Raw genomic sequence first — 288,358 nt, forward strand, 5'->3', positions numbered from 1 at the left:
GAAGCATTCCTAAAGGTGAGCTGGAAAGGGATTGATACAGTGACTTCACTTTAAATCTGATCATCTTCTGCCCATGAAACAAACACTAAAACAAACAAACCAGTAGTGCTTGCATAATGCATATTTTTAAACATTTGTTAATACTGCTATTACCGATTATTACTTGATTCTAAACCAATTATTGTTGTTCTTATTTGTATTACAGGGTCCCATTGTATTAAGTGCTCTACAAATGCATTGTAACAAGAAGCCAAAAGGACTTGCAATCTAAAGAGATGAGAGAAAAAAAAAGGGGGGGGGGAAGGAAATATTATTATCCCCATTCTATATAGGGAAAACTGAGGCACAGAATTCAATCTGGGTATTGAGCACTTGAAAATGTGTCTTTGAACTTTTTTTTAAGAATCTGTCCCCATGTATCTCACCCAAGATCACATGGAGTCTGTTACAAAACAAAGAGTTTAATTCAAATCTTCTGGGTCCCAGTCCTCATCTAAATGACAAGACAACCATGCTTTTTCATAAGCAAAAGCAGTAGCTGGAAAGAATAAGTAACAAGTTGGAATGTTTGGGAAAATACAGTACCAATCCAGGTAACATTTTGTGAATCAGTTTATATATATTCCTATTCCCAGATCGTTTTGGTTCATTGTTGTGCCAGGGCCTAACCCTTAGACTTCAGTCACATGAGGAAATGCCCTCATGATTCAGATTGGCAAAACCGTTACCGTCTTTTCATTCAAGTTCCTCCTTAACACTAATCATGGTGAAAAGATTTAAAATCAAAGATATTCTTGTGGGGAAAATAGTGTTTCATCAAAAGCAAAAAACTTCATGATGAAAAAAGAATGATCTCTATGGAATTTTCCATCTAAACAAAATATATCAGACTGTGTCAATATTAATCCCTGGGTCTGCCCAAAACACTGCCTGAGTTTTAGTTTCAAATCCCTTATGGTCCCATTCTCCTCTATGCTCCCATTCTCCTCTCCCTGCTCCCAAGATGGACTACATCTCCCATGATGCATTGTGACCATTTAGGCAGACACAGAGATTGGAAATTGTGACCTTAATATGGATTTAGGAGTCTAACATTAGGCACAAGGATTTAAAAATGTTGGCCTGTATAATTACTGACATATTAATTATAGTTTCAATGTTACCATCCACGAGAATTTGAAAATCATGAGTCATGAATCATAAATTTTAAAAAAATATGAATTTGGCTTAAAAATTACGATATTTTTAAAAATAACGAATTATGTGAACTTTATTTGCCTTCTGGCTTTTGAGTCTTTAAGGTTCACACTTTCCAGCTTTTCTGCACAAACATGAAGACTAGAAACTCACTTTTTCTGTTTTAATGAAAACCGTGATTCTCACATAATGTGTGACATGACATTACATTGAGGCTTTAATAAAATTAGCAAATATCCTATGACTCACAATACAACCACAAGGGTTGGCAGTATTGTACAAGTTTTCAAACTTTTTTTTGTTTGGATCCTTCAGAATGAATGATGTTATCTATGTAAAAGTGTTGTTGCAATTAGGAAAATAGGAATTGCCATACTGGATCAGACCAGTGGTCCATCTAATCCAGGACCCTGACATCAGACGTGGACAATAGAGCTGGTCAATTATTCTTCAGCAAATTGTTTTTCATCAAAAAATGCCAATTCATCAAAACATAAACTGTTCACGAAACAGAGATGAGTTTAACAAATTTCCCAACTCAAAAAAACTTTACTGAAAAAAATTAAAATTGATTCATTTCACATTTCTAAAACTAAAAATTCTGGTGTTCAGGATTAAAACATTTTGTACAGCGATGTAAAATAATTAGACTGAAAAAAGGATAAAAAAAAGAGAAAGAGGTCAAAATTGAAACAAAACATTTCAAAATTATCAAAACAAAATGTTTGAGTTGATACAAAATAAGGGGGGGGGGGAAGCATTTTTCAGTTTGCAAATATTTTAGATTTCAACTTTTCATCCTAATTTGAGATGGGGGAAAAAAATTGAACTCTCAAAAATAGCCACAAGAATGGGAAAACTATTTCTCACTCAGCTATAGTGGCCAGTCCTGGATGCTTCAAACGAAGGTGTAAGAATCCCTGCAGTAGGCAGTTAAGAAAGAATCTCACAACAATGAAAATTTCCTCCTAGTTAGGGGCTGTATGATGCCCCCAAAGCATGAGGAATTATCTCCTTCCCCTTTCTAATGACAAAACTACTCTTTACTTTGAAAGCTACTCTTCAAGTTATCTGAAAAGTTGAGAGCTGTTTTCACTTAGGATCAAAAATAAAGACAGTTTTATGGGGTGTATTTCATTCCATTCTGGTACCACTAGTCATGACTACTGTGCTTTGGGTCACACAATCAACCTCCTCACTCATGAAGATAAATGTTGTATCAGGCCTGCAGTAAGCCATCATCTATTCTTGAGAGAGAAAGAGAGTATATAGCATGACCTTCTTTGAAATATTAGATCTATTTACACGGGTTTGCGTGGACCACATTACTTATGAGTCACCAAGGGGAAACTGAGCTACTGGTAGATAAAGCGATCAGTGCAAACCACTGTAAATAAATCTGAAATTTCTATGAAGGTCGCACTATGTCTGATTTATGCCTCAGCACCCTATGAAATAATGGTGACCAGGTAAGTGATTTTCAATTTTTTCTTTTTTAATTCACAGACCTTCTTTGTTGCTCAGGGGGCTACTGTATTTTAAAGTGCATCTGGTTAGAGGGATGACATCCCCAGAGAATGGTAAGTTGTTATGGTACGGCATAAGGCTAAATCTTAAAGGGCCTGATTCTGCCATCTTTACTCATAGTGAGACTGCTTGATGTGTGTAAGGATGGCAGAATCCAATACAACAGTAGTGATCAGTGAATCTCAGAAAGTTTGGGCCTAGATTCTGTTACCTTTACTGGTTGATCAATACCTCACCTCCCATGAGAAGTCCCACTGAAATCAATGCATGAGTAAAACACCATCATGTTAATCATGAACACAAGTGTTTGATTTTGGAGGGGCAGTGTGATCTAATGGATAGACTATGGGGCTGGAGTCAGGAAATCTGATTGTGGCACTGACATGCTGCGTGATCTTGGGCAGGTCACTTTAGTTTTGCTGATCTTCCTGCCTTTTGCCTATTTAGACTGTAAGTTGTGTGTAGCAGAGAGGCTCAGATATTATGGTGATGAGCACAGTACAATAAAATAGACTAGAACAGGTACTGTCTGTTACTCGGTGTTCCCAAACAGTGGGTCCCCAGTCTCAGTTAGGCTGCATGCTACTACAGTGCTACTAAAATAACAGTAGATTTTGGATTGGGTTCACAAACGCACCCATTGAAACAGAATACTTATCTAGGCTGCTCGAGTCTGCAAAACTGGACTGAATTTCACGTGAACAGACTCACTAGGAAGATTTGCAGGACTGATTCATACACTCCCAAGCAATAACTGGACATTAAAAGAAGGGTTCTGAACCATTCTGAACACTAACAAATAAAACGAATTTCTAGAGATGGGAAAAGACATTTGGAGTGCAAGGCCCTGCAGGAAAAATTCAAGTAAGATCCCTGCTCTGAAAGGCTTATAAGTCTACGGCCTGATCCTGCAACTTTTACTCACACAGGCAAACCTCGCTCTTTGGAGAAGAGAAGTCAAGACTGAAGAAGACTATGAGGGATTTCAGAAGGACTAAACAAATCTAGGTGAATGATGGCAGATGAGATCCAGTGTCAACAAATTCAAGGTAATGCACATTGGAAGGACGAATTATTCCTACACAGTGTGAGGTTTTCAAATTAACTGTAACTACTCAGAAAAAAGTCCGGGGCATTGCTATGGAACCTCAGTGTATTACATGGTAGTATGTCTAAAGGATGGTATAGAAAATACTGATCATGTTGTTATATTTAAATCATTGGTGTATCCTCACGTGAATTACTATGTTCAGTTCTGGGCGCCCTGTCTTTAAAAAGATATAGTAGAAGTGAAAAGGTCCAGTGAAGGGTGAGAACAATTATTAGAGGCCTGGAGAAACTTTTCTATGAAAAGAAATTTAAAAGCAATTTAGCAAATAGATGAATAAGAGAGGAGTTGATAAAGATATACAAAATAATCAGTTGGATAGAGAAGGCAAACAGGATAGATGAAAATGCTCTCTCTCATGATATGAGGAAGAGGAGGCAAACTTTTTAACATCATCCATAATTTACCTGGGGAACTCATTGCAACAAGATACCACGGAGGATAATAACTTAATAGGATTCAAAAGAGTCTTATCATTTTTATAGATACAAGATCATTTGTATGGATACAAGAATATGAGTCAACAGTGTGCCCTTATTGCCAAGAAGGCTAACAGCATATTGGGCTGTATTAGTAGGAGCATTGCCAGCAGATCGAGGGAAGTGATTATTCCCCTCTATTTGGCATTGGTGAGGCCTCATTTGGAGTACTGTTTCCAGTTTTGGGCCCCCACTACAGAAAGGATGTGGACAAATTGGAGACAGTCCAGCAGAGGGCAACAAAAATGATTAGGGGGCTGGAGCACAAGACTTATGAGGAGAGGCTGAGGGACCTAGGCTTGTTTAGTTTGCAGAAGAGAAGAATGAGGGGGGATTTGACAGAAGCCTTTAACTACTTGAAAGGGGGTTACAGGGAGGATGGAACTAGGCTGTTCTCAGTGGTAGTAAATGATAGAACTAGGAGCAATGGTGTCAAGTTGCAGTGAGGGAGGTCTAGGTTGGATATTAGGAAAAACGTTTTCATTAGGAGGGTAGTGACGCACTGGAATGGGTTACCTAGGGAGGTGTGGAATCTCCATTCTTAGAAGTTTTTAAGGTTCGGCTTGACAAAACCTAATCTTCTATGACTCTTCTATGATTCTATTATTCAAGAGCTCATTTAATCCAGCTCCCTACCTGAGGCAGGACCAAGTATACCTAGATCATCCCTGATAGATGTTTGTCTAACCTCTTCTTAAAATCCTCCGATGACTGGAATTCCACAAACCTCCTCTGTAAGCCTATTCTACTACCCAGCTATCCTTCTAGTAAGAAAGTTTTTCCAAAGAACTAACCTAAATCTCCCTTACTGCAGATCAACCCCATTCTTCTTGTCCTACCATTGGTGGACATAGAGAACAATTGATCACTATCCTCTTTATAACAGTTGTTAACTTATTTGAAGTTTGTCATCAGGTTCCATCTCCATCTTCCTTTCTCAAGATAAAACATGCCCATTTTTTTTTTTTTTTAGTCCTTCCTCATAGGTCACATTTTCTAAACATCAGCCATGAGTAGTTCGTTCTTTCTCTCAATCAACCTCACAGTGAGAATTATGTGCGCAATGGCGGGTTTGGTTTTGGGAGGATTTTGGTTGGAGGTTATCTAAAATGGACATGCTGCTCCGTGTGTGATGGAGAAGACTGGTTGAAGAAATGTGCCTGGCCCTTGGAGCAGAAAGTGTTGAGGTCTGAAGGAGGTGAGATGCATGATGAAACCACAAGGGAATTCTTCTTCCTTTCGAAAGCTATACCTGGTAATTCTATAGCAAAAGGGGATACTTTTTGGCAGTCTTCTGTGCTGTGCCACTTTCTTGGGTCGCTAGGATTGTGAGTCACTGTGTTACTTCTCTGCCTCAGTGAAAGAGAGTCTTTCTTGTGGTAGCCGGGTGTCAATTCCCTGACACTACCAGCCCTTCAGCCACTCAAGCACCCTCCTCTGGGCTCTGCCAGCCCCTATTTTGTCTTGCAGGTAAACACTTAGTGTACCCCAGTCCCTGACCCCTGAGAAGCATCCCTCTGTTGTGTCCAACCTTTGTCATGGGCTATTCACAGTAATTACCAGGTTCTCTACTCCAGTGGTTCTCAACCTTCCCAGACTACTGTACCCCTGTCAGGAGTCTGATTGGTCTTGTGTACCCCAAGTTTCACCTCACTTAAAAACTACTTGCTTACAAAATCAGACATAAAAATATAAAAGTGTCACAGCACACTGTTCCTGAGAAATTGCTGACTTTCTCGTTTTTACCATATAATTATAAAATACATTGACTGGAATATAAATATTGTACTTACATTTCACTTACATTTCAGTGTGATACCTGAGCCAGTTTTTTACTTGTGAGCCATGTCTGAAGCCTGAGCGCCCGGCAGCGGGGCTGAAGCATGTACCTTAGCTTCGTGGGACCCCCCGTGGCGTGGGGCCCTGGGCAGTTGCCCTGCTTGCCATCCCCTAATGCAGGGTCTGCACTTGCGACCCCCCTAAATCTGTCCTGTGACCCCACTGGGGGCTGCAACCCCCAGGTTGAGAAACACTGATCTAGATGAGTTGATGTACCCCCTGAAAGACCTCTGAGTACCCCCAGAGGTACATGTACCCCTGATTGAGAACCACTGCTCTACTCCAAGGGAATAATACACACACATCAGCTTGTTTGATTCAACTGAGTATCAACTCTGACATAACACCACAGCACGGGAATCTATTTATCGTAAAATCAACTGTAAGTTAATTAACAAAGTTAAAGATTTAAGAGATAGTGAGCAAGGGTAATAAGAAAACAGGTTACAAATAAAGCAAAACTAGAACATGCTTCTACTAGACCAGGGGTGGCCAATCCGCGGCTCGCGAGCCTCATGCGGCTCTTTGCTCATACAAATGCGTCTTATGAGCCACATGTGGCTTTTTGTATGCTGCTCTTTGCGGCTCTTTGCTCTGCGCATTGTATGGGGTGCCAAAGTGAAATTGACAAGCTGCCGCCGAAATTGACGGATCAGCGCGAATTGGTTCTTTGCCGAATCTATCACTATTTTTTGGCTCTTTGAGTCTGACTGGTTGGCCACCCCTGTACTAGACTAAGACTTAACTTGTCTAAAGCAACTTCTCATCAAAGCCCTTCCTTGCAGCATTTCAGCCGAGACTGGTTGAGATCCCCTTTTCATAAGTAGAACCACACTGCCCAGTTACCAATCATGTGAAGAATAAAAGAGGGGTCCTTGTGCCTTCTTCTATACCCCTAAGTCCATTGTAGGTCTCCAGAGTCAGGATGACACCCCATGGCTTCCTTCCTGCAGTGCTGACTCCAACGTGTCTTCCATGCTCCTGTTTATTGCACATCCCCCCTGTTGATCTGTTTTTCCTGTTGATTTTCACATATACCTGGGTAGTCCTTTGGTTTTACAATACTTAATTAACATATGAACCAAGGCAGGCGATTCCACATCCCCTTGCCTGGCAAATCCAGCTTGCCAACCCTGCCACGACACAGATTCGAAAACATTATTTTCAATACGTACATACAACTTCTTAAATATCACACAGTACTGATTAGGCGGATCAGTCTCACATAAGCATGGGCGGCACATGCACTTCCCCTTCAAGGAGGCTAACCTCCCACCCTACCCCTTCCACCCAAGGCCGCCCTCCCCCTCACCCGCTGGCAGAGCCCCGCCAAACCCCAGATGGAGCGGAGCAGCCCCAAGCAGTCCCTTTGAGGCCCTGCCAGTGCACTGCAGCCCCTGAGACTTGGCAGGCACCTGGCTGGAGCAGTCCCCCCCCCCCCCAGCAGTACCCCCACCTGGTGCCTGGCCGGAACAAATCAGCCCCAAGTCCTGGCTGGCCCTGCAATCCCAAGCCCTGGCTGGCACTCCAGCGAGCCCTGGCTGGTACCCGACCAGAGCATTCCCCTCCCACCGAGCCCTGCTGGCGCCCGGCCGATGCACTGCAGCCCCGAGTCCCAGCCGGAGCGGAGCAGCCCTGAGCCCTGGCCAGTGCCTGGCTGGAGCGGAGCAGGCCGCGAGCTCCGGCAGGCCTGCTGGCGCCCGGAGCAGTCCCACCAGCGCCTCCATTACCTCCATTACCCACCACCCGCCCATGAGGGATGGGAAGATGCAGAACCACCATGACCCATGTGGTCAGTAGCATGGCGGCGGCTGCGCCAGGGAAGGCTTAGCCTTCCCTTCCCTTTGATACCTGCCACCTATGGACATAAACCTCCGTTAGACCCTGTTTGGTAAACACCATGAAAGCAGTGTGCTAGGTGTAGTGAGTTTGTCAGGCCTGATAGGAGTTGTTGTTATGGACGTGAAACCTTTTCCAATGGGCACTGAGAGGTTCTTAGGGGTACATATGCATCAGTAGATACAATGTTGTCCCACCTTCCACCTAGCTCACCTCTTTCTCCTTTGTGTTGTGTGAGCCACAACTGTGGGCCACGTAGGGTGACCAGATGCCCCGATTTTATAGGGACAGTCCCAATATTCAGTGCTTTTTCTTATATAAGTGCCCTATTAACCCCCACCCTCTGTCCTGATTTTTCAACTTGCTATCTGGTCACCGTAGGGCCATGTTCTCTTCTTCTACCCTGTTTTCTGATCTCTGGAAATAAATGGAAATCTGGGGGGCATGGTTGAATTCTTTCTCCTTTGTGTTTTTGAAGACACAATTATGGGCCACGTTCTCTTCTTCTAGCCTCCATATTTGTAACTAAGACCCTGATTCTGTTTTCATATCACTCATGCAGAATTCCAGTAAAGTCAAGGGAGTCCCTGGGAACACAAAGGTCTGCCTGTGTGGATCCAGTTACAGAACTGAGGCCTCAATGTACATTATTGCATTAAACAAATTCCAGGTATTATTATTTATTTGTATTGAACTGACACCTACGAGTCCCAGTCATCAATTAAGACCTCATTGTGCTAGGTGCTGTACAAACACAAAAGATGGTTCTTGTCCCAAAGAACTTTGCAGTCTGAGTAGCAGATCAAATGGCCATAATCTATTGTTTTGCTTTGTAATATGAGTAAAATACTTTAACAGTAATTTCACTGGAAAACCATTCAGATTTTTTAAATTTCATTTGACTCCTTCCCCCCCCACACTTTTTTATGAGAACTCTGATGCCCCTTGCAGATTGTTAGGGAAATGACCGAGTTCTGGCAAGGGCAAAAATTCCAGCTGAAGAGTTTCTGAAACTCACTGTAAATCTGCCTATTCTATTGTTCTACAGACCCAGCTTCACCATCTGCCTTGTAAATTGCATTTTTGTTGCAGTATTTCACAAGTTTTAAAATATGGTTATTGCAATCCATAAACCCACTTTCACGGAAATTGTTAATTAAGTCCAAAATATTGCACTGATGTGCTTTCTGTAATATAGTGCAAACGTCATTGCACTGCTGCCATTACAACCCATCTGCATAACATTACACTCGATCTCTTAGAAGCTCAATTTTTTTCCTTGTAGCAGTCCAAGAAGTGAAACTGAAGCCTTAAAGTCAGGTGGATGAGATAAATTGAAACGGATCTTATTGCGCCCAAACACTCTCCTGGAAATAATGGCATCTTGACATTTTATCAGTCACTCATGCGGTCATTCTCAGCGGTATCAGCCAGAGCTTGAAGGATAGAGCCGTAAAGAAAGGATTGTCAGCCATAAACATTCCTCAAAACCATGAAAGCCACAAATGAAAGCTTAAATAATGGAGGACGCAATACCCTTGATATTTCAACAATTACCTGCAACAACAGGCTTTGTTCAGAGCCCTGGCCATTTTTTCAAAAGCCTCTAGTTGTCATGACCGGGATGGGATAAAAAAAAGAGAGAGAAGAAGGATCAAATGCCCTGAGGTGAAAAGATAACCCTGAATGGCTGTATATTTAAGGAAGTTTGGGGGAATTTTTCATTTTTTAAAAACCCAGGATTTATTGCAAGCTATTAGAATTATTAAGCCTGTAGTGAGTTGTTTTGTTTGTTTGTTTTATTCCAAGAGATCATCAGAGAGAAATTCATGCTGTTCAGCTGTTTCCTTTGTGGCCATTTCTGGTGTCAAATTACGGAGGAGAAAAATGACACTTGCAAGCTGTTGATGGAGCTTCAGTAATGGACAAAAGTCGGAAATGTGGGAGAGTAAAAATGACTGCAACTTCGTTACGCTTTGGGAAAGTACCATAGTTTGGACGAGGACAAAAAGAAAAAAAAAAAGACTAATTTTAAATAGTCTTTGGGCTATTATCTTAGCAATTTTGAACTCCTGGAAACTAAGTCGAATGAAGTGCATGCTCTCCAAATCAACTCAAACTCAGAAGGCTGCAAACATGAAAGGTTAAATGCTCTAGAAATTGCATTTGTAGAGCTTCTCAACTTAGGAGATTAATAGTTACTCAAAGCAATGGATAAATATTAGCAGAAGGCCATTAGCAGAGAAAAACACATCAGTAAATCAGAGCTCCCCAGCTTATCAGATCAATTTTAAATAGGTTTATCTTTGACTTTTCTAACATCTAATGAGGAACAAATTGTTTTTTTCTATTTGTTTCCTCTGCCCATGTTGACTTTTTGATATTATCTGAATATAACAATTAAAATAAATGGGCTGGTGGCATAAAAGTGTTAATTCCATCATCCCCGCAAGATCTGGGATATCATCATTCGATAAAAGTTCCCTTTTATTATTCTCCTTCCTGTAATTCTGAAGTTTAGCAGCAATTGAACTAGTCTTATTTACTGGGACTGAGGAATTTGTAAATGGACATGACAACTGAAATGCCAGGCCTGATTTTCTTTTCACTTACACCAGTGGAGATTAAGAGTAATTCCACTGAAGTCAATGGCGTTAGACTGGTCTGAACCTGGAGTCAATGAAATGTTACCTCTCATACAAAATGCAGAGGAATGCAGCCCTGTGAGTCTGGGCAAGTAAGCCACTTCCCCTCTTGGTGCCTCTCTTTCCCCTTCTACCTTTGGTGTAGTTTATCTATTTAAATTGTGAAGGCTTTAGGGGAGTTTCAAACAATACAACATTAATGAGCAGTAGGGAACTTTTAGTACACGCCAGCGGGATTCACGTGGGCCGGTTAGTGCATGGCACGCTAGTGCACACTAGAATATGCTCCCGTCCGATTCAGACTAATGCACCATGTAGACAAGTCCTAACTCTGTGAGTCTACCTCACCTTACACAATGGATCTCAGGCTTGGTTGGGACCACTAGATGCTACTGCAATACAAAAAATGAACAATAGTAATCAAATTAGAACTACCTGCGAGTGGGTGGAAGAAGAAAGGAGTCCTTAAACCATTATTAGAGGACTTCAGTAACTCAGTCATAGGTTAGGGGGTTATGGGTGAGGTTCTATGGCCTGCATTATGCAGGAGGTGAGACTAAATGGCCCCTTCTGATAATGGTGCCTTCTAGATAATGGTCCCCTCTGACCTTAAAGTCTATGAGTCTATGAATCTTACTCATATACACTCTGAAATGGAGTAAATTATCTAGATCTAAAGACCCTGGTTTTACATTCCAGTGAGTTGCATACCTTTCTTACACTCCAGATACAAAGAGTTTTAAAATAGTTGTTTGGGTAGCTTGTTGCACTATTAATGTTGATTTTCATTAAGTCTTGGAGCACTGGTAATGTTCCAAAAGACCAGAAGAAAGCAAATGGTGTGCCAATTTTTAAAAAGGGTAAATGGGATGACCCAGGTAATTATAGGCCTGTCAGCCTGACATCAATCCCAGGAAAGATAATGCAGTTGCTCATATGAGACTTAATTAGTAAAATTTAAAGGAGGGTAATTAACTAAGGCAACAACATGCTTTGGAAAAGAGATCCTGTCAAACTAACTTGATATCCTTTTTTTTTAATGGCATTATAAGTTTGGTTGATAAAGGTAATAGGGTTGACATAATAGACTTCTGTAAAGCATTTGACTTGGTACTGCACAACATGTTGATTAAAAATCTAGAACGATATAAAACGAACATGGCACACTAAATGGAATAAAAAAGCTGGCTAACTGATAGATCTCAAAATGTAAATATAAACAAGGAATCATCATCAAGCAGGTGCATTTCCACTCGGGTCCCACAGGGATCAGTTTTTGGCTCTATGCCATTTAACATTTTTGTCAATGACCTGGAAGAAAACTGTGGCAAACAGCCGGCTTCACCCTAGTGGGTCTCATGCTTTTGTCCCTCGTAATGGGCCAGGGCATCACCAGTGACCCCGTCTCCCCAGGGAGGGGGTAGGGACCCGGGTCTACCTGCTCCTCCGGGTCCCAGCCCAGGGGCCCTATAAGTAGCAGATATGTGCTGCTGGCACCATGTTCACATCTGCAGTCTTTTCCCCAGGGCTAATTTCCCCCCCTCTGTCCTTCTGGCTTCTTGAGCCTGGTATCTTTCTCAGCACTCCTGCCTGCTCCTCCACACAACTCTGCACTCCTACACACAGCACAGCACTCCTACTCCTCCAGCTTGTTCCATGTCTGTTTGGAGCAGAAGGTTTTTATGAAGCACCTGGCTAGTTCTTAATTGGCCTCAGCTGCTCCTAATTGCCCCCTAATGACTCTTAGCTAGTCTGCAGGGAACAGAGCCTGGAGCATTCTGGAGCTTATATACCTCCCTTCGAGCACTCTCCTACTGCCTTCTGCCCTCGCTATATCACAAAACACAAAATCATAACTGAAAAAGTTTTCAGATGACATAAAAATTGAGGGACTGATAAATAATGAAGGGGACAGGTCATTGTTTCAGAGAGATATGAATCACTTGGTAAAATGGGCACAAGCAAACAAAATGCATTTTAATATGTATAATTCTAAATGTATACATGTAGGAAAAAAGAAAAAACACCATACTTACAGAATTTACCCTGGGAGACAGTGACTTCGAAAAAGATTTGTGGGTTGTGGGGTTAATCACCTGAATATGAGCTCCAAGTGAGATACCGTGGCCAAATTAGTTAATGTGATCCTGGGAAACATAAACAGGGGAATTTCAAGTAGGAGTAGAGAAGTTTTTTATTTCTATATTTTGCATTAATGCTGAAATAAAGTGTCTAGTTCTGGAGTCCATAATTTAAGAAGGATGTTGATAAACTGGAGAGAGTCCAGAGAAGAGCCCCAAGAATGATTAATGGATTAAAAAAGGATAGACTCAAGTGGGTCAATCTATTTATCTTAAGAAAGAGTTGGTTAATGGGTGACTTGCTTACAGTCTGCCAGTATCTACACGGGGAACAAATATTTAATAATGGGCTCTTCAATCTGGCAGAGAAAGGTATATCATGATCCAATGGCTGGAAGTTAAGCTAGGCAAACTCAGACTGGAAATAAGTCATCAAATTTTGACAGTGAGGGTAGTTAATTATTGGAAAAATTAACCAAGTGTTATGGTGGATGTTCTGTCACTGACAATTTTTAAATCAAGATTGAATATTTTTCTAAAATATCTGCTCTGGGAATTATTTTTTGGAAGTTCTATGGCCTGTGTTATACAGGGCTTCAGACTAGATGGTCACAATGATCCCATCTGGCCTTGGAATCTATGAATACTCTTTTGAAGTCTTCTTTGCTCCCCTGGGAGATATTGCGTCTCATGGCCTCCTTTTCTACAAGCATTCGGAGGGTGTAACAAGGAGAGAGGAGAACTGTTTAGAATGACGCAAAAAGCGGTTGTTACATTCCCCACTGCAATCTGGGCCGGTATATCACTGTGTCACCCCAATCCCCCCACTCCTGAGGCCCGTCTTACACTTGCCCTGTAGTGTGAACGCCCCATTCCTGGGTCAGCCCACACACAGCCACGTGCAAGCAAGCAGTCCCTGATCTAGTAAATGAGTGAATCTGGCCAGCCACTCATGGGATTATGCAATGGTGTGACCTCCAGCCACTATCCCCAGTCCCAGATGCAACCCTAGGAACTGCCGTTTTATAGAGTTCAGTGCTGCTCACTGGACTCTGCAAGCTCATTGGCTAGTCAATTTATCAAAGAAATTGATAAGCACTGGCTCTGTCACTCTAAATGAAGTCTCTACACTCACCCACACCACAAGCACTGCTTTAGATAAAACAAACAAATAAATCTATTGAGTACAGAAAAATTTTAAGTGATTATAAGACAGAGGATTAGAAATCAGATTTGATCAGAAGTAAATAAAAGGCACATCACATTCTAAACTAAGCTCAATACTTCCAGTAGCCTCCCAAAGTTAGATAATGCTCACCACAGGCTGTCTGATGACTCCAGTCTTTCAATTGCTTGGTGTTGTCTTCTAGATGTAATGCATGAGAGAGCTCAGAGACCAAAATGTCTCTTCCTTTAACAGATTCCCCTGCAATGTCCAGCATGGCTTTTCCTCCATTTGAGTTAAATGGGCATCACCTTATCAGATACTTAGGCCAGTCCATCGTTCCTGGAAGAGCTGAGTTGTTTTATGCATGCCACACGAGGTATGAACTATCTCCCTGCTTTCAGTGCTTGCCTGGATCTGCTCCAAACAATGTGAGACACATATTTAGGAATATTACATAGCAGAGCCTCATAAACACACATACGACATTGCAAGACACACTACTATAACCATAATGTTCAGTATGTCATGAGCATTTCAAAAACAACTCACATGACATACTTTGCATTAAAAAATAAACAGTTACACTATAAGGGTGAACATGAATGATACACAATCACACCATAAGGGTGTATATGGGGTACTGTGTGTCTCAGAGGTATAACTGGGTATGATGAGATGAAAGAAAATCTAGGTTCAGTATCAAGGAAAAACCTGGCATTAGGATTTATTAGGCTGCAAAATAGTTTCCTGTGGGAAGTGGCAGAACCTCCATCATGTTCAACCCATAAAAATACCCTGGAGAATGTACCATAGTGAATTGGCAACGAGATGGACCAAATGTCCTAACATATAGGTCTTTTTCATTTCTAACTTCTCTGCAAGTAGGTAAGTCTTCCACTGATGGAGCTAGAGCATATGTACCCATGGGAAATTGTTGAATAAATTATTACAGCATTGAACTAAATGTGAAATAAATTTGCCAATATTTTTTCTACCAGTTCTTGTTTTTAGTAAAGACAAAACCAAGTATACAGCTTATTAAACAGGAACACAGAAATGGCCAGGCCATATCAGACCATTGGTCCATGAAGTCAAGGATTGTACCTTCAGCAGTGGTCAATACCTCATGCAGAAAGTGTAACTTTTATTATTGTTTGGAGATCAAATCAGAAATACCACTTAATGTTCTTCTGTTTTATTGCCTTTGGGTCTGAACCGGCAAGACACAATGTCCTTTCTGTAAGATGCTGAATGTCCTCAGCTCTTGAACAACCATTGCCAGTGTCAACATAGTTTTGATGCTGTCTAAATTAAATTTCATAAATGTAAGTAGTTATAGTCCCTACACCAGTAGCTATGAACCAGTTAAATAATAGTTCCTGGAAAGTTCAGCATTGGTGAGGCCTCATTTGGACTATTGCGTCCAGTTTTGGGCCCCCTACTACAGGAAGGATTTAGACAAATTGGAGAGAGTCCAGAGGAGGGCAACAAAAATTATTAGGGGGTTGGAGCACATGCTTTATGAGGAGCGGCTGAGGGAAATAGGCTTGTTTAGTTTGCAGAAGAGAAGAGTGAGGGGGAATTTGACAGCAGCCTTCAATTACCTGAAGGAAGATTTTTAGGGAGGATGGAGCTAGGCTGTTCTCAGTGGTAGCAGATGACAGAACAAGGAGCAATGGTGTCAAGTTGCAGTGGGGGAGGTCTAGGTTGATATTAGGAAAGCTTTTTCACTAGGAGGGTGGTGAAGTACTGGAATGGGTTACCTAGGGAGGTGGTGGAATCTCCATTCTTAGAGGTTTTTAAGGTGTGGCTTGATAAAGCCCTGGCTGAGATGATTTAGTTGGGGTTGGTCTTGCTTTGAGCAGGGGGTTGGACTATATGACCTCCTGAGGTCTCTTCAAACCATAATATTCTATGATTCTGTGATTCTAAGTTATAGTCTAGTTCTCAAACAAACGCACTTTTTTAACAAAAGGTTTAGGACTTCAACACACAAATCACTCCTGTTTCTAAGAGCTATTTCTCATTTTTACTGGTTATAAATTATATACACCAAGCACCAATTTTATATACCAACAGCCATAACAATGCCATTGCAAAACAGACCACTCTGAAGGGTATGTTCCTTTTTCAAATGGGAAAGGAAAATTATAATAAACTCAATGCTTTGCACTGCTGTAACATCTTCCATCCAAGGACTTTAAAGCAGTTTATAAATGTTAATGAACTAAGTCTCTCAAACCCCCTTTGAGGTAGGTATGTATTAGTTTCATTTTTTTTCATGAATGGGAAAAGAGATGCATATAAACCTTGCCTATACTAAGAAGATTTTTTTAAAGATTTCCCACTGTTGCCGTCATTGGTTCAGCTCCTCCAGTATTAGCAAATTTGGGAGCATTGTATTGACTCAATTTAATCTGAGCTGGATTAGCTCACACGGTGTGCAATGTGCACTGACTATTTATCTAGACTAGGGTTCTCAACATTCATAACACCAGTGGAGTTGAATCAGTCTAGTTGTATCATTAAGTTGAATTCACAGGGTGAAATCCTGTCCCCTCAGAAGTCAATGGGAGTTTTGTCATTGACTTCAATGGAGCTAGGATTTCACCCACAGAATTCTTGGTTCTCTAATTCCTAGAGAGGATCAGGATGTGTTGGATGTGTTCATAAAGTGAGGGATTTCTGGGTAGGAGGCCATTCTCAGCTCCCTGTTTGAGGAAGTGTGTGCAGGACCATGTGCCTACATGGTCCGTGTGGCTGTCCTTGCTCTGCCCCCACATTATCAACACTGGAATTTTGCAAAATTCCCCTTGTTAATACCTGTTAGTAAATATTAACACTTTCTTTCTGTATATTTGATTCATTTATATTTTAACTGTTCATTAGAATTCTTATCTTCAACAAAGAATATGTCTGAATTCTAAGGCCCAGAACACTGGTCCTTGACTGATAAGTAACCCTATTCAGGAATTTCACGCATCATGCCTGTATTTTAACAATCTTGGGTGCCTTCATGTCTATACGACGCCAAATGTTTGTGGAGATTACATAAACATATATAGACTCGGGAAACTAATAAGGGATGATTGTTATAGCAGATGTTTTCTGTTGGGGAATCAACAGAGAAGAATGATTGTGGGGTAAGAAGGACCCACTGAGAGACATTATCTTGAAGAATTGTTAGTCCTCTCAGCTGTAAATAATCATGCCTTCACACATAAATCAGGTAAATTGAGACTGTATAGAAATGACATCACAACATATGTTTTCTTTGGCAAAGAGCTTTCCTCTGTTCAAAGCGCTATATAATGATACTAATATGGGAACTTAGTTGGTGGAATGAAAACTGTGCGTCCCCTGCAAATGCAGGAGAAACACAGATCCAACTCTTAGTCTGGCAACAAAGGGTGGTAATGTATCTATTTCTTTTCTGTATTCTGTATAGAGCACTACTAATCTGATTAATAATCTTAGATTAAATCATTCCAGTTGAGCCTGTTATTCGACAATCTTGAGTCATTAACTCAGACACACAACACCCTAGTATAGGCAAGCCTAGAGAAGTTAAGTTGCTTGCCCAAGATCATTAAAGCAGGAATAGACTGTGGATCTCCTGCACTCGAATTATTAGGCAATGCTATCCCTCCTCTCTAGGAAATACTTTCCATTGTAATTAGCTCAGTTTCCAGAGAAGGTCCTTTCTGAGGTTCCTCTCTGACTGTCTCCAGAAATTTTTTTTCTCTGTTCAAAAACCAGTCGGTTCAGATGTGACGTTGCTCTGGCTCAGTGAGGTCATGACACATTGTGAAATGCTTATCTTTAAACGTTCCTCGTTTCTTTCCTTTTAGCACCACATATAGATGGACACGAAGCCTTTGGAGGCTATCGACAGACTATGTACACCACAGGAATATGGGAACTAATATTAAGTTTCCTGAATAGCTCAAATGTGAGCTATGTTTGGATCCTGACGGCACTCAAGTGCTAATTTCCAGTTTATTTCTTTTACTCCAAGGTTACTGTGACTATATGTCAATCTTTGCTTCCCCAGTTTCGAATGGGAATTTCTTGGTAAAATTAATGTTGGCGAGAAATTACTTTTCCACCTCCTCCTCATACCTCTGAAAATACTTATCATGTAAAGAAGGTGTGACAGGAGTCTGAGAATTCTTCAAGGATGTGTCAGGTCAGTTCCTGGAGGCTCCACCCGAGATTAAGTCCATTGTATTAAGCACTATACATAGAGTCCTTATGATGAAGAGTTTACAATCTACAATCTTTATAATGCAAAGGAAAGGAAACAGAGGCACAGAGAGGTGAAGTGACTTGGCCAAAGTTGTAGAACAAGTCAGGGGAAAATTAGGAATAGAATCAGGTCCCCTGAGTCCTAATTCACAGGACCATGATGTCGGAAGAAGTTGTAGCCCAACCAATTATTGCACATGTGTATACTATTGTTATCACAGGTTCTGTACTGAAATGGCTCCTTAGAGTTAATTAAGCAGATGAGATTTCTGGAACACACACCGAAATTTTATAAGTCTCATGTAATACAGAAAAGTATAATTTAAATAATAAGAAAATCAATATACATGAGTATAAAAATAAGTACAGTAAAGTGATTTCCTGTATTGTTCGTTCTTACAGTTTTACACTATGCATATTTATAACCTTATGGAGAACCACTGGAAACACAGATTGAGGAAACAGTTCATAGAGCACATCAGAGAGATCGTCCTGATTCAGTTTACACAGTCTCAGGGACTCAATGAACCCAAAATGTAGGGAACCAAACCAAATCTTTTATACCCACCCTTTATGTAACTTTGATACGTGGCCATATTTGATCATTTTCTGTGACCATAATAAGCTTTTATTCCTGCCCCTTATCCATAGCGACATGCCAGGTCTCCATAATTGCCAATCACTGACCTAAGCACTTTTGCCAATCAATTTCCTAAAACATCATATGTGCCAATGCAGTATAGCAACTGTATTGCAAAATGTTGCAAAAGCCCCTAACAGTCCCCCCATCACAGGATTACTTATGAACGTTGTGGTTCACCCGTTCTTCTGTGCTCACTTGTTTATCTCACGGAATGAGAAGGCACAATTTATAACCTTGGGTTACAGCCTCAGGCTTGCTGTACCTAACTCAAAATCAAACCTTAACACAAGCCTTGTCACAGAAGACCTAGCACAACTAAACTAGGCCTTTCTCCCATAGCATAACCTAACACCCATTATTTTGTTCGACTTGCCCTTAAGCTTCAGTAACGTCTGTTATTATTTCTGTGAACATGCTTAGCAGATACATTATATTTCACTCCAGCATCCGGTCAACAGTCAACAAAGTTTTATCTGTATTTAGACTTTCTTTTTTCAGTGACTTTCTACAGTTTGACTGACGTTAAGACACCTGAGCAGACACACTATATAAAATGGCTCGTGTGTTTTATTGAGTTTCCTGTTAGGTGTTAAAAGACATAATATTGCAATGCTTTAGGAAGAGGGACTTTGGGATAGATTTTCGAAACAACTCAGTCCCCAGCGGACTGGAAATCTGGCCTCTTTATTTACGGATGAGAGCACGGTCTAGTGGGTGGAGCATTGGATTGGTCCTCAGGAGACCTGGGCTTTATTCCTGGCTCTGCCATTGGCCTTCTGGGTGACTTCAGGTGACCAAGTCACACCTGTAAAATAAGAGTTCTGATACTTGCCTCCTTTATAAAGCTCTTTGAAATCTACTGATGAAAAGAGGACATAGTATTTTAGGTACCTACATGGAAGCTGAGTTCTGATAATAATCTGGCCACTTATTTAGGTGCCTAAATGGGAGTTGCTATTGTCTGAGCTCTTTTAAAAGTCTGGGCCATCGACTGTATTGATTGCCAGAACTCAGAGAGCCTGATTCTTCTTTTTTTTCCCCCAGAATAAATCAGAGTAAATGCCATTACACTCATGTAAAATGGTATATGGGAAATTAGCATCAGACCCAGGCCTCTGGTGTCCACCAGCATGACTGGGAGACCTGGGTTGTACTATCATCTCAATATTAAGATATATGTTTCCTGGTATTTCATTTAAAGGTATATAGTGCCTATCATTGTAGTATCTAAATGCAAATATTCTGCATAAATTTTCCATAGCTGAATTTCACTCCATTCTTTTTAGTTATGCAACACTTGGCCCAGACAGCTTTTCTCTCCTTCTATTATACACTTTTCTTGTAGGCATCTATGGTTGTCACTTTATTGAGTTTTTCGGGTGGGACAAACTTCCATTTCCCAAGGCCGTGATGTTGCATTGATACATCATTGTTACGTGTACTATCAGCTCATTGTGTCAGTACAAAAACGTATCCAGGTGCAACATTTCAATGTGTTGATCTTTGTTTGCTCCCTATCAAAATAAAAATGATTGTGGGGATCCATTAAGATCTTGCAAGTACTAATACAGAAGTGGAGGGAGATCAGTGTGTAGCTAGAGGTAGATTTGGAGAAAGAAATGTACTGATGTAGAAATAGCCCTTCTTGTTCAGCAGGTCCAACCCCTGTGTATACTCAATGGGACTTCCAACATATGTAAATGTAAGCAGACTCTGACCGTCCTGTGGCGCTGGCTGAGGGGAGGGGAATAAGCATTAGGGCCAGACTATATTTGCATGAGCACACCCACCCTGCTTAGTTGCTCAGCATGATGGGATTGTTTTGTCCCAATGATCCCCTTGGCTTTTGTTGGGTTACAGATCACTTTAGTGTTAAAAGCAGGGGCAATGCAATGTTGTTCTCCTTACTGTATGAGCAAAGGGCAGCAGACCTGTGCTTAGGCTGTTCTGATTGAAGGGTCTCTCTCATCTGAAGTGAACCGGCTAAGCAAGGGGTTTGGATGCTAGAGTCCTGTGAAGGTTCATAGGGGGTGGGGACAGGTATTCCTGCCTGGAAGTGTGGCCTCTGCCTAAAAGCCTCAGGCATAGTTTAACCTCCCCCTCCCACCATTCAAAGATAGAACTAATTAAGATTTCTTTAGGGTCTTTTGATTTGCTAAGTGCTCGCTAGAACTGAAATCATCTCCTGTAGGACAGCGTTCCTGCCTGGCTTCAGCCTTGAGGTTCACCACTAAGAGCTGACAAACATGGAGAGCTGGGTGGAACCTCAAGCATCGGACCTGCAGAGGTCATAGTGGAGAAGCAGGTGGTAGCAGAAGGTGAGGGTGTGCAGCAAAGCGGGTATCTAGTGGGTGACTGGCAGTGCAGCCTGCGGAGCAATGAGCTGCCAGCAGGTCAGGTAGCAGAGCAAGCAAGGTGCCCCCCACAACCAGGGTGGGTGATGAACTCCGCAGCTTCACCTCTAGACTCTAGGTCTGCCCTGGCTAAGGACAACATCTGTGAGTGGGGTGCTGTGACGGGAGGGACACATTAAAGGAACTTCTTGTTGCTGGATTTAAGAACCTAAGGCAAAAATACATTGCCCCATGTACTCTGGGGTGAGTGTTTGGTTCATGATTTTATGCATGTGAATCTTGCTTATGGCATTTTCCCAAGCTAATGTTGGGTTACTTTCCCCCTTTTATTAAAGGTCTCTTTTCTACACTCAGTCTCTGGGCTTGCAAGAGAGGAAAGTATTGCCTCTAGAGGCACCCATCAGATGGTGTGTAACTGTCCCAGATAACTGGGTGGGGGCTCGAGCCTGTTTTATGGTGTATTGTTGAAAGGAACCCCTAGATATTGAACCCGGCCCTTGTTGCTGCTGACGCCGACTGGCAGAAGAGTTACATAAGGATTTGCAGGACTGGGTTTTAATGTTTATCAGCAGGATCGACCTTAGCGCTGTCAAGGCAAAAGAGCATTGAAGACCCCCAACAGTTCTGTGCTGGAATCAGCCAGACATGGGTCATGTCAGTCTCCCCATCCCACAAGAGTCAACTCCTGACTCCAATGTCCTCTTCTGGCAATGGGACCAGAGGGACTAGATCATGACCCAATTCACCCTTAATCCACTCCACCAGGTTGGAGGACCTGAAATCCTAATGTAAATCCTGTAGTTCTTCATTGGCACTTTGCGTGCTTTTAAAATGGATAGGGAGTACATTGTGTGATTCTTTCTATACATTTGAGCTTAGTGGTTTCCTGCGAGTTTACGGTTGTCTTTCTAATTTTTAAGGACTGTAATGTCTTACTCCGATCCACCTTTAAAAACAAGAAGTAGCAGAGGTCCATTAAGCACCTTGAAAAGGAAAGGGTTTTCAGATGGTAACCCCTTCAGTTTTCACGTGGCTCTTGCTCATTGTGCTTTGATCCTATTGATGCTGAATGCTGTCTTGCTATGCCTTAGTGTGATATAATGGAAGGAACTCTATGTGGTATTCTGTAGAAAAGTCGATTAAAATAGCAGACATAAAACCGCAAACAGCTTTTACATGTCACTAATGGACAGGACTGCTTGGCTTTTATGTCTGCTCAGAAAACCTTAAACACCTGATGTGTTGTAAAAATGAGTAACAGTTAAAAACAGAAAGATGTGTAAAGGGTGGGGGGAGCAATTCACTAATGCCAAGCCATACAGAGGTCATAAGTGAGATGAGTTTAGTGGCTTCATTCTCAGAGTCTATATCACAGAGTGCCTACATCAGAAGAACACTTTGATTATCTGAAATGTAACAATCCCTGTTACCAAAATACACCTCTCCTTCCATCTGTTAATTACATTCAAGGGCTTTCATTTTTGGTTTTCACCTATTTTTACCAAAAAAAAAAGTCCTGGGTTTTACAAATATATTACTCTGTTTTTACTGATTATCACTTGAATTTTGGGCCATTCAAGTATGTGAAAATGCTGATTACCTTAAGAAAATCCAATCTATTACTTTAGATAGATGTGTTTATGTTAATAATAAATTAGTGTAAGTGTAAATGTGAGTCTGTCTGTTAAATATGGCAATGTAGTGGAAGATACACAAACACACCCATGTGCATTCATAGACGTATTAATATACACATTATGAAAGAAACTGCTTTTACTTTCAACAATCTTTATTTTTCTCTATTTGTTGCTTTTCTTCTGTTCTCCCATCCTCCAATATTAACCCTGTTATTTACGCAGAACACTGTGAAGTTAAGGAGTTCCAGAGGTGTAGCTGTGTTAGTCTGTTTTCAGCAAATCAGATGCATCTGATTTCAGATTCAGATGCATCTGACGAAGTGGGTTCCTGGCCACAAAAGCTTATGCCCAAATAAATATATTAGTTTTTAAGGTGCCACAGAACTCTGGTTGTTTTACTGTGAAGTTAATTTTTTTGCACTGATCTTCACCCATTTTTTTTTGTAATTGTAATAAACACTAATAGATTCCTGGAAATTTTAAATAAAATAAAAACTGAAAATGAAGGACCTTGATTACATTGGATAGTTTTGGTGAATCAAGGGACTTTTCAGTGTAACTCTTAAGTTTGGATCATTAAGGAGCCAATTTGTCATCAGTCCATCTGCGTTATATGCTCTGCTCAGAGGAAATACCGGGCAGAAAGAACAGGTTGCAGGCTACCAGTAAAATGTAACCAATGGCGGACCATGGGGAGGAAACAGAGACACTACTAGCATGCATTCTACCTAGCTTTGGCCAATGTCATCTGGCTCTTACTTTCATGGGTCTTAATTACAGGTTATTTCATCATCCCCACTGAGCCCTACCTATAGGTTTTGCTGAGTGCTATTTTGCCCTCTAATCAGCCTTGGAATGAAGAGTGGAAAGGTGACATGAAGTCACCTTCTCCCATCCTCAGCTGTGATGACCTGAGAGGCGTTGTGGCCTAGTGGATAGAACACTGAACTGGGCTTTAGGAGATCTGAGTTGTATTGCTGCCCTGCTACTGGCCTGCTGGGTGATCTTGGGCACGTCTCTGTGTCTTTGCTTCCCCGTTTGTAACATGGAGATAATGATTCTGACCTTCTTTGTAAAGTGCTTTAATATCAACTGATAAAAAGCACTATGTAAGGGATAGGTATTGTTATTATCAACATCATACTACTGGAGAAGTGATAATGCTGAATGGAATATTACAATAAAATATACCCCCAAAATCACCTGATTGTACAAAAGAAGAAAGATGCTTGCAATAAACAATCAATGAAAGGAAAAAAGCAAACCTACAAATTAACCTTTACTTGGTCCATACTTTTTAGTCCAATACTGGCCATATACACAGATAACATGTATTACACTGGCATCTTTGAAAGATCCTGCCTCCATAACAGATCTGAAGTAAAGCTCAACACATCTCACGCATAGAGGAAAATAGGAAGGAGAGAGAAATCTCTAACACTGGCTAAACTAGACAGAGTTCTTTATGGAGAAATGTTTTGGCCATCATAAATTTTCATGCTCTGTACCTAGATACCACAGTGAATGGTGATAGATTAGATCAATTTGTCATTCCTCTCTGACTCATTGAATTGAGGGCATGTGGCATTTAGCAATCTAGTTATGAAAAGTAGGAGCACAGAAATGTCTTCTTAATGTTCTTGTGCGTAATTGCAGGAAAATTAACATTCAGGTTATATTATTCAGTTAAGTAGAAGATACAAAGTTCCAAAGAAAACCTGACCCTAGCTGCTTAGGTTTGACCTTAAGTGTAAGGGCACAAACAAAAACCCCACGCTGTTTTGTTTTTTAATCTGGCTGTGGTAATTAAGGGAAGAAATGTTACATGACAAGTTTGCTTTGCCTGTAGTGTCCTCAAATTAAAGGCAACTGCAAATAGCATCTCTGTCAGAATGGTTGTGCTCTTGTCTCATCCCCTGAAGGAAACCCAAGCTGTGCTGACTAAGAAGACTTCAGCTTTTGATCATGAGTTATTGAATATCGACCCGTCACTCAGTGTGGGTTGCAAACTGACTGTCCTGAACTGAAAGAGCTGGAATCAGTGCACATCCAGGGGGAACAGCGCTCCCAGCAAAAACTTTCCTCCTGTTTAAATCAAGACAACGAATGGCAATTCGCATTTGTCAGACATTCATCAAATGTGACTTGCTTCATGAAGTCAGGCCAGAAAAAGACAAGAACCTGTCATCATAACCTCATGCAAGGCAGCGGACAATCCCGATGCTGCGTGACATGCTGTACAGCAGATATCATGCTTCCCCAACAGGTGAATATAAAACTTGGTTTGGTAGAAAAGGAAAATGTCACATGCAAATTAAAAAAAACAACAACGAGTAACTGATCCAATTAAAATATATGTTGATTACTGTCAGACCATGTTGTGCTGACACACGGGAATTGGTACTGCTGTGAGATGCTGGTCTAATGTGGCACCTACTGATTTTCTACAAACCCAAAATTTGAATAAGGAATGGCTGAACACCTGAACTCTCACCAAGCCTAAGCAGTTCTCCAAAATCAAATATCTCAACCCATCACTGAAGTATAAGCAACTCTGGATTATGGCACTGGCCATCATTCTTATCATTAGTTTACAGTAGCACCCACTGTGATCTAGGCGCATTAGAAGGACGGTCTTTCTTCTGAGAAGCTCACTATGACCACATTCATGAGGACACTTACGCACATACGCAGTTTTACTTCCAAGGATAGTTCATTTGGGCTTTGGTAAGGATTCAGAATACAGGTTACTAGAGATTGAAGAATGAGGAGCAGTGATAATCAATTTATATACAAGTCATCTTGATTAGCTGGAAGCAGTATGGCAGAAGTACATCTTCAGAAAAGATGATTGAGAGAAGCTTTTGAAAAATGGATACAGATAACACTTGAGGAACCATGAAACCTAAATGGAAACTAGAGCTGGGTGAAATTTTTCAAGCACAAATATCTTTGCCTCACCCCCCTCCCACCACCTCCTAAAAGGCCTTTTTTCCCAAAATGAAAACGTTCACCCAAAAGTTCATTTTCTGACCAAAATGTTCTGGTTTCCTTTTTTTTTTTTTTCCTTCTTCCTGTTTTTTTCTCTCCTCCCTTTCCTTTTTTTTAAGAGGGGATAAAGTTTAGAAAGGTGAATGGAAAAATGGAAACGTTTCAATAAGTTCTTTCATGAAAAATGTCAAGTAAATGGGAAGTGTACCTTTTTGACACCAGAAGCAAGAACCTGATTTTTGACCAGCTCTACTGAAAACAACCTAGTGTTATTCACCTAACAAGTAGCATGAAAAACAAACATCTCTGCTGCCCACGTACTATTTTCTAGCTAACCAGAACACACAATATCATACACACTGTCAACCTCCATCTAATAAAGAAATAAGTTTTTAAAAAAAAGATTCTTCCTTTAAGGGCCCAGTTGCAATTATATTTCAAGAGGAAAAGTCAAATAGTATAGGAGAATCAGTGCAATTATAAATGAGAGCGACAAGGTGGGTGAGATAATATCTTTTATTGGACCAACATCTGTTGGTGAAAGAGCCAGAAGTTGGTCCAACAGAAGATAATACCTCACCTGTCTTGTTTCTCTAATATCCTGGGACTAACATGGCTACAATGCGCAAACTGCAATTATAATTGACAGGCAACATGTTTGGTGGCTAAAGCAAAAATCTTGTGTGTTGGGACTCCTGGGTTCTATTGTTGACCCTACACGTACCCACCATTACATAATAAGTTAAGTTACATAAACTCTCTTTCTATCAGGTTACCCACCTTTAAAAACGGGGGATAATAATATCTGTTGTACGTCACTTGGCTGTTGTGTGTTGTAATCAATTCATATTCATAAAGTACTTTGAGATCATTAGAAGGGGTTCTATGTACATATGTGTAGTAATAAAAGAAGTGGGTAAACTAACCTCAACATCCCCCAAGCAAGAAGTGGGTAGACGCCATCTTTCTCAAATCAGAAGTGGCTAAATTCTATTTGCCTGCATTTATCCTCAACTACACTAGTGGATACACAGAAGCAATACAGTGTAATGGACTGATAGTATGAATGTATTCCCCTCTTTTCTACTAGATGAAATCAGAGCTGTTTGAATGTGTGTGATATGTTATCTATGGCTAATTGCTAATGGGGATTTTCCTTTAGCCAGAATGATTCAGGCCAGTGCTTTTGGAACAGAAAGATTTGAGTTCTAGTCCTCCCAACTGGGAAGTTTTATATTACCGGAGTGGACACCATATTGAGAACCATGAAGTCCTATGTGGCTATGCATTGTTACAGTATTATTATTTTATACGAACTATGCCTTACAAACTTTTGCAAACTGGAAAGTCACCTTGAAATAAATTGCACAGAGAACTAGATGTGACCCCACAAGAGCCACTTCCCTCTCCTATCCCAAGAAACAGCAGATCCTCTACATTATTTGAAACCCAAAGACATAATAAAAGGAGCCCTGGGTTATTGTCAATTTGCAGCCAAGCTGAGGTGCCTTAAGATTAATGCACTGTGAGTAGGAAGCTGTAAACAAAACATCATTTTGGATTGCAAATAATGGGTTTGCTAAATACCGTGTAAATCCCTTGGTGCCAATGGTCCATAACACTGGCAAAAATGCATTTGCAGATCACTTAGTGTCAAGAAATCACATTGCTTGGTGCCGAGGGGTAAGAGCTTCTCTCAAACCAGAGGATAAACTCATTAAAACTGTCCTTATTGGAGGAAGAAGAAGAAGCCCCAAGACTCCTTCCCTGTTTTTTGCAGGGTTAGGAGGAACCAAGGATGATAATACAGCTTTGAAACCCCAGAAAATAATAGCAAGTTCTGTATGGAGTGAAGATTCAAAAGTAAATAGAATAGGAAAAGTCGGCAGAGGCAAAAGTTAACTTAATATAAAATACTTGACCCTTAGGTAAAGCATTAAAATGCTGTTTTGGCAGCCAGGACTGATAGCGGAGTTGCTGAAAGGGTAGCTGCTTCAAAAATAAGACAAATACAATCCTAATCCCTTTTCCCTGCCACATACTGCAGATGAGTGAAACCCAAGAGGGAAATTCTTACTGCGGCAAATAGGTGCAAGTCCCAAGGAAAAATTAAGTTAACTTGACAATTTACAAATTTCCTTTTCAAGCATGAAAGGTGGATGGAAAGAAAGGGTTATTTTTAAATCCAAACCATGACATTTTGTATCTGTTAATATCACTGCCAAAGAATAAGGGACCCGGGGAAAGGGCTCATAATCAACCTAAGCTTCATCTCACTGGAACGAAGCCAGAACGAAATAACTTTTGTCAGACAAGCAAGATTAGAAAATCTAATACTGGGAAGAGACATTTTTCCTGCCTCCCGTCAGGTATTGTGAGACCTGGCAGTTTAAGCCCAGCCATAGTGCTGCTGATTCAAACCAAGGAAAAAACCAATTCATCTGTGAATCTGTTAGCAGTAGAGAATATAAATATATATATATATATATATATATATAATAATGTTCCGGGGAGAAGGGAGTCCTTTGACATCCTCCCTCTATTCACTCTGCCTTTATTCCCCCATCTTACAAGCACTGCATGAGGCTGACCCATGCACCCAGAAGAAGAAGGTTAGGTATGACCAAAGCCTGTCACCTAAATACCTGGGAAATCAGGTAGGTCCAGAAATGAGGAAACCAAACTTACATAGGAACTTCTGCACAGCAGCATGACTTACTGCCTCTGCTAGGTGAGCCTCTGATTCATTCCTACTTATCTTAGCATGAGTTTTGAAATAGCCAGATTCCCTAGAACCACAGGTTCCAATCCCAGCAGTGGATCTTTCATAGGTAGATAAATTGCTATGCATGCTGTTTACAGTGCAGTGATTTTTCAGGTCAAACTGTCATCTCCTACACACTGGATCCAAGAATGTCTGTTTTCCCCCCCAATTCTGTAGTGCAGTAGGATGTGTGTGCCAGGGGTTACAGATAGGTATGGATGACAATGTTGGGGGTGGAATAAGATCCAGCTCAAATCCAATGCTTTCCTGAGCTTCAAAAAAGTTTGCTCAACTTTTACATTCCATTTTCAGAAATTCCTTTCTGGAAGGTGATGAGATCAACATGTGCCCCTCAATTTTCAAGGAGCTGCAAGGATCTGGTCACACACAGCTCCCATGAAAGCCAGTTCTGTGGTAGGAAAGGAACTTACGCAGCAGGGGAGAAAGTCTTCGAAGGAAAAAAAAACAACTTCTGAAGGGCTGTAAGAAGGAGTTTCATCTCTTTTGTAGGATAAAGATGAGCTGAGATGGCAGTTGAGGGATGAGATGGTACAAGTGGTCTACAGAATGGTTTTGCTGCTTCTTACTGGACTCAAGACTAGAACTGGGGTGGGGGACGTTTCACATTACACACAACATTGCTTGCAGGAGAGACCTTCGATTAAAATTCTGAGATGAGAACACCTCTGAAATTTATATTTTAAAAAAAGAAGACTGAGGCTCCCATAGTCAGGAGAAAAGCTGGATCATGGTTCGCTACTTCATGTGGCAGCTGCAAGAGCAGGCGGCAGATACAATAAAAATAGGAAAATAACAAAATGGCAGTAGAAAGTCCTACATTATGTGATGACTCTGCCCGGTGGTTTATTTTATTGTTTACCTTCATGCATCCTCTGGCCGGTGGCCTAGCCAATAGCCCTTTCCCATATCAATGGACTGAGAGAAGAACTGTGTTTGTATCCTCCAAGAGTCTTGGTTTCCGGTGACTCCATTATGAAGTAAGAAAGAGTGTTTGTGTGTGTGTGTGTGTGTGTGTGTGTATGAAAGAGAGAGAGAGAGGGTGGGTGCACAACTGGTTCAAAAGCTGTACTCAAAGTGTAGTTATTAATGGTTTGCTGTCAAATTGGGCACGCATATCTAGTAGGGTCCCACAAGGGTCTGTCCTGGGTCCAATACTATTCAATATTTTCATTAATGACTTGGATAATGGAGTGGAGAGTATGCTTATAAAATTTATGGATGACACCAAGCTGGGAGGGACTGCCAGCACTTTGGAGGACAGGATTAGAATTCAAAACAACCTTAGCAAATGAGAGAATTGGTCAGAAATCAACAAGATGAAATTCAATAAAGACAAGTGCAAAGTACTATACTTAGGAAGGAAAAATCAAATGCACAACTACAAAATGGGGAATAGCTGGTTAAGTGGTAGTGTTGCTGAAAAGGATCTGGGGATTATAGTGGATCACAAAGTGAATATGAGTCAAATCTGTGATGCAGTTGCAAAAAAGGCTAATATCATTCTGGGATGTACAGGAGTGTTGTAAGACATGCGATATAATTGTCCTGCTGTATTTGGCAATGGTAAGGCCTCAGCTGGCGTACTGAGCTCATTTCTGGGTGCCATACTTTAGGAAAGACATGGAAAAATTGAAGAAAGTCCAGAGAAGTGCAACAAAAATTATTTTAAAAAAAAGTTTAGAAAATCTAACTTATGAGGAAAAGTTAAAAAACCTGGGAATCCTGAACACTGAGAAAAGAAGACAGAAGGGGGACTTGACAACAGTCTTCAAATACGTTAAGGTCTGTTATAAAGAGTATGGTGATTAATTGTTCTACATGTTCATTGAAGGTAGGAAAAGAAGTAATGGGCTTAATCTGCAGCAAGAGAGATTTAGGTCAGGTATTAGAAAAAGCTTCCTGACTATAAAGGTAGATGAGCTCTGGAATAGGCTTCCAAGAGAGGTTTTGGAATTGAAACTTCTTAAGAACAGGTTGAACAAACACCTGTCAGGGATAGTCTATGTTTGCTTGGTCCTACTTCAGCACAGGAGACTGGACTTGATGACTTCTCAAAGTCCCTTCCAGCCCTACGTCTCTATGATTCTATCACGTATTGCTAATGAATCAGGGAGGTACACATCACTTGTCCTATGCCTTCCACATGCCTGATCCTGCCTTCTGCAGCCATGGTGCCTCCAGACCCTGTCAAGCAGGGGAGCCAGGAACGGGTGACTCTTGACTCAGTGATATCTCACCTGTAATGGTGAGGTCAGGCAGTTCAACTTGAGATGTGTTCTTGGACACATATGACCTGGTGACAACTAATCTACATGCCCCTGCCAGGTGAACTCATCTGCAGTATGGACAGTATAGGAAACAGGTCCTGTCTGGGTGATGACTGAAGCAGGGACCCATTTATCTCCAGAAGTATAGTTCTGAGCTAGGACAGGCTGTCCAGGACTAAAGGTTCGGTGTTTTGCTCTGCATGCACGTTTGATTACTTGGTTTTGTTTTCCTAAAAATTTCAAACTCCTGAGAGACGAACTGCAGTCCATTGTCGCTCACAAGTTGTTCTGGCAGACCAAAACGACTAAAGATTTCACGCAGTTTCTGGATAGTACATTCAGCAGTAGTGGACAGCATTACAGAGACATATGCCATTTACTGTCTTACATGTGGTGCTAGGGATGTGATTCCCAGCTCTTGTTGAAAACATTTGCACTAGCTCTACTCAAAGCTAGTGTGGCAATTTAGCAATTGGTCCATTGAGCTCCACCTCAACATCAGTAGTGCCCAACATGGGTACAACTTCTCCAGTGTACGTCTTCTGAAAAGTTTTTGTCGGCTTAAGAGGGAGACACTTTAGCTTCTCCTTATACAGAGTGTCTGAGATCAGCGAAACGGCTGCTCTGATATCCAGTTCCATGGATACAGGTTTACATTCCAACAGCGGGGTTAACTAGTATTCATGTGAGCCAAGTGCCATGGACCAGACATGGAGTGGCACGTCAACTGACTGGGTGTCACTTTGATCATCCTGAGTCTGCTCTATCATGTGCAGATTTTCCTTTTTGGTCCGCCAGACAGCTGGCTTCTTTTTCTCCAGTTTGCCTGTTCTGTTTGACTCTTCTTTCTTTTGTTTGCAGGCACGCTCAATGTGTCCCTTTTTGCCACATTGTCGACACACTAGGTCTTTACACCAGCATTCCGATGCATGGAGACCTGACTTTCCACAGTGGTAACATTCCCAGCTCCCCACTGTCTTGTGGGTAGGTTTTTGTGACATCTTATGCACTCTGGTCAATGCACTGAGCTATTGGGCTTCCTTTGCGACCAGCTCCATAGAGATTGCAATTTTAATGGCCTTCTGCCAGGTGAGCTTGGCTTCTAACAATAGTTGCTTCTGTATTACTTCATTGTGCAGACCACACACTAACCTATCACGTAGGTCATTTAACACATCATTAAATTCACAGTGCTCAGCAAGCTTCTTCAGAGCTGCTACAAATTGCACAATTGTTTCACCTTCTTCTTGATTCCTTTTGTGGAACCTAAATCTCTCTGCAATTACCAGCGGTTTTGGAGAAAAATGTGCCTCCAGGATTTCCACAATGTCACTGTAAGATTTTTTCTCTGGCTCATGAGGGTGCACTAAGCTGTGCAATAAAATACAGATTTTAGCTCCTACAGCACTTAGGAAAACGGGCACCTTCTTTGCATCTGTAATTTCATTTGCAATAACAAAAAGCTGAAAACACTCAGTATCTGAGTTCCAATTCTCGAGAGTCTCATCAAAAGGTCCCAGGGGCCCATAAATATAGCCATTGCTGCCCCTCTGTTTTTGTTGTTGTTGTTGTTGTTGTTGTTTTTCTCTTTCTTTCTTTTGTCTTTTAGTGTCTTTTATTCATGTGTGTTGGGGTCATTACACACAATTGCTGGTGATTTCCATTCACTAGCACTGTTTTTGTTTTCCCTATTCCCAGTCTGTCTGCCCATCTGTCAGAACAAAGCCAAGCCTGGTTTAGTTTCAGTTTGAACAGTCAGTGTAGACAGCCCAGCCCCTAAAACAGCAAAAAGGGTTTTTTTTTCTTAAATTGACTTTTACTTCTTTGCAGGTGCAGCACAGGTAGATCCCATCCTCTGTGCCACTTTTGTTATGTCGAATTTCTTTTAATTGCTTGTACTCAGAGAGAGAAATCAGCACAGGATCACAGAGAGCTGCAACACAGGGAGCGTCATTAGTGAACTAACACTAAAACCAGCAGGACTGGCTGAGCTATCCCCTAATAGTCTAACTCTATTGCTATGGCAACAAGCTAAGCTCTGTTTCTATGGCAACCTAGGCAATTAGGCAAGACACAAAATACACAACAATATTGAAAGTGCTTTTTTGAAAGGATCCTAGCAATAACTGAGAGCCTCGGGAAAGTTTTCCCTGGACAGGAAAAGAGCCAATGCATCAAACTATGGTTTCTTAATGGCATTCTATTAACACGTCACCGTTGTTAGTTGATTAAAAATCAACGGTGAATGCACAACTTATCATTTAGTACTACAAATGTTCCTTGATTTATTAAAATTTTCAAGAGTTAAGACGTCATGGAGAAAGTGAGGGATATTTTCTTTGCCTACTTTGGTAACTGTAATGAAGCAAGCAGATTTTTACTAGAAAATTCAGGCTTGTTGAAAACTTTCATTCTTAACATATTAACCACTCACTTTGCTCAACTTATGCTGATGAATTCCAGAGGGGTAGCCGTGTTAGTCTGTTTTCAGCAAAACAACAAACACAGAATTCTCGTTGTTTTGATCAAGTTATGTTGGTTAGCAAGGTCTGGTCTACACCCAACAGCTGCACCAGTGCAATTCATTTTTGGGGGGCAAAGGCAGGTATGTGTTCACACTCATGTCTCTCTCCTACTGAAGAATCCTTGGTTTATTTGGAACCGTTGTTCCCTTTTTCGGAATGGCACAAGCCCCTGTCAGCGGAGTTTTATTGGTGCAGTGACATGCTCGCATTTTCAAAGCACTCCATGGTGTGGGCCCAGGATCTCCTAAAGGTCTGGGATAATGCCTGTGGTTAACAGCTACGCTTCTCTGGCACCATAGAACTCTCTACCATTAGAGTATGGGTCATCTGTGCAGGAAATAAAAACTTTCACAGGGACTGGTCTAACACTGAGGGATAAACTGCCCTGGGAACTAAAGACCATCACAAACCTTCCACTCCAAGTTCAACGCACATTTCTTTGACCGACCTTCTCTTACGTAAATACACAGCAACATAGAGACTTAAAACAAAACCACTTACAAGCTTTCCAAAACAAGACACTCCTCTGCACATGCTTTTCCCTCTGGGGAGAGGATGAGAGAACAAACAACTAGTGACAGACATGCTTAAAGCGCTACTGGAGGGTACTCAGATACAACAGTGATGAGCACAGTACAAGAACCTATATAAAACAGAATAGAAAATGAAAGGGTGGAGGCACGAAAACAAAATGGAAATAAATTTTTGGTTGTCTGTACTGATACATCCTATCCCAGTGCAACGTGTGTACCGAAGCCTAAAATCAGGCCACAACCCTGAAGTGGCTGGTATCTAGGCAGACAGTTGTGCTTGAACAGGGTAATATTATTTCCGTTTTACAGATGGGAACTGAGGTGCAGAGTGATTAATGACGTAATCCATAACCCATTGAATTCAGTGGGAAGGCGCTCATTGATTTCCATGGGCTTTGGAGCAGGCTTTAAGTAACTTGCCCAAAGTCACTCAGAAAGTATGCAGAGAAGCTGGGAATTGAAGCCAGCCGGTGCCTTCACCACAAGATCACCCGTTCTCAGAGTACAGACCTTCAGTTCAGATAAAATGGTATTTAGGCCGTAGGGATGCAGATAATGCCTAGGAGATGTTCACAAGTTCCCAGGTGCCTGACTACCACTGAAATCCATGGACCTTAGGGGCTTTTGAAAATTCCAGTAGGTACCTATCTGCATCTTTAAGCACCTAAATACCTTTAAAATTCTGGCCCTTAGGTGCTTTTAAAATATTTACCTGAATACTGACAATGCCTTTCATCCAAGGTTGCCAAAGTGCTTTGCAAACACTGCCTACCTATTTAAACCTCAAGAGCCTTGTGAGGAAAGCTAGATTAGTATTATCTCTATTTTACCAATAGGAAATCTGAGGTTCAGAGAGTTTAAGGTCAGACAGTAAGTCGGTGACAGAGCCAGGTATAGAACCAAAAATTCCTTCTTAGTCCCTTGCTCTAACCGCAAGAAAGTGCAGTCTCCCAGTCAACAGCCTTCAACAGAAGCCATTTCTCCCTTTCGTCGCCGGTATTCTCTGCTTCAGTACTAGCTGACACTCCTGAAGAAAACTGAGGGGAAGAGACTACTGACCCTAACACTCTTTTCACTTAATGAGTATGACAAATCTTATTTGTCTGGAGTCCAGGAGAACAGAGGCAGCCTGAGCACTGGTACCTACTGAGGGAATATAAACTCTCATAGAAGACAGAGACACTCAGGCCACTGAAAAAACACCAGAGCCATATGCTGACCTGCAACTAATTCATAGTGATCTAATGCCTCAGGATCAGACATCAGGGGTTTTGACAGACTGCAGTGTTGTAACATTCTGTCTGATGAGCTTTGCCAGCCAGATCCAATGAAGGTAAGAGAGGCGGCATCTTCACACGGGTCTCTGCGGGAAGCTAGACAAACAGGGGAGCCTCTCTCTTTAACTGAACTATTCCAACAAGACTTGAACCAAGCTGCTCCATCTAGGGTCTAAGATGAAAGACAACCAGGACGAAATGAAGGGGGGAATTTCCAGATAACAACAGTCTTCCATTTACAGGGTGACATTTGGGGGGTGCTTTTATTGTGTGATACTCATGTCCCTGCTGACTGTGAGCTTTCTAAATCAAGGCACTGAGTCACAATCGTGAGCTACAAAATTATGAGCTTTGCTGCTTGTGTCTGTGCTTAATGAGCAACCACAAAGCACTCAATAAACCTCAGAAGTTCTGCCCAAATACACATTGAGAAAGTCTTTGAGAGCAGACTGCTTGTTTCAAAGTATTAATGTGGGATCAGATATTGTCCCAGGATAGTATATTATTTCTGTGCACATTAATAAAACAGTGCCAAATTCTGACGCTCTTGCTCATAACGATGAGTGTCTTACAATGCAAATAGTCCTACTAGAGTAAATGGGACCACTTGTGTAATAAAGTGCTCCTCAATGTAAGTATGTCAGAATCTGACCCTTGATATTTTTTACATGGAGACTCAGGGTTTGGGAAGAGAATACAGGTTACCTGTTCTGATAAAAAGTCATCACCAGATGACAGCTGTTCAGAGACCACCTCATAACTCCTAATGGACATCAAACGAAAAAGCGCCACTGTAATTTGGCCTCCATTTTGACAGTCTCAGGAGAGAAGCTGAGGACTGAATGGAGATGGTGACACCCAACGGTTGGTCCCTCCAGGGCAGGGTGAGTGGGATACAGAGGGAAGTCAGGACTTCTAGCACTCATTCTGCACCTGTTCATGGATAAACAGTTCTGTATTCTCCATGGCTGTAAATCCAGCTCTTTTCCCAAGGACCGAATTTGCCATCAGGATGTATGACAAAAAATCCCGCACAGTGTTGGCTCACTGATTAAGCCTAAACCATTTATTCTTTGGGGAACACAGCAAACCCTGAGACTATAATTAAAATATGTTAATCGACACTGGGCATTTACCAATGGATAAATACTTCCATTTGGCACAAGCTTCCCACAAGCTTCTTCTGAGATTTGAAGCTGATTTCAGAACCCCACTACTTTTCCTTTTGACATTTCAGATCTTACTTTCAAGCCAAAAAAAAAAAAATACTGGTAATTTGGACACTTGCTTTCTTTATAAGCTTTGTGAATCGAGTTTATAGTTAGTTTCACTGGAAAGGGTGGCAGGAAAGGTGGGAGGGGGCAAAATGTTGTAGCCAAGTTATGTGTTCATTAGAGCTAGAGGGGAAAAATGAAGTTGGCTCCTAGTTTTGCTTATGTTGTTAAAAGAGACTCTGAAGCTGCAGTTCTGGAACAGGTCTCTTATTTCTTTGAAAGCATGCTGTTTGATAGACTGTCATTTGTCCCCTCCTTTCAGAAGAGCCAGCTGGCAGCTAAGTGCTAAAGCCAGTGACTTGCATGTGTTTTTCTGACATTTAACAAATGGGAACAGCTTGCAAATCTGCATTAACTCACTCTGTCTCACAAATAATCATCGGCTATGCGGTGTAGACATTCAGAACATTAACGCAAACACAAAAGGGAGCGAGAGTCTGTGGGAAAAACAAGCTGGCAAATAAATGATGTTTTACTCAGGGACGGATATAGAATTTCTGTTCAGATGGAAGGTTCTGATGTAGATCTTGAAGAGAAAAAAAAAGATGCTGCTAAGAGAGCTAAATCTTCCCTTTAGAACCACATGGGACTCTACCGGAGCTGCTCCTGAAATGAAGGATTCTCTCAACTGCAACTCAAAAATGTTGATTGGTGGAACATATTTATATTGCAAACAGCACCTCAGGTACTCTGGGCACCAGAGAGAAATCTGAGAGACACAGCAAATACATCCTAGACTGTTATCTCATCATCCCTTCTGTGAGGGAGCAAATGCACCTCCTCAAATTTCTGTCTCTCTTTTGGAATTTACTTAGAACTTATTAGTGTAATATCTAAGCTCTGTGCTGTGGTTAAGCCAAAAAATGAGTTTGTTTCTCACAATACACCACCAGTTGGATGCTATTATTATTTCAGGCAAAATAGTTATTCTATTGATTTAGACTGGAGAATGGGATTTCACATTGGGAGTTAGGTGCCTAATTCCCCTTAGGCTCCTCTGAAAATCCCAGCAAAAGTCCTTAGACAGCTGGATGAGGATCCAATAGACATTTCACTGTAAAATGTCTTTTTGCTCACCATCAGGGATTGAGACCAAGTCCTCCAGAGTGGAGACTTCGTGACATCTTGTGCTAAAGAATTAAGTCCCCTAGCAGACAGTTGCAGACTCATATTGCTGTGGCTCAGGTACAGAAGAGGGAGTGACAGACTTACCCTGGATGGAGTCAAACATCTGCAGTCCATAGCAGTTCTGGATGAGCCCTCACTTTATATCAACCATCATCAAGGTTACCATGAGGAATTCAACCTGAAACCTCCAGAGCTAAGAGGTAGGATGAGCCTCTCTACTAGGGATGGACAGAAAATAGTTTTCACATCATGAGAGAGTTTTCAAGATTTATAAAAAAAAATTCCCCATTCTGACTCAGGACATAAACTCGAAATCTCAGAATGTTTTTTGAACTGACAGACCAAAATAAACAAATAAATACATTTCCATTTGGATTAATCAAAACATTAACTTTCAATATTTGTTAAATATTTTGTTTCAATTTCAACCTTTCCCTCTTCTTTTAAACCTTTTTTTTTTTAAATGTTACATTTCTAAACAAAAGGTCATTTCAAAACACAGAAGTTTCAGTTTTTCAGTTAGAAAATATTTTGGCGATTTCAGAACTTTGCTTTTCAACATTTTGTCAAGTCCAGATATTCATCAAAATCCAACTTTTCCCAAAAACAGTTTTGGGGTAAGATAAATTGGCATTTTTTAGCAAAAAAAATTTTTTTTTCAAAAAGTTCCCAACCAGCTCATCTCTTGAGCTAAAGGACTTAGACCCCCCAAGCTGGAAGTCACAGTAGATTCATCTCTTCAGACTCACAGGGTGATGTGTAACACACACTGAACAATAAGTTACATTCACAGAGCTGATTCTCAGCTCTGGTATACCAGCATTAAATCAAGATAAAGCTGGCATGGGTGAGTGAGGTGTAAGACCCATTAGGTGGTTTTGGGACAATCGCTGACAGATTTTAGTTCCATTAAAAATTGTTTAGCACTGTGGACAGATATAATCTTGGCATGTATTTACGGTAATTTAAAAGGAAACTGTGTCTATGTTGCTCCAACCAGCATGCTGAAATTTCAGAAGAAAATAAGCATCTTTCAGTGTGAGCACATTCAGATTTCTGAGTTTATTTAACCAACAGATGAATGGCTCTATATTGCATTACCATAGCCCTGAATGATCTTATCCCCATTAATCATATATTAAAAATATTGTCTGGATACATATTTTAAAACAATATTAGTCAAGAAACACAGAATCTATTTTGTCCCTAATCTTCCATTACACACCAAAGTAAGGATATAGCAAGCTCTTACTAACATCATGAGTAGCCAGCACTCATCTGAGTAGCCTGATTAACGTCAATGAGACTTCCTGTTTGAGTAAACACTACTCATGTGAGCAAGGGTTTTGCAGGATTGGATCCACCCTTTGGATAAGCCTCCTACTCTTGGAGACTTATTCGGATCAGAGCTAACCTCTCAACACTTTGAGGTTAGCCCAACACAAGTTAATAGGAGATGTCCCAGAATTTACCTGAGTCTGTCTAGTAGATGAGACTATGAAGGTCTAAAAATACTCTCCATCTGTGGATGACATTTTGTACTCAATCCCTCACCTTTAAATGTCAAGATCTTACCTAAGTGCTCAAGAGAAAGATGTGTTCTGCATAAATAAAGGTCACCAAAGGCAGGGATTGTTTTCTTGGGGCAAAACCAAATTAGCCACGTGTTTTACATCCATTGGTGGTGAGAGCAAGGTCCCATTTTATGTCAACACTCAAAGCCTGCGAGTGGAGGGATACTTCAGATAGATGGTTTTCATTTTGGCCTATCTATATAGCCTACTCCCCCTATGAGTGAGACTAACCAATCAGCACCTGGAATGGGAAGAGAGAGAGGGGTGTCTAAAACATGTGGGTTTGTCTCTATTAAGACATATCTATGTTTAAATGAAGTACTTTACACTGCTGTACACTTAAGCTACCTCAGTTAAATAAAAGTCCAGGTCAAAGGGATTGATCCGAGCCTCCCACAACACTTGCCTACTCACCAGAAAACACCAGTCACTTTTTCCAGCACTGAAATATCGTACTGGACCAACTCAAAAGGACACTCTGGCTTATTGTGGCTAAGGAATTATTGTCACATTCTTCCCCTTGTCTCCTAAGAGAGGGCCAGCTCCTGCCTGCCTTGCCAATGCTGAACATAACATGTACTCACCCAAGTAGTCCAACTGCCTTCATGAGACTCCTCGAGTGAGTAAGTACTAATCAGACTGCAGAAATGGGCTGAGAGAGAGCAGCAAAGCTCATCCCTAACCTAGCTGCTGATCGATTCGCACACCCATATTTGTCATCACGTAAATATTTGTAAATGTGCCTATGGCTGCTGTGGGCTAAAGAGTCAACATCTGCGTCGGATATCAATTATCTTATATACCCAGCTCCGTTTTTTTCAGAATCTTTAGTCTACTAGTTAAAATCATCTGGTCGTTTCAATCTGCTATAGGAAGTTCAATACCATGGATGATAAATTACATGCACATCTCTAATTACTCTGTCATCTGTTTTTCCCTACGTACTGGGCAATTTCAGCAAAGCCTTAAGTAGGGACCTTAAGTCACACTTCCCTAGCACATATGAACTGCACCGTGCTTGAATCTCTGAAATGTAAAATCTGCCGTTCTCTCTAACCTGCACAGTGCCCTATGTACTGTCCACCTCTCTCTCTCTCTCTCTCTCTCTCTCTCTCTCTCAATATTTCACACTTCTGCAAGCCAGATTTCACCCTGAAAATTATTCCCACTTATAATAAATATATTTAACAATAACACATTATGGCGATGATGCAAGATTTTCTTGGGTTTTTTTCCAATTAAATATAATTCTGATATTTTAAGAATATTCTTTAAAAAAATTTAAGTGCTGAAGTGAGCAAAATTGCCTGTTTCTTCATTTTTCTTGCTCGCTTTTAGTGTATTCGGTGCAGTAAGCAATGAGTACATGATTTACTATTGTTCTGGAACAATACCTTCAAAGTCTTGCCTGTGATTCTCCTCCCACCCCATTCTTCACATACATAGACATTTCTTGTCAGGAATGGTATCTAGGGAAGATCATATATCAGATTAATTCCTGGTGCAACTCCACTGAAGTCAGGCGTTTTGCCACCGTGGATGAAATTGGCCCCTGCAAAATTGGGTTCATAGTAGTGATAAGTAGTTATTAAAACTAAGTCCAGCCCTCACTAGAAGCCCAAAATACAGTCTCCAACAGGCAGAGATGTTGCAGATAACAATGATATTAAATTTAATCCAAGAAGAAGAAGAAAAGAATTGTTTCAGGTTTGGGTCAGGAATGGATCAAGTCATCCAATACTGGAAGAGACCAGAACACTCCCTGAAGGGATTGCAGTGGAATTGAGAACAGGGTTTAATTAAGGAAGTACTGATTACAGCACAGGTGTGAGAGCAAGGAATTCTGCTGAGCTGTCAATCCTCCTGAGCCACTGATGCTTTGTGCCTCAGATTGCACATCTGTGTAATGGGTATAATCGATGTATCTCTTTAAAATGTGCCTATCGTAGTCTGGGCCCATCATGTGTAGTCAATATAAAATAGCAATTAGCAAAACTGGCCAACAATGAACTCCAGACTTCTCTCCTGACAGAAAAATGTCTATCTTCTCCAGCTGCCAGCACCACACAAAAGCCAGATGGCAAAATTCATTTATTAGCATAGGACTCGCACAAGGGTCTATGCAACATTCAAATCCAACTTCAGAGGCAAAGTGGTGCATACATGTTTTGCAGAAGGTCTGCACAGGGGTGAATTTCACCCTGAGTATTTGAACCCTATAGCATGCCCTGAAAGTTAACAAATGTGGGCTTTGTCCATCCTACTGAAGTAGAAATTTCCACAGCGGGGAAACTGAGCGTTCAGCAAAATATTTTGGCCTAAATTGAAAGATTTTGACCAACAACCAAATATTTCACCATGAAATACCACCATGAGGTCTCATGAGAGGTATAGTTGAGGTACTTCATACTTCATTCTCCTCTAGAGACCAGACTCCCTGGTCAAACTATATTTTTCATGATGTACTATGGTTCCCCATTTTGGTGAGGGGAGATAGTGCATAAGGGCAGTCACGTGGTGGTGGTGCATTATGGGAGAATAAGCCTGACTGGGGAGCCCAGTTCATAGAGGAGAGTGGGAGAACGAGACACCTCAGCTACGACTCCCAAAAGGCACCATGGCAGCATTTCAGGGTCCAAAACTTTCCGTTTTCAGATGTTCCGTTTTTCATGAAAAATGTAAAAGTTCCATGAAACGCAGACACTTTTTGTGAATAAATTCACTTTGTCAAAAATCCAATTTTCCACTGAAAAAAAGTTGCGATGGAAAATTTTTGAACAGCCCTAAACAGGATGGTTGTTTTTAGGCTGTGACCTACCGACGCGGCTGTCATGAGGCTAAATGAATTAATGTGCACAAAGGGAAAGATTCCTAATGAGTTCAAGGAGATTTGGGTCAGGCCAAGAGTGCACTGAGATCCTGGATAAGGTGTGTCATAGAAAAGCAGAGAGTTATTAATGAGAAGATAGAACTTCTGAGGTAAATCTCTACTTTGCCAAACAAAATCCATGTACTAGCAACAGAGCAATTCCTATCAACTTGCAGAATTACATGACAGTATAATATTTCTAGAGATTCTTTCTCAACCTAAGATTTAATTCATGGCTAAAAATACTTATTCTTGTTTGTAACTTTTTAAAAGATGTTTTTTGTTTTCAATGTATCATCCTTTTTTTTTTAGTTCTGGATAATTGAAGGTAACGAGCTAATATTTTCAGTGTGTGGAACTCAATGTCACAGGATTTTACTGAGGCAAATAGCTTGAAAAGCTTTAAAGGAGTGGGCATTTGTATTAGTAGAATAACATCTGCAATTACATTACACAGGCTAAAAAGTAGAAGGGATATTGATCCGCATGCTTCAGGGCACAAGCTGATTAGCAACAGGGATCAGGAAGAAATTTCCCCCAAGGGAAACTGCACAATTAATTCCACTATAGGAGGGGCTAGAGTGGTTCTGGTGAAGAATCTGATATTCCCCACTTGTCAAAAAACTGCAATGGGCTCACGTGCCATTGTTCTGTCCTGATGTAACCATTTGTATCAGAAATGAGCCCAAACCAAATACTCAAAAAATGTGGGGTGGAGGTGAGATGGTCAGAATGCAAACCTGGATCAGATCAAAATTTTGCACCTGGTCTCTGGATTCAAACACTCGCAAAGTTAGGGCTGCATCCAAAATCCAAATGTTGCAGCTGGAACACATATTCTAATTCCAAAGTAACTGAATGTTCAATGCAATATCTTTCTTGTATTTGGAAATTTCATCCCCCTATTTGGAAATGAGCATCTTGTCTAAAATTAAAGAAGTGCAAGGGAAGTGCAAAAGAGCACTGTATTCCCCGCAAAAGGCATGGAAAATTATATTGCAGGAGTAGTAGCAAAATGTGAGTATGAGAAAGAGATGGGGAGGGGATTCCCGTCCCAAAAATGTGATTCAAACCAAAAAGAGCTGATAAAAGATCTAATCCGGTAAAATATATTTAGAAAGAGAGTTATTGTATTTTCTGAAATCATCAAAGTGATAAAGTAACTGATCACATAGAAGAACTGCTAGAACTGCACCCAGTTCTACTGTATGAGTAAACAGAGTCCTGTGGCTCATACCAGGGGCTATAAATTTAAGCTTAGTATTTCAGGTCTATATCTAAAGAGTGACAGAGCCGCATATCTCCTGATTCATCCAGAAAGAATGCATCATCTTTTTGTACCAATCTAATCAGGAACACTTTTGCCATGTCCATTTTTCTTTTTAAGTCAAAAAAGGCACAGAAGCGATTAAGTCATTTCCATTTCCCCCCCACCCCCCTTCAATTTGGGAAGCCAGGGATGTGGGGGGAAGAAACAATCCAGACTTGACTCCACACTAAGCCATAGTCATCCTGTCTCAATATGCTTCACAGTGGTTCATTCCAACTCTGTGCTTTAACTACCATCTAGTGGCTGGAGATATATTTGCATTTCTGGGCTGGGTGTTTAGATTCAGACTTTATGCCCTTCAGCAACAAAGAAATCTGGTCACTTTTTTTTTTTTCTTTTTTAATTAAAAATCATAAAAAAGCAACTCTTTTCTCCCCTGTTTATTTTTCTAAGTTAATTCCCCCTATTCCCCCCCCCCCCAATTTGTTCTGTGCAGGCAGAAATAAACAAATAAATAAATTCACGGCTTTTCAAAGTCCGGCTGCTGCTGTCTTGCAATAGTGCTACATGTTTTCAGTGTTACAAAGTAGAGAGAAGCTGGTCTGTGGAAATTGCAGGTTCATCGCTTATTCTTTTCAGAGAGATGGAAAGAGCTGTGAGTGCAGGATCTTTCCCTGCCTTATATTCTCCAATCTATTCTGCACATACTCCACTTCTTTCAATGAATCCATTACCTCGCGGATATGCGTTTGAGGACAAGTATTTGATTTTGCCCATTCATTTGTGAAGCTATTACAGCATCTGTCAACCTATCCGTCTAGCATGCCCATCATTATAGTATCGGATCACTATTATGGGATAATGTGTCACTTTTCTTTTTATTGTCTCACTTTCTGTTTCAATGGACACTGGGTCAAATTCATTCAGAGTATAATTCCATTGAAGTCAGGGATGACTGTGACCCACTCTTTTCCACGCTGGATCTCCACTATTCCTTTCAATATTAGCAAGACTGTTCCCTCCTGCATATACAGTTTCATAAACTGGTGCCTGACCCTGCTATATGGAAAATTTCACCTGGGACATTGTGTAGAGAACATTCTGTCATAGTCATATCTCAGCCCAAACATTGTGTAACTGATAGATCTGAAGTCTCTAATGGTGGGGAACTGCCCTTTTTAAAAATTATTGTAATTCCAATGAAAGAAACAGGACTGAGATCCTTTTGCCAGAAGTCTTTATTTATCTATTCTGTAGCACAGGCAGTGCAGCGTATATTTTATGCCACCATTGTTCCTCAGTCATGACCTAAAGGGACCACCTCTAGGAGTGACAGGGAATTCCAGTCTACATGGCCCATTTAAATCTCCCCCCTGAAAGGGTGCCAGTTGGGATGGCATTGTTTGGACTGAGACAAGAAACTCATTTACTCAGATCATCCAGCCGCCTGATGGCGATGATTTTCACTTGGGGTTGCTACTCCTGAAACATTCATCCTGACCTTTTATGCCAAACTTTCTCACACTCCTTTGAGACCTTCCTCAGACCCCACTTCTTCCTCCAAGTTCTCCAGCAATTACCATGACTCTGAAGCTTTACCTCATTAAACATAATTAAAATGAGATAAACTAACCAGCACACGGGATCCCATATAATACCATCTTGTTAGCTTATCTTGTGCCTTTTCCTAACACTGTCTTGTCCTATCTCCTTTATCTTTTAAGATATTTGGAGCAGGGATCTTAGGCCTGACCCTCTCTTACGCTGCACCTTCTACCCGCAGAGTAGAAAATACTGATAAATAAGCAGGGTGGCCTTCAACGCCTACTCTGCGCTGATGTAGATGATTAACCATGGCGTGAGGAAATGGAGAATGAGGCCCCTTGTTTCTAATGTCTTTGTTCAGCGTATGTACCCATATGATGCTAAAGACACATGTACAAAAATAATAGTATCATTTAATAAGTAACAGTTCTTGAGCCTGGATCCGTGATCTACAGGGTGAAATTCACCCCGTGCAGTAGCCCGCAAAGGTCTATGCACTGCTTCCTTCTCCCTTGGGGCTCACATGGAACTTAAGCAGTGCACAGGCGTTGAAGTGACCTCCAACACGGGGGTGATTTTCATTCTACAGCAATCAGATGCCACAATGTGTTTTAAAAGTCTGAATATCTGATTACATTTGAAAACTTTACTACTAATTTTACTGGTCAGGGTTTATGTTTCAAGAACAGAAATCAACCAACTATAAACAGCTGGATTGACTCTGATCTCAGAATTGCATAGGTCTATTTGTTCTAAGGAATAGGTAGGCCATTAAATTGCAAAGCTTTCCTGTGTTTGTCCAGATAAATAAGGACACTTCCAAATTGATTATCCATTGTTTGGAGGTAATGATACGAAATAAACTATCCACTCAGGGTAGCTTAACAAAAAATGTGCTTTAGTGCACAGAAGTGCAATACCTTTTGAAATAAGTACAGGAACTTCTGACTAGTGCAGTTTCAGGGTAGAATCCAGCTTTATCGCACACAAAAAATGCCTCCACCTTTGTCGGTGCCCCCACACCCAGTGTTCATGGTCCCATGTATGGTTCCACAATTTCCAACTGGGTGGCACTGGAGTGCAGAATTTTATTGAAGTGTTACCTTTCCCTAGTTAAGCTTCATGACACTGATAACATTTAAATAAACATTGGAGAGGGTTTGAACACAGAGATATAATTTGTGTCCTTGCTCAAATTTAAGGAGATCCATTTAGCACCACTGAAGTCAGCTGGAGTGTTGCCATCAACTTCAAAGGGGCCAGGATTTCACACCAGGGGTTTATGGATAACATTGGGAAGATTGTTGGCTATATAGTGAGGATGGCAGTTCTGAGTGAAGAACATTTCAGGAAGCCTGAAGTAGGGAACTGTCTCAGACATGATATCCTGTTGAAAAGTTCATTTAGCATTTGATTCTGCGAACCCTGCTCATGCTGAATAGCTCCTTATTCAGCAAATAATCCGATTTAAATCACAGAGACTGAATACAAATACTTGCTGAGTGGGGTGCTACTCAAAGGATAAAATGTACCAGTGGACAGATAGCCTAATAGTATTTAAGTGCTTCTGAAGCCATTGAAACTTAAATGAGAATAAATCCTTACTCAGGCTTTCTGTGTGGGTACAATTTTTACTCCATGAGCAAGGAAGGATGATCCAGTGGCTAGGGCCCTAGCCTAGAATTTAGGAGATCCAGATTCAAATCCCTGGTCTGTCACAACTTTGTTACCTGAGGCAAGTTAGTTAGGCCACATCTACATTATACATTTACATAGGTATAATTATGTTGCTCAGGGGCGTGAAAACTCCACACCTCTGAGTGACACAGTCAGACCGACCTAACCCCCAGTGTAGACAGTGTTATGTCAACATCAGGGCTTCTCCAATCAAAATAGCTTCCGCCTCTCATGGAGGTGGATTAACGACGCTGACGGGAGAAGCTTTCCCATCAGCGTAGTAGTGTCTTCACTAGAGCCCGGTCTACACTCACCTGGCGATTCGGCAGCAGTCGACGAGAGTTACGCACGCTACACAGAGTAGTGTGCGTAACTCCCGTTGGCTGCTGTGCTTCCCTTCTGCGTTCCATCTTCACTGCACTGCGCTGACGGGAACCGTGTTCCTGTCAATGCAGCGCTACGCCTTTTGAGGGAGTGGTTTTACTGCGTCGACTTCTGGCGACTTCTGGATCGATTGAGCGGGTCTTCACTGACTGCTCAATCACGTAGACGTACCCTAAATGTAATCCTGCCTTTAACCTCTGCGTGCCTCTGTTTCCCATTTGTAAAATGGAGATAATAGTACCTCACAGTGGTGTTGTGAGGCAAAGTCCATCCAAAATTGTGAGGTGCTCAGATTCTACAATAAAGGGAGCCATGGAAGTACCTAATTAAACTAGACAGTCACTAAGGACGGTGGAATTTGATCGTATATTATGATGATTGCAAAACTAAGATCAAGGTCTAGATTAACTCCTTAGTCTTTCTCTGCTGAGACCAGCCACACCTGGCGCTAGCGAGTGCCATTTGGCATGGGGACTTTTACAGAGCACCCTGAACAAGCTCACAGCAACATTTTTGGTACAAGACGCAAGTGGGGATTTACTCTTTTGCCAGAGGTTCATCTTTAATTGAACTGTATTTCAATATTCCTAAAACTTTTTTTTTTCCATTCGTGACATAGCTTAATTGCTGCATAATCAAAAAAGAAGAAGAGTAGCAAATACCTGCCTGACTTAACCACATTAACAGCACGGTGCACAATATAACTTAACAGTCCAGTGAACTGTCAGTGGCAGAAGTAATTGGAAATTGGTGGGATAGTTCTTCGTGCGATGGGGTGGGAGTTTTTCATGCCTGATTTTAATAGGCAAATACCTCTCAGGGCAGCTTCATATTCTGTCGTTAGTTTGCAAAGATCCTTCATAATGTAGAAAAGTTAAGATAGCAAGAAAAATTCCAATTACATATTTAATGACTTGGCATTTGTAGTAATGCTATCTAGCACTAATTCACCTGTTAGAGAACAGTCTATCTTTTAGCCCCTGGGGTTAATAGAGAGCAAAAGCCTATTTTTTATCAGAGGGTGGGAGAAAAATGATTAATTTTTCCGAGAAAGAAAGGAAGAATTTATTGTGACTTTTTTACTTGTTCTCTTGGACTAGCAGTCTGTTTATTAAATAAAAAAGTGTTATATGTACACTAACGCATATCATGACCTAGATGTTTACTTGGCACTCAGATAAAATAGGATGTGAACCAATATAAGAGTCTGGACAGATGGGCTAAATTCTGCCCTCATATGGAGCAGAATTTGCCCCACAGCAGCATGGAAATATAACACATGCAAATACACACACTCACCTAAATGCTTTTTCTGTTATAGTCTTTGTTGTACTTGAGATTTACCCCTGTGCAGAAGGCCAGCACAAGGCATACGAACCATGTAAGCCCCATTTTAAAGACTTAAGTGGTACTCAAGTGCTACAAAACCATAGAAATATAGGACTGGAAGAGACCTCGACAGGTCCCCTGCACAGTCCCCTGCGCAGAGTCAGAACTAAATATTATCTAGACCAGTGTTTCTCAATGACCGGTCCTTGGACCGGTGCTGGTCCCTGAGATCTTCCTGCCACAGTTTAGGAAGGCAGCAAGCCAGTCCTTGGTATCTAAAAGGTTGGGAACTACTGATCTAGACCATCCCTGACGGGTATACTCATGCTAAGCCTGATAAACTTGGGTTAGACTAAACCATTTCAGTCCTCGGGAGACTAAACTGTTGTGTGCCACCGGTAGAGAACAGGGGAGACCAAGGTACCACCAATGCCTAAGATGCCTGTGATGGCAGGGAACTGATTAGGTGAGTCAAGCCCAGTGAAAGACAAGAGGCAACAAATAGAGACAGACAGAAAGATGGGGGAGTGCAACGAGACAACATCAGTCAGCATGATCGGCAGTGTTATCAATGCACCAGAAGCCTAACCTCTGTAGCTCAATTTCTCCCATCTGTGAAATGGAAACAATAAAACTTTATAGCACCTGCCTCTGGGCAATTGTGAGCCTTAATGAATAAATGTTTTTAAAGTGCCTTGTGGTGGTAGGATGACATGCAAAGTATTATTTACATTACCGACCAGCCCAAACTACTGACCCTTTGGATGCTCACCTGTCACAGTCCTTGGTTTTGGAGGGAAAGGAGGAGCAGGTAAAAGTTTGAATCAATTCGTATAAAGCTGCCACTGTTTTCTGTAACTTAGCTGAAGGCGACATGCCCTTATTGCTGCTGCATGGAGCATTTCCTTTTGTGCATCTGACGAGTTTTCAAGGTGCTTCAGCACATCCTGTAGGGAAAGCAAATTGTCATCAAAATTGAAAATTCTGAATCTGTTTTCTTTTCCCCTCAAGTTCCTTGGGGCTCTTGAAATGCTAAGTAGGAAACCAGGCTCAGCACATGCATAAGAGATTTTCATATTTTAGAAGACAGACAGAACGGCAGCCAGCAGCAGCAATGACTCCAAGGAGCACGTCTTCAAAAAGGCAGCAGCAGGAAAGTTTACTGCTTGTTCGACTGACATGTTATTTCAGCCAATGCTCTGCTAACTGAGAGGCAGATCGCCTGGGGTTAGAGAATGACCCTGCCCTGTGGCATTGTTATTAGTATTATTTTTAAAAGTGCAGAATTACATTTGGATGCAAGCTGTCTCCTTAATGATGGCTCAGCCTTTTGTGCAGATATAAAGTCTGATTGATGGGACATGGGGATAGGAAAAGAGACTGGAGAAAACAAGTTTATGAATTTGACATAAGATTTGAATCGCGGCAGGAACTCCGCCAGTCTCCTTAGGCATAAAATTGGACTGGAGGGAGAGATGTGCTGCTTGTGTTGATGTTTCAGCGTTCCTGTTTTCATTATATCTCTACTTATTCTGTAAACAGCCTATTGAACTTGCAAAATCTGGCAGGTGCTTTTTTTTTTGGACAAATTCTGTGGCATAAGGAAAAATTGAAACCTGACAATTCTGGGCTAGATACTCAGCTGGTGAAAATTGGCATCTGAAGAGCTGGTCCTGTATTCTTGCTTTGCTGTAACATTTTTTTTCACTAGGACCAATGTTGACATTTCATGTTTCCTATTTTTTTTCACCCTTTTTTGTTTTGGGAATAGCAGGGCTGATCAAATAAACAGCATTACAACATTAAAGTTAATGGGCCAAACTTATCCCCAGTGTAACTCGATTGTGTTCAAAGTCACACAGGAATGAATGAGTTTGGGAAGTGATCTACTCCAAGGATGATAGTTACAGAAAGCTGATTCTATAAGCCTGGAGCTGTGTTGTCATTCCAATGAAACTTAGGTAATGCTGAATCCTGCAAGATGCAGAGCACTCAACTCCTAGTGATGTCAATGGGAACTGAGGGGGCTCAGTATTTTGTAGGATCGGTCCGCACTACAAAGGTTCAGAAAATCCCTTAGTGTTATCAAGCATTTATTTGATTAGATTCCCATGCTTGGCTGTCAACTCTCCTGGTCGCTAGTAGAAACTCAGGCCTTTTTGAAAAGGCTGTTCCCTAGAGGAGAGGCTAGTGTGCTGCACCAGTCAGGATCAGATCCAGTGAAAAGAGGATCCTTTTTTTATACTGCCTTGAAACATTTCCTAGGGGTGTGAACACAAAGAGCAGCAACACTGCATGAGGACTCAAGAGTGAGGGAACCGAAAGCTCATTACTGAGGTGGCCTTGCTGTACTTAAAGAAACCTGTGGACACCTTTAAAAAGGATTGTTTATTATATTTACTATGGTAGTGCTTTGGTACCAACCACAAACAGGGTTGTGCTAGGCACTGTACAAACACATAGTAAACAGTCCCTGCCTTAAGGACCTCCAGTCTACTTCTAAAAGCTTTCTGTTTAGGAGAAATGTAACCCATCTGGGTATCTGAAGCTGGTGCAGAATGCATACACTTAAAATATCCGTACTTTGGGATCAGAACTGGCTGTCGGGGGATTTTCAGATCGAATTTAAGGTGACCTATGCAGCCCCAAATGGTCTACTTCCTGGAGACATCGGATCATCGGCAGCTCTCAAGGTGGAGCCCGAGAAGGGATAAATGAGAAGGGGCTTCTGGCTGAGTGTTCTCTCTGGGGTAGGGCAACGCAGAGGTTTTCGGGGGCCCAGGGCAAAATCTGAAACTGAGCTCCCCACCAACTCTTCCAAAAAACATTACACCGAAGGAGGCCTCAGGGAGACGGGGAGGAGAGGCTGAAGAGTGAGCCAGCCCTGCCCTCACTCCCTAATGGTGCTCCTGTCCCCTGGGACTGGGCCTGGCTTCCCACTTCAGACATTGTGACCTGTCACACAGGGTCTCAGAGCCATTCCGGTTTGGTCTAGCCATCCCTCCATCATAGAATCATAGGACTCGAGAGGTCTCTTTAGTCCAGTCCCCTGCACTCAAGGCAGGACCAAACATTATCTAGACCATCCCTGACAGGTGTTTATCCAACCTGCGCTTAAAAATCTCCAATTATGGAAATTCCACATCCTCCCTAATCAATTTATTCCAGTCCTTAACTACCCTGATGGTTAGGATCCCCAGATCCCTTTCCGCAGTACTCCTTCCTAAGCAGTCATTTTCCATTTTATATTGTTCAACTGATTGTTCCTTCCTAAGTGGAGTACTTTGCATTTGTCCTTATTGAATTTCATCCTATTTACTTCAGACCATTTCTCTCGTTTGTCCAAATCATTTTGAATTTTAATCTTGTCCTCCAAAACACTTGCAACCCCGCCTAGCTTGGTATCATCCAAAAACTTTATAAGCATACTCTCTATGCCATTATCTAAATCATTAATGAAGATATTGAACAAAACGAGACCCAGAACTGGGCCCTGCAGGAACCCACTCAATATGCCCTTCCAGCTTGACTGTGAACCACTGATAACTACTCTCTGGGAATGGTTTTCCAACCAGTTATGCACCCACCTTATGCACTCCATCAAGGTTGTTTTGCCTTTGTTTGTTTATGAAAAGGTCATGCAAGACAGTATCAAAAGCCTTAGTAGTATTAGTAGTAGTCTTTGGTCTCAAGAGACTGTGGATATGCACTCCTGAGAGGTAAAAATATGTGCTCATTTGGTTTTATGGCAGCCAACGCTGTGGTTGAAGAGACCCAATCGAGAGAGACAATCTCTGCCACATTTATCACATTTAAAGGTGATGTTTTGACCCTTCGGGCTACTGCCTTCTGCAAGCGCTTTTCTCTTCTGCAAAGATGGACTGCTTCCTCTCGTAGCTTTGGGGACTTTTATTGCGCTCTGGTTTCCAACGGCTTCAGTCCTGAGTGAGATCTTCCCAGTTATCCATATCCATGTCCATTTCTTTGGGACCTCACTTGCACATATCTTTGTAATGCAATTTTGGGCATCCCTTAGTTCTTTTTCCAGATGCCAATTCGCCATAGAGAATGTCCTTTGGGATGCATCCGTCATTCATTCGGAACACATGCCCAAGCCAGAGGAGGCATCTCACTTTAAGGAGTGTTTGCATGCTGGGTACGCTGGCCTGCTTGAGCACTTCAGTGCTGGTGACTCTGTCCCTCCAGGAGATTCCAAAAATTCAACGAAGACAATGCATATGAAAGCTGTTGAGCCTTTGTTCCTGATGAGAGTATAAGGTCCGCGTCTTGCTCCTGTACAAAAGTGTACGGATAACACAAGCACAATATACACAGATCTTTGTGTGTTCTGTCAGTTTCTTGTTTTGCCATGCCCTATTGGTCAGTCTAGATATTGTTGTGGCAGCTTTTCCGATGAGGATGTTGAATGGAACATTTCACGTGAAAAGTTGGCTACAATAGTGGACCCCACGTACGTGAACTTGTTCACCACTTCAAGTTCATAATTATTGATGTTGAAGGAAGGTGCTTCTTTAATTCCTTGGCACGTTAATGTTTGTCTTTTTTAAACTTATAGTAAGTCCAAAGTCTTGGCAGGCTTTGGAAAAACTGTCCATGAACTTTTGGAGATTGGCTTCTTTGTGTGTTTTCACTGTTGTGTCATCAGCAAAGAGGAGGTGTTGAATAAGGACCTCCCAAGTCTTGGTTTTAGATCTAAGTCTTGCAAGATTGAACAGCTTTCCATCTGAACTTGTGTGTAAGTAGATTCCTTCAGTTGAGGAACCAAAAGCTTGGAGTTTCAGTAGCAAGGAGAAGAAGCCTCACTAAAGTCAAGATATACCACATCTACTGCTTCCCCCCTATCCACAACAATTGTTATCCTGTCAAAGAAAGTGTTTGATTTGACATGATACATTTTGACAAATCCATTCTGACTATTACTTATCACCTTATTATCTTCTAGATGATTGCTTAATTATGTGCTCCATTTTCTATCTGGGTACTGAAGTTAAGTTGACTGGTCTGTAATTCCTCAGGTTGTCCCTATTCCCTTTTTTATAGATTGGCACTATCTTTGCCCTTTTCCAGTCCTCTGTATCTCTCCCATCTTCCATGGCTTTTCAAAGATAATTGCTAAGGGCTCAGATATCTCTGCAGTTAGCTCCTTGAGTATTCTAGGATGTTTTTCATTGGGCTGTGGTGACTTGAAGGGCTAAGGGTCAAAACTGAGTGATGCTGTGATCCTGTGCTCCAGGTCACAATGCCACTCACTCATATCTAATCACCACTCTGTCCTGATAGCACTCCATGGCACTGTGACCCCTCGTGCCAGGTCACAATGACACTTGATTTGGAGGCCCCGCAAACTGAGGGCCCAGAGCAAATTGCTCTTCCCCCTCCCCCCGCCCCCGGGTGGCCCTGCTGTGAGGGACCTGTGACTTTTACATTCACTCCCTACTCCTGGTCTGAAGGAGCCCAAATCTGATGACCTCCGGAGCAAGATGCAAAGCTTGCCTTTTTTCCCTCCCCCTGGCATCTGAAACCAGGGGAGAATTGGGAGGGTGGCAAATTTTTGGAGTGGGAGGATAGTTATCAATTTGAATTTGCCTGATTTCCTTTGTCTGGGTTCTATGCACTTGAGTTATATTGAAGTGTTATTTGATGTGGCTACCTCAGTGTTAAGCCTGAACTATGCAGCACATATGGATAGTTGCCCTTTTTTCTGTATGTGTAAATTCAAATAAATATATGTGGGGGCAGGTATATGTGTGACTTCTCTTCGTTTATATTTTAAAGCTATTTATTCAAAGGAGTAAGATGTTCACTGTGTAGGATTTCTATTCTATTCTATTTTTCTATTCTATTTCCTATACCATGCCCATCACTGTGGTGTCTGAATGTCAGGAGCTAGTCCTGCTGCATATTCATCACTTAAAGCCTTTCTCAGGATATTGTTAGGGGGATAAAGACTGCTGCCAATTCAGATTTGTTCCAGTTCATTAGTGACTGAAAGTCATTACCAGCTGACGGATGTTCCATGGGCCTTGTGACATATTGGTAGTCTCAGTCCAGGTTCTAGTGGACAGATGTCCACATCACAGACACACAGACACACCAAACAACAACGAACACATCAATAATTTTGACAACCTTGCTGAAAGCCTCAGCAAAGCGTTTGAGGACTGACTACACATGTGATGTGAACAACTCTTTTGTTCCTAACGGTAATCCCTAGAGAATAGAAGAATGGGTGACGCACATTTGCAGGGATGTGCAGGAAAGCCTGCTCTGCTTTTGCCCATGTTGATGTACGTATGTTATCTGGACTGAGAGTGCCTTCATTCTCCAGGGCCATCAATATGACAATTATCACAAGCAACACATTCACTTAACAAAATAAATCAGAACATACTGTCCTGTGCCGACAGTATTAGTTCTTACACAGTCCCTGCCCCAAGGAGCTGACAAACTCTGAGATGAACAAACAGACAAAATGATTGGGGAGGTGTGTAACATGTGAACAAAGTAGTCCAGATGGAGTTGTCCATGGCCGTACATTAGTTGAATAAATGTTTTAGAGTTTTCACTTGTAAAATGTATAGAATATCTCAGAGTATCAACAGTCTAGGCATAATCAGCCAGTTTCTTACAGGCATTATTGAAAGAAGTAATCCTTTGGGAAGGATTTTTTTTAATGTGCTTCATTAATTAATATTTGTACAATGCTTTAAGATACTTTCATGGGAAGAGAGAAACAAGGGTTACAGGGCAGAGCACTGCAAAATTACTTTAGAGAACAATCCCTGTACCAGGGTACATTCTGTGGTATCTCTGAGTGCAGTAAAGGGCCCGTATAAGTGACAACAGTGAGATTGAAAGAGAATTTCCTGGAGTAGGAAAGATGGATTTCTTGGACTCACGAGCTGTGAAGAATTACACATTCAGGTCAAAACCAGATGCTTTTCATCTATTTATGAGGCTCAGTCATGAAACTTTTTACACAGCTCTCAACCTGATCATTTTTGCTCATTGAATATCACCTATTTGTTTGTTAGTTTGTTTTGCAAATGAGGGATGTTGTCCTGTTGAAGGTCCATCTTGGGTAATTTTGCTTATCTGCAGCCAAGATCAGGTAATCTGAGCTCTATTACCTTGATTGTGGTGTATTGTTGTGGGACCTTCTACACTGTTAGACAGCTGTCACCCCAGGGGTGGCAGCATTTCTGCAGTGCTTGAAATGAATCATGCATATGATTTGTACATTAGTTCATGATGTTTTTAAAGTACTTTAGGAGCCTTCAGGGTGAAAAATGATGTATTTCTATCTGTCTGTCTGGTATGGTCACTGTCACTGCAGTATTTGAGAGCCTAAAAATGAACAATTATTAATATTAGAATGTAGCATACATTTTTGACATTTTTTATTGAAATTGTATGTTCCTATAATTTTATTGTCAAAAATATCTTTCCTAAACAATTCTCCTCTTCTGCTTCCCACATTGTTCTCTTATTTACTTATTTAGTTGCACACTTCAAAATCTATGAAAAAGTTAGGAAATACACCACTTTGAAAACTGATAAAAACAAAAGCCTAGCCTGGAAGTCTTTTATCAGTATTATTCCCTCAGTTTTTACTGAGAACCGATTAAAACTTGACTAATAGCCTTAGATTTTGCACCTAGATCAGTGAAGTATGATGGCATGAGACTATAACTAGTATTACCAACTCAAAGCACTGAAAATTCTGAGTTAGGATGACCCAAAATCATGAGATTGGCTTAGAAATCATGAGATTTCTTTTTTAAAAAAAGTATTAAAGTTTGTGTGCTTTTTAGTTGCTGTCTAGTCTCTCAGCCTTTAAGGTTCACTTCTAGAGCCGAGCAAATAATTGAATTTTTGATTCAGTGGCCAAACCAAAAAATCCCCTCCCAAACTGGAATTTTTTCATGTTTTCTCAACAAAATGAAACAAACAACAAAAAATTCAGATCAAATGAAATATTTCAAACATCATTTTGAAACTTTCAAAATGCAACAGTTTGTTTCAGAACAAAATGTTGAAGTGGTTAATTAGAAAATGACAAAATGGACCAGTTGACTATTTACAAAATATCTTCATTTTTCATTGGGATGAAACTATTTGCTAATAGTTTTGGTCACTCCAAAACTATTGTCTGACAAATGTATTAATCAACTAAAATTCTTTGCTCAGCTCTAGTTTACTCACTTCACCTTTTCAAGCTTTGTTCTGCAACCAAGGGGCTCTAGAAACTTATTTTTATTTAAATTAAAGAGGAGATTCCCACACAGTCTCTTGACTTCAGCAGTTGGGTCTTTAGGGAAAACATCAAATATCATGAGATTTATCATTAAATCACAAGAGTTGGCAGCGCTGCAGGCATACAACAACAAAACAGTGATGCCTTTGTTTTCAGCATGCTGCACTTGAATATATCTAACTACCGCATGCGTGCAGAGACAGTAGCCATTTTTACTCTTTCTGATTTTGTTGTTGTTCTCAATGTAAAATAAAAGTAAACCAGATTGAAATGATATGGTGGCTCTTTGATTTGGAAAAAACAGTTGCTATACCACTCCACTAACAGATAGAAAAAGAATGTCAGCTCATTTCAGAAACTGCGCCTGACATCCATCTAGTGGTAAGAATGTTCATTATTAACCATTGATCATTATTGACCCTGTTTTGGATTTGATTAATGAATTAAGCTTCACAACATGCTCTAAGGTAGGCAGATGCTATTATCCCCATTTTCCAGATTAAAAATAAAAATAAAATAAGATGCAAAGAGACAGTTATTTGCTGAAGGTCAATGGCAGAGATTGGGGTTAAACACAGAGGTGACTAAATATTATAAAAAGTATTTGCAGAATCATTAGTTTGAATAAAAAGGTATAAATACTGCTACGCTGGCATTCAGATCCATCTCTTTTATTTATACTTAGATTGTAAAGTCTTTGGGACAGGGGCTATCTTTTTGTTCTGTGTTGCAGCATCGAGCACAATTGGGCCCCAGTTTTTAAGTGGGCTCTCTTGCCACCACTGCAATACAAATAATAAATGCTCATAACTATTATGAACAGGTGGAGGGATAGAACTGCGGCAGAAACCTGTTTATACAACCCAAAGAGAAGGGGGGCCACTGTGCTTGCCACCTTTTAATCCTGGAAGAAGAGCTGGGATGGAGAACAACTTCCCCTCAGTGGTGTTGAGGCTGGGATGTGTTTCAGACAAGGGCAGAAGCCCCTTTGATTTTGAATGGGGGAAAGAGCCATAGCTAGTAGCCCTTTCCAAGGGGCACGAGAAGGGCTGGAGAACCGGAGCCTGGGCTCCCACGTGGGGGTGATGAGGACAGACAAATGGACGGTGCTTGGGACTTCCCCCTCCCCCAAGCGAGGTTAGGCAGGACAGACAGGCAGGGTGACCGGGCATAACCCAGCGTGCAGTCTGCATCGGGCTGCCACCTCTGGGGCCCAAAATCCAGGGCATCTGGGACCCTCCTGAGCCATCGAACCAGCCAGCTGAGTGTGCAACCAGCACCCTGCAGCTCTCCCAGGACAGCTACTTCAACAGGGCTGCCCTGGGAAAACCTGGACTGGTGCCTATCCTAGAGCAGGGGGCAGCCATCTTGGCTATGCTGCAGGAGGCGGCCATCTTGGTTGTAACGCTACGGGGACAGCCATCTAGGCTGCGCAGGCACCAGGGGGCGGCCATCTTGGGCTCAATAGCATGGGGGTAGCCATCTTGCTTTCCAGCACCATAGGCGGCAGCCATCTTAGTGAAGACATTGGAGGCCGCCGCCATCTTGGTTGTCACCCGCCCGCCGGCGCGGCCATCTTGGTAAAGAACTGATTCTATGGGGGCTGCGCCTGCTCTTCCGGCTTGCGGCGTCCCCCTAAGCAAGATGGCGGCGGGGCTTGCCGGGATTGGCTGAGCAGCGGGGGCAGGCCGGCCGGTGCTCCTGGGGTCCGGGCTAGGCGGCATTGACTTGAGGGCTCCGGCGGCGGCGGCAGCGGGGGGGCGCCCCCCGGAGCAGCCATGGGGGAGGCCGAGAAGTTCTACTACGTGTACAGCTGCGACCTGGACATCAACGTGCAGCTCAAGATGTGAGTGAGGGGACGGGGCGGCCGGGCTGAGGGGGGGCGGCCCGCCGTGGAGTGGCGGCGGCTGTGGGGACGGGCTGGCCCAGGGGGGCTATGCTCGTTCGGTCGCAGGGGGGCGGGCAGGCGTTGGGCCCGGTCGCGGTGCCCCCCCCCCCCCCCCCCGTGACTCGCCCCGTCGCGCCGTCTCCTCTGGCCTCCGTCCGTTTCACCGTTAGGGTCCCGGTGCTCCCCCCTTCCCTCCCCATCAGCTCGTTCACCTGGTTCACTTGATCACACTCTGCCTGCTCGGTTTCACTGTTGCATAGACAGCCGAGCCCAGACCCTCTAAACATGTTCCTAACTGAAGGGTGGTCTACACGACAGAGTTAGGGAGAGAGAAAGTAGCTTACTGTCAACCGAATTATATCCCTGTCTACACTAAAATTCGGTGTCTGCTGAAGTAAGTGACCTCCTGCACCGACATCATAGCTCCATCTCCACCAGAGGTACATATAGTCTATATAGAGAGATGCAGTGTCCCTGGAGACTCTGAGTTTCTTATAGAAGCTGTTGGTTGTCATTCTTGTCAGTTTCAGGACTGCCTCTGGCTCAGTAGCCCTGTGAGGCTCATAGCTGGAGTCCAGGAACTGACAAGAATGTCAATTTCACTGCTGGTAGGCTCCCTGAGCTTACAGCTGTCCCCTCTTTCCTCCCCTGCCAACTGTCAGCCTGGCACAGGGATCACAGCTGGAGTCCCCACCCAGGGTGACAGCTGGAGTTGTGAGCCCACCTGAGGGGCTCAGTTTCACAGCACAGAGCCTACCACCAGTGAAATTGACATTATTGTTAATTTCACAGCTCCAGCTCTGAGTCTGGTCCGGCTGCTCTGAGGGGAAGCAGCCCTGAAACTGACAAGAATGTCAATTTCAATGCTGGTAGACTCCCTGCTGTGATATTGAGCCCTCTGGGCTCACAACTCCTGCTATCACCTCCCTGGGGCTGGTGGTGTGGGTGTGTGTGGGGGGGGGGGGAGGGGAGGGTGTTCCAGCTGTGAGCTCCACATGGATATTAGTGCCCCACAATGCCCCATTTCAGTTGGTGCATGAAATTCACTGCTTTCTCTTCCAACATACAGCATATATTAGATTAAATAATCTACTTTTAAAAATAGGCTAAATTCAGTGATGTCACGTCATTACATTTCTGAATCCGTCTCATCTATTTAGATGACACAGCTCTCTGGAAACTAGTAATCCAATACAAGTAATGATAGCCTCTGGGCTTAATAATTTCAATAAAAATCCCATTCCACTTCCTGATGCTTTGTGTGGACATCTATTATTTAAAATGAAGGTGGCATGTACTGGTATCACATATGAACTAGGCAGAACTGGGTTACTTAAAATCCTGGTTTTTATAACTTTTTTTTTTTTTTTTAATTTAGAGGAAGTTTGGAAGGGAAAAGAGAACAGAAGAGTTACAAAGCTGTTTTGGAAGACCCTATGCTGAAGTTCTCAGGATTATACCAGGAGAACTGTTCTGACTTGTATGTAACTTGCCAAGTGTTTGCAGAAGGGAAACCTCTTGCTCTTCCAGTTAGGACTTCCTATAAAGCTTTTAGCACTAGATGGAAGTAAGTGACTACATTATATTTCATATACAACTTAGCTATTGGGACATTGAACTATATTAATATATTGTTGTGGCTTTTCTGAAATTCCAATTATCTTCTAGAAACTAGAAAAGAAATTCTTAATTATCTGAGGATGTTGTCTTCACATTCTTGGTTCTTAATACAGTTAATATTATATGTACTGTATTAGTGCCTTGGAATTCCAGTCCGAGCTCCATTGTGCTAAGTACAGTAAACACGTAACAAAAAGATACTCTTTACCTCAAAGAGCTTACCATCCTAGCATATGACTAGCAAGCAGGTGGGGAAAAACAAATGGGGTGTGAGAAGGTGAGGGAACAGGCAAGGAACGGCATATGCAGGAAGCTAGGCTAGATAATCATAATGGGCCAATCTAGCTGTAAAATCTCTGGATAAGCAAGTTAAACATTGATATGATTGTTTGGTATAACAAGTAACATAAATGTTTTATTTGCTAGGAAATCCAAGCAGTGGTACAAAGGAAATGTCAAAATGTATCACGTTTGCGAATCATAGTTCTGTAGTGGAAACTACATCAAACCAAGTCATTTCCATTTGCTTGCGGGGGAAAGGGACAGTTTTTGAGGAGTGACTGCATGTGTTTATGTGCCTTTTTTTCTGTTCGGTTGGTTAAGGGTATCTGAATAGCCTTTATTTTTTATTTTATTTTTATTTTCTTTGTCCAGGTCTGTAAATGTTCATGACAATTTTGCAAGGCTGTTTGATTCCCATCAACAGAGTTCAGTTATGAACTTTGAATATGTTCTCTTGGGCACTGGTCCAGCAAACACTTATATATATGCTTAACTTCACTTATGTGACTAAACAAGTGTGCAAGAATGTACAGGGCCAGAACCCACATTAACATATTCAGCCATACCTTAAAAATTCAAATATTTGTATTAAATAGAGCAATTTGAAATATGTAGCTTATAACTAACAGTGAGTTTCTCTCCTCAGCTGGAATGAATGGCTAAAATTGCCTGTGAAGTATCCTGACTTGCCCCGCAATGCACAAGTGGCTCTGACAATATGGGATGTGTATGGGTCAGGTAAAGCAGTTCCGGTAGGGGGAACAACCGTCTCGCTCTTTGGAAAATATGGGTATGTTTCTTTTTCTTTCATGATATTGTAAAATAAAAATTGGAACTCCATTTGTGCACAGTAATAAGAGCCAGTGGTTATATTAGGGCGTTATATTAGGGAGTAGCTACATTGTTGCAATGGTGTAAAGCAGATGTGACTTACCCTGCTTTACACACATGCAACTCATCTAGGAGGGTGTTGCAAAGATGTATCTATCTTGGTGCAGAAGTCCTATAGGCTGAAAGTTCTGAAAGCTCTTTAGTTTTTACAATTACGAGTACTGAGATCCCTTCACATCACCTACTCCTGTAGGTTCATATGTTAACAACTATCTGCACTGCATGCTAAATATGTTTATATAGGTATAGAAATATGTGCTTAGCCTGAAGTGTGAACAGATCATCAATGTTTGACTAGCATGTGCTCATTAAGTGTTGTAATGACATTGATAAGCACGAGTGTGCTTCTCCCAACCAGAGTTATCATAAAATTAGGACTACTCTTTTTTTTATTTAAAAGTGAAAATGCAAAATACCTATCTATGTAGTATTAGAAGTATAAAGTAAACCTAATCCAGGAAGAGTGGGATTGTCAAAAGTTTCTAAGGGAGCTAGACAACCAACTCTCACTTAGTCAGTTCGAGTTCCATACCTCATTACCTTAGGAGTCTTATTAAAAATCCCAACTGAAATGCAAAGTGTCAACCCATATGTGCAAGAAGTCAGGTTTTTGAGTGTGCATTGGTGTGTGTGGTTCTGCTCTTGATAGCCTGTGTTGTGCTCATCATCGTGGAATCGGAATGTGTACTTTTGTGAAAATTAAGGAGATAAGGTGGGTGAGGTAATATCTTTTATTGGACCAACTTCCATTGGTGAGAGAGATGAGCTTTGGTGCTTACGAAACTTGGGAAACGTGAAGAAGAGCTCAGCGTAAGAACCAAAGCTTGTCTCTCTCTCCAACAGAAGTTGGTCCAATAAAAGATATTACCTCATCCACCTTGTCTGTCTAATATTATGGGACTGACATGGCTACAACACTACATACACCATTTTGTGAATGGCATTGTAGGGTTCCGTTTTGTCTTTTACTGACTTTCCGAGCACACGTGCTCAGTTTAGAAGTAAAAAGATATTTTTTTCCTTAATGCCTGCCCTTTAAAATCAACGGCGTAATCTGTAAGACAAGCAACATTCTTTCTGCCTCATGTATTGCCACCAACAATAAAAGTCGAAGGCCAAAGTTCTGCCTTCATAGACACATAGGACTGGATGGGACCTCAAGTGGTCTTCTAGTCCAGTCCCCTGCATGCAAGGCAGGGCTAAGTATTATCTAGACCATCTTTGACAAACATCTGTCCAATCTGCTCTTAAAAATCTCCAGATTCCACAACCTCCCTAGGCAATTTATTCCAGTGATTAACTACCCTGACAGTTAGGAAGTTTTTCCTAATGTCCAATCTAAACCACCCTAGCTGCAATTTAAGCCCATTTGCCTCTTGTTCTATCCTCAGAGGTTAATGAACAATTTTTCTCCCTCTTCCTTGTAACAACCTTTTATGTACTTGAAAATTTTTATAACGTCTCTCCTCAGTCTTTTTTTCTCCAGACTAAACAAACCCAATTTTTTCAGTCTTCCCGCATAGGTCATGCTTTCTAGACCTTTAATCATTTTTTTTTTACTCTTCTCTGGACATTCTTCAATTTGTCCACTTCTTTCCTGAAATGTGGCACCCAGAACTAGATGCAGTACTCTAGTTGAGGCCTAATTAGCGTGGAGTAGAGCAGAAGAATTACTTCTTGTATCTTGCTTACAACATTTCTGCTAATACATCCCAGAATGTTTGCTTTTTCTGCAACAGTGTTACACTGTTGACTCATATTTAGGTTGTGATCAGTTTACATTTGTGCCACCCCATTGACTTTGAGAATTGACAATTTTTTTCACTTACCACAACTAGAATCTGATTCATTTCTTTTTAAACATGCCTCTGAAAATGAAGGCCATCTAAGATATGGGTTACCATGCACTTTGCAGTTCAGTTAAATAATGCACAGCAATGTGATTCTGAAAGTTTAGCAAAAGGAATGTGTTCATTTCCTTACCGCTGTCATTGTACTTGGATACTGACTGCTGCGTTGTTTTCAACTTACTAAAGTGATGCTGCATCTTTCTTATAGCATGTTCCGTCAAGGAATGCATGACTTGAAAGTCTGGCCCAATGTAGAAGCTGATGGCTCAGAGCCCACCAAAACTCCTGGGAGGACCAGCAGCACACTCTCTGAAGATCAGATGAGCCGGTTGGCTAAGGTAATGGAATAGTTCTTCAGTTAGGTCTTTAAGGTTTCTTGTATCTATAGTATAGAAGCCCAGATTAATGATATCACATTAGGAGTATGGAAGATCTGCTTTGCATGCCATTTTCTGATATTCGTTATCATGCTTTTAAATATATTTACCTTCTCATTTAACTATAAAGGATTTGTGGTTGTACTGTAGCATTTCTCCTTATTAAACTGTAGGGGTATGTGTACATTGATGACGGCAAAGTCGCCGCCGTCAGATCGACCTATCTGAATCGACTGAGCGGTCAGTGAAGACCCGCTCAGTCAATCCAGAAGTCAACACAGTAAAACCACTTCCTCGAGTGGCATAGCGCTGCGTCGACGGGAATGCAGTTCCCATCGGCGCAGTGCAGTGAAGACACCGCACAGAACAGAAGTACAGCAGTCGATGGAAGTTACACAAGCTATTCCCATTGACTGCTGCCAAATTGCCGAGTAAGTGTAGACCAAACCTAGATCAAAGTATAAAAGTTAATATGTGGCCACATCATGCTAAACACCTGAGTCCTCTGTAAGGAATTTATGAGCCTGTCTTGAAGTGCTCAGATGAGACCAAAATGCTGGACTGTTCACTTTCGGTAAGAATTATTTTAATGATCTTGTATTTTAAGAGATTTCCATATAATCTCTGTAGCATTCTTCAGTAGTAGTCGTCATCTAAATGTCAAAACCTTAGCTGTGTCTATGCTACAAACTTTGGTTGATGCAAGTAACTTTGGTGTAAAGCTGCCACAGTTAGTATATTGCTTGTGCATGTGCAGACTTGTGTCCTTGCATCAGCACTGGGCTTGCTCACCAAGAGGGCTTGTATTGATGCACAGTGCCGGTATCCCAGTGTGCAATTTACCACTGTCTTTTGGGAAGTTTTGGTAAAGCATGGTTTGGCCAGAACGAGTTGCATAGGGATTACTGGGAGCAAGGAGTCAACTTCTCCGTGTGCATCTGTCTCAATCCCGTGTCATCTATATCCCATAATTTTGGCACCTTTTTTCAAAATCCCATGAACCCGCATGGTCCTCCTTGCTGTCTGTCATCTCTGAGTCAAGGAGCCTGCACAGCTCTGCATTATTGTCAAAGGTGTTGCAAGCACAGGACGCACAATCCTCTGGATTATTCTTGTGGTTCTGCAAATACCGATCAGAAGGGGACATGACGATTTTTTGGAGGAGAGATTGCTGTGGAACATAGCGAGAACCAATTCGAGGTGGTTGATGGTGGTCACAGAGCAGCTGTAGGTGGTGGAGCCCTGCTTCTGGGCCAGAGAAAACAAGCACTGACTGATGGGACCACGTTGTAATGTGGGCTTGAGATGACGAGCAGTGACTGCAGAACTTTTGGATGCACAGGGCCACATTCCTGGATCTGAGTGCTGAGATTGCACCTGACGACCTGCCCAGGGAGACCAGAACGAGAGCTGCAGTGACAGTGGAGAAGTGAGAGCCGATTGCACTGTGGAAACTTGCAATGCCAGATTGCTACTGGTCAGTGGGAAATTATTTTGAAGTTGGAAAATTTGCTGCAGGGGCTATTGTCATGCAATTGTTGCTGGTGCAATCTGGACTGGTGGTCACCCCAATCTCTCAGTCTTTGTCTTACTCTGCTGTGAGAACCCCCACTCCTGGGCCATTCACGTACAGCTTCCAGCATGCAGTTCCTTCCAACTGAGTGAGTGAGTGCATGTAGCCAGCCACTCGTTGGATTATACAACATAATGACCCCGGCCATACCTCCAGTCTCAGACACAACCCTAGGAATCGCCATCTTATAATGTTCAGTTATGCCCACTGAACAATGTAAGCTCATATGAGGTTGTCAATTTAACAAAGAAATTGACATGTACCAGCCTTGTTATTCCCAGTGAAGTCTCCAACACACTTCAAACCCAATGCACTGCTTTAGGTCAAACAAACACTTTTATTAACTATAGACAAATTTTAAGTGATTATAAATCAGAGCCTAACAAGTCAGATTTGATCAAGAGCAACAAAAACAAAACACATTCTAAGCTAAGCTTCACACTTTTAGGAACCTTACAAACTTCAGTGATTCTCAGCACAGGCTGGCTGGTTTTCCTTCAGTCAGGCTTTCCCCTCTGGTCAGCACTTCAGTTGCTTGGTGGTGGTTGTAGATGGAGATGGAAGAGAGAGAGCATGGCAAATATTTCCCCTTTTTATAATGTTCCTTCTCCCCTCTGGGGCTTTGCCCTCTTCCTCACTCCACCCCCTCAGGTTAGGTGACAAACAATTTCATTATAGGGACTCATCCATGTCCTGAGTCAGTGAGCATTTCATCCTCATGGTTCCAAGCTGGCTAAGGGAAGGGAGGTGACTCACTTGAGAGTCCAATTGTTCTTCTATTGATGCCCAGGCCAGTCCTTTTGTTCCTGGAAGGCTGAGCTGGGCTGTCCTATACATGCCTTGATGAGGTGCGAACTGCCCCTTGGCTCCTGAAGAGTTTTGCCTGGATATGTTTCAAGCCATGAGGACACGTCTTTCAGAGTATTACATAGTGAAGCCTCAAAACTATACACATGGCATTACAACAAACATACTTCTGTAACACTAATGATCAGCATATCATGAACGTTCCAAAGACATCTAATGTAACTTACTTTGCATTAGACAATACACAATTGTACTGCAAGGGTGAACATGGGGATTCAGGGTGTCACAGCCAGTAACTGCCCCTGCTGTGCAGGACTGTGACTCTTGGTGATGTGCAGGATGTACTGGGTGGATTTGCAGCATTGAGTTTCTGAACTGTACTGGAGCGATAGATGGCACTTAAATCCCTGTTTTGGCACCACAGCACCTTGTCATAAAGTACATTAACAGAAAGGGCTACTCTTCTATGGTTATGCAGGCATTGGTGAATCACCAGGGATGCTTCACTGACATCAATGTGGGCTGGTCAGGGAAAGCACATAACGCTGTCATCTTTAAGAACCCAGTACTGTTCAGAAAGCTTAAAGCGGGGACTTACTTTCCCGACCGGTGGATTACCATTTGTGATATTGAAATGCCAATAGTGATGCTACGGAACCCAGCCTACCCTTTGCTTCCTTGACTCATGAAGCTGTACACCAGCGACCTCGACAGCATCCAGGAAAGACTCAGCAGGTGCAGAATGATAGTTGAATGCACTATGGTAGATTGAAGGGATCCTGGCGTTGTTTACTCACAAGATTGGATCTTTGTGAGAAAAATATCTTGATGGTTATAGTTGCCTGTTGTGTCCTGTGTCATATCTGTGAAGCAAAGGGGGAAAAGTTGCTGCTGTAGTAGACAGCGGAGGTGGAGCAACTGTCTGCTGTGTTTGAACAGCCAGAAATGCAGGCCATCAGAAGAGCTCAGTGCGGAGTTATACAGCTCAGGGAGGCTTTGAAAGAGCACTTGAACCTTGAGCTGCAGCAATGTGTTGTGTACTATGTTTTCCCTGGCCCTGCGTTTTGGGGACCTGTTAAGAACTGAGTAGTGTTTGGTGTACATCTGTGACTATAACTAAGGTTAAGATCTTGCCATGGTTATTTTTAGTAAAAATGACTGACTGGTCATGGGCAATAAATAAAAATTCATGGAAGCTCGTGACCTGGCTGTGACGTTTTCTAAAAATAATGGGCGATGGAGGGCTGACTGGGACTGATGGAAGCCTGAGTGGGTTGAGCATGAGACCCTGAGCCCCATTGCAGGACAGGGTAGGGGTCCAGCACCCACAGCAGTGTAGTGGCTGGTAGCTCCAGGGACCCTGCCACAGACCCGGCAGCTCCAGTGGCTGGGAGCTGTGCGGTCCCTGCCAGACATTGTGGCTGGGAGCTGCAGGCCACTCCCAAGGGCTGAAGCAGAAAATGTCACGGAGATCTCTGAAAGTCACGGAATCCATGACCTCTGTGACCTCCGTGATATAATCTTGTCCTTAACTATACCACTCAATGCTCCTATTCATTTTGTGGTGCTTCCTGTACATTTATGATCATTATACTGTGTTGCACTGATCCTATGAATTGTGTCACGCTGTACAGTAACATGTGGGTGCTTTCAGAACTGCTAAGCAGCATGAGCATATGGTGTCAGCTAACAAAGATGAGTTTTGTTCCAAATAATGGAATTTTATTTGGTAACAAAATCATTGAGAAGAAAAATCAGTGCAAGTCAAAAACAAATACACTAAAACCGTAATAAATTAATAGAAGAGAACTTATCAAGGGGACAGAACATTCATGTCCATTTTAGTACACATGCGGTAACTGTGCCTTTCACAGGCTAGTATGTGAAGCTGTGGTTGTCCTTAACGTCTCGAGTTGTGAGGTAGGGATGTTGTCCCTGATGCCACATGGTCTGTTAAGAAAGGGTGTGGGGAGGTGCTACAGTGGAGTTCTCCATGAATTGCAAAGGAAGGTGAGCCTGGGATTATTGAACCTGCAGGTCCACAAGAGTCTGCAGCATCTGAGTTTGCTGCCAGAGAGGCCCCATTATGTCTTGGTGCATCTCCCTCTCCTGTTCCTGTTGGGACTTCTGGGCCTCTTTCCCCTCTCTGGGCTGTCTGCAGTGTTCACCCTCCAGGCCCTGCGCTCACGATCTGATGCAGCACTGGCTTGCAGGATCTCATTGAACGTTCGAGTCCTCTTTTTTTTTTTTTTCCTCCTACCTATCTGTCTCAGGCATTCTGTGGGTGTGGAGGGAGAACCCCCCAAGGCCGCAATAGCAATGGCTTCAGATAAAACACAAAGGTGCTGTTGTCAGAACAGTCACAATGGAAAGCAAATTTAAGATTCAGAATTCCCTTCCCTTACTCCTGTAATGTTTTAAACAAGATATGCTGATTGACACTTCTGCTTCGGAGTGCTTGTGCATAGCACCACTCACAGCATCAGCCATGGTGAGTGTGGCCTGCCAAGGGTGAGGGAGATGAGGAGGGAGTTGCTCGGTTGCATAATACTATGAGTATAAGGCAGTGGCACTGAATACTGGCATCCATGGGTGGTGATGATTTTAACTGATCTCTCATTCCTGAGGGTAACTAAGGCAGAGAGTGGAGCTCCTTCTGGTGTTCCGAGGCTGCCCGGGCACTTATGCTGCTAGCCTGTGTACTGCAATGGTGCTTGCCAAAGTTATTGCTGATTGTCCTGAGAAAGTCCTTCTGCAGAGGAAGAAATAAGGCTGCCATCCCTAGAAACCTTTGGGAGAGGATTGCAGAGTACCTCCATGAAAATTTCAAGATCTCTCAGGAGGATTCAAGGGACATCTCTGTGTAGATAAACTGCTGCACATACCCATCTCCGCCACCCCATCTAAATCTACAGGGGAATGAAAAGAAAATAACCATGCTACCTCTTCTAGGACGAGCAAGAGTCAATAGCTGTGTCCTGTTAAGTCAGGGGCACGATCATTGTGATGGGAAATAAATTTACACACTTACCAGAGGATCTTTCCCCTACATTGGACTCGCCTGTGCTTGACTGCTATGACTGACTGGACTGTGGAGAAGTCTCAAACAGGTTCTGACTCTAGCATAGCAGGATCCCCCCAGCCCCTACTCATGTCCCCCATCCTCCTCCTCCTCACTGTGCAGGCCAGGAGCCTATGGCTTGGGCTCCTTGGAAGTATCCATGGTGGTGTGCAGGATGGTAGTGGAGTCTCCCCTAGATTGACATGTGACTCTCTGTAAAAACGGCAGGTCTGCGGCTCAGCATTGGATTGACTTGGCCTCCTGGTATGCCTGCTGCCATTCCTTAGGTTCCGTGCAGCATTGCTGCTCATTCCTGTCATCCCCCTTCTTCTGCATCCCCTGTGCAATCAGCTAGTACGTGTCAGCATTTCTATGGCTGATCCATAGCTGTGCTTGTACAGACTCTTCTTGCCACAGGCCTAGGAGAGCCAATACTTCTGCATACTACTCACGCCACTCGGGAGGTGATGTTACTATGTCAGTGTAATGGGGTGCTTATGTCAGTGGGAGACAAATTGAACTGCAGATGCATACACAACTAGGTTGATGCAAGACAGCTTACATCAACCTAACTTCGTAGCACAGATTAGGCTTTAGTATTTAGATCAATACTGATTAGTTCTAGCATAACATTAAGGCTATGTTAGATGGAAATTGCAAGATGAGATATGAGATGGTAACACTTCTTTGGGGACTCGGTACTAATGTCAATTTTGTTGAGAAACAAAGTTTCACTGCTAGAAGATAATGGAATATCTTTTTCTCTTGCCTCAAAACTCATCTAAAAGAAACCCTGACCATGATTTCTGTAATTGGTCAGTCCACGTTCAATCTTGAATCATTTTATTGATTAGCCTATCGCTCCACCTTCTTATAGCAAACTTGGGCCATGCTCTCTTAATAGTTCAAATATCTTATTTAATAGAACTTGTTAAGATTTAAAAATGTGGTTGTTGTCTCCTAGCTTTTCCAGGCAACCATCCTTATCTTTGTTCAAGGGAAGTTTGAAATAGGGAAGTTCTAGTGCTATAAAATTGTCGTTCCTCTTCTACAGATTTATGATGGCAATAAACTAACTTTCATTTAAGCTCTGTGTACCTGGAGTTTCTAATAGACAACTCATTATAATCTGCTCATTTATAGCCAGCAGGTCAATATAACATGAGCAAGGTTGAATTTCAAGAGGAAAAGAGGATACTCTGACCCACAGAAACCTTGAGATGCTTCTCTTTTTGTTGTTGGAGGGGAACACAAGCAATATAATTACTGCCTGAACTGTTAATCTTAATGCTAATTTTGTTTAGAATCAACACTATATAACATTCTACTGAACATATTTTTATTGTGTTCTACGAAAATTGAAGAATGGAATACTTCATCAGGTCTTGAGGTTTTGGGTTTTTTTTTGCATTGTGAGGAAGAAATTCCATTGTGTTTAGAGTTAGCATAGGAAAAAACAAAGTGCATATGAGCTTAATTTTATGCTTCAGTGTGTTGAATTGTTTTAATGGAGTAAAACATTGTACTCCTTTGTTCCTGCATTTATAGCTACAGGTTTCGGTTTTTTCCATCACTTAGGACTTGTTTACTTTGGAGTCTTTCTTTTTGTGTTGATGTAGCTACTTCTGTACTCCACCCAGTTCTGCTGACATACATCCAATTCCAAGCTTCCTGCTGACCGCTTTGTCACCCTTCCTGTTCACTTGAGGACAAGTCCCACATATGTAAGGAAGCCAAAAAAATGGAAACCACACAGCTGTACACCCTTCAAGGTGTGCTGAAGAGCACTGGTGCCAAAGATTTACAGAGATTTTCAGGGGTAGGACATTTTTTTCTTCCCAAATGATCTTAGAAAGTCTGCAGTGAATGTGGTTAGCAAGAGATTTTACGCCTAGTAAACTAGGCAACATTGTTTCCACCTGACTGTCTAAGATGTGCTGGGCCTATTTTCTTATGGACTTCCTAGAACTTACAGAAAACCAGAGCTTCTCTCCTGCAGTTTTTGAAAACTAAAAAAACACACCAAGACAAACAAAACACCTAGAACAAAGAATTTCACACACAACACAAACAAATTAAGGTTGCAGACTAATATGGATGGTTTGAGTGCATATTATTTTTCAAGAATTTAGACTTAATGGTTATAGATCCAAGAAAAATTGAGATACGGCTGCCCTTTTCAAACAAAGCACCCAAGCTACCTTAAGTCTACTTTCTTAGCAATGCCCTGACAGAACAAACCCATGCTACTTCAGTGTTCCATAATAAACTATTTCAGTACTTGGGACCAAAAACGAAAATGTCGTAGACTTAATTGCTGAGTGGTTATGCTGCTTTATGGCTGACTTTGAAACCATACACAGTACACACATAATAACTTTAACAAAGTCCTGATTTATTATAAATATAATACTGAAGGCAGTCATTCTCCATGCTCTAAAGGCCCAATCTGCTCAGGTGCTCAGGGCAATCAACCTCTCATAGGCAGTGCCTACCAATTCAGATACTAACCCTGTATTTTTTCCCTCTGGCAGTTATTTATCCTGTTGTCACACAGTTCATGTGCCTCAATATACAAAATTCATATTCCCCATCTGTGGTATAGCATTGTAACTCCAGTCAGATACCAAGAGGACAGTTTTTTCCGCCAAATAAAGCTGCTATTTATCTTTTTACTTTTGGATTAGCATGGTTGCTTTTTCTTTCTGTGTTTTTTCAAAACCCCCTCCTGTTCAGTTGTACTTAGATTCAGTCTTGCAGTTGCGGAGGTAGATTGGAAAAAAGTGCTTCTATATAGGAACACAGCACTAAAGTGCCTGCTGTGAATTGAATTGACTAGGGTTTCTGGACGGTGGAAAAGAATTCTTACTTACCCAGGTGAGCCCTAGGCAAATGGATTAATCTGTGCTATGGCATTCTTGAGTTCAAGCAGTTGCTCGAGTAAAGCAGACTTTCAGTGGTTCTTATAAACTATTTAGCAGTTGATGAGCAATTCATGATTGTAGCAAGACGCTGTGGCCTTCCTCAGAGCCTGGGCTCGAGGAAAGGTTGTGACGCTCCTGCTGGGCAGAACAGTGCTCTACAGGCCAAACTGCAGCCAGCAACAGAGGGGCGGAACCAAAGCAGGAAGAGGAACTATAAAAGGCCAGCCTAGCAGCTCAGTAGAGAGGAAGCTGCCACCGGAGGCAGACATGTCTTCCTGGAGGCTGTGGCGTAGGCCTGACCCAGACCCAGACCCAGCGGCTGTTTGGAGCAGCCGCCCCACCGAGCAGAGCATCCAAAACCTGCCCGGATTGCCAGGCCCAAGTGACTGGACAGGGCCACCAGGCCCTAGTAGCTGGAATGAGCCACCTGAGACTCCTGGGTGGAAAATACCCCCTGAGGCCGGCCTTGACCTGGAGAAGCTGTCTGATGCCAGGGACCCCCGGGATCTGACTGAACTCGGTGGACCGGAGGAACCCCTGGGACCTGGAGGAGCTGCCTTCCGCTGATGACGCAGAGGAGATCCTGGACCTGCCACCGGTCAATGGTGAGGGACTTGTGGGACTGCTGCTCGCCTTCTACCCCAGCGACCCGGAAGGAGACTGCATCCTGCAGGTACCCAGGGACAGGGTGGGAGGAAGTGGCCCAGGGGCAGCCAACTAGCAAGTGGCTCAGTCAGGGGCTAAACCCCGTCATCGTGTTGTGGCTGGAGCCCCGCTGACTCAGTGGCAAATGGCTTTGCCACTGATAGGGCCCTGGGCTGGGATGCAGTGGAGTCGGGTGGGCCTGCGTCTCCGTCCCCCCATTTCCTAACCACCCCGGAAGGGAGTGCTACCCTCTGCGTTTGGGAGACAGAGGATCCCGAGCTCTACTGGCCCCACCTGCCTGCAAGGCCGAGGGCCCCAGACTATTTTATTAGCCCCACCTGTGTGAAGGCCGGGGGCTATAGACTGCTTACCTGCCCCGCCCTGCCTGAGGGCCGGGGGCACCAGACCATTTGCTAGCCGGCCCCGCTGGGAGCTGGGGCTAAAGACTTGTAAACAAGCACTGTTTATTCACCTAAAGGAAGGTGCTGTGGCCTTCCTCAGAACCTGGGCCCAAGGAAGGGTCGTGACGCCTCAGCCGGACCGTGCCACCGGCTTACAATGATTTTGTGTTGCTGTATGTAAAAGAATATGAACATACCTGAAAATATGTGATTAATAGTGTCGATTAAATGTAGACATAGTGTCTGTGCATGCCGTTTTCCAAAGTCGTTGTCATGGACTTCTGTAGGAAGTTTGCAGTTTAAGTACTGGGCTGATTTATGATCGTCATCTGTGATGGTGTTATGATGATGATTGATTGTCTGACACTAGAAACAACGTTGAAATCTTCCGAATGAATAATTACTTTTTAAAAAATACACATTGCTGAAGGAGCTGCTTTCCATTTGAAGGAAAATCCTTTTTATATCTTGACACTTTTTTGACCAGCACTTCGTTGATCCACATGAAGAATTCAGTCACACTCATGTAGGTTTTGGATGTTGTTGAAGCTTCCATTCTGCTGCGGAAAGAAAATGTTTCATACGTAATCTTCTCAGGTTGTTGAAACCATGGCAAGCATTCAATTTGGTAATGGAGTGCCATATCACAGTAACATGAAATGTTTGAAAGTTGCTTCAGAAACTGTCAGCATGGCTGAAAGCTGTGAAGTTACCCTCCCAGGGGATTGTTGGCAAAGCAAACTCCTTTCCCTTCCTTCAGTAATTTACATGCAGAGAGTGGAACGTTTTAGTGCTCTATTTCATAGTAATGACATTAGGACATTGCAATTAAATAATTCTACCTTAGGAGTGATAGGTTGGTTTATTGCTTTAAAATGAAAGCTATGCTGCTAAATTGTCTCTTGCTTCTTCCTCTTTCCCTCCCCTCCACCCCATTACCACTCCTACCAACTGAATGAAATTGCCTGGATCCTGTCACCACCTTGTTCTTAATAACATCAGTGAAAGCATTCAGTTCTTCAGGGAAGCTAGGATTCATCTTCCATTCTTATCTAAAGAGAACATATTTTTTATTTCACAACACTTTGTCAAAGCCTTCCTTATTCATTTTCTAATTGTTTATTTTAAACTGTTTATGTATTCCCAGAAACAGATGTTGTTCTGAAGAGGTAAATATCTGTGGACATCTTGAATTCTGTATATGTAGATAATCAGTGATGTGTTGTGGGTAGGGGAAGGGGGGACCCAACTTGGTTCATTAGGATTACATCTGACCCACCATAATGATTGATTTCTTACCTTATAAAATATTAATGTATTTCTCTTTTTTCTTTATCTTTTGGCCCAAAGAAAAATCAGTGTGGCCACTCTGCAGATTTGGATACTCTACTTTCAGGTAGAATCAGAAGAGCCCTGTACGGATACACAATTTATATCCACATCTGATCCGTGATCTGCAATCTGCAAAAATTATCTGCGGATATAAAACAGATATCGGTGGATTTGCAGGGCTCTAAGAATCAGCAGAAGACAGTGGTTGCCTTAGATGCTTTCTGTTGGCTGGAGGGATGCAGATCATTTGGTGTTCGGTGCATGTAGCCGTGCCATATGCTGCCCCAGCAACGTCCCTGGGAGATGATCTACTGAGCTAGGTGTGTTTGTTAATCCCAGCAGTGGTTTAGCATCAGCCCAAGGAGGCTTTCACCATTGGGAAATAATCAAATACAAGTGAGCTTAGTTAGAACCTAAAGAGGAAGTTTGGCTGCATCCTTAGAGAAAGGGGTTTTGCGCTAAAATCCAGGATAGGAGAATCTAGAGACAGAAGAGCTGTTCTATAGTGCTTGTGTTCATAGACTTGTTTGAAGGAGGGGACACATGCTAAAGACTGTGGGTTTTGGTCTTTGTGCTTTGGTTGCATAAGTAAGTATCCAGTATAAAAATAAACTTGAAACCCCAGTGAGGGCTGTATTTTTCCCCTTAACCTGTGTCTTCTCTAAACTGTCTCTCCAGCTGCTCAAACTGTGGCTTCACCACATTGGATTTCCCCTTCCCCATTTCCTTTTTTGTGATTCTAGACGGTCAGCAGATGAATTCTATAAAAGAAAATTTAGCCTGTGTTTTACCAGACAAATATTAGTAACTGCAGTTTACTGAGCTAAGTGATGACATTTCAGTTTCTGAGAATTAAATGTAAGAAGTTGCTGTCTGTGACTTCTCAAATGCTTATAACTTTGGTTAGGTTATACTGGAATCCAGAGCTTTGAAATAATGTCAAGTAAATCAGCTGCCTTAAGCACATGAACTTGTACCAAGTGTACAAGTTGTGTGTCAGGTTATGTTTCTAATATTCCAATGAAAAAGGTTTCAAAACAGAGGGCATCAAAAGCCTGAGGCCAGTCTTCAATTTGACTGGTTTGAAATGGCTGATTGCTTAGAGGTCAAGCTGTAAACAAGGAAGATAAATATCATAGCAGTTTTTTCCCCAGTGTTGGATGGCTGCATGGCAGGATTCTCAGCAGTGGTTCCCAAACTTTTTGGCTTGAGGGCCACAAATATCTTTTTTACAACTCTGAAGAGCTACCAGTCTATCAACTCATAAAAAATGTATTGACGTATACTCCAGTAAGGGCTACAAATCACTACATATTTAAAGTAAACAATTTGATGCTACTGGGCTGTTTTTACATTCTCTATTTTACACCTACAAATTGCTCACAGTATGTCTCATGCTCACAGACAAAGCACTAGTGTAGATGAGTGACTGTCCCTACACACTGAAGCATATGGTCTGGCAGCTAAGTCTCAGGGTGAGTGGCCTGCTAAGTGTAGGCCAAATCGGAAGGCACCGATGTTTTTAGAGTCCTGCCTCTCCTCAAGCATGGTGGGTCCTGCCTGCTCTGTCCTGGCTGCAGCCCCGTGTCCTGTAGCCCCGTGCTCTCCTCCTGGGTCCCTAGGCAGTGGCTCCCTTCTGCAGCCAGGGGGATGAGTGATCGGTGCTCCCCTTCTGGCTCCAGCAGGGACCCCAGTGCCTAGGGATCCAGGTAGAGTGCTTTGCTCCCTGCTACATCCGGGGGAGGGGAGCACTAATCTCCCCTCCCTCTGGCTGCAGCAAGGAACCTGCACTGGTTTTGTAGCCCCGTGGCAACGTGCTTCTCGTGGGTCCTTAGGCTACGGCTTCTTTCTGCAGCCAGTGGGGGGGAGGGGGGAGCGGTGGGCCACTTTGAAAGACCCCATGGGCTGGGAACCACTGATTTTCAGTGTTCAGTTTGAATACTTGTGAAAGTAAGTACTGATTGCTGACTAGAATCACTAACTATGGTCAGGTATGATTCAAACTTTCCCACGGATGGTCTATTGAATATTAATTTTGCCTGCAATATCCCTATCCATTCCATTTTAGGCCCCTCTAAAAGGTACAGCATATCATGCTATTATGTACAGAATCTGTGAAATATCAAAAGTGAATGTTGTACTCATTTTCATGAGTGGCCTGACCTAAGTTTGAATCCAGATCTCTTGAGAAAGCTAGTACAAAAACTAACTTCAGTACCTGCTCATTCAAGTTTATGGCAGCATTGCTTAGTGTGTTGGCATATGTTTCAGCCTGAGTATCAATCTCTGATGTCAGACCAACAGTTAATAGGTGTTTGATCTGATGTGAAATGAGTTGGTGACTCTCTTCGTTCAGTGCCTAGAGATTGTGCATCTGGCACAAAATGACTGGCAGACCATAGTGTAAAAACCAGTTTGAATTTATAATCATGGAAATCAGTGCCATTCATTCCACCCCTTATGTATTCTTGGGGAAAGTTCAAAGGTGCTTGCGGAAGAAGGCGGCTGTCAAAGTGATGGGGACAGTTGACACAGTAATACAGTGGCTGCATAGGGTGAGGTTAAAACGTTTGACCTTAAAAAAGCAAGGACAAACCGCTTAAATTTGATGCAGTGAAGGCTGATATTGGTTTACAGAGCCAGCCTTAGTATCATGGGGAATAGAATGAGTTTTTTCCATTGGTTATCAAATATACTCCTCTGTACAAACTGGAAGCATCATTGCCTCCTCATAATGAAGAAATACCTGTTTTGTGTCCTCAAGACCTACGTGGCAGTGGTTCGGCTTATGGTAGAAATGCTTGTTATGTTGAAGCTTCCTTCCTTCAATGGCTAGAATGAGGCAGTGCTGGCACTTTCAACTGCTGTTCAAAGCATTTTGGAAACTTAGACAAAGCATTAGAATTTACTATCATTCCAAGATCTTTTTTTTAAAGTATCTGAGGGAAATGCAAGCTTTATGATGATTTTTGCTTGGGTTCACGAGGCAGAACTTAGATAATTGATTTTGCAGTGTAAAGAGTAAAAGAGTTGGAGCTGAACAATCATGATCAAAGCTACTTTTGCAGAACAAAACCCACAATTAGGCTGATGCTAACATAATTCTTCTGCAGTGTTGTGATGTACTTCACGGCACAATTGAAAGCAGTTTCTTCCTCACTCTCCTTAGTAAAATCCTGGTTTTCATTCAATATTAGATTGCTTATCAATGTCTGAGGCTGAAAACTTTTAGCTTTGTCTTGAGACCTCCGGGAGCAAGTGTACTAAATGAGGATTTTATAGCAGTGGCATTGAAGCTGTGTTGGTCCCAGAATATTACAGAGACAAGGTGGTGAAGTAATATCTTTTATTGGACCGGCTTCGACTTGTCTCTCTCAGCAACAGAAGTTGGTCCAATAAAAGATATTGCCTCACCCACCTTATCTCAAATGAATTTTTTTGTCTAAGATTCAGCCCTAAAAAGCTGTTAAAAGCTATTCTGGAAGGTGTAGTTTCGTTGCTGAAACAGTGGCTTAAAAAAAAAAAAAAGTAAGTAGGGAAAAGTCTAAAAAAATCTATTAATCTTTTCAGAAGCTTAACTAAAACAGACTTAAGGCAAACATCTCTTGACCTAAATTATACTAGATTCTCATGTAAAATGTGAAATTAAATTAGAAGCACTGTGTTCAAAGTCTCATTGTGTTCTCTTCTGAATATTTCATTTGATGCCAATAAAGTCTCATTGTGTTCTCTTCTGAATATTTCATTTGATGCCCCTCAAAAAAACCAGCCCACTCCTAAAGTTGTATTCGAGTAGGATTACATGATTTGGCAAATCTAAAAAAGATTTAGTTTCAGTAAAAGAAACTTGTTCTTCCGATAGCCAAGAGTATTTTGTCTTTAAGGACAAAGTATTGTGTAGGAGAAGCACATGGATTTTTCCCTATTATCTATTGATTTAAAGGGTGAAAGAGCAGCAGTATCTTGGGTGGATTTGGTTTAGGTATGAATTTAAAATATAGCTAATGGTATTGTGCAGAAGTCTCAAAAGACACAATAAGATTTTATTTTGATCTGTTTCTTTTGAGACAATTATTTTTCTCTTTCTGCCACTTAGCTTGTGTATCAGAACCCAGCTCTCCTCACCCGTTTGGATATAACCAAGCATTCATGATACAGAAGCAAGTAAGATTGGGGTGGGGGGACTTGATTCACTGTTGACATTGATCCTTTGAAGCATTAAACTTCTTCTTTAGAAAGCGAGTGAGTGCCCTCAACTCCCAGGGTGGTAAATTTTGATAAAATACGGTATTAAATTCCAATGACATATTTGAAAATTACAGCCCTTCAACATGTTGGTTAACGAACAAGTTTCTTTAATATAGGAGCCTGAAAAGGAACATTTGGAGGAAGTAAGTAGCAAGAGAGCAAAGCTTGTCAGCACTTGGTTTTGAGAATGCATGTGTCTGACACTAAACAGTCTAACATTTATTAATAAGAAACCTTCCCACTCCACTCTGAATTGTGATATTTTGAATTGAAATTACCTTTAATCAAGTGCTGTTTTTTCATGATTGCTTTCTTGGCTTTGCCATTTCTAATATTAACCAACACCATTCTCGAGATGTGTATGAAAGCATGCTCATGGGGTGTGGACATAGATATCTGTACACGCGTTCGTCCTTTCCAGTTGGTTAAAGATGTTTGTTTTTATAAGTGTACGCATTTCTTTCCATTGCAAGGGGGCTTCCAGAAATATTCCATCTGTTCACTGATGAAGTTACCACCAGATTGGCAACCCTTCTCTTCTTGCTTTATCTCTGTGACCTTACATAGAAATGTAGAAATAAGTTAATGAGGTGCTTCAACATCCCTTCTCTATAAGTCAGTTTCCTCTGGCAGCATCCCTAGAAACTGGTGTGGGGACTGAGTAGAAACAAAATGCTGCAACAAGCAGTAAAAGCTGTTCAACATTAGAGAACCTTAATAATCTAATATAAGCGCAAAGAGTTAAAGCTTCTCCAGCCAGGGGGTAATAGAACAGTCGGGAGCTCTGCCTTCTCCCAGACATCACTTCCTTTTGTGTCTCCAGCCCTTTATTATGCAGTGATGCTGGAGGGGAAGTGGGGATGAGTTTTACTCCTGGGTGTGCTGGGGACTAAATAGTGCCTGTGCAATCTGATGCCATCCTATCTTTAAATGGAGTATATTGATTGATTGTATAACACCTGCCAGGGCACCACTGATACTCTAATTTGGACAGGGGAAGCTTCAGGCAGGATCCTTCGGAAACAAAAGGAGTTTTCCTCTAAATCAAAAACATACTCAAGTAGTAGCTATTTCCTATAAGATGAGGAAAAAAGCTGGTGGTTCAGAAGAAACAAAACAAAATCTATAAAGGTTTTGGGACCCTAATTTGGAAAACACATTTCTTTAATCAACTAGAAAAAGCTCAGTGCTGCATATTCAAGCAAATGGAAAACATTGCAAGTTTGAATCCAACAAATAGTGGTCATGTATATATAACATTTGGCCATGATGGACTGTTTCCTGGATCTCTTCCATTTTGTAATCCATTTCAAATTAAGTAGGATTTGATTTCAGCAACACCATTTCAGCCTTTCACACAAATATCCAGAGCAGTAAACAAATAACTAATCTGAAGGACACCATTAATGAACTTCTTCCATTGAACAGATTTGGCTTTCTACCTGGCTACCATCCTCCACTCTAGTAGTGCTATATATAGAGAGCAAAATTCAACTTGGGGGTATGCTAGGTTTTGGTTGTCATAACCCTGTAGTGGGTTTATTCAGGTTTTCCTCCAACTTTCTTAAAGCCTGCTGGAGTGAAGAGAGTGGCCCTGGCAAAAGAATACTTCAAGATTTATAGCTTGAGGCACTCTGTATTGTTGGGATGGGAGGGATGAAAAATATAGTTCTAATTTAAAAAAGCTGTGTCCAAAGACTACCACACAGTCCAGTGTACTGAGGATAGCTGTACTCTACCTCCCTGCTGTAAAATTTAATTTGTAGATTAGATCTAAGCAGATGCAAACGTGGGGGGATTTTATTGGAAGGATCCACAGATCACACACACAGCTGAAGGCTAACCAATCCTGTGTAGTCATAATCTCTTAGCTGTTACCATGGGAACTTCATTTAGGTAATTTTTGGCCGTATCCTGTAAGATGCTGATTAACCTCAACTCCCATATTTTGCTCTCATTATCAATTAAAGGGTTCGTTTCTGGGTGACGAGAATGCTCAGCACCTCACAGGATCAGGTTCTTGGCAATTGTGCTCATCTCATTGTCACCTCATCATCATCACTCCCATTTTAATTTGTGTCCTCTACCTGTCGCATCTTTTCATTAGCCTCGTTTGGAAGCTCACTAGAGTAGGGACTGTATCTGATCTTTGCAGCTCTCAGGATCTACTTACAAAGTTTCAGTTTTGGGGGATTTTTTTAAAGGCTTCTTGTCATTCTGATTTCATTCTTGTGAAGTTTTATCCTTACCAAAATGGCTGCTATCTTCGTTAGTTTCAGTGACTGTAGCCACAGACTGCACAGGTTCCTTTAACTGAAAGTGATGATACCAGCTCTCATTGGTTCCAATGGGGCTGAAGGTAGGCTGTTCAGGGGACAGGGTGGTCCATTAGTTGCCATCTGAGGGATAAGCACGAGAACGTGGAGGTGGTGAGAGTGGGATGCTGAGGGTAGCAGGGAGGAGGAATGTGTTAGAAATCAAAGGCATTTGAGAAGCAGGTACAGGGAAATGTACTGTGGCAGAGAAGGAGACAGATGCGTGGCAGGCTAAGAGGGAAGTATGGGGAGACAACTGGATGTAGGCAGTAGATAGGGAGAAAAGACCTGGGGGTGGTCATGGAAGGAGAAGAGGCAGTGGCCCTAATCCAGCCCTGTCCAGGTAGGGAAAGAGATACAATGGCAGCTCCCCACACTAAGATGATAGTACAGGGTAAGTAAAGTCCCTTTCGAGTCGTGAATAGTTAAGTCTACATTTTGTGTGTATCTAAGGTTGCATTTTATCCCTGTGATGATTGCATGAAAATTGGGGGCATGCAGCTTCCCTCTACACAGGTGAAAAAAAAATTACATTGCAGTGTTTAAAAAACAAAACAAAACATTTTTTAAACCTAATTTATGTTTCAGTCAATCTCACAGTGGACATTTTGGGGGGGAGGGGGAGGCTTGAAATTTTTGCCAACCCCATGCAATTTATTCATCACGTTTGTACAATGCCAACACAGTGGGCCCTGATTTGGGCCTCATGGTGCTATTGTAATTATAGAAAGGAAGAGAGAAACTTGTGTCTTGACTGGGTATTTTTCTTCCTCTTCATCCCTCCCAGCCCCCTCTTCCCCCTCACCCCCCAAAAAAAAAAAAAATCTTGAAAAGAGTAAATGAGTTTTAAATGTTGTCTGTCTACTTTCCTTTACCCAACGGTGTGCAAATATACAGCATGCATACTGTACATACAATCTTCATTTTATATAGTGCAGACATAAATAATATTATCTTTACTTCTCAGCCCTTGCATTTTAGGCTTGCAAAATGGTGCTATAACAGCCACACATCAACATCATATTGTGCATGTAATTTGATAGCATACTATGCCTGTGTTCTGCTTAATAGATTTTTATAAGGCATCTGAGATGTCTTATGTGTTGCACTCAATGCTTTTTTTTTTTTGTTACCCATATTTGAATTACTGGTATATTGGCAATGAACAATTGCTAAGCCATAATAATTTGCTTAACAGAAGTCCTAATATAACTTTAATAGATTTTAAGGCCAGAAGAGACTACTATGGTTGTCTAATCTGACCTGCATAATGCAGGCCATTTTACTTCTCTAAATCAAGTTCTATTTGAACTAGTGCATATCTTTTAGAAAAAACATCCAAACTTTATTTTAAACATTGCTAATGATGGAGAATAAACCACTGCCCTTGGTTCAAAAAACCAAACATCTAGAAAAATACAAAATTAACAAGTCAGGTGCCTTATAGAAGTCTTTAATTGACTTTAATTTACAAGTCTTCAAGCCTTATAGTGTAATGTAATATGTTATCTTATTTCTTCTATAAAGATTAGGGACTTGTGCTGGCTATGAAAGATACAATTTTCAGAAAAATGAATGTCTCATTTTCAGAAATACTGTGTTTTAAATGTTACTCTTAAGTTCTACATACTATAATTTGCATTGTTCTGGCAAAAAGATTGTAACTTCAGCATTTCCATGGCTTTCCTAATTTCTTAGCATAGGAGAGCCGAGCTCTCCTACTTGTGTGTTCCTATGCCTCTTGCCTGACAATTGTTTTTTGTAAACTTTTATTGCGTCCCTAAGTGATTGACATACCTGATTTCTTCTATGTTGGGGGGTTCTTAAATTGTTCACAATGTGGACCACAACTTAATAGATTGTCTCATACGCTGCCACTGGAAGGGGAGATGGTGACATGACATCTCTGTAGCAACTATGGCAATTGCTTAGGCAGAGAAGTAGCATTAGGAATATATTTTTAATGAGATACAACAGTTGTTGCTGGTTTCTTCCCTATTTCCATGTCACCACTAGCTCTCCATAGACCATCGGCAAATGCTTTGCAGATCACCGTTTGGGAATCTCTGCTCTATGCAGTATCACTGGCAAAGACAGAGTTACTCAAATCATATCTTATGCTCCCTTTCCTTAAAGGGGATTTAAGTTTTATAAAATTAAATGAAGTACCAAACTACTGCATGCACTAATTCTGTAGATTTTAGAATCAGAAATCTTTCACATGAAAGGAACCACCAAGCCATTGATATTGTCATGTTAAAGCTCTCCTTTACAGATAGGGCACTTTTAGTATATTTCATATTATTATGAATTCACAACTAAAGTGAGTGAAGGTGTATATTTTCTCCTTTTTTCATGGTTAATATGTTTAGGATCCTGGGAATACTTTTACAATGCAGATTAATTGTTTATAGTGCCCACTATATGTGTAAAGTAGAAGCTTTTTAACTCCCTCTCTTCCCATCCCCTTCATATGTTATTGACTTTGAAATTATGTCCTGGATATTCTTTTTTCGTCACAGCAATTTAAATAGTATCACTATATATTTCCATGGCAGCTCACCAAATCTCATCGACAAGGTCACATGGTGAAAGTAGACTGGCTGGACAGACTGACCTTTCGAGAAATAGAAATGATCAATGAGGTAGGTCATCATATTTCAGCTTTATAATGGATTCTGGGTCTTGCTGATGTGGAAGCCTTGGCTTGCTTGGGAGAGTGTAATTCAAAGGACTTGAATTCTTCTCTCTCTCTTGTGCACATTAAAGGAAGAAGTCAGTCTAAAAAAATGACTTTCTCTGGAGTTTGTGATACAGAGGTAGCTGAAAATAGTCAAATCTAGGTATCAGTTAGCCTTAAGAACCTATAGCCAAGTTGTTAGAGCATCATGAGGGTGAAAAATGAAAGAAAAATATTGCATCTGGAGACTTTTGTTTAAATCAGATGCATATTTGTTTTTAAACTATGAAATTACCTCCTGCCCACACTCAGGAGGGAAGTTTTAAGCCATAAAGCCAAAAAAATCTCCTTAAACTGCCTATGCTCTGAAAGGTGCTATATAAGAAGGACCACCTTACTGGATAATCTGCTCCCTGTTTTGACAGCTGCTTGCTTGTCAACTGCTTTCTATTTCAATGAGACACCTGCAGAGATAAGACTTTGCATTTCTATAGCACCTTTGACTGGAGACTGAAGTGCTGTTCAAATCTAACTGTCAACCTTCCAATGAAACATACCTGTTTTTACAGAAGGGAGAACTAACACAGAGGAAGTGATTTGTCCTGGGTCAAGCAGGCAGCCCTGTGCCAGAACCCTATCTCCTGATTCCAAATACTGTGCTTTAAACACAAAACCAGCCTCCCTTTGCTGGAGAGTCAGTATCTCCCTGGGTGGGTGAACTGATTCTCCTGTGAGTTATGCCACACCAGCAGAGCTATTAAGTTCCCGTAGCAGAATGTTTATTTCTGGCAGTGATGTGCAAACCAGAAACAACACATCCAAATTCCAAGATCCCAAATTTTATTTGCAGTGTTAGCAGTTAGAAAACTGAACATATTTTATCTTGAAGTAATTGAGGTGTCAATAAAGCACCGTGCAATGCAACTTTAACTCTCCTGTTCCCCTTCATGACTTAAACTATTCCCTCTTATTGCATGCGGATGTTTGTCCTGGAGTGTGAATGCCAATTAGAATGTCAGATGAAGCTGTTGTCTTAAAGTAAGTAGTTATGTGAAATTATAAACTGAGTAATTGCCACAACATCTGATAATCTGATCCATCAGTTAAAGCAGAAAGGAAATATGCTTATTACTGTTAAGAAAATGCTGAAGATTGACGTTCTTTAATATACAATCCACATCTTTAGTCTCTTTTCTTTTTAGAGTGAGAAACGAAGTTCTAATTTTATGTACTTGATGATTGAGTTTCGTTGCGTCAAGTGTGATGATAAAGAATATGGAATAGTTTACTATGAAAAGGTATGTGCCTTGCAGGTTTTATGATCTCCTGTAGAAAAAACAAACAAACTCACAACAAACAAAAAAATTACAGGTTTTCTTGCTGAGATGAAATATTTTGTTGCAAGATAGCCATAGACAGCTGTCAGCAGCAGCTGTTTATGTACATACAAATCAAATAGTATAGCCACAACAAGATTACAAAGTCAATCATTCATGTGATGCAGTTCAAGATGACAGAATTTAATAAGTGCAAGTGATTAAAAACTTTTTGATTTATTGTTCCCCAAATCAAGTGGTACTTTCAGAGTAGCTTTATGTAAAATTAGTTCTTAGATTGGGATGAAGAAATCTACTTGTCTTCTTGGTAGACTTTATGCAGGATTGGTTTATGAAAACTTTGCACAAGAGGTTTGCCAATAGACAGATTCATTTGTCTGAGCAAATAATGGAGATTTATTCCCCATATTCTGTGTAATGTTCTAAAGACACATTTTAATACTTTTAGTAGAAAGGCTTTTTGACCATAACAAATAGATGAAATCTCGTCTTTCCTTGGTATTATATAATATTTTGCACTACTGTCTTGCACCTAAGGATCTCAGACTAATTTACAAACATTAACAAATTCCCCCAGGTGGCTTGCACGATAAATAAGCATGCTTATCCTCATTTTACAAATGGGAAGATAAAAGTATAGAGAGATTAAGTAATTTTCAAAGACCACATTGCAGTTTGACAGAGCTGGGATGAGAATCTGGATCTTCAGACTTTCATATGCTTTAGCCACAAAACCATCCAACCCTCCTACCTTGATGTAGTTATTTTCTTATGTACTTGTATTTGTTGGAGTCTGTGATTGCAGCATGTTTGTGTTTGCTTACGGAATATAGTCAGATCACTTTTAATATCTTATTGTGTGGTCTGTAGAAAAGGTTTGACAGTGAGAGGTTGATAACAGGCATTTGCTGAGGGAAACATGTAGTCTGGATATTTATAAAATATTGTGTTATATACAGATGATATACCATGGTACTAACTTCTCTGCTGCTCACTTTGTCTACGATCTTGGAAATGCTGCTGTTCCATTTGAACGATGCACTTCAGAGTGGAAGGATTGTTCTCAAATATGGATATGTTTTGCCCCCTACATTCACATTTGATTGTAGTGGAAACTGAACTTGTACTTTCTTAGCGTGTTGTGTATGATACTTCAGTTGCTATTGGGAGAGAGGAAACTTGGTTTTAAAACAAACAAGTAGAGATGGTCAGAAAAATTCCAATGACACAGTTTTTTTCATTGGAATTTGCCAATTTGTTGAAATCAAAATGATTCATGGAGACTATTCGATTTCAATGAATGGAACCCAGATGGGGTCTGATGGAACGTGCCAGGGCTCCATTCCCAGTCACAGAAAATTTAGAAATATTTGGATTTTCATTCTGGTTTGGAATAAAACCAAATTTTGAAACAGAAATCCTATGAAATGGAATTACTTTTCTCTGCCCAGCTTTGCAAACAGGCTAGGAAATATACTTAGAAGAATGAAAAAGGAATATAATCCGGGTATAAAAATGGCTTACCTAGTATTATTGCCTTATTTTATGGATGTATCTTATGACCATGTGTCTGGCATCTATTCTGCCTCTTCCCTTTACAAGTAAGTGTGATATTTTATACCCCTACCTTCAAAGTAATGCTTCAGGTCCTAAGAAGCCCCACAAACTTTTTTTTTTTTTTTTTAATATTTCAGTGAAAGTATATGGAAGAAGACATTTGGACCTTGTTCTTCTGTAACTTAAACCAGGGAAAATTCAGAATAAACCCATTTAAGTTAGATATAAAACTGGATTGAGAAGTGATAGTTACACATTTCTTGAAAGAAATATCTTAAGTGCATTATAAATGCATGAAACAAAATTATTAAATGGACTTCTCTTATATAGAGAAGGTAATTAGGTGGGTAATGGCATAGCTTAAAAGTACAAATAACCACAATTTGTTGAAAAGCTACTTCACACCGAATAGTTCTGGACTCCTCTTCTGGCAGCAGTGCAAAACAGTCTGTGAATTGCCTTCTTAGGTTGTTATGCTTCCACTTAAAATATAAAGATCACCAATCCACTCCATCAAATCTAATGGAACTAGGGAAGGTTGTCACCTGTCTGTGACTGATAGCGTAAGTGAAAATTACTTGTCCCAGTTGGATTGATAGATTTGTTTTCTGCTTTTGTGACAGAGAACCAGCCTGTTAAACAGCAGCTGATAGAATCTAAGATTCTGTGACTCAACACTCAATTACTGTATATAAAGTCAAGTGGCAGGGGCCCCTTCTGTGTTCTCTATCAACTTAATTTTAATCCGTATTTAAGATGTGAAGAATGCCAGTCTGCAGGTAGCAAGAACACAACTTCCAATTTCCCTTTTAGGCAAACATCACTCACTGTGGAAATATTACTGTGTGAATTCTTAAATGCAAGTATCTCATCTATATGGGTAAACTAACTCCAGCATTTTTTATGAACGTGTATTTTCATGTAGGTTTCAAATGAAACCAGCATTGTATTGAGTAAATAGGGCAATTGCTGAGCCTTATGAGTTTTTAAAGGATTTACTCATTAGAATATCTTTTCCAGTGTTAAAAAAATCAGGTTTTTGTCAGACTCTGAGTGTCATCGAGGTTCTGGATACAAATAATTGTATCCTGCTGGTACTGCTTGGATCCCTGGTTTAACTAACACAATAGTATGAGATCAGTAGAACCCCCTATTTGTTAGTATTTTCAAAACTGATTAATACTGTAACTTCAAAAAGGTACAGCAGAACCTTGTTTGATCAACACTTAGATGCACCACACACTATAATCTGTGCAAAACTGGCAGTATCTCTCCACCTCTCATCAACGAATAAATAGCAGAGAACGATAGTGAAGTCTAACATTTGTAAAAATGGCATTTTTGGAATATAGTGCAATACCTTTAATATTATGCTATAAAATATTTAATTAAAGCAAACTCAAAACTAACTTTGTATACATAAGAGGTTGGGACTCACATTTGTTTGTTTGAGACCTCCATGGCAAATTAGCAGGTAAACAATCATTGGTATGAATTATTGAGGGACACTGATTGATATTGACATTCTGTGAGTGAAACAGAGTGGTCAGAGTTGCATATTCCTATCTATTTGAAAGGTGAGTACAACTGCCTACATCCTTATTCTGCTGACTCTGATGGCATTCTATCCTTCTCCAGGGTATTTTGTAGAATAGCTATATTTCAAAATAAACTATCTTTAATAAAGAGAATTTGGCCTGTGAGAGCAATGATAGAACTCAACCAACTTGCAAATTCTTGTTACGGTTTAAGGGCTCTTTTGGTGCTAAAACATAACAAAATTGTAAAGACAGTTCTCTGCATTTCAGCTTTATAACTCAAGTAAGCAAAATTTGGACATTCTGGTTTCATGTTCAACTTTCTTTATATGCTATCTAGAAAAATAGGTTGGCTGACCTGTTAAGTACTTAAAGTTTTGCTTTTTTATTTTTTGAAAGTGTGACTTTTTGTTGTAACAGAACAGCATGGTGGTAGAAACACTTCACTTTTTTGTTTTTAATTAAAACATTCAAAGTGGGAAAAATACAGATGAAATCTTAGAAAAAAGTCAGTTCTTGGCTTTCAAATAACTAGTTGAGCACTAGTGCTTGAAATAGTTCACTGCTCTAAGTGAATTATTGGAATTTTAGGTCTTTATAAGCTTTCCACTGTGTTAAATTATTAAAAAGTTGGGTGTTTCTTATTTCCACTGGTATAAGATTTCTTTTTTTTTTAGACTTGGGATGCAAGGGATGTCAGACCTTAAATGATTCTTGCTTTTTTTCCTCACCTAAATTTATGATTTTTTAGTAGCCAGTATCTCATTTGTGAATTTTTCAAAGGTACAAAGGGGAGTTAGGTCCTCTCAATTTACACTTGGTCAGTGGAGTTTAGGTACCTCTCTCCCCTTTGGGTCTTTGAGAATCTCCTATTAATGGTTTCTACTATCTAAAACAGAAGTCGAGGCTTTCAGATGGTATGAAATATCGATTTCTAATTCTAGCAATTCTCCAGAAGAAGGCTGCTTAAAGTCACAATTGAATTAGTGGATAAAATGCGTGTGTGAGAGTGTGAGAGTGAGAGAGAAGCAATATCTTGTGATCCGCCAAAGTACAAAAGAATGAATTACACCACTGGAAAAAACAATGCCCAGTTAACCTATAAAAAAATCCATTTCTAGGCTAGCTCTGCAAAGCACGAGAACTCAAAACTATCTCTGGTCCCAAGCAGGTTTTTCAAAATAGTACAGGGCTGAATTAGTAACTCTGCTAATCTGAGGTCCAGAAATTTTCAGTTTATGTTAATGTAATACGTGATCTCAGACCACTACAAAATGTTTACAATTAAAAAAATACTGTTTTAAATCAGAAGAGGAGTGGGTGGGATTTTCTAGAGCTCTCAGCATTGATCTAACTGTTCCCAGGGAAGCAAATGGCCAGTATGTGTGTGTGGTTTGGTTTTTTTAAATAAGAATCTGAAGCTCTTGAGTCTTAATCCTGACTGTTCTTAATTCTTTGTCTCGTCTGGATCAAGTCACAGAGGGTGCATCTGCATGTGAGCTGGGAGCTGTGATTCCCACCTGAAAATAGCAGTGTATCTGCAGTGGAATTGGTAGCAGCTCCGAATATGATCCTACCCAACCCCCGAGGGTTACTTCTGTGCAATCTAGGAGGACCCCTCCCAGCTCAAATGTAGACGTACCCTGAATCTCACATTACCCATTAGTAAAATGAGGATACCTACCTATCTCATGGGGGTATTGTTACGATTACTGAATTAATGTTTGTATAGCAATTTGATGATGTAAAGCTTAAATACTAAATATTTATTATTAAACACGTTATGATAAATTGCACAAATAGAAAATGCTAAAGGGAAAACATAAAGCACATTCCACAGATAAGTTTGTTATAGGTTTTTTAGATATTTTTGGGAAAACTCTTGTAATATTGGATTAGCCATGGTTAAATTGGGGGTGGGGGCTGGGGTGGTGCTAGCAGTGGTTAGGTAAGTGGTTCTGCATTTATGCTAAACTTTAGCTCTTTCCCCCATTCCTCATTTTTCCTCATCTGCCTGCTGCTTCCTGTCTGACACCTAGATTGGAAACTCTCATGTACAGGGACAGCCTTCTTTGTTCCTTGTCTGTGGAGTGTCTGTCACAGTGGGGTCATTGATCCTCGGCAGGTGCTGCAGTAATAGCAATAATAAATATATACTGTAGTACCATAAATCTTAATTAGCACCAAAGTCACCATCTCTGCAATATATTATTTGAATTTTGTAATTGAATTCAATAGAATTGAAGAGGATCGCCTCTTTTCTTTGAGCTGAACTTTTAAAAATTCAAAATCTTAAATTACCTAACATGAAGAGCAATCATGCATTTATTTACAGTTGGGGTTTAACATGATCCACATGTTCTATTTATCTTACTTAGCTAGAAAGTATTGTTTACAGTGTGATATCCGAATTCTGACCATAAAAATGCTACCTTATTACTGCACTTATTAGCTTCATCTGCCTTTTAAAGTCCTTCAATGTATACTTAATTTACTGGCACAAAAACAAGTTTTTACTATAGTCAGCGTTGCAGAATCAATATATCTGCAGAAAAGTGAGCTATATATTAGTCTGTCTCGTGCATCATCCACAAAACTGTCAGCTATATTTAAAAAAAATGCTGAGGTTGTTGAGGGAAAGCAGTTTCCTTATAATTCCCAGTTCAAAATAGAAACAGATAGCTGTGCTCCATTCTTAATATCCACTTCACTTTACACCAAGGCAGAATCTCCCCAAGGGTAGCTATGGGCTGCTGACTCTCTCTGCAGATGAGGAGCAGCATGAATAACTGCTATTTCTAAAAAGATGCTTCTGAAAATGGTGGTCTGTGTCTCGTTCTATACTGACCTCTCAATATAGGGTGTGTCCATGTGTGTGTCCGTTTTCCCTCAACTTCAGCAAATGCTCCGAATCAGTGGACCCGTATTTCCAAGATGGGACACTTAAATTGTGTCCATAAGTATTTTGGCTACAGTTTTTGAAAATTCTGTTTGTCTGCAGAATGGGACCCTTTATGCACTCCCATAACAGATAAATAATACTGGTAAAAATTGCCATCCATTTTTTCTTCACTAAAATGCTAGTGCTGATGAAGATTTAAAAATTACACTTGTCTCTAAATTGGTCACATGAATAGATGGGGTTTATCCTTCCGTTTCCTATTTCCTTCTACCTTTTCAACTTTTATCAAAAATTAGCTAGAAAAATTCCTTTATATGTTTGCTTACTCTTTATGCCTTTTGTTGGTTATCCATACAAAGGCAGCAAAATTTAATTGCTTTATTTTCTCTTGAATATGGAAAGCAGCAAATTCTGACACAAGACACATTGCTCATTATAATTTGTAATTTGTTGTGGTTTTGAATTATGTTGTCATCCAGGATGGTGATGAGTCATCTCCGATTTTAACAAGCTCTGAGATCGTTAAGGTTCCAGACCCCCAGATGTCTATGGTGAGTAATTTTCTGTGCAACACAATCCAGATCATAACAATACTTTATTGTGGTGTGCTGTGAAGTTATTACAAGAGTGTGTGGGGGGGAGGGGGCAGGTGGCAGGCAAAGGGACTTGACTATTATATCTGCTATGGTCTCAAGTACTTTTAATTGTAGCATAACTAAATTGTAGCTATTGCCAGTGTGTTAAATATTGAGTAAACCCATTTGAGAAATATTACTGAGATCTTTAATTTACAATCAGTTTTGTCTAAATGCTTCATTAAAATATAAAAATCGGTGAGATGGTTAAATTTTTTTAGTTCTTTGAGTATCTTATGCATATTCCCATTCATGGGACTTGCACTGATTGATGGAGCAGGACCTTAGAAACTTCTGATAGCAGTGCCCGTTAGGGCACCGATGTAGTCGCCCGCACTACCCCCACTGTAGCACATAAGTACGCTCTGATGTGGTTCCCATTGCTGCCTCAGTTCCCTCCATCAACAGCAGTGAAAGGACATGAACTTCTCTCTATCTCCTAAATCTGTAGGTAGATAGTACTTTCATATTTTAATAAGTCTCTCACATTGGAAGTAGCTATATTTTTCTGTTGTGGTTCAGACCATTTTCATTACAGAGTCTCATCCTTTAGCCTTTCCATTGCATTCAGAGTTTTTACAAAATGTCTGGCTCCAGTAGCAGCATATTTGAGAAGGCAAGGAATTTTCGTGTTCCCTTACTTAGATGACAGGCTCCTGATGCTCTCTCTAAAGAAGATTGAAGGAAGGCTATTTGGATCGCTCATTTTGTGTTTGGAACCCTAGGTCTTCTTATAAACAAAGAAAAGTCTCTTCTCCCCCCATTCCAAAAGATTCCATTCACTGTTGCGATTCTCAGCTCAATAAAAGGAAGAGCTTTCCTTCCATAAGAGAGGTATTTAATCATACATGTCGCCATACACAGACATCCCTCTCAGAATGTAGTTTATTGGTTGACTCTGTTAAGACTGCTGGAATCCACACCATATGTGACTCAGTATGCCAGGCTCAGAATGAGGCCTCGTCAGCATTGACTCCTAAAGAACTTCAATCCCAGTACGAACGGAACTAAAAGTACTCACTGTTACAAGGAAAGTCTGTCTTTCTCTAATGTGGTGGTTGAAACCACAGAATGTCCTTGAGCGTTTTGTTCAACCTAGCTCCTCCTTTGTTGTTAATAACTCCAGATGCAGCAAAGATAGCAGGGGGCAGGACATCTTCTCAACATGTTTATTTGAGGTTTTGGGACCTACAGAGAATCCCACTTACACATAAAATGTACTAGTATTGAGGTCAATCCCTATGGCTTTGGAAGCATTACTTCCACAGGTATGGAATGAGGTAATTCAAGTGGCCATGGGCAACATGTGGGCCATGTATTATTTGAACAAACAAGGAGGAGCTGGATAATCTCGACTATGCAAAAAGGCAATGAAACTTTGGGACTGGTGTATCTGGTACAAAATATACCCAGTTGCCCTACACATAGCGGGTCAACACTCTGTGATTGCAGATCAACAGAGCAGAGATTTTTTTTTTGCAGACTCATAAATGGTCTCTAAAGAGCTCTATCCAGGACGTTTTCAACTTTTAGGGATATCTGGATGTCGATCTGTTTGCCCCCAGGTTCAATTTGAAATGCCCCTGTTCTTTGCTCAAGAGCTGGCTCTGAGAAGCCTGTCATTGATGGATGCACTTCTCCTCGATTGGGGAGAGGATTTGATATCTGCATTTCTCCCATTTTCTCTCTGAACCAGAGTCCTACAAAAGATAAGACAGGATTGAGCCAGGGTGATTCTCATTGCTCCAGCATGGCCAAGGCAGCAGTGGTACAGTGAGTTACTCCACTTAGCCAACAGCAACTAGCAGATGCTCCTGTTATCAACAGACCTATTGTCCCAGATCTTCTAGTGCAAGATCTATTAGTTACTTTTGGCAGCATAGGCAAGAAGCCTTTGATCATCGGAAAGATCATACGTGATTAAGGTGCAACAAGTTACGATTCATTCCTGAAAGTTATTAACCAGAAAAGATTACAAGTTCAAGTGGAAAAGATTTGTTATATGGACAACTGAAAAAAAAGTGTTAATTGATTTCAGTTCCCATACAATTTATTTTAGAATATCCAAAGTAATGGAATTGTCTTTGCCCTCCATTAAGGTCCATGACGTGATAATAGCAGTGTACTACACTCACGGTAATGGAAAATTTATTTTTTCATGTACATTTAAAAGACCAATTCAATGTGTATCGCCCCTCAGAATGAGACCTTGTTCCACCATGAAATTTGAATTTAGTTTTAACTTAACTTGTGTCTCAACCATTTGAACATCTAGTGAGCTGCTCTTGTTTCTCTCTCAGTGAAGGCGGCTTTTATAATAGCTGTTCCTTTCTGCTAGAAGACAAAGTGAGCTACGCGTACTGATGGTGGATCCCTCCTTATTCCGGTTTTTATAAAGACAAAGTGGTTTTTAGACCACTTCCTAAATTCCTTCCTAAGGTGATTTTTGAAGTTCCATGTAAATCACTGTCAGTCTCCCTGTATTATTTTCAAAGCCTCAGTCAGGTAAAGGGGAGGCCAAATTATATAAGAGAGCCCTGTCATATTACCTGGATAGACCCAAAGCTTTAGGTCCTCTTGTTAGTTATTTATTTCATATGTGGGCGACTTCAAAAGTAAGGCCATTTCATTTCAGTCCCTGTCCAAATTAATTAAACAGTGTATTGAAGAGGGTTAGAGAGGAACCTCTTTTCTCACCCCTGGTCCATTTAGAGCTCATTCTACTAGAATGGGGGCTTCATCTACAGCATTTATTAAACATATTCCCCTTACTGATACATGCAAAGCTGCTGTGTGGCACATGTTCCGACAGGTTAGTGATCCCCCAGAGTCAATAATGAGTCAGTTAGGGAATAAATGAGTTTTATTATAAACACAGGAGTAATATGGATTATTAACTAGTTATATTCATCTAAACAAACAATTAACTATACAATATAGACTAATATAAAAGGATGTAAAAACAATTAAGCACAAAACATAAACTGATATGAGAAAGTATTAAACAGGCAACTAACTATAAAGACCTAAACTAATATTAAACAGATAGCGGTTCCCTGCCCAGGAATCAAACCCTGGTCTCCCACATAGCAGACAGGGACACTTACCACTATGCTACACAGACAATTAGTTAATTGTAGGAAACAGAAAGGGGTTACACAGACGGTTAACTGCAAAGCGCAGAGGCAGCAGGACGCGGGAGCAGGAGAGTCGGGGACCAGGTGATCAGGCTGGTTGCGATGAGGCTCTCAGCGGGGGCTTGGGAAAGACCCCTCTTTATGGACTAAATGGGACATGAAGGGTTAACTGATTGGACAAGGGATATGATATGGGCTTCGTGCCAGCACTGGATTGGCTGGGGGACACTTCAGTTTTCCTGGTTGCTGGGGAGTTTCGTCTCCCATGGTCAGTTACATTCCTCATGTATGACTGGGAGCCAAAGGTGCAGCCGATTCCATGGTTACGCCCTAATAAGGTCAGGTCGTGGGTTGACTGTTAGCCCGCATGGATGGGGAGGAGTGCGAGGGGGGGCCATGTGCAGGAATTCGTCCTGCAACAGCACACTTCGGCAAAACGTGCATTGGATCTGGCATCCAGGTCTGATACTCAGTTTTGTAGTACTCCAATCTCTGTTTAACTATGACTTCGCGCCACCCTCCATCCAATTTTCTGTACTGCTTGCCAAACTATCCGACAAATGGAAATATGCAGAGGGCACCTCAAAGAGGGAGTGAAGGTAGGTTACTTATACCCACACTCTCAGCATGCACTGGGGAGGGGGCACCCTGACAGGCACTGCTCCCAGAAGGTTGTATCATCCTGTTGTGCTGGTTGGCACAAGTCCCATGAGTGTGAATATGCAGAATCCATTTTGAAGAAGTCCGGTTACAAGTAACCAAACTTCATTTATGGGGGGGAAAAGTTACACTATTAAGACTCTTGCAGTAGGGGAAGGGGAGACAAGCAGGAGATGGGGGAGGAAGGAGGGTGATTGTTACCTTAGTAAAGGAGATGGGTAAATGGAGATATAAGGGAAGTGGGAGCAGAGGAGGGGGAAAAATAATGAAACTAAGGAGAGACAAGTTAAATATCACCCTAGGTACTTTGCTTATGTGAAATATCTTTCTTGCTCCACTGCCTTATGTTGTCTTTGATGTACTCATTGCCTAAATACAATTCTAGAAATCAATTCCTATGTTGTGGATGCCAGTTCAGCTGGATGGGTATTACCAACGTTAGGACCCCTTGTGTAGGTGGGGCTTATACTAATGACACCATTTTCAGCACCAATCCATCAAACACTGCCGTGAGCTAGTCCAGTTGACACAGTGCTGAAAATGGTGTTGGCAGCTGAAATCTTGTTCACACTGTTGCCTCTACTGTTGCTAATATGACTTCAGCTGAGCCATTAACGGTATTAACGATAAATTCTGGGGGGAAAGTCTAGTGTATGCAGAGCCTTTACACTGTAAGCTCTTTGGAGTGGTGCTTGGCCATAGCGTCTAGCATCGTTCGTGCTTACCATGTTTAGGTGCTGTGTAAATCACTTCCATTTTGAACAAATACCTTGATGACAGCTGTTCACCCAGAGGTGAGAAAAAAGTAGTAAATTTGCATTCTTCTTTGGGTGATTGCTCATGTCCATTCCATTTTAGGTGTGTGCACGCCTCCATGCACGGCTATCGGAACTTTTTTCCCCTTAGCAGATCTCGTAGGGCTGGCTCTGGTGCCCCCTGGAGTCCCGCATGCATGTGGCAGTATATAAGGCAGTGCGGGCTCTACGCCCCCTCAGTTCCTTCTTTCTGCCTGTGGCGGTTACTGTTACTGCCTGCGCTTGCACTGCAAGCACTTCATTCCCCATGTTTAAACTTTAGACAAGGTTTTTTTTTTGTGTTAATTAGTTAGATATAACAACTGCTGTAGTGGTAGTTAGAGACTTAAAGATAGTCTAGCTCAGACTTCACTGGATGCAGGTATGCGCCGGTGTCATGGCTTCAAGCCACACACTTTTGGCAGGAAGGTTTTCCCGCTAGCTGGCCCCCACTGCCTGAGGCGTGGGTGGGATGCCTTTCCTGGAAAGAGAGACGCTTTCAGACCCAGAAAATCCACCTGAAAGCCTGGCTCATGGAGCTCCGAGCCATCCCGCTTCGCTGCGGTATCCAGTGTGCCGCCGGTACAGAGGGCACCATCAGCACCGACCTGACTCGGCACCGCGAAGACGGAGCGCGGACATTCCCTCGCACCGTTGGAGCAGGCGGGGTGGAGCACCTACCAGCACCGTTGACTTCGGTGGCCAAAGGGTGCCAAGAGCCTTGTTGGCCTTGCATACGCCACCACCGCCCATGCCTCCATGAGGGAGAAGGGGCTGGCATTAAGGGGAAGCCCATGTTGGGACCCCTGAATGGCTCAGGAGATCCCCGGTATGGGGAGGAAGATCTCCTGCAGATCGGTTTCCTAGGGTAGAGCAGGAATGCCTTAGAAGTCATCCCAGGTCGTGGTCGCTGGACCGACCTGCATCAAGGAGGAGAGTGAAGTCGCCCACCTGACACCATTCTTGACTGCCCCCTCCTCCCCCCTGGGCACAGGGAAAGGTTCATCCCACCACCCTGGCATCGAGGAGTTTACCCGCAAGGATGCGGAGCTGATGCCGGTCACTTCAGACAGTCTCGGTACCGAGGAGTTCGCCGGGCGGTGCAGAACCCAGTAGCCGGAGACACGCTCAGTGCCGAGGACTTCACCCCCGTGCCGAGACAACAGTGGAACCCCAGATGCTGGAGATGGACTCGGCACCGAGGACTTTGCCAGGCTGTGCAGAACCTGGTAGCCCGAGACAGGCTCGGCACCGAGGAGTTTGCCGGGCGGTGCAGAAACCAGCATCGTGAGACCCCCCGAGGGGGTTCGCCCCTGTACCGAGACTGCGCCAAACTCAGTGCCGAGACAGGCTCTGCAAAGCAGCTGCCAGGCTGGCAGTATGTATTTTCTCTGTCCAGGGCGTGGGAAGGCGTGGGCTTCAGCAGAGCTGGGCTGCAGGCAGCTCACTACTAACTCCAGCCCACCTCCAAGGTACTGCTTGTTAGTCACCTATAATGAAATAGACATGAACAATCACTCAAGGAAGAAAACAAGGTTACTTACCAGTAACTGATTTTCTTCGAGATGTGTTGCTCATCTTGAAGAACATTAGTTACTGGTAAGTAACCTTGTTTAAGTCTAAAATGATGATATTGTGTTTTGGAATAAGACAACACACTGTTGAAAGTGCATGCACTTTACTCAGTGAATCCAGAAGACAATGTTTTTTAGATATGAATACTTAAGCATGTAATACATTATTCAGGGTGTTAGTGAATCTCTGGTGGACAGTTTCATTTCAAGACTATTTTCAGTGTAATTAAATATTTATAACCTCTGACTTTTATTTTATATATTTTTAGGAGAATTTAGTAGAGAGCAAACATCACAAACTTGCACGAAGTTTAAGAAGTGGGCCCTCTGACCATGATCTCAAGCCTAATGCAGCTACTCGAGATCAGCTTAATGTAAGTTTTTAACTTTCATTTGAGTCTTTGATGTTTTGTAACTATATAGGTTCAGTTTTGCTAAAGGAGCTTATTCAATGTCTGACACCAAGTTTAAAGGGACTACAACAGATGATACATGAATTCTTTATAATGTGATGTGTAGCCAATAAGAGAAACTCACTTATATGTGGCTAGTTGTCTGGCCCAACTCACAAATGACCAATGTCGTTCCCATCTAATTACTTTGGGATGAGTTAATCTTACTATGTTCCTGGGGGCACAGGGATCCACATTACACATACTAATTGGCATTTTTGGCTGTCTCAGCGGTGGTGTCAAGGTTTAGTAGGTCTATGGATACCCTGACCTCTATAGCCACTTTATCTAAGATCAGGGTTGAAGAGCACTGCTGGTGTGTAGTATGGGGGGAGATTGTCCATTCTGTTCTGCTTGTGGATAGACAAAGGCCTTTATTCTCCTATGATATGGCACATGACACACTAAATTCTCTCAACTTCTTTAAAATCTGAATATGTATAATTAGTATTACAAATTATTCTCTGGAAATTTTTAATAGATCATAGTGAGTTATCCACCAACAAAGCAACTGACATATGAGGAACAGGATCTAGTTTGGAAGTTCAGATGCTATCTTACTAATCAAGAAAAGGTAAGGTTAACTATATTAAATATATACTGCTCACTGCACATTGTTAATGAGTTATTTATCTTCCTGCTTCATTAATGCAACTTCCTTTTAGAATGTCTGCCTCTTCAGAGGTGTGTGTCTCGGTGAGTTGACAAAGTATATTTAGTTGAGATATTTTTCATTAATGAAACAGCTATGTTGGTAAAGATTCGTGACCATATTTTTCAAATCATATTGGCAAAACTTGTAGCTCAAAATCTCAGGCGAGCTCCTTTAAATGCTCTTCTGCCAACCTACCAGGATTAATCCCCCAAAGAAAATTGGTGTTAACTTCTGCAAATATAGGACAAAAACACAAGCTTCATGCATTCTGGATTGTGGGGTAAGTTACTGGAAAGTGAATTAGAACTAGATGGCCAAATAAAGCAAAAAAAAAAAAAAAAAGAAAAGTGTACTCTGATTATTTAATTAATACTATTCAATTAGCTCTAACTGGTCTCTTTCCATTTAGCCTTACAGAAGCCCCAGAAAATTGTATCTGGACTATGTTCAAATAGCTAACAGATTAAAGTCACCAGTTACTTAGTGGTAGGTATTCAGCTAAAAACAAGGCTGAAGCCATATCATTAACTTGTTTATATTTTTAGATGACCCCTAACAAAGAACCTAAATTCCTGATTCAGCAAAGCATTTAAGTATGTGCTATGCTTAAATAGGGATAGACTTAAGCACATGCCTAAAATTCAAGTATATGCTGAAGTGACTTGCTGAATCTTTGTCCTTGCAGAAAGATACAGCTCTCTCCTCTCAAAGAGTCATCTTTAACACCTTGTTGCCAGGGGTTTTGAGTCTGGCCAATATTCTGTTAATATTGACTCCTGATATGAAAAGATGGTTTTCAAAGAAAAAAACAGCAGAATTGTTCTTGATTTGCCAAGTCTCTATAGCTGCCTTGCTTGTTGCTGCCACCCAACACCATCATTTCTCCTTGGGAGCAGGCATTTTGTATGATGGAAGGACACAGTTGATTGAGTCAGTGTTGTCTCATTCAAGTGTTTCCTACAGGTCTTTGGGAAAAGATTGTCCCAGAGAGCATTGGATTACTTCTGGAGAAGCTTGCTTGTGATGGCATGGGGGGAGGGGAACTGATACCTCAGAGGTGATGCAGCAAACTGATTGTACACCCTGTTATCAAGAACTACCAGAACTAAGTCCTCCTCATGTGCTTTAAGCAAAGGGCACAGTCTAAGCACTCAATATGATCTGGAACATAGGGATATTAAGTAGCTGAAAATAAATATTAGTATTCTGCGTTACATTATGGCTGATATTCTTAACAAGCAAACAGTTGTTTTTTCATTCAAGTTGTTATATCAAGCAGAAAGACGTCTGTAAAGCACAACAATATTATCTGTAAAACCTTGCAAAGACCCTTTCCCCCTTCAATCTCACCTATGATTGATGCAGTTTTTAAGGGTTTATTTTCCCCTGTGTTGTGCATAGTCTCTAGTGGGGATTGATTACGTTTCTTGGGAGGAGAAAAAATTGTGAATTTGACATTGCTGCTACAGAAGATATAATTCTCTTGCACTGTAGCACCTTAATCTAACCTCAAAGGGCTTTACAAAAATTGAAGAATTAATCCTCACACCTCCATGAGGTAGGTAAGAATTATTACCCCGTTTTATGGCTGTGCAGGCAATGATGCACAGAGAGATTAAGTGACTTGCTTAAGATCGTGGAACAAGTCAATAGCATAACTGGGAATTGAACCCAGAGCTGATTCCCACTGGTGTGTGATCACAGAAGTTTAGTTGCCCGGAGTTTTGCTATTCACATAACCTGGGTTCCCCTGGCTTGTGCTAATATAATTGCAATAAGAATCTGGCTGTGTCTCTTCACTTAAAATTAAAATATATGTAACTCTTCAAATATTTCAGTTAATTGATTTCTGTAATTACTTAGGAATAGTCAGTTTTTCTAATCTTATTTGTTTAGGCTTTGACAAAATTCTTGAAATGTGTCAACTGGGATCTACCCCAGGAGGCAAAGCAGGCACTGGAGCTACTGGGCAAATGGAAGCCAATGGATGTAGAAGATTCTCTGGAACTATTATCATCTCATTTCACCAATCCAACAGTGCGGCGATACGCTGTTGCCAGGTTGCAACAGGCAGATGACGAGGTATTAAAGGACTCTGTTGTTCCATGGGTGTACTTTACTTTCACCCATGAGAAAATCAAAGGGTCTAATGTAGCACATGGAGAAATGCACAGTTTCCATAATGCTACCTACCACCTGAATATTCATTACCTTTTACAGGAAGGTAATTATGAAAGATGCTAAAAGGTTCACTCTGAAGCTGTTCAGTGTACGTTTTCATTTTTAAAGCGAATAAAACTTCTATCTTTATTGAGCAAGAGTCCTCACAATGTAAATCAATACACCTTCTCCCCACGGCCCCAGAGATCAGTTTTGATGTCAACCTGTTCACTTCAGAATTAATTGCTCCATTGTTGAATAGTATACCAACTCCTTCTAGCAAATCTACTTTGTAAATACCAGATATGTCCTCACACTGCATTCCTTTGAGAAAGGAAAGATATTCTGTTAGCAAGAAATTAGATAAAATGTTTGAGATAGAAGGAGTGTCATTTTGAAAACCCATGTAAAAACTCTCATTGAGTGGTGCAAACAATGGAAGTAATCTTTTATCTAGGTTTTAATATGCGTATTACATATGCCTGTTACGTTTTTATGGAAAGGAATTTTATGCACTCTTCATTGTACCTTTTGGATGCATAACACATTTTCTTAAAAGCAGCACATAAAACTGATCAGCTCACAATAGCCAACACAAACTGCCTCCTAGCTCATGCCTCACGCACAATAAGACTGATTTCCTCACCCATACCCCTTACAATATTCTTAATCAAAAAGACGTCCTTTGCACCATGCCTTTGAAGGTCACTAAACTGGTTCTGGTTGACCAGTGAGAACTCAAATCTGGGGACTATTATATTGCTTTGGTTGGTTTTAGCTTCTATGATGGTGCATAAGGGAAGAGTCAGTATCCTAGACTGCCAGGTCCCCAGCTCTGTCCAATTTTTACAGATGGAAGGCAAGCACATTAAACTGAATAGTTTAACTAATTTTCATTAAATAGGACCAACATGGCAACAGCACTGCAAATACTAATTGGATAGTAGAAGTTGATTACAGTAAGGTATGAGATAACCTAACTCTTTCTAAAACAAATATAGACCCTGCAATGTGTTTAAATTGCTAATATGACTTTTTAATAATGAAAACAGTCAGCATGACAAGAAATAGACACCTCCTGTGTGCCAAGCTGTATCCATGCCAGTCTTTCTGCCGTAGAGCAACCATTAATCAGTCCCTGCTTCCATTTCTTATTGATCATTAAATCCTGACTTAAGCTTCTGAAAAAATGGTGTAATTCTCAAAAGTGCTGAGCATCCAACAGCTCCCTTTGTTTATCTCTCAGTATATCTATTTTATCTCCTTCCAAGGATTTGTTGATGTACCTGTTGCAGTTGGTCCAGGCCCTGAAATATGAAAATTTTGATGACATAAAGAATGGATTAGAGCCAAATAAAAGAGACAGTCAGGGTTCAGTGTCAGAGAGTATGGCAACATCAGGAACGAATGCTGCAGAAATAGACAGGTAAGGGGCTTTTGCTTCTAGAAGGAAAGAAACAAGGAATATTGGCATCGGCACTAAAATACTGATTCTCTCTTGCAAACATGCTGCTGTCTTGTCACTGGCATATGCTTAGTTTATATTGCAAGCTTACTACTCTTGCTTCAGATATATGAGATCTTCACGATGCTCCAGTCACTCCTGAGTCGAAGCATTGGAGATCTGAGGCTGCTATGGGTCGTCTGGTTGAAAGTCTCATAGGGTGTATTTAAATTGTGGAGAAATCACACACACAAATAGCAAATTTGCAGATGAGTTCATACAGTGTATATATACAATAAGTATTGTACTGTACTACTGTTACATTTGTAAGTGGCACTGGATAAGGAAGTCTGTTAAATCAGGTTTCTTAAACTTTATTTGATGCAACCCGCTTTGAAAATATTTCAGGCTGTGACAAATCCCCCCCACCCCCCCCCCCCAAAAAAAGTCTGACTCCTCTCCCCCATGCTATGCCACCCTTACTTCTGCACTGCTGCTGGCAGCGATGCTGCCTTCTGAGCTGGGTCCCTGGCCAGCAACTGCTCCCTGCTAGTCCAGCTCTGAAGACAGCTCTGCCATCATCAGCAGCATGGAAGTAAGGGTGGCATAGTATGGAGGGGTCATCCATTTTTTTGCAGGGGAGCGTGGTCACAGCCTGAAATATTTTCAAAGGAGGTCCCAGCAACAAAAAGTTTGAGAAACCCTGATCTAAAGCATTGTCCAGTATCCCTTATGGTGTTCCTGCTCTTCCAGCCAGATTCAAGTGATAAGTTTTTGCTTCAGAATCAGAGCTTAACCTCAGTTCTTCTGAAGTTATATTTTCAGAATTGCCAAAGGAACTGAAGTGCCCAAGTCACTTTTGAAAATGGGACTTAAGCTCCTAATGTTAGATGACTTAGATGATTTTGAAAACTTAGTGTGTGCGCTTAAGGTTCTTTTTAATCACTTCAACACTGACTTGACACTTCAACATACAAATTCAGGGATTCTTTTTGATATCCTACTCTTGATAGGATGTTTTCACAGCCCCAAAGGAGGAAGAAAGGAAGGCCACTCAGCTGGCTTCAAATCATGTCTGTGTGGCAGAACTGTGTCACTAAAAGGCTAACATCTACTGCCTCAGACTAAAGCCAGGTGCAGGGACATCAGATTTGCCTGCAAATATCTCACAAGGCACTGGGAATGTGAAGAATGCATCTAACCTGAAGGCTCTTCTAGTGAGATTGCCATGAATCTGATTTGAGGCCAGCCCCGTAGTCCTGTGAAGGGCAATCCCTCAAAGCAAAAACCTGAGGTGTTCAAGATTCTGTCGATGTGGCCTGTACTGGCACAAACCGTGCTTCCTTTAATAAGCATAATGAGAGCTTCCCCACTGAAGCATCTTACACCATCACCCTTGAAACAGAAGTCTCTGCCAAGACTCTGACCATTAACGTGTTTGATATTTCCGTGCTTAAATTTAAACTTAAATTAAGTTTAGCTTTTCTGAAGGAATTCATGTTGCCACTATTGTTAGCTGTCGAGCTGGTTTAGTTAATTGTAGTTCATTGTTGGGGGTTTCCCAGTCTAGTTAATATCCATTGCAGGTTAAGTGTATCCCAGGGTGTTCTTTCCTGTTACTGTGATCCCATATCCTTAATTGTAAGACACATGCTTTATTTCTTTACTTTCCAGTTCCCAGATCATAGCAAGTCCCCTTCCTCCTGTAGCTTCCCCTCCTCCTAGTTCTAAAACGAAGGAGTCTGCAGAGAATGAAAACCTTGAAGTAAGTAAAACATATTAGAGTTATGAACTGAGAAGTCTCAAGATAAAAATGGAATGGATATTTGTTTTATACTGGTCTTTATACTATAGAGTGTGACTAATAAGCTAAAAACAAGTTCACTAAACTTGTTTTTGTGAAGTTTGACTCTTTCTTAAAGTACATTGCTGGATAGTCCAAAAGACAAGGCTTTGCTTTTTACTGGTGCCCTGGGAATACAAATGTGTTAAGAAGAAATGTTGATGTGAACTAAATATAAAGATTACTTTATTAAGAAAATTCTGATTGCTTATCTGACTGTTTATATCCAAGCTGTTTATGAACACAGACGCAGTAACAGGAATAGGTTAATGTTGCATTACACACATTTCTGTGAAGCACAAAGTTCAGTACCTTCTGGTAAAGATAAAAATGAATGTAGAAAAACATAGCGAGCATCTAATATTGCATTCAAGGTAACTTGAATGCCTACAGATATTCTAGTTAGTGTGTATATAAGTATTTTTATACACATCTCAACTATTTTTATCCGTATATCACACACAGCAAAACCTGTGCATTCCTGGACCAGATCCTCATCTGGTATAAATGGTCTAACTCCACTGATTTCAGCATTACTAGCCTAATTTACACCAGCAGAATATTTGGCCCTTCTCATCCTAGGAGATGTTGGATAAAGATGGGGCAATATCTATGATGGAACTGAAGCCAGTGTAGCTGTTTAGTATATAATCAATCTGAGCGCGCTCACCTTGCTACACACACAGTCCATGCAATTTGCTTCCTGGGGTTTAGTTTCAATCACAAAATAAATCCCAAATGAAGTATTATATAAAATTCAGCTCATGCCTTTTCTTGGGTTGGCTCCAGTCACAGTTTCTCTGAGGGCTGCTCTGTCCACACTTTAGGTCCCCTCTAGCAAGCTGCTCTCACCTTCTGTATCCAAGTGGGTAATCAGCTATCTTCCAAGAGAGTCACCAAAAACCACTTACCTGGTGATCATGCTAGAAAATGTTAACAAGATATGATATTTAGATGCATACTATCTCCTTCTTGCATCTGCCAGTCTAAGGCTGGAGATGTGTAAAATTGCACATGTAAAATCTACAGTTGAAAAACATTATGTGAGTTTGTTAGTGTATTGATAGACTTAATGAATGTTAGTACACATTTAACTGCTATATAACATTACTCACTATGATTTTAAAAAAAAGTTTGTTAGTTTGCTGTGCAATTTTTATTTTAGGGTAAATTACACTTAGTTTTCAGACCAGATAAACAGATAGGTTTCTCCAAAGGCTACTTTCTACAACTTTTGAGCCACAGTCTTCTCCTTAGCTTCATGTCTGTCTACAGTTCTCATGCTTCTGTAGTTTCTGTAAAGTAGAATGGTATGTTACCAGTTATAACTGTTTTTACTTTTTAATCTATTCTAGCAAGACCTTTGCACTTTCTTGATATCACGAGCCTGCAAGAATTCCACACTGGCTAACTATTTATACTGGTATGTCAGAACTTACTTTGTATTATAGTAGCACCTCGCGTCCCCATATTTGAGCTCAGGGTCTAATTGTGCAAGGTGCTGTACAGACAGAATAAAAGAGAGTTCTTGCTCTGAAGAACTTAAAATCAAAATTTCAGACAAGATACATTAGTTGCTTTAAATAAACAAAAGGAGGGATGAGGATAACACAGCATGCAGTTACATAGGGTAACTAGTGTAAGGATGGCAGTTACAACCTTATAGAACAGCAACGTGCATGCATATGTCTCTAGATAAAGTGAGAGCATTATAGATGCATTACTGTAGTGATCAAAATTTAAAAAATACTCACTTTATGGTCTACAATGTATGTCATTCAATTTGAAAAAACCCCCCTGTAATTCAGGTTTGGATTGTTATAGTTTTTTGGGCTTTCATAGCAATTTGTATGTAGCATTCAATTTGTGCACTGTATTAGAACACTTAATGCAATATATAGTTGGCATAAGGCACTATAAACCTGTTGTGCTAAACTAAGGCTTGCTTTATTAGACGTCATGTATGAGTTACCCCATGAATACCTAGATAAGATGGGGCTGCCAATGTTTTTTTTCCTTATTAATGACCTATAGTTGTGACACCTTGTCCAGGTGATTGGAGTTGTGTTGTGCAGTTAAATCAGTGTACTACAAATGTATCCGTTTTATATTTATGCATGTCATTGATTGAAAATGGTCATCGGTAGTTTGCTGTAACTAATACGCTATGCATAGAACATAACGGTTGGATATGAAGGGGCTACATTAAAATACACTGTCCAAAATGCCATGCCAGAAAACTGACTTATTCTGACAGTGGTTCCAGTTGTAAATCCATCCCCTCAAAATATGTCCTTGTCTTCTCTCTCACATACAATATTTAAATTTAAAATATTAATCAAAGAGGTGCGTGATTTACTACAACTCATAGTAAATATACCAGCATACATTCATTTTCTCTGTTATAGCCTAGAATGTTTGTTTAAATTAAAAATATATTAGGCTCCTTTTCTGAAGGTAAGGAATTACAAGTGTGATTATTGTGAACAGAAGTCAAATATTTGGTCTGATCAGACATTCTCATTTATTTAAGTAGAAATAACTTTGTCTAGCTTCACTCACTGAAGCAATATGGTTCATTTCATGCTTGTTACTGAAGCGTTTTTTCATTTTGCCAATCACATAAAAACCAAAACCTTATTCTACATGCAGGATTGTGTGTGGTTTGTATCACTATAAAATGCAAGTATATTGGATTCTGAAACTTGAACAAACTTTCTTCTTCCTAAATCGTTGTCAACAAACTGTCTAGCTCTCTCAAAGCACTTTTGACTTCTGACCGCAAAATCAGCTAATTTATTCTTTCTTTTCCTTCCAGACATCTCAATTTCTCAGTGACAAAATCCAAATGTCACAGCTACAGTTTGATCCAGCATAGCCATAAATCTTTTTGGCTGCTGATCAATTACGTGTTTCAGCTAACCAGACGCAGGATGTGCCTAAAACAATCAATGGAAAAACACAGTAATCCTTGAAATTTAGGCATCACGTTCATATTACTGTGATCCTGGAGTCGTTTCTGTACTTCACTTTTGTACATAGTTTTAGTTTGTACACTATTTCTTGTGGAGGCATCATTTACTGAGGCATATGATATCAGGCCTTTAGGCCTGTCTCTCAAGAAGCTAGACACCATGTAGTGCTTTTCTTTGAAAAGAAAGATGAGATGAGATAAAGGCATATTTTAATGATTTTCTTTGCATTTTCCCTTTTTCCTTCACTTGTTGAGTACAAAAGCTTTGGAAATACACATGAAAAGCTGTCAGACTTTGTTTCCTTGTAGTAAGATCTAAATGTGTAGTCTTTAAAAAAGCTATTCTACTAGCAATCACTTCTGCAAGAGAAAGAGAGCTTTGGAAATGGCTTCTGGCTGGTTATAGGATTTATCAAGATTATATAGCCCTTGTGGAATCCAGGTATTTAACTGGATACTGAATGTATATCAAATTTTGTTATTAATTTCTAAATTAGTTTAGAAAGATGTGAAGCATACAAGCTTGATGGAAAATTCATACTTGATGTGTAAAGAGCCCTTGAATCAATTTGACGAGAGAGCCCACAACAGTCAATATCTAATGGATTGTGCAATTTCTTGCAGTTAATTTTTCACATAGAAAAGAGACAATTTTGATTAGTTCTTATATGGCTACCAAATTTAGAAATTAATCCCTATCTACTCAAAATGTGCTCTTCAAACTAGAAATATAGCTAGGTCATCCACCCTTTTGCACATTGTCCTTCATATCCATGCCCACCTTTTGTCACATAGTTTTGTTTTGGGAGTGGAATTGAAGTTCTGTCTTTGAATCAAGGCTCAAGTTGTCACTTCATTTCCTCCTTCCATCTCCCATGCTGCTAAATGAATTTCTTTCTCTTTGGGGTGCCTGACAGTAGTTGTTCCCAGCATATAACTAATTCCAATCTAAAATAGAAATGAAGTAGATGTTGCATAAGGCAGGTTAAACAGACCATAAAATCAGCTAGACTTAATACTAGGAAAAATGTAGTTAGTTGGGCTCTCAGATTTATTCATTTGATTTTAAATTGTATCCAGCATTCTTATCAGCACAAATCAAACTCGCTATGGGGTCTCATAGAATTTAAGAACTCAGGTATCCAATCAGTAACAAAAATATTTTGCTCCTTAAAACACTTACCGGTGTCAGAGCAGGTGTTTCTTTGAGCCTGCACAGTGCCCAACATGTTGGAGTTCCAGTCCTAGAGCACCACACGGTAGGCAAGAAGGTAACTGTCACAGCATGGGTGGAATTGGCCCATATGTCTGTGAAGACTGATCAGGTTCACTGCATTTGTGTACTCACTTGACTTAATCCAAACCGAGAATTAGAAAACATAATGTATGCAGCTAGATATTAAATAGTCCTACCTACAGTATATACAATCGTACTTCTATTAGATAGTGTTATACTATATCTGGGAGGCTAGAAGGGGGATAATTTACAAATCACCTGTTCTGGTTGGCGTTATTTTATTGTTTATAAGTGAAATTACATTTCTATGCAGTGTATGAAATAACTCATAAAGGCAATCAGAGTAACAAACATACACAGTTTACCTAAATAAGGCCTCAGATAAAAAATCATTGTAAAATACTGTTCTCTCCTTTGGCTGAGACCTCTATTCTGGTAGTCCTTTTAAAAATGAACAGTAATTGCTTCTCAAAGTCGTGCTCTAGGATCACTCAAGTAGTCTTCCTCCCCAGTTGCTGATGGAACATGCAGTGGAAATGCATTTTTTGTGAGGGTAGGGTGGGATGAGGGGGTTGTTTGCATTGCCACTTGATAGTGCTCAGATTAGGACTGGATAATAGAGAGGTGAGAATCGTGGAATGTTCCTGCCAATGAGTGGCAGGACAAATGATTAGTGTGGATGGATATGCAGTGGGGCAGAGAGAAGTAGGGGTGTGTGTTTGCATCCGTCCGTCGTTCATACCAGCTCAATTTGAGTGCTACCACTCTTGTGTCTTAAGTGAAAGTAAATTTCAAGTGTTTCAAGCACTCCGTATACGAGTGGAAAGACCCAGGGATTTCAAGTGTTTCAAGCACTCAGTATATGAATTGAAAGACCCCGGGTGTCTATCCCTGAAACTGCCACCTGAAGGTTCAGTTTTTGTCCTGAATCAAGTAAAAATAAATTTTGCTGTAGCTGCAGATCTTCATTACACGGCTGTAGTATTGCACAATTCTTAAATGATTTGTGTCAGAGGAGGACAATTTAACCTGGATTGTTTTTGTGTTTCAAGGTATGTAATAGTGGAATGTGAAGACCAAGACACTCAGCAAAGGGACCCAAAGACTCATGAAATGTACCTAAATGTGATGAGACGGTTTAGTCAGGCTCTATTAAAGGTAACCCATCCCTTAGGTAACGAAAGAGTAAGCAGTTTGCAGGCGCTAACGTTCTTTAAAACGACCCTAGTTTCCTACAAGGACCATGGTTTGCCATAAGCAATACAGTCTGCCACGCCCATATTTCTCCCTGGAATTAATTTGATCTGCTGTAAATGATGTAATTTTAGTTCAAAACAAATGAATGCAACTATCAAGAGAAGTTTCTCTTTCTCTATTTGTTGCTTTCCATATACATTGTAAACTGACTATTCAGATCATGCTTGTTTATAGACCCTTTTGCATCTGAAGGGAAGTGGGACTGTCTGATATTTAGGGTTAATATTTGGCCCTGCCTGGAAAACTGGGAGATTGGATCACTAGCCTTTGCTGAATTAAGAAACTGTGCCAATCTGTGTGTCAGCAGTAGAGGGTGCTAAAGTAGCGAAAAAGGTTCTCCTGAGATTTAATCTGTAATTTATGGCATATATGTACAGAGTTTGCTGGCTTAAGGCTAACAGTCAGGTATCTCTCATTGCATTTTACTTCACATCTCCTTAATGCTGCTTCAAGGCTTTTATGTGACTCATGAAGTACAAAGGCATATTTCACATTCGAGAATCTTCATGCAGCTTTTTTTTTTTTGCTCTGAATTAGTTTGTCATGCATGAATGTTCACCACTAGAATTATTATTGTTGATTTAAATTGAAGTGCACTGAATGGTCGTATAACTGATTGCCAACTACAGCAATTTTGATGACATTGTACAGAAAATACTATGCTTTGAATGAACTCTGAAATGAAAGATAGTTGATCTTTTTTTATTAACTTGAGAAATCTAGCTAGGTTAAGGATAAATGTACAAAATTCAGAGGTAATTATGGAACAAAGAGCTAATTTTCTGTTTCTTTTTCATTCACGAAGGGTGATAAGTCTGTCAGGGTTATGCGTTCTTTGCTGGCAGCCCAGCAGACGTTTGTAGATCGACTGGTTCATCTAATGAAGGCAGTGCAGCGTGAAAGTGGGAATCGTAAAAAAAAGGTAAATGCAGGAATAAAAACTTTCTGTTAAAATTTTAGAGTAGGAGTATTAAGTTTTCACAGGCATAGTTATGTAACAAGGTTCTCTGAATTTGTTTCCAACATTTATTTATTCTGAGCATATATGTTAATATGCAGTGTATGTGTTTTTGTTTAACCTGAAGTATTTCACCTCTTTTGGTGTTTTTTGCCCTGTGCTATTTGAGTTCTGTTGGGCTTTTTTGTCACATTAATGGAAGACTCAGATTCCTGAGAAATGTTTTCTCAAAGATGCTTTTGGATCGCTTTATTTTTTCTCTCTAATTTATACAAATGGAACTGTCTTGTACTTTGTGGAAGCTATCTTCATAGAAGTGCTTTGCCTCTAAAGATACCTCAACACAGCAGCTGGGTAGTATGATTCCTAGCTCAGGTAAATGTACATGCAACCTAAAAACAGTGTGGTTGCGGCAGCACGGGTTATGGGTTGGGCTAGCTCCCTGAATACAATCCCGCCTGACCCCCTTTCTGGGTATGTACTCCGGTAGTTTGTTTTGAGTAGGACTTCGTTTTTAAGATCGTTTTCTTTACACCTTTCTCAGCTATTAATTGTGGTACACTTACTATTTCAGTAGTTTATCTATTTTTCCCCTCTAATTCCATGGTGGGAGAAGGAGTTGGAAGCTGATGGGTTTTTTTTTGTGGTGTACTTACGATTCTTGTTTTTCCTTAGTCTCTGTATTCCTGTTTTTGAGACATTTGACCATATGCCAAGTTCATTCAATTCATTCTTGCTTTGTTACTGCTTGTGTCCTCCATTCCTTCGATACCATCCAGTTTCACTATCTGCTCTTCCTCCCCCACATAGTGTTGTGTTGGATAATATCATTTTCTTGGTGTATGACCCGTTTTCCATAGCATGTACTAAATTACTTTTAATACTGATTTGTGCCCTGAGATTTTCATATATATTTATATGGAAAAGTATGAATGCAATGGATTTTAGATTTGTGCAATACACAAATGTAGTGCAGCATATATAGGATGGTATTTTGGTGTCCCTGTATACTTCCTGCTTCAGGATCAGGACTTTAATTCTGAATTTAGGCGTTCATGTGGTATAGCAGCAACAAGACACTGGAAACCACTATAATTCATAATACTAATATAGATTAATGTATAGACTTTATAAACTGATTTTAGACTAATAATTAGAAAAGCCGGTTAAAAATCAGGATCTTGCTAAGAGAAACAAATGTATTGGAGCTGAACTTTCACAGATAGTGGAAACAAATTGAAAATGTCTGAATTTTATTACAAATATTAGCTGAAGAGCTTGATATATGTTCCAATATCTATAGTGTTTTTAGGTTCCAAGTATTTATGATGTATGAGTTAAAATGAACAAAAAGAAAACAAAAACTCCATTTTAATGTTTATTGGTTCTTTATATCAATATTCAACAAGGGACTTTAGTCTTCTGTGAGGTCAGTGGCTCCTTTCTAGGTTCATTATCTCTTCCATATTTTAATCTGCCTTTTGATCTAAAATTTCAGTCTTGGATATTTAGTTTTAATATGCATTTACAACTTTCTTCAAACCAGTTAAGTTCAATTTATATAAACATATAACATTTATAAATATAAAATATATAGCAATGTTTGTCCAGAAAACAGAATAATTTAATCATGCTTTGTGTAATTGTATATGGGTAAATTATGCATCTGTAATAAATGAAGGAAAATACATTACAAAAATTGGGTAATATGCATATATCCTTGATACCGTATCTATTCTGTGTTTAAAACAAACAGACAGACAAAAAACCTCAGTGTGCTTCTGGCCTGTAATCTAGCCTACATATATACACTGAGAAACGCTTACAGGATGTACCGTATGTAGTAATTTCTGGCATATTTCTGTAGAACTCAAATGTATAGGTCCTGATCATGGGCTGTGTTCTGGCCTACAGCAGCTGGCCATTGGAAATATTCCCAGTGGTGTTTGAGCTAATGTTGTGGCCCTCTGCTCCTCCTCTTTGCCTGTGGCTGGTGTTAAAATCAATAGAATCTGCTGCATCTATTTTCTCTTCATGTCTATTCTGTGCGTGGTTGGCAGGAGGAGATAAGGTGGCTGCTGAGCATTTGGTGTGTAAAGTCTTTACTATATAGGACATTAGGTAAATAGTCCTAACTGAATTGCAGTGTTAAAATGTTTGCAGTATTGATTATTTTAAAATATAGTCGATTCAATATTATAAATGTAGGGTTGGCTCCTACAGTGAGATCGGCGTATGCTGTTACTGCCACAAGTGCAGGATCATATCCTAGAGCAGTGATATTCAGTCTGCAGCTCAGAAGCCGCAAGTGGCTCTTTCATGTGTGTCTTTGCAGCACATGATATTAAAACACTGTGTGACTTAATTATTAACCAATCTAAGTTATTAATCAGTCAGGATGCTTTTACTACCTTATTAATTAAGTTATCAACTTGCATTAAGTTATTTGCTGTCAGAATAATATATATACACACACACACACACACACACACACAATATTTCCCCATCATGCTGTTTTAACTATGAATGATATTATAGTAACTGAAACAATGAATTCACACTACTCTGGCTCTTTCGGGTAATGCTGATTGCTAATTTGGCTCCTGAACACTGCGGTCTGAGCATAACTGTCCTAGACTTTGGACAGACCTCCCATAATAGAAGTAAAATGCTCTATTAATGTGGAAAACTAACATCCCTTCAGAAGGGCATGTAGCCAATTTATAAATATACAAAGAAATTATTGGAAGAGTACTATCACTGACACTTCTGAACCTGCGTGTATTTATATGACTGGCTTTGAACTGGGTGTAATATATCTGATTACTTTGCCTGTTCTGTAAAATGTTTTTTAATTTCACATTGTGTTAAGGATGGATGTTACATTGCTTTGAAGGCATAAAGTGCTCTACACACGCTATATTATATGAATATACATGTACTTTTTTGTTACTGCACATTTTCATTCCAACTATATAAATATTTCAGTAAAGGTTGTTCTCATGCTCTGCCATTTTTGTTCCTTTTAAACTGCATGTACATTTTCATCTAATTGAACTTTTGGGTTTTTGCTCTTTTAGAATGAGAGGCTGCAGGCATTACTTGGAGACAATGAGAAGATGAATTTATCAGATGTGGAACTTATTCCACTTCCTTTAGAGCCTCAGGTGAAAATCAGAGGAATTATCCCAGAGACAGCTACACTGTTTAAGGTAAATGAGATATTCCATTGAATAAGTTAGTTGCAACTGAATCTTAATTCTTGAGAGACTAACAGAAACATTACTTTGAAAAGCTACTTGCTGTTAAATTTGTCAAATATACTTTGTGCTCCTGAAATTGAGAGGCTAATATCACTGGATTTAGTGGGGAAGTGCATGATCAAAGTATTTGTACTCATCACCATGATTTCTGAGTTCAACCAACATTTAAGTGGCATTTTGGTCTGAAAGACCAAATCCTCTACTTTTTCCTTGTGAAATGCTGTGAGTGTGTGTGCATACTAATTTGCCACTATACTGTAAGTGCTGGAGCTGATGTAGACAGATGGACTTTACATTTTTGTTCTGAGCAGGCTGAGATCCATGAACATTTTAATATCCAGACAGAACTTCCCAATCTGAGGGCTAGCTACTAAAAGATCAGAGCCAGCACAGCAAAAGTCCACCACGCCTTCTAAATGACTCATTATAAACCCGTGATCAACAGAGTCAAACCTTGCTGACACTTTGTTCTGAACTGGATCTGATAATGCACAAATGGGTGCATAATTTACGTGTCTGCCAAAATTCCACCTAAATCACAAAGATGGTCATCTTTCTACTGTCTTCCAGCACCTCATCTTGTCTGTCTACACTGTAGACTTGTTTCTCCATGTGTGCATTTGTGCTTGCTTCAGAATAGTTACTCCATTTCCTTTCCTTTCCTTTCCACCCTCCCCTTGTCTGATCAATTGTGGTTGGTGGCTCTTGTTCTTCATTGTCAAGAATGCTTGAAAATGAAAAACAAGTGTCTTCCCAGCTGACACCAATCTTCATGTCCTCCTTCAGCATCACAAACCACCTTTTCCTTGGTCTTACTCATGTTCTTTGTCCTGTCACTACTAGCTTTTGTACTCTCTGGCCAACATATGCCCTATCACATTATCTCAGAGGACCCAGCCATCTCAGTTTATACTCCTTCTGCTTTTCTGTGCTGGGGGCTACCTGCGTTGTGGCTCACATTGTTTCATTGTGTAGTATCAGCGCTAACATCCACCTGAGCACTCTTATCTCGGCAGTGTTGAAGCAGTTGTTCTTCTCTCTTCCTCTTTGGTCAGCATTCCGACCCATACATCATAGCTGACCTAATCATGATCTAATGCACTTTGTTCTTTAGTTTATTTGGCATATTCTTATCACAGAGATTTCCCTTCAACTCCCTCTGTTTACACCAGTGCTTTTCAACTTTTTTTCATTTGTGGACCTCTGAAAAATTTCAAATGGAGGTCTGGAGCCCTTTGGAAATCTTAGACGCAGCCTGTGGACCCCCACAGGTCCACGGACCACAGGTTGAAAACCACTGGTCTACACCAAGCGCTTTTCATGTGGCTCCTAACAGCTGCATTTACTTTCCCATCATGGCTCAACACTGAACCCAGGTATTTAAATAATTATGCAGACTTTAACTTTACACCATCTAGTTTTACTAGGTTCTCATTATCTCTCAACGAAGCATCATATGTATTCCATCTTTTGTTGGCTGATTTGTCAGCTGTTTTCTTCTAATCCAGCCCTCTATAGTTTTAGTTCCTTTTCCACTTCTTATTATCTTCTTGACACAACATAGCGTCATTGTCACAAAACATGCTCCCAAAGAACTTTTCCCCTAATGTCCTGTGTCAAGGTATCCATTATAATCACAAATATGAATGTGCTTAAGGCTGATCTTTGCTGTTGACCTGCTCTGACAGTGAATGACTCACTGTAGTTGCAGCTGCTTCTCACTACTGTTCTGCTACCCTCAGACACCTCCATGATAGTTTGAATGTATGTCTCCGGCAGATTGTGCCACAGCAAGCACCAGCATAATAATTCTCTAGAAACTCTGCCATAAGCTTTCTCTACATTCACAAACAGTAAATGCAACACCTTGTGTTTCATGCTGTGCTTCTCCTGCAATATTCAGGCTGCAAACACTGCATCTGTTGTTGACCTTCCTTCATACACCTGAACTGTTTGTCATTTACTTGATATTCTAGTTCTTCTCAGTCTTTAAAATTCTTCCAGGCATTTCATTGTCTAAATCATTAACTCGATGGGTTGGTAATTATTACATTCTTGCACATCTCCTTCATGCTTAAAAATGGAATCAATTTGCATTTTTCCAGTATAGTGAATTAAGCTGAAAATGTTTGTTGCCATAACCAGTCCTTCATGGTTTGTTGCTTTAAGTGTCTCAGTTGGTACTGTGACAGGGTTAGACTAGATGGCTACCGGAGAGTGCTAGAACGCCAATATATCAGCCCCAGGCTCAGCAAGTCCCTTGTCTCCTGGTAGCTGAACAGGGGCTACTCCAGGTTAATTAACACACCTGGAACCAATCAAGGCCCTGCCTAGGACTTGTTAAAAGCCTCCCTTTCAGAGAAAGGAGGTGGCTGGAGTTGAGAGTGAGGTGAGCTACCAGAGTGTGAACAGGCAAGATGCTGTCAAGAGCCAGGAGGGTTTAGGAGAAGGAGCAGAACGCTGGCAGAAGAGAACCCTGCAGATACAATGACTGGGGGAGGGGAAAACCCTGCCTGAAGAGGGCAAAGGACCTTTCCCAGGCCTGAAGGCCTAAGGGAAGAGACCCTACCAGAAGGGAAAGATAGAGCTGGACATTTGGTTTGGGCACCACCATGCCCAGTGGGGCTGTCAAGGGTCAAGAGCCTTCTCTGGCAAGGAGGCCAGGAAGGACCCCTCTCTGAGCAGGGTACGGACAATAAGTCAAGGGGCATAGGGAAGTAACCCAGGGAAACTAGCAGCTTTCCTGGAGCCATAGCACAAGGCTGCTACTTGTAGGGTCCCTGTGTTGGGGACCGGAGTCAAGAGTGGAACTGCCGTCCCCCCACTGGCCATTCACTGGAGGGGCGAGAGCCCCAGTGAGGAGACAAGGGCCTGTGAGAACCAGAGGCAGGACTGGGAGCCAGCAGGGAGCGGCCCCCTTAGAGAGGCTGTATTATCCTCTCCCACCACTAGAGGATGGAAGAACACTGAAGGGTGAAGCAGTTTCCTGACCTACCACTAGAAAGAAACACTGGATCCAACAAGGTAGAGGAAGAGCTTTGCCGCTGTACACTGTCTGGCCCCATTGCCTTGCCATGTTTCATCATCTTGAGCCCTGTCTGAATCTCCACCAGAATTGTAAGTCTTGTGAGGTTGTTGCTTGTGCATACTTTCCTCGACGGTTTCTTCACATTCTCTTTATTGCGCAGTTTCTCTTAAAACTGCTGCCACCTCCTAACAACTTCACTCTCTTCCACTAATACGCTTCTATTTTCTTCTTTGAGACACTTCACAGTTCCCAAGTCCTCTGTACTACTTTGCCTAATCTTGGCTAATCTATATATTCCTTCCCCTCCTTCCTTTCATAGTAGTCCTGTGTATGAGGCTTTAAATGCCTGATCCTTCTGCTACTGCTCTTGGTTTGCTGTTTTCTTCTATTCCTCATGATTTTCTACCATTATTACTTTCTGATATCACTTAAACCTTTCTTCCATCTTTACTGCTTCTTGTACATTGTTTGAGAACCACATGTCTCCTTGCAATGAAATCCCTGCCCCCCTTTTTTTTGGCCACATGCAGTTTGTGCACATTCTGTAATACATTTGGATATTGCCCCCACCCCAAACTTCTTTGGTGTCATTGTGGTCACTTTGGTTATTGCGCAACCTGAGAAGAATCTTTGTTCTTATACCTCAGACAAACGTCCCTATCTGCAAGCCTCCACCCCCTTGTTCCACAATTCATCTTTTGTCCCCCACTAGCCTTTTCACCCAGAAGTCCATTGCACAGTAATATAGATTGGTTGTAATCTGCTCTCCTGGGATCAGTTTAGTGTGTCTCGGATTTTTTAGATCTCTTCCCCTTGTAAGGAAGTAATTGACCTGGGACCTCTTGGCCTTTATAAAGTATTTATTGGTAACAATCAGGCCATGGGCTCTTGCTAACTCTAAGATGATCTCACCAGCTTCATTTGTGGTGCATAAGTCTCATCCTCCATGACAGTTTTTGTAGTCCTCACTGTGTTTTCCCGCATGTCCATGGAGATCTGCTCCAGTAATCAAGAACTCAGCTTAAGTTGTGGTACTTCACTTGTTTCTTGGTCCAGCGCTATCTGGAATTTTGCCTTCTCCTCAGTCATGCAACCTACCTGCAGTGCATATCTGCCTAAGAAAAGAAGTATTTGTTCTCTGCTCAGTGCTATTGTCACTTTTATCAGCCAGTCGCTCTTCCTTAGGATGTTCACTACCTTGTCCTGTAATACATCTGCTACAATTATCCCTACTTGCTACTGAGCCACAATACATTATCTTGTAACCCTCCCCGGTGTTTGTGGATTTTGACCCCTTCCGTCTAGTCTCTTGTATGAGGGCAATATGTAGTCTCCTTCTCTTCAGTGTCTCGACTACTTCTCTTGATGTCCTAGTCATTGTTTCCACTTTAAGGGAAGCCAAATTTAATTCTCTACCTACTTCTTTAGCTACATGTGACCAGAATGAGGTGGCCTTTTCCTGTTTTCCCATCTGTCAGGTGATGCGGTTGCACTTTGCTTCCAAGGGACACCCTAGTATTGTACTGATATGCTCCCTGAAGACAAATACCCATAGAACATATGTGACTGGCACAACTTTAACAAACTGGCTGGCCAGGCATGAAGTTATTGGGTTGAAATGAGAATCCCTTCTCCTCGGTGGACTGCCTACCATGGCGAATGAGTACCATCTGCCCAGAGCGATCTGGTTATGAGTTGCCAGATGTTTTCCTTACACACCACCACTGGCAGTTAAGAGCGATGCTGCCACGAGAAGGCAAGTGGTAGTTTAACTGTCAGAGGACAGCCACATGAGGCATTTTCTTGGGAGTGAAAGCTCGTCCTCAGTCCCACCTACACCATGACAGCTCTTTAGGAGGCACTTTCTTTCTCCAGCTGCACATAAAATTAGAGGCAGGGTTGGGGAGATGTTTACAAATCAAAATAGCAAGCTCTTTTGTCAGGATAAGAATGACCTTGTCCCAATAGACTTGCCCATTGTTTGAGAGGACAGGGAGCTGTCATCTGAGGCTCTAACTAGCACTGCAGTTGTTAGCTGGTCTATAGGGCAGTCATCTTTCCTTTCTGAGACCGCTCCAAAGCACTGCAGAAACTTTGGTTATTCCTGGATAACTAACCACCTATTAAGCATTGGTATATTATTTGGTTGCTATAACCACCTATTGGTTTATATAACTAACCACCAGTTATTCCTGGATAACTAACCACCTATATAACCACCAAATATATATTATTTGGAGAGCAATTTGTCTTGAAACAAGAGCTTTGATGGAAAGTTGTCCTTCACCCATAGCACACTAAATCTTTGTGGGAATGCAATGCTCAATTGTCTAGACTGATTCAGGATCAGTATTTTATATGTAGCAGAGCAGCTACTTCAGCAATTTATTGCTGTCAGCCTTTGACATGAGGTGGTGATTTTCTTTTCATTTAAAAAAAAAAGTCCAGCATGGTCCTATTTAAAGCAAGCAGGGTATAATCCATGGCCTGCACAAGTGAAGCCAGCACAGCAAAGAAAAGCCAGAATTTAGATCCAGTCCATCTCAAAGTGCACTTGAACACCAATGGCACCTTCTGAAGACGGTGGCCACTCAATTCTGTCTCCTTCCCCATGAAAGAGCTTGGAGACTTGTCAGTAACTACCAAGCTCTTCAGAATCAGAAAAAGTTTCTTGAGGAAGGACGGTGTCTCTGTGCTTTTTGAGTTCAAGTAACATCTCTTGGCCTCAGTCATAGCTTTTTTCTACACCCTCAAAGTCCTTGTGTAGAAGAATAAGGAACTATATTTTAAGAGGAAAAAGTAAGATTGCAGTAGATGTGAAACTACAGTCTCAAAGCATTTACTACACACAAACAGCTCTACTGAAATTGGCTAATAAAAATGTCTCCATTTGTATATCTGATTTTTGTTTCATTTTTTGTTTGAGAGGCATTTATTTGGTGAATTACAGTAGATGAATTTATTCATGTAGATAATTGATCTTCAGCTCATTTTATGAAGTGTTAAACTACAAAAATAATTGAATTAGTTCTTTCAAAAGACCATTTAAAATTGTCACTTTCATATTTAATTAAGAAAGCAGTTAACTGGTTTGAAGATGTCCTATCCCTAGCATTTCTTTTGTTTATAATATAATTATTGAGTTTTCCTTTTTTTCTCATCAGTTTAAAGTGTTTCACTTTGACCTTTTGTATAGTACTTTGAAGTTTGAATCAGATGTGTACAAACTTAATTTGTGTTTTTCCATTTTTAAAAAGGATAGACTATTTTTAAAAAATCTACCAGGATCTGTTTGATTTGTCTTACTACTTCTCTCTGATTTCCCACTGAATGCTATATCCTCTGTGAATGAATGGAATCTAGAAATTACATAAAAATTAGAAGTCTTTGGGTCAAACTTTTGGTAACTGCAGACAATATACGTTCTTGATACAGAGTCATAGAATGTGAAACACAATATCAGAGTTCAGAATGAGTCCTATTGGAACAATCTTCAGAGCCTACTGCAAAACCTACCATTTCATAGTCGTCTACCAGCATTAAAAAGTTTGAGAGGAAGGGGAAAGTTTACTAGGAACTAAACCATAGACTAGCAAGATAGTCCCTTTTTGATTTTTATGTATATCTAAAAATTGAATTCAGTACCTAGATTAGATACTTGGGATGGATTATGCTAGAAGGCTAAAAAGCAAAGGTGACAAAAATTTATAAATGAATTTATTGACATGTAGTGGAGGATTCCTAACCTAGATTTATGTCCCAGTGAAGTTGAGTATTGGATTTGTTCTAGTATACTGGTTTATGGTAAATTTCTTTTTCCAGAGTGCCCTAATGCCTGCCCAATTATTCTTCAAGACGGAAGATGGAGGCAAATATCCTGTAATATTTAAACATGGTGATGATTTACGTCAGGATCAACTTATTCTTCAAATTATTTCACTCATGGACAAGGTGATGAGCACGAATGAAGAAATACTCAGTCTCACTATTACACATCTGTTTTATTGCTTATACGAGTTGAGGAAATTGATTCTCTTGGGTAAAACCAGAAAACACAAGATGTTCATGCAGCTTAATTCAGTACTTATTTATTCTAGCTATTGCATTTCAAAGAATTCCAGTTCTTACAAATACTGTTTTAATGCAAGCAAATGTTCTTTATGGACTAGGAAGAGATGAGCTAACTGACTTACACTTATGCCTTATGGCAGGTCTGAACAAAGTTTCCTGAGGGGTGGATAAATTCATGTATTAAAACACTACACAACCTATCCACTGTATAAAGTGTGTGATTCTTTTAACTATTCCACTCATGTTTGTGTTTTCCTTCCAGTTGTTACGTAAGGAGAATCTGGATTTGAAATTGACACCGTATAAAGTGCTGGCTACTAGTACAAAGCATGGTAAGGTTATTTCTTTTTTAAAAACACTGAAAATAACCAGTCAATAACTTATCAAAATGCAGACAATATCCAGTCCAGGCTTCTTGTTAGTGTCACAGGAGGGTACAGCTGCCCTAAGGTTGTAAGATCGCTTTATACTAAACTTGCGCAACTGACTTAAAAGCAAATTAAAGTTTGTCCTATACCATCAGTCTCCCCTCTCCAGCTTTATTGCCAAGTGTTTGTTTTGCATCACCTAGTTGAATCAAAACTTAGGACAAATTGTGAAATACTGGTTGTCGTTTCAGAGCTAGCTGCGCCTCTGTTCCCTCTCTGATCTTTGAGGGTGCATCCTAGAATACACAGGAAGCTAACTGAAGAGAGATCTGAACCATTAGTGATTATCTTTGAAAAGTCGTGGAAGACAGGAGAGATTCCAGAGGACTAGAAAAGGGCAAATATATTGCCAATCTATAAAAAGTGGAATAAGGACAACCCAGGGAATTAGAGACCAGCTTAATTTCAGTACCCAGAAAGATCATGGCACAAATAATTAAGCAATCAGTTTGGAAACACTTAGAAGATAATAAGGTGATAAGTAACAGTCAACATGGATTTGTCCAGAACAAATCATGTCAAACCAACCTAATAACTTTGAGAGGGTAGCAAGCCTTGTGGATGAGGAGAAGCAGTAGATGTTGTATATCTTGACTTTAGTAAGGCTTTTGATACTGTCTCACACATGACCTACTCATAAACAAGCTAGGGAAATACAATCTAGATGGAGTTCTAGTATAAGATGAGTCCATAGCCGGTTGGAAAACCATTCTCAGAGAGCAGTTATCAGTGGTTCACAGTCAAGCTGGAAGGGCACATTGTGTGGGGTCCCGCAGGGACGGTTCTGGGTCCAGTTCTGTTCAATATCTTCATTAATGATTTAGATAATGTCATAGAGAGTATGCTTATAAAGTTTGTGGGTGATACCAAGCTGGGAGGATTGCAAGTGCTTTGGAGGATAAGATTAAAAATCAAAATGATCTGGGAAAACTGGAGAAATGGTCTGAAGTAAATAGGATGAAATTTAATAAAAACAAATGCAAAGTACTCCACTTAGGAAGGAACAGTAAGTTGCACATTTACAAATGGGAAATATGAGTCAACAGTGTCACACTGTTGTCAAAAAAAAAAAAAAAAAAAAGGGGGGGGGGGGCAAACATTCTGGGATGAATTAGCCGGAGTCTTGTAAGCAAGACACGAGAAGTAATTCATCCGCTCTTCTCTGCGCTGATAAGGCCTTAATTGGAGTATTGTGTCCAGTTCTGGGTGCCACATTTCAGGAAAGATATGGACGAACTGGAGAAAGTCCAGAGAAGAGTAATAAAAACGATTAAAGGTCTAGTAAACACGACCTACAAGGGAAGATTGAAAAAATTGGGTTTGTTTAGTCTGGGGAAGAGAAGACTGAGGGGGACATGGTAGCAGTTTTCAAGTACATAAAAGGTCATTATAAGGAGGAGGGAGGAAAAAAACCTTTAAGGACAGGAGAAGAAGCAATGGGCTTAAATTGCAGAAAGGGCAATTTAGGTTGGCCATTAGGAAAAACATCCTAACTGTCGGGACAATTAAGCACTGGAATAAATTGCCTAGGAAGATTGTGGAATCTCCATCACTGCATATTTTTGAGAGCAGATAGGATGGCCACCTGCCTTGAGTCCTGCCTTGAATGCAGGGGACTAGACTAGAAGACCTCTTGAGGCGCCTGCCACTCCTATGATTCTATCTGTATTGCAATAAAAATTTGACAGCATGGCTGTGGCTGGCCCAGATCAGTCTCACAGGGCTCAGGATATGGGGCTAAAACCTGCAGTGTAGTCTCTCAGGTTGGGACCAACAAAAGGTAAAGAATTCTATATTATGAAATGCACTCCAGTAACTTATTTTGACAAGTGTAGTTTAGTGTTGAGATTTCACAGAGTAATAGTAAATGTAGTGTGTTTAGTAAAACTAGCTAAATTGCCATAATGGGAGATCTTGCAACTAAATTAAGGATGAAAAGTAGTGTTTCTAATATATTTGTACCATTTCAGTCTTTAAAATGTCACATGACTGATTGTTGTATTGAAGTCCACTAGTATCTACTGTGATATTAATTCCATTTCATACTATCTTTATGATTCTTAAAACAGATTGAGTAAAGTAAAGGTGATGACATCTGTACAGTCTTTATAGTAGGCTCTAGTTTTATTCATAACAAGCAGCGAGGTCTGGGAATCAAGAGACTCAAGTTATAGCTCCAACTTTATTGCTAGCTTGGTTTCTACTCTTGGGCGAGTCGTGCAAAATTTTTGTATGCTTCTATATCCATAAACTGGGCATAATGGCTACCTTCTTAGCAGGTGTGTTGTAGTATTGGATTAATGTTTATAGAGCACTAACTATATTATTGTTAATAAAAATTAGTGGTACAGAGGCTTGCCAAAATATTTGTGGAGTTATGATGAGTGTTTAAAATTTATTACAGGCTAAATGTTTACTGGTAAAACCTTGTTTACTGAGTGCAGTGGAATAAAGGTGTACAGTTTTATTTCTTTACCAAAGTTGCATTCCTTTCTCTTCATTTTATACCTTCAAGTATTTAAGATACTGCTTTCTCATCACAGGTTTCATGCAGTTTATTCAGTCAGTCCCTGTTGCTGAAGTTCTCGCTACTGAAGAAAGTATACAGGTATATGATGTGTACGTTTTATTGACTGTGTAATTGATTAGATCACCTCAATAAAAGCCATTTTTGTCAGAATATTTAAAACATTATTTAACATTCTTTTTGAAAACCTTGATCTGGTTTCTCTTCTTTAGTCGTTCATTTGGGAACAGTGTCTTCATATTGCAGATCTTTTGCATGAGTATGCAGCATTTAATGACTATAAAATTAAAACTGCTGAAGAATTCAGGGCAAGACTTAACTAGTTTTGACACCAAAACTCTGATGGTGCTTTACTGATGAATGAACACTTATAGTTATGAGTCTTGTTCGGTACTGTTTGTTTGATAGTTTTAGGAATATTATAGGAGTTTGTAATAGCAAGAGCGTTAGAACAATCAGTAGAGATACATACTGGTGCTTTTTGTTGCTTACAACTATTAGTTATGGACATCTTTTGAAATACCATATTCTATTATTGTATTGTCGTAGTGCCTAGAAGCATTATTCAATGTGCTAGGCACTGTACAAACACAGTATAAAAGACATTCTTTACCCCAAACTGCTTACGATTTCTTGGTATGTCTGCACTGCAGTCAATAGGTACAATTGCAGCATGTCCTGTCCATGTGAGCAGGACACTGTTTACATACTTGGGCAGCTAGCTTGTGCCAACATCACTACACTCTGATTTTCAGTGACCTAACTCAGTCAAAAGTAGCTGAAGAATGCATACTCATGCTGCGGTCACATCACCTGATTGCACTATTAGACATATCTTAAGTATAAGACATTACATGGATTAAAAACTGGCCGAGAGGTCTCAAAGTAATTGTAAATAGGGAAATTGTCATCAAGCAGGTGTGTTTCTAGTAGGGTCTTGTAGGGATCGGTTCTTGGCCCTACCCTATTTAACATTTTTTATTAATGGCCGAAAACAACATATAAAATCATTACTGATAAAGTTTACAGATGACAAAAGCTTGGGGGGAGTGATAAATAATGAAGAGGATAGGTCTGGATTGCTTGGTAAACTGGGCATAAGTGCAGTCGTGTTTTTAATTTGGCGAAGGATGTATCTAGGAAGAAAGAGAATGCAGGCCATACATACAGGATGAGGGGGCTCTATCCTGGGAAGCAGTGACTCTGGAAAAAAAAATTAGGGCTCATGGTAGATAGTCAGCTGAACATGAGCTCTTGGTGTGACACAGGCCAAAAAAAACTAATGTAGTCCTTGGATGCATAAAGAGAGAACTCTCCAGTTGGAGTAGAGAAATGTATTTTACCTGGGTTTTTGGCATTGGTGCGACCACTGTTGAAATACTGTGTCCATTTCTGGTACTCATAATTCAGGAAGGATGTAGATAGATTGGAGAGGGTCCAGAGAAGTGCTAAGTGATTGGAAAAAACTGGTTATAGTTGTAGTGGTAGATTGAGAGGTCAATCTGTTTAATTTAGCAAAGAGAAGATTAAGGGGGTAACTTGTTTACTGTCTGTGGGTACCTACATGCGGAATAAATGCACTCTTCAGTCTAGCAAAGAAAGGAATTCCATGATCCAATGGCTGAAAGGAGAAACTAGATAAATTCAGACTGGAAATAAGACTACATTTTAACGGCCAAAGTAATTAAACATTGGAACAACTTACCAAGGGTTGTGGTGGATTCTCTAGCACAGGCAATTTAAAGTCAAGATTGGATGTTTTGGTAAGAGAGATGTTCTGGTAGCTATTTTGGGGGAGTTTGGTTGTCTGTGTTATACAGATTAGACCAGATCACCATGTTCCCTTCTGGCCTTGGAATCTATGGAGCAGAGGTCCCAACGGAGATCAGGGCTGCATAGTTCCAGTTGCAGAACAAGCACATACTTGGATGAGCTCTGAATGCTTACAATTTAAATAGAAAAGTAGAAAAAGGGTAGTGGGGAGAAAAGGTTATATGGATAAACAAAGTGACTTGCCCAAGATCACATAACAAGTTGGTGGCAGAGTTAGGAAGAGAAGCCACGTCTCCAGTGTGCTATTCACCGGACAGCACTGCTTCCTGGTAACCAGTAGCGCAGAAAGCATAGGACAGGACAATAGAAGAAATGCTTTAGTATTGCACCTGTAGCACGGCTTCTTTAGATGCAATAAAGGGGTGAGGCTGTTAACTAGGAAACTGAGCTGCAAAACTAGGTGATGTATGTATACCAGCAAATTTTCACTCCTCTGTTATGTTTATAACTATTACATAAGTTTGTACTTCATACAGATGTTCATCATGGACATTATGGAACACAGCACACAGTTCTAGAAATTGCTACACTTTTGTTTTTTCATTGTAAAAAGTGTGTATTGTGTGTTCAATTTTATGATTGGGTACTATTTCTCAAATACTATGCTGTATTGTAATGGAGAGACACAATGGGAAGAACAGACCCCACATGCAAACTTAACTTTGTTTTCTTCTGACTTTTGAGTGCTTAATTTTGCAGCCTTGACACTCTCAACAAGTTTTTGGAGTAGAATTTCCAATGTTTAAAAAAAAAAAAAGATTCTCTGTACAGGGATTGGAGGATCCATTGCTGGCTTGCAGAGAATTGCAGATTGTTCCTGTAAATTCCATAGTTTAGAATTCTTTGGCAAGACCCCACCAGAACAGATCTTAGAAACTCTGTAGTAGGAGTCCCCTCTTCTGCCTTTAAACTTGTGGCTATTTCTATGAAGTCACTAGACTTGTTTATATCCCTTTCTGCCCCTCAAAATAAAGTATTAATCCATAGTTTATGTAACATTAACTCACATTATTCTAAGATGTTATTGAACTTTTAGATTAATTTGAATTGCTAGTGCTGTTTAACTTTTTCTTGTGTAGCAGAAAAATATATTTACTGTGGAAGCATTTTTTATGCTCATGGTAATTATGCAATAACTGCAATGCAAATTTAATTTTATGGGTTATTTTAAAGAAAAAGCACTTCAGTTTGTGATAGTGATTTTAAATCTGTTTCTGCTGAGGTGAATAAGAAAATGGGAACAAAGATCTCTAAACCAAGCATCGCAATATAGCATGAAAACATAACTTGCTATATTTGTCTTTGTTAAACGTTATCTGACAACTTTGAACATAACATTCTTGAATTCAACCTTGACATTCTTCTGAGTTGCAAGATTGATACCAGAAATGTCTCTTCACAGAGTATGGTAATAGATTTACCAAGGACATATAAACTTCAGGGCTGGAAGAAAAGTTAGCAGTCTATTTTAAAGCTTTATGGGGTAAATAAGCATTTTGATGTCCTTCCAGAACTTCTTCAGAAAACATGCGCCAAGTGAGACTGGGCCTAACGGAATAAGTGCAGAGGTGATGGACACTTATGTTAAAAGCTGTGGTAAGTTATTACAAATGTTTACTTGCAGATTAGATGTACTGACAAAGGACAGTAATGTGTCACTACTGGACTGTAGAATTAGTATTCATCAGTTAAGTAGTGTAGTATCACAAATATCCTGATAAATATTGGATAACCACTGAATTCTTAGATTTCCCAAACATACCTTGCAATCATGTATTTTCTTGCCTAACAGCATGAGGGCAGACCACAGAGATCCTTGACCTTACACTGTGCAAGACTTACTTGGGTTCAGGTCAGATTTAAAGTGATCCCCGTTCCCCCTTCTTCAGCTTTATTGCATATAATCCCAGTTATCTCAGGAGACTGCTTTTTTTTTTTTTTTCTTTTTAAATCACAGACTCAACATGTGACTTCTGCATAAGCGAAGGAAAAGAGTGAAAAGCACAAGTATATGTTAGTTGCTAATGTTTCTTTTAGAATAGATCTAGGTAATGGAAAAATCCTTCAGGAAAGGAGGACATTGCAGAAAGGAACCATAGTCTCTTTTGTGTTGAAGAGGCCTGTGTTGCCTAAAAAGTGAATAGCACTGGCTAGGGAGGGGCATGGCCAGGAGTGGCGGGGAACACCCTCCACCTCCCACCCCCCAACACACACTAGTATTTCCTTACCTATTTATGCAAAAGATTAATTATTAAAACAGAAAATAAAGAACACTTTGCATGACTTGTGCTAGTTTCTGCTTCTTACACAGGTTGGGTAATGAGAATAAATTAATTTCACATTTTTTACTATAATTATATCTAGCATGTTAGTATGATATTTGGGTTGCAAACTGCAGAGGTTTTGGTTTTTTTAAGTTTCCTATAAAATTAATTTGAAAGAACAATGAATACAAACTATTTTTGTAAAACATTTTGAGCGAAAGTTGACTTAGCAGTATGAATTCAGTACCACTGCATCTCCTGCCATCTCTAATACACCTGTTGAAGGGCTATTTTGGACTCAACCGGTTAATGATGAATGCTAATTAGAGTTGGCTGGAAAACAGAGAGATTCTCCCTGTGTGTAAACATTTCATGCAAAAAAGAGAGAAAAAAAAGTCCCAAAGTAGGATGAACCATCAAACGCGAAATTTTTGTAGGAAGGTTTTCAGGAAAAACTGTTTCAGGAGACCCAAACAGATTTTTTCAGCTTCCCAGCTGGCCTCCTGGAAAGGTCTTGTCAATTTCATTCTGTGAATAAAATATTTAATTTGTGAAATTAACAGGAGATTTACAGCCTGCCTACCTGAGCCTGGCCACACAACCTGCACCCCAGCTCCAGGATCCAACACGCTCTGCCTTTCCAGCTCCTGGATCTGTGAGGGAGGCAGAGAATCAGGATGCTCAACCTTAGCACCCTCTGGGAACACTTTCTGCCAGTGAAATTGACAAAAGTTAAATTGGCAAGATCCTTCCAAGTAGGCAGCTGTGGAGCCAGAGATTTTTTTCCGCAAACCTTGTGTTTTTCCATTAAAAAATGTCAGTTTTGTGAAGAAAAAGGGTTTTTTGTCAGAAAATTATTCCAGTGAAATTTTTTCCACTAGTCCTAATGCTAATATTATGAGCACTTTTTTCATTAGTGACTCACTGGTGTTTTAGCTGTAATTTCACAGCCCACATTAGATTACAAGAGCCAAGTGTGAAAGCAGTATAATGCTGGCAAATAAAATAATTTAAAGATTACTCTATGCAGGACTTTAAAATATTTGTTTTAGTTTCACTTTAACTTTCATGGTATACCAAGTAATCCCATGCTGGTGTAATACTGGAAAAACTAAAGTGGCTTTCAGATTATAAGTGTATATAGCCTTATAAATATTCATAATACTGTATAGTTGTAGATTTTAGGATTTCATTTTAATATATATGGGGATACCTTCTACATTTCTCTTTGCATTTCATTGTATTTCAAAAGTTGTTCTTTATATCCCAGCGCATTCTTGATTCCCCAGTTTATCCATTGTTCAAGAATTAAGCTAATGGCAAACCTATTACGATCAACAATATGGAACACATTGATCTCCAAGAGATGGACTATTTTTGTTCTTTTATAATTTACTTGTCATTGCAGCTGGTTATTGTGTTATTACCTATATCCTTGGAGTTGGAGACAGGCATCTGGATAATCTCTTGCTAACAAAAACAGGTATGTTTGGGGGTTTTGTTGTGTGTGTGGTTTTTTTTTTTAAATAATCGAATACTGCTATACTGTTAGTTTGCAAATGTATCTTGGCATAATGTTTTGTTGAATTTTATTTTATGGACAGTAACATCCAATAAGTGTTGATTGTGGATTAGACTGATTTTTTTTAATTTAAGACTACATCAGATGATATAACGTTATACTTAAAATTGACTTATTAGTAATGTGTAGCTTAAGATTGAAAGTATTAGTGAAGTGGCAAATAGGGAGCATACTGCCTCATGCAAAAAATTAAATACTTCACAGTGTGACAATAGTGCATGTCGGATACCGAGTGATGGACCACGGACATGAGTGATGTCAGTGGTGGGGGTCCTTTTTAGAAAGCTCTATAATGGGAATCTTTTAATTGCACTTAAATATTCTTTACGCACGCGCGCACACACACACACACAATATAAATATTACATATTACATACATACTGCTAAAAGTTCTGTTAGTTACAAATTTTTTTCAGTAAAGTGCACATTGCTGCAAAGCTTACACACACAACAGATTAAAATGAAATTTAGCTTTTTTTAATAACTGCCTCACTAATTAATTTTGTCCTCAAATCAGGAGAGTTGACACTGACAACTTAAACCATGTTGAGAAGCATTTTTCAAGTTCTAAGTGAGAGATTATAAAAACAATGATGGAATTAATGGGTAATTAGAAAGAAATGCAGGCTCCAAAAATCCTAATTGTTCTTTATATATCTGTTTAATTTTTCATAGGCTTTTTCACATCCTATCTCAAACCAATTTCAGGATCTATTAATTGCATGCCTTTTGTAAAAAGACTTTATGCAGACAGATTTGGCAGCTATTACACAGTCAACTGCATTCCAAATACAGTACAAGTTTAAATATGTTTTTAGTATTACTTATATTGATATTCAACTATCATGATTATTACACAAAGATATCCCTGCTTGTTCTTGTGGCTCTATTCTGTTTTTTAACCCAAAGTGGTTCCATGTGCCCACATGTTAATTCCCAGGAATGTGATGCCATACCAAAAACTGTTAACATAACTTTAATATAACAAGATTAAGCAAATCAGAACACAAAAATAACTTTTAGTGTATTTGTTAACTATGTAAACTGAAATTGAGATTATCTATACAGGAGCCTAATGCTCTGGCCCTTTTCCACTACAGTTCTCTAATTACATAATTGAACCTGCAGTCTTTAATTACATAATCATGTTCATTTATCAAATACAGCATCAGATATAATTTTTTCTACAACCTTAAATACATGCCTAGAATCCTTAATATTTTTTTTCATTGTTTCTAAATAATTTAGTTCTAATTATCCACGTAAAGATATAAAAATTATCTGAAATATATATTTTAAAAACCCTATACATAGAAATTGAGAGAGGGGAGATTCTGGAAACTTTCAAAAGCAAAGCTTATTTAAAAAACCAAAAACGAAAAAGCAAACAGGTGAAGTAGAAGTTCTAAAGAAAAGGAAATGGGCAAATGTTTTAAAAACATTTTAACAGGTTTACAGTTGGACTCATCAAATTGTGCACTAGCTAGTTCATGTAACTATGGAGCTATCATTTTTAAACCCATTCGTCCAACCTACCCTTCTGTATCCTATTGTTTGTTAAAGTTGTTGCATCCTGTCTTAATTACTGTAGCTTGTAAGCTCTTTAGAGGCAGTGACCATATGATATTGTTGTAGTGTTTTATCTCTGTGTAGTTAAGCATGGTCTTCCTGGTACATTCTTCCTGGCAGGGTAGTTTAGTCCTTTGGCAAAACGTTACCTTTTCCCTTTCTGAGGTAAACAAGAGTGCAACAGAACTGAAGTCCAGAAATCTTCACCCCTTGGCTCAACTTTCTTGGTGCAGAGGTTCACAGGCAGTTCTTTACTAAACACACTCATCCCTTCCCAGAATTCCTTGCCCTCCTGCCTGCTTCTTAGCCCTCCACTCTGGATATTCCACAAGCTTTTTTTCTATAGGCTCCTTCCATGGTTTCCTCTCAGCTGAGTCACTGCATGTTCTCTATTCTCTCCCAGTTCTGAGAAGGTGATTTATGGCCCTAGCCCCGTTCCCAGGAGATTTTGTTCTGAGCCTAAGTGCCCTAGAAGCTGCAAATCCCAGAATGCCTTTGATCTAGGCTTCAATAGTAACAGGATTGTACTGGCTTTTGGATTGGGCATGTCTAAGGGTGTACTGTCTCTTTAAGGACATGTTAATTGTATAACACTTACCAAAAAGGCTCTCCTTCCTGATTGCATCCTGTTTGCATTGTTAGTTATATAACAGTTGAAGTCAATACGAGATCCAGAAATTCCGCACCTCTGCGTTTGTCCCTCTAAATTTGATCAAACACAACACTTGAATTGCAGATATTGGCTAGCGTTCCTATATGTCAGCTTTGTTTACTGAAGAATAGTGTAAAATTTACAGCAATGAATTTGTAACTTCCGTAACTACATAACATTTTCCATCCTGACTCTCTAAATCCACCTGATGGCTTTTTATTATGAGTACAAAAACACAATTAGCATGGTATGTATTTCTCCTGTTTTATTAGACCTCAAACAGGCTGCAACCTGTTGGTGTGTAGTAAAAGGAATTGGGAACTAAACCAGTTACCGTGTCTGTACCTGGTTCAATTTATGGCAGGAAAAATATAGATTCTTAGTCTAACGTTGGGGGACCCAAAATCAAGAGGCTATTTCTGAAAATGTTAGCCTGACTTTATTTTCTCTCTGTAAAAGTTGGGTAGTCTATACTTACTTTCCAAAGTTGGTGAGGCTTCAGTAAATAAGGGCAATGAATTGCAGAGAATTAAAGCCAGTCAGCTGGGGAGATGGGAATAGAACTTCAGACCACTAGGCTCCCAACTCAGTGCACACTTCCCTGGAGAGCACATCTTGGTAGGGACAGGACTGGAATGTGCAGCTATAATTTAGTTTTCAAGCTGATAGCCATGACTTTTCTTAGCTGTTTTCTATACAATCTTAGCCATGCAAAATGCTCTGCATAGTCACAGAATGATTTTCAAAGATTCATAACTCCAAAAAAACCTAATTTTCTGAAGGGTTAAAAGGCATTCACTTTGATTAGGATTGTCTCTGTGCCAAATATCAGCTTTCTACCTTTAATTGTTACTTCTATAAAGCTGACTTTTTTTATTGTGATGAGTGTTTTTGTACATCATGCATTCAAACAGAGGAACATTTTCATATTCTACCTCCTCCCCTTCACCTTCCTCCCAAAAGGAAAAATCAGCTTTGACAGAAGCCTAGCATTGAGATTTTGAGCCTGACTTTCTAGAACTGCAAACTGTTGGAAGTGGCATTAGTATTGGAAGTGTCATGCCAGCTTAACCACTGCAGATCACAACTAGTGCCCCATTTCAATAGCTGTCAAGATTTTGTCATGTTGGAATTTGTGATACATGTATTTATATAACAATTATTTCTTAATTGTCCCTCAAAATTTGGTCAAACACAACACTTGAATTGCAGAGATTAGTTAGAGTTCCAATATATCAGATTTGTTTACTGAAGAGTAGTGTGAAATTTACAGCATTTGATTTGTAACTTCCCTAACTACATAGCATTTCCCAGCCTGACTTTCTAAATCCACCTGATGGAATTTTATTATGGGCATAAAAACATAATTAGCATAGTATGTATTTTTGCTGTTTTATTAGACCTCAAACAGGCTGCTACTTATTGCTTTAGTAAAAGGATTTGGAACCAAAAACGTTACCGTGGCTGTACCTGTTTCAATTAATGGCAGATAAAATGTAGGTCATGGTCTTGACTAAACTTTAGGTAACTTGAGCTAGTCACACACCATTTATGATAATCTGGTATTTTACATTAAGTTTAACAAGTCTGAAGAGTTTCCAAATGACTTCCTTCAGGAAGATTGTAAGACAGTGGTTTTCAACCTTTTTTTTTCATTTGTGGACCACTAAAGATTCTTGAATGGAATTGCAGACCCCTTTGGAAATTTTAAACATAGTCTATGGACTTCCAGTGGTCTGCTGACTATAAGTTGAAAACCACTGTTGTAAGGTATTGGTTTAACTTCCTTATATTCAATAAATACCTATCATCTGAAATTTGACATTTACCCAAAGCCCCTTGCTCATAATTGCATTATTGGGTTTGTTTTACTTTTAAAGTGAAACTGGTATCGCTGTCCTTAAATTTGTTAAACTAAAACAGCAATCAACAGAAAACAACATAAAATGGCTGGAGAGAAAACTGAGCCATGCATCAACTCTGATTTTGTTAAATGATGCACTTAAGCATAGTACAGAGTATGAATTCTGATGTTGAATGAATCTCTGTTCAAAAGCACTTTAGTCAAGGTTTTGCTTATTTCCTGGATGGGTCCCAGTTTGTGTTCATTTCATTTTTTTATCAGATTTAAATTAATGTTTGAAAGCTAGTGTAAAGCTTTGAAAAAATATCGTTGTTGTCCTGAAGCACTTATTCTCCTTTGTATTTGCTACTTGTTTTGTGTGTCCGTTTGTTGTTTGTACTGTGAACCTGTAAAACATTTTGAGATACAGCATGTATGAAAGACTGCAGAAAATAAAAGCCCCATCTCGCAACTCTGATTCACATGAAAATCGTTACACTGGGGACTTCATTTAATTTTTCCACTGGATAAACCTAAGCAGTACAGCAGAGGGCAGTACTTATCCATGATAAATTCTGTCTGATTCCTCTTATGTCTGTGTTCTAACATATACTCCATCAGATAGTAAAACAATGAGGGTTTGCATGTGAATTCTTCCTTAATGGTATTCTTTGTGACTAGTAAGAGGACTTAAATTCTGCATCAGTTTGAGGCGGAAAAATTTCTTAAGTATAAATTGATATTTATGGTATTTTTTAAAAAAAAACATTGAATCTGTTTATTAAAAATACCTGTATGGACCCAATCCTACAAACAGTTGTACCAGGCCTTATACTAATCACTGAGTGTCCCATTGACTTTGATGCAAAAAGACTAGTTCTAGTCTTCTCTGGTGGTTAAGAAACTAAACACACATTTTTCCTGGCAATATACTTTATATGACCATAAAGCTTTCCCTTTTTAGCAGGATTTGTTTAAACAATGCAAGCCTTCCTTGGCAATAGGGGGCCATAAATAGAGCACTAATGGGTCAAGATGTGTGTTTCAGTTAGGGATGTAAAAATTTGTTTAATAAACAATCTGTTTTAACGTTCTAAAAATAGATTTTTTCCCCTTGTTTTTTACAGTAACTATAGATAATGGTTTTTAAACTTTTTTTGCCCTTTAATATTGAGGCTCTTGGATTTTTTTGTACGATTTATTTTTGTAAGTGCAATTGTTTTTATTGTGCCATGTATTGTTTCAGTATTGTAAAGAGATTGTGGTAATTAGCAATGTATTAATTACATTTAATAGATAAAATTACAATTGTATAAATTGTTAGTCATGTGCCTTATCTCATTTTTTTCAAACTCAAAAGCCTTTGATACGCTAATACATATTTTGACAATTACTATACAATGTATCTGAGCCTATGTAACTTAAAATGTACATTGTAGTATGCTTCAGTATTGTTTCTGTAAAATATTTTAAAATAACAACCTTGCAAGCAATTCATTTTGTATGAGAATAGACATTGTCTTGCATCTCACAGACCTGAGATGCATTATAAACTGTCACTGATTCCTATACATCTTCAATTTCTTGCTTCCAAAGTCAAGACCAGACACTATGGCAGCAACTATGTACTGGGACACTTGGTCATCCATAAAAATATAGTTTCAAACAACATCAGCTGATCATTGCTAGATCACAAACCATAGTATATATATTAATACAGGTACTTAAATGCCATCAGTCAACATGTCCTTTGCTGCCTTGGAAACAACTGCTGTTGTGAAGCTGAATAGTAACAGATTTGATGGAACACATTTAAAAAGAGGAAAGTGTCCCAAAGTTGTGTCTTTTTGAAACTTTTTGAAATAATCTTCAAACTTTTTTCTCTTCCGTTTATTGAAGGCAAGTAGTTTTGGAGGTTATTTTTGTTTGTTTATTTATTGAAAGCATGGAACCAGTCTGACTGTATCAAGAAAACAAGTCGCCATATGAATGGGACTAGAGACTTCGGCACTGACTTTATTTGCCAGCCAAATAAAGCATGCTCAGAACCTCAAGTGTGAATGTGGGAGGGGGCATTGCTCTTAACTTTCAGAACTTAATGAACTCAAGGATTGTACCAGCTGTGAAGCTTATGGAGTCTTACCAAGAGTTGGGACCCCAGCCTGGCTTCAGGGAGTTAATACTGGTTTGCTGCGTTCCTTGGTCTCATTTGGAAAGTGCTGCCCGCTCAGAACAGGATTGCAGGCCCACAGACAAGAATCAGTTTCTTGTGCCTGATGAAAGCCCTGCTGTGTTTTCAGCTCTTCTTCACTGTTGTAGTGGGAAAGCCTAATGCAGCTCTTCTGAGGGGGAAACAAAGTGAAAGATGGCAGGACTCCAGATGCTCCCCCAAAATACTGCAGGCACTCTAAGTAGATTTGCTGTCTTTATCAAACCATGTTGTATGTAAAATAAAAAAAACTTCAAAACATAATTTAATCATGATTTTATATATGTGGCATACTACCCTGAGAGGAGCTCCCTGTAAACATCTGCAAAACTAATTCTCCTCCAAATCCCTCTTTAAAACTCCTTTTCTGTTATGCCTACAAAACCAGCAGCCCCAGCCATTGTCCAAAAACCACTGCTGATCATGCTGATTAATATTTTCTCCTTGTTTTCTTGGATCTCTTGTCTTATACTTAAATTGTAAGCTCTTTAGAGCAGAGCTTACTGCCTTACTATTCTGTGTTTTATCCAGTACTGAGCATTATGGGGTTCTGATCTGTGATTAGGGCTCCTAAGTGCTACAGTAATACAAATAAAAGTGCAGAATATGTCCACTGCTTCACCTTCAAGTTTTTGTCAGTACTAGGCGTCAACATCTGCACACTGAATGCATTTTAACAATAAGCACACCACATTGCACATTCTCCTTCATTTGCCTACTCAGACATAGACTGGCTTTGTCTTAGTAAATGTGATGAGTAAATTTAAGACTTGTAGAATGGCAATGATGAAGAATTATGAATTCTAATTTTCCAGTGGAGATGCAACCACCACGGTGGTTCTGTTGCTTTCTCTTAGCAGAAGAGAGGTGACAGCATAATTCTAGAGGAAACTGAATGCTGCCATCCCATTTTCATGAGAAAACATGCCCCCTCTTGGCTGTAGCTCACCTTTCAGAGCATAAATGTAGCTATGTAATAAATACAGGATCCTGGCTAGCAATCTTTCAAAATAACCTTGTCAGTTCTAGATTATAAAAAAATAAAGAACGAAAAAAATAGTGAATGCCATCTTCAAAATTTAAATTCAGGGAGTCAGATAATTATCTTCCTGAAAATAGAATAAGATGAATGTGAAGTAGTTTGAAGGGACTTTTTAGCTCATTAAAATGTTAGAAGCCCTTTGGCAGTGTTCTTAAAAATCTAATTTGCACTTGTGTGGTAACTTTCATTCAAGGACTTCCAAACATTCCATTGGCTTTAAGTAGGTAATCCTCACAACACTCTAGTGAAGTAGATAGGGAATAGATATCATAGGAAACAAAACCCCCGACAGTGAAATATATCTATCTAACTGCAGGGGAATCTAAATAGGTGGAGTGTAATGAACTGACATAGAATTTTGCCTGCTCTTGCAAAAAGTGCAGTTGGATCTTAATGATCATAAGTTTCTGGGACCCCCTAAGTTTTGTATCATATTCACTCCTTCATCTCCTTGTAGCATTTATTCAGTAGTGAGTTAAAGGAAAGACCACTCCTTACAGCACTGAGTTTTCCTCGGTGGTTTCCCAATGTAGGTACTAACCTGGTATAATCCTACTTCATTAGCAAGGATTTGACTAGGTCACAATGCTGGCAAAGCTGTGGGTATTAAAGCTCAAGCATATACATATGGGGGCAGAATTTTAAAACTTAGGAGTTTGTCTATTGTCCCCCTCCCTCCGTATTCTACATCCATAACTCTTAGGGGCTCAATGGAAATCACTTACATGTATAAGTACCTAATTTGCAAGTGCAGTCTAATGTAATTCAGTTATATATTTGCCATACCCATAAATAGGTCCATGTACAAAAATAAAGTCTTGGTTAGGACTATGCTGAAAATCAGGTGATTAAATGGCTTCCTTTTGTAGTTGGGAGAACAGACACAGATCTGGGTCTCCAAAAGCTTCCTTGGATTGTATTTATTTGAGGATTTAAAATCCTTAATCCAATAGAATTAATTTGCTCCTTAAAGATAAGAAACATATTCACGTATTCCATGAAGAAAACAAATTGCCTTCTAAAACTGGGAAATCAGGAAACATATTTCTGCTGTATGATTAATTACATTTCCAGCTGCTCTGCATGGACTAACGTCCGTACCCACTCAAGACATCCTTTGATTGGATGGGGCTCCAGGTGGGTGGGCCACTGTACCAATTTGCTTAGATAGGAATAAAGCTCTGATCTCTGGCGTCCCAGCTGAATGATGTAATCAGAGCATTCTTCTGATTTAAAGTTTCTCTTAGATTTAAGATGAAATGAAACTGTATTTGGAAGGAAGGGAGTGTAATTGTATTCTGTGGAGTACAGGGTTTTTCAGTGGTCTTTAAAAGAAAGCTTACTAAAGTGTCTACACTGGTTCCCGGCGCAGGAGCCAGCAAACAGAGCTGAAAACGGGAGTTTGAGTGTACCTAAGGAGCAGTGGGGGAGTTGTATGTGTTTGTTTTGTTTAGGTTTGTTTTGTTTTGTTTTGTTTTTCCCTTCAGTTTGCAGGAGCTAGTACTGGGTGGTGTACTGAGATCAGCGGACCCTAATTAAGGGGAGGGGCTTCCCTAATTAGGGGCCCTATAAAGGCAGCCACTCAATCAGGCAGCGGCACAGCTGCAGTGGCATAGGAGCCGGCAAACAGAGCCGAAAACGGGAGTTTGGGTGGGAGTGTGTGGTGGTCTGGTATCGTTGGGGTGCTTGATGGGGGTTATTTTGGTAGGTTTTTTGTGTTTGTGTGTCTCACTGACAGGAAATAGGGGGAAGGGCTATGACAGGTACAGAGGCAGTAGTGGTAGTTACCCAAACAGTGGAAGAGACAATGAAGATCACTGGATATGGAAGCTGCGGGATGTACATGATCGTGGAGGGGACACCTCAAAAGAGCTTTGTTTGTATGAAGGGCCGCCTCATAGAGCTGAATGAAGAGAAGATTCAAGGGTTGGAGATGCAGGTGGAAACTCTGGTTGAGTTTAGAAGGGGGTTCGAGCAGATGATAGAGCAAAGGAATGAGGAGGCTATAGGGAAAATCCCAGACTTGCAGATGGAAGTAGGACCAAAGAACTCTGAGGGGAGAATGCTGGGTGAGGAAAGTGGCCAGTGGAAGCATGTGATTGTGAGAACCCGGCAGAGGAAAAGATGGGCTAGTGAAGGAGAAATAGAGCTCAGAAACAGGTTTGTGGAGTTGGAAAATGAGGAAGGGGCACAGCAGGTGGTTGCTGAATGTGAGAGGGCAAGGAAGAAGAGAAGAGCAGTTAGCCCTATACAAAGAGTGGATGAGCCAATGGAGATACCATCAAATAAGAGCCCCAGGAGGATACAGGAATGGTTGCAGAGGATTTCAAAGGAGAATAGTAGGCAAGATGACTTGCAGTCAGAAAGAACAGGGATAGGCCAGAGAATCACACCATTACTAGGAAAAGGCAGGTCTACGTGATTGGGGACGCCCTGCTGAGAAGAACAGACAGGCCTGTAACTAGAGCTGACCCAGAGAACAGAAGGGTGTGCTGTCTGCTGGGTGCTAAGATACGGGATGTGAACCTGAGGCTGAAGAGGATCCTAACGGGAGCGGGAAAGAATCCACTGATTGTCCTTCATGTGGTACAAACTATATGGCTAGATTCTCGCTGGAACGTATCAAAGGAGACTCTCAGGTACTTTTGGAGGACACCAATTGATTAAATTGACAAAGAATAGCTAAGATGTTTTGGATTGCTTTTTTACCCCCTTCCCTACAAATGTGTATGGGGAGATAGTAAGTAAAGAACTGTAAGAACTTCACCATTGAAGGTCAGTCACAGTGTATGAATGGTGGAAACTCGGAAAACTAATGACAATGTTTTATTTTACTATGTTTTTGGTACAAAAATGTTACCTAGGTCAAGGAAAAAAATTCAAGCTGATAAGGTTTTAGACCAGTGTCATTTGTTGCTTAATGTTACCTTTGTTTCGCACCGCTACAGGTATTTAGTTATTAGCTATTTGCAGCAACTATAGTGGGTTAGGTGTGTTCTGAACTCTTAATCGCAAAAACAAGTGTGGAGAAAGTAGAAGTTGAGCGCTGTGGGTTAGTGATATGGACTTTGTGGTGTTAGAGAGAGAAGGGCATGGAAGCCAAGGTAGCAAAGAGAACAGAGTGGAAGGAATTTACTGAAGTGAGGGATGAGAAAGACGAGAGTGGGAGACTATGTGGCAGAGAGGTCCATGGAGGTTGATGTACTGAAGGTTGCAGGAAGTCCAGGTGGATAAGCGACTGAGTGTTGTTAATTTTAAATGGAACAATGGTTCTTTTGCTGAAATAGTAGATTTTAAAGTTAAACTGGAAGCTAAGATTATCATAACATTCCAACCTTTTTATTTTAATCAAATGCTACCCTAGACTTTCCCTTCTGTTTGTTTGATATGCACATCAGGGGTAAAATAAGAATGAGAAATGTACTAAACTGTGATACCATTTTCAGTAAGATACATCTAGTTTATGCCATTTCTTTAAAGTATCTTGCAAGGTTTCCAAGTACAATTTTTTTTCCAGCCTTAAATACTTTGCAACTTCTATCATCCACTGATCTGGTTGAAGCTGGATGATTGTTAATATCTTTGAGATGACCTGGTTGATGAGATGTTTCTTCAAATTCACAAAGCAAGTTGGTGGTAGAATCTGCTATAGAACCCCAAAATCCTAATTCCTGATCCCCAGTAATAATTACTTATGACATTGTCACTGCTTTTTAAAGTTAGACTGCTCGCTCCCCCATTGGGCAGTGTGTTGCTTTTGGACATTGGATGGTCATTAAGATAGGTCTTAATGTATTTAATGTTATGGAAGGGGTTTCAGGACCTCATTTAAAAATACTCTACCCAATTCATTTCATTGAGCAAAACAGGCTACTTAGTCTTCTCCACCTACTTATGTGTAGATTGCATTCTACAGAGAGCACAGAAAAGAAATATCCTTTATAGGAAGCTTAACAATGACCACAGTGGACCAAACCAAGTGTCCATGTAGTGAATATCCTGTCTCTCTAATAAGGGCTTGAATCAGATATGTCAGCAGTGTCTTGGGCCTAATTCTCCATTCCATTATACAGGTGTAACTTGTTTGATCTCATCTGTGGTTCAGAATTTTTTTATTCATGAGGACTCCGACACTTTATTATCAGAGCTGTGGGCTGATCACTAGTGCATTGTGAAGTGTAGTTTGGGAGATTAAAACAATAGAGAGGTGCCAGGGGATGTTAATTGTTTAAACATTATCTTTCATGGTTCAGTCCTGAAAACAGATTGTTTATTAAAAGTCAATTGTATATGTATCATTAATTTATAAAAACCCGCAGTGTCAGCTGTTAAAATGTTAATGTGGTTTGAACTACATTTTTTAGAAACATCTTAGTTACCTATGCAAATATATTAATTAGTATCTCTTATTCCATGTATATATTAAATACAAAAATATTAAATTAGTCACGAGTTTCTTTTTGTTTTATCCACACATTGTCTCTTGACTCTTCAAGGTGACAGATTTGAATAAATGAACAGAAAGAACATCCCAAACTTCTTAGTTAAACATATGTTATAACTTTGGTATATATCAAAGGCTACTTCTTTAATAACTAAATTTATAAAAAATAACTTTAAAAAGTTCTTCACTTCACTGGTGATTCACTTTGAGTCTTTCAAATTGTCAAAAGAATTTTTTGAGCACGTTCTCCTTACGTCTGAAGAATTTAATGATTGTGTTGTGCCAATTACTGATTATTTTGTAAACTAATTAAGCATCTTTGTGGTGTCTCTGAAAGCTGACCATTTTAAAATTATAGTCCAGGTTCACAACAGGTATCAGGATCACTCAGCCAGTGATAAAGTATTCAGTAAAATGTGCTTGGATGCATGGCTTTTGGAAAATATTAGTAGATCTGATTTTTAAAAGTGGTCACCTAGGAGCTGTCAAAATGGGGTACTTTTTAGATTAATAAATATGGACTCTGGAGCCTAGCTTGAGACCCTATTAAAAACAACCTTGGCGATATATAATATTGAAGTAAGGCTTTCTAGATGTATATTCAGAGTATGTTATGTACTGTATGTGGTGCAAATTGAAAGACACCTGGTATGATTTCATACATCTTGAATTTATGTGGTTTTAAGATCTTCTGTCTGTGCCATAGAGTTCATCCTCTTTTGCTGTTTTTGTTCAAGTTTAAATTGTTTTAATGATGGACCTTCCACTTTTTCCACTGAGAAACTATTCTTCTGGCTAATAGATTTCTGTAGAAAACCTTCCTCATATTCTGCTTACATTTTCAAGATTTGGACCTCCTCGGACCACCCTAAATGATTCCTTTCCCCTCCCCTTAGTGCTTGCTTCAAAAGGTTAGTCGCCCTTCGTTCTGCTTTAGCCATCACTTTAGCCAAACTCTCTCATATATATTGTTCTTCTAATGGTTTCTTACAAATCAAGTTTCTCTAGTCCGTTAATCGTTGCTTTTCTGTAATGTGGGTTCAGTGTCATCAGAGGTAGTTTGAAAAAAAATCATAAAAAATGTGTTCACTTTTTCATTGAAACATGGAGTAGATCTATTGCTTGTACAAAACAGGGAGTTTTTTCAAAAATATTTTGCTAGAATACCTTTTTTCTAATGCGTGATTGATGTAGGTTACTTAGCAAATAAGATGACAAATACAGCGGGCCTCCTAGAGATTAATGAGAAGAATTAGAATTTCTTCTGTCTGTCTGAGGGGTTACTGAATAACTTTTCATTTGTAGCTGTTTACAAGCCTTCTGATGATTTTTAAATGTTAACTATCTGTTATTATTTGCACTTTATTGGCAACACACACTTCCCAAAATGAAGTTGAGAGTTGTAAGCATTGATCGTACCATGTGAGATAGTTTGCATATGGCTGTAAGCCGTTAAAAGCACATTGACAATGGACACCAGACAATGCTGTTCATATTAATGTGTGAATAGAATTCTAAATTTTCAGAGGCCCTGGTCTTGCAGAGACGTATGCTGTTCTTACAGCCACAGGTGTTAATATGTTTGTCATGGTGCCTGGAGTGGCTCATAGCTAAAAGCGCCAAATTCAGATCAGACTATCGGCAATCAGGACAGACATCCCAGACTGGTGGTGTATTCTATTGTTAGATTTCACCAAGCCAGTAACAAAAATGTACTCATGGATCACTATATTCATTTCACCCTTGAGCCACCAACAGTCCCGTTTAGGCTCTCCAACTCCTACTTTGCCACCCAGACAGACTGGACTTCATGTTGAAAAGTTATTAAAACCAAAATTCACCACACATTAGGTTACTTCCAGCCCCGAAGAGCCAGTCTCTTATCTCAGGTCTGAATATGCTCCAGATCTTACCAAAGACATCGCTGTAGCCAATCCTTTAGTAAACTACAACTAAAGATTTATTAATTAGAAAAAAGTAATGAGAGTTATAGCAAGGTTAAAGCAGATAAAATACATTACAGGTGAATTAGGGTTTGTAGGTTCAAAATAAAAGCAGAGATGTAGCAATCTGCCCATCTCATAATCTTTTAATAAATTCTCTCAGGGTTCTCCCGAAATGGAATTGGGGAACTCTGCTTTATATCTGGGAAGCCCCCTGAGAGCAACTGAAAAGATCAGAGATGGCAGGATCGTTCCCAAGCTCCAGTATTTATAGTTGAAAACAGCCGCCAAGTGCTTGTAGCACAGCATGGGTCTGTAGATTCCCCTTTGTTGAGCACACAATGTCCCGTGCTTTGAAGTTAAGGTTCTTTCTTGCTGAGCAGCTTTAGACAGATGGGTGTAGATAAACAGGAACAATGAGATAGCCAAAACCATTTAGCTTCCATGCAGTTTTACACACCAAATGAGTTCACAACTAAACACTAACACACATTATTGTTCCAGATTAAGTATACTGATTGCAACCACAGGTAAATTTAGTGTAAATGTCATTAATGGGGCATGGGCCATGTAAATGCAGTGTGACATCTTCCTTTGTTCTGTTCTAACAAGTGAATACAATAACATTGGCAACCAACAGGTTCATAGACAAGTGGCTATATAACAGCAGTATTTCTTCTGATCCAGGGTTATTTACTACAGTGCATGCATAATAGCAAAGAAGCAATGGGATATAGTGAAACTTAACAATTCAGTTACATTATACAAGTAGATTGATTTGCATATTACAATGTGTCTTGACATTCCTCCAAGGTTCACAGACAAGTGAGTTGTCTATTGCTTTTAATCTAAGCAGGTTTGCCTGCATCTCAAGGTCTTTACTGGATCAGGGCCATACAGACTTTTCAAACTGGAACTGATCAGCCTAGGTCTCTAGTGATCTTGGAAGGAAAGTCACTTGGGTAATAATCAAGATAAGATAATCCCTGCATTTTACTATAAAGAAAAGTAAATTACTAAATGGACTCTTAGATGAGCTTCTGAAATATACTTTGAAAGTAAGAATCATAACACTAAACCAGGGGTCCCCAAACTACAGCCCGCAGGCTGCATCCGACCCGCTGACACATTTTGATCAGCCCGCTGAATCCAGTGGTATTACAATTACGTGCGGCCCTTCATAACATAACACGGGGGTCAGCAACCTTTCACAAGTGGTGTGCCACGTCTTCATTTCCCTCCGCCCCCCGTCTCCATCCCTTCTCCCCACCCCTCTTCCATATGGGCCCAGCGCCCTGACCAGGAGCTACTCCCAGCCCCGAGCAGCACTGCGCAGCCCCCACTCCCCCTCCCAGCCCTTCTCCCGCCCCTGCCACCTGCCATAGGCCCAGCGCCGTGGCCAGAAGGAGCCACTCTGGCCCACCATAAGAACAAAATTGAGTGATGCAGCCCTGGCAGCTGAAAGTTTGGGGACCCCTGCACTAAACTTTGGAGCTTTTAAAAGTGAACAGTGTTAATTATATACATAAGTTTAACGACATTCAAACCACCTGCCGGAGAATTTACTTTACAACAGCTTCAAAACACTTTGGTGGCCAGTGACTTTAAGTGGGATCTGAATCTTCTATTTCATACTGTTGCTTGTGATTTTTATCCTCCTCCCAGAAATCACAATGCTGTGTTGTTAAAACAATACTCTGCAGTGCGAGAGTGAGCAACGCAGTGGTAGAACTAAAAGCATATAATGTCTATATTACGAGTACATAAAAATGGACATACTGGGTCAGATCAATGGTCCGTCTAGCCCAGTATCCTGTCTTCCAACAGTGGCAAATGTCAGGTGCTTCAGAGGGAATGAACAGAACAGGTAATCATCAAGTGATCCATCCCCTGTCATCCATTCCCAGCCTCTGGCAAACAGCAATCCCAGCCCATCCTGACTGAAAGGCATTGATGGACCTATCCTCCATGAACTTATCTAGTTCTCTTTTGAACCCCATTACAGTCTCGATCTTCACAACATCCTCTGGCAAGGAGTTAATAGAATCATAGAATACTAGAGTTGGAAGGGACCTCAGGGGGTGATCTAGTCCAACCCCCTGCTCAAAGCAGGACTAACCTGTATCTCTTTAAAATACAGTCAGCTCTCTTGGATTCCTTTCCCCCTCATATTAGCCTCCCAGAGGATTCTGCCCATCAGCTCCCTGAGGGAATCAAAGTTTATCCATAGTCCATATCCTGCTGTTCTCCTTTCTTCCTTTTGTCAGGATCCTGAACTCTACCATCTCATGGTCACTGCTGCCCAGGTTGCCACCCACTTCAACTTCCCCTACCAAATCTTCCCTGTTTGTGAGCAGCAGGTCAAGAGGAGCACAGCCCCTAGTTGGTTGCTCCAGCATTTGCACCAGGAAGTTGTCCGCAACACACTCCAAAAATTTCCTTGATTGTATGTGCTCTGCTGTATTGCTCTTCCAGCAGATGTCAGGGTGATTGAAGTCCTCCAAGAGAATCAGGTTCTGTGAACTGGAAACTTTCCCTAGTTGACTGAAGAAAGCCTCATCTACCTTGTCGTCCTGGTCTGGTGGTCTATAACATCACCACAACATCACCCTTATTGTTCTTGGTTCTAACCTTAACCCAGAGACACTCAACTGACTTATCTCCAGTTTCATACTGGAGCTCAGAGCAATCATATTGCTCTCTTACATACAGCGCGACTCCTCCACCCTTTCGCCCCTGCCTGTCCTTCCTGAACAATTTATACCCATCCATGACAATGCTCTATTCGTGTGAGTTACCCCACCAAGTCTCAGTTATTCCAATCATATCATAGTTTCTTGACTGTGCCAGGACTTCCAATTCCTCCTGCTTGTTTCCCAGGCTTCTTGCATTTGTGTACAGGCATTTGAGATAACTAGCCGATTGCCCTACTTTCTTGGTGCAATTCCGGAGGCCTCCCCTGTTGCACCCTCCTCCTTCTGCTTCCTCTTGGTGTCCCACTTACCTCCAGGCTTAGGAGGTTGACTGTGCATTGTGTGAAGAAATACTTCCTTTTGTTCATTTTAAAGCTGCTGCCTATTAATTTCATTTTGTGATCCCTACTTCTTGTGTTATGAGAAGGAGTAAATAACACTTCCTTATTTACTTTCTCCACATCAGTCATGATTTTATAGATCTCTATCATATCCCCCCTTAGTCATCTCTTTTCCAAGATGAAAAGCCTATTTTACTAATCTCTCCTCATATGGAAGCATTTCTATACCCCCAATTATTTTTGTTGCTCTTTTCTGTACCTTTTCCTATTCTAATACATTTTTTTTTTAGATGAGGCGACCACATCTGCACTCAGTATTCAGGATGTGGGCATATCATGTATTTACAAAGCGTCAATATGATATTTTCTATCTTATCACATATCGCTTTCCTAATGGTTCGTAACATTCTGTTAGCTTTTTTGACTGCTGCCGCACACTTAGTGGATGTTTTCAGAGAACTATCCACAATGATTGCAAGATCTCTTTCTTGAGTGGTAACAGCTAATGTGAACCCCATCATTTTATATGTATAGTTGGGATTATTTTCCAATGTGTATTATTTTGCATTTTTCAACATTTATATTTTCATTTAGTAAATATACAGTTTTGCAATACATAATAACTAATCCTCAGAGGTTTTTTTTTAAATTACCATCTGATATCTGTTTAATGGCCTATGTAAAATTGTTCAGTCTCAGTTCAGTTATCCGGGGACAAATGTCCACATGGCACAACCTCAAGTGGTACACACACTAGAAACCTTGGCAAAAATACCAATAACCAAATGGACCTTGGAGACCAGCTTTTAGCTCATACAAACATTTGGAATTGAGAAAATCAAAAGCTGAATGCTTAGAGTCTACAGTGATGGGCACTACAGAAGATACTTAGATAAAACTTTTGAGTGTGGTCCAGTTAATATCTGCTGGAGAGTAAGCTGATTGATTTTCAGGCCCAGCATCAAGAGCTGTTTTTTTTTTTTCTGTATTACGTTTAAAGGTAGAAAATAAAATTACACATTTGCATTTTCTCCTAATACAGGTAAACTGTTTCACATCGATTTTGGTTACATTCTGGGTCGTGACCCTAAGCCCTTGCCTCCTCCAATGAAGCTGAATAAGGAAATGGTGGAAGGTATGGGAGGCACTCAGAGTGAGCAGTACCAGGAGTTCCGTAAACAGTGTTATACAGCCTTTCTGCATCTTCGCAGGTAGCAACAATATTTCTGTGTTAACAATTACTTAATCAACGGTGCGGGGGGGGGGGGGGGGGGGGGGTTGCTTTTTTCTCTCCCAACCATGAAAACTTGTAAACACTCCTGTTGATGTTCATGATGCTATAAAGAAGAGAGACAGATGGGAACTCTTGAGTTCTAATCACACTTTTGGCCCTGACTACCTTTCTGTAGCATTAGGCATTAATAATGTATCTTCTGTCCAAAGATCTCAAATTACTTTGCAAACATTAATTCAGCTTTGCAACACTCCTGCAAGGTGGTAAATGATTGATAATGTGTTCAGGTGCTGTGTTCTTCTGTTGCTTTACTAATTTTGGAATATATTCTCATTAGGGAAATGCGTGTCTCAGGTTATCGGTTATGAATTAGAGTAATTCAATTCTAGATTACTGCTCCCAAATTCAGTATAGTAACAGCTAAACACATATTCCCTCTGTTGGCTGCTCAACGGCCTACGTGAGCAGAGCTGGGTGATCTTAGTCCTGTTCCTGCAGAATAATTCCATTTTAGAATCTACTGTCAAAGTTTGGCAATAGCAGACACGTCAAAAAGAATGTCAACAGAGACGAAAGATGGAACAGGCATAGAGACTAAACTACCACACTACCCAGGCACCACTAGATTCAATGTCTTCATTCAGTGTTCAGGAACAGCATAGGAGAAGCTTGCATTGCCATTGCCTGTCTTTTGGACAAATAAGACTTTTTTGTTTTCCATTGTTAAGCACCTTTTACCATGCCCAACAAAATTAATTTGAAATATATTTCTTTGTTTGCCCTTTGGGTGACAGAATGGCTCAGATTTGCCTTCCAGTCTCATTGCAACAGTGAACAGGTGAACGGATTCTCTGTTTGTTTGCCAACTGGTTCAGGAAGTCTTCCATGGAGATATAAAAATTCCACTTCAATATCTGGACCGTCTAGTATAAAACACTTCAAAGCCCAGAGAAAAAAATATATTGAACAATGGTGATCTTAGAACAGCGGCAGACAAGATAATGTGAAATGATTGCTGAAGAAATGTAAAAGGTGTTCTGTCTTATTGAAAGGAGGAAAAAAAAGTAACTGCCTTTATAAACTGTCATTGATAATGGATTAGCAGCACTTCAGCAGAATGAGAAAACAAAGACAAGTTATTAATCAGCAGCCACAATAACTCCCCTCACTCCTGAGAATTATCACAAAGGGATTAGCCTGTATACTCTGCATGCAAAGTATCAGTCAAAATTGTTTGAGAACTGAATTTATTATACAAAATTACTCATTTCCTATGGTTCCATAGATGCTTTAAAGAGATGTAAGGTGATGTTCACTATTTCAATGGGAAAAGCTTTAAAATTTCTGTAAGATTATCCATTGAATTACCTACTTAACACAATGATTGGCAATGGAGGACATACATAGTAGTATGGTGTGCACTGATTGAGTAATTTTGATGCAAAATTAACATTTTAAGTTATCCGTTGAAATCCCTGGGCTTGTAGTTGTATTTAAAAATAATTTATTTTTTCAGTGTATGTAGAGTTTAATGTGAAAGATTTTTATTTGTATAAATACAAAATATGAATTTGCTGTTCTAGATAAATCTGTCATGTTTGTAGAAGTTCTTAGGCTCTCTCTTTGAAAGGCATACGGACTATATGGATCTTAATAGCACATTCTGAGCATCTGTGGCTCAAAGAAAAACCTCTAGCGTACTTATTGAGAAAGCTGAAGGATTAGAGAATGGAGGGCTTGGCTGTTGTGCACACTGGCTTAAAACTGTGTTTGATACCCAGACAGTTGTGGAAAATATATAAATCAGGTTATTTATCCTATTTTTCACATTTTAGCCAATAGTACAGGTTGAAGCAAGTTTTATATTTCAAGTCTAATTTTCATTTCCATTCACTCAAAACTTCACCAAAAGAAAAACAAAGCCCCTGAAACTGCGCATTCTGCATCTCATCAGCGTATAACATTTGTCCAGGAAGTCTGGAAAAAGAAACAGACATCATGCTGTTACCGTAGAACCTCAGAGTTACAAACACCAGTGTTATGACCTGACCAGTCAACCACACACCTCTTTTGGAACCAGAAGTATGCAATCAGGCAGCAGCAAACCACCCCCCAAAAAAAAAAAAAAAAAAAAAAAAAAAAAAAAAAAAAAAAAAAAAAAAAATAGTATGGTACTGTGTTAAAGATAAACTACTAAAAAAATGAAGGAAAAGTTTTTTAAAAAAAGTTGACAAGGTAAGGAACTGTTTCTATGTTTGTTTCATTTAAATTAAGATGGTGAAAAGCAGCATTTTTCTTCTGCATAGTGAAGCTTCAAAACTGGATTAAGTTAATGTTCAATTGTAAACTTCTGAAAGAACAGCCACAACATTTTGTAAAGAGTTATGAACATTTCAGAGTTAGGAACAACCTCCATTCCCGAGGTCTTCATAACTCTGAGGTTCTACTGTATATTAATAAAAAGTTCCTGCCATTGCCTTTTGCAAAATTTCCTTCTCTCTCTGTGGTTCATCTCTAAAGATGCTTGGTTTATGATCTCCAGTTTCGTTTTGTTGGCCTTGCTGAGGAGAAATGCCTTTCAAGCTTTTTGTTTTGTGTTGTTATATTTGTGATCGGGTTTTTTTTGTTTCAGATTATTCATGGAGCAATTAGATTTCTGTTCACCCTTTCATAAGCTTATTATTCTAATGTAGAAGGGAAATGGTGAACTAGGGGCTTGTCAGAGACAGGGATGTGCGCTGTGATTTAACAAGGTACTTAAGCACACAGTTGAATACCTGTTGAATCAGGGCCTTGATGAGAAAGCATGGAAAACTCTTGACTTAGCCACACAGAGAGAGGAGTAATGTAAGATAACAGTTTTGCTGCTCATAGGAAAAACGTCTAGTTAGCATTTGTTAGCAGTGATTAAGAGAACAGTTTGGAGAGACACCATAGATTCCGGATTACATATCTCTGGACAGGCAATATCTGATTGTTTGAGAAAGGAAGCAAAAGAAGTCTTGGAGAAAACCTAAATGTCTTTCATGAAAATGTGTTTTGCTTTGTATTTGGGATTTTTTTTCATTGATTGGTGCTTTCTGAGTAAACAGTCTGACATAAATTCAGACTCTTTTTCCTGACCATGAATCCAGGACCAATGCTTGAAAAGTTCTTGTACTGGTCCTGAAAGTGTTTTGTATTGATCCACAAGTGTGATTAGTCCTGAGAAGTTGAGAGAGATCAGAACTTAAAATTGAGTGGGCCTCAATGGAATTTATAATTTCCTTCTACCTCAGTGGTGATGTGGGGTGTTGTTTTTTTGTTTTGTTTTGTTTTGTTTGCAACCGAATTATTTCTCATAGCTAGAAGCAATGATTTGTGCTTTACAGACTGAAAGCTTGGAAACAGTTTTAAAGATTGTTTTGTTTGGAGCACTTGCATTGCTGGATCCAACTCACTATATCGTAGCATGAGAAGCAGAAAAGTGAAGGAAAAAAATGTAAAATGGTAATCGGAGTGATGCAGTGATCAGGGTCTACTTAATGACTCATCTTGCCAGGAGTGGAAACAAAGAGTGTACATAATAAAAAAGTTGTAAATGTCCCTGGTGATTTCCAAGATACTGGACTTTTTAAAATTGTTACTCATTCTATTTTGGTCTCAGGGATATCAGACTTCAGGCCAATGTGTTCCCTGTGTGTAATCCCTTGGTTTGCAGGAGTTGAAGGCCAAGAAAATCAGGGCTTTAAATGATAGTAGGGATTCTCACATTTTTCAGCCCTATCCCCATATTGTTAGGAATAAAACTAAGTGGAGGTACATATGACCTGACATTAGCTAATGGAGTACAGCATTCTTGCATGGTTTATTGAAGGGCCTAAAGGTTCAGCTGATTTAGTACTCCAGTTGGGAAAGGAGCCAATAATAAGTTATAAGATTAAAGTTGAGGAGCATTTAGGATGCAATGTTAACAATATGATTTGATCTGAAATACTCATAAGAGCAAAGCAAGAGAAGTAATACAACAACCTTGATCTTTAGGAAAGCTGACACTGATGGAATCTGAAATTGTCTAAGAGTTTTTATAGTGGTTTTTATGATGTATTTGAAATCAAATGCATAGAAGTGGGAAATTCAGAAACAGTTGGAGGGCTGCAATTGAAATTTATGCCAGTAAAATCCAAATAGGCAGAAAGGCAAAAAGTCTAGTTTGGCTAAGCAGCGGCACAGAGCAGCATGAATAATGAGCAGAAAGCTTATAGCTTTTAAAGTATAAACAATCTGGTTAGGAAAAATAAAACACGTTAAGGATAGTTGAAGAAACAAACAAGTGTCAAATTTTCGATGCGATTTCAACTAATTCAGAAGGGTTATTTAAATATATTTATGATAGAAAGAAGGCAAGACTTTTTTCTGTAAAAACAACTTGAAATATGAACGTGAGATTTATTAAAGACTCTTGCTTCTGCCTATATAAGAGGAATGAGAGTTTATAAAATACTCTTAAATGTTAGTATGCAGATAACAATAGTCGTGGGGCTCATGCATCTCTCTAAAACATTGGACATTAATAAATTAGATTATCCAATCCATATAATATACATATCACACATTTTAAAAGTACATGTATATTAGAAATAAAAAAAGCTGATATTTTAGATGGCATTCTATGATTGGTCGGATTCCTGAAAACAGAGAACTGGCAAAAATAACAGTACTGTACAGAAAGGGGTCTTGAAATATAATCTCTGAATATTTTGGTTGAATGGCTAGATTCACAAAAGGGGACTTTGGTGTTGCTGTGCTTATCTGCAGCATATTCAGTAGAGAACCCTCAGGGAATTTAGTTGCTGAACTCTAACATGTTTCTGCTGAGCATGTGGGAACTGAGATAATTCAAAGACTTATAACGTGGGTAAAGATGGGCACGTTTTCATGGGGATTGCAAAAGACACATTGCTAGCACCAAGGTAACTACTCTAGTGTCGTTTCAGTAGTTTCCAAGGAATTCCACTCCCTTCAGCCCCCTCTCCCCCATCTCCGAAAAAGCCAGCTTGAGGCAGACAATAAGCACTGAAAAGTTCAGCTGGAATGGTTAAATTTTGGCAAAGTTCAGTCATTTATAAAACAGGTCTAATAGTGGAAAGTGTTGGACATCCTTAACTGTAGGCAGTGATTATCAGCTCTTCATGTAATCAAACTTCTTAGGTTTGCACACAATGGAGACCAAAAAAAAAAAGTACTAATGAGTATTTTGACAAATAATAAGAGGGTTCTGTTTTGTTCATAAAAAATAAATATGGCTTTATGATCTGATTGTTTTCTTTGGAGATCAGTGCCGTCCTTTCTTCTTTTTTATGATGCTAAAATGATCAGACAATTACACAGTGATGAGTATGATCAGTGTCTTGTTTGTATTCAGAAGCTGTACTAAAACAATTTTGTCCTGTTTTGAATTCCCTTTCCATTACTTCCTAAGCTCCTAAAATGCTTTTTATAAAAGGCATCTTCCAAAATGAGTAGGTTCACGTTTTTTTTCCCAAAAAAGGGAAAAAACTAGTTCTAAATACAGAGTAAGGAAGGTTCTGGTTTGCTGAACAACTTGGAAATTATCCTCTAAAACAATGACTTACTGTTAATTTCCTGCAATGTCAAACTGTTGGTCTTTTTAAAAAAAAAAAAAAAATCAAAGTACTTCCAACCTTGACGTGTAAAATTAGAAGACTCTGACAGCTACAATGTCACTTCTTTTTAATGGCTATAAATAACCTTTTGTTTCAAATGTGCAGCATACTTGCCCAAGTTATTACAGTTTCACTGAGCAGCTGCAATCTTCATTTTGGTTAAACCAGGTGGTTAAGGACATAGTCATCCTGTTTACACAACCTCCCATGTAACATCATTGAAATCTTTTTTTATTTGTAAAGACTTTAATAATTTCAAGAATGTCAATGTAAGTAAATATCACTGTAGCTATTACATGGGGTCTCTTTAATTTAGTGCCCTTCTGTGTGTCAGGTGCAATAGAAAGGTGCAAAAGAGATTAATGTTCTTGACTCCAGAAATATTTGCTAATATAATCTGTTTTACATAGACCTCCAGCTATATTTTCCTCAACATTTTTAGTTGTTTAGAGGGGAAAAAAAGAAAAGATTATATGCTCCAGATTTTAAGATACAAATGTTAATTTTTTCACTACAAAGCAAACTGCAGGGCCATTGAATTCACAACAGCAATACAAGCCCAACTAATGTGTTATGTACAAATCATCTCTCTTGAGCATTACCAAGATGATGATGTGGTGTGAGAAATAATATAAATGGGGGAAAAGACTAACACAGGAGATTATTGTCTGCATAACGTTTCTTTCTTCTTCTCCTCTTCTTGTTAGGTATTCCAACTTGATCTTGAACTTGTTCTCCCTCATGGTGGATGCCAACATTCCAGATATTGCTCTTGAACCTGACAAGACTGTAAAAAAGGTAACTGCAAAACTTTATTTATTGGATAGATCAAACAGATTGTGTACTTCATGAGGTTCTTAAGTAGTTCAGATAAGGAAACCTACGTATAATTATGACCTGGATTACTCATTTCCAAAATGATGGAGCTCAGACAATTCACTGAAATTAGATATGGAAAGTACCTTTTAGGTCATCTAGCATATTTACCTGCAAACACAAAAGTATTTGCTATTGTACATGTTGTAGTTGTCTCACCATAATCCAGTTTGGTTGTGTCCCAAATGAGGGGGTTTCACCACTTAGAGGCATTCATAGTTTAACTGACCTCAATAAATGGATGGAACTTCAATGCAGCATATACAATCTGTTATGTTCATAAGAATGTAGGAATTGCCATGCTGGATAAGATCTGTGATTCATCTACTCTAGTATCCAGGGTGATAGTGACAAATACCAGACACTTCTGAGCAAGGTGCAAGAAACCTGTTGGTAGGTAAATGTGAGAGAAACTGACACCCTATGAAAGTCTCCTACTCCCCTGTATCTATGTTAAATAATGGCACTAGAATTTTTCCACTTATGTCAATTGATTATTGATTATCATGGGTTCTTTCCTAAGGTAGGCTACACAGAAATTTATCTCTGAAACATTTCTTTTTCTTTAAGGATTGATATAATATTCGATTGAATATTGAAAATATTCAATTGTAACTTTACAAAGAAACAGATAGTATGACTATCTGAAATTACTAGACAGCACAAACTTATCCAGATAAACATCCCATGTACCCAATGTGGTAGAGATAATTAATCAAATTTCATATTTACATTCTAAAATAAAAGACCTACATAGGGATGAAGAATCATTAGTAAGTGGAGCTTAAGAAAGCTGTGTGTCAGTTGATACCAGTTCTGGAGCCGAGTGGAGCCTGAAAATAGGGAACTAAACAAGATATTTTATACCCCACTTTTCTGTAACTTTTCAGATGCATAACAATATTTGATCACTTTCAGTGACCATGACAAAATTGTCACCTTTCCATTCTCCATATGTGGCCTTTTGAGTAGCATAATCAGTCCCATAGTCATTAATATTAATAAACTATATCATATGTTTCATCATTCCTATATATAAATGTGCTCTAACTACTACTTACTGCATAGAAACCCAATCGCTAAAGCCCCCCAAAAGTCCCTTCCTGTGGTGTACTATACCCATTTGTGGTCACTAGTTTGTGTCTCAGAATGAGAGTGCAGAGTTTATGATGTAGGGATGTCTCTCTAGGCCTATTGTACTCTTATTGAAATCCAACTTTAGCATTACTACTCCCATAAGGCCTCACACTGTTACAACAGGTCCTTATAACAAACTTAATAATCCAGTTACATGTGTTCACCTACTTGACCCCATGCGGAATAAGCAATACACACTGATCAATATTATACCGCTATAGTATCATCCTACGTCTAGCGAGCTTAAGGCTAATCAAACCCTGCTAGTTAAAATGGTTTAATCTCCGAAGCATGATGTTTCTTATCTTTTCAAAATAATTACATTAATTCTTCTAACTTGGAGTAGTCTTACTGTTCATATAAATGTCCAGTCCATCTTTAAATCATGCTATGTTTTTGGTCTCAACGACATCCCGCTCTGTTTAAGTTTTTCCTTTATTTTCAACAGCAAACATGAACCTTAGCTTCAACTTACTCCTGAGTTTGCTATTTCTAGGGATTCTCCCTGAAGGACCTTCACCTCTCCTCTGCCTTCTCTCCTCCACACCACTCTCCGCTTGTATAATGGTTTGGTTGCTAGGGTGAGTCAGCAGAATAGCTCTGTGCCTTTTTCCTCTCCCCTGCCCCATCACAACTTCACTACCAAGAAGTTTCCTCCTGCTATTCAGACTAAATTTTCTTTTCTTAATTTCAGCTCTTTACTCTTGGTTTATAGCCCTTTGAAGCAATCTAAAGAATTCTTCTCAAATTTATTGTTAACAACAGACATTAAAAAGTCAACATTTTAGTGGTAGTGTAGGTAAATGTTGGCTTGTTAATAATGTCCACTGTAAATCAAAGTATCTGTTATCTTAGTTGTAAGCAAGACTCTAAGGGGTATAGATTCAATAGAAAGAAAGTTAAAAGGACTTACTTTCCATATTTGTCTTCCTCGACAGCAGTTTTCTATCAGCGGAATTGGCTGTTGAGTGTTCTCCAGAATGCAGAGAATCAGAATTTTATTTTTAAATGGACACTTTCTCATGTTTTAATATAACCAAGAATATCCAAAGAATTTTTGTAAAGTAGAATAAAGTTCACTGCATTTTGAAAGAGGAAAGATTTTTATTTTTAATTAAGTCACTGGACTTTGTGTTCTAAATAGCACCTCTGCAGCAGGCTTCTTCTCTGACATCAGGGAAGTCGTTCAATCTCTTTTCAGTATGGCTGGCCAAAAAACCACAGTTCCATTACACAAAAACTTTCAAGCTTTTAGAACATGTTTTTGTTCTATATCAGGAAAAAAAAAAAAGACCTTTTGAAATTTTTTGTGGAAAAAAACAAGACATTCGCCACAGAATAGCCAGTAGCCCAGTGGTCTGAATTGGGCAGAGCAGGGACTTGATATTGGATGTCCAACATCCCCAGTGAATTCCCTATGACTGGACTATATAGGGTCAGGTTCTGCTTTCAAGACCTATGTGTTCCTGGTGCAAGGTTTTTTTTTTTTTTCTTTTTGTGATTCTCTGAAACAGTCATCAAGAAATATAATTGGCAGTCATACCAGATTTCAAAAGTCTTGATCTTTTTCTCATCTGTAGCCTTCAGATCCTGACATACCACTTATTTTAATCTCATTCATCTCTGTCAGAAGTTCACTGTTGCTTGACTTAATAGTATTCATTCTTGCCTTGGACATTGTCTTGAGCTTCCTGACACTGTTTTTATCAAACTGAGTCTCCCAGTGTTCATTGCCAATTAGGATGCAGCATTCTTGTTCCTTATTAATATGTTGCCATCTACATGTTTCATAAAATGCATTGTCCTGCGATTTATCCCTCGTCCTGCCTCTTTCTGTAAAATTCTAGAACTGAAACAATATCTGCAACCTATATAATGAGTAGTTAAAAGAAATGCATGTCAGTTCCATCATTTGAAATGCTGCTGTTTGGGGGGCAGTGGGAGAGGAAATACTGTGCTTAAAGCTATTGGTTATGCAAAAAAAAAATATGGTAGCAAGGCATGTTAAAGTTGTCTTGTTTTCTCAGCACAGCAAGACATTCATCAGTTCTGTAAGACTGTCTGGATTCATTCTTGATATTCTCAAGGCAGTGGTTCCCAACCTTTTTGAGTGAAAGACCCACTAGTTGACACTAGGTAAAACACGCACTTCCCCACTCCCCAGCTGCCATAAACACACACAACCCCTATAAATACATATAATGATTAATGAATTACTCTTACCTGAGTAGGAAGCTAAGCCTACCCTGGCACAGCCACTGCCACATGCTCTTTATGGCCCTACCTCTTCCCATCTCTCATGGACTGAGAGTAAGGGAGGCGGGCTCTGGCAGGTTAGCCAGGGCTGCTCCTCTCCAGCCAGATGCCCAGCTGGCACAGAGCTTGGGGACGGGGGTGCTAAATGATCTCAATATTACTGAAGCCTCATGGACCCCCCCCGTAATCTTTGTTGCCCCCCTCCCCAGCCCCCGGGGGTCCCGGTCCTCCCAGGTTGTGAACCATTGCTCAAAAGGATAACAAATGCTCCTTTTTAAAATTTAATTTATTTGTTCAATTTTGTTATTACTACTTTATTCATCACATTTTTCTTACATGGTTATTTGTTTTTTCTTTTGCCCGTGTATGTCAGCATTCGTCTTTTCAAGCAAATTTCTGTAGCTTCAAAACACTCTCTTTAGAAGTCAAGAGAATCTTTCTTTCTCTTGGATTTTAATGCTTACAGATAAAAAATTACGCTTTGAATTCACTACTGGATTTCATGCAAAAATTCCATTTTATAAAAGGATCCTGTCATCTATAAGGAAAATTTGAATCTATGACCTCTCTTCAAGGCAGAAACTGGCTTTATGACCTACCAAAAACTCTCTAATTCTATCCAAAGCTACAGTGACTTTGATTTTTGGAGAGATTCTATACTCTTGGTGTGTTAACTTCATTTTTACTTCATGGAAAAATAATTATACACTATTAGCAAGACTTTATGAAAAATCTTTCACCATCAGAAACATTATTGTGGTAGCCTGTAGAACTCTGGTAAATCATTGCTAGATTTAAGACAAGATTTTTGTTGTTGAAATACCTATATGGCTTTTCTGACATCAGCTATGAGGGTTTTTTTTAATACTAATAACAGAGGAACTAGCTGTTTTACCTTTCTTAGGTTGAGTGACAAGCTTGTTCAAAGTCATTTAATAAGATAATACTGTACCTTGTTGTAAGAGAATTAAATAGATGTTTTCAGCTTTTGGGTTGATTTTTTTTAAAGCTTTAAACCAAAAATCTATATATATTTCAAGAAACTCAAATTAGCTAAAGATCCGTTTTGGACTGACCTGTAAAATTAAATTACCTGTGGTGTCTGAGTAAAGTCAATAGCCATTTCAGCTGTAATATCACTTTCATGGAACATTGAGGTGAAGATTAAAAAACATTTTGTTTATCCAACAAAGCTCTCTGCCTGTTAATGCAGATGGAAGTTCAAAGTCACCATTTTTCCATTTAGTACTGGAGTAAGTACTCAGATTCTGTTGTTCTCAGTTTTACAATCGCTATACTTTTAATGATGAGCTAGTGATCCAGCAGGCTCGTTCAGACAGGAAACACATGATTAACTGCAGGGTTGGCTGAAGTAATGAAGTACAATCAGCAAGGAAATAATGTTTAATCCTCTTTTAAACTTGATTAGGAATAAGAATGACTTTGTTGTACTTATTTTTGTGATTAAAATATTATAAATATGTGTGGGTAAAGGGAAGTATAATGCAATTTTTTAAAATCTGATGCTCATAATCTTTTAGCAAGAAAGGCTTACTGAAGAGGAATATATACTTTAATTATTTTAATGAAGAATTCAGCATGCTAGATCACTATAGCAACTGAAGAATTTCAGTAGTCACAACCATAATACTGTTAATATCAATGGGGTGTAAATTACTCTAACAATACTATTTATATAGCTAGAGATGGCAGGGACTAGAAGACAAAGGAATATGTTTTTCTTTAGACATCTGAAATTACTCTACTTTTAGCTTAAGCTAGTGGAGGTGAGCCTGTGAATATATTACAGCTCTTTGTTTCCAGTGAACATTACATGTTCAGAGTGCAGGGACAATGAGGAAGGTAAGATTTTGTTATGCAAGAGTGTTTGTGACCAGACAGATGTCTGAGAAGTTAAGGCACACTGCCAGATGGCTATGGGTTCAAGTCTAACCTGCAAACTCTGCATATTGAGCTAATAAAGAATGCATTCTCAGTGCATATGGGAGGAGGTGGGATAGTGTATATGACCTCAGTAAACCACTTGGAATTCAGTGCAAGTGTATGAGATAGCAGCAATCTCATCTCTTATTTATTACTTGTTTGTAGGTGAGGACTTCACCCAAAAATGCTTCTTTAAGGTCCTCCCCCCAAAGCTTCAGAAGAGTCTATTTAAAAAAAAACAAAAAACCAACAACCCTAAATTAGTAGATATTTTTAAAAACTTCACCACCACCTTTCCTTAAATAAACAGAACATGTACTAGGAAGGTGCATTTGCTGTATTCCCTGTAGGCATATGCAGATGAACTGTGAACAATGCCCTCCTCCCCCTTTTTTTCCCCCTATTCGTGCAAATCAGGATGTGACAGTCAGTTGACAAGGAGCTGCATGAAAGCAGATTCCATGGAATAAAATCAGTCTTTGGTTTTACTATAGTAATAGTGAAATAACACCTGCCATATTTTTTTTTAAATTCTGCTGATTAATTTAAGTGACTTTTTTCTGGAAAATATTTATTTTCAGATTAATATTTTATTGCAGCTGGAGTTACCCTTTAATTGAGAAACTGGGGGTTCAAAATTATGACCCTCTAAACCATCTTTAGCATCTCCTGCATGGTATTTTCCTTCTCACTGGCAAAAGCATAAAGAAGAAAATATCAGCAAACTGAGGTTTGGACAGGAAGGCAAGTTCTTTAAAAATTGAGGCTGATTTCTCCAAAGAATTATCTTCCTTCCAGTAGCATGTGTTATATCTCAAGGGACTAGCTGACCGAATGTAATTTTATAATCAACCTTCAAATGTAACTGAAAAGAAATTGTCCAGATATCACTTCAGTCTGATAGCTGTGAAATATGTGAATAGGGAAGAAAAAATTTAAATAGCAGCATGTCATGTACAGCTTTCTGTAAAATAAGTATAGATTACACCTGTGTGACATGGTTTATGGCACAGGACGGAGTGAGTGGAGCAGGGCTTTCTGTGCACCTCATCTGTGAAGATGCTTTCACATTCTTTATTCAGAGAGGAAGATAGTGCCAAACTGTGACCTTCGCTGTTTACCAAGATAAGAAAATGTGAGAATTATCAGGTACCACAGGTCTTGAACCCAGGCCTGTGGAATGGCTGAGCAAGAGCCTTTTCTTCTGTGCCATCACACTACAAGGTCAGATGAGGGAACTGCAGCTGATACCCTCCCACCAGAGGCTACATCCAATGACTCAGCTGGGTCAGTTAACTAGCAGACTACTGATTGGATACCACTGGGTATACAGTTTCCTGTTCCTGTCCCACCCCTTGACTGAGCAGCTAGTTGCTAATCCTGCTGCTGACCAGACCCCTGAGACCAAGTTTCTGCTTCCTTGCCCGGTTCCCACTCGTTATCTATCGTTCCTTGTGAGTATCTGCAGCTTGACCCTCGGCATGACTTCTCACTCCAATTCTGGCTTAATCCTTGATGTGGCTCCCAATTGACTCTGGCTTTGACCTTTGACATAACTTCCAACTGTGGCCATGACTGACCATTAGGTTGGATGTCCCCATTACAGGCCCTGACAGCAAATACACAAGTATATGGGCTTGATTCTTCAAGCACCAAGAGCTTCCTGTGACTTTGCTGGTGATGTGAATGCACAGTACTTCTGAAAATCAGGCCCTGTCTTTTTACTTATTTTCAGTCACCATCTTTTTCAGGTTCAAATCTCTGCAAACAAATTAATGCTAACACAATTGGACCATCTCATGCTTAATGTCAGATTAAAAAATTAAACGTTGTGTATTTTGTTGGTAGCACTTCAGAAAGTTGAATGAGATCTCTCCAAGACACAATTTTCACCATTTTCCAACTTTAAAATATTCTGTTTCCATGTACATATTAGTACATGCCAGAGATGTGAACATCCTCAGGCTCAGGGAAAAAGCCTTTTTTGCTGCCCCTTTAGTTTTAGTTCAGTACAAATGTATCTTAGTGAATAGAAACGTCTAGCAGACAGGTGAATCAGCGACACTGGAGTAGTGCCCCCAATGCTCTCCCCTGCAGCCCAAAATAAACATGCAGCCTTGGAAACACTCTTAAGACTCCTCATCTTGATTACAATTAGCAGGAAGTCTCAGCATTTGATAATAGCAATATGGGACAAACAGCTCTAAAGACCATAGTTGAAGACTAGCTGCCTTAATCTTTCTAGACTCTGGTCTTCCCAACTTCTCCTTCCATCGCTATTTAAGAAGGAAACAATCACAGGGACTAGCACCTGCTTCATGCTTCCCCAACCCTCTGCATGGAGCGCTCTCACACTATGCCACCTCTAGTTGTTGTCCCTTCTAAAGACCCACTTCTGCCCACAGAATGCCACACAATTAAAACTAGATTGAGAAATATAAAAAGTTTCCCCACTCCCCCTCCCCCACACTCCAGACAAGGTAATCCCTTTTTCTGGATCTTCCACTTTTTCTTCGAGTGATGTCCCTCTGAGTGCTCCACTTTAGGTGTTTGTGCACCCTTGCACTCATAATCGGAGATTTGTAGTAGCAGTGACCCGGTTGGATTGCACATGTGTGGTCCCCATCTCATGCTCCTTTAGGCAGTTATCCATCACTATGTGACCAACCTCCTCTCAGTTCCTTCTCTTCCACCTTTGGCTCAAGTTGGAGCTCCAGCAGCACCTTTTTGCCTAGTCTAATTAATGTATTTTTATTTGTTAGACTTAGTTCCATTGATCCCTGAGAAAGAGATATATTCCTCTCACCAGTCTTCTCCAATCTACATGTCCACCAGACCTGATCCACCATCTCACAGAGTTTATCATACTGGACCCAAAGAAGGACAGTGGTACGGGCAGCCATGGTGGCCACCGATGCCATTTTCACCACAGTGGGCTTATTGGAATCCATGGACACAATACCAACTGCAACACCACAAATCCTCCAGCCCATGCAAGATGAGTATGCAACACTCACCCCACATTCTGTACCAGGACCATCGGAATTCACTGAGGACTTAACCAAAGAGAACAGGTCTCTGACCAGGAGATGGCACAAACAGCACATTTTCCCTCAACTTCCCTTGATGACACCATTATTCCCCTTCCACCTCCCCATGAGGGTGACAATTTTAAACAATTTCAGTAGTTATATCAGAGAGTTGCCAGTTCTCTGAATATATCCTTGGAAGAGGTCCAGGAAACACAGCATGAACTACAGATGGCCACTTTAGCCAAGATCGCCTTGTCCATGAACAGCACCATTATGGAACCTGTCAAAACAATTTGGCAGACCCCAGCAATGATTCCACCAACTTGCAACAGGTCTGACAAAAATTACTATTTCCCGGCAAGGGAACAGAATTCCTATTCTTGCATCCTGCACTAAATTCCTGGGCCGTGGATGCAGTCCATGAACGGGGCAGTCAACACCCCAAAAATACACTGTATGACAAAGCCTGGTAAAGGCTCAATGTCTTTGGACATAGTCTATTTCTCATCGACTTTACGCCTCAGAATCGCCAACTACGAAGCATAGCTGGTAAAATATGACCACAATAACTATACCAAATTCTCGGAGTTGATGGAATTTTTTCACGAAGAGAAAAAATAACAGTTTAGGTCCCTTATTTCAGAAGAGCACCTTTTATTCAGAACTGTTTACAGGCCGCCCTGGAATCAGCAGACATGGCTGCAAGATCCATAGCCACTGCAGTAGTCATCAGGAAAGCATCCTGCCTCCATCCCTCTGGATTTCCCAGAGAAGTCTAATCAATGGTGGAAGACCTTCTGTTTGAAGGTTCAAAGCTCTTTGCCACCAAAACAGACAAGTCCATTCACACAGCGAAGGACTTTAAGGCAACTGAGATTCTTGAGAATCTATACACCTAGAACCAAGAGAAGACAGGGAAAATATGACACACCACAAAGATTCCGAACCACTTCCTACACTCAGCACAGACAATATGGACATCAAAGCCACAGAGGCCTGCGAGGAGACGGCAACCTCATCCTCAAACCACCACATCTCAACAATCAACATCCAGGCAGCAAATTTGAAACACTTGTCAAGGGCCCAAGAATCCCACACCTTCTAATGCTGGAACCATCTACCATCTCCCAACCATTTGGAGATCGCCTAATTCCCTTTTATCCAATCTGGTAAACCATCACAACTGACAGATGGGTATTAGAGAGAGTTGAGTATGGATTTTCCAATCCTTGTACTTCCACACTCTTCCTCTTCCTCCCCCCCCCCCCCCCCAACCATCCTTTCCTGTCCCTTTTCAGAGACCCATCTCACAAATATCTATTGCATCAAGAGGTAAACCACCTCACACACTTGGGCGCAATAGAGCTAGTACCAACAAAATACAGAGGAAATGGCTTTTATTCACATTATTTCCTCACACACAATAAAACAGGAGGGTGGAGACCCATTTTCGATCTATGATGGCTCCTGTTCATGAAAACTGAGCACTTCAAGTTGGTCACAGTAGCCACCATCATTCCAGCTCTAGAAAGGGGGGGGGCTGGTCTCGACCTACAGGATGCATACTTTCATATAAAAATTCATCTGTCACATCGCAGGTTCCTTCAGTTTACTCTAGACCTGCATTACTTCCTATACAATTTCCTACTCTTTGGTCTATCCTCTGCCCCTCGAGTATTCTCAAAGGTTCTAGCTGTAGTGGCTGCCCACCCACACAAAAATGGAATCATGATATTCCCATACTTAGATAATTACTTACTGAAAGCATCAATTCGACAGCAAGCATTAGGTGCAACTGAAGAAACAGTAGCTCTGTTTGAATGATTAGGCCTTCAGATAAATACAGAAAAATCAACGCTAACACCAGTACAAGAACAGGAATTCGTTGGCACTTATTTCAACTCGCCTGAGGCCACAGCATCTCTAGCATGACATTGATTCTTCACTCTGAACAACCTCATCTCCACAACACTAAACAGTCCTCAGATAATAGCCAGGACTTGCCTCCAACTTTAGGACCACATGGCTGCAACAGCCTTTGTTGTCAAGCACGCAAACTTACATAGGAGGAGCATACTAGCTTGGCTCCACATGACCTATTGCCCATGAAAGCACAGTATAAACAGAAAGCTTTACAATGCCAGACAAGATAAAGCACTCACTTCTCTGGACACAACCAGACAATGTCTGCCTTGGAGTGCCTTTCGTACAGGACTCCCCAGTGATGACCATCACAATGGATGCATCCCTCCTAGAGCACGTCTCAACACACAATTTACTTAGGGTCACTGGTCACCAACAGACTCCCCACTTCACATAAATCTACTAGAATTATAAGCTGTTCACAATGCATGCTCCACTTCCTCCCCATAATCAAGATCAGGACTATACAAATCTTCAGACAATGTTGCATTCATATTCTGCATAAACAGTTAAGGAGATGGCACGTTCATGCTATCTGTGCACAGAAGCCATATGGCTATGGAACTGGTGCATCGCACACAACATCCACATCACAGCATCATACCTACCTGGAAGTCAAAACACCACAGCCGATGCATTAAGCAGGAGCTTTTCTCAGGACCATGAGTGAGAATTGGACACACGAGTGCTAAACAACATATTCAAGCAATGGGGAATCCCAACCATAGACTTATTTACGAGTACACACAATGTCAAGTGTCCTGAATGTTGTTCCAGAGTAGGACTGGTCCATCATTCCCTGGGCGATGCCTTCCTTATCAAATGGAATACTCCCCTCTTATACCCCTTCCCTCCCATTCCCCTCCATGTGCAAATGCATCACAAAATCAAACTACAACAGGCCACAGTAATTCAGATTGCTCCCACATGGTCTCGACAAACATGGTTCCCTTACACTGACATTTGCAGAAGGTTTCAACCATGTTTCTCTTCTCCCTCATTCCCTTTCCCAGGACACATGTCAAATCCTGTATCTGAACCTAGAAACTCCATCTCAAGGTGTGGTTGCTACAAGGACCCAAAATAACCTACTCGGAGGAAGTACAGAACATCTGTTTAAACAGTTGTAGAGTGATTACCCAACACACACATCCAAACAAATGAGATGATTTGATAACTGGTGCCAAAACAAAGAGGTCACACCAGCTTCTGCTCCGTTATGCTTGATACTGGACTACTTACTAGAACTTAAGAAATCAGGACTCTCTGATCTCAATGAGGGTACAACTTTCAGCTTTTCTCTCATTTCACCACAGTGTGGACGACCCATTAGACTTTGCACACCCAATCACCAAAAGGTTTCTTAAAGGCCTCAGCAACACTTTCCCAGAAGTAAGAACATCTTCCCCATCATGGGACCTCAACCAGTTGTTCGAGGTACCACTGGACTCCCGTTTGAACCTTTGGCGACTTGCTCTCTCCTCCACCTTTCAGTGAAAATAGCCTTTCTCGTCACATCCACATCAGCCAGATGCATTGAAGAACTGGGAGCCCTCATGGCGGACCCAAAAACGCCATCTTCTTTAAAGATAAAGTTACCTTTAGACCACATCCCAAATTGTTACCTAAGATTGCTTCCTCATTTCACCTCAACCAGCCCATCCATCTAACAACATTATACCCTAAACTCCATGACAACAGACGAGAATTGATACTTCATACCTAAGACGTCCGCAGGGTGCTGGCATTTTATATAGACAAAACAAAATAATTCAGCAAATCTACAAAACTATTCATATCAATTGCTGAATGCTCAAAAGGAGACACCATATCTAAGCAGTGGCTTATCTGACTTATTTCTGACTTATCAAATTATGTTATCATCAGTACAACCTAAAGGGATTCATACACATTCCTCTAGGGCAGTAGCTACCTTGATAGCATTCCTCAATAATATATCTGCTTGTAAAGCTGCAGCTTGGGCCTCACCACATACAATCGCACAACACTACGCACTAAAACAACATGCAAGTTCCGACGCACTTTTCGGATTTACCATATTATCATCTGCCAGGACTTCAACTCCAAAGCCCTCTCCATCCACTGGAGGGCACTGCTCTGAAGTCACCTAAAGTGGAGTATGCCCAGGTGTTACCCAGGGTTCCTGGGCCCGATAACTTTTAATCTCCGTGCGTTGGTATCAGGAAATAAAGCAAAAGAAATGCAATACCTCCACCTGCTATATGGCAGGCACAGACAAGTCAAAACTAAGGGCTCTTAACTTAAATCTTTAGTTTATTGGTCTTTAACAATTCCCATTGGAATTACCTTCACTGGAAGTCTCAACTTATTAGTCTTAAGCACGTACAAATACAATAGGCGGTTAGAGTACCCCAAAATTTGATAGTTACCCCCCCAGGTTTGAGGCAGTCTTCAGGTGAATCAGTCACAGATTTCTGGATGGCCAGCCCTTCTGTCTGTGCCTGGAGATCTTTTCAAAGTGTCCACAAAGCAATCCGCCTGACTCAGACTCGCTACCTCCCTCTTATACCCCAAAAGTTAGAGACCTATCAATCAAAAGAATGTTACATAGCTGACCAAACAAATCAATCACTTGACAAAAGCAGGCGTTAGAGATGTCACTAAACATACATATATATATTGTTAGGCAAGCAGTTTTAAGCTGGTAATCTGATAGCTAAATTTCCCTATACGGACAATTCTAAAATAATATCCAGACTTCCTGTTTTTCACAGACATTTGCCCCAGCATATTCAGAGAGAGAGAGAGAGAGAGAGAGAATGCAAGGAGCCAGGCTCACTTCACGTGTTGACAATCTATCCCCTTCCCTTCCCGGTTTGCCTACTTGTACTAAGTTCCTGCAAAGGCCTGAAAATGGCTAAAAACAGTAAGCAGAACAATTGCTAGTCTATCCCAATAACTGGCTGTGGCTTGGACACCTGGCTGGTTGCTAAAATGCCCGTTCACAGGGACATCGCTTGAAGAAGGAGAGGGTTGCTCACCTTGTGCAGTAAATGAGGTTCTTCGAGATGTGTGTCCCTGTGGGTACTCCACTACCCTCCCTCCTCCCCTGTACTTCGGAGTCTTCACACTAAAAGCTCTGCAGTAGAGCAGGAACTAAAGGGGGTTGGTTGCACAGTGCCAGATAACCACCTAAAGCAGCATGAGTTGGGGACCGCGCACATGCGGCTCAACTGGGGCACTGCTACTACAAACCTCCGATTATGAGAGCAGTGGCGCATGAACACCTAAAGCGGAGTACCCACAGGAACACACATCTCAAAGAACCTCAGTTACAGCACAAGTGCAGTAGCCTTCTCTTTATCTTGTTTTTGTCTGTTTCGGCTAACTCTGAAGATTTCCGGAATAGGGACTGCCTTAAAATCTGTGTGTTAAGCTGCCATTGTATAATTAGTAATTAGAATATAAATGCCTTTTTTTCCAGCCAACAACAGCTTGCTTTCTTATTTTCTGTGCAGCTGCTATAGTAATTGCTAATTGTGGTGGTTGTTTTTCAAATAAGGCAATTCTATATATTTTTTGTAATGATTGAAACCTGTAACCAATTTCAAAGCCAATATCTCAAAAGGGGGATCATCACTTTTGAGATGCAGGAACAATGCAGCATTGTCACACTTCCAAAAAAAAAAAAAAAAAAAAAAAGGAAAAAAAAAAAAAAAAAACTTCCCAATTTGAACAGAAAAGCCAGATGGCTTGTATCTGTCCTTCATGGCAGATATGACCTTTAAATTAGAAAACATTGGGGACCAATGATTCATCGACACACAAAGAACTCAGCAAGCATTAAAGAACACACTGCTCTAATTGACTGAGCTCTGCTTCAGATGTTCATTGATTACAGTAGATGTCACTACTGTTTCATTTATAAGCCAGCATATCAAGGACATGTATGGGTAAAAGTCCCCCTTCCCCAGCAAGCAGTTGATAACTACAGTATGGGTAGTTAAGTATGTGCAGAAAGGCAGTGAGATTCAGGTGATTCAAGTGGAGTAATTTTCTTGCTGGGGAATATAATAATGCTTGTGCATTTACAAAGCACTTTGCATGTTCAAATCCCTGTGCAAATATTAACTAATCCGCACAGCACTGCTTTGAGATGAGTAACAGAGTTTGTCAGAAAACAGGGAAAGTGGGGAGGCTTTGTTTTTTTTATTGAAATTTCACATGTTGAAATTTTCTGCATCTATAAGCAGTGTGCCCCCATTTTATAGACAGAAAAATTGAGTTGGGTGAAGTGATTTTCTTAAGGTTACAGGAGGAGTCATAGGCAGAACCATCAGCCTGATCCAGTGCCCTTTGAAGTCAATGGGAATCCTTTGGTTCAGGAAAAAGGAACAATTTATTAATAATCCTTCACTCTTGTACTTTGAGATGCTTGGTAAAAGTCAGTATAAAGTACTTTAGCAATAATTAATTATGTTAGCACATCTGTGAGGCAATTAGGTGTTATACACATTTGATAAATAGATAAGCTCTAGAGTCCCTGCTCTAACCACTAGACAGCAGTTCATATCAATGAAGCAACAGAGGTGAGGTATCTGGGAAGTCTGTACCATGTCACAAGTCAGCTATAGTATGGCCCAAGGGATGGATGATCTGTTGTGGTTGATAGTGAACATTACTAAATTTAAGCTGTCTGTGCTTCACTAAATTCCGTAACACATGTACCTGAATCCAGTACTAGAAATCGGTAATCTGGAAGTAATGTTTGTTCTTGTGGTTTGCCTGTGTACAGTTTTGGACAGTGGTTGACACCTGTCTTTGTTTAATTGCTTGAATAGATCACTGTTTGTAAGAGATGGAGTCATATAATTTACCCCTGTATTTCTGGGTTTATTCATGCTGAGAGGAGTCTTTTTTGACTTTCTGTGTCTGTACAAAACATTGATACGTTTTACTGTTGTGATTGAAAATAGTTGATCTGGTTTATTTCAACATTACATCTACCTACTGCTCTGGAGTAGTGGGGAAAGTCTAACCTTTTGGGGGAGTTCAACATCAGCATGATTTATTTTTGCCTAATGATATTTTGCATAGACAGACGTACCTTTCCCTCCATTTATTTAAGGACTGCAGCGGTAGAGCTTGCTATACACTTGTCTTTCTATTTCTAGGGTATTAGTTTTGCAAATGTATTAGTCTTATAATTTTGCATCTGTATAAATGCAAAGTAATGCACATTGGAAAACATAATCGCAACTATACATATAAAATGGTGGGGTCTAAATTAGTTGTTTCCACTCAAGTAAAAGATCTTGATGTCATTGTAGATAGTTCTCTGAAAACATCCACTCAATGTGCAGTGGCAGTCAAAAAAGCTAATAATGTTGGGAATCATTAGGAAAGGGATAGATAATATGACAGAAAATATTATATTGCCTCTATATAAATCCATGGTACTCCCAACTCTTGAATACTGAGTGCAGATCTGGTCACCCCATCTCAAAAAAAGATATATTGGAATTGGAAAAGATACAGAACAGTGGAACAAAAATGATTAGGAGTATGGAACAGCTTCTATATGAGAAGAGATTATATATAGCTTCTATATGAGGAGACTGGGACTTCTCATCTTCAAAAAGAGATAACTAAGGGTATTTATTTCTTCTCATAACACAAAAACTAGGGGTCACCATATGAAATTAATGGGCATCAAGTTTAAAATGAGCAAAAGGAAGTATTTCTTAACACAATGCACAGTCAATCTGTGGAACTCTTTGCCAGAGGATGTTGTGAAGGCTAAGACTATAACAGGGTTAAAAAAATAACATTAGGTAAATTCTTGGAGGATAGGCCCATAAGTGGCTATTAAACAGGATGGGCAGGAATGCAAAACCATGTTCTGAAGTGTCCCTAGGCTCTGTTTGCCAGAATCTGGGAATGGGTGATCGGATGGATCACTTGATGATCACCTGTTCTGTTCATTCTCTCTGAAGCACCTGACATTGGCCACTGTCTAAAGACAGGATACTGGGCTAGATGGACCATTGGTCTGACCCAATATGGCCATTCTTATATTCTTCATTTCAGATTATATCAGGGTAGAAAAATCCTAAGAAAAGTTGCTATTTGGACATAAGCACACTCTTGTTTGTCCAGATCATACCACTGCTTCAATTATTAATTTTGGCTAACGTGAATGAGACTCAAAGCTAAAACATTTCGTGTTCTGTTTACATATTGTTGCTGCTAACATCCTTATTTCTGTAGATCAGAGAGGAAGAGGATCCGATTTAGCATCTGAGAATGTTGGTGATACCTTTGCTCAATTCTACAAATAAAAAAACCTTACTGAAAGCTTTAGATGCTTTCACAGAAACTGTAGTCTATTCAGTATGGTAGGATTTTTGCCTCAAGACAAAAGCTGTGGTCCTCTCCAAAACACCATGTAGGTAAATCTATTCATGTGAATGCAAGAAACATCTGAATAGGTGGAAGAATTAACTATTTTGACATAAAACTGTAGAGTAGAGAGAACCAAACAATGCCATGTTCAGGGAACTATGAAGCGTGGTAGGAGTCAAAGCAGAACGCTGAATGCTGACTGTCATTAACAACTTTAGATGAAAAAAATAAAAATCCCTGAACTGAGCATTCTAGTATCTGCAGAGAATCTGACATCAAATGACTTTCTTTAAGTCCTGGCAATGGTGTTACTCATGGGTATGTGCAGGTGCATGGCTTAATCAAAAGATACTCTGGTTTTTTTCATCTAGAGTAGTGGTTTTCAACCTGTTGTCCACGGACCCCTGAAAGTCCGCAGACTATGTCTAAGATTTCCAAAAGGATCTGAACCTCCATTCAAAATTTTGTAGAGATCCACGAATGAAAAAAGGTTGAAAACCACTGATCTAGAGGATGTTACTCAGTTGTAGGCACACAGATGTCTTAAAAATTTCACTAGCTGACTGCAATGAGCAAATCTTTATTCCAATGATCAAATTATTGAGTAGCTAATCATAGTCAACACCTGCAGTGCTGCTTAACCTTGCTGGAGGCACAAGTAGTGGGCAGCTTATATAATGACTGATTTACAATTAGTCTGTGAATTAAATATCAATAAGACTATTTAAGGGAAAAGGTTCTCCTGTAAACTATTCAGTCAGAATGTGAACATGGGCATCTTTTGTCCTTTAATTATGAGGAGCATTCAAGCAATTTCAGATAAGCATTAACTCTTGATAATATATTGCCTTCAAGTTTTTCAAAAAGTAATGAAAATGACTTAAATCACACCCCAATTTACTAATTCATTTCAGGCACAGTTTCTTTTTAACAGCGAGTGACACAACCATTGACACAAACTACCCAGGCAAGTGGTGGATTCTCAATCTCTTGAGGTCCTCAAATCAAACCTGGATCTCTTTCTGGAAGGGATGCTTTAGTCAAACATGTATTAGGCTCAATATTGGGATAAATGGGTGACATGTAATGGTCTGTAATATACAGGAGGTCAGACTAGATGATTTAATGGTCCCTTCTGACATAAAAATCTACTAAGCCATTTTTTGGGGAAGACCGATTTGTCTTGTGGCTACAGCACAGGACTGGAAGTCAAATTTGTGGCAGTGGGAAATATTCAATTCTTGCACAAAGAACAAATGTAACAGATGGAGTGGGCAAGAACTATGCACTGGATTTATGTTGTTTTCTCTGTATTTCCTACATTGTTCCTATTTCTAATAGAGCAAAACAAATTTAAATGTAAACTACTACACGTCAGTTTGTATTAGATTATATAAAATTAGTTTTCCACAAACATAAAGAAAGGGGCCCCTGGTGGTAGACCTTTCATTGCTGTTGCTTGTGGGACAGTATTCAGACATTTTTTTTTCCCAAGTAAAATTAAAATATTATGTTTACTGCTATTTTCAGACACACACACTTGAGGCAGCCCACTGTGCTAGTGGTATTGATCTGCAGGGCCAGACAAGCAACCAAAGTTCAGTACATTGAGAGCACATTGTACCTGTGCTCCTGCATTGGCTCTGGCTTTCTGTAAACTTGTATGTGACATTCAAGGTGTTGACTTTAACTTGCAAAGCCCTAAACAGTTCAGAACCTGGTCCCTCAGTGAGTGCCTCTCTCCCTGTGTGATGCTGCCCCAAATGAGATCAATGGTGGTTTCTCAGCTGGAGGACATTTAATGCGTGCAAGAAAGAGCTGGTAACATGTCACACTCCAGGATTGTAGTTTGGCTTTGGGACTAGCTTTCCCTTCTTGTCCCCCGGAGCTCAGATTTGTTAACCTCTTGAGCAAGCTGGAAAGCCAATCTTTTATCTCAGGCTTTAGGGGAGAGGTTGAAAGTTGTTTGGTGAATATTTATCTACAGTCAATCCTTTATATTGCTTGTCAATATACGGCTAGCTCTCCTGTTCTGCCTTAGAGATTTTTTTAAAACAAATTTGGAGAAAATAAATACTTTTCTAGCCTACACCTTAGCTAAGGCTAGCCGTGCCATGGAAGCAACATAGTTAGCTCTTTGGAGCACAGAGAGATGTGTGGGGTCACTTATATGCAACTTCTCTGACTGGTTTTAAGAGACAGTGCTGCCTAGCTTAAACAGGAGTCCAGTCAAGCCAGAAAGAGTGCAATTTAGACCCTCAAATTGGTGGTAGGTAAGACTTGTTTCTTTAACAATAGAATTATAAATGATTCTCCCTGGTAATCATCTGTTTATTTCTCTCTTAAGCTAACTAAGAAAAAGGAACCCTAGCAAATTAACTAATACTTTAAAGGCTTTGTGTATATATAAGCTTGATGAATCAAGACATAAACTATTAAATGCTTATGGAACTAGCAGGATATATGAAATATGTTGTCCCTTCCTTTTATAAAACACACTTCAAATCAGTTTCTATGACACTGTTTACTTCCATCCACATTCACATCATTAGAACAACAGTAAAATATTCCCAATAGCAATAAATCAGACATCATTTCTATCTACGGTTCACCCAGAATTTCCACCTAAGTGTGGCTTTGGCCATGTTAAATATTGTATGAAAGCTTTCTCTGTTGAGCAAAGCAGAAAGATGCTTTGTTTGACGCTCTATCTACAATCTCTCCAGTTGCTGTGGAACATGTTGTTCGGTGCAGCAGTAATGGAATATGCAAAGAGCTTTGGCGCATATCAGTTAAAAGAAATATCTTTGTCTGGCATCGCAATGCTTCTTAGCCCTGTGCTGGGTCACTGACTCAGAGATGTTGAGAGGAGCGTCACCTACTAAATCTCCAGTTTCATCTTCTGCAGCGTTTTTTTTCTGAATGTCTTCCAACCAATCACTGATCAGGTCTAACCCAATTGTGTTTGAGATCTGTTGAGATCACGTGGCTTTAGGATTATATTGCAATTTTCCTCTTCCTCTGTTTGGTAGCCAGCTGAGCTCACATTTGAGGTGAGCCTGCGATGTACAGAACAAAGATGTGAGATTTTTTTTTTCCTGTCTATTCATTTCCCTCGTGCATTCAATTTAAATGGTGAGCAGCTTCTTATACTTGTCTCCATGCCTTCATCCATGCTATCCCTTGTTCACAGAAGGACCTTTCTCAGGGCCTGTCTCTTTCCCACATTCAAATTGTATATGAAGACTGTAAGAAACATACTGACACTGCCATACTTGAGAGTAACTGGAGTATTGCTTTCTTGTCCTAATCATATGTATTTCTTAAGATAGCTGTTTATTTGTTGTTCTCTTTTGCCCTAGTCGTCTGTTCTTGGAACCAGAATTGTGCCTCTACTGTATTTAGAAAATGGTATTTCTATGTATTTGATAGCACACTCTGGGTGCTACCAAAATAATTTTTTTATTAATTTTCTGAAGATAAAATTAAATAGTGGGAAGAGACTGTAAGCTCTTTGGGGCAGGGACTGTTGTTTTTGTTCTGTTTGTACAATGCCTGGCACAGTGGAGTTCTGGTTCATGGCTTGGGCTGCTAGATGCTACAATAATATAAATTATAATAACTTGAAGCCTTAAAAGACAGTAGCCTCATTTTATCTAACCTTTTAATCTTTGTCCAAGCTTCTCATTCTAGAATATACAAATAGTAATAGTCAATATTTGTATGGAATTCTGTTTAATTTGATTCAATAGACAAGTTTAATTTTAAAACAAACTTTAAATAGCATGAAAAAGGAGGGCTTGGGTAATTTAAATTCCAAAAGTAAGGTTGTATATAAATTGCACAAGGTTAACTTGTTTGTTTTGATGTCTTTGTAGTAGGCACTCTATTTGTGTATTTCAGATCCAAGTATTTGTGATTTCCCAAATCATGTAAAAACACACACATCTCTTCCCAGTATTACCTGTATTTTGAGAAACTATGGGTTGCTTTGCAACTGAGAGATTTGAAGTAACACATTAGTATTAGTTTTGCTACAAGAGCCATAAATCGGTGTTCATTAATCTTGCTGCTGCTGCTACTGCAACTCAAGAAATAATTTATTTCTTCGTGTTCCTTCTCACCTAGTTTGTAGCTGTCATTTTTAATTGCAACACTGAAAACCTTTCATGGAAGGGTCTAGTGCTCAGCAGTATTTGATCCTATTGTTAATAGCAGTCTAATTTTAATCTCTAACTAGCAGAATTGGTATATTTGGACAGAAATGTGTGCCCATCTCCTCTCAAGGAAGGCAATAAATATTTAATAGTCATTATCAACATTTGGCTGATACAGCATCTTAACATCAGTAGCTTTAAGGCTCTTGACGAGGACATTCTTCTACAAACAGATTAAAAAATGAGTAGAGTAAGTGCTTGATTACAAGGATTGCACAGAGCACAGTTTAGCGTTACCTTTGCTAAAGTATAATAACAGCCTCACAATGATATGAATATGAAAAATGATCTGGAAAACTGTGCCTTGATTCAGGAAGGTATTTAAGCATTTGCACAACTTTAAGCACAACTAGTCTCATTGATGTCAACTGGCAACTACTCCCTTGTTTAAAGTATCTTTCTGAATAGGGATCCTAATGGGTTGCTAAAGGTTAAAACTGTATAATATCAAAAATAAGGGGCTTATAATTTAGGGTTTTCATTAGGCAAGCAATAAACAGATAAATGACCAATTGTAGGGATGTTCTATTACAGAGCAATGAGCAATCAACTCTTGATTGTCGTCAGTGTGTGTATGATGTGCTTGGGTAATAATACCTAGAGATGAAGTAAAAACTGTTTTTGCTTCTGATTCTCTTGGCATTGCTTTGCCTTCATAAATGGAGCAACATTGATTGAAAGACAGATCACATTAGGCTAAAAACATATATTTTGCTCATCTGGTTTTTGGGTTTTTTCTTGTTTTGACTTAGCAGTTTTGTTCATGTTTCTGAGATCTATCGCATTTTGCACCCAGAATTCAGTTGTGGGTGCACTTTGGAAAATTGTGCGTATAGAGAAAAAAGTGATAATATTCTTTCTATTCCATCACAGGAAATATTAAACAGCAAATATTAAAGTTAATATTTAATTAATATTTTGACTGTGTAACTTGCACTCAGAAATATTAAAAGAACTGGTCACAGATCTCTCTGAACTTTTGATACTCATTTTTAACAAATTTTAGAACTTCTCCAGTGTTCCAGAAAATGGAAAACAGCAAATGTGCCAATATTTAAAAAGATGACCAGGGTACCTATAGCTGCTTAGTACTAAATCAGACCTGAATAAATTCATGGAAAGGCTGATAGGGGATACAGTCAGTAAAGACCTAAAGGACGCAAATCAACATGATTTTAAGGAAAATTGGTCTTGTTAGACTTGACATTGATTTTTGATGAGATTAGAATTGTGTTTGATAAAAATAGCCAAGTTGACATAATATACTTTGCCTTTTGTAAGGCATTGACTTAGTCTTGCATGGCATTCTGATTGAAAAAGTAATGCTAAACTAAATCAATGTAGGCCATATGAAATGGATTGAAAACTGGTTGACTGATAGATATAAAAAGAAACTATAAATGGAAGATCTTCCTATGGGGTATGTCTAGTGCATTACCACAGAGAATTGTTAGGTCATTACTGTTCAATATTGTTATCAGTGATCTGAAAGAAAATATAAAATCATTGCAGGTAAAGCCTGCAGAAGAGACAAACTGGCAGTGGTAAATAACAATGGGCTCAGATCAGTTATTACAGATGACTGTATCACTTGGTACAGTGTGCTCATTTGAACAGCATGTGTTTTAATAAAGCCAAATGCAAGGTCCTACATCTAATAACAAAGAATGAAGGTCATAGTTACAAACTGAAAGACAATATCCTGCAGTGCAGTGATTCTGAAAAGGACTTTGGGGATAATGGTGGCTAATCAACATTAAGCTCCTAGTATGATGCTATAACTAAGTGGGAAAACATGATTGTGTGATGTATAAGCAGAGAAATATAAAGTAGGATTCTTCAAAAAGGATGTTGAGAACTAGGAAAAGGTTCAGAAAAAAGCTACAAAAAATATTCAACTTTCACAAACAAAAGTGTAGTGAGAGACTTAAGAAGCTCAATATATTTAGCTTATCCAAGGGAAGGCTAGGAGATAAGTTTGATCACAATCTATAAGTACCTACAAAGGAAAGAGATTTCTGATAATGAACTTCTCTTTAATCCAGCAGAAAAAGGTGTGATGAAATCTAGTGGCTGGGAGTTGAATCTGGATAAATTCAGACTAGAAATAAGTCATAGCTTTTGAATAATGAGGGTAATTAATCACTGAAACAATTTACCTAGGGACATGGAGGTTTCCCAGTATCTTGAAGTCTTCAGGTGAAACCTGGTGCCTTTCTAAAATATATACTTATAGCTCAAAAAGTGATGTTCTTGTACAGAAATTCCAGGCGTTCTATGACCTGTGTGCAGGAGATCAGACCTGTGATTATAATGGTCTATTCTTCTCCTAAATCTATTAGTTAGATGCACAAGTGCTCATATTTGTTACCCAACATTCTTTAGGAGCACAAAGAGGTAAATTTGCACCAATAAAAAGACTGAACCTCAACCCTTTCAAAATATACTCCTTAAGTATACATTAGTCAAATTGTTACAGAGGCTAGTCACCCTGTGGCAATGGTATTGGGAATTCCAAACATTGAAGCTGGGAGTGGTAGTGGTTAGAGAAGACTGTGTATTCAACTCCTTGGTTTTAGTCTCAGGTGTACTGACTCGCATGATCTTCGATAAGTTACCTGAGGTAATTTTAGGCCCCCTGTTGAAGCGGGATGATTTTTCTGTAGTGCTGAGCACTCATAAAAAACATTGGCCAGGTATTTAGGTGCCTGACTTTGGGGACTCCATTTGAAGGGGTTCACTCTTCACATCTGTGAAATGGTTATTGTTTGCTAATGTAGCTAAGCTGTTGCCAGCTCAATTTAAAAAAAAAAAAAAGTTTTATTATAGGGGAGAAGTGTCCATGCTTGAAAGATACTTCCGTGATTTTTGCCATCTTGACAAGGGCTGAACTATTCTTAAGGAGTTAGACTCTGAATTTATAAAAAGCCATTATTTCACCTTTATGAAATGTACATCAGTCAAGGTTTTGCTTGAGGTTGGGACAAAGAAAGCTAGACTCTTTGCTGCTTTATCCTTAATTATAATGCTCTCAACATTTAGTTTGTGTACAATTTGTAAGTACTGTGCAAACCATTTTGGTACAGTATTTAAAATATGCTGCTGTCAAAACAATAAACGATGTAAGAGTAGCAGTGTCTCCAACCAACTGTTCACATATGAAGGATGTAATCTGAGTTAATCAAATTCTCACCTACCATATGGATCAGTTTTGACAGGATTGATGTGCACATTCTTCCTCTGACTCCATATTATTTACTTAATTGTCTTAAAATTTCAAAAAGACAACTTATTCTAAATTTAACTTTAGGCAAAAGGAACCTCACAGGCTTTCAACTCTTAGGACCATCCAAAATATTTCAGCTATGTTTTCACAATAAAGCAAAGAGCTTTTTTCTCGCCCATATGTAGAGATCAAACTTGATGTGTCTCATAACAATGAATGCTAAGCTTACTTACAGACACTGTTTTATTTAGGTACTTGTAGTGGCACCCATTGCTCTAGCTTAGCTCCTAGTAGGCTGCCTGGTTTGAAACTTTGTGTCAGTAGATTGCCCACTTCCCCAAAATCAGATTTCTAAAACAAATATTCTGTTTGCTTTCAGTTATTGGTAGAAATGACTTTTGCTTTAGAATTAGACTATGATTCAGTAATAGGATTTTTCTCTCTATTCTAAATATGTCTAGAGTTTCAATGTTCTCCTCCTTTCCACTCCCCTGAAGAAATGCATACAGAATGATAGGATTGAATTCTTCTGCCCATAGATACTTGTGTGCAGCTCAGCTGTTCTGTCCAGTGTGAGCAGGATGTGCTTTTTGAATGATGGAATTTTCCCTGTTGTATAGAAATATAGTAAAATTTCATACTACAGTTACAGGGCCAGAGTTGTGTCTCTGTAAAAGGACTGATCTTTGTCATCTCTTCTTCCCAGGTGCAGGACAAGTTCCGTTTGGACCTCTCTGATGAAGAAGCTGTACATTACATGCAGAGTCTAATTGATGAAAGTGTCCATGCTCTCTTTGCAGCTGTTGTAGAACAAATACACAAGTTTGCTCAGGTAAGATACAACGGATTGATGGGCTCTCTGTGGCCTCATGGTGAAAAGAGGGATAGTGAGTGTGACTGTGAGTACAAAGAGATGAATGTTTTACTAGCCTGTACTTTGTTATGGAGTTTTGAAGTGGTTAAATGTTGTTAGCTTCAGAACAGCCTCCCAAATGATCAATGACAAAGCAGCCTCTGTAATTTTGCATGGTCAATGGCACAACCAGGAGAAAGGAAACTTTTAAGGGCCTGCCATCTCAGATTTTAGCAAGTGAAGGATTTCCCAGTTTGAAGTGTATTTATTAGTAATTTTCTACCTACGTATTAAAGATTTGGGATCTTAAACAGCTTTAAGATTCACAGTTCACGAAATATTATGAGCTAGATAGTCCTCTGCATTGTTTATATAGTATGAAAATTAAATCCATAAAAATAAAGTTCAGAAAGAGCAATCTTTTCTCAGTGGTTCCTCTGTTAAATAAACTGTGTGGTTACATTTCTCTTCTGATCAGCACCCACTTCTACTTTGTGGGTCTTCCCCGTGCAGACTTCAGAAGCAGTAGACAGCTGGTCACAGCAAGGGACAGCCTTCTTAAAGACATGTCCACAAAAAACAGGAGCAACTGTGCTGGAAAGTGCTATTCAGTCTTGCAAGTAGTCTGTTTTGGCAGACTCTGCGTAGGTGAGCTCTTAAGGATAAAGTCTACCTGTTGGACAGAGCTCTGTGCTGTCTCTGAATCCTGTAAGTGGAGGAGCTGCCACTCCTGAGCATGTTATCTCCAAGAAGAGAAATTTTAGCAAGTAAAAATGAAGTTCTCATTTTCCTACTCTTGCTTCAGTTCCAACACAATTACTGACTGTTGTTGATGGGTGACTTTAAGTGTTGGCTTCTAAACAGTGTATTCCAACTAGTTATCTTTATAAAGCTCTGAAGTCTCCATGGGGAAATAGTCTCCCTCTCCACTATCATTTTTAATATCAGAATGCACACTTCATTATGGGAAGAATGAAGTTTTAGCCACATAAAGTGTATGTGCTAATGCTATTGTAGTCCATTGTGGCGTGATGATATCTTTATACTGTTGTGCAATAAAATGATACTCTCAAAAGCATTTTTGTTCATCTTTGAGGTCATAAGGTTTTTCTGACTTGTCTAGATCACATTTATCAGGGATTTGTTTAAGATATTACGCTGTTTGCCTTAAGTATCAGTCTCACAAGGAGAAATGCAATTCAGAGAAGAATCAAGAAACTTTGTTCTCAAAAAACCCAGTCAGGCTTTAGAGAAATTTGTTTTCCAAAAGACTGATCAAAATCAAACCCAAACTTTAATTTTCATGTAAGGAGGACTGTTTCTGTGGCTATCCTTTGGGCAAAAGATCTTTCACTTAATTCTCAAGTCTGATGCAGACTTGTATCTTTCATTTTCAAGACGTTTGTTACCCTACAGCAGGGCTAGTCAATTATTTTTTGTGACGGTCCAAATTTTGTGCTCAAGATATAGTCAAGTCCAGACTCTAGAGAAAGTAATTTTAAAAATAAGAACAATCATGATAATAAGTAAATACATTTCCAGGTCCGTTCAAAAGCACCTGGTGGTCCAGATTTGGCCTGCAGTCTGCCCATTGACTAATCCTACCCTACATACTAAGAAATATAAGCTTAACTTAATAAATGTGTTTTTCAGTAATGACTATTTTTATATGTGAACAGAAGGAAAATGCAGAGAGAGAGAGAGATCTTTCATATTTATAGTCGGTCACTCCAGGTTACTGTGATTACTACGTGTAGGGCAGTGATTGATTCCTTGTAAGAACTGAGTTCAGGATCTAAGAGTACAAGTATCAAGAAGCTATCCTCTGAAGGTAAAAAATTGCACGAGTGTTTTTTTCTTTTGGTGTGACTAAGACACTGATTTTGATTCTGAATGGACCCACATAGGTGTAAAGAGAAAAAATGATGCCGGTCCTTTTCTAGACATGTCTGCGATAGAAATTCATTTGTCTTAAATGGCTGTCAGAATTTCCCAGCTAGCTGCTAATGCATTTTCCAAGCAGCACTAATAAATCAGAGTTTACGGATTTGATCTTGGTCATCCATTTTTTTAAAATTAGACTTGTTCATTCATAACCATTCTCTTCATTTGCCCATGGTTTTTAAATTGAAGACATGTTTGATGATAAATCATTGAAAAGCTGTCTTAAAATTCATTTAAAATTGTGTGTGGAGCAGGTATTGTGACTTAGCAGCGCACACCCAGTTTTCATATTAATTGTAGGGCTGTACCCATAAGAACCTCTGATTTAGGAAGCTAAGGGTTTCTAATAGGATGGGAAGCATATAGACTGCTGTTTTGTCCTTCATTCTGTTACTGTGCCTACATTGCAGCATATAGTGGAACTGATCTGGTAGGTAAAAGGCTTATAATTTGGCCAAATTTGAGCAAATTTTTACAGGCATGGCAAAAGCTGAAGGCTACCTCTGCCAAATTTCAAGTCCCACTTTCATCACTTAGGGCACTCTATAGCTCTTCAAAAACAAGGTGGCCAACATTTTTTAACGTGTGCATAGCAATGTAAATTTCCCTAACCTATTTTTTGGAAATGGCTGAACTGTTTTGGCTAAATTTTTCAGCCCAAACAGTTTGGCAAAATTATAAGCAGATCACAATGGTCCCTTCTGGCCTTGGAATCTATGAAACTGAAATGAAGACTAAGTCTTACAGTGGGAAGTATCAGGCAACCTTAATAGGCAGTGCTACCAGCCCCATTTATAATTCTGAGTTCCATATTTCTCCTGGATTCAATATCTAGATTTTTCCCACGATAAGTGATGTTAGCCTTCGCATATAACCAGATTTAGTGGTGAGTAGGCATTGGAGTACGCTGTTTTTTAGTGATTTGTAATACACAGGGAGTTCTAAATGAAGGACAAAATTCCTGCCACAGTTGCCTATGAGCACAGATGCTGTGCATCTGCACTTCTCATTGATTGGGCTCAGCACCTCTGAAAAATAGGCACATACACCAGAAGGGCATGAGTGGGTAGAAAACAATCTAAAACAATGAGGATGTGTCTCATTAACAGACATGGGGTGTATGGTCATTGACACAGGAATTTTCCATGGAACAGATGCATTTTTAGGAACATTTTTGTAGAAAGGAGAGGAATTACAATATGCTAATTAGGATGTTTTTCCAGGCGCTGGGCCTCATGTTGGCCTATAGTTACTCATGCCATGAGGGAGAGCATGCAAAAAGGTGCGTAGCCATGAGAGGGCAGAAGAGACAAAAAGAGCAGGTGGACTGGGTGTGAGACCCCCAGTGTGAGGCTTTTTTTAGAAAAAATTATGAATGCAAATATTGTTCAAGGGAAATAAATGTAAGAACCTCACCTCTTTAAGTTGTGTGTTGTTACAGTGGAGTTAGAGCGTTCTTAGCAATGTTTAATGTTTGTTAATCAAAGAGCGTTCTAATTAACTTTTTCTTTGTGTAGCCTTCTTTTTCTAGAAGTTGCTGCACAAATTTGCTGTGTAAAGTAGTAGACAAAGGAACAATTAATACTCAATTGAATTTACAATAAACCAGTCATCTTGTGCAGTGGACAATTGAAATTTTCAGTTTGTGCATATGTAATAATATTGTTTTAATGAATCACAGAGTATTATAAATAGCAATTAAAAATACTGTCTAAAATTAGGCACTTGTTTAAATCGCAGATTTTTGGCATAAAGCCATGTAATTTTTTGTTTGAAATGCCTTTCAGTGCGTTGTCTGTTTATAGTCGTTTATCTATCCATCTATATTTATTTTTCTTATCACTTCCAAAATGGACTTGCACACAGCAATCTGTGCTGTTTGTTGCACCTGTTAATATAAGAGCTATTAATAAGGTTGGTTATTGTAGTAACAATTACATGTCAGTGCCCTTATGCACCACTTTTTGTGTTTATGTAAAGCTCATGTTGTATAAAGAAGAGAACTGATTATTTTGGCATCAGTTTTGTTACTGAGAAGCAGTGATTTTTTTTTTCTATTTTTAAATAAATGACAGTGTATTAGAGACATGATTAAAAGAAGTTTTTGTTGAAAAACGTATCTATTTGAATGCCTGAGATCCTGTGTAATTTTTTATCATCTCCATTTTCAGTATCTCGATCTTCTCTTCTTGAAAGTCCCTCAAATGCAGATTCCCGTTTTAAAAAAAAAAAAATCTACTTTAAGAAAATATTATATTTGTGTGGTGACTGCTGAAGAGAAGATGATGTACATATTAATTTCAATTCACATTTATAAAGACTGAGTATCCTCTGGAGATGGTTATTTTCATTTTAGCAGCAGTACTAAAGTCTATATAGAGAGAAAATAGTAGAAATCAGATTTGACCATTTCCAGTTGTGGAAGTTACTAAATTACTTAGCTCTTATTGTCTTTATAAATTACAAATTCGGACTCTATTACATCTCAGGATTGTTATTTTAAGCACCGTTGTGAACATGAACATTTCAAACTCGTTAGTACAGTTTTGCAATTTTTTGTAGCAAAACAGTTCAATGGTTTTGAATAAGCTGAATTTAAATCATATTTAGGTAACTTGCTCTTGGGTTTCTCAGGCACTGTGGGCTTAATTAGCAGCCTTGGCAGCATCCCATGTTGGATCTCAAAGCTCTGGTAGATGGCGCTCCTTTCTCATTTGCTGCAAAGTTCCAATTTGGTTTCCCATATTGGAAAAGGAAATCTTGTAAACCAAACAAAATGCATCAGACACCAGGGAGAATGTTTGTGCTGGATGAAAACTATTTGTCAAGTGGAAAAGCTAACATAAACAGAGTGTATTTCACAGATATTTGTTCTATTAAAGGTCATGAAGTTCACCTGCCTTTAAGTGTTTTATGGACTTATGAAATCTACAGCCCAGAGTACAATTACACCTAACTGATTTTCTGAGTATCCAAGCTGAATAAATATCCTACTATGTTTCTTTTCTAGTATTGGAGAAAATAAACATCATCTACTTTGGGCGGAAAAGGAAGTATCAATGAGTGTTCAACAAGGAAATTTTCTTGAGTCATCCATGGACTTTTCAGGACCACACCTGAAGGCGAGAACTGAACATCTGACAGCACAAATTGCTTGGAGGGCAGGGGCTAGGTCTCTGAGTTATCATTATTACACGGTTTAAAATGACAATTATTTAGAAAACATGTATTTATTTCCCACTTTGGGCCGAGATGTTACTGAATATATTTCTTATAAAATATTTAAGCCATGTAGGTAAAATAAGCAACTTCCAAAGCCAAAGATGACTGGAAGAAGCTGCAGAAGAGAGATCCAGCACCTGATGGTGAATTTAGTTTTGTGTCTCGGTTACTATATTTTGGGACCTAGAAACTGAAGTCCATTGCTGCACTTAACTTGGACATTGATACATGCACTGTGCAGCCTATAGAGGTATAGACTGTGATTTCTCATTAGCCTAAAAAACAGGATTGTTGAACTCCTTTCCCCGCCCCCCAACAGTTTTCACCTGGAGTTGAAGTTTTTAATGGGTTCATATGACCGTTTCCCACTTTGGGAAGTGTTCTCATTTGGAAAGAACAATCATTCTTTCTTGCTTACAAAAAAAAAAAAAAAGATATTTTTAAGGACGGATAAGTTAGCCAAATACAGGCACGTAATTAGAAGTAATCGCTGTGGGTACGTCTACGCAGCTCACGGCAGCAAGCTTTCCAGCCTGGGTCGATAGACTCATACTAATATGACTTCTGCTAGCGCTCTGAAAATAGCTGTATAGACATCCTTTTGAAGTTGCAACTTTGGCTTGAGCTCAAACTCTGCAGCCTAGAGAGTGGGGTGGGCTTCATATCCCAAGTCGCAATTTCGAAGCGCTATCTACACAGCTAATTTTAGAGTTAGCCTGAATCTGTCAACCTAACAGACTAGCCAGCCAGAAGGCACAGTATAGGTTTATAGTAACGTCTCACTTTAACTGTGAACATCAATGTACAGTGACCAGATATAATATTTCCCTTGACTCTAATAAATTCTTCCTTGACGCAGTTTTGAGTTGTCTCATTTAAGCTTTTGAATTTGTCTTGTCCTGTCATAGACCTGGCATCCTTGATTCCTGGCTTAATACCAAGGTTACCGCTACTCCACAGAAATGCTGTAAAAATAAGGCTAGAAGAAAATGATCATGTTGCATGTCAGGATTTATACTGAATGTTTGAATGGTCAAGAAGTATAATTATCATATCTCTCTATCTAATGAATCTTTTCAAAGGACACACATGATCCTTTTTTTTCATAGTTATGTTTTAAACAAGGAGGGTAGGAGTAGAGAGGAAAGCAAACTGTGTATAGGGAGATTTTGATAGACCAGTAAAAGAGCCAGGGACCACTTGATAGTATAACATTGATTATCATACTTGTTGCTAACAGCAGCCACAATTGGTAGACCTTTCTGCAGGTCTGTACAGCCTTGGCATGACTAAGCCAGGAAGGTAGGGGAGCCTTTTTCTCAACCTTATCTGACGCTGCACCGCCACCACCATCCCCTACCTCCCGATGAAGTCTCTGGTGGATGTGCGGTTTAGGAGAAAAGCAAGAAGCTTATCTATGCATGCCCTCTGAGAGATGTTTGTCAGGGCCTCAAGATATGCAGATTCTGCACAAACACATCTGACTAATAAGTGATCTGAGAAAACCATTTCATTAGCTTTTGAAACTGTTTGTCCAATTCACATGTTATTGTCTATTAACAAGGATATCTAGGGGTGGGAGAGGTTTGGACTCTTGAGGGATATCTTCTTGGACACGGATTTTGGGGTCCCCCAATGACAGCTGGAAGACAGGCCAATCGGAAAGCTGCCGCTATGCTGCTTGAGAACCACCCCAAAATCTGGTAATTATTGAGGGTTGGGGTGTTTTACTAACCTGTCGCAGACCTGTGTAAATTCCTGAGACTAAGAAAAGTATAAATTTTAAGTGAGAGCACTCTTGTATTTATACAGTTTCTAACAGTCCATCTATCTGCTGGACAGCCATATCTCCATTTGATTTATTTCCTGACACCACCGTGCACAGAATAAGGTTACCAAGAGCATTGGGTTGATAGAACCCTGGGTAATAGCTGGACTTCCACTTACAAAAATGAAAAAAATCAACTGGTTTGAATCTCATGAATATCAATCGTAGCTTATTTGGCTTTAGGCTAGTTTCTGCCCGCATACATCCAGACAAGGGGCCTTGGTAGAAGAAAGTCCACTAGGGATGGAATGCACCTATAACCTTATCTCCGACAGATGGCCTTTAGAGTCAACACAGCCCAACTGCTCAGTAGCCTTTGCTAATCAACAGCTCTGTAGCCCTGGCCACTAAGGCCTGGTCTACACTTACCTGGCAATTGGGCAGCAGTCGACGGGAGTTACACAAGCTATGCAGAGTAGCTTGCATAACTCCTGTCGACTGCTGTGCTTCCCTTCTGTGCGGCATCTTCACTGCACTGCGCCGATGGGAACCGCGTTCCCATCGACGCAGCGCTACATCACTTGAGGGGGTGGTTTTACTGCGCCGACTTCTGGATCGATGGAGCAGGTCTTCACTGACCGTTCAGTCAATCCAGATACATCAATCTGACGGCGGCGACTTTGCTGCCGTCAACGTAGATGTACCCTTAGACTATGTCTGCACTGCAGTTAAAAGCCCGCAGCTGGCTGGTGCCAGCTGATGTGGGCTCACGGGCTTCAGGCCAAGGGACTGTGTAGTTGCAATGTAGATGTTCGGGCTGAGGGTGGATCACGGGCTCTAGAACCGTGGGAGAATCGCAGAGCTCAGGGTACAGCCCGAGCCTGAACACCGACATCACAATTGAACAGCTTTTTTGCCCAAACCCGTCAGTTGGCATGGGCCAGCTGAGAGTTTTTAATTCCAGTACAGACATATCCTAAGTAAAGCTACCCTTAGTTTGCAAAATTCACTGCTCCACCAGAGAGAAGGCAACACTGCATTCTGTCCTAGAAATTCCCCACTAGAACATGGAGCTATGCTGTCAGAGGGAAGTAGGGTGACCAGATGTCCCGATTTTATATGGACAGTCCCGATATTTGGGGCTTTTTCTTATATAGGCGCCTATTACCCTCCAACCCCTGTCCCAATTTTTCACACTTGTTAGCTGGTGCCCCTAAAGGGAAGGGTAATTAATATCTCTGTCTACTTTGGTGAATCTGACCCATTGTGTGTTTCTCATTCCCCCTTCCCCCCCAAATAAATTCTGTCTGTAGGTCTATAGTGCTTTGCCACATCATCCTGAGATGTTTAGTGTAGTTCAGAGAATATAGGGCACTACTGAGATTTCAGATTTTAGTCAAAATTTGCTGTTAAATGATCCTGTTGAGAGAGTACCCCACTTATTCATGCAGTATTTGTCAATTTAGAAAGTTACCAGTAGCCCAATTCATGTTAAACTACATATGGGGACGCTTTATATTAACTTCCATTTTATAAATAGCATAAAGAGTTAAATCAGTAATAGATGTTTTAATACATGGTTGTTATAATTACACAGTCCAACAGCTTGCTTATAGCCATCTGTAACCCCTTCTATCGATGTGCTTATAAACATCCATAACATACTACTCGTATCTACACCATGCTTATTCGAGCTGGGTTAACAGATTTTTCTGTTTGCTGGCAGGTCTGAAATATCAAAAAAAAAAAAAAAAAAATTGAAAAATCCTGTTTGGATTAAACCACATCCAAAAAGCTGCAAATGCCTAGAAGTGGTGATGAACGCCATAATTAGTAGCCTATAGAGTCATCTCACTCTTTCCCCAGCCCAATGACTACTGTAATTCATAATGTCAATTGACAGCCATTCGAGTTGCAAGTTTAAACCCCTGCTCCGGTGACTATTTATAAAAAGTGGAATAGCTTAAAGAGGAGAGATTGAGAGAGAGCCACACCTGACTAGCTCCTACCTGTGTGACTCTCCAATTCTGTGGGAGACCCAAGTTCAACTCCCTTTTTCCACATCAGGCAGATGGTGTAATTGAGTCCAGGTCTCCCACATCCGAGGCGTGTGCTCTAACCACTGGACTAAAAGTTATGAGACCACCACCAACTCCTCCTCCCTCACACCTCTATTTTTGAATGGGATATAAGTCCCAGAAAAAGCCCCCCAGCAGATTCATGTGAAATTGACAAATAGTTGTGGGTTGCCTCACACTGCATTTTTCAGGAAATAAACTATTCACTCCCAAAACATTAACCGAGCTTTAATATTTATAACGTCTATTAATGTATTGATCCTTTATAAACTACATATATAAATATCACTATTTCCAAATATAATACCTGGACCTTACATAGCACTTATCAGTAGCTCTCAAAGCACTTTACAAAGGACGTCTGTATCCTTATCTCGGTTTTACACATGGGGAAACTGAGGCACCGAGGTGAAGTAACTTGGCCCAGATCACTGAGTAGAGCCAGGAATAGAACCCAGCTCTTCTGAGTTCATCCACACAAAAAGCCTCCATCAAAGTAAGTGGAGCTCAAAGGTTGGCCTACATGGAGTCAGCTGCAGAATTGGAGCCTTCATGTTTCTACAATGTGCTGTTTCTCAATGTCAGAGTTAGTTAAAAGGACACTGATGGTCAGTTTTGGCCCCAAATGTAGACTTTTGAAAATCAAACTTTACAAATCCAGTGACTAATAAAATTGTTCCCACTGAATGTTTTCTTAAAAATCCAGTGAAAATCATAGTTAAAACAACAAAAACCTGGTTCTGGGTTGCAATCCAAATATGGTAGCTTTGTGCTAGAGCCTAACAAAAGAGAAGGTGAAATTGTCTTGAAACTGTGCAGTCATGAAGAGCGCAATGAAAAACAAAGCATAAATAGTATAAAATAAATTTTATTTTTCACATTCATGCTGTTTTCCAGTAATCTAAAATACTGAGTAATATGGGTAAGGATGTCGATTTTCATCAGGTTTTTAATATATTGTCCCTTTAAACTTCTACAGAAAAATATACAGACAGCGGGTTTGCCATAGTTTGTTTACTTAGCACTGACTTTTTCTACAATTAGCAATATATTAAATATATAATATACAGCTTGCTTTGCCGCCACCACCACCCGCTTCCCCATCCACTTCAATCTCTTTCTGTTTTGTTCTGGTACTACAATTGTTTTGTCTTGGGTGAAGGGAAGAAGAAATCATCCAGTAGATTTTGCTCCCCTGGCTATATAGCATTCTTGGTTATTTTTCAGCTGCACGTGCTTCAGAAATGCAAGATGGCACAAAGCCTTCCAGCTTTTCTTCCTTGGAGGTGGTGGTAATTGCAGAAGTTTCTCTTGCTATTGCAAGGTTAAAGTCCCAATGTGAAATACTATAAGGGTTTATATAAAAGAATAAATCCTGTCAGTGCTTGTCCCCCTGTTCTATAGACCGTTATCTGGCACAGCATTTTGTTTCTGTAGTCTGAAGAGAAAGCATGTTGATGAGACGTTTTTGGAGGGGGAGAGGAGAGAACCTAAACGCACACTGAGAGACGCTTGATAGCTGCAAAGTAAAGCTGGTGTTAAATGACCTTCCTGTGTTGTGAGCCCAGGCTTTACTCCTAGGACCCAGTGTCATCAGTGGATGGTAAAATATAGTGGTTATTACAAAGTATCCAGAGCTTGTACAGTTAAGGGGTCTTAAGGGACCCATTGAAAGCATAAAATTGCAGGTGAATTGTGTTAAAATAGGTCTTTGAAACTGTTACGTTGAAGTAGATTTTTTGTAATAGGGAAGAAGCTTTTACTACTATGTTGGGGCTCTTCTGTCCTCCCAGACAGCCATGATTTAGAAGGACCCTGTCCAGTGAACATAGGGGCATCTTGGGAGGGAAAATGCTCAATCATCTTCACTTCAAGAACATCACACAGTGAAATCGTTCGCCACAGCATGCAGCATTCCAAATTGCCTCTTGACCTGAGCCATCGTTAGCTGGCTTGCAGTAGAGTTTGGGGAGAAATTTGGAAGGGGAGAGTGTTCTATGCATAAATGACAGCAGGGAAGAGAAGTTTAAAAAAAAAAAAAAAAAAAAACATTGGGAGGAAGGATGCTCCAATGGTTAGAGTACTTGGGAGATCTGGATTCAAGTCCCTGCTCTGCTACAGACTTCATGTGTGACCCTAGGTGAGTCACATGGACTCTGCCTCAATTCCCCTGTAAAATGGGGAATAGTTGCCCTGTTCCACAGGGGGTGATCAGGATAAATACATTGTAGATTATGAGATGCTCAGATGCTGCAATCATTGAAAGGGGGAATATAAAAAATAGCATCAAAACAGACCTACTATAGTGAAGAATTAACTGCTTCTACTCTCCTTGATCTTGTAACCATTGTCTCTGTCAAATCTCTGTTGCACATAGTATCCCTCATTGTTTGCAGGCTTAACAATCCACTTAAGAGACAGAAAATTGTCATAATTTAAAAAAGAAAGTCGTCATCTTTGGCATGTTTACAAAAACCAGAGCTTTCTAGCCAGGAAAGTAGGAGGTAATTGGACAGGTTTTCAGCTCTTCATGCCCTTGGAAAAAAAATAATTGAGGCTGGCATTGTTACAAACCGATTTCAGATGGAGCTGCATGCATGTGTGCACATGTACAGAGGGGTCTACTTACCTTGCAAGGTAGAGTGAAGGTGCCCCAGGACAATGGTATTTATACCCCAATAAGGGGGAAGCTCTTCTGCTATAACTCATTAGATTATTTTTCAGTAAATACTTGAACTTGTCCCTGTTTGTTTGGTAAGATTAGCTGCCCTCGTTCATTTCCGTTTGATGGCTCTTCTTCTGTGATACCCTTTGTGATGGAAATGCTCATCAGACACTCGGAATGATCTAACTGATTTGGGCTTGCTGGATTTTTTTGATGAACGTACAATATGTCTGCTTGGAGGTAGTCACTTTTCCTGCTCCACCTTAGACTTTTTTAATCCCTACTGACAATCAATGTTGCATTGAAACCTGCTTCACTTCTGCCACCTCGGTTTCTGACAGTGCACGGACTGACTGCCTCTGGTGGGTCAGCAACTTTAGTATTTCGGGAAGAGGCTGTAGATTTAATTCATTCAAAACCTTGGGGTGAGGCTGCCAATGTGAATGGGTGGAAAAAAGTTTATTTTACGGAATGATTCCTCTGAGGTCTCTGCCCACATTCTGCCAGCATTAGATTGGGAGTTCATTCAAGGTTTTTCCTGAGGCAAGTACGTTGACAGTACAAGACATTGAGAAGAGAGTGAGCTCCTTACAATTGGAACACACATACTGGAGTATCCAAAATACTATTATAATTGGCTGACTTAAGAGATTCTCTCATTGGGATCCAAAATGGGGGTGGGGGAAGGGGAGGAGTGTGTGAGATTTCTAGGAGCAGTTATTTCTCAGGTCACGTCTACACAATATTGTGCTTACGTCACCAGCGTTTTATCTATTTTAGCCACTGTCATTGCTGCAGGGAAAATTCAGCAAATATGTCTGTAAACAAGCCCAGAGCCCCTCTTCCAAGAGTTTAGTCTCAGTAACTTCTCTTATAGCAGGTACAATATTAAAGCTAAGGTAAGCAGAGTGATCTGGATAGACCGCAGAGCAGTGGACTGGCAGGCCGGAGAGCTGCGTTATAGTCCTGGCTCTGCCACTAAGCTGCTGTGTGACCTTCTTCAAGTCATTTCAAATTATTGTGCCTCTGTTTTGCCCCCGACCCTTCGTGTGTCTTGTCTGTTTAGATTGTAAACTATTCAGGACGGGAACTGTCTCACTGTAGCGCACCTAGGACAATGGGATCCTAATCTCGGCTAGAATCTCCAGGTCTCCTGTAATACACATAACCCTTGAATTACTCTTTTCAAACTCAATTTTGATTTATAGCTTGAAACCCAAACTTAACCCCAGAGATCAGGTTTGAAAGGTTCTAATGAAAAGCTACTCAGTTTAGAACTCCCATTCCATCCAAAACCCACTGGTTTTTTTCTGTCCTTGCCTTCCTCTCTTGCTCCTGGGGGCCCCTCTCTCCAGAAGACTACTTCAGAAGGGAGTAGAAAGAGGCAATATTCTCAGTCTCCATTAGTCATTGCTCAGAGTCCAGCTATGCTAGGATGAAAGTGCACAATATAAAGCTGAGCTAAAATGCACAGAATGAGAAACTATCAGTTACATAATCCAAGCATCCCACAACCGGGAGACGTGCAATGTCTTTGACTAGGGCCAATGTTTGGCTGTTTGTTCATTACCTCGTCTAATGGGACCCAGAGTTTGAGACAAATTAAAATATATGCTTTAGCAGGTAAATCCTTTCTTCAGTGGGGATGCACAGCTAGAATATCTTGGTGATCCATGTTTTCCTTAAATTAATACTGTATGGATTATACATGGATTTGTAGGTGAATAATTCAGAACTACAAATTGCAAGGAGTGAATTCGCTTGTGGACAGTGAGCTACATAAGTAGTAAGAAAACCAACACATTTAAGACCTGACTCGATAACTCTGTAGAAATCTCTACAACCAGAATGCATTCTTATATTTCCATTATACTGTGCCCTATATCAGTGGTTCTCAACCAGGGGTACATGTACCCCTGGGGGTCCTCAGTGGTCTTTCAGGGGGTACATCAACTCATCTAGATCAGTGTTTTTCAACGTGGGGGTGGCAGCCACCAGTGGGGTCACAGGACAGATATAGGGAGGGTCGCAAGTGCAGAGCCAGCATTAAGGGATGGCAAGCAGGGCAACTGCCCAGAGCCCCACGCCATAGGGGGCCCCACGAAACTAAGTTACATGCTTCAGCCCCGCTGCCAGGCGCTCAGGCTTCAGAAGCAGCTCACAAGTTAAAAACAGGCTCAAAGTATCACACTGAATGTAAGTACAATATTTATATTCCAATCAATGTGTCGTATAATGATATGGTACAAATGAGGAAGTCAGCAATTTCTCAGTACTAGCGTGCTGTGACACTTCTGTATTTTAATGTCTGATTTTGTAAGTAAGTAGTTTTTAAGTGAGGTGACACTTGGGATACAGAAGACAAATCAGATTCCTGAAAGGGTGTACAGTAGTCTGGGAAGGTTGAGAACACTGCCCTATATAATGGACTCCTTTTGCACGTTGGGTTTTTTCCAGTTTGATCAAATGAGGATCTGCCCGTTGGTATCAGGAAAAGAAAATGACTTGAGCAGAGAACAGATTTGTTGAGTAAGACGGTACCACTTTTGTGTCGTCGCCCTTGAGTAAAGCTATGCTTTAGGAACATACTGTTTTGGGAAATGGTTATTTTTAATATAATGTAGCAAATTCCATATTGAAACTAATCAAGCACAAGTGGAACTTGAATGTGACTTTGGAAGTTGCGTGCAACAACCAAGTAGATAAGTTTGAAAAAATGAATGGCTTATGTGTCTAATAGAATTAGGTAGGAATTAAGAATTCCTTTCCGTGTGCCCCCCCCATGCCTCCCATCCAAGGACTAGGTTAAAGGGAGAGGTTTGATCTTAGGGGAGGTAGGCATCTCTTGTTTTGAGGACAGAATCAGAAGCTGTCATAAAACCTGGAGTATGTGCCACAGTGGTGGTTCATCATACATTTTCCTTGATTTTTATTTAGGAAAAGGCAAGACTGTGGAACAATTCTGAAACGATAAAGGGAAAATAAAATAGCAAAGGATTTACTGTGCACGAAAGAGAGAAACTGACAAATTTTTAAAAGAGACTAAGGAAGGAGATGGAATATTTGAAGATGATATTTTTTTGTTTTTCCTATTGCTGATCACACAGATCATAAAGCAAGAGGTGACTGTGAATATGAATAACGGAGACTTATACTGCTGCAAAATAGAGGGAAACTGGATAACAAACTTTCCTTTTGTGGCTTCAGACTAGTAGGTTCAAACTGAGTAGAAAGCCAAAGTGGAAGTGACAGGCTTTTGTGTACGGAATCTGTCTGAGGTTAGAGATGCTGAGAAATTAGATGGCACAGGGATTAATTAAAGTCTGGGCAAGAAAATTCCCTCTTGAAGATAAGAGCAATTGAAACAGCCTTTGTACTGGTTTCAGGGGGACACTGTGATTAAATACGTCGTGTTAGGAAAGTTCTACATGTGCCCACAGAGCGCTGATTGGAAACCCATGCCAATTTTACACTGGGGCTATTTAAGGTTGCCCTTTTTCCAAAGACTGAGTATGCCTTGTAAGGCTCTGGTGTGAGGTAGCAAGGAGAGGAATTCTTGCTTACTAAACTACTGGTGCCACTTGCTCTGTTTTGGGGACAGTCCCTTCTTTGGTGAGCGGGGGTGGAGGGATGGCATGTAGTGTGCTGAGTTGGCACTGGTCTCCCATGGCAGCAGCGGTACTACAAAAGGGGAGACGTACCTAAGGAAGGGGGATGTTCAGAGAAATGGGGCTTCAAGGGAGGGAGAAACCCTTCAAGGGAGAACGTTGGTAACTGGATGAGAGGGGATGAGTCGTCCTTCCGCCAGTGAGACATCAGGAGGAACAAGCCAGCAGGCCTCCCTGTTGAAAGGGGGTTCCAGGGAGGATGGAGCTAGGCTGTTCTCAATGGTAGTAGCCATATTTGATTTAGTATCATGTGGTGACTTTGGCCGGTTTCTAGCTGAATGGTTTCTCCTCTGGTAGAATTAAAGGGCTTGTTTGTCTTCGTACCAGTGCCAATGAGGAGTAACTCAGCTCTCACAGGTCCAAGACTTTACATTTATAAGTACTAAATTTTCCTTCTTTGTCTACCTACAGCCCTCCCTGCTCTTGTGTCTCCAGGACACCTGTGTTTCTACACAAAGTATCTGTGCTTTGTCTGAATGACTCTTTTTAGATTAAGAGAACAAAGCAAGAAAGAACAAACGCCCAGAGAAGGTAATCTAAATCCAGGACACTGGACTGTGAATCAGAAGGCAGGCCAAGTTCTATCGCTGGCTCGGCCAATGGCGTACCCTTGGGGGCTAATCCGTGGATGAAATCTATAGCCTGTGCTGTTCAGGAAGTTGGACTAGATGCTGACAATCGTCCCGTCTGACCATAAAATCTAGGAAGTGCAGTGGAGTTACTCCGGGTTTGCATGAGTATAACTGAGAGCAGAATTTGACTCAAGGGGACGAGAAAGGTAAATCGAGAAGACTGGAAGCTGGTCCTTATTGAGATTTCAAAGCGCTCCCATTTCTTAAGTTGTGCATTTTCTGCTTTGAAGGTGCCATGTAAATTTACAGCACTTAAAAGCTTTTTAGCAATAATAATGGCAATGCATTTCACAGCCCACAAGTCAGCCGTCTTGCCTGCGCAGCAGACTGAGAACATCAGGGACAGTCGTGAGTCACAGATGTCAGTTCCACTCATTCCCTTAAGATCACCATTACCCTAATTATCCTCATTACTGCAAATGGAATCGAATGCAATAATGCAGTTCTTGCTTCCTCTAAACACTGCTGAGCCCTGTCTTTCACAAATTGCTCCAGTCCATTCTAAGATAGCCTTTCATAATCTGCACATTATAACCAACAAAGTCCTTATAGTTTAATTGCTTGTCGAAAGCTCAGCATATTCAGAAGCCAGTTTGGAATAGGGGACACCGAAAAAGAAAGGGAGTATGGTTCTGTTCAGGAAAGTGCGTAAGCAAGTGTCTAAGCACAGCAGTAGTAATCCAGTGAGACTACTGAGATGCATAAAGTATCTTTCAAAATAGGTGCCTATATGATTTTTGATTAGCATGCAGAACTGTGAGTCAGGTGCTCCTGAGTTCTGCTTGGTGATTCTACTGCTGATTTGCTGTGTTATGTACAAAAATTGCACAGGCTCAAATTTTTGTGGCCTAACTAAAGCCAATTATGGCCTGATTTAGAAATGTTGAGCGCCCCTAGCTCCCACTGATTTAATATGGAGATTGAGTGTAAATTAAGCCAAAAGTGTCTCTGCCCAGGCACCCAAAATAAGAGGCCACTGTTTAACAAAGACCCTTTGTGCCTGCTTCCCTATCTGTAAAATAGAATTATATTAACCATCCCACAGGGATGCAGCTTAATGGAAGCTTGGATTTTACAAAGATCTAAATTTTTTTGGCCCAATACGACCCGATGGTACCTCTTTTAAAGAAAGCAGTTTTACCATTTCTGTTTTAAAAGATACTTTCATACAAAACTCAGAAATGCCCACTACCTATTGATGCAACAGGGCCCAGTTTTGGTTTTTAGCACCTCTATTATTTTGATTCCCCTGTAACTAGTTTCCTGTAACTAGCAGTGGAATAGTTATTCATTGTCTGAGGACACTGGGTCAAATTCTGCTACCAGTTCCACTAGTGTGCATGCAGATTTACTCTGTTGAACTCAGGAGTTACTCTGAACTTACATTTGTGTAAGTAAGAGCAGAATATGGCTGCCTTGGTTATGGTTTATTGAGGGGTGTGTCTGATAAAGGTTTAAAAATTCTGCTACACAGCGTGGGTAGCTGCTCACGTCCATAAACAGTCCAAATGGGGCAAATAGCTGCAGATTGACTTCTACCGTAATCCCAACAAACAAGGTGCAATGGTTATTATGCATCTGTCCAGCCTTGAATTTTATCTAAGTCATTCCAATAAGTTACTATTTCCAGAGGTTTGATGGCTTGTGAGTTCACGTGTCCTAGAAAAGACCAGTATTTCCAGAGGCTCATTGTACCATATGCAAGGCATCTTAGTGGCTTCAAACTCTGGAGGGCATGGGGGAGGGATGGGAGAGAGGAGAAGGGAAGCTGAGGAGAACAATAATCAGCCTCTCTGATCTATCAGAGGCTCAGTGATGGAGCAGAAGGTCCCTGAACCATGAAAATATCACTTCCACGTTGTACCCAAGTGTCCAATATAAGCTTATTGAGGCAACGGAGCAAAAGATTGGTGCACTGCAAAAGGTGTCTGTGCTGCATGGAGCACCCAGGTGTGCTGTGTGAGATAATTAGCCCAAGGAGCACATATAAGATGATACTCTGACAAGGGGACGGAAGGGAAGAATAACTAGAGAGCTTTCAGTACCATGAGGAGGGAAACTGAACCAAACCTGCCGCCTCGTGGTTTCAGATGCCATGATGATGGGAGTGGTGTAGAAACTTCGGTGGGTTAATGCAGAGCTCCACCAAAGGGGCCCCTGAAAGAACAGTTGAGCTCCAGCTTAATCCAGTGGCAACAGCCAGTTGTGTTATGTGCATATTGCGGCTTGCATTCAGTTGAAAGTCTCTTCCAGCTTCTATCAGCATCGGCCCTGGTGTAGGACTTTAACAACCTAAAGTCCCCTCTGGAAAGTGGTGCAGCGTGTCTGGAACCTCCCTTCTGCCAGGAGGACCCAGAGGTGGGGCTGGTGCAGCCCAAAAAGCAGGTGGCCTGCTGGGAGGCCCGAGGACATGCTGATGCACCATTGGTTTGTCTGCTTATGTTGCCCAACTACTCCCTAATTCTGCCCTCCCCCAGTAGAAACCCCTGAGAAAAAAAAGCAATCTGCCCTTCCACAGGGATTGCATTGCCCTGCTGCTTAGGGAGCCGGGGGGGCTTCTAATACGCACATCCCCCACAGCTTGAGTGTACCTAGCCTTGTGGGTGACTTGGGCAGAAAGTCACTCTAAGTATAACTTGCACTGACTTAACCCCTTTGGTGGCTGTGTAAATGAGTGTGCCTTAAAACGACGACTCCATGACCGCTCATCCTGCTGGCCTGTGGCTGGGCTGTTAAGGTGGAAGGGCGTTATCGTCTCAGTGCTTCAAATAAGATTCCGTGCGTCCTCCAAAAAAGTGCCGGGGGAATCCCGCAGCCATTAAATGATACTGTGTGAAACTCGGCTTCAGTACGTTTTCCAGAGGAACACTTTGGTTCCCAGAAGTTCCGTAGTTAAGCAGAGTGAAGAGAGCGCTCGCCCCAGGTGTAATGTGCAAATGCTGTAATGCTTAAAAAAGGCAGCCCATTGTAGCCTCAGGATGGGGTGGGGGAGGAAGAGTTGTGCTGTGTACCTTAAGGTTTGTCCATCATTTTAGGCATTCCACATTCTGGAAGCCATAACAATCCTGAATGGCAAAGGGACATTCTGTCCTGAGCCACGGATGGCAAGGCAGCTGTGCATGCCACAGAGGTTTTCAAGCATTGGGGACTGAAGAACACAGCTCAGAATGTAGTGGTCTGGTGTCCTAGCGAGGAAGGCCCAGAAAATACACCCTTCCCTAAAATGTGACTGCCTATTTGGAATTCCTGCTACAGAAAAAGTTTGCAGCTATCAGCACCCAGGACTGTGTTGAAATTCAGGAGGGAAGCAACGGGGTCCTGCATTAGTGCCCATATGGATTCCTGCTTGTGATACAGCCTGCTCTGACTGTGTCTGCCTATGGACTACATGCAAACACACAATAACATGGGCTCTCAAAGAACTGCCCAGCTAGCCCTTCCCCCAGCACATTTCTGGACCGCGCACAACCCCCCTACCATATTTGAGACACTGATTTTTTCACACATGCACTACATTTCCCTTCCCTCCGCCCTACCCGATACAATTCACTGTTTACAGGGCTCGTTACATGTGGAGTTGCTGATTTGTATGGTGCAGCATAATAACAAGGGAGATAATATAAGGTTCCTACTGTTCATATCTAAGTGCATCTCTGCAAGAACATGCAACTGCTAGTAAAAAAAAAAAAGTTAAATGCTTGGTTCATTGTTGTTTGCACTTCCTGTTTTCCATTTTGAATTCCACATGGAGGGAGGGGACACCAAGACACAGGCATCCACTCAACCATTAGCAGGTACACGCTGCTTCTAATAAAATTTGCATTGGTCATACACCAGCAATCCCTCTGTGACAGTTAGGGGTGCAGTCCAGACCAATGAAGGATTGTGTCACCACCTGTCCTGAAATCCTGAGTAGCTGCTGAGTACAATGCTTTGCTGCTGTAACTCCCAACCTGGGATACTCCGAACCAGCATGGTTTACAAGCAAAGAAGAGTGAAAACTTGCATTTAAAGTCTAAAACTGAATCTAGCAAGGTACAGGTTCAAGATGATTTCTCACCTATAGTAGGTTTCCAGAGACATCAGCCCTGCTTGGTTGAAGGATCCTTCTTTCTTTGCTTGCAAGAACGGTTTTCTTTGTGTTTGTCTAGTTATGGATGCCAAAGATGGCGTCTCCCCTTGTTTATATCTCTCAAAGTTCAATGACTTTGTTTCAAGAGGCAGGATGACCTCATACTTTTTCTTCTCTTCCTGTGGACTTCCCATCCCCCTGTATGTTAATGGGGCTTCCATTCTTTTAATTTTACCATGCTTAATTTACATAGGAGACAGGTAAATAGCTGCCTTCTCTCCTGGCTGGGAGGGAATTTTTCCCTCTCTTCGGCCACAGCCTTTAAAACATAATATCATTAAGTATCCCTGTTAATACGCACATTGCACAATGATATTAGTCACCAGTAGCTTTCAGAAAAGACCTCACTCAATACACTTTTATAATACTAAAGGCCCTACTTGAATTGCAGGGTGATTATCAAATAATTGCAGCTGAATTGTGGACAAGAATGGAAAATTGCAGAAAAGTAATAATGGACCTTTATTCATTTCAGTAACTTGGAAAAGCAAGAGAAGATCGATTTGTTTAAGAAAAATTTGCTGCAACAATATAAATACTCAAGTATCACATTATGCCTGCTAATTTTTTGATAACCAGACATTTTGCTGTAACTATATTGCAGTCATTAATGTATGGTGCTGATGACCATGGCTCCTGAGGTCAGCCAGCTGGCTGACAGAATTGTGGTGGAGGCCGAATATTTCAGGATCTGCAAAATTGCAAATTAAGTAGGGCCTTACTAATATTGTATTCAATCAGCTGGTTCAGTTGTTTATCACTTGAAGTTCAGCCCCGCCCTGTGTCTTTATAGACCAGTCAACCTTTGAAATGGATTCTTCTGAGGGCTTCTCCTCCAAACGACGTTCATTCAAGCTGTGAAGAAGGCGATATGGAGTCTGGTGGTGGAGGAAGCTCCCTGCTCTTTCTTCGCCCAGTTATATTTGCTGAAATGCAAATGGGTTTCTTTCCTGATAGCTCCTGCCCCTGCTGTCTTGAGTTTACTGGTTATATATGAATTGAAGTAAACACCCATTCCTTTGTTTAAGATGCTGTTTAATAACTGCCCTGAAATATCATGTTTATATACATTTTAGACATAATTCCAGCATATACTCAGAACTTGTAACACGTCATGGACATGCATCATTCAAGAATACTAATGATCAGTGAGTTATTACTTTTCAATACCACATAAGACATCTTTTGTACATAGGTTATTGCAATAGGGTGTGAACACAGGGATGCTTAGTGTGACACCCTCCCATTCATATCTTAATAACAAACATGGCACCAGAAACTTACCAGGCTCTGGGGTTACTTCTGTCTCTTTTATTTCTGCTGCTGGTTCTGCAACAGGCTGCTCTTCTAGGGGGTCATCAAACAGTTCTTCTGAGTATGGACCCAGGAAGTGTAGCAGCTGCTCTGGCAGTAAAGTCTCCTCAGGGAGCAGTGTGTGTATCAGAGTCCCTTCAGAAACCTGAGCCAGTGCCTGCTGGCTCGCCTTTGGGGTACTTTGCCATACTAGATTTGGGGGTGTCCATCCCATGCAGGCTAGGAGGGGGTTGAGATAGCCAGGCAGGCTAATTAACTCCACAGGCTGCACCTGGAGGAGGAGCCAGGGAGCAAGGAACTAATTGGAAGCAGGTTCAGCTGTGCAGGAAAAGCTGGGGCCTATAAAGCCAGGAAGCGGACCACCGAAAGGGGCTGGTACTGGGAAAGGATAATCACTCCCTGGGAAGGGGTAGGCATGTCTTGGGGCTGTTAGGGAAGGCTGAAGGAAAGCAGGTAGCTTTGGAGGGTTTGGGAGCGGGTACATCTGGGGAGTGGGAGGGAGACAGAGAAAAAACACAACAGGCCTGGTAGGAAACAGTCCAGGGAAGGAGCAGTGAGGGCTGAGAGAGGGAAGTCCAGAACTCCTGAGCTGAGTGTCCCTGGACTGTGTTCCCCTACTAGCCACTGAGGGTGTGGTACCAAGGAAGTGGTAGGGAAGACTACCTAAAACTGCTAGGGAACAGGGACTTTGCCCCCCTTGTAAGGGGGGAACACTGAGTGGCCTAGCAAGAGGGCTGAGTAATGAAAAAGATGCTGTGGTTTTTGGGGCTGAAGGAGGGGCTGTAGAACAGAGGCGGAGAGAGAGTGACAAGGTAAAAAACTGTAGAAGGAGGCATCGTTCTCATGCACCAATTCCCAGAGTGACCAGGAGGAGGTGCCAGATCATCGGTGAACGTTGCGCCCTGCGATGGGGTTAGAAGGTTTCCTCACTGACCAGGCTAGCGTGAAGCACTGGGTGCGCGCTGCAGTACTCCGCTCCCAGACAACCTCCTTGTAAAAGAGGTAGGATAGTGGGGAGTTCCCAAAGGTGCAGTTCTTATCACTGGCTTTCTTGTAGTCACTCTTGAGCTGCTTAATCTGCTCCCTGCACTGGCCACCAGTCCCTTGAATCCCCGGCACTGCCAGCTTGTCAGTTATTTCTTGGGACACGTCCTGGCCATCTGTGGCGCTCTTACTGAAGTCGACCATCTTGTTCACCTCATACCACAGATTAACCAAAATCTGACTCTGGTTCCATGACCAGGTAGCAGCACTCTTGGCAAAGGCCATCTTCTTGTTGATCGTAGTTAATGCAGGCGATGGGTCACTCTGCAGTTCAGCAGCCAAAATAAAATGGAATCATTAAATGCAGGGGGTTGCTTCCGTTTTCTGGGAGTCGATTGGTCAGTTTGGGGATAGAAAGGTTAGAAACTCTGGCCCATGAGATTGTGGGATAGCCTTGGTGGATTCTCAGGACATGAATCTGGGGGACCAGGCCTGTGTTGCATGCCCACTGAAATACGCAGTTCTGGGCCCAAGTGCCCCTTCCTGGTCCTTAGGCTGGGATCCTGAGGGTTCACTTGGGTGAATCAGGCAGCTTTGTGTGGAGATGAAAGGGGAGTTTGGGCTGGAGCCTGGGTCGAGCCTTACATTGCAGTGTAGACATATGCTATTTAGGGCCCTGTGTGTGGGGCTCAGGATCTTGGCTTTGTAAAGGAACTTCTCAGTTCCACAAAAACAAGATCTCACAGGCCTGCAGGCTGGGAACTTGCTGCTTTATTTAATTGTGTCACAACAAAATGGGGGGGAGAACTCCAACTCACCAAACAGGAGATAAGGGAGGGGTAGAGCATGGCTCCAACCCATCATACTCAGAAACCCAGTTAAGCCCATGATGACCAATTTACTATACGTGAATTCTAAACTCTTTTAGGCTTAGTGTATTGTTTTGTATGGTACCTAGATTAATGGGGCCCTGATACTGACTGGGACTCTTGGGGAACTACCGAAATAGACGTCGTAAAGGAGTCGCACACGTGCATTCATGCCAAATGAGGCTACATTGTTTAGCCAGTTTGAAAACCTGCTGCTAACCCTGGGCTGAGTTTTTAGAAAATTTTAGATGGGTTAGAAAATCTCAAATCAGGTGAGTTTCCCGTGTTTTGAGGTTCCTGGTGAGCTTTTAAACTCTAGTGATCTATAGAATCAAGAGAGGCAAGTCTGCGATTTCTAATGCATTTTTATCTATCCTGATAGCAAGAGACATGAGACTGACTCACCTGTGTCTAAATTATAAGATATTCAACATCTTTTAAGTCACAATTTTGTTTATCCTCTTAATGATCAATTGTCTAGATAGCTTCTTGGACTTTCATTGTCCCTTACACTTGTCTCTTGTTTTAACTTCCAGTCCAAAAATTAAATTGTCAGAAGTTCAGCTTAGGAAGATAACTTACGTATATTATCTCTCAGCAAAACCGCTTTAGCACCAAACAATGGCCACCACAGCACTCAAAGTGCATAGAACTGAAGCCTTTCTAAGGTTTATTTTCACCAGGCACAGCTGGTTTGCCAAATTCCTTGAATGGATTACTTCCTCAGGTTTAGTAGCTATGCTGTCCACTTGCTAAACAGGCAGGAGTTGCAGCTGGTCATGCCACACAAAGCCCAATCACTTCTCAAATGAAAAAGAAAAGTCAGTGAGCTCAAGATAAAGGATGGAGATCTCATAGATTGCTGTATGGTAGACTTTTTTCTCTGGCATATTTGATGGATTCATTTTTAATGCCATGCTGGTATGAAATGCCGTGAAATCTAACTTAAAGTTAGTAATTGGAACTGTCTTCTGCTATTTATTTTATTTTAATCTGTATCATTTCTCTCCCCATTTATTCCCCATGTGGGTGTTTGTTTCTGGCCAGCCTCTTACAATATTAAGATGACATGGGGGGGAGGGGGGGAGATGAAAATGAATAATATATACAATTTGTAACTGTCAGAAACAGAAAAAATACTGAGTACTTAATGCAAACAACTTTTTTTTTTTTAACATTCCATACGTGGAACTTATATTTTAAACTGCAACCAAATCCTTTATCTGAACTGTCAGTGTTATAGATGGTACCTGCATATTTATGAAGGTTTGCATAGTTTTTATCAAATTGATGCATTTAGCTGATTTAACATTCCAGCTTGTCATTTAGAAAAAAATAACATTTTCAAAGAATATGAAAGAGGCATTGGCTTTATTCAGCCCCTGCCTAGCAATTTGTGTCTAGTTTGCATTGCACATTTTAAATCTTTCTCTGTGAACATTGTGCTAGGTCTGGTCTTCCATTCTGACCTCCAAATCCTCTCCTGTGGAGTGGTACTTTCCCGTAGGTATCCTGGTCTATAAATATTTACACGATGGTCACTGTCTAGGCCACCACTAAGGGTTGAATTAGGGACTCCAGAGATAAAATCATAACTCCCTGGTAAGTGTGTGTTACAGCTCCCTTCACAGAGGATGAGTCATTGCAGCCCCTAGCTACAGAACCATAGCACTTTACCTCAAGCCTCTAGCTCTGGAGATCCCTGATCCGATCCTGCATGCGTCGGCCAAGAGGGTTCATGCTTGAGTTTAAGAATCAGGCTCTATCTGGAATTGTAACAGATTCACATCTTCTGTTGATCAGATATATCCCACTGGTCAGTGCGTGCTGTGTCCCTCTCTGAGCACGATCCACAGGGTAGGTGGATCTGTTCCTAGAAAGCCTGGCTGTGCACCGGTAGCTGTCAAGTGTAATGCTTTTAGTGCTAGAGCTCCCTGATTGAATCCCTAGTGTCGGTCAAGATGGCAGCCATCACACAGGCATGGAGTGCAGGATGTAACCCACGCTAGCTAGTGGGTTACACTTACATGGGGAGAAGATATTGGATGTTCATGATCTTTAATCTAGCATGTGCAGGCATAAGAGGATCCAGTGGTTGCAAGTTGAAGTTAGATCAGATCAAATTGTGTGGGGGAAAGCAGCCACTATTGAACAATGCGGGCAATTAACCACTGGAAGGGCTTACAAAGAAATGTGGTGAACTCACATGGAGTCCAGTATAGAGACTGGATGCTCTAAAAGAAAAGCTGTTCAACCTCAAGCTATTGGGCTGGATAGGATTCATTTATGTCACAGGAAAGAGTGATTCCTTCCAGCACACTGGGTGAACTTCGGTGTCTCGTGTTAGGCAGGTCAAACTAGATGATCATTGAGGTCCCTTCTGGCCTTAAATCTATGCTGGCAGGTATTTTAAGTTGCAATTTGCTACATGATTCAGTAAGTATGTACAGGAGGCTAGTAGACAATGTGTATGGTTATTTTTAATTGCAGCTAACCTTTCACACAGCAGTGCAAACATTCACAAGTACATCCTTGCTGCACCTCTCCATAGCTATTGTAACAAATCTAGAGGCCATCTAGGAACTTCAGGGTGGTTAGTGTTTTCAAACTTGGGGATGATAAAATCCGTGAGTGAAATCTTGGTTCCATTGATTTTGTTACTGACTTCGGAGGGGGGGTCAGGGTTTCACTCCATATCATTCTGCACCAAAAGCACAGCCACCCTTTCCTTTGAGTTCAAGATGTAGCCTAAAGGTATTTGCTAGATAAGGCATGGGTACCAGTTAAGGCAGTAATGGGCCTACGAGGCCTGTAAGACAATAACTTTGCTAAGGCCTTATGCCTTATTTGGCTTAAGCAGTTAACAAGAAGTAACCCCAGATCAGAAGATAGAATGGTATGATGACCACACTGCTGATAGGTAACCACAAGATGCTACTTTACACCAATTTGGGATATTTTAAGTCAGGAACATCAGCAGATGTCTAACCACAAGAGTGGGGAGGTAACTAATTGAAGTATATGCTAATAAGCTGGAGGTAAAAGGGCTAGTAACCAATGGGAGAAGGGAACCCCAACAATAGTAGGGTGAAGAAATATGAATACGGTAAGGGGATGAAACCCCTACTGAATATGGATTAGGCAGGTTGGCGTTGGTGTAACACCTAGTTCTCTTCCAGCCCGTGTGCTTTGAGAGATACAAGTTGGGTGAGGTAATAACTTTTATTGGACCAGCTTCCTTTGGTGAGAGAGACAAACTTTTGAGCTTACACTCCAGACCTGAAGAAGACTGTATCCAGAAGAAGTCAGCTATTCCCTCGGTAGATCCAACACAGGTACAGTAATACTGCATGCCTTGAGAGATGAAGCTCTTGGAAGACGACCACTGGTGTTGATGAGTCTGAGGATGAAGACCAACACTTCGGGTCTTTTTGCAAGGGGTGGTGTAAATATATGTTCAGATGCACATTCTGTATTGTCTCTATCTTTCTGAGTTGGTGTGTTTGTGACTTTTCTAATTGTTAATAAAACTATTGCAGATACAGAAGGCTTTTACTAAGTGTGAGTGTTGCAACTGTGCACATCAGAGTTCCCAACTCAACAGTAATTCTAATAATAATGCACCTGACCTTGGACTTGACCTGGGAAGTGCAGAGGAATAAATATTTGTCTGCTTTTGGAGGGGCACGTTTGGTAACCCCCACAGCCCTCGTGGGCTGGCTCTCCCCTCTGCCTTCAGCCCCGGAAGAGTTCTGTGCCCCTGCTTGCTCTTCCTTGTGAATGCCCATGGAACCTACCAAATCTCAGAGTTGGGAGTTCTTAAGTGATCAAAATAACTAATGAACAATCAATAGGTCGTGCAACAATGAGAAGTCTTATTCGCTGTTATTACTAGGGAATCTGTCAGCTGAACAGTTCTGGTTCCAACCAGGCCAATGACACATGCAGAAGCCAGCGCTGTATTATTTCCATTTAACTGAGACACACGGGCGGGTCTCCAAGACTTCCGAAGAAGTCAGAGCTAGATGCAGAATTCAAACGCTCTATTTATTTCTGACCATGCTTCCTCCAATCGTAAATGCCATCTAATAGATCGTGCTGCTGAAGTACAGAAGGGAGCACCCAATGTTACCAGCGCATGGTTGTATGATGTCAGGTGATATTTTGTGGTTTAAAGCCCCAGCTCCTGGAGTAATGTTCTGTGAGAACCTCAGCTTGACATTACTTTTTTAAGTAAAATTCCATTTCTCATGATTGCAGAGCAAAAGTCTGGAAACATGACTTGACTGCAAGCTAAAAGCTTAAACCCAAACTTTAAAAAAAAATTGTTTTAAGCCAAAACATAATAAACTCCTGGTTTTGCAGCCTGAGTTATGATTTTTGAATGCTTGGAGTCAGCATTACTGGCACTGTTATATTAAATACACTTTAAACATGCTGTCACTCTCACTCTTTAGTGTTTCCTGGTGCTGTGCACAAGTGTGAAACTTGCTATCAAGCAAGATTATTCCTATTCAATGCAATGAAAATTGAATCCTGTTCTATCCTCTTTGGGCACAGTCCTGCAAAATGAATGCAAGTAAAATCCCCCACTGTTTTCCTCCTCCTGAAAACAGGTCCCTTTCTCTATAATTCTTCTTTCTTTGATTACATGTTTTGACCCAAATAATCAAAGACTTGCTGCCAGCGTAGTATGACTTAGCTATCAACTGGGGATTTTATTTAGTATAATAGCACTAAACTGTCCTATATTCAGATCTGTTTTGCTGTTTAAGGGTCTTTTTCCCAGCAATATGGGGCTTAGGACTCCATGGTTGTTCCAATGCCACACATGGTGCCCAATCTGAACTGCGGATGGTGACTGATTTACAACTCAGATTTTCTTGCACAGGCCCCCTCCAGGTGAGCTGAATGAGAATCTCCCCTAATACCTAGCAGCAGAGATCCCATGACACACAGCTGAGTAGTACTAATTCTGTAATATAGAGGGCAATGATACACCTTAGCCTAGACATATTTGTCTTTTTAGTATGTTGAAGTTAGGCTGTGATGTCTCTGAGGCAGGGAATATGTCTTTCTATAGAATTGTACAGCTCCAAACACAACAGCTTCTTGATCCCCTTTTGGGGCCTTGGTCATTGTTACACAAATAATAAGTAATAATGCTTTTCTTCCCCCATAGAAAAGAGGAGGGGGTCAGCTTCAGTACTTGAGATGGGTGAAAACCAAAATAACCAGATCGGAACACAACCAATCATAGTGAACATTAGCAATCCAGTTTCTGATCCGAACTCTGCAGCATAAGTCCATCTCTGCTTAGTCCAATGAACTAGGGTGTGAAGAAGCAGTGAGTTATAGGTCTGTCAGCCTGACATTGATCCTCCGCAAGGTAATGGAGCAGCTGATACAGGATTTAATTTAATAAAGAATTAAAGAAGGGTAATAACTAATACAAATCAACAACGGATTATGGAAAATAGATCCAGTCAAACTAACTTGATATCTTCTTTTGATGAAATTATAAATTTGTTTGCTAAAAACAGATAGTGTTGACATAATACACTTAAACTTCTGTAAGGCGGTTGGGTTGGTACTGCATGCCACTTTGATTAAAACACTAAAACAAGTTAAAATTAACACAGCATACATTAATGGAGTGAAAACTAACTGGAAGGTCTGGAAACATAATTGCAGACAGGAAATCATCAAGCAGATGTATCCAGTGGGCTCCTGTAGGGATTGGTTCTTGGCCCTATGCGATTTAACACTTTTATCACTCACCTGGAAGACAACATATAATCATTACTGAAAAGTTTGCAAGTGACCCAAAAATTGAGGGAGTGGTAAATAATAAGGAAGACAGGTCTTTGATTCAGAGTGAACTGGAATGCTTGGTAAACAATGCCCAAGCAAACAATGTGTTTTAAGAGGGCTAAATGTAAAAGTAATCATCTGGGGAACAAAGAACGTAGGCCATACTTATAAAATGGGGTGCTTGATCCTGGGAAGCAGTGACACTGAAAAAGATTTGGGAGTTGTGGTGGCTAATCAGATGACCATGAGATCCCAATGCAATGCTGTGGTCAAAAGAGCTAATGTGATGCAGGGATGTGTAAACAGAGGAATTTTGAGTAGGAGTAGACAAATTATTTTACCTTTGTATTTGGTAGTGGTGCAACTGCTGCTGGAATACCACTTCCATTTCTGATGCCCTTCCGTGGAGTAACGGGGATGGAACGTGAGCTCCCAGTGTGACCCTGTGGCCAAAGGGCTAATCCCTGGATGAATAGACACGGGAATACTGAGTAGGATTAAGGAGGTTCTATCACCTACTGCAGCCAAAAGGTATAACACAATCCAGTAGCTGGAAGTTGAAACTAGATACATTCAGACTGGAAATAAGGCATACATTTTTAACAGAACAATTTACCAAAGATTGTGGTGGATTCTCTCACTGACCATTTTTAAATCATGATTGACCGTTGTGGAAGAACCCAAACTCAGGGGTCCTTACTAATATGTCCGTTGCCTTAGCGGATGGTCCAGAACTAGCCAAACAACAGATTAGCAAAATCAAAGTTTATTCTTTACGTAAAGAAGGTGGTCCCTTCAAATGTAAGGAACGACGCTTGCTTCCAAAAAACTGACCGTATTTATAGGGTGGTATAAACAAGTTTTTACACGTCACAGTTTCCATGGTCACACATACTAAAAAATATTATCTAGGAATTTTTCTAACTGAATACTTGCAACTTTCCTTATCTAAGTTACAAGGTCTTTCTCTGCATTCCATCTCTACTGGCATCTAGACCTCTTAACTATTTCATTACTTCAAAACATTCTAAGATTAAATAACTGCTAAAAAACATTTTCTCTCTCAGGCTTTTTACAGCCATTTCTAAAATCAGTTCTCTAAAAACAGATACCCCATCTTGTTTTCCCTTCACACCATTTATTCTAAAAGGGATGCTCTAGGAACTATTTTGGGGAAATTCTCTGACCTGTGTGACAAAGGAGATCAGGCTAGATGACCACCATGGTCCCTTCTGGCCTAGCAATCTATGAATCTATATTGTCCTGAGCCACTGAACCAATACTTTTTTTTTATACTTGCTTCTGAAAGCTGATCGTTCAGTCACTAAACATTTTTAAGGAATACTTTTGTCATGTTCTGACAAATATCTATATCCAGAAATATTTGCAGCATGCTCCTGAGAACAGAGAGAGGAAGAGGAAATAATTTAAAGGGAAATAATTAGCAATTATGGACAAGTAAGTGAAATGGATCAAGACCGTGGCCTGTAGTGTGATCTGTGGAATTCAGACATCATCTTGAGCTTGGGAGGGAAAATTGGAATCTCACTGCTGAGCAGAACTGGTTGAAAGAGCAAAAAACTTTTTCTTTGCCAAAATTCAAAATTTTGGTTCTTTTAACAAATCTTTCCTAGGGGACTGCACATTGACCTAATGGGAGGTTTTGTGTGTTCCAGTGACCCTGAGATCTATGCCAATGAGAATTTTAACTCTTGGTGTGGCCACCAAAACTGGACAGGTCAAAGGAAAAACAAAAAAAAAAAAAAAAAAATTGTGAGAAAATTACAAAACAAGGGACCATCCCAGGAAGCATCATGGTGGAAAGTGATTGGGGAAGCCTTGTTTGTACCATAAGTCATGGCTGCTTGTGTGGGAAGGATTCCGGTTCTATTAACAAATGATTCTCTTCTCTCTTCAAAGGCAGAGAGGAGTGTTTAGCACTAATTACGTGTGATGCTTTAAAATTATTTTTGTGGAAAAGATAATGCAAATAGATGGCTCCTTAACTTTGACTGGTCGGCTCATCATCGGTCATACTGATTTCTTGAGGAAAAGAGATACCAAGCAGTGGGCTGGCTACTGAGAACTCCCTCTCCAGCTCTCACCAGGCAACTCCAGATGTCACCCCGTCTCAAAAAAAGATACATTGGAATTGGAATAGGTACAGAAAAAGGCAACTAAAATGATTGGGGTATGGAAAAACTTCCATATGAGGAGAGATTAATAAGACTGAGACTTTTCAGCTTTGAAAAGAGATGACTAAGGGGGGATATGATAGAGGTCAAAAAATCATGACTGATGTGCAGAAAGTAATTAAGGACGTGTTATTTACTCCTTCTCATAAAACAAAACTAGGGGTCATCAAATGAAATTAATAGGCAGCAGGTTTAAAATGAAAAAAAAGTAATTTTTCACACAATGCATGGTCAGCGTGTGGAACTCCTTGCCAGAGGATGTTGTGAAGGCCAAGACTATAACAGGGTTCAAAAAAAAAAAAAAGAAAAAGCTAGGTATATTCATGGAGGATAGGTCCATTACTGGCTATTAGTCAGGATGGGCAGGGATTGCTGTGTGCTAGAGGCAGGGAATGGATGAAGAGATGGATCACTTCATGATTACTCAGTCTATCAATTCCCTCTGAAGCACCTGGCACTGGCCTCTGTAACAATAAGCAGTAACAGCAGAATGTAGATTATCTAAAATGGTGACATTCATGGTATAGCAGCTGTAACTCCCTAGGGTCGAAGCCATGCCTGGACCCCGGTTATAATATATCCCCTATCGTCCCAATTTCCATATATGGGAGCATCAAGAAGATATTTTCAGTCTTTTTTATTTTTTCCCAATTGAAACAAATACCAGAGAACAGAAAAATAACATTGGATATTTATCATGTGCCATCACCAACATATGTACCTTTTTTTCTGCAGCTATGGAAAATGAATAATTTTCAGCATATTTATTCAGATTCATAAACGGGGGTAAAAAAAGGCAATAGAAATGCAGAATAATAGAAAAAATTGATTTATCTCATTTATTTTTAAATCTTCTCAGTGTGTCCATATAAAACTTCTGGGTCCCCCTTGTCTCCTTTCCTTCCCCCCGCACTCTTCAGGTTTGTATAGACAAACGTTGCTTCCGGTTAAAACTGGTTATAAAAAATATCTTGCTTTTTTCTCACTTCTGATGCAGGAATGAAGAGCCAGACCCTACCCTCTTCTATAATTGTTAAGTGTAGTGCCTTACCTCACAGCTAATTCCACTGAAATCAATGGAACTACTCTGGGGGGTAAGGGACAAATCAGTCTGAATACTGATGACAGAGATTGACCCTACAATGCATGGCACAGTTTATCTGCATGTACTTGAATATGTTGGTATCTTTATATGCAGTGGTGTTGTAGCCATTTGGTCCCAGGATATTAAAGAGAAGGTGTGAGAGATAATATCTTTTATTGGACCAATTTCTTTTGGTGAGGGAGACAAGTTTTCAAGCTTACACAGAACTCTTCTTCAGTTGTCTTTATAGTATTCAGGGGCTTTCTTTGTTTTGGGGAGCCATTATGGAGCCAAAATCACATGAAACCCCATATTATGTTGTTTCTACCATCTGGGAACTGAAATACAATAAGACAATGTCTCTTTGCTCCCATAAATGGCCACATGTGACACTCCATCCATTGAAAAATATTAAATGACCACACAAATATTAAACCCAGTGCACAGTCTTTCAATTCGGTGGCCAGTATGAAATGAATTAGTGGACTCAGTTTAGTTCATAATAGACAATTTTCTACATCACAAAAATAGACAGAAACAAACATCCTCTCTATAAGTCTCTGCAGATAGTCCAAGGACTGAATGGGCTTGAAGATTTAAGGCTTTGTCTACATAGGAAAGTTGTACTCTTTTTTTTAACTTAAATTGGTTTAAAAAACCATGTTAAACTGGTGGAAAACCTGCTATCGACATTCTTATTTAAGTTTAGAAGCGGCTTATTGCAATTTAGCTTTCCTTGTAACAGAACTCTGGAGGATGGACGTTCCATTCTGTGAAGAACTTCAAGATTTTGAAATTTGGCTTAGTTTCGAATTGAAGCAAAAACTGAAAATTTCATAATTCTCTATGAAGGAAAATTCAGAAAAAATATTTGGCTTGTTTCATTTAAGTTTTGTTTTTTTTTAAATTTTGTATTATAATATCAAATTAAAAAATGGAAATTGTTTCAATATGAAAACGCAAAATGTTTAGTTCTGGAAATGTCAAAACAGGATGTTTCAACGTTGCTGGAAGTCTCTTCCATTTTTTAAAATAAAACAATTCCAGAGAAATGACTTCAATTCTTAGGCATTTTTTAAAACCCTGGTGGATGCTTATTTGCATCTTTAGGAACCTAAATAGCTTTGAAAATCTAGTCCTAGGCTTTGAAGTCACTTAGGTGCTTTTGAAAATTTTTATCTTTAGGTCTGAACGACCTAGAGTTGGCAGCTAGAATAACAAGGGTTAGAGATGGTAGGGGTGAATTTTGAGTGTGGTTGCTGTGGAAGTTTCAGTAACTTTAAAGGCTTAACTACATAGCCCTGCAGTTCGGGCTCACGGGTGTGAATTGCAGTGCATACTAGCATGTCGTCCTCTAACTGCCCCATGTGGATGCTGGTACTAAAAGGTACCTTGTTCATGAGAACATAGTCCTGTTTGAAAGAAGACTACATTAACATGAACTCCATACCTTTTAGTTCACACCAGTATCATCCACATGGAGCAGTTAAAGTGCAACAACTTGGGCATAAATTGGAGAGAGCACCAAATCTGCACTACAGTGCAGTGTAGACGTAGCCTGACAAGTCTCTCTCTTAATCAAACCATTAGCTTTGACAGCAACACTGGGGAAGAATGAAGTGTAGCAGCAATGAAAATACGGTGGGCTGGAAATCTATGTTCTATGGGAATTTGCAGAGGAAGTTTGCATTCTGACACAGTATTACTGTCGTACTGTATTGATATTCAGATTAACGTGTGCTAAATGAATCTTTTTTTCCCCTCCATCCCAATACAATATGAGACAAGCCTACACAGGATAAGAATATTCATCAGTTGAAGACGCAGACTCTTGACCTGATCCAGTAAGGAAGGAAGTTTGTAACTGAAAATTAATTCATACTGGAAAGTGCAGTCAATAGACAATTACTAAGATACAGTTCCCTGTTTATTGCTTGAAGAGCTCTGCTTAAGATTTATAACTGTGGAAAGCAATTACCTTTACATTAAAAGAATAGGCTAAACAGATTAAACTTAATTACTGTAGAACCCTTCAAACGGTCCTTCTTGTATAAATAATCATCAGCCAGATGCTAATTTAAAAAAACCAAAGGTGATTACCAAAGTGGAATTCACAACCAAATTATTAAACAGAAAGCAAAGACCGGGCCTGATTCTTACCTCGCACCACTCTTACACTGGGTTGACACTACCAACTTATAGCATGGAGCTGCCAGGTGAGGACCAGCAGCCTTGTAGGGGAGGCGGGAACCAGTTTTTGCCTGGACAGAGATGAGGGGCAAGGGGTAGTGATGGGACCAGTCCTGTCCAGGTGGGGGCAGGGCCCTCTGAGCCTATCTCCACACAGCCGCACCTCACCGAGCAGCCTCAGGGCCCTGCCCATCGACACAGGCTTGGGCCCAGGCATCCAGCAACCTTGCACACCAAGATGGCGGGGATGGCTCTGGGGCAGTGTGGGTCAGGTTTTCGGCACTGGGGCCCCAATGGCAGTAAAAGGAGAGCTGATGCCGGCAGCCTGCCAGAGCTACATGACAGACAGCCAGGGGCAGGTGGAGACCTCCCAGGGCTCAGCCAGCAGGGCTGATTCCAGGGCCTGCCCTGTCTCTGGTTCTGAGTGATGAAAAGTGGCCCACAGGCTGGGCCTGGGAGCCTCCACTCAATCCTGGGGGTCCTGCCCTGGCCCCAAGCAGCCCTGTCCTCCAGGTGCTGCTTTCACCTGCACGGTGCACAAGACAAAACCAAACACGCATTGCAGCTGAGCGGTGGTTTCCCTCAGCACGGCACCCAGGACTTGCAGGGTCCGACGGCCCTTGTGTGACCATGTTCCATGGAAGGGCATCCAGGGACTGCATCCCAGGGAGGGGTAGGGACTGTAGCTGGGAGACAGCCACCCCTTCCGGCGGACAAAGGGGAGAGGTTGGGCTGGTGATCCCACTCTAGGAGACGGGGTGAGAAATTAGAATGGGGGCTGAGCCCGTGCAGGGGTGGGCACTCACCAGTTGCCACATGCACAGACACCATGTGGTGGCTGAGGGTCCGGGCCCGCAGCTGCAGGTTGTGGGCTCCCTTCATGCTTTTCCCTGACCACAGCACATCCTTTAGCGCATTGAACCTGATGCCCTGCAGTGCCCCTGGGGGCCAAGCAACGAGGGTCAAATAGGGCCATGCTCCCCCACCCCACCCTCTCAAGAGAGCCCAGGAGGCACAACCAGACCCAGTGCAGGTCCAAGTCTCCCCTAGTGTGGAAGCAGCGCAGGGCTGGGCAGTTGGCTGTGGAAGTGACAGCTGCAGAGCATGGAGACCATTAGGGGTCTGTGGAGACCTCGAACACAACCCCCCGGGGTGCGGCAGGCACAGGGACCAGCCAGGAGTCGTGCGACTGCTCTGGAGCTTGCTGGAGAGTGGCCAAGCTGGCTGTGCTGAAGATGAGGTTGGCTTGGAGATGAGGATGGTCCTGGTGCTGGGGGGGGCAGGAGACTCATGATGCGGGAATCGCCCTGCTACCAGAAACAGTGGGGCCTTGTGGGCCAGTCGTGGCTGCAGCAGGGACAGAGGGGCAGAGCTAGGGTGAGGCATTTACCGTCAGCGGGAGCAGAAGCTGCCCACGGGCGGGCCATGAGAACCCCTATTTATCATCTAGCTGCCTTTTCTCTCTGTTCTTTCTCCTTTTGTGTTTTCCTGCAGAGAAAACAGGATGGGACTTTAACGATAAGCTAAACAGGGACTTTAACAATAACAGCATGAACAACAGCTCCAGCCTATCTCCACTAGCATCTTCTCATTTCACTTGCCCCCACCACACATAAAAGGACAGTTTATTACCATCTTTAATACCATCTGAGAGACTCTCATATACAAGTTTTTTCCTTCTAAAGATCCTCCCCAGCTAAATGGACAGGAAAGAAGTGCTATTGTTAAAATGAACGCCTTACTTACATTTACAAGTAAAGTATTAAGCATTCCCCCTGCACCCTTATTTTCAGTATCTTTAAGAAAAGGTTGAAAGGATTCTAATGGTCATTTTGCCCTGATACTAAGGATGCTGAGGTCTCTGTATTCCAAACCCGAAACCTTGTTCAAAAGTGTTTAATGTCTGTGTAGTGTTCGGTATTTTTATCTTGGTGGCGGAATGGAAGCACACTGGCAAAAGGATGTCAAAAGTGCTTATTTATTACCTGAGATAGCATAAGAAAGACACACAGGAGCGGGAGTCCTGTACCATACAGGAACTGCAGCTCCGGCACAAGCCTTAAGATGAAAAGTACAATGAAAGTACAATTAACCACAAGGATATAAAGTAGCAACTTATAGGCACAGGACTTATTATTATTATAAGCTGAGCAACCGCAGCAGCAGCTGCAGTTAGTGAACAGAGAAGTGAACCTTAAGCAAGGAAGAGACCTGCCAAGAGGATACCTACAGCAATATACTCCTGGGGGCCCATCGATGTAAGAAAGCTAGCCTTATTTAAGCATGTGCAGGGACGCTTATCACCAAGAACGAGGGAGACCCATACTTCGTTCTGATAAGCGGGTGACGTACGGGAACCGTCCTGGCCGAGGCATCTGCTGTGGCTTCCACGGAGTCTCGGGAGTCTCAGCTTGGGGAGGCTCTCGGGGGACTGATATACCCTTCCCCCCCTCCCCTCACCTTGCAGCAAGCTTTACCCAGTAATACATGACGTATATCTCAATCCCAGTAGGGATTGGGCCTTAACACTTAGTTGCTATTAGTCTATTGGTAGTTAGCTAGGGACCTTTTGGAATAAGGTGACATTAGTTGTTTACTTCAAAGAGAACTCAGCTATAGTCTTACTTCTCCTTTATTATTACTAAAATAGGAACCTTTTAGCTTATTAAGCATTAGCAAATGTCTGTGGCCGTCTCAGGATGCTCCAGACCCCAAGGCACTTCCTCCTCTGGCCTAAGGTCGGGCAGAGGGCAGCGTCTGGGTTTTGCTCCTGAGAGGTCTTAACTTTAGCTTTTCTGGCTTAGCATTGCTTTTAGGGCCTTGCTCTTGTCAAACTATACTGATTTCGCGTTACAAAGTCTTGCGCGCCGTAACAGTCTGACAGTCACAGGTCCCTGTTAACACCTTTTGACTGACTTGCACATCTACAGCCAGTACCAGAGAAGGACCAGGGCCACAGGATTTGGATCACAATCTGAATTTCTCTATTGGAGGTTTTTTTTTTAATCTGAGATTGTGATTTGGTCTGGTCCATTACAGAGAATAATGACAGGAAGCTGTGTCCAGATCCACATTTTTCCAGAGTTCAGGTGGGTTCAGATTCAAGCCTCTCTGTTTAAGGTACCTGCAGGAATTGTATTTCCACCACAACACATCTTCCACCAGGGGAGTTTCAGTGGAGTTAGGTATTCTGAACTAAGCCATCACTGTGGGATGTAGCTTCTGCTTTTAAAAAAGGCCAATGCATTCAATAGATTTTCTTGCTTCTGATTGATACTCATCAGTCAGGGATCCTCTGTACAGTTCCAATGGGATATGCTGTGATGGTTTGAGGGAGTTTTTACTCAGCAAACTGGTACAGAGGAGAAAAGTTGTGGCTGTTTCAATAAACCCTTCCCTGTAGAGTGAAAGAAAGCTACAAATTGGATACCAAGAGAAAGTAGGAGCTTGTGAGAGGAAATTATTCTCTTATTTTAGTATGGGCTTTCTTCAACTTACTGCTAAGATTAAAAGAGTTTAATTAAAAAAGCCAGAAAGAGATTTATTAACCAGTGTATCTAGTGCAGCAGGGCTGTGCTGCTTTCGTTAGGGCTGAAGAAGTGTTTTTTGGGTTTTGTTTTAAGCACTGAGAAATGAATCTTGAAAAATCTTAGTTGGAACAAATTTAGCCTTAAAGGGCTAGGTTTATAAAGAAACTTAAATGTGATGATGCTGATTATCACCACATTTATTCCTGGGGGAAGAAAAGGAAAAAGAAAGAATCATTGGGCCAGAGACAGAGAGCAATCATGAGAATGACGTTGTAGTCTACTGTTGTATGCAGTGTTGTAGCCCTGTTGGTCCCGGGATATTAGCGAGACAAGGTCATGGTCCCTTGAAATATGTTAACTACTTATCCTAAACAATCTTTCACCTTGTATTTAGCTGTGGCACTCAGTACATTTCCCAGACTGGAAAAGGTCTGTGTAAGCGCGAAAGCTTCCCTCTCTCACCAACAGAAGTTGATACAATAAAATATATTACCTCACCCACCTTGTCACTGTAGTCGGTGGTTAGTGTCCTCAGCTGGGAGTGGGAGGGTGCCACCTGTCTGCTCCTAGTAACTTTTATTACTTGTCCACAGTGGAACAACTTCAGTAGGAGAGACTGAGGGAGCCTGCTATTAGAATATCCCAGAGCCCAGTGGTTTGGGCACTCACCTGATATGTGACCTATCCCTCTTCAAAGCCCTTCTCCCACTCAAACAGAGAGGAGACCTGAACCAGGGGTCTCCCACATCCCAGGTGAGTACCCTAACCACTGGGCCCAAAGTTAGGAAGCAGTGCTGCCAGCACCACCGCCATTTTGTGTAAGCTTGCCCATAGGGGACCGATCGGGTAGGTCAGCTTGAGCTCAAAGGAATGCCTATCCTTCCTCGTCCCATGAATCATGCTGGGGCGTAGGCATCTGGCTGCCTGGCAGGAGGCTGCCATGCACCTACTCAGCGATAGAAACGTTGGTGCCTAGGGAACCTTTACTGCAAAAGTTCAGGCACTTGCAGGTTTCAGCGGCAGTTGAGTGGGTGTTTTTTGGGAATCCCAGTGGGGCCTGATTCTAGGATTTAGCACCTAAAGAGTAATTAAGCACCGGGTCCTTCTGTGAATATAGTCCAAAACGACTCCAGTGCTGGGTAAGGGTGCCCCATTTACTTGTGTAGGGTCCTCTCATTATCCATGCAACAGGTATATCACCAAAAGCAGCATCCAATGAGTGCATAGCATCCCTAACCTAAAGGGGGAGGTGGGGTGAAGTCTCCATGTCTGCTCAGTTCTTGGTCTCTTTGCTTCGGGCCAGTTGTGATGGTGGCTTTTTGTGAAAGAGCTATGCATTCATCAGTGGCTGGATCAAGACCACAGATAAAACCAAAGTATGCCATTATATAATAAGAACCACATTGAAGTGTTTCTGATTTAAATGTTCAGTTGCAAAGAGTGTACTTTTCAAGTCGATACCTTGGCTGTGTATCTGAATGTGGGAGGGACTCCCTATGGAGATGCAGAATTGTTCTATCTTTTGATTATCTCTTCTCCTTTTTACACCAGAAGCTAATATAGCGCCTGATGGCAGGATTGGGTCTAATAATCTGCAGGCTGCTTTCTCATGAAAAGCGAAATGCATGTTAGGTTATTATTTTGTTAAGACCTCCTGGGTAACCTTTAAGCACTTGATTATACTTCTGTATTTTTTAATTTAGCAGTAAGCCAGGTTCCTTGAGAAAAAATAATTGTTCCTAAAGAACAGAAAGGTAATAACAGAGGATCGGCAATTAGCTGTTGAATTCTTAAGTCTTTTTCTTTTCACCTTATTATTATTTGTAATGGGGATTCCCGGAGCCCAACTTCCTATAGAGTGTATTCTTGAGGATTAATAAAGACAGGAGTTGAGTAGTATTGTGCTGTGAACATGGACTTTGTTTAATTAAGTCACCATTGTGTCAGTTCTGCCCATGTTTGACAGAGAGAACAAAGGGGATATGAACTTCAATGAATTCACAGGAGTCTGGCTATATATCTTAGATGAGCAGAATGTCTTTCAAACATCTTGTTTGTAATGCAGTAGCACCTAGGAGCCCTAACCATGTATGGGGACCCTGTTGTGCTGGCCACTGTACAAACACTGAACAAAAAGAAGGTCCTTGCCCCATAAATAACTTTACCTGCTTGATTTCAAGTCTCTGCATGACAATCAAAGGCGGAAAAACAGGACTGACATCATGATAGGAATCTAATATAGAGCACAAAATCAGGAGAAGGAATGGGATGGGGCATTTCTCGAACAAATAAAAATATCCAGAACAAAAGAGCTGGTAGTAATGGGGGACTTCCCAAACTGATATCTGGGTAGTTAAAGTAATATGGCAAAACACAAAATGTACAATAATTCTTGGAATGTATTGGGGACGACTTCTTATTGCAGAAGGTGGAGGACATAACCAGGAATAAAATAATTTTAGACTTGATTCTAACAGGGAGGAATTGGTTGAAATCTGAAGGTTGAAGGCAACTTAAGTGAAAATGATAATGAAATTATAGATTTTATGATCCTAAGGACAGGAAGGAGTGAGAACAGCAGAATAAGGACAATTGACTTCAAAAAAGCAGGCTTCAACAAAGTCAGAGAATAGATAGGTAAGGTCCCAAGGGAAGAAAATCTAAGGGAAAAAAGGAGTTCAGGAGAGCTGGCAGTTTCTCAAGAAAACAAAACAACCCCCCCACAAACAGTATTAATGTTGCAACAGCAAGGTATCCCAATAAGATGGAAAGACAGTATGGGAATAGTAAGAGTCCATTTTGGCTACATCAGGAGCTATTTAATTACCTGAAAATCAAAAAAGAATCCTACAAAAAGTGGAAACATGGACAAATTGCTACAGATGCGGTCAAAAGAATAGCACAAGCATGTAGGGACAAATCAAGGAATACTAAAGTACAAAACAAGGTACACCTAGGAAGGGGCATAAAAGACGATAAGAAGAGGTTCTATAAATACATTAGGAGCAACAGAAATAAGAAGAAAAGTGTAGGTCGGCTACTGAATTGGGGAAGGAAAGCTAATAACAGATGACATCAAGAAGGCTGAAGTGTTTAATGCCTGTTTTGCCTCAGCTGTCACTACAAAGGTTAATTGTGACTAGATACTTAACACAATTAATATTAACAAGGAGGAAGGAACACAAGATAGAATAGAGAAATAACAGGTTACAGAATATGTGTATAAATTAGATGTATTCAAGGCAAAGTAGGACCTGATGACATTTGTCCTAGGGTACTTACGGGACTAGCTGAAACCACCTTGGAACCATAGCAATCATCTTTGAGAATTCATGAATGATGGGAGAGGTCCCACTTGACTGGAGAAGGGCAAACATAGTAGTTATCTTTAAAATGGGGAAGAAGGAGGACCTGGGGAATTATAGAGTAGTCAGCTTAACTTCAATATCTGGAAAGATACTGGAACAAATTATTGAACAATCAACTTGTGAGCACCTAACGGATAATAAGGTAATAAATAGTAGCCAACATGGATTTGACAAGAACAAATCATGCCAGACCAACCTAAGAGTATGCCTATAGCATTTGCAGATGACACCAAACTGGAAGGGGTTGCTAGTATTTTGAAGGGTAAGAATAGAATTCAAATCAATCTTCACAAATTGGAGAATTGATCTGTTATCAAGATGAAACACAATAAATACAAGTACTACTCTTAGGAAGCAAAAATCAAATGCACTACTATAAAATTGGGAATAACTGGCTATGCGGTAGTACTGCTGAAAAGGACCAGGGAGTAATAATGGATCACAAATTGAATGAGAGTCACCAATGTGGTGCAGTTGTGAAAAGGCTAATATTCTGTGGTGTATTAACAGGAGTGTCATATGTAAGACACGGTAGGTGAGAGCCCCATTCCACCCACACTGGTTAGGCCTCAGCCAGAGTAGTGTGTCCAGTTCTGGATGCCACACTTTAGAAAAGATGTGGACAAATTGAAAGAAGTCCAGAAGGGAGCAACAAAAGTGATATAAGGTGTAGGAAACCTGACCTATGCAGGGAAAAAAACATATAGTCTTGAGAAAGGAAGATTGAAGAAGGACCTGATAGCCGTCTTGAAATATGTTAAAGACTTCTATCAAGAGGATTGTGATCGATTTACTCTCCATGTCCACTGAAGATAGGACAAGAAGTAATAGGCTTATTTTGCAGCAAAGGATATTTAGGTTAGATATAAGGAAAATTTTCTAACTATAAAAATAGCACAGTGGTAGGCTTCTAAGGGAAGTAGTGGAATCCCTCCCACTGGAGGTTTTTATGAACAGGTTAGTCAACCATCTGCCAGGGATGGTCTAGGTATTTGTAATCTTGCCTTAGCACAGGGGGCTTGACTAGATGACCATTCATAGTCCCTTCCAGGCCTACATTTCTATGATTATAGCTGGTACAGGCAGCATCATGCACAATTTGTTCACTTAACATTTTCCATTTTAGGGCCCTGTTTTCAGTTGCTTAGAACTTTGCCAAACATTTATCTTGAAATTTTCTGGCCCAGGTGTCGTCAGACACTTCAGCCATTTCTGACAATGAGATTAGGGGAAAATACATTGTTTAGACCATGTTAAAAAAAATCTTTACAGCCATTTCTTTGAGAAGCCCTGGTGTCTCCATGCTTTGGCGTAAGGACTTGAAAGTTGGTGGTGTTGTCACCTGGTATCAGGAATGTGCCTCTTGCCCCTGTGAAAATTCACCAAATGTACCCAATTCATAAGTCTCTGAAAAGTCTTACACATGCTTACTAGAGACTTGCTTGAGTTTTGCATCTAAATCCTCCAAATATATTGTCTGCGCTGAACATGCTCCATCGCCTCATAGCACCTACATGCTGACTAGACTGTGGTCAAGTGCCATCCCCCCAGAGTGATTGTGCATGCTCCACCTCAGGGCGGCAGAGGCTGAGAATGACTTTTTCTGAGACACGGTTCCAGTGGAAACAATAATAGGTGATCCTAGAATTAAAGACCATCAATGCAAGAGGGACGACCTGAGGCTGCACAGACAAGCTGAATTCTGGCATTTCTAAGTTTTGAGTGTTTGACTTTGCAACCTCGCATGCTTTTTAACATAGTCTGAATGAATGTAATTTATATATACAATAACTTCCCTGCAGTGCAGAGAACTTAACAACAAACGCCTTTATTAAGGAGCCCAGCCTTGATTTGATTGTTTCTGCTGTGGAAAGAAAGCTTTTTGCAGTTCTTGCCCTTTTGAGCAATTAAATAGCAGGGACTCCTAATCTCTAAAGTCATCCTAAATAAATAGAATGATAGAGGATGTTTCTGTGGGGTCATAGAGGTTATTTATTACTTTTAATAAATCTAGTTGCACTCAAATATGTTTGGAGATCTTGCTCTAATACAAGTGTAATCAGAAATACTTCTACTGAAGTCAGTGTTGTGATACCATTATAAAACAAGGGTGAGCTCAGAATATAGCCAAAAGTCTCTCAATTCTCTTATGTAGAAAGAAATGGTTACGTAATTGCTGGGGCTTTTAAGCTTTGCAGAAAAATCTGTTGGATTAAAGTATGTCACATGGAAGATTTCCCCCACCCACCTGTGGGCACGGGGACAAAGGAAGTAAGCACTGACCCACACTCCTGGAGGCCTGGGAGTTGGGCCCAGGCTTTGGACACAAATTGTCCTCCGTGGGACCCCCGACTTAAGCTGTAAAGGCCATGCACTACACAAGCAATAATCATGTGCAAACCACAGCCCTTTTCTAGCCCTGAAGTTAGGGACTGAGGGAGTGAATCAGGGCAACTTTCTAGCAGTAGCTGGAGCAGGGCAGACCTACCCGATAGGTACCATGGGAACAAGGCGTAATATGAGTGGGCTATGTTCTCTTGACCCGTTCCTCCCCTCACCACCTGGACAAAGAATGTGGTAAAAGGGTGCTATCTCTTCTTTCCCAGGCAGCATGTCTCTTAGGGAAGGCTCGGCTCTCTCCCCCTAGTTCTTCCCTTGTTGCTAGTTTGTTAAGGGACTTCATGGTCATTCCTGCTGTTAAGATAAATGTATATGCTATGCAAGTTTCGTGGGAAATAACAAACAGGGCAGGTATAATGATATGCCTCCCCTAGCCATTAATATTCATTTTATAACCATTTATATCACCAAACAGGGAGTTTATGGGGCGTTGTAGAAGTGTGTGTTTACATATTATTTTAGATAAAAAGTTGTAAAGTAGTGAACTTGGGGCTCACTTTGTTGGTCGTGAGGCAAAGGGGAACGAGTGGACTAGAAGCTGTAACGAATAAACGCTCCTTATCACTTCACCCGGCTCAATCTCTCTCTCTCTTCAACCAACCCTGCAACACCATCTACTTGCAACAAAGCAGCTTCATAAATGCTTCAAATTCTTTCACTGTCACTTCTTACCTTACTCAGAAACGTGAAGCTTTTATTTATTTACCATAAGTCACAGTTTTATGTCTGCTCCCATCAGTTGTGTAACGGGGAAGGATAATTTGGCAGGAGTTTCTGGGTAAAATTCTACGGTCTGTGTTCTGTAGAAGGTCAATGTTCGTTATGGAGAAAATGAAGGTATGTGTTGCATGTACACATACACATACACATACACATTATTTTAGGTCTGAGGTACGTGGGAAGTAAAATGTATGGGAGGAAGGGAGAGAGTGGTTTGAAAGATAAGGACTCTGAGAGCCCACTGGTTTGTTAGGAGCTGCCCCAGATGTTGGTTCCAAAGCAACTAGTAAGAAGAGGCCTGTTGGAGGAGCAAGTGTGCCGGCTTTCCAGCTAGAGGTGCTTTTGTCCGGACATGCTGAAGTTTCCAGGAAAGGTCATTCCAGAGACAGGTCCATCAGGGATGACTGAGGTCTGAGCTGCTGAGAGGGTGGTGATTGAGAGAGCATTGGCCTCTGTGGCTTATGAAAAGGAAGCCTGAACTGGTGTATTGAAATAAGACTTTCGGGGACTTGAAAAGCACAGTGGGCAGTTCTGGATGATCAGTACTGGAGTTCATTTATTCATTGTAAAAAACCAAATTACTAGTGTGTTAATTTGTGCCGGGGTGGATGCAGATTTCAAGGGACTCCGCTCCTGGGGCAAGGTTCTTGTACCAAGGGATCAGAGGAAGCAGTGTCCTGAGTGAGGTAAAATTTCCAGTTTAGAAATTAGGTGATGACAGCAGCTAACCAAGGCTGTGTCATACTGGGAAACCCATGAATAAGACAATTATAGTGATCCCTTCTGACTTCAAACATTTCTGGCAGTGAGTGAAAATGGTGCATTGATCAAAGGTCAGAACAAGCAGAAACATCTTGCACTGTGGACTTAAGTCTGTGAATCCCAGTCTTTCATGGACTCCCAGTGAAGAGCAATTCCAAAAGCTGGAGACCTATACTGCCAGTTCTGGGGACTTTAAGAGAACAGATAATTAGCCCTCGACCTACCTCATCTTGCTCACAGTCTAACCTCTTGACATGCCAAAGAAAGTGAGGGAAAGGGAAGAGAAGGATCAGGGTGGGTTCTGGACAGGGTCACATCTGAAAAATTATGAAGTGATCCCAGGGGGAAAAAAGCTCAGTTTTTTATCTTGTTGACTTCTGGTAAATGTCAAGACAGGGTGAGCTTTTAGGATGGATTTGAATGAGGAAAGAGGAGAGGCTTGACAAATAAGTCTTGAGAAAGTATGGCAGGTGGATGAGAAGGGGCAATATGGAGGAAGGCCTATGCGAGAAGAAGCTGATATCTGGCCCCTTGATTCTTCTGAGTTTCAACCACTAGCAGCACTAACTAGATTTTTAACGGGAACTTTATTCCTTCCCCTGACCTTTATTTCTATGCACATTTCTTTTATAAGGGGCTTCCTGAATTTGCTTCTATTCAATGGAAGTTAGTGTACTTCTCTTTTCTTAAATGGGAACAATTTTAGCTTTTATTATACCAGAAATGCCATCTGATTTTAAGCAGTGATTTTAAGTGGTGTAATTTATATATATAATATTTGTTTCCCCCTTAGGCCTGAGCCTAATAATTACTACTGTTATGAGCTATCAGAGTTTCCTTTTAGGCCCTTAGGACCAGCCCATGACTACTGCCACAAGAAAGGGGATGGAAGAGAAACTTGCCTCTGTTGTAATAACTACAGAACACTTGGGAATGGATGTGCTGTGACTGTCCCATTTACATTACTGTTGTCTTCAGCTCCCCTCATCTGTTTGCTGTATCCATTTGCTGTCCCCTCTCAGGTATTTAGATTGAATGACAAGCTGTTCAGAGTAGCAATAGTCTTTTGGCTGTACATCTGTACAGGACCTAGCACAATCCCTGTAGCCTGCACGAGCTACTGTAATACAAATAATAGAGAAGCATGAAACACCTCACAGATTATTGCAACACTTTTAAAACTGATGCAGGGCCATCACCAAACTGGCCATGAGTACATTTTAATCTGTAAATTAGACAAAGGTTTCTAACCGCAGAAGAGTGAAGTTCTGAAACAGCTTCCCAATAGGAGTAGTGGGGGCAAACAACCTAATTAATTTTAAAATGGAATTCGATACATTTATGAATGGGATTATATGACAGGGCGGCCTGTGATAGCAGAGGCCTGGACCCAGTGACCCAGGAGGGCTCTTCCGGTTCTACGTTTTTTCTGATCATTTCATTGTGAGATACATTTAAACAACAAGAAGCAATTTGTTTTTCACTGCTGATGCCGGGCCACATCCTGGAAAGTGGAATCAAGGGTTTTTCCTCTGAGATTGCTGCACTGCTGCACAATGGGAGTGTTTTGGCTACGGAGCCATCAAACTGAATAGCTGGCTACTGCAGTGTAGAAAGGAATAGCAGACGTGACTCACTGCTGTCTTCCAAGACACGGGTTGGCGCTTTCACATTTCCACTGTGCATAAACCCCCTGGCCATGCTGGCAACATTCCTCCTCCTCTCTCTCTACCTTTTATACTTTTCCCTCAAAGCTGCAGTAGCCAGCCTTAAAAAATGTGAGGCAGAAACTACAGTGGAGCAGAGAAAGAGAGTGTGGCTGTAGACAGAATAAGTTTCCTTACTTTAATAATGTTTCTTCTGCAGTTTTGGAAGTAAGTGACTTTCTGGGACTCTTTACAATTGTCAAGTGACAACTTCTCCCTCTTTTCCCCACAGTGCAGTGTGGAGGAATATAACCAGGGGTTCCCTTGGTCTGGTATAGGGGGATGATTCATGCTGCTTCACCCGCTTGTCATGTTATCAGGAATGCAGTGTCCTTCCTGCATTTGCACCTTAAGTGAGGCCCCCGAGGATTTAGCCTGCTGGCAGTTGACTATTCATTTCACGCGTCTTTGACAATGGTTCTCATGGCCCCATGCCCCTATGTTATTGTATTTGAGTTCAGAGACTGTGGGGGGGGGGGCAGGGAATTATTATTTTTGGTTTATTTTAATGTGTGAGTTAAGTTATTAAATATTGCTCTGAAGCAATGCAAAAGCAGGGAATATACATGCTAGCTGCTAAGAGGACAATTAGTGAGAGTATGTTAATTCAGACTCCTCCTGGTTGTCTCTAAAAGTAATGGTCACTCCCAATATCATTTTCAATATCACAGTGAACTTTCTAGTGACTACGTACCACTGGCTTCCGCTGGATGGATTTAGAGTTGCTCAGCTGCAGGTTATAAACCCCAAACACTCTTAACAACTAGTGAACATTGTCCTTTAGCTCAAGTAGTATTGACCTGTGCTTCTGGAGAAGGAATATCATGATTTAATGTCCTCTACCATAATGAAAACTTAAGTGGGTGTGGTACATTGTCACTGACAACCATGAAGTCCTAAGTGGTCACAGATTATCTCCAGTACCTTTAAAAATACATTATTCTCTTTGTTTGCAATAGTTTCCTTGAAGTAAAATTACTTTCCCTCCTCTGTTTAGCCCTATGTAAAATGATGTTCCCCTTACCCAATCCATGCAGAGAAAGGCTGTGGGCTTTTTTGGCTTGTATCTTTTCTTCCAGCCCTTGTCACATCCCTGTTTTAAGTTTAGAGAAGGAGAATGAAGGCGGACAGTTATTCCCTGAAATATTACTTCTTCAGGCTGAATGGCTTTATTAACCATGAGTAGGCTGCAGATTCTGCCTCTGAAAACCATGCTGCAATCTTCCTCCCCTACTTAAGAGGTATCTGCCTCAGCTTTTAAAATCCATCCGCCGAGAGGTTTATATGAAGAGGCATATTATGATTTCAGTAATGTTTAATGATGTTTGAAATACAGCTGTACCAACATCAGGACACTGCTCTGTGAATTTTATGCTCAGGGCTTCTGGGGAATCTCTCTAAAGAGAACTATCTGCAATCTTAATAGCCTTCTTCCTCATCGTCATCTTAAACAGCAATCAGAATTATAGAAATGGAGAAAGAGAAAATCGGTGAATTACTCTGTCCTCTGCAGATGGAGGCTTGCTCCTGTCATTGCTTTGTGCCATGTCTTCCAAAGGAAAGTATCAGGAATGAGCATTTGCAGCTGTGCCTGCCCAGTCTCTCTCCAAGCAGCCTATGAGCACGTCTGAACCACAACAGGGCTGCCTAGTTGTCCACTCCAGTTGATTAGCTGAGGAAGTCAGCAAACCTGCTCTGAAGCTCAACAGCAGTCACTGATATTTCGCTGTCCCACACTCTAACCCAGGTCCTGTCCTGCCCAGTCCACCCCAGCTCTGCTTTCCTACTGACTTCCTTGCTCCATTGCTGGCCACTGGCTTCAACTCTTGACTCCCAGCTCCTGCTCCAACCACTAAGCATGACTGCCCGCCCCTTTGTCCCAATTCATGACGCAGAGGAAGGATGATCCAGTGGTTATGATGTTAGCCTAGGACTTTGGAGACTTGGGTTTAGTTCCATGCTCTGTCACGGACTTCTTGTGTGAACTTAGGCAACTCCCTTAGCCTCTCAGTGGAAAATAGCACTGACATCTCTCACAGGGGCACTGTGAGGATAAATACACTAAAGACTGTGAAGTGCTCAGATGCTATGGTAATGGTGGCTATAGAAGTACCATAGATACCCAGCCTTCTGGCGTTGCACAAATATGTGATGACAATGCCTGCAAATGCAAGGCTGTGTCAGAATGTCGCTTCGCAATTTTGTAGTGTGATTTTGATGCTGTCTGAACAGTCACTAGTTCTCTAGTGCTGTACGGTTGAATGCCAATGGAGTAGAATGTATAATCAAAAAATGAGGGCTGGTTTAAAAAAAAATCTGTTGAAACTGTGTTCTGTCTGGCGCCTCAGAAATATCAAGGGCTCAGCCAGCTGCAGTAAGATGTCATTGAAAATATGGTGACAATAATTGTCCTCACAGTGCCAATATTTTTGCTGATTGACAACCTGTAACACTAAACACTTGTTTTTGTTTTCTGGTATTCACCTTAAATTAGAGCTGGTTGAAATTTTTCCTCAGGAAAAATACCCATTTTTCAAAACTGGAAATTTTCACAAAAAAACTTCCAGTTTAAAAAAAAATAATTCCAGATTTTTCACAAAACTTGAATTTAAAACTTTTAAAATAGGTTTTTTTGAAAAATGTTTTTTGCTTCTCCCCTTTTCCTTCCAATCCTTCTCTCCCACTGCCATTTTACCACTAAACAGAACAGAATGATTTCCAGGTGTGTGTCCCACTTTTTCATTTTCCTTTCTTTACTATTTCCTTTCTGTCACTTCAGAAGATGAGGAAGGCTTGAAAAGTTAGAGTAACAAATGGAAAATTGAACAACAACAACAACAACAAAAGTCGGGGAGGGTAGGGGGGAGAGGAAGGTGGAAAAGAAACCACCTTGGACATCAATTCATTCTAGTGCATTCAGGAGGAAAAATGGGAAAAGGAATTTTAAAAAAACGTAATGATTTTTTAAAAAAACAAAATTCATTCCATTGCAGAACAAAACTGACTTTGAAATATTTTGCAGAACTGTTTTTCCTTTTCTCTACAGGCTCAAACTTAAATTATTCTGTGATTAATTTCATGCCATTTATCTGAAATGGCAAATGCTTGTGATGTAAGGGTTGAAAAGCCAGGGATCTAATCCTAGCTTCCTCTATGAGTGTGATTTATCTAATAATTGTGTGTCTGCAACAACTGTATTTTTTACGTCATTACTCAGAGTTTGGATTAATTTAGTCAATGTCTCACTTTTGAGATGTCAGTTATGTCCTGTGGAGCAGGACTGACTTCATTACATAGGGAGTGGTGTTATAGACACGTGTAATAACACAACCTGGCTTCCACGGGCTGCATATGATCTCAGAAAATGTTCTGATTTCGATACAGACTGAGACTCTAACCCATCTGCATAGCTCTTTCCTAACTAAAACATCTCATTAATAAAGCCGTGTTAGTTTCTTAGCTTTTCTGGTTTGAAACAAGTTTTCAGGCTCTGTAATAAGCTCAGTATGAGTTTTCAGAGACATGGCTTAAATTAATTTGATCTTATTAAGCAGGGTAGCAGGCCAGATATTTGGCTGGTGTCAAATGAAATAGCTCCATTGAAGTCAATCACTTACACCCACTGAGAATGGTCTGGGCCTCTGCTTTTAAACCCCCATTGGACTCTGGGAGCCACAAAAATGTGGCATTTGATTACATGTATATATGTGCCTTTGTGAAAATTCAAAACAGATGGGGAAAAGGTCAGGGATTCTTTGTTGCTAAGTGTGTTTCTATGACAACTGCAATGTATTATCAGAGCAATTGTTTGTTCCAGCTGCCGGATCATTAAAGGGGAAGCATCTCTCTGAGAACTATGGAAGTACTTGTTTATAAGGTTATGTATTTATTGATTTTAACAAGGTTTGCCAGGTAGCAATCCCTGTCTCTCAAAAATAATGCATAAGCAGCAATGTTCTGTTATCAATCAGAGGGTTAAAACAGTACCGAGCACCAAGGGGTCTATATTGTATGGGGGGTCCAGGAGAGAAGGCAATGTGTTCTCTTTATTAGATGAGGGGACTGGTAGTCTGGAGACTTTGACCGTACTTCTGCAATGAAGTCTATGTGAGTTGACCCCTCAGCTCATGCAGATCCTCAGTGAAATCAATGGGTCTCTGTGCAAGGGGTCTGCTTTTGTGGAACTCATTGAAATATTGGGGCCTTTGTGCTGGGCTGGTAATAGAACCAATCTTGGCCAAGTCAATCAACCTCCTGTGGCCTCTTCAACTGTCTCTAAAATGGGGATAACAATGCTTACATGCCTGTAGAAAATACTCTGATATCCTCATTTGAAAGATGCTGTAAGTGAAAAGTAAAATTACTATAGCACATTACCCTTCCCTTCACACACGGACATAACGGGGCAGATAATCATGCTGATGTTAGCTGTCATAGCTCCATTGCCTTCACTGGAGCTATGACAATTTACACCCACTGAATATCTACCCCCAAGGTATACGAATCCCAGCGCAAAGATCCTAGCTCGTACAGGAGCACATTTACTCAATCTTTCCATTTACCACATTTAAGCTTTTTAATGAGAAAAGGAAACTGAGAAGGAAGAAATACAGATTGTCCATACATGGCCAACAGCTTTAAAAGAAAAGCATCTGTGTATAATGAAACACACCTGATTAATATTTCAGATCTATGGAGTATATATAGAAAAGGTGACGGAATCTCACCTATGTCATCTAGCTCATCATTCAGAGGAATTTCTTGTTGTATGGGTGCCAATTGGCACTTTTTGACAACATGAAAACTCCTCACTGACTTTCCATGTGATCCCTAGTTGATATCTAGCTGTTGATACAATAGACAGGGAGGCACACAAGGTAACACGATGATTATGATAAAAGAAATAAGCAGCAATCGCATAGCACCCTGTGCTTTGTCTTCTTGCTTGTAAAGCACCTGCCATGCTTGCAGATTCAGTAAGAGGAACAAATAATAGTTATAATAATTCCCTCAGCACTCTCACAGTCCCGCGTTGCTACTCAAACCATGTACTGGATTTGGTAGTTCTAGGAACTAGAGTTGCACGAGATCTGGAATAAATTGCATCAACAAACCTCAGAAGATTCAGCAGTTTGGTTGGGATACTGAAAACTTTCAGTTGGAAAAGCTTAGATGGCAATATTTCCTGTGTTGGAAAATGCAGTGCTATCAAAATGCTTCACGAAATCATGTTGATTTAACCAATACTTCATTTTTGGGAAAACTGGGGAGTGGGGGAAGGTCCAGCAGCGTAAAAATATCCACTTTTAACATTGTCAGGAAAAGTTCTTTTTTTTGTTTTGTTTTCTTTTTAAAACAAATTTTTGTTCTAATCTTTTTTTTTTTACTTTTGTATTATTATATATTCTAAAGTAAGAAAACAGTTAAAAAGCAAACAATCTAAAATTATTTTTCCTCACAGAATTTTCTTTCATAAGGAATTTTTCACGTTTTTGTTCCTATTTGGAACAAAACACAATTTTTCAAATCTCAAATCCCTTTGCAAAGTAGAATGGCTGGCATCTGCATAGCCCTACATGATGCTGTCTGCCATCTTATGACTGACGTCTCACAGCCTCTGACCTAACTGATCTTCAGAAAGATCTTCCTCCCCCCATCCACATAGCAGCTACCGTTTGCGACTGACCTCTGATGCTTTTATTCCACTGTATCCATCTTCTATTTAGAAAAAGGCCAGAGGTCCTTATCCTCTTCTGTAGTCATAGCCCCAGTAGTTTGCTGGGCTGAGCACCTCCGGCAGGCTTCAGTCCTATAGCTGCTTAATTCAATTTCTGCTCTCTAAGGGTGCTGTATACGTGTATGAAAATGGAAAGATGAGGGCTATGGCAGAGTGTCATGTAATGCTAGTCTAGCGCAGTGTGATCAAGGGAGGTCTCCATTCATGTTCTGTATAGAATGTTACCGAGATATGTAATTACTGAAAATATAAGAACTTTACGGCTGTGATGGAAGGAGAATGACCTTTTGTCTAATAATTTACCAAGAAATGCATAGAGATGTTGTGGAAGATGCTAAATTAGATTGGGATTATCTGCATAATACAATACCAGCTCCACAAAGAGGAAAAACTTCAGGCTGGTAACTGTGTCCTGGTAACTGTAGATGTGCTGAACACTGGTTATTTGTATATTGCAAGTTCAAATTTTGAAATAGTATTTATTAGTGGACAGGAGAGGAACCCAGGTCAGCCTGTGTGTGGTATTTTTGGTTAAGGAAAGGGGACCTAAAGCACTGGGGGAAGATGGGAAACGGGGAGAAAAGAACTGAGGGTCTGGAAAGAGACTGGGTACTGGGAGAAGGGAAGATTAATGAACTGTGAGGGAGGATGGAATTGATGAGGGAGAGAGAAACACTGGACTGGGAAGAAAGAAAATGGATCAGGGAAGAGGAGAAAAATGACACAGATGGGGCAGTCGATGGAATTGGGCGGGGTTGTATAGTAACTATTTTGAGACTTTAAATGTACATATGTGAATTTGTGAATATGTGAATACTTCCAGACTTTTTGATGGCCTATTGGAAACTTACAAGGATGGTGTGTAAGTGCAGCATCATCTTTGTCTCTTCGCTTGAGGAATGGGGGAAGATCAAGGCGGGTTGTTTTAACTGAATCTCTTTCCTACCCTAAGTGACTGCCCTCAATATTCTCATGCCAGGAAGATAGCCTGAAGGGCACAGAGACTGTTTAAAGAAACTTATTACCTCCTGCTCTTGGAATAAGAACACAAAAAATTCACAACTGTGACCTTTTCAGAGGTAAGGTCGACTTATGAGCTTTATTTGGGCTTATGAAGTATTTGTCATTTTGTGTGACTGACGGGGGTATTGCATATTTCTTTATAGCCTTCTGTGCAATCTGTCACTCTCTCAGAACTTTATCATTCTGGGGTTTTCAAAAACAGCAACGTCTGAAGAATAAAACTGCAACATTAAATGAATTGAGCTCTTCTTCCAATGTCTTGCACGTCCGAATCATGGAATGGGGGTGGTTCAGTCTAATCACAGTGATCTTATGTCACACCCATCAGTGATGGGTGCGATATAAGAACATGAATCAAACAGAATAGACAATAATCAGACTGGAATACTTGATTAGCAGCTCTTACAACCAATATGTAAAAGAGGGGAGTAGGTTCACTGACTGTACTGAGGTCTACACTACAAACTTGCAGAGGCTGTATGCTTTTGGTGAACACACTCTAAGCTGACGCCCATCAGTTTAATAATTCCACCTCCATGAGAGGCAGTAGTTATGTCGGCTGCAGAAGCTCTCTAGCCGACATAGTGCAGTCTACATCCGTGGTTAGGTTAAGGATGTGAATTATTCACATCCCTGAGCAACATAGTTAGTATGTAGCAAGGTGTTGGTTGTCACATCAGCACTGGATGGCTCAGCACAGGGTGAGATGTTATGTTGAGTTACACACTCCATTTCCTTCTGGCATTTAGATGTGTCACTCGGGTGTGGATTATTCATACCCCTGAGCAACGCAGTTATATCGAAATAATTCTGTAGTGTAGACCAGGGGTTTGTTTTCATGTGCGTGTGTATGTGTATATAAATCTTGTAAAAGTTCAGAACAGAGCTAAATCAGCTCAATGTACTTCATGTCATTATAATTTGAGATTTTTAAATTGTACCCATTAGTTTGCCCTGTGCATAAATAATTTTATAAATGCACACATTCAGAGCAGAGAAGATGCAAACAAATACATGTCCCCAATGCAAGAAGCAGATAATGGGGCCACAAGTACCTGTCTGGTAAACAAATGCAGCTATCTCGCTCTTTTCTACCATGCTCATCTCAATAGACTCTGATGATACGTTATGTAAGGCCCAGGGTAGTCTGCATGGCAGACTGGCAGAAAACCAGATGGATTTATGTCAGAACCCTTCCTGTGGTCCATCAGAAGTTTCTCAAACCTGATGTGTCTTTGTGGCACATTTTGGGTTGGATACATTGGCTTTTCCAACCAGCTTGAGCTTAACTCCCAACTCTGCTACAGATTTTGTGTGACTTTGGCCAAGACACTTATCTACACAGCAAAACCTGTGCCTATGCTAACCACCCAGGCTGGCCTAAACCCAGCTAGTCTGGGCAGCGATAGCAATAATAATAGTGAAGACTGTGCAGTGAAGGCTTCAGCAAGGATAATACAAGTCTGGCACAGGCCCTAGGTACATATTTGGCTAACTAGCCCACTCTGAAGCCAGTGCTGCATTGTCTTCACTGCTATTGTTAACTCTAACTGGATTCAAACTAGTTCAGGCAGACTTTTGCATGGCTTTTGCTGTCAAGACATCCCCACAGTCTCTCTGTGCATGGGTTTGCCATCAGTGAAATGGGTACAATAGTAAATCCCTGCATGCGAGGATAAATGCGTTAGTGATTGTGAAGGGCTCTGGAAGTATCGTGATGAGGCCTCAAGTACCTAGCTGGTTCACAAATACATTTGTCTGGCTCTTTCCACCAGGCTCATCTCAGAAGACTCTCAGCACCTAAAACACCTGAAAACACACTTGGCTTCCAAAGCCAAATCCCAGAAGGAAATGGAATGTGTAGCTCAGCATAACATCTCACCCTGTGCTGAGCCATCCAGTGCCGATGTGACAACCAACACCTTGCTGCATCCTAACTCGATGTGCAGCGATGAGGTTTGGGAGTTTAACTCGGAGTCAACTTTCAATGATCACTTTTGCCTCTCTGATGTGAAGGTTTTCTTTCCAAATAGGCCTATTTGCATAAATTGCAAGCAGCCCATTTGGAATCTGATGATTTTTATGCAGTCCTAGGAGGGCAAGGCAGCGGTTTTATGGAGTGAGCTATCGGGTAGACACACATTTGACTCGAAGGGCGCTGAGTTATCAAGTTTCTCCAAGGGCAGCCATATATCTTCTGTATCCAAAGTCAAATTATATTTGACATTTCATTTAAAGCCCAAGACATCTTGATGCTAAAGAGGAGTATGAGTGCTAAAGCAGGAGGGCATTCAATTTGGCAGAACAGATGTTTCTATTCCTATCATACTAGCTGGGCAATAGACAAGTTCTATTCCCCCCTTCCATGCACGGAAAACCACTGAGCTAGCTCTCTATAGAAATGACAGTTTTTCAAAACCCTTTTCCATCTGGCAATGTTTAAGGGGCTATTTTGGAGGCTGCATTACTTATGCAGTTACTAACATGGGCTCATTTCCTTATACCCAGAGATTTCATTTAAAACTTGGAAGTTTGCGCAAAGCTCAGAGCAATGCCTCACTTTGGGAATGGGGCAGCTCTGTCAAGAGAGAGTTTTCATGCTCGGTCACAGCCTTTCTTTTAGCCTGTCTCCTGGGCATTTCCTCCAGTGAGTGCTTCCATTGACTGCTTTAAAGGAGAAGAATCTTGAAGCTTGACGATGCTCAGGGCAGCTTGGGGGGATGGGCGTGCAAAGGTGGCTTTAAAGACACACTTGTGGCCCGCTGACCTTGGAACTGCTCGCTTGCTGTAGTGGTCCATAAATTACAGCAAACTCGGAGCTGCTCTATTTTACATAGGTGCCCACAAGGGGCCATTCTAGAAGCTGGGGGTCTCTGGGGCACAGGGATAACCTAGCCATAGCCTAAGGACGGGGCAGTAGCCAGAATAGCATAACTAAATTACCCTGGCTTATAACTGGAGCAACACAGAGTGATGATGAACCAGTCCCAGTGGGTTTATCCATTGGCATAAGACAACAGAATGCAGCCCTGGATTATCTTGCTTTGTGCCTTCTCCATCTATTCTGTATATTTTGTAGCACAATTGTTTTTTGCCTTCTGGTGTCCATCTATGATGCTACCTTAGTGTTGTGGCGTGTATCATTTTATGCAGCCCTGTTATTACGAAGGTCTATTTTTTATGATGATATATATTATGCAAGGCAGCAAATGTTACTGCTCAGGTCAGGAAGGCCTTTTCTACGTGCCTGTGTTGTTTCTTTCATTATATTTGTATTTCACATGTCCTAGGCTGACACATTTCATACATCTTAATTATGTGATTATCTTCCAAACTGTAGATAGCCTTCCTGTCTCCGAGGAGGGGAAAGGATGTGGGGAGGGAGATGGGGAATATGAGTATAGATGGAAATAAAGGAAGTCACACCTCATATCAGATTGTTTTCACATTTCCTTCTGTATTGATTTTTCAGAAGCTGATTATTGTGGCTGTTCTGCAAGCTGCTCTCATTAGGAACCCATTGATTGTTAAGCCTCATTATTGCTCCAGCTGTTGGGAATGGGAGAGAATAGATAAGAGGGGGGAGGGAAATTAAGGCCAATATTTTATTATCTTAATGTTTGTTGTGCTCTTTGGGCTCTTCCTATCTATCTATATTTTAAAGCTACAAATTAATTATTGACTTTACACAATAACCTCCCTAGCTTTAAAAAGGTCAAAGAGGGAATGAATGTCTTTTCCATCATAAAAAGCAGCCTGGGATTGATTGAAACCATGAAAGCCCATTCGACTCTTTTACTGCAAAATGGATGGGCTTTTAATGGCTCCCCCTCCCATTTATCTATGCTGCAAAGAGCAGAAGTGCCATTGTTAACTTAGCAACAGCACTAAACATCACACAGGCTGCTGGAACGTGTCCTTCTCTTGCGAAGGTCCTCCTTCGTGTGCCTACCTGTGCAGGCAGAGGAGCACTTGTAAAAGTGCTCTTAAAATTATGGATAGTTCCATTTTCCTGGGTGAATAATGTTTGTTTGAAGCCCTTCTGTCAACCCAGTAAAATAGAAAATAAAATATTTGCTTAGGTCTTCATTCAACAGAGCACTGAAACATGTGCTTCATTGCTTTGGGACCTATCTAGTGTGGTACTTATCTGACCCACTATAATATCTGAGTGCCACACCATCTTTAACGTCATCTTCTCTGTGAAATAGGGCAGTGCCTATTATCCCCACTTTACAGATGGGAAACTGAAGTACAGAGAGGCTAAATGACTTGCCCTAGTCTCACAAGGAGTATGTGATGGCCTAGGGTTTGACCCTGGATATCTTCCAGTTCCTTAACCACTGGATCATCCTTCTTTACCTCAATGGTCATTGATGCTATGCTATGCTTTGTGAAGCTCAGCTGTTTCTTTTCACTTGGTGGTTGGAGAACCATGTATTTGGTGTCAGTGTATGCAGGACCTCTCCCTCTTCCCCTGGGTTGTGCTCTAAAATTACAAACACACCCACAATTAAATGGTTTGATCTAGCAAGGTCACTGAATTGCCAGTCCTTAGCTATGTTCGGTGCCATCAGTTGGAAAACTAACGGGAACAGAGGGTGTTTACCACCGGGGAGGCTTTAAAAGTTTGGGGCTTGAGGCTTTGCTTATACCCTGATGTTAATCTGGTGTAACTTCATTGAAAGAAATTGCAGCGTCCCATCCATGCAGTTACTTCCTTTAGCGCCAGTCTCTGTTCAGGTTTTGATGGACAGGCCTAGGTTCATCTGGATCTTGCCTCCAGTTCAGCAGGGTCTAACTTTCTTATTCTCTTTCCGCATGAATTCACTTAGTCGTACCTCCAGCCCTCTCGGTCCTTCCTGGCAGGGTCACCAGAGCAACATGGAAGGAAAATCCTACCCACTTAGGGAACGCTAGATACTTGATGGACAGTTGAAGACTCCCAAGGAATAACACAAAGTATAGTCAGTGGAGTAATTTTATTAAACAGGAAGTAAATATAACATAACCAGGTAAAACTCAACTCTCAGGGTCATCAGTTCCTCCCCACACCAATAGTACCCATTAATTTCCCCAGTTACATGACCTGATAAAGTAAGAGTAATATTTAGTGCCTCATTGGTACACATACTTCATAGGAGCCCTTGATGATCTGTGCCAATGATATCATCTGCATCAGCAATAAGCCACTTGGCTGATTTGATTTAGTACAGCCCTAAAGGCTGTGTGTTGTGTGAAGGAATACTTCTTATTGTTTGTTTTGAATCTGCTGCCTATTAATTTCATGTGGTGACCCCTCGTTCTTGTGTTATGAGAAGGAGTAAATAACACTTCCTTCTTTACTTTCTGCACACCAGTCGTGATTTTATAGATCTCTATCATATCCCCCAAGTCATCTCTTTTCCAAGCTGAAAAGTCCCAGTCTTATTAATCTCTCCTCATAGGGAAGCTGTTCCATGCCCCTAATCATTTCTGTTGCCCTTTTTTGTACCTTTTTCAATTCCAATATATCTTTTTTGAGATGGGGCAACCAGATCTGCATGCAGTATTCAAAATGTGGGCATACCATGGATTTATATAGAGGCAATATGCTATTTTCTGTCTTCTTAGCTATCCCTTTCCTAATGATTCCAACTTTCTGTTAGCTTTTTTGTCTGCCAGTGCACATTCCTCAGTGGAGTACTTTGCATTTGGCCTTATTGAATTTCATCCTATTTACTTCAGACCATTTCTCCAGTTTGTCCAGAACATTTTGAATTTTAATCCTATTCTCCAAAAGCACTTGAAACCCCTCCCAGATTGGTATCATCCACAAACTTTATAAGTGTACTCTCTATTCCATTATCTAAACCATTGATGAAGATATTGAACAGAACCAGACCCAGAACTGATCCCTGCAGGACCTGATATGCCCTTCCAGTTTGACTGTGAATGACAGATAACTACTCTCTGGGAATGTGTTTCCAACCATTTATGCACCCACCTTATAATAACTCCATCTAGGTTGTATTTCCCTAGTTTGTTAATGAGAAGGTCATGTGAGACAGTATCAAAAGCCTTACTAAAATCAAAATCTACTACTTTCTCTCATCCACAAGGCTTGTTACGCTATCAAAGACAGCTATCATGTTGGTCTGACACGATTTGTTCTTGACAAATCCATGCCGACAGTTACTTATCACTTTATTATCTTCTAGGTGTTTTCAAATTGATTTGCTCCATTATCTTTCTGGGTACTGAAGTTAAGATGACTGGTCTGTAAATCCCCCTTATTTCCCTTATTATAGATTGGCACTATATTTGCCCTTTTCCAGTTCTCTGGAATCTCTCCCCTCTTCCATGACTTTTTAAAGATAATCGCTAATGGCTCAGATATCTCCTCAGTCAGCTCTTGGAGTATTCTTGGATGTATTTTATCAGGCCCTGGTGACTTGAAGACATCTAACTTGTCTAAGTAATTTTGAACTTGTTCTTTCCCTATTTTAGCTTCATATCCTACCTCATTTTCACTGGCATTCACTATGTTTAGACGTCCAATTGTTACTAGCCTTTTTGGTAAAAACTGAAACAAAAAAGTCATTTAGCATTTCTGCCATTTCCATATTTTCTGTTTTTGTTTCCCTCTCAATTGAGTAACGGGCGTACCCTATCCTTGGTCTTCCTTGTGCTGTTAATGTATTTGCAGAATGTTTTCATTTTACCCTTTAGTTCTCTAGCTAGCTTAATCTCATTTTGTGCCTTGTCCTTTCTAATTTTATCCCTACATACTTGTGTTATTGGTTTATATCTATCCTTTGTAATTTGACCTAGTTTCCATTTTATGTAGGACTCTTTTTTGAGTTTCAGATCATTGAAGATCTCCCGGTTAAGTCAGGGTGGTCTCTTGCCATAATTCCTGTCTCTTCTACACAGTGGGATAGTTTGCTATTGTGCCCTTAATAATGTGTCTTTGAAAAACTGTCAACTCTCTTGAACTGTTTCTCCTGTTAGACTTGTTTCCCATGGGCTCTTACCTACCAGCTGCCTGAGTTTGCTAAAGGCTTCCTTCTTGAAATCCATTATCTTCATTGCTCTGTTTTCCCTCCTACCATTCCTTAGAATCATGAATGCTACCATTTCATGATCACCCAAGCTGCCTTCCACTTTCAAATTCTCAACCAGTTCCTCCCTATTTGTCAAAATCAAATCTTGAACAGCCTGTCCCCTAGTTGCTTTCTCCACTTTCTGAAATAAAAAAATTGTCTCCAGTACATTCCAAAAACTTCATTCGTCTAGTAAACCCGGATCCTCCTTTGTAGCTGTGTGACTCTGTGAGTCTGACCCATCCCGGTCAAACTGCTTCCCAAGGAAAATGCACTAAAGCCATTAAGGCTACTCACTCTTGCATTGTCTTTTAATGACCCTTAAGAGTGAGCTAGTAGGTGAGAATAGAAATGGCCTCCTCTCTCTTTCCCTAGGTGGGCAAACTGAGTCTGCTAGCCAGCCAGACCAATAGAGTTGAAGTATCCATCCCCATTTATGGGACACACCACAGTAGTGACAGATCCAGACACCATATTAATAGTCCCCAAAGAGCACACTCACATTTGTTATATAGACATTCACTGCAGTGTGTCACTACAAAACTAGGATCCTATGGCAAAATTTTAAAATGTTTGATGGCTATTTTCTCTTTAGCTATGGTTAGTCTCTGAAAGTGTAACATTGGCCACTGCTTGTCTGTTTATGTGCCTTACCCCAATGTTGCTTCTTGGAATGGCAGGTACAATGTTACACCCCAGGAAGAGCTCAGTTCCCTTTAGCCGGGCTTAAGTCTTTAGAGTATCTGACAGCATAAAGAGTGTCTCTCATTGACACTCCTGCTTAACAAGCAGCAAATATATCGTGTAATTGCTGCATCATATGCCTCTGCGATGCTGACCTGGATTTCCGTAATAGCCATCCTAAATCGTGTTATGCTGTACCAGTTGTTCAGTATTCCAGGCCTGTTCCTTCCTAATCAGTATGATTTATCTCTGCCTTTCATTTTCTTTATTGACTGCGCGTTGTTCCTATAAGGTTACTGTGGCAACTGGAAGAGTTCTTGGATGACATTTTTGGCTGTAGCACCTATAGGTATCCATAGGTAGCATCTGTATGGCTTAAAGATATTGATGTATAGAGCCAAATGCTACAGTGGGCTGGGGAATGGAGGGGCAGAGATGTTAGAATGTAGAAACAGGCAGCATTGCTATTATTTACCAGCATTCACAATTAGCAGGTGTATGGATATCTTGGGCCCTGTCTTAAAAGCCACTTTTCCTGAAGGCTTTCCCCGGGTATGTGTTTTAGATTTGCCCAGGACTTAAGCTGACACCACAGTCCATTACTAAAAGAGAAGCAGCACTGTTGGTGACCTGGCTCCATAGCTCAGGGGTTAGACCATTGGTCTTTGGGTGAGATCTAGGTTGAGGAAAAACTTTTATGCTAGGAGAGTGGTGAAGCACTGGTGGTGGTGGAATCTCCATCCTTAGATATTTTTAAGGCCTGGCTTGACAAATCCCTGGCTGGGATGATTTTGTTGGGGTTGGTCCTGCTTTGAGCAGGGGTTGGACTAGATGACCTCCTGAGGTCCTTTCTAACCCTAATCTTCTATGATTTGATGATTCAATAAAATCCCATTTGTTACTGGAGACATGTGCAGTAAAGTACACTCCAAGGGCCTGACTTTCCTCTCGAGCTCATGGAAATCAGGAATAACTTCATTTCAGTCAGTGGAGTTACACTGACATGAAGGAGGAGAATCTGGCCCGCATTCTCTCAGGTGGCTTTAGGAGAACAAGGATGTGGCGGTTGGAGGGGTGTCATTCATTTGAATTAATGGCAGGTAGATGTAGAAAAAGTGAAAGAGAAATTGGCCTTGCACCTTGTGGAATTAGCGGTGGTAAGAACCAAGTGTGGCAGCTGGATTTTTAAAATAGTTGGCTGATTTTTATGGCCAGCAATAATCAACTGATAATTTTAGGACTAATAACAATATATCTCATACAATCAAGATAAATCAGATTTCATGCTACAGGGCATTAAAGATCCAATCCAACTCCTGTTTGTCATTGAGAATCTTTCCACTGACTTCAGGGGGCTTTGGATGAGGTTCGAACTGATCATTACAGGGGTCAAGGCAGACTACTTCACTTTCAAGGAGAGCACTGAAAAAATACTTTTAGGGCAGGACCGGTTTCTTTGACTGCCTCTATTCATAATAATATTTAGCTCTTACATAGCACTCTTCATCTGTAGATTTCAAAGCCCTTTAAAAAGAAAGCTAATTGATTGTCATTTTACAGATCAGATAAAAGAATCCTAGAAAGAGGAAGTGACTTAATCAAGATCATCTAGCCAGTCAGTGATAAAACTAGCAGTAGATTAAGGTTTCCTAACTCCCCGTCCTGTGTTCTGTTCACTGTCCTTCCTGCCTCTCTACCATCCTTATTGAAAAGCTCTGTAGAACAGGATAGAAAATGATAACTTTTCCATAAGAACTTTTTTGAGCTAAGTAGATAATTGTGTGGAATTTTAGAGGGCTTTAAAAATAACTTAGAAAGGACATCATTTGCTACTGGAGTCTCTCGCTCTTGAGTCACTTCTAGAGAACCCAATTGGATTCATCTCCAAGGGGAAGGATGGTCTTGTTGCTAAGACACTGGTTTGGGACTCAGAACATGTAGGTTTGAATTTTGGCTCCCCGACAGACCTTGGGCAAGTCACTTAATCTCTGTGCCTCAGTTCCCCATCTGTGAAATAGGCATAATGGCACTTCCTTTCTGTCACATCGATTCAGACTGTAAACCCTTCAGTGCAGGGTTTAATTGTTTGTTTATACAGCTCTTGGTGGATTGAGGCCTCTAGATACCATAGTAAATAAGACTAATATATTTTACAGGATTTTTCTATAAGGGTGAGTGACAGCAACTCCAGGCGGCAGGATGCAGGACTTGATGGACCAGTGTCCTGAGTCTTTACAATAAATCCTTTATTCCTAAAGCAAAGACATCACCTAGATGCTGTATAACAATGGGTTTTTAACTGACGATGCCATAAGATAATGAGGTGGCAGAACATTCATCTGCATAAGGCAGAGCATGTCAGAGTCCTTAGATACCCTGTGCTTGGAGTCAGTCACAAGGCTCTCTTGCCATCAGCTTGCTGTGACTCACACCTTACCAGTCCATTCTGCCGTCAGCAGGAGCAGCAGCCCCCCTGCAAAGTGAAGGCTTCTCCAGCCTTGTTCAGTCTTCTCTTCTGACTCACCAGCTTGTCTGCTCTGCAGACACATACAGCAAATGATGCACTAGAACGAAAAGCTAGGGACTGGGTTTAATGCATTAGCACAATTTTCAAAGTAATTTGTGTCTTTGCATCTATATCCTAATTGGGATTCTGCCAGGCTCTGTCATGCTTTCACTTCGTTACTTTGCTCTTCATATATAAAACTGTATATATGTAGTGGACTTATTGATTAAGCATGCTATATTCACAGCCCTGTTTAGTGACTCCTTCTCTATATTTATAGAACAGCTACAGGACAGGCAGTTGTTGGGAGAACTGTAGTACCCAGAGACCCAGCTGATACTGAGGCATCTATGTGCTAGGTGCTGTAGAACTAAGACATGATTCTTACCCAGAAGAAGTTACAATGTAAACAGACAACAGACAAAGGGTGGGAAAATGGCAATGTTACTGTCCCTGTTTTAAAGAGGAATAGCTGATGCAGAAAGACAAAGGCCAGGGCTATTAAGTTGATACAAGGTGCTTTATGCAAGGTGCTTTACTTAAATTCATTCTGACTGAGTGGAAAAGTGAAGGCAGCAGTGAGAAATAAAAAGTTAATATGTAACAAATGGCAATGGGGAAATAGATAACAATGGATATAAATTGGAGGTGATTAAGTTTGATTGGGAACATGAAATTGATAAAGGAAGCTAAAGACATAAGGTTAAAAAACCATGGCTGGAACCATGGTCTAAGAACAAAATAGAGGAGTTTTTCAGGTACATTAGGAACAATAGAAATCCTAGCAATGGTATAGAGCCATTACTAGATGAAGATGGTAAAATTGTTGTTAATGAAGCAGAAAAGGCAGCAGTGAACAAGAAATCAACAAGCATTTCTGTTCTGTAGTTGGAAAGAAGCAAGATAGAATTGTAGGACTGGAAGGAACCATAAGAGGTCATGTAGTCCATCCCCTGTACTTATGGCATGACTAAGTATAATCTAGACAATCCTTGACAAACGTTTGTCTAATCTGATTTTAAAAATCTCTAATGAGGGAGATTCCACAACCTCCCTAGGTAATTTATTCCAATGCTTAACTACGTTGACAGTTAGGAATTTTTCCAATCTAAACTGTCCTTGCTGCAATTTAAACCCATTTCTTTTTGTCCAATCCTGAGGTTAAAGACAACAATTTTTCCTCCCTCCTCCTTGTAACAACCTTTTATGTACTTGAAAACTGCTATCACGTACCCTCTCCATCATCTCTTCTCCAGACTAAACTAACAAATTTCACAAATTTCTGTGGGCATAAGCTTTGTGGACATAAGCTTTCGTGGACATAAGCTTTCGTGGGCTGCAACCCACTTCAGCAGATGCATCTGAAGAAGTGGGTTGCAGCCCACGAAAGCTTATGCCCGCAGAAATGTGTTAGTCTTTAAGGTGCCACAGGTCTCTCATTGTTTTTGATAATCCACACTAAGTCTCTAACTTGAAAAGACTGATGACAAGTCTCATGTCAATCGATTTGCATGGCATGGAACTTGGGTACACGTGAGGTAATATCAGGATGTATCGAGTTCCAACAGGTCTGAAAAGATCACTTCAAGAAAAGAGTTGTGGGTGACTCCTTGGTAGTAGTATGTGGTGTGTTCCTGTAGACAAGTAAGAAATTGTCCAATTGCTGGTGATGACTCAAAATAGACTTGTTAGCTTTTAAGGCATGCTTAAGTGTCTGAACAAAGCAATCTGCTAGTAGCAGGATAGTATGGAGCAAAGCGTAAGTGTGGAATTGCATTTAGAGCTAGGAACCTCTGAACTTCAAAACAGATTTAAGGTCCATTGTCACTCACCAACGGTAACAGTAAACCAAGCTGGATAAACAAACTACAAAGATCTTCTGTGGTTTTGATAGTTGTAGTAAATGTCATTCTGAAAACTTCTGGCTGTTTCAAATGGGCATCAGCTATGACCAAAAACAAAACCTTCTAAAGGTCCAGCAAAGTCCATGTGAATACGTGTCCAGAGAGTTTGAGGTAGTGACCAAGGGCGTAGATGAGCTGGCCCAGGATCTTGCTGAATTTGCTGAAACGTGTCATGCGGACTGGCTTGAGTGGGGGGGCATTTAGTATATTGGGTGACATCAGTATGGCAGAATCATAATAATCCATGTGGGATATGCCATGTCAGGTACTGTTAGGAAGGTTATAATGTGCTAAGTAAGATAATAATACTTATGTTCATGTGTGATATTTGACATGGAAGTTATAGATGTATTTGAGATATCGGTATTTCAAATTGTTCTGCCTGGACAACACCCCAGATAGGAAGGCTTCAGAACAATGGCCTGCATAATAGCCCATTAAGGCATTCTCAGGTGCAAGGGGCCCTGAGGGAGAGGCCAGCATCACCACTGAGTCACCAGAACCTGCTGACGTGACTCTGGACTCCATTGCAGGCAGCCTACCTGATGAAGCATCAGGACTGTCCCATGTGACTATGGACCCCAGGCACACCGGAGGAGTCACCAGGATTGGCCCATGTGACTATGGACTCCATTTTGGGTCTTGTGACTGCCCACAGGTCGCATGGCCGGAAGAGGGGGTTTATAAGATCAAGCCAGAGAAACCATCTTGTCTGTGCTTCTGTCCAGTCTGCAGACACACACCGACCTCTGGATCAATTCATCTTGCAGCTGAACCGAAGGACTTAGACCCATCCAGGTACTGGATGTGAACCAGAGGGAACTATACAAGCCTGCAAATCCACATTTCTTCCAGAAACCTGATGTAAATGGACTTTTAATCATTTGTATATCTGTGATTTACTTTAACCCTTTAACATTTCTCTTGTGGTTTCTTTCTTTCTTTTTACAATAAACCTTTAGTTTAGACACTAAAGGATTGGCTGCCAGCGTGGTATTTTAGGTAAGATCCAAACTTATATTGATCTGGTACTGTGGCTGACCCTTTGGGGTCAGAGGGAACCTTTTTAGTAAAGAGCAGAGAGTTCTAGTAACTGGTCTCTTTGCTGGACCTAGTGCTGATTTGGGAGCCTGGAGCTGAAATGCAGTAAAGGGGGCTGTGGGCATTTGTGGCTTCTTGATATCCAGTGTGGGGTAATCAGAAGCAGTTCGTGGCTGGTTGGGAAGCCGGGCTTTAGTGTCACCCACCAGCGTGGGGAGAATCTGCTCTCCTTTTGCAGCCTGCCCTGATCTTGGCATTATCAGTTGGCAACCCTGGGCACGGGTCTTATCACACATAGTATAGCACAGCACTTCACCCTCCTCGTAAGGAAAAACAGTTAAACCAATTGAAATGTAACATATTAAATAAGGCTTTTATTTTAACAGCAAACCTTGTTCCAATTCTGTTTCCCTTCATCTGGAGAGTGTTTTAGCAGGAAAAACCCCTCTTGTTTGACAGTCCCTTATATGGTATCAAAGAGTATGGAATGTCATCCCAGGTTGTGTTTGAGAATCAGTTGGAGCTGGTAGAAGGTTTGATGCCATGGCCCTGAACCTGTAAACACGTAGGCATGTGTAAACTTTATTCATAGGGGTAGTCACATTAATCTCAATCTGACATTCCTGCTGTACATAAAACTCGTAGGCAAGTGTAAGGGAGACTGTGTGTATGAATGTAGACTCCATCCCTAAATGCCAGGTTTTGTTATCACCATCATCTTCATCATCAAATATAAACATTTTACACTTTGCAGAAAGAATGACAGAGACTGAATTATCCAAAGCTCCTCCCCTCCAGCTGTACTTTTACAAACAGATATTCGTGTCGAATTTTAAAATAATCTAACAGTATCGCAATAGACTGTGCCGTACAATTCTTCTTTAAGTTTAAAAAATAGATAAAATGGTAAATGAGTGACCCTCTGGTAAATTTCCAAAATGGCCGCTTCAGCCACATGTTTTACACTAATTAAATTTATGTATTAAGGCCCCAGTCCAGCAAAAAATAATTAAGCATATAGTTAACTTCAAGCACATGAGTAGTCCCAAGTTTAAGTGCATTGCTGAATCAGGGCTTCAGTATGCCCAGCCAGACCCTTTAACAAAAGATAATGAGATCCCTTTATTTCAAAGTGTTGCTACAATCTCAGTTTGGGTCCCTGTGGCTATGTTTACATTACAAAAAATCACCCACCATCTGGAGCGGTATATGACCATGAGTGCCTGCCTCAAGGCAGACTGTCAAAAACAGTGCAGACAACCCACAATGGCGGTATGTTCTATAATGAGATGTTGCCAACACGGTAACATATGTGAACTCCTAGAACACTCTAGCAGTCCTACCATGGAGTCAGACAGTCCTCTCAGGCTCTCCAGTCTATCTTACCACCCAGGCAAGCTGGACTTAGTGATAAATGGTCATTTACATTAAAAAAAAATCACAAAATATTCAGGTTGCTTCCAATCCCGAGAGACCAGTCACTTACCCCAGATCAACTGGTACCTTAGATCAGGGGTGTGAAACATGCAGCCTGCAGGACGGATGTGGCCTGCGAGACGGATGTGGCCTGCGGGCCGGATGCGGCCCTCAGACCTTTTTGGTCCGGCCCCTGTTGGCTGCCGCCGAAGCGTAGGACGCCGTGAGATTTCTCAGAGACGGGGAAGACGCTGCGAGCTGCCGCTGAAAGTGAGGACGCCGCGAAATTTCTCGGCGGTGGGTCAGATGCTGCGAGCTATGGACGAGGGTATGGCCCACTTGAATTACATTTAATTACAATCTGTCCCGCCATCGGAAGTAAGTTTGACATTCCTGTCCTAGATCGTACACCAAAGTCAACACTTGTAGCCAATCCTGTAATACACTATCTAAAGCAGTGATACTCAGACTGAAGCTCATGAATCACAAGTGGCTGTTTAATGTGTCTCCAGTGGCTTTTTGTAGCAAATGATATTAATAATTAAATCACATAGTGTTTTAACTAATTTAAGTTATTAACCAATCATGATGCTTTTAGTATGTTATTAACCAATCGTAGTTACATTTATATAAACTAAATGTTTCCTCTGTATTGTTTAAATATGACTAGATAGTTCTATATTAAATAAAAGAATGAATTCACACTACTGTGGCTCTTTTGGGTAATGCTGATTGCTAATTTAGTTCCTAAACCACTGAGGTCTGAATATCACTGATCTGAAGGTTTATTAATTAGGAAAAATAAATTAGAATTATTTACAGGTGAAAGGAAGTAAACACACACAAATGAGTTACGCTCTATGATTCCTGAAGATGACAGAGATGTGATAATCTGTCAATTTCAACTATTTTATTTTCCCTCTACCAGCATTCAAATCGATGGATGAGGCCTTATACACATAATACTCCATAGGGGCAATTAACAAAGCTTTCTTCTTAATTTTTGATACTCACAGGATGGAAGGTGTGTGGGGGGACACCAATTCCTATGCCTGGATTCACAAATTCTGAGCAAACATTTTCAAATTTATAAAGCAAATCTCCCGTATTTCCTTATAGCATGGAATACAGGCATTACAAATTAGATTAATGCATGCAGCAACTTGCAAGCATTTCATAGAGTCTTAACACTAAATATTAGAAGACCAATGCCTGTTTTGAACAAAACAAGAAAACAAGAAGAAATAGAAGCATACAGGAAAGAAAACTAGCGTACAGGTGAGCTGGTTTGATTTCCAGCTATGAGTTTATCAGTTCACAATTAATGTCTATGGCCTTGGCCAGAGCTGGCATTTGGTTTACCAGTGTCACAGCAGCACATCTGAGCCTTATTCATGTCTACGTTCTCGTTTGGCTTCAAGCTTGGGCTCTGAAATCCACGTTCTTCCCTGGGTTTCAGAACCCGAGTTCCAGCCCAAGCATAAATGTCTACACAGCTATCTGTAGTGCAATAGCACGAGCCCAAATTCACAGACTTGCTGTCATGATGTGTGGGGTTTTTTTCTTCAGGGTAGACATACCCCAAAAGACTCCAGTGAGAGAATATTTAACCTATCCAGGGATCTTGACTTGGTTTCATGCCTGTATAATACCAGTGACTTCAATGCAGTTACAACTGATTTACATGGGTGAAACAGAGCAGAACTGAGCCTATTTGTTGTGCAGCATGTAATAATGCATACTTCATGACACATGATGAAAGAACGTAGCTGTAATTAGTAATCCTCTTATACAGCTTACAGGCAGAACCTGCAAGCAGGCATCACACAGAAGAGAGAACGCGTGAAATAGATACTCTTTGATTTTAAAATTCTCAGGCCATTTAGAGAGTAAACTTCCTTCTGAGAAGCAAACAGTCATCACACCCGACAGGAAAGCTCTTTCAAAAGTGATTTTTCTGACACCTCCCTATCTCTGACCAGTAACGGAAGAGGCAATCATTTCTTTTTTCTATCACTTCATATAAAATGGCTTGCCCCGGTTTGATACAGATGTTTTATTTCCCCCTCTCTTTCACAGAGAAAGCTCTTTCAAATCCAATCTTTATAGATCTCTGAAAGTTAAATCTAGTAAAGTTTTCTTATTCCTATATTAAGAAGGTCAGTAGTTACCTGGGGCTTTGCCAGCCATCCTCAGAGCTGAATGCTGGCATTTAGTAAATCAAGTATTTGTTACAAATTAGAGAAGTAGGGAAGCGAAATGAGATGCAGCCTGGAGTCTCTGCTTGAAGGTTGAAAGTTTAAATACCATTTGGGGTAAAAGCCTGTCTGAACTCCATATGTCAGCGCCTTAGCATTGTAGCTAAAGGTATTCTGTCAGTGTGTGTTGGGCAGCACTTACCCATCTCTCAGCTGGAATCCTCTTTATTAATGAAAATTATATTTGCCTGCTAATTTTTCAGTTATATAAATGAGACTCTTTGAGGCAGAGGAAATTTGTGGGTAGAGACTAGCTCAGAGAGAGGCCATAATAAGAAAGAAGAGGTTTACCCCTAGATCTCTGGTTCAGATACAACCCATGGAGTTAGTACCCTACAAATACCATCTTTGGGTACCTGTTTGGTGGACTATAAGCCATGGATTTCTCTTGGGCCAATTTCTAGTTGGACATCCAATCACAGGAGCAGCTACCAGAAATGGCACTTATTGGAACTCTTGATTTGGTCCCTGAGAGACCAATAAATGATCCTGTAAACTCAACTACTACCTCATCAATTGAGATAGCTCTTCCCTGTTTGGTCCGAGGCAAATGGGCAGGCAGGGTAGGGAATCTTGGCTGGATAATACATCTGCTGCACATATTCTGTGAGGACAAAACTCCTTTCCTCTGGCCCACAGAACAGAGAGGTTGAAAAAGGCCATATGCACTGTACTATGCTCTGTTTGAAGGACTAAGTGATGAAGAAGGCTGTGCAGCCTGGGATGAATTTCACCCTGGATAATCAGCACTGGAGAATGAAATCTATCAATTTGGTACAGCCTTTAAATTCACTTTTTTAAAAGAAGGAAATATCCTAGGAAATGCCTACGGGTTCATAGCATAGTTGGGTTTGGGTTTTTTTTTTTTTTTTTGCACTGAACTCCATGGGCTAAATACAAGCCATTAAAGAGCTGAAATAAAATCTCTGAAGAATCTTTAAATTATGTGAGAGCATTCTTGTCTTGAGAGAGTCTTGTACCAAGTAAGACATTTTCTTTACCTTCCTCCGGCCCCCAGGAAATAATTGGGAGGACTGAAGTCATGGCCCTGATCTCTCTGCAGCCAACACCCACGAGGAGGAGAAAATGGGGCATTGAGGACCACATCCACTGAAGTCAGTGGGAATCTCTGAAGCATGGGTTTATTTAATGATCTAAGGTTTCTAATCACAAATCTCAATTCCAAGTCTGTTGTAACAAAGGTTACATTTTCTTTGCATCCCCCCCATCTTTTGAACACCAAGTGCTAGTTCTTTTATAACTTAATAATGGCTCAGCCTAGGAAAAATATTTCCCCCTCCACGTTTTTTTCAAAATTTGAAACATTTCAAAGAGTGTTCTGGCTTTTAAATGTCAAAAATCATCCTTTTTCAAAATACGTTCTCACCCATTAGAGCTTAAAAAAATAATTGCAAATGAAGCTGTCAACTAATTTTGAAAGCTGAATACACGTAAAGATATTGCAATCAGTGAACGGATATTTCACCAGCAAAAGAAGCCAAAAATTCAATAAAATCCATTGTGAACTATTTGCTCAGTTCTGTTAACAATCCCCTAGATACTTTACATTTTGGCAACGTTATATTTTTTTGATATCACAATAGTACCCAGAGGCCCTAAACTGCATCAGGGACCCATTGTGCTAGTCGCTGTACAAACGCATGTAAAGACAGGGACCCGCTGCCCAAGAGCAGTCTTTTCATCCCTATTCTTCCTGTTCGTCTTTACAGTGACCTCACCTGACAAGGAAAATAATAGGTCACTTTGCTTTGTTTATAGTTAACTCCTACTCATTGTCAATAGAGAGGGTAGAGATGGGGTGTGGACATATAGCCCGGCTGCCTCTCTACTGGAGCTGGGAGTTTTTTTGGGGTTTTTTGATGATCAGTAAATTTCACAGAATCATAGAAGATTAGGGTTGGAAGGAACCTCAAGAGGTCATCTAGTCCAACTCTCCAGTCAAAGCAGAATCAACCCCAACTAAATCATCCCAGCTAAGGCTTTGTCAAGCCGCACCTTAAAAACCTCTAAGGATGGAGATTCCACCACCTCCCTAGGTAACCCATTCCAGTGCTTCACCACCCTCCTAGGGAAAATGTTTTTCCTAATATCCAACCTAGACCTCCCCCATTGCAACTTGAGACCATTGCGTCTTGTTCTGTCATCTACTACCACTGAGAACAGACTAGCTCCATCTTCCCCAGAACCTGTTTTCAGGTAGTTAAAGGCTGCAATCAAATCCCTCCTTCTTCTCTTCTGCAGACTAAAAAAGCTTAGTTCCCTCAGTCTATCCTCATAAGTCATGTGCTCCAGCCCCCTAATTATCTTTGTTGCCCTCTGCTGGACTCTCTGATTTGCCCACATCCTTTCTGTAGTGGTGGGCCCGACACAGTACTTCAGATGTAGCCTTACTCTAGTGCCGAATAGAGGGGAATAATCATTTCCCTCGATTATTTGTTGAAAAAGGCATCTGGTTCAAATTTGGTGAATGGTTTCAGCCAATTCCCAGCCCCCCCGAGAACAAAAAACATTGGAAATATTTAAAATTTTTGTTTTTTAAAAATATCAAAATGAATCATTTTGATGATTTTGTTTTGAAATGACATTTTCAAAGAAAAATGCTGATTCGAAATGACACCAAGAATTTTGTTTGTTTGGTTGGTTGGCTTTTCTTTTTTCTGTTTGTTTTGGGGGGAAGAAACAAACAAATAAAAAGAGTTTTGGTTTGAAGTGAATCGGGTTTTTTCTCTCTGTTTGGCCAGCAAATAAAAAAAAAATCAGTTATTGGCTCAGCTCTACTTCACAGGCTCCACGTGTGTGTGGGTGTATGTTTCCCCTCCCTTTTCTGGCTAGTTTGTTGAGTGAAGCTGTTGCTCTGCTCCTTCCATGTCAGACGTTGTTTCTTTTAATCCCCATTGTTGAATTAAGAGCTTCAAAAGCATGGAAAGTTTTACACTTGATTGTTAAAACTCCCTGACATGAAGGGCAAGTGGAATAATGATCATCCTGGGCATTTGGTGACAGGGGCTGACTGCCTGAGGCAAGTTGTCCCTTTCTCTAGCCTCAGATTCACGAAGTGAATACTAAAATCCTGCTAAATGTCACAATTAGACCAAAAATAATAATAAAAAAAGTTCTTTCAACAGGTGTCTGACTTAGTCACGTCAGTCAGACGCCGGATCGGGCTGTGCACAGAGCTTGTGAGAAAATTTACATAGCTGAGTGTAACATGCTGAGTTTGTTTCAGAATGGTTGGCAGTGGACAACTTTCTCAGCTCAAATGGGCTGTCAAATATCTACCTATGTGTACAGCTTCCATTGCACGGGTAGCTGAGTGGTGGTGTCATTTCTACCTTAGATAAAGAGGGAGGAATGCAATTTGCACAGAACTCCTAGCTTTCCCTGGAAGGCTCATAAAGTCCTGCAAAGTTTGGCTGCGTTTCGAGTTTTAGGGAGAAAATACCAGCTACTGACAGGCTCTTTACCCTAGCAGGGAAAGGCAGAACAAGAACCAAAAGCTGGCTTCAAAGACAGACAGATTTAAATGAGAAATAGGTAAAAATACATTTGTAAATAAAAGCGTGAGGCTGATTAACTATTGGAACAAACTACAAAGGTAGGAGGGGGGTTCTTTATTTCTTGAGGTCTTCAAATCAAGCCTTCAGAGTGAGACTGGATGCCTTTCTGGAAGCTATGCTTTACAGAAAACACAGGGTATTGGACTCAATACCGAAATAATTGGATTGTGTACCATGGCCTTTGTTATACATGAAGATCAGATCATCAGATTAGATGATCTAATGATCCTATTTGGCCTTAAAATTCATGGATCTATAAAATTTGTAACCAATCCGGTAGCCAGCTTTGTCTGGTTTTGTTCTTATTATGAGAGAATTGCACAGCTTGCTGCTTTTAGACCATTGTCATAACACAAAGTGATTCTAACCATGAATTCTGGATTTTATCTGATTAAATGAGTTCCTATCAGTCACATTAGCACAATTTTAAACATGGAAGCCTCATACAAAGTATTTGCAGGTGTCAAACTGGAAAAATCACATGCAGCAGTGCTGGATTTGCATGAGCCATCCTTGTAGTTGCGTGTGAAATTAGGTGTTCAAATGCACTCATAATAATCACGCCCAAGGTTTTATGCGGCAGTTTAATAACTTGGGCTTAACCTCAGTTCCAGATTCAAATATCTTTGGGTTTTTAAAAAAACGAACCTGAATCTCAAATAGGCTGAACCAAAATTCAGAATCTGAATAAAACAGAATTAATTAAATCAGGGGCGCATTATGCTACACACTTTACATAGACATGACTATTCTTGCTCTGAAGGCCTTACAGTCTACTTAGTTGATAGATGGATGGAGTTTTCTGTTTGGCTCAACTACCAAGAAGACCAGCAATAGTGTGTTCAAGCTAAATCTCTTCTTATTCTTATTTTTAAATCTTGTTTAGAATCTCTGAGCTGTTGCAGATCTCTAATAAACACACCACCACATGCATGCAGTAATTATTTTCCTAGCAGGGTTTAAATTAAATTTTCCTTCAGTTTTATATAATACCACTTGTTCCACCTCTGTTGTACAAGGTGCTGTTAGAATTAAGGTTTCTTTTTTTAAGACTAATTTTCACAAGCCACTGTTTGCTTGGAACCAGCATACTACCATCTTTTTTTATGGCACCACATCAGGTTTATGTATAATTCAATCAATACCTTGGGGGCAAACTATTTGATGATTACAATAAAAAAAAAATCTCATTTTGCTGTACTTTGTAGAGGTAGTTCCATTATTGCATGTCACTGAGTTGCAAGAGTTTATGGGACTGTAACCCCCAAAGGACATTTTAAACATATGCTTTTTATGACAACTAAACTCCAAGATAAACGAAAACATTAAAATAAGATATTGGGATCATTTCCTTTTGTCTTTGATTGATATGAATTGGGGTCATAAAAGAAAAAGTTCCTCCCCTTTGCACAATTTAGTAGTTACAAGCAGACAGATAAATATATATTCCCCTGTGCACTCTGAATGACTAATAGCACAGCAGCAATACAAGACCTTGCTCAAATGAAACTGGAACAACTTGAAAGCTGAAACTTGGTCACAGGGTTTTAGGTGAATTTTTAACATGGTATTTTGTGTTCCTTTCTGGTCTCTCCTTAATCTATATCTGAAGAAGGCTGACTTATCTTTTAATGGGGAGTAGGGGGAATATTTATACTCCCTATTGTAAAGAGTTTGTGCTTTAGACAATAGACAGTTACTGATATTATATACATTTCTCTTTCTTGCCCCCCTCCTCCTCACCCCCCACAACCTGGACCATATAGCCCCCTAAAATACCAGCCTTAATCATCTCAGAAGGCACTAGCTAAAATCTGTAATAGGTCACAAAGCTCTCAACCTACCAAGGCCCAAATGTGCATGCGGTGTGAGTCAAGGACCCAGAATGATAAGGAATACACACACACAAAAAAAAAAGATTCATGCAGGAAACTTAAAATGTTGTAGGATTCCTTCTTCTGTTGCAATGACTTTTTCTATAACCTCAGCTTTTTTTCTGATGTGAACAACTTTCCACAATAAAATGTGGGGGGGCTAGCTTGAGATGAGAAATTAAATGTAGGGGAAACATTTCTCAGAAAACAGGATTAGGGAGGTAACTGGAGCAGTGGGCTGAAAACAGAATGTTTGTGTTAACTAAGATAGGTAAATATGTCAGCGAGCTAAGAGCCAGAATGTCTGAACTAGCTAAAGTAAGGGGAGGGAATGCCCAGGAAGCCATGCACAAAGAGCAAGCTAACAATGGAGAAGATAAGTCAAGAATGTAAAGATGAGGTAAAGAGTAGGTCAGACATGGACAGGGCATGCTTTGCTGGGATTGGTTCCTATAATTAACCAAGTCAATCCCCAAATGGGTGATGCGATGCACAGTAAATGCAATGAGATGTGTAAAGAAAGAGGGAGTCTGTGTAACTTTGGATCTGTGATGTACCTTGCTTCCACCCCCTGCATTTGCATCTGATCATCTCAGTGTAGCATTGCTTTATGCCAAATAGAGATACCTGAGTGATGAAACTTGGAGTTCCTGAGTGACGAAGTTGGGAATTCCAACAAAATGAAGACATCAAATTTATTTGGGGTGTAGGTAACCAAGGGCGTGAGATCAGTTATATTTGAGAGGTACGGAATATTTCTGTAGACTAGCCACTAAAACTCAATGTCACAAATAAATATGGCATAAATCTACCGTCTGTATGCCCAGAGATTATAGTGGATAGAAAGACAAAGAGACACTCTCCAATTTTGATATGTGAAATGATTTTGGTCTGATGCAATGTGCAGTTCTATTGGCTGATTTATAAGGGTCAAATGTGCAATGTTTTAAATATTATAATGCAATACTAAACTCTTCTATTCAGGTCCCAATACCCCACTCATCACTGTAATAGTATCTGAGTTGGTTGTGTTGGTAGTATGGATGGGACCATAGTCTCTGAAAGGAAGCTATTATTACTCTTTTTTGTTGTTATTTTGTATGTCCATAGTGCCCAAAGTATAGTGAGGATCAGGGCTGCATTATGTCCCTGAATCTGCAGCTCACTGGGGAATCAACGGGAGTCTTTTTGTTGACTTTTCAGGGCTTTGGATCAGGCCCTGTACTATCTCTTGAACAAAGAGGAAGAAATCGTCACTCTCCAAAGAGCTTTTGAGCTAATTTGAAATGTGATGCAACCTGTAAATATAGCAAATATTAGGCAGTCAAGATACAGGGAAAGCAAAGGTGATGGCAAGAGGAGCCTGAGCGTGTGCAGGTGAACTGTGCATACAGCTTGAAACATTTGAAACTAATTCTTCCTTTCAAATAACTACAACACTATCAGCTCTCCTCAGCCACTGCCCACGCCTGCTTTTGTGAGCATTGCAGTAGAAGTGGATTTTGAAAAGAGTATTTTGACCTCATGGCTTAGTTCGAGGAACGTGTTCCCTATCTAAGGAGCAGAGTGGAAGAGAGCAGAGAGATGTTTGTAGGACAAACAGGCATCAGTGATGGAGCATGGGGGATCTATGATGGGGGAAGGGTAACATGATAACAGACAATGGTGGAAAAGTAGGGAGTGACAGAGCTGTGAAGGATCTTATATGTGAAGAAACACCTGAGACACATAGAACTGTAATGAACTGAGCGCTGGAGTATACACTACAGGGGAACAACCTTTCAGTGGCAGAGAATGGACTGGAGGACTTGAAATGTCTTTCCAGCTTTTGTTTCTGCGATGCAGTCATGAACTGGAGACAGTGCAGAAGGATTTGAGGGGAGGGAAAGAATTGGGTGTCTTTGGAACAAGGAAAGGAAAGTTTGGGGTAGGTGACACAGTACATCAAACTCTAACTGTAGTGTGTTGTGTGAGGGGTGGAGGATCAGGGAAGAAGCTAAGGTTAGAATAGGGCAGTCAAGAAGGAGGGGGCATTAAATGACAATGAAATAAAGGAAACAGGGTGGAGTGTTCCTAGAAGAGTTGTGAGAGGTGAAGTAGGGGAATAACGGCATTATGTTGAAGGTGAAATTCGTCCCTTTGTGGTTTCCCCATGCAAAACCATCTGCAGAGGCAGGGGGACTCCACATCTCCTGAATACCAAGGAGGTGGACTTGGAGGGGAGCATTGGGGGAACTCTTGGGAGGGGCCATTATCTCTGCAATCTGTGAATCCAGTAGCATGAAACCACCATTTAGTGGTCACGCTGGGTTAACGGCAGGTATTCCGGCCTACGGCCTGTTGCATGGGGTGGAGGTGGATTTTGTGTTTCCACCTCAGTCCACATGCAGAACATCCACAGAAAGGCTGGTAACTCCGCATTTCTGTGGTTCTCCAGAAGTTCACCCTTGGGGAGGAGCAGGAAAGCAGTAAAGGTAACATAGGCTGAGCATGGTGATTTGACTGCACCACCAGCTGGAGTCAAAGCGTGGCTTGGCCACAGCAATATGAGAAGCTTCTTGTTTGAGAATAGGGATCCTCTGTAACTCTGGAGCAGCAGACAGAGCCTTCTGTGGCTAACCCTTTTTTATATCACCATCACGGGAAGCTTCTTTATCTTTATGATAAACTAAGGGAGGGTTTTTTCATTTCTTTATTTTATTTTAATTTATTTCTCATTATTTTTCAAACAGTCAGACATGTTCAGTACTTAAATACATCCAGGAGAGAACATGGGAAAGCAAATGAGAGAAAAATATAAAAATATAGTAATACTCCCATCGTTACACACATTCAAACAATAAAAAGGAATGGGAAAAAAACCTATGGAGCCATAAAAATATTATTGTTCTACAGGGAAAAACAATAATTGCAATGTGAAACTGGAGCTGGAATCTGCAATGCTGGGATTGTTTCCTCTTCACATAATGGTTAATCATAATAAATTAAGTTTTATTTTAAATTTTGCAACGTACTAACTTAACTCAGCAGGTGATGGGAGGTGCCCTGCATAGTCAAAGGTTGTTTAACTGTCTGAGAACAACAATTTCCTCCCTGAAGTTGTGGTATAAATAATGTATTCAAAATGTGCCTCATTTAAGCAGATTATTCCAGCTGCCTCTTGTTCTTAGAGCTTGGTGGGAGATTTAACACTAGAAACTCAGCACTCCTGAAATGTACAAATACCTATGTGCAAAAAAAAATATCCAGTGAACTGTGTGTCCAAACCAAACCGTTTCAGACTGCAAAAAGAGTCCTAGAAGCAATACTTGAAGCAAACAATATACAAGCAGCCATCAGGGTTGAGTACATTCAAAGGAGGGGCCTGTTTCATCACGGCGCCATGGGTATTCATGGGCTTCTGCAAAGTGGGTGTGAAATGCTACAAAGTTGTAATAGCATTGTGTTTTGGACCCACTTTGCACTGATTTCAGTGATGACACAAGATTAGCAGCATTGGAGAATCAGGTCCAAACCACTGATTCAATGAGCAAATGGGTGGAAATTAAGATATGCTTGCAAGCAGTTTGCTAACAGGTACTAGTGGGCTAAATTTAGGGCTTAATCCTAACTCATTGGATTCAATAGCAGTTTCAATGTGGCTAAATGTGAATGTATGTGTAACCCCCTTCTATTTCTGGGTTACTTGGGAGCCGGCAACACCCACCTGTGTGCAAGGGCGCTAAGGTTGTTAACAACAAAGGAGATCCTGAGTATCCCAGCGGTGATGTAGGATAGGTGGGAATCCTCTATCCACCCCTCTGCTGCAGTCCCTTTACTTTTAAAGGAATTTAAAATTGGCGGTGCCTCCACCTGGCTGGCCCCTGCACACGCTTAATAGCGGGCCTTGGGAGCTTCCAGGACTAAACCTAGTCTGATGATAATAATAATCTGAGACAGGTCTAACTTAACAATTGCACTTATGCAAACTAAACATCCAATATACTTAAATTAGGGTTAACACAACTTTACTTAACAAATTAAAGAAATATGGCATAACAGACTGAAACTAAACATCACTATTATGTTAAATCCACAGGGCAGCTGAATAAACCAATTAATAAAATTAGTATGAAAACAAATGAAACTTGTCTAAACTTCCATTTGCACTGCCACTGTGTACCCCACCTGCAGAGTGTACACTCCCCAAGAGTTCAGAGCCCTAACCCCTTGCTTGCGTGGGCGCGCTTGAAGATCTGCAGAAGACAGCACTCTGTGGGTTCGGTGTTCAGTTCAGCTCAGTTGTCCCGCTGGAGGTTTGGAGCTGGCCCAACCAAAGGTCTGCAGTCCTGGCCCTGCTTGAAAGGATTCTCCCTCTGCCTCTTCTCAGGCCCAGTGAAAGTCTCTGTGCAGTGCCCCTTCCCTTACACGCCCTGCCCCAAACAACACGGGGGGGTGGCACTCACACTACCTCCACTGCAGGCCCACCTCAGGCAGCTCTAGGCTCAGTCCCTGCCTTGGCTTGGGCAATGCCAGCAACCTCCGAAGCTCCCTGCTCGAACAGGCTCCAGCAGGCTCTCAGCCGCAGCTTTGGGACCCCAGCAGCAGTCAGCAGGCAGCAGCAGCTTTGGGACTCCAGCAGCAGGCAGTAGCCAGCAGCAGGCAGCCAGCAGCTTCCAGCCTCAGCTGCACTCCACCCTAGCACCAAAATGGAGTCCCCCACATGCTATTCCTTGTCTCTCTGGAAGGGGAAGAGTCTCTCCCTCTTCCCCAAGGCATCATGGGAGTTGTAGTCTCCCAGGCTCTTCCCAACTGTAAACTCCCAATCAAGTTCCAAGGCCCCTGAAGTACAGGGTGCCTACATATGCATCTAGGAACAAAGAATGTAGGCTGTACTTACAGGATGGGGGACCTTATTCCAGGAAGTAGGGACTTTGAAAAGGATTGGGGGTTGTGGTGGATAATCAGCTAAACAAGATCTCCCAGGGTGATGCTGTGGTCAAAAGAGCTAATGAAATCCTGGGTTGCATAAACAGGGATATCTAAAGTAGGAGTAGAGAGATTATTTTACCTCTATCTTTTGTACTTGTGCGACCACTGCTGGAATACTGTGTCCAGTTCTGCTGCCCACAGTTCAAAGAGGATGTAGATAAACTGTGGAAAAGAGCCACAAGAAAGATTAGAAAACATGCCTTATAGTGATAGGCTCAAAGAGCCCCATCTGTTTAGCTTCACAAAGTGAAGACCTAGTGGAGACTTGACAACAGTCTCGATATATCTAAATGAGGAAGAAATATTTAATAAGGGGCACTTCAATCTAGCAGAGAAAAGTATTACATGATCCAATGGCTGGAAGTTGAAGCTAGACAAATTTGGACTGGAAATAAAGTATCAATTTTTTTTATCAGTGAGAGTAGTTAACCACTGGAAAAATTTACTCAGGGTCGTCGTATGTTCTCCATCACTGACAATTTTTAAATCATGATTGGATGGTTTTTCTTAAAGATCTGCTCTAGGAATTGTTGGGGAAGTTCTGTGGTCTTAGTTATACAGGAAGTCAATCACAATAGTCCCTTCTGGCTTTGGAATCTATGATCCTGGTTCTCCCAGGTCCCAGGTAAGCAACCTAACCACTTCATCTTCCTTCTTCTTTGTCAGCTCATTCTTTGTGATATTATAAGGTTATTCTCCATGGCAGTATATGAGTGCACCCACTTCACAGTCACACAAAAACAATCACAGTCTGATCCTAAGCATTGGCTTGTCATGAGCATTAACATTTTTTACTTGCACAAATGTTTGTGCAAAGTGATTTTTTTTTAACTTTAGCCCAAAGTGGAACCTTGTCTCCAATGTATCCTAGTGAACTGAATGAAATGAACTAAGATAAAACAAGACCTAGATTTGAACCATCCATGATGGTTCTGGATCTTTAAAAACCACAACATAATGCAGGAAGAGATTTTGCAAAAGTTGAACCAAACTTTTAGCCTGTGATTTAACAATCTTCACTGCAAAACTGAGTGAGAAAAATTGATTGACATCTCAAAACAGCACTGGAACATATCATCCATGCTTTACAGGTAGGGAGGTGGCTAAACTTAATGAATTTAAAGCCCTTGAACAGGGAATCCATGACACTCAGTCCCCTAGATAATATAATTAATACTGGAAAGCCACAATCATCAAATAAAAGTAGGTGGATGTCCAACTAGTTTCCTACAAGTTCCCATTATCTTAATTTTAGCTTTTTCTTTTCTTCAAAACCCCACATAGACCAACCAGCATCAAAAAGTAAACCTTTCCCTAGAGTGATCATATGTTGATAGGCCAGATACGTTTATTTCCCAGGATCAAATAATCTGTGTGTTCAGATAAAACGGTGTGGTAAATTGTGTTGACGCTAATACTGACCACTGTGTACACTGAAAGAAAGTTATTTAATTTGAGAGAAATCTAAGCAAGATAGATATTCATCTCCTTCCAGCCAGAGGAAACATGTTAGAATATTTTTTAAAACTATTTCACTAATGCAATAAAGTGATGCTTGAGAGAGAAAGCTGTCAACGCAGTAGTTGTGTGATTATTGCATATTACAATTCCAATTTCCAGACCTTTAAAAAATATTAGTGCCAATGAGATGATGCACTGATGCACTTCAAGCCTGTATAAGGAAGCCTACACATTTCCTCAGACTTCTGGGAACTCATTTATAGAGAAGAAAGATCAAAATTACAGTTCAGGCTGAAGGAGGAAATTTAATTCTCTTTTTTTATTGAAACATCATTATACTGAAGCTAACTCTATGAAGAGAGGGAGCTAATTTAACAGATTGACTCCCACGATCCGTTTCAGACACAAAGACAGGATTTTAACACGTACCAATGGCACACAAGCTTGACCAGATTTTAACATTTGGTCTCACTGTGTCAAATCCTGGTCTCTCCCATCAGCTCTCATTGACGACAGTGGGATCAAGATTTGGCCCATAATGACAAAGGAAAGGAAATTTAGAAAATTCATGAAAACCATAACATAGCATCTTGCAATATATGGACACAAGACACCTCGCTAACTGCTTTGGTCGTGTGCTTTCATTGTGTCTCGGTGTTAGGGGGCAGCCGTGACTCTTTAGGCTCATTATATCTGAATAGGTAGAATGTAGCCTGGTCACTTCCTAGCACGGGTTGTTATATTTCACTGATCTTCATTCCTTCTGCAGTTTTCCTACTGATTGTGGTATTGTTCTTCAATTCCTGTCCGCAAGTCTTGGGTCACACTGCAGCTTGCCCCTGAACAGGGGTGGCATCTCAGCTGATGGGTAGGTTTTTTTCAATGATAAGTGAAGTGATCCTTTCTGTATCAGTAGAGGTTTCCCATTACTATCTACCATGGAAAAGGTTTGACACCACCTCTAAAGTATCTGGTACAGTATAGACAGCATCTGGTAGAGCAGTTGTTATATTCCAACTGGCTAAGCATGCGTTTGCAGCAAGGGGTAGTGCTATAGGACCTTTTGATTTAAAAAATGTTGTATAATGTAGCAGTTTCAATCATCTTTTTATTCCAAAATTGACATCCATAATTCTGCTGACATCCCATGCTCCCCTTTTCTCAAGAAATCAGAAGGCAGTTCACATCAGACTAGGGCAGTTCTGAGACTGCCGTATAGACGTACCCTGTGCGTTTCTCTGTGCCTCAGTTTCCCATCTGAAAAATGAAGAGGCTATTACTCCCTTAGATAAAGTCTGTTTGGTCCAAGAGCGAATATTGGGCTAAATTTATCCCTGGTGTAACCTTACCAAGAAAAATGAAATTACATCAGGGTTGACTATGTGCTGCTAGTTTTGGTGAACTAAATACAAAAACCAAAAATGATCCTACAGGCTGGATTTAAACTTGATAACGCTGTGGCTTTAAGCAGACAGCCTTCAAAGCACAGCTAATCTCCAGCAGAAATGAGAGAAATATCCCTGCAGATTCTCTTTTGGGGGGGAAAATAACCCTCTGACGATTCCCACTGAGCTTTGTTATTAATGTGCCTGCTTACAGTCCCTGACTGGGACTGCCACACATCTAATCTAAGCTGTATTGCTCAAACATTAGGTGTCTCAGTAGCTGCGTACATCATTGACAGACTATTGCCCTGCTGGCTCAAAAAGATTAAAATATTTGCCAGTGTGTTTTATCTTTTACATTTTGCTTTTGAGCTCTGATAAATAGGAGCCAGTGATAACTTTGCATCGGCTCACAGAAAAAAAAATAGCATGTGGATACTCAAGAGATGGGAAATGTCCAGTTGTTGATTGTCTGATGGCTGGATCAGTGCCCTCCATGCAGTATGTCTACTCTATTCTCTATGATGTGTTCATCACTGTAGTATCTGAGCACCTTCTAGTAGTGCATGAAGCAACAGAACTACACAGCGGCCACTTGTTTGTTCTCTCATCCTCTCCTCAGAGGGAGAAGCATGTGGATGTCTTGCTTTGGCAGGGTGCTGTTTCGTTTGCTTGTTAAATATTCCCTTTTCTGTGCATTTATATCAGAGAAGGCAAGATCAAAGCAATGCACCTTGCAGTTGGAACAGAAAGTGGTCAGGTTTGTGATCATCCTTAAATTCCTTCATCAGGCTCGCACCACCCCAGAAAAGGTTCTATAAGCCGCGCCAATGAGCTCTACTCTTACTGTTGAGAGTTTGTGTCGGCCAGAAGAGCGAAACTGTCAACCAGTCTTCATCCTGGAGCTTGTTGATGTCTCATTCTTATTCCTATAGTAGGTGCCCATAGGACAATTACTACAAAAGGGTGTCAGTCTCTGCTTTAGAGCTGTGCAAACTATTGCCAGCTAACCATGTTATTCATTCAGGGTCAGAGTCTGCTCCTGTTGAAGAACAAGAACAAGATAAAATGTGACCTAGGTTCAAATTCCCTCCTCCGCCACAGACTCCCTGTGTAAACTTGGACAAGTCACTTAATCTCTCTGTGTCAATTTCCCCTCTGTTAAAAGAGGTTAATAATTCTGCCTTACTTGGTGGAGATGTTGTGAGGGTAAATTCATTAAAAATTATGAGGCAATTGTGGGGCACTTGAGATAGCTAGATTAAGAGTTTTCTCTCTGAGTCACTGCTTCTCTGGATCTACAGATTGAAGGCGCTCATCTGTTGAAAGCATATGGGTTTGTATGGATTGTAAAATGAAAGAGGAAGATGTGATGACAGTATTAGGGGGATAGATGTAAGTGACCAGTTACAGTACCTACATCTCAGTCCCATTTCTGAGAAGAACAAAGCCTGAATCTCTTCTAGACCATGAATTGTCTAAATATAATAGTGATATAATTAAGTCTGCAACCACTGACAAATGGAAGGGTTATTGTAACTATAAAACATTTCAAGTGAACAGAAATATGATTTCATCAGAGTTTAAAAAGTGCACTCAGTCTTGCCTCATCCACATTGTTTTTCATCCTTTATTTTTTATTGAGTTGGTTATTGAGATTGTTACATACCGCTCTTCAATTTATCCGGGATATACCAGTTGACAATAAGGCCCTTGAGTGATGACAGAGCCTTGGAGTTGGGATTAATATTGTATTTCATATAAAAAAAATTCTCTCTATAATATATCTGGCTTGAGAATGTCCTAAAGAGAGAAGCTTCTGTCAATTTCTAAGCACTGGCCTCTGGCTTAGAGAGATTGTCAATTTCAAATCAGCTTTGAAACTGACAGAACAAGGAAGTATTTTCAGCAGGGAAAAAAAAAAAGCAATTCTTCCATCTGGTGGGAATTTATCATATATACAAAATCCTGTAATTCTGGTCCACCCTAGGGACATCATAAATAAATAAATAAAAAGAAAGATTGATTTGTTGAGATACCCTCTTGTCTTTTGTCCCATAGATGTTTTGATAATGTCTTGATAATAAGATGTCTTGATAATATGATACCCTTCTGGACATGCGGCTTCTCTTTGTTTATCCCTATGAAAAAGACAATGGGGCAAATTCAGTTCTCATGTGTATCAAATGCAAACCCAGACTCTTCAGCTGAGTTCATTAGTTTTACAACTACAGGCCACTTCCCCAGTCGTTTTATCTTGACATAACCTCATTAGCTTCAATGGAACTATGACAGTTTACATGAACTGAGAATCTGGTCTCTACATCTATTTCCCCCCTGCAGCAAAGTGTGACTTTCTTCCAAGGGTAGCTAGAGCTTGGTCATTTCAGAGTCTTAGAAAAATGAGACATTTCCCTTTTTGAAAAGGTTCTTTTATTTATTGAATCCTCTTTCAATTATTCCTCTTTCTTTTTCCCAAATATCAAAGCCAGAATTGCTGTACATTATACTTTAGGTTCTGTAATCAGTGAGAACATTTTTCTTTGCTGGGAAAGGAATCCCCTAAACTACTAGAGGTCATGATAAACTCAAAACCATGATTCCATCTCTTGAGATATGGCTCTGGGTTTTTAACCTCATGATTAAATCCAATCTCTACAATGGGGCAAGTCAAAATCTCAGGCAATGAACAACTCTTATTCTGGACAAGTCTTATTCTGAACAAGTCTTATTCTGGATCCAGATTCTGTGACTCAGGTCTGTCTCCAGATCCAAACTTTTCTGAAGTTCAGGGGTGTTTGGATTTGTAGCAGAAACCTAGTCATTCTCTAAATTATCAAATCCCTTTACTCCCCCAAATTACATTTTCTTTATAGGAATGGCTAGAAAAGATAAGTTCATCTGAAACCACCCATGATGAGAAGACAAAAAAAAATCGTCAGATAGCACAGTGGTGGGCATGGTATCAAAACCTGAATAGAATAGGAGACCTCTCCATATTTTCAGTAGCAACTAGCAAGCGATTTGCACATTCAAAAGGGACAGGAAGCAGGAATCCCAGAAATGGATCAATGACTAAGATGCATATTCTTTGAAAGTGGACGATTCCATAGTATAAAGTGTCACTAGAAGCCAGTCTCCTCATCTACATAAACCTTTTGGGTAATTCTTCCCTTTTGAGTGTTCCCCAAGTTATAGAAATGGGAAGATGCTAGTAGTTGGTCATTTAGCCTATCTACTTTATTTCTCAGGCCTAGTCTACACTTACCTTGAAATTCAGTGGCAGTCGATGGGAGTTGCGCAAGCTACGCAGAGTAGCTAGCGTAACTCCCTTTGACTTTGTAACTCTTCTCCTACGCTGCGTCTTCACTGCGCTGCACCTTCACTGAGCTGCGCCACTCGAGGGGGTGGTTCTAACACGTCGACTTTTACATCGATTGAGTGGGTCTTCACTGACCCCTCAATGGAACCGGATAAATTGATCTGATGGTGGCGAATTTGCCGCCGCCAGTGAAGACGTACCCTCAGTTCTTCATCTGGTTTTAAATGGATCAAGTGATAGGGTCTTTCCATGGTTTGATGTCTACAAAACACTTGACCACAGTTAGGCTGCTGGTGTGCTGAGATCACTGCCCATCAAGCTGTCTAATGTAGTCTCATTGTTCTCTTGCATTCACCCATCCTTCTGTCTTATTCTTCAATTGTAAATTCTTTGGTAAATTCTTTTATTTTCTCTTTGTTTGTATGGCATCTAGCACAATAGGATGCTAGTCCATGACTGGGGCATCTAGGTGCTAATACAGATCATGATTAATAATAATAGTGAGGACTCTTCCACAATCTGGTAGATCAAGAAAAATATTCCTGACATTCAGTCTACACTAAATTACAAAAGAATTGGAATAAATAAGAATAAGTCCATTAGCTTTTTACTCCTTTCCATCTTGCTACGAGTACTTGCGTTACCTGGGACCAGCCTAAACAATTCCTCCTCTTTGGTGTTGACACATTGTAGATTTCTTTGGTTTAACCCCTTCTCCCTCACAATACATCCTTTTAGTATATAACCTTATTAGACTTTCTAGCTGTACTTTGTGTTCTGACAATGTGGATTGAAACTTGATTCATTTGTACCTAATGAGAACAGAGGGCTCAGAGAGGAGTTAATTGGAAGATAGCCTTTGGTTGTGACAGAGAGGGAAACATTTTGGGAGTGCTAAGAGAACTTCTTGAATCATGTTAGACTGAGATGAAAGCAGTTACTCTAAGCCAAGAGAAGACTAACATGCATATTAGGGCCATATTCTGATCTAAATAATGCCAGGATAAATTGTGATTAACTTCCTTGGATTAGAAGATGACTGTTTACTTGTAACAGCTGCATCATCTAACCAGCCAACCCTCCCTTGCCTACCCTTCTGTTGCATTGTTATTCCTGCTATACTTCCTGTGCTCCCTGCTAGATTTCTTGCAAAATGCCTGCATATAGTGCTATGTGCTTTAATACCAGCGGAGAATTACTAGGGAACACCACGCAATAGGAAAGGTTCTGGGTAACCTATATGTATGTATAAACAGAAGGAATTTAATAGTGCAAGGCAGAGAACAGATGTTTTATTACCTTAGTAATAGCCTTATGATAGGTAATCTTATATCGCGGTGACAGTCTATATCAGTGTTTCTCAAATGGTGTTCCGCGGAACTCCAGGGTTCTGTGGGCTGAGTTGAAGGGTTCCGCGAAGAAGCGGAACCGTGCCGCCGAAAGTACCAAAAATCGGGTGCCGCCGAACAGCTGTTCGCGCGCCACCGAAAACGGGTCAGAGAGCATGCCGCCGAAACAACCCTACACTGCGCCACCGAAAAGAGGAAGATTTCCTCGACTTTTTGGCGGAGGGTATGATATGGGCACGCAAGGGTTCCAGAGGGAAATAAAATTGAGAAACACTGGTCTATATGATAGTATTTCATGACTGCTCTTGGGTGTGCATTGAACTGACAGAAGAAACTTGTAAGTACCAGTTTAGCTTGGGGGGTAAGGACTGTGTCTTATTTATATGTTTTCATATTGCCTATTGCCATGATCTCAGTTGGGCACTACTCTGGTACAAACAACAATAATGGTATGGAGTGAATAAATACTTTGCAAATGAAATCTAACTTGTTCCATTTGTGCTATTTATTTTTTTTAATGATATGAATACTAGAGTCTGGACTGAAGCCATGAGCTCATTTCTTGCAGACTACCACTGACTTTGTTGCTACATACCTGGGCTGCAAGTGCACATTGACCTGGAATGCAAATGCCCCATGTACCCATTACCTTTGCCATTCTCCTGTTACTCTCTTCATTAACTTGATCTCTCCTCCAGCTAAAAGAATGACTGGTGTTACTTTAAATATCCTAACCCGTAAGGCAACAAGAAGGGGCCTTATGATTAAAACGTTAGGAGCTCAGCAAGAGGGGGTTAAATCTTGTTTTATTCCCTCTCCTTTGTCACAGAACTATATTAATATAATAACACTTTATTGTAAGTGGAAATTAACTAATGTTAAATTACACCAGAATTCCGATGGAACTGCATATTAACAGTCATGCTAATACCAAAAGAGTTCACCATGATTAATGTTATTGTAGTGAATACCAAAGAAATTAATAACCATTTGTCACTTGTAATAAAGTGTTGCTGGTTAATTTCATGCCACTTCCTTTCCTCATTTGTCATGAGAATGAGGCATATGAATTTTAAAGCCTAATGTAACTGTGAATTACAGAGGGGCAAGGTTCTCCTGTCTGACCTATTCAGCATTCTTCTCTTTGATTGGTCTTCCCTGCAGCCCATTCCCAGATAACTCTGAGAGGGAATGGAATGGAGGGTGTGCTTGTTAGCCTGGGATGCAGAATCTGGGGAAGAGGAGAATTAATACACGTATGTCTATCATAACTGACCCCTCTGTATTGGAAATTCAGACCCTCCCAACTATTCATTATCTTGAAAAATACTGTAATGAGTGCAGAAAATGGCAGCACATAAATCCATTCTCATGCCAAAGAACATAATGAGAATAGGAAGCAACACAAACTAAATAGTGATCACTTCAGAGGCTGGAGACCATATAAATTCCCTTTCATGTGGCACACGAGCTTTTCCCTTCCTCCAGCTGATCAATAAGTCCTTGTCGGTGAAAAACTGTTGCCTGTCAGGTTTTCCATCCTTCCAGGCCTGGTTTTCATCTTGGCCTGAGTTGGTCTGCTTTGCCTGTGAGGCCTGGTCTACACTGACCAGTAAATTTGGTGGCAGTTGATAGGAGATACGCAAGATACAGCTTCCCTTTGCTTCGCCATTGGAAAATGCATTCCTGTCAGTGCAGCATTACACTTTTTATGGGGTGGGTTTATTAAATCGACTTCTGGATAGATTGAGCTGGTCTTCACTTCCGCTCAATAGATACTGAAGAATCGATCTGATGGGGGTGAATTTGCTGCCGTCCGTGAAGACATCCCCAATGATACTGAGCACCAGCAGTTCCCTTTTGAGCCAGAGGGGACATTGTCTTCTGATAATAAAGCCCATTGCTATTATTTCAAAAGAGGGGATTCTCTGATTAGTTTCTATATCATCATTTTATTTTCTATTACACTGTCATATAGTGTAAGCAAGAGGAGAATCAGGTCTTTATCCATTGCTGGGGGAAGATCATTAGCCTATGTAACAAGTATAAGCTCTGAGCCATACTGAGAGAATAACCTTGTTTGATAAGGGTCAAGCAAGACAAGGCAATCCAGATACTCAGAGTTGATCCTCAGTTGAAGCAAATCAGCCGACGTCCCTTGTAGTCACAGGCGATTGAGCTCAATGCAGGAGTCACTGGGTGAATTCTATGGTTTCTATTATGCAAGAGGTCAGATCAGATCCTAGCGGTCTCTTTTGACCTTAAAATATGTGGAGAAGTCCTTGCCCCAATGGAGTCACTGACAAAACTCTGACTTCAAAGGGAGCATGATTTCACACTCTGCATTTTAAAAGGGACGGGTGTGTTGTCTAGCAGGTACTGCAGGACTTGCTGATGCTGAAGTTGTTATAGAGGGCATCACCAGGTTTGTGAATTTCCCTCTCTGCCCCTGAGAGTTCCAGGAGGTATAGTGCTTTTTGAAATCCAATGCCCCCTAAAACTTCCTATGGGTTGCAACTTCAAAGTGCCATTTAATCAGGGCTATTTCTTAATGGCACAACTGAGCCCTTCATGTTTGTAAAATGCGTTAAGAAGGTTGCATAAAAGGTGACATATAAGTGTAGAATATCACTATTCATAAACTAAACTGCATTGCAGTTTTCCACACAAAGCCATTCCACTATCCAGTAACGCTGAATAATTTTACTCAGAAGTTAGCTTGCTTTATGTGCTGTCAGCAGCACAGACCATTTAATGGAATATTTAACATTCTGTTACTGCTGTAAAGTCAGATCTTAACCATTTTTATTGAGCCATTTCCTAATTGCTCTTCATTTCCAAGGAAAATCATGCACAGGAAATATATAGCTAGTAAAATGGCATAACATTTGAATCTGTAGATCCTTTGATTTCCCTGACTTTGAAACCTGCAATAGCCAGACTGATGGAGAAGCAAAGTCTGCTTCTAAACATTCATCATCAGAGGAAATGTGAAGATCAAGGAAACCAGGAAACAAATGCAGTAACACAAACAAGCAAATATTAAAGAAGAATCCCTAATTTCATTCCAATGCTGCATAATACAGCCTTTCAGCTCCTACATATTCAATTTTGAGTCCTATGTGACCTTCCGTGGTAAAAATGACAGCAATATATTTAACTATGGTATTTTTTATTTACTGTAGAGACTCAGATGCAAAACACTTAATCTACATAAAAAATGTAGCTGAGTTTGCGGTGACCTTGACCACATTTACTCCCAAAGTCGATCATTTCAAGCACATGCAGATGTTCAGCTGTGCTAAATTGAGTACAAATTTGCTGAATTCTTTATTTTTCTTTAATGTTTCTTTAATGTTCAATTTCTTGGGGATAAGAGAATAGCAAACTTGTAGGTTTTTGTGTTTAATAATTTGCTACAGTTATGGGGCAGTGAGGGAGAAATTATATAAGGAAGATTACAAAAGCACATATTGGAGGTATGTACTCAATTAATACCAATCTTTAATGGAAATTGAGCGCCTAACAACCCTTTGTCAATATTGAAGCAAAGCAAGTGTAAATCAAAATCATCAACATACCTAGGGACCAGTCCTGTTCAGACTAAAGTGAGGGACAAAACTCCCATGTTGCTTCTCCAAAATTCAAGATTGGATCTAAACACTTTGAAGAACTAAACACTTTGGAGAATGCACATTGGAAAATGCGCATAATAAAACAATCCTAACTGTACATACAAAATGATGGGGTCTAAATTAGATGTTACCATTCAAGAAGGAGGTTGTAGAGTCGTGGATAGTTCTCTGAAAACATCTGCTCAGTGTACAGCAGTAGTCAAAAAAGCTAACAATGTTAGAAATCCTAGGAAAGGGACAGAGAAGGAGACAGAAAAAAATCATAATGCCATTTTTATAAATCCATGGTTTGCCCAGCGCCTTGAATACTGTATGCGGTTCTGGATGCCCTATCTCAAGAAAAGATATATCAGAATTGGAAAAGGTACAGAGAAGGGCAATAAAAATTATTTGGGGCTATGGAGCAGCTGCTATATGAGGAAAGGTTAAAGGGTCTGGATCTGTTCAATTTAGAAAAGAGATGACTACAGGGTGAGGGGATATAATAAAGATCTATAAAATGGTGAATGGTATGAAGAAAGTGAATAAAGAACTATTATTGACCCCTTCACATAACACACAAATCAGGGTTCACCCAATGAAATTAATAGGCATCAAGTTTAAAACAAACAAAAGGAAGTACTTCATCCAAATCACAGTCAACCTGTGGAACTTGTTGCCAAGGGATGTTGTGAAGATCAAAAGTATAACTCGGTTTAACAATAGCATCTCTTTTTTTTTTTTTCAGAATTAAAGTCAGTTTTACTCACTGACTCAGCATGCAGGTGGTTCTCCCTGCCCTTCTATAGAAATATTTTTAGATCTCAGATTTCAAATTTCTGGATTTGCTTAGCAACCTTTTCATCTTCAAATTCTTCTGATCTTTCATGGTTCATCCATCATTTATACTTTCACACTCACTTGTTTTCTTTGCTGTGACAACTGTTGCTATAAAGGGATCTTACTGTTGCATGGTTATTTGTAGATTAGCTTTCCCTCTAATACTACATGGTGTCTTCAGTTTGGGCTTTTACATTAATTAAAACTCCTAGGTTCTCTTTCTTGGCTTGTACCCTGGCTGCTACAGGGAAGATGAAACTAACCCAATCCAATTGGCTTTCAAAGAGATACAACTACACGCTATCCTGCTAATTCAGTGTTTCTTAACCTGGGGTTTTAGAGGGGTCGCAAGTGCAGAGCTGGTATTGGGGGTGGCAAGAAAGGCAATTGCCTGGAGCCACAGGGGCGCCATGAAACTAAGTTACATGCCTCAGCCCCGTGGGAGTGGGACTCAGGCTTCAGGGGTACAGTAGTTTGGAAAGGTTAAGAACCACTGTGCTAATTGCTAGAGCTGGTCTAAAGAGTATTTTAAAATATCATGGGAAGTTTTAACATGTTTTTACTGGTGGGTTTTTTGTTTGATTTTTTGGTAAATCAACATTGGAAAATTTTGACCAACTCTGTATCTGGCTTTAAATAAACTGGAAAAATGTAAAAGGAAATTTTCAGTGGCATTTTACAGGATTTTTTTTTATTGACAATGGATTTTTGATTAATAAAATTGTCAAAAATCAATATCTGGAAAACTTTATAACCCATAGACTAGATTCACTTCTACTGACTGAAACTGCATGCTTCTGCAACAATTGAGACTCTGGAGGATGGATTCATCCCCCCAGGATAGCAGTTTTCAAGAGAGGCCAGGTCTTCAGTGGAACCCCACTGGCAGAAGCTGCCATGGGATAATATTCAGAATAACTGCTTCACACTGGAAAATGTTGTGTTGCCTGCCTTTTTAATGAGTGGTTTACTGGAGAATAACCTATTACAGATAATAAAGCAACTTCGGCATTACTTCTTTTGCTAGTAGCAGTAATAGGTTGTTTTCCTTTAGCAGCCCACATAATTTGTATGTTGGGTAGAGGTCTGTACTGAATGTAACTTGTTCAAATGTTGTTTATGACCCCTGTGTGATGTCATTACCAAATCTGTGTGCCCTGACTTTGTTCTTTCCTAGCCAACACCCTTTTTTAGGGGAGTAGGAAATAAGGATGCACTATTGATTGAGATTTCTATAGGACAGCTCTTATACTTTAAGCATCAAGTGAAGAAGGGGATGAGTAGCACAACTCAAACCCTGAGTCTTTTATGGGTTCTTTGCCAAACTTTGAGCAGAGCCAAAGTGTAAGTCAATGGAAAGGAAAAGCAGTGTGCCATCCAGACACGGGTAATTTATGTGCTCAGAACATTGGCTGGAATTACTATTTAAGTCATCCTGCTGTGTGCAGGCAATGGAATTAATTTTGTCCAACTACGAAACCAGGGCAAAATGAATATGACAAGGAGGTAATTAAGGCAATAATTAGAGACCACTAATTCAGATGTGATAAACTGAAAGATTCATATGGTTAATATCAGTTTTGGCGTTTATAGAAAATTTTATGGGATGCAATGTATAACTTTTGCTCCTGTCTCAAAATTTATAATCTTTACCAGGGATTTGAAGCAAAATACTGTAGCAAATGGATTCTAAAAGTTAGTTGTGGGAGTGAGGGAAGGAGTGGAAGAAAAAAACCAAGGGAGGGAATCTCTATCATTCTGTTTGTGGAACTTTAATTTTACCAGTTAAGTTGTAATAAAGAAAATAAGAACAAAGCAACTGCCGAAAAGGAAAGTTGCCTTTTATTAACAGAGGTTTTTTTTATTCTAAAAGCCTTTAAAATGGCAAATAAATAAAATAAGCTATGTTGTGCAAGGCCACATAAACTTTTGACATCTCATTAATTTGCAAGTGTTTTTAGTTAAATCGTGGCTGTGAAGATGTTTATGTGCGACACTTTAAAGGTGTGCTGGGGAAACAAGATGAAAAATATAATCTACCAGGCCACACTCTCCAGGGAGTGCTGCTTCTTTGGAAGCTGAAAGTTCTCAACCTCTGGTGGTGTTCTTTGCATTATTGCAGGGAATTTGGTTTCCTTAAACCAGAATGATTAGGGGCATGCAACAGCTTTCATGTGGGTGGATTGTTTGTCCCAGAAAGGAGATGAATAAGAGGGGACATGATAAAAGTATATAAAAGAATGGATGACATGCAGAAGGTATTTCTGTTCTTCCAATCTCATAACACAAAAGCAAGAGACATTCAGTAAATCTGAAATATAGCAGATTTAAAATGGATAAAATGAAATAATTTTCCCACCTAAAGCCTACATGGCTCTGACCCTTAGGCTCCAGACTTCAAGGGAAATAAGACAATAAAAAACTTCACATTGACTTCAATAGAAGCAGCAAAAGGCTTTGAATGTGGAGTTCTGACATAATGACTGTATCCTTCCCAGCTATCTCCTCTGGTGCTATGGTTCCTGTGGGTTTGACAGACAGGCCTGGGTTCTTCTGGGTCTCACCTCCAGGCTTTGCTGAGTGTTTTCTTTGTCTTGTTCTGATACAGTCAGTTGGTGGAACCTCCACCTCCCTTGCTTCTTCCTGGCAAAATGTACCAGGGGTTCTTCTTGGAAGGAAATAATTATGGCTACTATCTAACCTTGACCAAGCCACCTAATAGATAGAGATTTTCAAGGGATAACACAGAGACATAGTATATGACACTGGATAATTGTATAAAACAATAAGTAAACAATAGACAATGCAAAGAGATACAGGGTAGGGCACTGTTGACGCAAGAGTGACTCATGCTAAAGGGGAATATGACTTTACTGTCCTGTTATGCATACTGTGTTGGAACCCTGGCTTGCTGGAGAGGGTGGTAAATTTGGTAGCAGAGGAAAGCGAGCTATCCCTCCACTGTAGGAGACAGTCAGTGGATAAGTATCTTCCAAACAGTGCTCCTGAATACCTAACTAAGGATTGATGCACTCAAACTCCATGAACTGGATGATACTAAGGTTCGGATCCTGGCCTGGTTCCCTCAGCAGTTGTAGGAGGCATCAGATGGTCTTGGTCCTTCCGAGACTATGCTGGTCATGTAGAATTTTTCACTGCCAAAAATATACTGCTTCTGCCTCTGAGGTACCTCTCTCCACACAGGGATTCAGGGAATAAGTGCAGATGAGATAAAAAAGTAATTCAGATTTAGTATTTTTGAATCATTCTGTAAAACCCAATTGTAGGGGAAAGGAAGCAGGAGCTGCTGATCTGGCAACATGAAGGATTTCCTGCCAACTGGTAACGGCTTTAGTTAGGGAGCTAATGTTGTAATCTAGTCCTAAACTCATTGGGAGCTTTCCCATCTGACACCTATAAACTGAGAGCTCCTGTGAACAGGGGTCAGCACAAACTGAGGAATATTTCTGCCCAGGACCAGAGACCAGTTTTCAAAGATGATCCTACATGAAGCCATGGGACCCCCAAGCTCACCAAAAAGCATATCCTTCCTTAAGTGGCTGGTTCTTCCCTCCCAACATGGATCTGCTGTCCCCACCAGCTGCTCTATGTGGCTGGTCTGTCATTGGATAGTCTAAGTCCATTTCCCCAGGCTTGTCAATCATTCTTGCTTCAATCCTTCTCTCTCTGCTTCCTCCTTTGACCAAGTAACTCTCCTGAGATGGCAGAGGCCACTCTGGTTTGAACAGCATATACCCTCTCAGTTATCGAGCAACCAAGATTGAGCTTGCCCTTGACAGTGCTACTTCCTAGGAGCAGTATTCCTCTTCCTGGGGTTTCCTCAGCAACCCACAGTGATCCTCACCTGAGCTACTGGCATGGAGACAGCACAGAAGCCAAAGAAACCCCATGGGGGTTACACTGGGAACAGTGAAATGGCCTTATCTTAGCGAGGTGTGTACCATAGCATCACTACACTTGGCTGAGTTTTAAATTCTTTCCTTTTTGAAAGAAGGAGATAGATTGCTACATGCTACATCATAGCAGACACATGGATTTATCATTATTATTGGTATTATCATAGCACCCAGCAACCCATTGTGCTAGGTGCTGTACAAACAGAAGAAAAAGTCAGTCCCTGCCCCAAAGAGCTTATTTTGTTTATGTCTCTGTGCCCAATACTTACATTTTGTGGAAGTTTATAGACCCGATAGGGAAGTAAAATTGTGGCATAGGTGATGAAAAAAATTCATCACAGGTGAGGTCTACACTATGAGCTAGGGGTGCGATTCCATTGCTTGTGTACACATACGTGCACCTGCTTTCATTGAGCAAGTGCATGTATAAATAGCAGTGTAGCTCCGGTAGCGCTGGTAGCAGCAGCCTGAAATCAGGAGGTATGGACTCAGCATGGCACCGCTCCCAGTGCTACTACAGCTGCACTGCTATTTATACTTGTGCTAGCTCAAATGATAGCTAACTCCAGTATGTGCATGAGCAGGGGAATTACAGCCCTAGCTTATGGTGTAGACAGCCATACGTAAGGATACCTGATGCAATGTAAAACTGAAAATGGGCCGAATGGGCGTGATTAATATCTAGTTCAGACAACTGGGTTGAATAGTTACACATTGGTTCATTAGGTGTGTCTAAAAGCAGAAGACCGAGTAAGAGGCTGAAATGTGTTTTTCTCTCTGAGTTTGAAAACCCTAGGTGGATTGGCACTACAGCTGGGCAAAATTTTTCAAACAAATAGTCTATTCAACAAAAAATGTTGTTTCCGTCAATCAGAAACTATTTGCAAATTTAAAACAAATAATTTTGGCCATTCACAAAATGGTGAGACAAGGAAGAAGATGTGGCCCCTTTCCACCTGCTAACCTAATGATAAAGAGCACTCGTGTGAGAGACCCGCATTCAAATCCTTGCTCTAGATCAGATCTGAAACAGACTTTGATTAACCAAAAATTCAGATTTGGTTTGGCCCAAAAATTTTTCCCCATATTTTGGAATCGCCACCAAACTGAAAAAAAAAAACCAAAAAAAACCAAACAATTATTCACCCATCTCTAATTGACACTAATTAATTAGGGGGAAGGGGAAAATAGCTTGCATGACATCTGGAAGTAGAGCTTGTAGACATTTTCCAAATATTGTTGATTTTTCAATTAAATTTGTCATTTAAATTTCAGATTACACAGTGTCCCCTAAAAAAAGCAGGGATGGGGAAATAGAAAAAAATATTACAAACATTTTATCTATCAACTGAACCCAGATTACTAAATTGCCAGGGTTACTGAAGAATAGCAATTCCTGCCCAGACACACAAGACATTTTCAGTGTGTATTTTCAGGAGCTTAGGCCAGACACAGAAGATACTAGTTCTCAGGACTCTGGGTGCTTTAGAAACATTCAAAGTAGTGATTGAGGAACTATGCTGTATTAGGAGTCCTGAAAATGGAACTGGCTCTGTAAAGCACTGCCTCTGTTTTCTTGTCTCTGGTAATGACTGGATGAAATTCACCACAACATAGAGAACTCACAAGGCTCTACGCACAACTTAAATCCTACTTAAACCCTCAATACATAATGCAAGCAGTTCATAAGCTTTTAGCAGGCCCTCTACACTGGGGTGAATATCACCTGTAGTGAATAAAATAAACTAGGAAAAAATATCCTGAGTGTGTGCCCTTTTTCATTATTTTCCCAGTGAGGAATCAGCACAAGTTCCAGCCACTCAGAATCTGGGCCATAAATATAGTGAGAGATCTCAGCCTGAACAAGAAACAAAATATTTGCCATCTCTTATTTGGAAATTACATTTAATTAAAATGGAGAGAAAACACTCATCGTACTCTTCATGAAATGAAGGAGGCTTCTGTTCAGTTATCTAAACAAGAGAAAGCAGCCTTTGTAGACTCTGTAGTTAAATATAAAATTCAATCTTCAAAGACTCAGCTGAAATCTTAATTCTTGACATTATAGTTAGGTAACCAAAAATAATTGTGCTGAACTCTTCAGGGAATCCTTTTGTGCTTTGATCTTTAGTACCCATTTTTTTCAACCAGAAGCGTTCAGTTTGGCTGGAAGTATCACTTATAAAGAGCATCCAGGGAAGATATAAGTGATGCCAGAAATTCCGGGTGAGGGTTTAAATTGGTGGTGATTGTTAGCATCAAGAGGGATGCCAAGTTGTTAGAACCTGGCTGTTGGTGTTGCCGACACCACCTTGCAGAAGGGTTGCAGGTAAATAAGTATTCGGCTAGGGTGGCTCAAGTCCAATATTACTATCTTGTGTGACAGCCAGTGGGGGAGTTTCCAACTGCACTCTTACGACAGTTTTGCAATGACCCGTGCAATGCTGCTCTCAAGAGATGTGTGTCAGAGCCAGGAATAGAACAGTCTCTTTCCAAAAGATATATGCTCTAGTTTAACCAGAAGTTATGGACTTGATGCAGGAATCACTGGGTACAGTCTCTGCTGTGTGTTATGCAGTAGCTCAGTCCCATGTGGTCTTAAAATCTATGAAAAAGGAGGGTGATGATTTGGTCCCCAGGCTTCACAGCCATACACCAAAGGGGGTAGGGAAATGCTGAGCTGTGACTCAGATTATTCTGCTAAACTTCCAGTTATCATGACCTCACCTTTCCAGCTCACCCCCCACACTGTCTGTCCGTTTCATCCTCCTGTTGTGTCTGACCTGTCAAAGAAATTATGAGCTGATTATGGCATGACTGTCTTCTTTGTTACATATCTTTATAGTGCCTACCACAGTGGGAATTTGATTGTGGTTCCTGGTGGTACCATAAGACATAGATCCATAGAGTTAAAGGCCAGAAGGGACCATTATGAAAATCTAGTTTAACCTCGTGTATAATGCAGGTCATAGAATTTCACCCAGTGGTTTCTTCATTTAGCTAGAGTACATCTTTTACAGTCTTGGAATTGGTGGCTGTTCAAAGCCTTTGCCCACAACTCTGTAAGCTTCTGTACCAGCTTTTTCCCCACTCTGCTCCTGCCCTGGACCCAGCCTTACCCTTGTCTTGCCTCACTTCAGTAACCAGCTCTGAAACTTTACATCTGACTTCAGTTCTGACTCTTGGCTCCTGTTCCTGGCTACTGACTCCTGCTCTGACCACTAAGCATGACTTCTGCTCCAGTGCTAGGAGTGACTGCCCATGTCCCAGTCTCTGACAGAAGGAATACAAGGTAATGAAGACTAGATGGACTGAGACACATTTAAGCATCAAAGATAGAGATGCTACCACCTCTTTCCATCCTTCCATTTCTGAAATGGATCTTGAACCCCGCAGTCAGTGATCAAGTAAAAGCACATAACGTCATCCATGTACATAAGATTAAAAAGCAGTGGTGAATTTTAGTCACATAGCAAAACCAGAGATCAATGTCTTGAATATTTATCTATATTGCATTATGATCAGTACACAAAGCAGATCAATTTCTCCTCTTCACGGGTATTTCCATATTAATGGTCATTTGCTCTTCATCATCATCTTCTCTTTTCTTTCCCCAACATGTTTTTTTTCCTTTCCTGTAATTTGCTTGCCTTCTAGACAATCAACAGAACATGTACAATTATGTTCATTCACCATTGTAAATCAAGGGCCAGCGTTAGAGGGACAACAAGTACGTCTGGTAAGTATTAGGTTTATGCTAGTGCAGTTGGCTCAAAAAAAATGCTGGGGATATATACATTTGTAAAAAACACTTTCAAGCTTTTCTTTGGGGAATTTTGAAGGCCAACCAAGTTCTCCTACTGGACTATTTTTCTTGGATAAATTTTGTCAAGTGGCTTATGCTCCTTTTAAAATAAAAAGGTTTGTGGGAAAGTCAATATACCACAAAAGAAGCCAGACTTCTAGTGCTATTCACCCATATTTCTCTCATCTGAATGGCATGTCATACATCAAGCAGAAAGCTAGTGGCATATTTACACTGAATCCTGTAAATGTCATTTGCAAAAAACCCCACCCAATTAAAAACCCAACTTCATGTTTTAATTAGATAGTCCTCGATTAATGGATTCCTTATCTGGCATCTCAGGTCCGCATAGTGGGGATTTAAATCCCCGTTTCCTCAGCATTGACACTCCTAATAGGTATGATAATGGTGGCTGTGGCACTACTGCACATGCCGCCATATCTGAGCATCACCCAGGTCAGCACTGAAAAAAGTTATTTTAGCTACTTTCTTTTGGCTTCTATCACTTCTAGTGGGAAAGCACCATCCTTGAGGTCTGTCTACATGGGAACTAGAAGTGTAATTTCCAGCACAGGTCGCTGTATGCCCATTAGCTTTGATTGAGCTGGCATGTTAAAAATATGTGCAGCTGCCATGATGCAGGCCACGAGTTGAACTAGCTGCCCCAAGTATGATCCTACCTGGGAAGGCAAGTACTTAGGTGTCCAGCCTTTTCAAGCACCCATGCTGCCACAGCTGCCCTTCTATTTTTAGTGTGTGACCAAAGCTCAAACGAGCATGTTTACGTCTACCCGAGCTGGACATTACACCTCCATCTTGAAGTGTAGCAGTACCCTGACTATAATCTAGTGTTGCTGCATGTTATTAAACAGCTATTTGGTTTACCCCAGAGGTGGCTGCATTTCAGTGGTTGATATGATAGAAGGTCCCCAGAAGCTCTCAGCATACCTGAGTGAAAGCAACTACGTACATGTTGTTGTTATTACTGCTTCTAGGAACCCTACTCATGGACCAGGATCCATTGGGCTAGAACCAATACAGAACAAAAAGACATCCCCTGCTCACAAAGCGCTTACAAATTAAGTAATGATTTTATTAGTGAAAGCTCCAGCTACCACTGATATGATTTTACCATTTCAGTAAGGTAATGATTTATCATAGCATTAGGTAAAGAAAATTGTTTAGGTGTCCCAGTTGTTGGTAGCAGGTAATAAAGTACCCATCTAGTTTGCAGGTATCTCTCTCAGGGTTTTCTATTGCACCCATCACAGTCATATCTAGGAACCTGTGTGTGTCTGGATTTACAGAGAGACTGTAAAAACTACCCAGTAAGAAACCTCTAAGTAGTTTAAAATGCTTAAACCCAATAAGAACAAATGAATTAACATCCAATTAATAAATGTGACACCAAGGAAATATAGCATAGTTATTGATTCATTGTACATCAGTCACAATGGATCAGTTGTTATTAGCAAGAATGAATTTGGGCCAGTCTGGTTAGTGCTACTCAATGTTAAATGAAGTCAAAGATTATGACCAGTACAAAACTACAGGCTAAGGTCCGATTTTCAAGTGATGCACAAGAAATGAACATGAATTACTTTAGCAGAGAGTTAACCACTTAAATCTGCTATACACAGGTATAAGAACAGAACCTCTCTTGCTACTGAAACGGTTATAGGTTTTGCAGTGGATGCCCAGTATCTACAGAAAATGAATTCACACTGCATTGCAGTAGAATTCCCATATCAGTATATGTCACTTATTCTGCAGGGGTACAAAATGAGCTAATTTATGTGACTGTGATTTATATAGCATTACAGGTGTCCATGAGACAAACATAGGAGACAGGGCTTCAAGTTCTGATCCAAAAGACACAGTCTAATTTAGGGCCTGAAATGGCAAATGTTTAGTAAAAGTGACTAGTCCCTATTTTAGGCAAACAGTCCTATTAACCTTAGTGGTACTACTCATGAGAACTACATTTTTCAGGATCTGGTTATAATCCAAATGGGGTAGTATGCATATTGGGAAGAAGCTGAAGGCCAAGAGCAGATGTCACTGGAAAATGAATGTCAATTATTTCCCATGGGAAATTTAGAAATAAGTGGATTTTTCTCTTCACTTGCATGAAAACTTCCTTAAACTTTTCATATTTTTTAATTAAAAAAAATGTTTACAGGGTTCAAAGAGCAATTTTGTAAGAATTTGTTTTTTGAAAACCATTTGTTGAAATTTCCCCCCATTTTTGAGGGGAAATAAATCATGTTTTGTCTACATTACCTCCTAATGTAAAAATTTTGACCAGCTCTACTGGAGAGGAGTTAACAGTGGAAGGTTAAGTGACAGATCTGAGCATTAAGGAGTCTTTTGAAAGAGGATAAAGAGGTCATCTGACACCTAGTAAAGAAGAAGCAGGGTAAGGAGTGGTATTGACAGTGAGAAATAATAAAAAGAAAAAAGGGACACTGATGAGAGGATAGTCATAGTCAGGGAAAGCCATAATCTGGGATAAAAAAGGCTGTAGGAGAAAAAGAAAACTAAGGCAAGAATTACTTCTGGGCAGGAACCAGATTTATTGTTTTACAGGAAATTCCATGATTTCAATTTTTTAGCCATTCTGAAATGGAAGAAACCACACACATGAAGTTTCCTGTGAAATGCAGTTTTTTCCTATTCAACCCAAACTGACAAAACATTTGCTTTTCATTAAAATGTAAACATTTCTTCGGATTTCAACCTTATGAAATCTTGAAAAAATAGTTTTTATATAGAAAATGATTTGTCATTTTGCAATTAAAAACTGAAATGTTCCATTCTGAAAATATTGAAATGGGATGTTTCAGCATTATTGGAATGTTTCATTTTTCTTTTTTCTAAACACAGTTTTAATAAAAAAAACTATTTTTTTCAAATGTTTTAGCAAAAAAATTCTGGCTAGTTCTAGCAGGAATTGTATTGGAGCACTAAACTCTATTATACTGTTCAGCCAGTAGATGGTGCTATGTGTAACATACATTATTTAAGCTAACCTCAGCCATGCCTGGCAGAATATTAAAGGAGCTTAAACTGAACACTTCTTGTGTAAGTCTCTTTGAGGAATAAGCTCTCTAGCCAGTCCATACCTGGTACAGAAATCTGATCTGCTAGACAGTCAAAAGATGACTATAGAAGAGTGCTGGTAGTATTTGATGCATATTTTATACTTCAGAGAAATGTAGTTTCTGAAAGAGCATGTTTTCACCAGAGAATTCAAGAACCAGGGGAAGTATTGAATGTTTTATATGATCTTTGCATACATTGGCTGAAAACTGATTTTTAGGATTGCAAAACATGAAAATATCAGACAGGCTGGTTCCTAGATTAACAGCTAAAAATATTTTACAACAGCAACAATTAAAAACAGACCTATCCACAGCTATGCAAATAGCAAAGCAGTCTGAACTAGTCAAACAGCAGAACAAAAGGCAGGAGCAACTTGAAGAGCTTGAAACAAAGTTAGACATTGTAAGCAGTGCAAGTGCTAAAAGTCATTACCATAAGACCCCTAAATCAAGGAAAGAGAATTCCCAGGGTAAGCAGGACAAATTCCTGTCAAACATCAAAGCCCTATGGGTTATCTGCAGAAGATGTGGAAGAACTCATAGCCCAACAAAAGTATGGTTCGCCAAAGGTGCAAGGTGGAATAAATGAACAAAATAAGGACATTGTGCAGTTGTTTGCTGTGCTAAAGCAGCTAGTGAGTTGACTCACATTACAGACAATCAAGAGCCATTGTTTCTGGGATCTATCAATTGTGATAATTTAAAGTCTGCCTGTAGAGTGAAAATGAATATTCATGGAATGGCTATTGACTTTAAAATTTATTTTCAATCTCACAATAACTTTCAACCCCTCTCAGAAGTGGTCACCTGACACAACTCTAACAAGCCCAGGAGGATTCTGAACTTCATGGGGTAGTTTATGATAGTAATAAGTTACAAAGATAAAAGGTATACATTCAGAATGTATGTGATCAAAGGAGCACAGATCACCAGCCTTCTCCGCTGCAGTGTGGCAGCCATTATGGGCCTAGTGAGAAAGGAGGATGAACTTTATGGAATATTTAGTGATAATGGACTTTCGAAAGGAGATCCAATACAAATAACCTTAAGAGACAATGCTGAACCAAATAGTGTACATACACCTTTCAGTATTCTTATCTCATTAGTTCATAAACTGGAAACTAGAGAATGAAGCAGAATGGCATAATTACAAAAAATCTGAGCCTGTATGGTGTGCCCCAAAGGTACTGGTTACAAAAGAGAAAAAAAAAAAGTCTTTTAAGATACAGAGACTCTTAGTGAAGCAGTTGTGAGAAAAAACAGTCTCTCAACACTGGATGACTTCCTCCCTGAATTAAAAGGAGTTACATCCTTCAAGCTGGAGGCCTCAAGTGGATTCCGGCAAATTCCTTCAGCCAAAACAAGTGCTAAACTGACTATGTTTATCACAACCTTTGAGATATTTTACTTTCAAAGATTACCTTTTAGGATTACCAGTGCACCTGAAATTTTCCAAAAAAAAAAAAAAAAAAAGGTCAGAACTGTTAACAAATGCAACTGAAGTTGTCATTTTCATGGATATATGGATCTTTGATGGATGAACACAAAACCCTTAACAAAGTTCTAAGCCTAATAAGTCAGTCCAGACTGAAGCTAAACAAGGAAAAGTCCATTTTCTTTCTATCCCAAACTGAGTTTTTGAAAAAAGACAATAAACAAAGGTAGAATCAATCCTAGCCCTGACAAAATAAAAGCAATCTGAGACTTGAATACACCAACTGAGATGTGTACTGGGGTGATAAATTACCTTGGTCCATACCTACATGACCGTTCTACAGTGACAAAACCAAATCAAGAAATTGCCTTAAAAAAGGTAAAAGAAATTACCTCAATAGCTTCAGTTCTCAAGTACTACAATGTGAACAAATCAACAATGGTCAGTGTAGCTGCATGCAGGTATGGCTTCCATGGTGAATCGTGGCAACAACATGGCTCTGAGTGGAAGTCAACTGCATTTTCCTCTCAGATACTCACAGAAGCAGAAAAATCAATATGCCCAGATTGAACAGGGGGTGCCTGGCAAGCATATGGGCATGTGAGAACTTTTACAGATATCTGTAAGGATTGGATTTGTTTACACTGATAATAGTCTGTAAACTGCTTGTAACCCTCACCAGTGGAAAAGACCTGGATCAAACTCCAATGAGAGGCCAATGTTAATTATAAGTTAATGCGATTTAACCCAATTGTTAAATATGTCCCCAGGAAAAATCTGCATACACCCTGTCATGGAAATGAGCATTGCACTCAACTACCCAGGAGCTCCTAAAGGTGTACATGGGAGCGGAAGATGCAGTGTGACCAGTGTCATAAAAGAGACAACACCACTACAAGAAGCAACCTCAGACATGAAACTTACCTCAGACATGAAAGTTACGTTAGGCTGGCTGACCCCAGTATGTAAAGGGCACTAAGGGTATGTCTACACCATGGAGTGAAGTTGATTTAATTTCAGTCGACTTTCACCTGCCGAACTTACAAAGTCGGAGGAGCATGATCACACCACACGCATTGCGTTGCGGGTTTGCATCCCCACCAGCCACGCTCCCATCAATAATCAAAGGAGTGCAGAGTGGGTAGCTATCCCACAGTGCAACTATCCGCAGTGCCTTTTGGGAAGGTTGTCATCCTCCCATGATGCAACATGCTCCTTCCCCCCTCCGTCTGGTCAAAATCAAACAGATGAACATATTTCTACAAACCCATCTCTGCTGCGTGTACGCCATTGCCAGAGGGACCTGGAGCCTGCTCAGCTGTGCAATATCATTGTAAGCATCACAAATACCTCATGACTCATCCTCCAGTATTTTCAAGGCTGAGACAGGAGCTGCAGCATGGAAAATTGCAATGTTACTGAAGCAGCCCTGCTACAATCCATAGAATGAAACAATTCCCGTTTGCTTCATGCGGTAATGCATCATCTGCAGTCGGTGGAGTGCTGCTTCTCGTCCCAGGAAACAAGCACTGACTGGTGGGATGATGAGCAGGGGCTGCAGAACTTTCATATGCAAAAGGCCACTTTCCTTGAACTTTGCTCAGAGCTGTCCCCAGCCCTGAAATGCATGAATACTTGCTTGAGATATACTGTGACATTGAAGAAGCTAGTGGCCATCGCTCTGTGGAAGATATCAACCCCAGACTGCTACCAGTTAGTTGGGAATCAATTCAGAGTCAATAAATCCACTGTTGGAGCTGCTGTGATGCAAGTGTGCCAGGCCATTCATAGACTTCTGCTAAGAAGAGTAGTGACTTTGGCAAATGTGCAGGACATAGTGGACTGCTTTGCTCCAATAGGGTTCCCAAACTGTGGGGGGGGTGATAGATGGCATGGATATCCTATCTTAGCACCGGACCACCTTGCCACAGAGTACATAAACCGAAAGGGATGCCGCTCAATGGTGTTGCAGGCCCTTGTGGATCACAGGGGACATTTCACCAACATCAATGTGGAGTGGTCTGGAAAAGTGCATGATGTGCGCATCTTTAGGAACTCAGGTCTGTTAAAAAAGATGCAGGTGGGCACTTTGTTCCCTGACCAAAAAATAAATATTGGCGACGTTGTCATGCTAATAATGGTCCTGGGGGATCCTGCCTACCCCTTGATCCTCTGGTTAATGATACCCTACACAGGGCACCTGGACAACGAGAAGGAACATTTCAATAATAGGCTCAGCAAGTGTAGAATGGTGGTGAAATGTGCATTTGGCTGCTTAAAGATACGATGGTGCAGTTTACTCACTAAGTAAGACCTCAGTGAACGCAACATTCCAACTGTTATCTCTGCCTGCTGTGTGCTCCATAATGTGTGTGAAACAAGGGGGGAAAGTTCCCGCTAGGTTGGGTCATGGAGGCTGGTAGGCTGGCCACATATTTTGAGCAGCCAGATACCAGTGCAACGCTGAGAGCCAACTGCAGAGCACTGCACCTCAGGGAAGCATTGAAAACCCATTTTTGCAGTGAACTGCAGTAATGTATGTCTGTCAGTGCTGTGCCTTTCCTTTCCTTCCCATCCCCCACCCTCACACCATTGTTCCTCTCTCCCTCTTAACCTGCATTCCATCAACCTACATTGTCAGTGTATACCATGCCTAAAGAAGTGACAAAAGTGTTTTGTGGTATCTGACAATTAAATGAGTACAATGGACTCATGATTAAAGGCAATTGCATCATAATTCAAAATAAAATGAAAGGAAAAATCTGAAACTTCATCCCTGAAGGACATCAATGCATAAGTAAATACCATGAATGGGCACCATTCAGTGTGGTGACTGGGTGTCAGCAAGGGCATAAACAATAAAGTATCTGTATGCGAACACTGCAGAACTAACGTATCAACACAAAGAATCTTTAATGACAACACATCTACCAGAGAGACCTTGGAAGAAAATAGTTACAGATTTATGCAAATTCAGAGGACATCATTACCTGGTCTTAGTGGACTATTTTTCCTGGTATATAATAATAATATACTTGAAAGACATAACGTCTTGCAGTGTTAGAGAAACTTAAGTGCACTTTTTCTCACTTTGGTGTTCCAGAACAGCTAGTGATTAACAATGGACCACAGTTCCCGGAAGCAGAATTTAATTAATTATGAATGACTTATGATTTTGACCATATTTCGAGCATCCCACATTATTTACAAATAAATGGAGAGGTTGAGAGAGCTGTACAGATGGACAAGAAAATAGTGCAGCATGAAAACCCATTCCTTGCTCTTCTCAGTTAGAGATCAAGACCCAGACCAGCTACTGGATATAGTACAGCACAACTCTTGATGGGAAGATGTAACATGGTTCTACTCACTGCCTTGGTGCCTCCTGCTCTCTATATGGGGAATCAGCTCTCAGCGAGGCACACACCCCTCTCTGTGGTGTCTCACCCTCAGTCATGTCTCTACTGGACCCTCCTTCTTGTGACTCAGCCTTCCGGCTCAGTCATAATCCATATCTCCCCTCTCCTCCCTTCCAGGGGATTCTACAGTCCATTCTAGCCACTTCCCACTGTGGCTACCACAGTCCAGCCACCAGTCCAATGGCAATCAGGGACTCAGAGACCCTGTGAGCATGGCAGCCTTCCACTGCATCACCCCCAGCTCCTCAGTGAATTTCTCTGGGTCACTTTCCCACAGCCCAATACCTTCTCCATCCTTGCTCCAGGGCATTCAGTTCTGCTGAGTCCAAGCAGCCAGCCACTGCTGTGTCAAGGGCACCAACAGACCTTCCTTTTCAAGCTTCTAGGAGTCACTGTGTTTGGGTTGCTCTGCAACTCCCTTTTATACCAGCCTCCTGGGCCCTGATTGGCTGCCACTCAGCCCCTTCCTATTGGCTACCTTTCATGCAGCCTCTCCAGGGGCCCTCTTAAGTCTTTTCCGGACAGTGAGGGGCAGGTGCCCCATCACAGAAGACAATTCAGAACTACTGCTCCAACTTTGTAAATAACCTATTTCCAAAGTGGCCAGGCATGAAGAGAGTAAC

General features: G+C 40.6%; 1 protein-coding gene across 3 annotated transcripts; it reads left to right on the top strand.

Moving 5' to 3' along the window:
• The first annotated feature begins 58,169 nt into the window (after positions 1-58,169).
• PIK3C3 (phosphatidylinositol 3-kinase catalytic subunit type 3) lies at positions 58,170-184,188 on the top strand. Of its 3 annotated transcripts, XM_067530866.1 has the most exons (25): positions 58,170-58,317; positions 59,738-59,926; positions 60,908-61,051; positions 63,211-63,340; positions 83,244-83,330; positions 84,568-84,663; positions 91,179-91,250; positions 97,769-97,873; positions 98,433-98,525; positions 100,503-100,688; positions 102,038-102,192; positions 103,885-103,975; positions 105,409-105,476; positions 109,317-109,422; positions 110,327-110,443; positions 113,560-113,691; positions 120,593-120,721; positions 121,104-121,173; positions 123,813-123,877; positions 127,141-127,225; positions 129,302-129,376; positions 147,254-147,422; positions 153,819-153,909; positions 178,816-178,941; positions 183,917-184,188. In XM_067530866.1, exons 1-25 carry the CDS (start codon positions 58,250-58,252, stop codon positions 183,929-183,931), a joined length of 2,664 nt encoding a protein of 887 aa, XP_067386967.1. In that variant the 5' UTR covers positions 58,170-58,249; the 3' UTR covers positions 183,932-184,188. The 3 variants fall into 3 exon arrangements, with proteins under 3 accessions (XP_067386967.1, XP_067386969.1, XP_067386968.1); XM_067530868.1 differs by lacking the exons at positions 178,816-178,941; positions 183,917-184,188 and adding an exon at positions 160,407-160,617; XM_067530867.1 differs by lacking the exons at positions 178,816-178,941; positions 183,917-184,188 and adding an exon at positions 156,063-156,199.
• The last annotated feature ends 104,170 nt before the right edge of the window (positions 184,189-288,358 follow it).

Source organism: Emydura macquarii, unplaced genomic scaffold, assembly GCF_026122565.2.
Source record: "Emydura macquarii macquarii isolate MOO-44397 ecotype Brisbane River unplaced genomic scaffold, CSIRO-AGI_Emac_v2 contig_3114, whole genome shotgun sequence".
NCBI classification, from domain to species: Eukaryota; Metazoa; Chordata; order Testudines; family Chelidae; genus Emydura; species Emydura macquarii.

What these genes read in the sequence shown, in the direction of transcription:
- PIK3C3 (XM_067530866.1), top strand. Translation starts at nt 58,250, where the DNA reads ATGGGGGAGGCCGAGAAGTTCTACTACGTGTACAGCTGCGACCTGGAC. An exon ending in TTAGTCAGGCTCTATTAAAG is followed by an intron (nt 109,423 to 110,326) that starts GTAACCCATCCC and finishes TCATTCACGAAG; the next exon opens with GGTGATAAGTCTGTCAGGGT. An exon ending in GTGGGAATCGTAAAAAAAAG is followed by an intron (nt 110,444 to 113,559) that starts GTAAATGCAGGA and finishes TTGCTCTTTTAG; the next exon opens with AATGAGAGGCTGCAGGCATT.